The 271,282-nt window shown below is 41.0% G+C and overlaps 2 protein-coding genes across 3 annotated transcripts; one reads left to right on the forward strand and one right to left on the reverse strand.

Annotated features, from left to right (window-relative positions):
* Positions 1 to 101,476: 101,476 nt before the first annotated feature.
* On the reverse strand, positions 101,477 to 144,052 carry LOC126203972 (uncharacterized). Its single transcript, XM_049938391.1, has 3 exons — positions 143,906 to 144,052; positions 143,679 to 143,810; positions 101,477 to 106,126 (listed from the first exon to the last, which is right to left on the reverse strand). The coding sequence occupies exon 3, from the start codon at positions 105,989 to 105,991 to the stop codon at positions 102,974 to 102,976; it is 3,018 nt and encodes a 1,005-aa protein (XP_049794348.1). The 5' UTR covers positions 105,992 to 106,126; positions 143,679 to 143,810; positions 143,906 to 144,052; the 3' UTR covers positions 101,477 to 102,973.
* Positions 144,053 to 144,252: 200 nt separating this feature from the next.
* LOC126203973 (DNA-directed RNA polymerases I, II, and III subunit RPABC2) lies at positions 144,253 to 243,575 on the forward strand. Of its 2 annotated transcripts, none has more exons than XM_049938392.1 (4): positions 144,253 to 144,372; positions 208,989 to 209,052; positions 221,540 to 221,631; positions 243,294 to 243,575. In XM_049938392.1, exons 1-4 carry the CDS (start codon positions 144,272 to 144,274, stop codon positions 243,502 to 243,504), a joined length of 468 nt encoding a protein of 155 aa, XP_049794349.1. In that variant the 5' UTR covers positions 144,253 to 144,271; the 3' UTR covers positions 243,505 to 243,575. The 2 variants fall into 2 exon arrangements, with proteins under 2 accessions (XP_049794349.1, XP_049794350.1); XM_049938393.1 differs by lacking the exon at positions 144,253 to 144,372 and adding an exon at positions 182,900 to 183,030.
* The last annotated feature ends 27,707 nt before the right edge of the window (positions 243,576 to 271,282 follow it).

The following is a 271,282-nucleotide window of genomic DNA, read 5'->3' on the forward strand; positions in this document are numbered from 1 at the left end:
GTCAGCATAGATCCATTTGTCAAAATTAAAATATAGCCCTAGAAGTAGGGTTTGTCACGTAAATATTTTTATTATAAAGCCAGATATTATTTTGAATAGTCATTTTCCTATAAAGACAATACTGGCACTGAAATTTGTAATTGTCTTCTCATGGTCATGCAGACTGTCTGCCCTCCCTGACAGTTAGCTGTGATGTGCCCTTTCTCAATTTATTTTCTTTATTCATTACCTACAACATTCAGAATTACACAAGAGGTCAGATTACAAGTAGCAAGGCAACAACTGGACATTTGGTTGCATTTTCTGTCTTCTATGTTTCGTGTTCAACGCATTTATGGAGATCAACCATTACAAAAGAAGAGCCTACAAACAAAGAGCAGAACAGGAAATTATGGTTAGGAAAAGAGGAAACTAAATGTAAACTCTGAGTTATCTTGTTTTTATTATCTTGACAGAAAACCCTGAGGACACTTGGGCAACTTAAGAACAGACCTTCGAAAAAATAAAACCCCGCTTATATCCATTTCACCAACGCTAGTTAAATCTCTGGCTTTTAAAGATCATTTGGCCTACATTTGTAGCCTGGCTGTTGCATTCTGCATGAAAGGTTGACACACTGTATGCAGCTTTGGATACTCAACAACAAAACAAATACTTTCAGCCTCTCTCCTGTATTGTTGTTAGGCAATGCTTTCAAAAATGGGTAGCTGTAGCGATTCTGAGTTTGAAATTGTATTTAGTGGCTCAGAAAGTGAAGAAGAATGTGACATTACTTCATTATAGATTGAAAGTGATGATAGTTAGCGAGTTGAGTAACTTGTGCTCACCAATGGTACAAGATAAATACATACACTGCACTCCAGCCAGCTCCTCTGAGATTTACGTTCACAGGTAATCTTTGTGAAATACATGGGTAGACTTCATATATATATATATATATATATATATATATATATATATATATATATATATATATATATATATATATATATATAAAAAAAACAAAGATGATGTGACTTACCGAACGAAAGCGCTGGCAGGTAGATAGACACACAAACAAACACAAATATGTCTGCTTGTGAGATGTCTGCTTGTGTCTGTATATGTGTGGATGGATATGTGTGTGTGTGCGAGTGTATACCCGTCCTTTTTTCCCCCTAAGGTAAGTCTTTCCACTCCCGGGATTGGAATGACTCCTTACCCTCTCCCCTAAAACCCTATCCTTTCGTCTTTCCCTCTCCTTCCCTCTTTCCTGATGAGGCAACAGTTTGTTGCGAAAGCTTGAATTTTGTGTATGTGTTTGTGTTTGTTTGTGTGTCTATCGACCTGCCAGCGCTTTCGTTCGGTAAGTCACATCATCTTTGTTTTTAGATATATTTTTCCCATGTGGAATGTTTCTCTCTCTCTCTCTCTCTCTCTCTCTCTCTCTATATATATATATATATATATATATATATATATATATATATATATATATATATATATATATATATATATATATATAACAGAGGGAAACATTCCACGTGGAAAAATATATCTAAAAAGAAAGATGATGAGACTTACCAAACAAAAGCGCTGGCAGGTCGATAGACACACAAACAAACACAACTATACACACAAAATTCAAGCTTTCGCAACAAACTGTTGCCTCATCAGGAAAGAGGGGAAGGAGAGGGAAAGACGAAAGGATGTGGGTTTTAAGGGAGAGGATAAGGAGTCATTCCAATCCCGGGAGCGGAAAGACTTACCTTAGGGGGAAAAAATGACAGGTATACACTCGCACACACACACATATCCATCCACACATACAGACACAAGCAGACATATTTAAAGACAAAGAGTTTGGGCAGAGATGTCAGTCGAGGTGGAAGAGTAGAGGCAAAGAAGTTGTTGAAAGACAGGTGAGGTATGAGTGGCGGCAACTTGAAATTAGCGGAGATTGAGGCCTGGCGGATAACGAGAAGAGAGGATATACTGAAGGGCAAGTTCCCATCTCCGGAGTTCGGATAGGTTGGTGTTGGTGGGAAGTATCCAGATAACCCGGACGGTGTAACACTGTGCCAAGATGTGCTGGCTGTGCACCAAGGCATGTTTAGCCACAGGGTGATCCTCATTACCAACAAACACTGTCTGCCTGTGTCCATTCATGCGAAGGGACAGTTTGTTGCTGGTCATTCCCACATAGAATGCATCACAGTGTAGGCAGGTCAGTTGGTAAATCACGTGGGTGCTTTCACATGTGGCTCTGCCTTTGATCGTGTACACCTTCCGGGTTACAGGACTGGAGTAGGTGGTGGTGGGAGGGTGCATGGGACAGGTTTTGCACCGGGGGCGGTTACAAGGATAGGAGCCAGAGGGTAGGGAAGGTGGTTTGGGGATTTCATAGGGATGAACTAACAGGTTACGAAGGTTAGGTGGACAGCGGAAAGACACTCTTGGCGGAGTGGGGAGGATTTCATGAAGGATGGATCTCATTTCAGGGCAGGATTTGAGGAAGTCGTATCCCTGCTGGAGAGCCACATTCAGAGTCTGGTCCAGTCCCGGAAAGTATCCTGTCACAAGTGGGGCACTTTTGTGGTTCTTCTGTGGGGGATTCTGGGTTTGAGGGGATGAGGAAGTGGCTCTGGTTATTTGCTTCTGTACCAGGCCGGGAGGGTAGTTGCGGGATGCGAAAGCTGTCGTCAGGTTGTTGGTGTAATGTTTCAGGGATTCCGGACTGGAGCAGATTCGTTTGCCACGAAGACCTAGGCTGTAGGGAAGGGACCGTTTGATGTGGAATGGGTGGCAGCTGTCATAATGGAGGTACTGTTGCTTGTTGGTGGGTTTGATGTGGACGGACGTGTGAAGTTGGCCATTGGACAGGTGGAGGTCAACGTCAAGGAAAGTGGCATGGGATTTGGAGTAGGACCAGGTGAATCTGATGGAACCAAAGGAGTTGAGGTTGGAGAGGAAATTCTGGAGTTCTTCTTCACTGTGAGTCCAGATCATGAAGATGTCATCAATAAATCTGTACCAAACTTTGGGTTGGCAGACCTGGGTAACCAAGAAGGCTTCCTCTAAGCGACCCATGAATAGGTTGGCGTACGAGGGGGCCATCCTGGTACCCATGGCTGTTCCCTTTAATTGTTGGTATGTCTGGCCTTCAAAAGTGAAGAAGTTGTGGGTCAGGATGAAGCTGGCTAAGGTAATGAGGAAAGAGGTTTTAGGTAGGGTGGCAGGTGATCGGCGTGAAAGGAAATGCTCCATCGCAGCGAGGCCCTGGACGTGCGGAATATTTGTGTATAAGGAAGTGGCATCAATGGTTACAAGGATGGTTTCCGGGGGTAACAGATTGGGTAAGGATTCCAGGCGTTCAAGGAAGTGGTTGGTGTCTTTGATGAAGGATGGGAGACTGCATGTAATGGGTTGAAGGTGTTGATCTACGTAGGCAGAGATACGTTCTGTGGGGGCTTGGTAACCAGCTACAATGGGGCGGCCGGGATGATTGGGTTTGTGGATTTTTGGAAGAAGGTAGAAGGTTGGGGTGCGGGGTGTCGGTGGGGTCAGGAGGTTGATGGAGTCAGGTGAAAGGTTTTGCAGGGGGCCTAAGGTTCTGAGGATTCCTTGAAGCTCCGCCTGGACATCGGGAATGGGGTTACCTTGGCAAACTTTGTATGTGGTGTTGTCTGAAAGCTGACACAGTCCCTCAGCCACATACTCCCGACGATCAAGTACCACGGTCGTGGAACCCTTGTCCGCCGGTAGATTGACGATGGATCGGTCAGCCTTCAGATCACGGATAGCCTGGGATTCAGCAGTGGTGATGTTGGGTGTAGGATTAAGGTTTTTTAAGAAGGATTGAGATGCAAGGCTGGAAGTCAGAAATTCCTGGAAGGTTTGGAGAGGGTGATTTTGAGGAAGAGGAGGTGGGTCCCGCTGTGACGGAGGACGGAACTGTTCCAGGCAGGGTTCAATTTGGATGGTGTCTTGGGGAGTTGGAACATTAGGAGTAGGATTAGGATCATTTTTCTTCGTGGCAAAGTGATATTTCCAGCAGAGAGTACGGGTGTAGGACAGTAAATCTTTGACGAGGGCTGTTTGGTTGAATCTGGGAGTGGGGCTGAAGGTGAGGCCTTTGGATAGGACAGAGGTTTCGGATTGGGAGAGAGGTTTGGAGGAAAGGTTAACTACTGAATTAGGGTGTTGTGGTTCCAGATTGTGTTGAAAGGAATTTTGAGGTTTTGGAGGGAGTGGAGCTGGAAGTGGGAGATTGAGTAGATGGGAGAGACTGGGTTTGTGTGCAATGAGAGGAGGTTGAGGTTTGCTGGAAACGTTGTGAAGGGTGAGTGAGTTGCCTTTCCGGAGGTGGGAAACCAGGAGATTGGATAGTTTTTTGAGGTGGAGGGTGGCATGCTGTTCTAATTTACGGTTGGCCTGTAGGAGGATGCTCTGAACAGCCGGTGTGGCTGTGGGAGAGGAAAGATTAAGGACTTTTATTAAGGATAGGAGTTGACGGGTGTGTTCATTGGCTGAGTTGATGTGTAGGTGCAGGATTAGGTGGGTGAGGGCAATGGATTGTTCAGTTTGGAACTGGTATAGGGACTGATGGAAGGAAGGGTTGCAGCCAGAGATGGGAACTTTAAGTGTGAGGCCTTTGGGGGTAATGCCAAATGTGAGACAAGCCTGAGAAAATAGAATATGGGAGCGTAATCTGGCTAGGGCGAAGGCATGTCTGCGGAGGGAATGTAAATAAAACTTAATCGGGTCGTTGTGGGGGTGTTGTGCGGGTGACATGGTACTAGAAGGTCGAAAATGTAACATGAGGCTGAAATGAAAATGAATATAAAAATATGTGGGGAGAGATAAGGGTGAAGTAGAAAGCAAATGGAGATCTGGTGTGAAAAGAGGCGAAAAGGGGTTGGTTGGAGCTGGGTTATGTTGATCCTGTGGTGAAATGGTGTAGGTAGATAACGATGTGCATAAAAGTTAGGTGGTTGTGTTGCCGCCAAAACACGTTAAAGGGTGGAGAAATTCGGGAAAATTTCGAAAAAACTACGTGAGGATGTATTAAAAGTAGTGGTATGGTGGTGGCAGATTATGGAAATGAGGCTAACAATTGTCTGGTGGAGAAATAATGACGTTAAAACCTGTGGGAAGCGGCTAAAAATGATCGGTGTGAAAAAACGGAAATCGAAATAAAGCAAAAGTTATTAAAACTAGCCGAAAAGGTTGTTTAATAGCTGAAAGGAAATGTTTGTGAACTCGAAACGGTGGATTTTAGCAGTAGCGGAAGAAAAAATTTTTTTGGTTATGTTTTGGAAGTGGGTTACGTATTATTACGTATTGTTGAGTATATATCGGCGGGATAAAATTGTTTAGTGGAGTACGGTAAAAAAGAGAAGGGAATACAAAGGGAAACTACTGGCAAAAACAGAAGGAGGAAATAAGACGACAGAAAAGACTTCGAAATGTAACAGTGACAATAACAATCGTCATTGTTGGGTTCAAATTATGATATGAATATAACAGAGGGAAACATTCCACGTGGAAAAATATATCTAAAAAGAAAGATGATGAGACTTACCAAACAAAAGCGCTGGCAGGTCGATAGACACACAAACAAACACAAATATACACACAAAATTCAAGCTTTCGCAACAAACTGTTGCCTCATCAGGAAAGAGGGGAAGGAGAGGGAAAGACGAAAGGATGTGGGTTTTAAGGGAGAGGATAAGGAGTCATTCCAATCCCGGGAGCGGAAAGACTTACCTTAGAGGGAAAAAAGGACAGGTATACACTCGCACACACACACATATCCATCCACACATACAGACACAAGCAGACATATTTAAAGACAAAGAGTTTGGGCAGAGATGTCAGTCGAGGTGGAAGAGTAGAGGCAAAGAAGTTGTTGAAAGACAGGTGAGGTATGAGTGGCGGCAACTTGAAATTAGCGGAGATTGAGGCCTGGCGGATAACGAGAAGAGAGGATATACTGAAGGGCAAGTTCCCATCTCCGGAGTTCGGATAGGTTGGTGTTGGTGGGAAGTATCCAGATAACCCGGACGGTGTAACACTGTGCCAAGATGTGCTGGCTGTGCACCAAGGCATGTTTAGCCACAGGGTGATCCTCATTACCAACAAACACTGTCTGCCTGTGTCCATTCATGCGAATGGACAGTTTGTTGCTGGTCATTCCCACATAGAATGCATCACAGTGTAGGCAGGTCAGTTGGTAAATCACGTGGGTGCTTTCACACGTGGCTCTGCCTTTGATCGTGTACACCTTCCGGGTTACAGGACTGGAGTAGGTGGTGGTGGGAGGGTGCATGGGACAGGTTTTGCACCGGGGGCGGTTACAAGGATAGGAGCCAGAGGGTAGGGAAGGTGGTTTGGGGATTTCATAGGGATGAACTAACAGGTTACGAAGGTTAGGTGGACGGCGGAAAGACACTCTTGGCGGAGTGGGGAGGATTTCATGAAGGATGGATCTCATTTCAGGGCAGGATTTGAGGAAGTCGTATCCCTGCTGGAGAGCCACATTCAGAGTCTGGTCCAGTCCCGGAAAGTATCCTGTCACAAGTGGGGCACTTTTGTGGTTCTTCTGTGGGGGATTCTGGGTTTGAGGGGATGAGGAAGTGGCTCTGGTTATTTGCTTCTGTACCAGGCCGGGAGGGTAGTTGCAGGATGCGAAAGCTGTCGTCAGGTTGTTGGTGTAATGTTTCAGGGATTCCGGACTGGAGCAGATTCGTTTGCCACGAAGACCTAGGCTGTAGGGAAGGGACCGTTTGATGTGGAATGGGTGGCAGCTGTCATAATGGAGGTACTGTTGCTTGTTGGTGGGTTTGATGTGGACGGACGTGTGAAGTTGGCCATTGGACAGGTGGAGGTCAACGTCAAGGAAAGTGGCATGGGATTTGGAGTAGGACCAGGTGAATCTGATGGAACCAAAGGAGTTGAGGTTGGAGAGGAAATTCTGGAGTTCTTCTTCACTGTGAGTCCAGATCATGAAGATGTCATCAATAAATCTGTACCAAACTTTGGGTTGGCAGACCTGGGTAACCAAGAAGGCTTCCTCTAAGCGACCCATGAATAGGTTGGCGTACGAGGGGGCCATCCTGGTACCCATGGCTGTTCCCTTTAATTGTTGGTATGTCTGGCCTTCAAAAGTGAAGAAGTTGTGGGTCAGGATGAAGCTGGCTAAGGTAATGAGGAAAGAGGTTTTAGGTAGGGTGGCAGGTGATCGGCGTGAAAGGAAATGCTCCATCGCAGCGAGGCCCTGGACGTGCGGAATATTTGTGTATAAGGAAGTGGCATCAATGGTTACAAGGATGGTTTCCGGGGGTAACAGATTGGGTAAGGATTCCAGGCGTTCAAGGAAGTGGTTGGTGTCTTTGATGAAGGATGGGAGACTGCATGTAATGGGTTGAAGGTGTTGATCTACGTAGGCAGAGATACGTTCTGTGGGGGCTTGGTAACCAGCTACAATGGGGCGGCCGGGATGATTGGGTTTGTGGATTTTTGGAAGAAGGTAGAAGGTTGGGGTGCGGGGTGTCGGTGGGGTCAGGAGGTTGATGGAGTCAGGTGAAAGGTTTTGCAGGGGGCCTAAGGTTCTGAGGATTCCTTGAAGCTCCGCCTGGACATCGGGAATGGGGTTACCTTGGCAAACTTTGTATGTGGTGTTGTCTGAAAGCTGACACAGTCCCTCAGCCACATACTCCCGACGATCAAGTACCACGGTCGTGGAACCCTTGTCCGCCGGTAGATTGACGATGGATCGGTCAGCCTTCAGATCACGGATAGCCTGGGATTCAGCAGTGGTGATGTTGGGTGTAGGATTAAGGTTTTTTAAGAAGGATTGAGATGCAAGGCTGGAAGTCAGAAATTCCTGGAAGGTTTGGAGAGGGTGATTTTGAGGAAGAGGAGGTGGGTCCCGCTGTGACGGAGGACGGAACTGTTCCAGGCAGGGTTCAATTTGGATGGTGTCTTGGGGAGTTGGAACATTAGGAGTAGGATTAGGATCATTTTTCTTCGTGGCAAAGTGATATTTCCAGCAGAGAGTACGGGTGTAGGACAGTAAATCTTTGACGAGGGCTGTTTGGTTGAATCTGGGAGTGGGGCTGAAGGTGAGGCCTTTGGATAGGACAGAGGTTTCGGATTGGGAGAGAGGTTTGGAGGAAAGGTTAACTACTGAATTAGGGTGTTGTGGTTCCAGATTGTGTTGAAAGGAATTTTGAGGTTTTGGAGGGAGTGGAGCTGGAAGTGGGAGATTGAGTAGATGGGAGAGACTGGGTTTGTGTGCAATGAGAGGAGGTTGAGGTATGCTGGAAAGGTTGTGAAGGGTGAGTGAGTTGCCTTTCCGGAGGTGGGAAACCAGGAGATTGGATAGTTTTTTGAGGTGGAGGGTGGCATGCTGTTCTAATTTACGGTTGGCCTGTAGGAGGATGCTCTGAACAGCCGGTGTGGCTGTGGGAGAGGAAAGATTAAGGACTTTTATTAAGGATAGGAGTTGACGGGTGTGTTCATTGGCTGAGTTGATGTGTAGGTGCAGGATTAGGTGAATCCTGCACCTACACATCAACTCAGCCAATGAACACACCCGTCAACTCCTATCCTTAATAAAAGTCCTTAATCTTTCCTCTCCCACAGCCACACCGGCTGTTCAGAGCATCCTCCTACAGGCCAACCGTAAATTAGAACAGCATGCCACCCTCCACCTCAAAAAACTATCCAATCTCCTGGTTTCCCACCTCCGGAAAGGCAACTCACTCACCCTTCACAACGTTTCCAGCAAACCTCAACCTCCTCTCATTGCACACAAACCCAGTCTCTCCCATCTACTCAATCTCCCACTTCCAGCTCCACTCCCTCCAAAACCTCAAAATTCCTTTCAACACAATCTGGAACCACAACACCCTAATTCAGTAGTTAACCTTTCCTCCAAACCTCTCTCCCAATCCGAAACCTCTGTCCTATCCAAAGGCCTCACCTTCAGCCCCACTCCCAGATTCAACCAAACAGCCCTCGTCAAAAATTTACTGTCCTACACCCGTACTCTCTGCTGGAAATATCACTTTGCCACGAAGAAAAATGATCCTAATCCTACTCCTAATGTTCCAACTCCCCAAGACACCATCCAAATTGAACCCTGCCTGGAACAGTTCCGTCCTCCGTCACAGCGGGACCCACCTCCTCTTCCTCAAAATCACCCTCTCCAAACCTTCCAGGAATTTCTGACTTCCAGCCTTGCATCTCAATCCTTCTTAAAAAACCTTAATCCTACACCCAACATCACCACTGCTGAATCCCAGGCTATCCGTGATCTGAAGGCTGACCGATCCATCGTCATTCTACCGGTGGACAAGGGTTCCACGACCGTGGTACTTGATCGTCGGGAGTATGTGGCTGAGGGACTGTGTCAGCTTTCAGACAACACCACATACAAAGTTTGCCAAGGTAACCCCATTCCCGATGTCCAGGCGGAGCTTCAAGGAATCCTCAGAACCTTAGGCCCCCTGCAAAACCTTTCACCTGACTCCATCAACCTCCTGACCCCACCGACACCCCGCACCCCAACCTTCTACCTTCTTCCAAAAATCCACAAACCCAATCATCCCGGCCGCCCCATTGTAGCTGGTTACCAAGCCCCCACAGAACGTATCTCTGCCTACGTAGATCAACACCTTCAACCCATTACATGCAGTCTCCCATCCTTCATCAAAGACACCAACCACTTCCTTGAACGCCTGGAATCCTTACCCAATCTGTTACCCCCGGAAACCATCCTTGTAACCATTGATGCCACTTCCTTATACACAAATATTCCGCACGTCCAGGGCCTCGCTGCGATGGAGCATTTCCTTTCACGCCGATCACCTGCCACCCTACCTAAAACCTCTTTCCTCACTACCTTAGCCAGCTTCATCCTGACCCACAACTTCTTCACTTTTGAAGGCCAGACATACCAACAATTAAAGGGAACAGCCATGGGTACCAGGATGGCCCCCTCGTATGCCAACCTATTCATGGGTCGCTTAGAGGAAGCCTTCTTGGTTACCCAGGTCTGCCAACCCAAAGTTTGGTACAGATTTATTGATGACATCTTCATGATCTGGACTCACAGTGAAGAAGAACTCCAGAATTTCCTCTCCAACCTCAACTCCTTTGGTTCCATCAGATTCACCTGGTCCTACTCCAAATCCCATGCCACTTTCCTTGACGTTGACCTCCACCTGTCCAATGGCCAACTTCACACGTCCGTCCACATCAAACCCACCAACAAGCAACAGTACCTCCATTATGACAGCTGCCACCCATTCCACATCAAACGGTCCCTTCCCTACAGCCTAGGTCTTCGTGGCAAACGAATCTGCTCCAGTCCGGAATCCCTGAAACATTACACCAACAACCTGACGACAGCTTTCGCATCCCGCAACTACCCTCCCGGCCTGGTACAGAAGCAAATAACCAGAGCCACTTCCTCATCCCCTCAAACCCAGAATCCCCCACAGAAGAACCACAAAAGTGCCCCACTTGTGACAGGATACTTTCCGGGACTGGACCAGACTCTGAATGTGGCTCTCCAGCAGGGATACGACTTCCTCAAATCCTGCCCTGAAATGAGATCCATCCTTCATGAAATCCTCCCCACTCCGCCAAGAGTGTCTTTCCGCCGTCCACCTAACCTTCGTAACCTGTTAGTTCATCCCTATGAAATCCCCAAACCACCTTCCCTACCCTCTGGCTCCTATCCTTGTAACCGCCCCCGGTGCAAAACCTGTCCCATGCACCCTCCCACCACCACCTACTCCAGTCCTGTAACCCGGAAGGTGTACACGATCAAAGGCAGAGCCACGTGTGAAAGCACCCACGTGATTTACCAACTGACCTGCCTACACTGTGATGCATTCTATGTGGGAATGACCAGCAACAAACTGTCCATTCGCATGAATGGACACAGGCAGACAGTGTTTGTTGGTAATGAGGATCACCCTGTGGCTAAACATGCCTTGGTGCACAGCCAGCACATCTTGGCACAGTGTTACACCGTCCGGGTTATCTGGATACTTCCCACCAACACCAACCTATCCGAACTCCGGAGATGGGAACTTGCCCTTCAGTATATCCTCTCTTCTCGTTATCCGCCAGGCCTCAATCTCCGCTAATTTCAAGTTGCCGCCACTCATACCTCACCTGTCTTTCAACAACTTCTTTGCCTCTACTCTTCCACCTCGACTGACATCTCTGCCCAAACTCTTTGTCTTTAAATATGTCTGCTTGTGTCTGTATGTGTGGATGGATATGTGTGTGTGTGCGCGAGTGTATACCTGTCCTTTTTTCCCCCTAAGGTAAGTCTTTCCGCTCCCGGGATTGGAATGACTCCTTATCCTCTCCCTTAAAACCCACATCCTTTCGTCTTTCCCTCTCCTTCCCCTCTTTCCTGATGAGGCAACAGTTTGTTGCGAAAGCTTGAATTTTGTGTGTATAGTTGTGTTTGTTTGTGTGTCTATCGACCTGCCAGCGCTTTTGTTTGGTAAGTCTCATCATCTTTCTTTTTAGATATATTTTTCCACGTGGAATGTTTCCCTCTGTTATATTCATATCATAATTTGAACCCAACAATGACGATTGTTATTGTCACTGTTACATTTCGAAGTCTTTTCTGTCGTCTTATTTCCTCCTTCTGTTTTTGCCAGTAGTTTCCCTTTGTATTCACCTTCTCTTTTTTACCGTACTCCACTATACAATTTTATCCCGCCGACATATACTCAACAATACGTAATAATACGTAACCCACTTCCAAAACATAACCAAAAAAATTTTTTCTTCCGCTACTGCTAAAATCCACCGTTTCGAGTTCACAAACATTTCCTTTCAGCTATTAAACAACCTTTTCGGCTAGTTTTAATAACTTTTGCTTTATTTCGATTTCCGTTTTTTCACACCGATCATTTTTAGCCGCTTCCCACAGGTTTTAACGTCATTATTTCTCCACCAGACAATTGTTAGCCTCATTTCCATAATCTGCCACCACCATACCACTACTTTTAATACATCCTCACGTAGTTTTTTCGAAATTTTCCCGAATTTCTCCACCCTTTAACGTGTTTTGGCGGCAACACAACCACCTAACTTTTATGCACATCGTTATCTACCTACACCATTTCACCACAGGATCAACATAACCCAGCTCCAACCAACCCCTTTTCGCCTCTTTTCACACCAGATCTCCATTTGCTTTCTACTTCACCCTTATCTCTCCCCACATATTTTTATATTCATTTTCATTTCAGCCTCATGTTACACTTTCGACCTTCTAGTACCATGTCACCCGCACAACACCCCCACAACGACCCGATTAAGTTTTATTTACATTCCCTCCGCAGACATGCCTTCGCCCTAGCCAGATTACGCTCCCATATTCTATTTTCTCAGGCTTGTCTCACATTTGGCATTACCCCCAAAGGCCTCACACTTAAAGTTCCCATCTCTGGCTGCAACCCTTCCTTCCATCAGTCCCTACACCAGTTCCAAACTGAACAATCCATTGCCCTCACCCACCTAATCCTGCACCTACACATCAACTCAGCCAATGAACACACCCGTCAACTCCTATCCTTAATAAAAGTCCTTAATCTTTCCTCTCCCACAGCCACACCGGCTGTTCAGAGCATCCTCCTACAGGCCAACCGTAAATTAGAACGGCATGCCACCCTCCACCTCAAAAAACTATCCAATCTCCTGGTTTCCCACCTCCGGAAAGGCAACTCACTCACCCTTCACAACGTTTCCAGCAAACCTCAACCTCCTCTCATTGCACACAAACCCAGTCTCTCCCATCTACTCAATCTCCCACTTCCAGCTCCACTCCCTCCAAAACCTCAAAATTCCTTTCAACACAATCTGGAACCACAACACCCTAATTCAGTAGTTAACCTTTCCTCCAAACCTCTCTCCCAATCCGAAACCTCTGTCCTATCCAAAGGCCTCACCTTCAGCCCCACTCCCAGATTCAACCAAACAGCCCTCGTCAAAGATTTACTGTCCTACACCCGTACTCTCTGCTGGAAATATCACTTTGCCACGAAGAAAAATGATCCTAATCCTACTCCTAATGTTCCAACTCCCCAAGACACCATCCAAATTGAACCCTGCCTGGAACAGTTCCGTCCTCCGTCACAGCGGGACCCACCTCCTCTTCCTCAAAATCACCCTCTCCAAACCTTCCAGGAATTTCTGACTTCCAGCCTTGCATCTCAATCCTTCTTAAAAAACCTTAATCCTACACCCAACATCACCACTGCTGAATCCCAGGCTATCCGTGATCTGAAGGCTGACCGATCCATCGTCATTCTACCGGCGGACAAGGGTTCCACAACCGTGGTACTTGATCGTCGGGAGTATGTGGCTGAGGGACTGTGTCAGCTTTCAGACAACACCACATACAAAGTTTGCCAAGGTAACCCCATTCCCGATGTCCAGGCGGAGCTTCAAGGAATCCTCAGAACCTTAGGCCCCCTGCAAAACCTTTCACCTGACTCCATCAACCTCCTGACCCCACCGACACCCCGCACCCCAACCTTCTACCTTCTTCCAAAAATCCACAAACCCAATCATCCCGGCCGCCCCATTGTAGCTGGTTACCAAGCCCCCACAGAACGTATCTCTGCCTACGTAGATCAACACCTTCAACCCATTACATGCAGTCTCCCATCCTTCATCAAAGACACCAACCACTTCCTTGAACGCCTGGAATCCTTACCCAATCTGTTACCCCCAGAAACCATCCTTGTAACCATTGATGCCACTTCCTTATACACAAATATTCCGCACGTCCAGGGCCTCGCTGCGATGGAGCATTTCCTTTCACGCCGATCACCTGCCACCCTACCTAAAACCTCTTTCCTCACTACCTTAGCCAGCTTCATCCTGACCCACAACTTCTTCACTTTTGAAGGCCAGACATACCAACAATTAAAGGGAACAGCCATGGGTACCAGGATGGCCCCCTCGTATGCCAACCTATTCATGGGTCGCTTAGAGGAAGCCTTCTTGGTTACCCAGGTCTGCCAACCCAAAGTTTGGTACAGATTTATTGATGACATCTTCATGATCTGGACTCACAGTGAAGAAGAACTCCAGAATTTCCTCTCCAACCTCAACTCCTTTGGTTCCATCAGATTCACCTGGTCCTACTCCAAATCCCATGCCACTTTCCTTGACGTTGACCTCCACCTGTCCAATGGCCAACTTCACACGTCCGTCCACATCAAACCCACCAACAAGCAACAGTACCTCCATTATGACAGCTGCCACCCATTCCACATCAAACGGTCCCTTCCCTACAGCCTAGGTCTTCGTGGCAAACGAATCTGCTCCAGTCCGGAATCCCTGAAACATTACACCAACAACCTGACGACAGCTTTCGCATCCCGCAACTACCCTCCCGGCCTGGTACAGAAGCAAATAACCAGAGCCACTTCCTCATCCCCTCAAACCCAGAATCCCCCACAGAAGAACCACAAAAGTGCCCCACTTGTGACAGGATACTTTCCGGGACTGGACCAGACTCTGAATGTGGCTCTCCAGCAGGGATACGACTTCCTCAAATCCTGCCCTGAAATGAGATCCATCCTTCATGAAATCCTCCCCACTCCGCCAAGAGTGTCTTTCCGCCGTCCACCTAACCTTCGTAACCTGTTAGTTCATCCCTATGAAATCCCCAAACCACCTTCCCTACCCTCTGGCTCCTATCCTTGTAACCGCCCCCGGTGCAAAACCTGTCCCATGCACCCTCCCACCACCACCTACTCCAGTCCTGTAACCCGGAAGGTGTACACGATCAAAGGCAGAGCCACGTGTGAAAGCACCCACGTGATTTACCAACTGACCTGCCTACACTGTGATGCATTCTATGTGGGAATGACCAGCAACAAACTGTCCATTCGCATGAATGGACACAGGCAGACAGTGTTTGTTGGTAATGAGGATCACCCTGTGGCTAAACATGCCTTGGTGCACAGCCAGCACATCTTGGCACAGTGTTACACTGTCCGGGTTATCTGGATACTTCCCACCAACACCAACCTATCCAAACTCCGGAGATGGGAACTTGCCCTTCAGTATATCCTCTCTTCTCGTTATCCGCCAGGCCTCAATCTCCGCTAATTTCAAGTTGCCGCCACTCATACCTCACCTGTCTTTCAACAACTTCTTTGCCTCTACTCTTCCACCTCGACTGACATCTCTGCCCAAACTCTTTGTCTTTAAATATGTCTGCTTGTGTCTGTATGTGTGGATGGATATGTGTGTGTGTGCGAGTGTATACCTGTCCTTTTTTCCCCCTAAGGTAAGTCTTTCCGCTCCCGGGATTGGAATGACTCCTTATCCTCTCCCTTAAAACCCACATCCTTTCGTCTTTCCCTCTCCTTCCCCTCTTTCCTGATGAGGCAACAGTTTGTTGCGAAAGCTTGAATTTTGTGTGTATAGTTGTGTTTGTTTGTGTGTCTATCGACCTGCCAGCGCTTTTGTTTGGTAAGTCTCATCATCTTTCTTTTTAGATATATTTTTCCACGTGGAATGTTTCCCTCTGTTATATTCATATCATAATTTGAACCCAACAATGACGATTGTTATTGTCACTGTTACATTTCGAAGTCTTTTCTGTCGTCTTATTTCCTCCTTCTGTTTTTGCCAGTAGTTTCCCTTTGTATTCACCTTCTCTTTTTTACCGTACTCCACTATACAATTTTATCCCGCCGACATATACTCAACAATACGTAATAATACGTAACCCACTTCCAAAACATAACCAAAAAAATTTTTTCTTCCGCTACTGCTAAAATCCACCGTTTCGAGTTCACAAACATTTCCTTTCAGCTATTAAACAACCTTTTCGGCTAGTTTTAATAACTTTTGCTTTATTTCGATTTCCGTTTTTTCACACCGATCATTTTTAGCCGCTTCCCACAGGTTTTAACGTCATTATTTCTCCACCAGACAATTGTTAGCCTCATTTCCATAATCTGCCACCACCATACCACTACTTTTAATACATCCTCACGTAGTTTTTTCGAAATTTTCCCGAATTTCTCCACCCTTTAACGTGTTTTGGCGGCAACACAACCACCTAACTTTTATGCACATCGTTATCTACCTACACCATTTCACCACAGGATCAACATAACCCAGCTCCAACCAACCCCTTTTCGCCTCTTTTCACACCAGATCTCCATTTGCTTTCTACTTCACCCTTATCTCTCCCCACATATTTTTATATTCATTTTCATTTCAGCCTCATGTTACACTTTCGACCTTCTAGTACCATGTCACCCGCACAACACCCCCACAACGACCCCATTAAGTTTTATTTACATTCCCTCCGCAGACATGCCTTCGCCCTAGCCAGATTACGCTCCCATATTCTATTTTCTCAGGCTTGTCTCACATTTGGCATTACCCCCAAAGGCCTCACACTTAAAGTTCCCATCTCTGGCTGCAACCCTTCCTTCCATCAGTCCCTACACCAGTTCCAAACTGAACAATCCATTGCCCTCACCCACCTAATCCTGCACCTACACATCAACTCAGCCAATGAACACACCCGTCAACTCCTATCCTTAATAAAAGTCCTTAATCTTTCCTCTCCCACAGCCACACCGGCTGTTCAGAGCATCCTCCTTCAGGCCAACCGTAAATTAGAACAGCATGCCACCCTCCACCTCAAAAAACTATCCAATCTCCTGGTTTCCCACCTCCGGAAAGGCAACTCACTCACCCTTCACAACGTTTCCAGCAAACCTCAACCTCCTCTCATTGCACACAAACCCAGTCTCTCCCATCTACTCAATCTCCCACTTCCAGCTCCACTCACTCCAAAACCTCAAAATTCCTTTCAACACAATCTGGAACCACAACACCCTAATTCAGTAGTTAACCTTTCCTCCAAACCTCTCTCCCAATCCGAAACCTCTGTCCTATCCAAAGGCCTCACCTTCAGCCCCACTCCCAGATTCAACCAAACAGCCCTCGTCAAAGATTTACTGTCCTACACCCGTACTCTCTGCTGGAAATATCACTTTGCCACGAAGAAAAATGATCCTAATCCTACTCCTAATGTTCCAACTCCCCAAGACACCATCCAAATTGAACCCTGCCTGGAACAGTTCCGTCCTCCGTCACAGCGGGACCCACCTCCTCTTCCTCAAAATCACCCTCTCCAAACCTTCCAGGAATTTCTGACTTCCAGCCTTGCATCTCAATCCTTCTTAAAAAACCTTAATCCTACACCCAACATCACCACTGCTGAATCCCAGGCTATCCGTGATCTGAAGGCTGACCGATCCATCGTCATTCTACCGGCGGACAAGGGTTCCACGACCGTGGTACTTGATCGTCGGGAGTATGTGGCTGAGGGACTGTGTCAGCTTTCAGACAACACCACATACAAAGTTTGCCAAGGTAACCCCATTCCCGATGTCCAGGCGGAGCTTCAAGGAATCCTCAGAACCTTAGGCCCCCTGCAAAACCTTTCACCTGACTCCATCAACCTCCTGACCCCACCGACACCCCGCACCCCAACCTTCTACCTTCTTCCAAAAATCCACAAACCCAATCATCCCGGCCGCCCCATTGTAGCTGGTTACCAAGCCCCCACAGAACGTATCTCTGCCTACATAGATCAACACCTTCAACCCATTACATGCAGTCTCCCATCCTTCATCAAAGACACCAACCACTTCCTTGAACGCCTGGAATCCTTACCCAATCTGTTACCCCCGGAAACCATCCTTGTAACCATTGATGCCACTTCCTTATACACAAATATTCCGCACGTCCAGGGCCTCGCTGCGATGGAGCATTTCCTTTCACGCCGATCACCTGCCACCCTACCTAAAACCTCTTTCCTCACTACCTTAGCCAGCTTCATCCTGACCCACAACTTCTTCACTTTTGAAGGCCAGACATACCAACAATTAAAGGGAACAGCCATGGGTACCAGGATGGCCCCCTCGTACGCCAACCTATTCATGGGTCGCTTAGAGGAAGCCTTCTTGGTTACCCAGGTCTGCCAACCCAAAGTTTGGTACAGATTTATTGATGACATCTTCATGATCTGGACTCACAGTGAAGAAGAACTCCAGAATTTCCTCTCCAACCTCAACTCCTTTGGTTCCATCAGATTCACCTGGTCCTACTCCAAATCCCATGCCACTTTCCTTGACGTTGACCTCCACCTGTCCAATGGCCAACTTCACACGTCCGTCCACATCAAACCCACCAACAAGCAACAGTACCTCCATTATGACAGCTGCCACCCATTCCACATCAAACGGTCCCTTCCCTACAGCCTAGGTCTTCGTGGCAAAGGAATCTGCTCCAGTCCGGAATCCCTGAAACATTACACCAACAACCTGACGACAGCTTTCGCATCCCGCAACTACCCTCCCGGCCTGGTACAGAAGCAAATAACCAGAGCCACTTCCTCATCCCCTCAAACCCAGAATCCCCCACAGAAGAACCACAAAAGTGCCCCACTTGTGACAGGATACTTTCCGGGACTGGACCAGACTCTGAATGTGGCTCTCCAGCAGGGATACGACTTCCTCAAATCCTGCCCTGAAATGAGATCCATCCTTCATGAAATCCTCCCCACTCCGCCAAGAGTGTCTTTCCGCCGTCCACCTAACCTTCGTAACCTGTTAGTTCATCCCTATGAAATCCCCAAACCACCTTCCCTACCCTCTGGCTCCTATCCTTGTAACCGCCTCCGGTGCAAAACCTGTCCCATGCACCCTCCCACCACCACCTACTCCAGTCCTGTAACCCGGAAGGTGTACACGATCAAAGGCAGAGCCACGTGTGAAAGCACCCACGTGATTTACCAACTGACCTGCCTACACTGTGATGCATTCTATGTGGGAATGACCAGCAACAAACTGTCCATTCGCATGAATGGACACAGGCAGACAGTGTTTGTTGGTAATGAGGATCACCCTGTGGCTAAACATGCCTTGGTGCACAGCCAGCACATCTTGGCACAGTGTTACACCGTCCGGGTTATCTGGATACTTCCCACCAACACCAACCTATCCGAACTCCGGAGATGGGAACTTGCCCTTCAGTATATCCTCTCTTCTCGTTATCCGCGAGGCCTCAATCTCCGCTAATTTCAAGTTGCCGCCACTCATACCTCACCTGTCTTTCAACAACTTCTTTGCCTCTACTCTTCCACCTCGACTGACATCTCTGCCCAAACTCTTTGTCTTTAAATATGTCTGCTTGTGTCTGTATGTGTGGATGGATATGTGTGTGTGTGCGAGTGTATACCTGTCCTTTTTTCCCCCTAAGGTAAGTCTTTCCGCTCCCGGGATTGGAATGACTCCTTATCCTCTCCCTTAAAACCCACATCCTTTCGTCTTTCCCTCTCCTTCCCCTCTTTCCTGATGAGGCAACAGTTTGTTGCGAAAGCTTGAATTTTGTGTGTATAGTTGTGTTTGTTTGTGTGTCTATCGACCTGCCAGCGCTTTTGTTTGGTAAGTCTCATCATCTTTCTTTTTAGATATATTTTTCCACGTGGAATGTTTCCCTCTGTTATATTCATATCATAATTTGAACCCAACAATGACGATTGTTATTGTCACTGTTACATTTCGAAGTCTTTTCTGTCGTCTTATTTCCTCCTTCTGTTTTTGCCAGTAGTTTCCCTTTGTATTCACCTTCTCTTTTTTACCGTACTCCACTATACAATTTTATCCCGCCGACATATACTCAACAATACGTAATAATACGTAACCCACTTCCAAAACATAACCAAAAAAATTTTTTCTTCCGCTACTGCTAAAATCCACCGTTTCGAGTTCACAAACATTTCCTTTCAGCTATTAAACAACCTTTTCGGCTAGTTTTAATAACTTTTGCTTTATTTCGATTTCCGTTTTTTCACACCGATCATTTTTAGCCGCTTCCCACAGGTTTTAACGTCATTATTTCTCCACCAGACAATTGTTAGCCTCATTTCCATAATCTGCCACCACCATACCACTACTTTTAATACATCCTCACGTAGTTTTTTCGAAATTTTCCCGAATTTCTCCACCCTTTAACGTGTTTTGGCGGCAACACAACCACCTAACTTTTATGCACATCGTTATCTACCTACACCATTTCACCACAGGATCAACATAACCCAGCTCCAACCAACCCCTTTTCGCCTCTTTTCACACCAGATCTCCATTTGCTTTCTACTTCACCCTTATCTCTCCCCACATATTTTTATATTCATTTTCATTTCAGCCTCATGTTACACTTTCGACCTTCTAGTACCATGTCACCCGCACAACACCCCCACAACGACCCGATTAAGTTTTATTTACATTCCCTCCGCAGACATGCCTTCGCCCTAGCCAGATTACGCTCCCATATTCTATTTTCTCAGGCTTGTCTCACATTTGGCATTACCCCCAAAGGCCTCACACTTAAAGTTCCCATCTCTGGCTGCAACCCTTCCTTCCATCAGTCCCTATACCAGTTCCAAACTGAACAATCCATTGCCCTCACCCACCTAATCCTGCACCTACACATCAACTCAGCCAATGAACACACCCGTCAACTCCTATCCTTAATAAAAGTCCTTAATCTTTCCTCTCCCACAGCCACACCGGCTGTTCAGAGCATCCTCCTACAGGCCAACCGTAAATTAGAACAGCATGCCACCCTCCACCTCAAAAAACTATCCAATCTCCTGGTTTCCCACCTCCGGAAAGGCAACTCACTCACCCTTCACAACCTTTCCAGCAAACCTCAACCTCCTCTCATTGCACACAAACCCAGTCTCTCCCATCTACTCAATCTCCCACTTCCAGCTCCACTCCCTCCCTGGCCGGCCGGTGTGGCCGTGCGGTTAAAGGCGCTTCAGTCTGGAACCGCGTGACCGCTACGGTCGCAGGTTCGAATCCTGCCTCGGGCATGGATGTGTGTGATGTCCTTAGGTTAGTTAGGTTTAATTAGTTCTAAGTTCTAGGCGACTGATGACCTCAGAAGTTGAGTCGCATAGTGCTCAGAGCCATTTTTGAGCCACTCCCTCCAAAACCTCAAAATTCCTTTCAACACAATCTGGAACCACAACACCCTAATTCAGTAGTTAACCTTTCCTCCAAACCTCTCTCCCAATCCGAAACCTCTGTCCTATCCAAAGGCCTCACCTTCAGCCCCACTCCCAGATTCAACCAAACAGCCCTCGTCAAAGATTTACTGTCCTACACCCGTACTCTCTGCTGGAAATATCACTTTGCCATGAAGAAAAATGATCCTAATCCTACTCCTAATGTTCCAACTCCCCAAGACACCATCCAAATTGAACCCTGCCTGGAACAGTTCCGTCCTCCGTCACAGCGGGACCCACCTCCTCTTCCTCAAAATCACCCTCTCCAAACCTTCCAGGAATTTCTGACTTCCAGCCTTGCATCTCAATCCTTCTTAAAAAACCTTAATCCTACACCCAACATCACCACTGCTGAATCCCAGGCTATCCGTGATCTGAAGGCTGACCGATCCATCGTCATTCTACCGGCGGACAAGGGTTCCACGACCGTGGTACTTGATCGTCGGGAGTATGTGGCTGAGGGACTGTGTCAGCTTTCAGACAACACCACATACAAAGTTTGCCAAGGTAACCCCATTCCCGATGTCCAAGCGGAGCTTCAAGGAATCCTCAGAACCTTAGGCCCCCTGCAAAACCTTTCACCTGACTCCATCAACCTCCTGACCCCACCGACACCCCGCACCCCAACCTTCTACCTTCTTCCAAAAATCCACAAACCCAATCATCCCGGCCGCCCCATTGTAGCTGGTTACCAAGCCCCCACAGAACGTATCTCTGCCTACGTAGATCAACACCTTCAACCCATTACATGCAGTCTCCCATCCTTCATCAAAGACACCAACCACTTCCTTGAACGCCTGGAATCCTTACCCAATCTGTTACCCCCGGAAACCATCCTTGTAACCATTGATGCCACTTCCTTATACACAAATATTCCGCACGTCCAGGGCCTCGCTGCGATGGAGCATTTCCTTTCACGCCGATCACCTGCCACCCTACCTAAAACCTCTTTCCTCATTACCTTAGCCAGCTTCATCCTGACCCACAACTTCTTCACTTTTGAAGGCCAGACATACCAACAATTAAAGGGAACAGCCATGGGTACCAGGATGGCCCCCTCGTACGCCAACCTATTCATGGGTCGCTTAGAGGAAGCCTTCTTGGTTACCCAGGTCTGCCAACCCAAAGTTTGGTACAGATTTATTGATGACATCTTCATGATCTGGACTCACAGTGAAGAAGAACTCCAGAATTTCCTCTCCAACCTCAACTCCTTTGGTTCCATCAGATTCACCTGGTCCTACTCCAAATCCCATGCCACTTTCCTTGACGTTGACCTCCACCTGTCCAATGGCCAACTTCACACGTCCGTCCACATCAAACCCACCAACAAGCAACAGTACCTCCATTATGACAGCTGTCACCCATTCCACATCAAACGGTCCCTTCCCTACAGCCTAGGTCTTCGTGGCAAACGAATCTGCTCCAGTCCGGAATCCCTGAAACATTACACCAACAACCTGACGACAGCTTTCGCATCCCGCAACTACCCTCCCGGCCTGGTACAGAAGCAAATAACCAGAGCCACTTCCTCATCCCCTCAAACCCAGAATCCCCCACAGAAGAACCACAAAAGTGCCCCACTTGTGACAGGATACTTTCCGGGACTGGACCAGACTCTGAATGTGGCTCTCCAGCAGGGATACGACTTCCTCAAATCCTGCCCTGAAATGAGATCCATCCTTCATGAAATCCTCCCCACTCCGCCAAGAGTGTCTTTCCGCCGTCCACCTAACCTTCGTAACCTGTTAGTTCATCCCTATGAAATCCCCAAACCACCTTCCCTACCCTCTGGCTCCTATCCTTGTAACCGCCCCCGGTGCAAAACCTGTCCCATGCACCCTCCCACCACCACCTACTCCAGTCCTGTAACCCGGAAGGTGTACACGATCAAAGGCAGAGCCACGTGTGAAAGCACCCACGTGATTTACCAACTGACCTGCCTACACTGTGATGCATTCTATGTGGGAATGACCAGCAACAAACTGTCCATTCGCATGAATGGACACAGACAGACAGTGTTTGTTGGTAATGAGGATCACCCTGTGGCTAAACATGCCTTGGTGCACAGCCAGCACATCTTGGCACAGTGTTACACTGTCCGGGTTATCTGGATACTTCCCACCAACACCAACCTATCCAAACTCCGGAGATGGGAACTTGCCCTTCAGTATATCCTCTCTTCTCGTTATCCGCCAGGCCTCAATCTCCGCTAATTTCAAGTTGCCGCCACTCATACCTCACCTGTCTTTCAACAACTTCTTTGCCTCTACTCTTCCACCTCGACTGACATCTCTGCCCAAACTCTTTGTCTTTAAATATGTCTGCTTGTGTCTGTATGTGTGGATGGATATGTGTGTGTGTGCGAGTGTATACCTGTCCTTTTTTCCCCCTAAGGTAAGTCTTTCCGCTCCCGGGATTGGAATGACTCCTTATCCTCTCCCTTAAAACCCACATCCTTTCGTCTTTCCCTCTCCTTCCCCTCTTTCCTGATGAGGCAACAGTTTGTTGCGAAAGCTTGAATTTTGTGTGTATATTTGTGTTTGTTTGTGTGTCTATCGACCTGCCAGCGCTTTTGTTTGGTAAGTCTCATCATCTTTCTTTATATATATATATATATATATATATATATATATATATATATATATATATATATATATATATATATATATATATATATATATATATATATATAATTAAAAAGAAGTCTTCAAGTTTCAGCATATTTTAGTCAAAGTCCAGTGCACGAGTATTCTCAGAATTTTGTTATCGGTGATCTTCAGAATTTTGTAACTCACCATTTTGAGCTTTAGAAGCTACCTTGATAGGTCCATATTTAGTATAATTCATTATAGGATGTTTTCCATTAGTAAAAAAAATATTTTTTGAAATATAATTTGAAAATAAATCAATATGTTAAAGGGGTTAAATAAACAGAAGTCAGTACTGAAGCCATCAATGCATCAGTATTTGAGGAATGGACAACAGTCATCATTTACTTACATCCACAGTGCAAACAGTGTTTCTTATTAAAATATCCATCTATTAACACAAACAAATAAAGTTTTCTTTGTTAATTTTCATGATTATTAATAGTTAATTTTTCACCACAAGATGGATGGTCTTGTAACATGTGGGAGTCGCCAGAAGAACACCTGTGAATGCAGAAGAAATGCATTATTCTGTGGCAACGAGCGCTCAGACGATCTGCTTTACTCTTTGATTTTTATTAGTATTCTTGGTATTGACTTGTGTTTTGAGTTGATTGGTGTTTGAGCCTTGAGAAAAAATGAAAAGTTATTGCTTGACTACTACATTGCATCTCTTCAGCAGACGGAGATAAACTTTAGTTGCCAAAAGTGGTGACCCCGTATATTGAATTCTGTTTTTGACGAGCAAATACAGCACTGATAGGTATTGTCTACTGCAGAGTTGGCGCGTCTGCTCAACACACAGAGTACTACGGATCGACGTGATGCTTTGTTGAAACACATCGAAGATTTACGACACGACATTAAAAACCAGGAAAATGCTACTTTGAACTTTTCTATTGCATCAAGGAACAGCCGTTTGGTGGATGACGCTAGCAAGACCAAGATATGCCCACCGCAGTTCATTCCTGATAAACCAGAATTATAGCTTGCAATGCTCGATCTGACTTTCCAGCACCACGGCATTGTAAACGAAGATACCACATTTATGATCACTGTTAGTGCACTCGGCAGTAAAACAGTAATGTACAGCCTGGGTATAATACTCCACCGACCCACCACACAGAAGTATATGCATTTTAAACAGTTATTCCTTGAGCGGCTACATCAGCCAGTGGAACAACATATCCAACAAGCACTACATGGTGTAAAGAGAGGAGACATATCGCTTTCAGAATTTTGGCGGCACCTGCAAAGCTTAGTTGGCGGCACCGAGTTGCCAGATACAACACCGCAACATATATGGCACAAACAGTTGTCACAGGCAGTTAGAACAGCTGTAGTGCTTTTCAATGCACATGATATTTCATTGTTGCTCTCACTAGCCAACAAGGTCTATGTCTTGTTAGATGCAGGGCATACATCATCTGTGACATTCAAATGCAGCAGTACATACGTTCAGGAAGCTGCACCAGTACAACAACGCCAGCAACCAGATGTTACTCAACAACTGGATGAACTACGAAATCACATTGACGACTTGCGGCAGCAGATACCGACGTTGCTGGGAGGCAGAGCAGTCGCATGTAAGAAGAGCAAGGAAGATGGCAACGTGTCAAAGGAACATATCTACTGGTACCACCGTCGCTTCGGAAAGAAGGTGAGGCGGTGCACATCACCTTGCATTCACCCAAATGGCGACAGCAGCCAGCGATAGGCGATAGGTGCCACCGGTTGCGAGTTCGAGCACCAGCACCTACCACTGCGAGATGAAAGTGTTGACAGGAAACTACTGGTGAGTAACCTTTTTTCTTTGCCTTCGCTGTCCCACAAACTTTGTGTCACAGACACTAAATCCGGCCACGCTTATCTAATCGACTCAGGCTCAGACGTCAGTGCATTGCCTGTTAGAAGTTGCGATGTGAAGTTCCTCCATCTCAATCAAAGCTCACAGCAACAAACCAGACTTCAATAATGACTTATGAAAAATGCCAGATAGATGTAGACCTCGGGTTCCAAGATCGGTTACCATGGACTTTAGTAATTGCCAATGTGTCAGACGCAATATTGGGTGCAGATTTCTTGCTTCATTATGCAATTGAAGTACATGTAGGCTCGTCGAGCATCCGCTGGCGTAAACAGAGCATTGGAGGCACCCTAGGATGAGGTTCTCTGCCTACATACGATGACAGACAGGAAGTGATGCCACATGTAGCAAACTGTGCTGTGTGTGCAGACAGTTAAGCACAATATGGCCCATCACATCAGGACCTCACCTGGTCAACCAGTATCTCAGCACCCGCGCCAGTTATCTCCTGATCGTTTTGCTACAGCAAAGGCAGAATTTGAAGAACTCTTGTGCTCGGGAGTCGTCCATAGATCCAACAGCCTGTGGTCATCATCACTTCATCTAGTAATGAAGAAAGACGGGACTGGGAGACCATATGGAGACTACCGAGCACTCAATATCCATACTATTCCCGACTGCTATCTGATATCAAATATTAGGGATTTTATGGATGCGCTGATAGGCGCAACCATTTTTAGTGTCATTGATTGTCGGAAAGTATTTCACCAGATACCAGTAGCGTCTGCTGATATACCGAAGACAGCTGTCACGGCACCATTTGGTTTATTCGAATACCTCCATATGCCGTTTGGTTTGAAAAAATGTGGCACAAACTTGGCAACAGCTTATTGATAAGGTACTAAGAGGTTTACTGCACTGCTTCGCATACCTCAATGATATCCTGGTCTTCTTGGCATCTGAGAAATTGCACAGGCTGCATTTAAAGACTGTTTACCAATGCATTGATGCATATGTCATTTCGGTCAATGAATCAAAGTGTTTACTTTGGCGACTTCAGGTGCCATTCTTAGGATACTCAGTGACAGCAGCTGGAATCAGCCCACTGCAAGATAAACTTGCCATTACCAAAGAGATGGCTCACCCTGTTGATTATTATCAACTATGCCAGTTCCTTGGAGCAGGTAATTCCTACAGACAACGTCTGCCTGATGCGGCAGCCATCCAGGCTCCTTTGATGTCACCACTAGCCAGCAAGGACGCAATGGGCAAACAACCTTTGCAATGGACACCAGAGATGTTGATGGCATTCAATAAGACCAAGGCGTGTCTACGTCAGGCAATCATGTTTACACACCCACTTCCTCAGGTGCGACTGGCAGTTGTTGTGGATGCTAGTCAGCAAGCCATTGGCGCAGCTCTACACCAGAATGTCGAAGGCCACTGGCAGCCCCTGGGCTTTTTCTCCCGTAAGCTTACATTGTCACAAGTGAAATGGAGCGCTTACGATAGGGAATTGCTGGCAATTTATGAAGCTGTCAGGCATTTCTGGCCAAAAGTGGAAGCCAGGCCATTCAAGATTTTCACAGACCACAAGCCGATTACTTTCCCCTTCAGTGGGAACAAAGATGGCTGTTCACCATGACAATTTCGACAACTTGAATTCATCGCCCAATTCACGACAGACCTGCAGCATATAAAAGGAGCTGAGAACATCGTGGCGGATTTTCTGTCTCGGTTGGAATCAATCTCTCAGGCTATTGATTACAAGGAGCTGCCTGCTGCGCAAGAGGCAGACCAACAACTTGCCAAATTCCATTGCAACAGTACATTCGGTTTATGTCTGCGGCAAATACAACCTGCTGGGGAACGTTTGCAAGTTTGGTGCAATGTATCACAGGAAAAACCAAGACCTTTTGTACCTAAGAAATAGTGATGGCAATTATTTGACAGCATCCATGGGCTGGCTCATCCGGGAATAAACGCCAGTGTCAAGCTGTTGATGGACAGATTTTTGTGGCCCTACATAAAGGAGGACTGCAGTAGTTGGGCAAAAATGTGCTTAGATTGTCAGAGGGCCAAGGTTGGACGACACGTGCACAAAGCAGTGGGAAACTTCCCACTTACGATGCAACATTTCACACACATGTGCACCTGGACATCGTGGGACCTCTATTGCTGTCAGAAGGATACCGTTACCTCCTCACTGCAGTGGACCACTTCACCAGATGGGCGGAGGCAGTTCCATTATCGGACACTTCTGAAGAAACAGTGGCACGGGTATTTCTTTCGTCATGGATTGCTCATTTCGGCTGCCCTTTACATGTCACCACAGACCAGGGGTGTCAATTTGAATTGATGCTGTTCTCAGAATTGGCCAACCTCTGCGGTTTTCACCATCATCATACCACGGCTTACCAACCAGCAAGCAACGAAATGGTGGAACGCTGACACAGAACGTTAAAAGCCACTTTAATGTGCCATGCACAGTCTTGGTCATCAGCATTGCCACTGGTTTTGTTGGGCCTTCATATAGCATTAAAAGCATATTTAGAAGCATCCACTGCAGAATTGGTTTGTGGTGAACCCTTAAGACTTCCCTCAGAATTCTTCACCAATCAAACTGGGGCACGACAGACCGAATTGCCTTATGTACTGCAAACGGTGCATGAGCATATGGCCAGACTTTGCCGATCAGCTGTCTCAAGACATGGGGCAATAACAACGTTCATGCACAAGGACCTACAGTCATGTACACGTGATGCTATGGACAGACAACATCAAGTCACCACTGCAGCCCCCATATTCTGGGCCTTATAGGGTTCTCTCCCAGGATGAACATACCGTACATATAACTCAAAATGGGAAGACCCAAGTGGTATCGTTGGAACATGTCAAGCATGCACATATGTTACCAACCGAAGAAGATGTACATGCTGAACACGATGTGTCACCTTCCACACTACTGGACATGAATGACACTGCCTGGTGCCACAGGAGGAAATAGAACCATCACTGCCAGCACCGGAGGCTGAAGAAGTTCAAGCAGTGCCTTCAGTACACATGAGAGCTGGACGTTGGGTGAAATATAAAAACCCCTACATAACCGGAGCTCCGCTCTACTGTGGGGGGGCTGTGTGGGAGTCACCAGAAGAACATCTGTGAATGCACAAGAAACACAGTATTATTCTGCGGCAACAAGCGCATAGACGATCTGCTTTACTCTTTGATTTTTATTAGTATTCTTGGTATTGACTTGTGTTTTGAGTTGGTTGGTGTTTGAGCTTGAGAAAAAATAAAAAGTTATTGCTTGACTACTACGAGGGCCGTTCAGAAAGTAACCTCCGGTTGATTTAAAAAAATACACCAAGTTAAATAAAAATATTTTAATATATACATCTTACAACTACATCTTTGCACTATTTTTCTACATAGTCTCCATAGCGATTGAGGCACTTATCGTATCTCTTCACAAGCTTTGAAATTCCTTCTGCATAAAAATCACCCGCTTGTGCCTGGAGCCAGCCTGTGACCGCATCTTTGAGCTCTTCGTCGTCATCAAACCGCTGTGACCCGAGCCATTTCTTCAAATGCATGAAGAGGTGATAATCACTTGGCGCCAGGTCTGGGCTGTAAGGTGGATGGTTGATAACGTCCCACTTGAAGGACTCAAGAAGGGCCGTTGTTCTGCGAGCAGAGTGAGGACGGGCGTTATCGTGCAAAAAAACGATACCGGAAGTCAGCATACCACGGCGTTTGTTCTGTATAGCCCGTCGTAACTTTTTTATTGTTTCACAGTACACGTCTTGATTAATGGTCGTACCACGTTCCATGAATTCAACCAACAACACCCCTTTGGCATCCCAAAACACCGTTGCCATCAGTTTTCTGGCAGAAAAATCTTGCGAGGCTTTTCTTGGTTTGGTAGGCGAATTTGAATGTGCCCACATCTTTGATTGTTCTTTTGTCTCAGGGTTCACGTACTTAATCCAGGTTTCATCACCGGTCACAATTCTGTTTAACAATGGTTCTCCTTCGTCCTCATAAAGTGACAGAAAGTCTAATGCAGAGGCCATTCTTTGAGTTTTGTGGTGGTCTGTAAGAATTTTGGGCACCCATCGTGCACAGAACTTACGGTAACCCAATCTTGCTGTCACTATCTCGTACAAGAGAGTCTTAGAAATCTGTGGAAAACCAGTAGACAACTCCGACATTGAGAAACGTCGATTTTCACGAACCTTTGCATCAACTGTCTGAACGAGTTCGTCAGTCACCAATGATGGTCTACCACTCCTCTCTTCATCATGAATGTTTTCTCGTCCACTTTTAAATAAACGTATCCATTCATGGACAACTCCTTCACTCATAACTCTTGGTCCGTACACGGCACAAAGCTCACGATGAATAGCTGCTGCAGAATATCCTTTGGCTGTAAAAAACCTTATGACAGCACGCACTTCACATTTAGCGGGGTTTTCTATTGCAGCACACATTTCAAACTGCCACAAAAACTAAACTAGCGCAGGTACGACGTTCACTCGACCACGGCTTGATGCCGACTGACCTGTTGAGTGCGTGAACGCACAGATGGCGTCGCTACTCCCCCCACATCTCTCTGTGACCAATCGGAGGTTACTTTCTGAACCGCCCTCGTACATTGCACCTCTTCAGCAGATGGAGATAAGCTGTAGTTGACCAAAATCATTTTGTTTGTAATAGTGATGGTAGATTACACTGTCATATACATAACACTAAACTATTCATGCTTATAAAATAAATACGATTATTCAGTAGACGCTTTTTCAAATCATAGTTTACTCAAAATTTCTGTAAAAGTATTTTTCACTTACCTTATGTTATGGTGAAAATGGGATAGTAGCATGGAGTTTGCTTCAGAACAAAGTGAACTTACTAATGTGGAAGATGTGTATTTAGGCTGTTCAGAACACGATCCTGGATCATGGCCTGAAAGCAAAACTAAAGTTTTGAATGAAAATCTTTTCTGTGAAGTTGATGTTGACAGAGACAATTCTTTACATAATGTAACTGTTCAATATGATGCTTCACATAAAGTAAATGTTCAAATGGGCAGTATTTCACATTCACATGAAATGAATGTACAAATAAGCAGTCAACCAACTGATCCAATCACCTTGTTATTACGAAGTCTTCAAGTAATGGAAGAAAACATAAAAGTTCTTAGAACAGAACAACAATCTAACTTTAACCACTTATTTGGAAAAAAAAGCAATTCACTGCTAATTTCAGTACTTATTGTGGTATCCCAGAAGCAGTTCAGACTTTGTCTCAAGATCACAAGCAACTAAAAGGAACAGTAGTGAAATTAGAAAATGAATTAGATACCTCTGTTGAAGAACAAGTGTGATGTTCACCTGCTTTATTTCTCACATCTGCATTTTGCATTTCACAGTTCACAACCCCCACCCCCAATATTCACAGCTAATATACCCAGTCCACTATTGTTGAATCTTCGATAAGCCTCATTAATAGGTTGCAGGCAAACATCAGCACAGATGTCATTGAGCAATATAACCTAAACACACATTTCTTGCAGAATAATATGGTATGTATGGAACAGACACTGTAACCATTCTAACACACAGCCTAATTGTGTTACTCTTATTCCACTGTTAAGCTGATGCACTGTTGATCTAACCAATACGGGTTCCTCATCTGAAACTTGGCTGTGGACTGACTGACTGTCTGAGGACAAAAAATTGGGCCTTTATATATCATCACAATAATAGGCACTGAAACTATACATTGTTTGATGTTTAATTTACAGAAATTACAATTAAAACGTAACTCATTAAATTAACTGAATACATTGAAAACTTCCTTCTTTTTAACAGTTTCTTCTACTACAATATTTAAGCTGAATTATTTGTTTAAATGTTGAAATTAACAGATATAGTTATGCAAACAATACTTTTGACAAATCTGTTAATTACTTTGAAATTAATTAAGAGCTGGCTTTGCTAACATGTTTTCAAATAGAGCCAAATGAATACTAAGAATCCTAGAGATTCTTTTTCCAAATGTTTATCATTATTACAGAATTTATATTTGTTTGTAAGTCAACAACAGGATTTAGGTCACAAAACAATTACTGATTTCACCCTATAACAAAAGATATTAACTAGGAATAGTCAAAATAAATCAAGAAATTAATTACAAACACAAAACTAAGCACAAAAGTAGATCTGGTGCTATATCCTTTAAAACTGAGGGCCAACCTTTCTCTTTTATGAAAATGCAGATTATATTCACGTATGTTAATGGTAATTAGCTAGCAAAAAAATGAATTTAAGCAGGCACATGGCAAAACAAGAGAGGAAATAAACAGATCCCTGTTTGCTTTGTCACACAAGGAGCTTAAATTCAAATGCAGTTCAATGACCAGTGCAAATACATCGATGATGATTTTTCACAGTGGCTTTTATGCAAAGGTATAGAAATTAACGCTAAATTAAGTTCTGAATTAGAGTGTGTTGTAAATGAATCTGTCACCTGTGCTGTGCTCAAACAATACAATTACAGTGAATTCTTAAAGTCCGAATTAGCTCAAATAAATGTCACCATGAGCAAAGATTTGCCAGAATGGCATCAACAAATGAATTGTTCAAGGCACCCTGCCTATTGCTAAAAAAGTATGTGATAGTTACTGCTGCAGGTTGTACAACATATGGTAAAGAGACAACTTTCAACACCTTATTACCAATTTCTATACCATAAAAAGTAAAGACTGCACAATTACTATCTTCTGTCTTGCCCGAAGAAAAATAGCTCAAAAAAATTGGCAATTCCAAGTTTTTGTACCAGAAAAAAATGCTCCACATCCAATCATATTTATACAAGCATTCAAAGATGTGCTACCGTTACCACAGTCTTGGACTGAACAGCAAAAGAACCATTTCATCACTAGATGCACAAAAGGTGATGGAGCCCTTTGGGCCAAAGACACTGTGGTACTCTGCCAAATTTTCAAGCAGTCTGAAAGAGCATTTATATCTAAGTACTGGTCAAGAAGCCATCGAGACAGATTGATGAAACAGGTATTCAACCTGGAGCCTTTCTGTACTAAACAGAATAGTCTCTGTTGATATTTTGAAAAATATTTAAACAAAACTCGGTATCGAGGTGAGCCTATTTCTCAGATAGATATGTTAAAAATTTTGAAGGCAAAGTTGCCTTTAGATATTCGTGAGAAACTAGTACATGTACCGGATGAGTATCTAGAACATAGTATGTCTGCTCTATAATCTATTGACCTTATTCATGAAGATCTGAAGGTCCATAACCATAACCATAACAGTAATGGTCAGAACAACATAGTGCAGTCAAATCAGCCATGCATGCAAATTCTGCCAGCCATCCAAATGGATACCACTCTGACCAAGTCACGTCACCTCCAACATCACAGAGATGTGATGCATGTCATACAGACCAATGCCCACCAAATTCAAATAATAATAATAAGATTGAAGGTGTAACAATAGTCAATACAACCCTGATTACCAAGGAAATGTGGGCAGAAAAGTTCTTAGGAATAACAGTAACAGTTGCTGTAATAGCAAGGGAAGCAGCGGTTTAAACACAAATGAGATTGCTTCAACTGTCGGGAAGACAGTCCCGACAGACCATAACACAGCACAAGTTAGTGGACAGATGGAATGTAGCTGAGTGGGCTTAGTGGGTGGCAGGAAACAGAGATTTTTGGTGGACACAGGTGTAAATGAGTCCATTATCAGTCTGGACCCGATGGGAAAGAGAAGATAGGCCACCACAGTATAGGTTATGTGGGGTTGGCAATAATAGGGTGGAATCATTGGGCACAGCAGTACTGGAATTTTCAGTCAGGAAAACTAAGTTCAGCAAATGGATGGAAATGTTTCCACGTGCAGGCGAAGATTATTCAGTGATTCTCAACAAACATCACACAAAGATTGATCTTTTGCAATGTACAGTGGGGCTTTGTTTCAACTGGAGGAAACAGCTGCAACTGAGACAATGGTGCAAGGTTCACCTATCATGAGGGGGAGACCAACTAAACTGTGTATGTTTTCAGTAAAGATCAATCAACAGGCTAAAATACCAGCAGGTACGAGAAAGATAGCATGGATTTCAGTGGATACCGATTTGCTGAAGGAAACATTGCTTGTGGCTGAACCACTCTTAAGCAATGAAGAGTTGGATAGTTCACATTGTTTTATCTGCAGGAGTTTAGAACATTTGAATGACATTAATGGGGAACAGATGATTCCAGTTAGTGTGGGTAACTTTGGCAGAGAGGAGGTGACTCTACCAAAGGGTGCAATAATAGCCACTCTGGAAGTCTTTAAAGATGAGGACTTCAATACGTTGATCCTAGAAGAAAGCCACAAGCAAACCATCAATACGGAAGTTTTATGAGGGAAAGTAGGTAATTTGAAGGGCAGTGAACGAATGGCTATGGAGAAGTTGTTGTTGAGGTTTAGCGATTTATTTTGGACAAATGGAGGGTTACCAGCAACCCTCCTGACACAACATGCACCAATTTATAAGAAGCTGTACTATATAGCAAAGCAGCTGCAACCATTGGCAGAAAAATTTATTGAACATCAACTATGGGATGGGATCATAGTAACAAGTGACAGTCCCTGGAACACCAATATTGTCATCGTGCCAAAAAAGTCGATAGACGGGACATGGAAAAACAGATTTTGCTGTGACTACAGATATCTAAATGCACAAACCATTTCAAATGCTTATCCAATGCCAAACATCATGGAAACTTTGGTTAATCTGGGTCAGTGTCTGTTCTCTACAACTATGGACCTCAGGAGCAGATACCATCAACTGGAGATGGCACCTGAAGATCGGCTGAATAACAGTGTTTATAGTCCCAGCAGGCTGTTTATGTTACAACTCGATGCCATTTGGCCTAAGGAATGCACCGGCACCTTTTTAGTGTTTTTTAGATGGGGTACTGAGAGGATTAAAGCCAAAAACTTGTTTAGTCTGTGATGAAGCAAGCTGGGATCTCTTTACTTCCTCTCGTTTTGCCATCTGCCTCCTTAAATTCATTTTATTTTCATTTTTGCCTAATTGCCATTAACAAGCATGAGTATAATCTGCATTTCCATAAAAGAGAAAGGTTGGCCCTCAGTCTTAAGGAATATAGCACCAGGTCTAATTTTGTACTTAGTTTTGTGTGTAATTAATTTGCTAATTTATTTTGATGATTCGTACTTAATATCCTTGTTACAAGGTGAAATCAGTAATTGTTTTGTTACTTAGATTCTATTGTTGACTTATAAACAAATATAAATTCTGTACTAATTATAAATATTTGGAAGAACAACAACTAGGATTCTTAAAGTAATTATTTGGCTCTATTCGAAAACATATTAGCAAAGCCAGCCCTTAATTAATTTCAAAACAATTACCAGGTTTGTCAAAAGTATTCCTTGTACAACTATATCCGTTAATTTCATTATTTAAACAAATAATTTGGGCCGGCCGAAGTGGCCGCGCGGTTCTGGCGCTGCAGTCTGGAACCGCGAGACCGCTCCGGTCGCAGGTTCGAATCCTGCCTCGGGCATGGATGTGTGTGATGTCCTTAGGTTAGTTAGGTTTAACTAGTTCTAAGTTCTAGGGGACTAATGACCTCAGCAGTTGAGTCCCATAGTGCTCAGAGCCATTTGAACCATTTGAACCAAATAATTTGGCATATCCTTTGTAGCAGAAGGAACTATTAAAAAGGAGGAATTTTTCAACGTATTCAGTTAATTGAATGAGCTATGTTTTAATTGTAACTTCTGTAACTTGAACATCGAACAATGTATAGTTTCAGTGCCTATTATTGTGAGGATATATAAAGGACAATTTTTGGTTCCGAGACACTCAGTCCACAGCTGATTTTCAGATGGGAAGTATGTGTCGGTTAGAGCAACAACAATGCATCAACTTAACAGTGGAATATGTGTAACACAAATAGGCCGTGTGTTAGAACAATTAATGACAATGTCTGTTAATTTTATTTGAAAAATAGTGTCACACGTACCATATTATTATCCTGCATGAACTGTGTGGTTAGGTTTTTACTGCTCATAGATGTTCAACAGCAAACTATTGTAGCAGTATGCTGACGTTTGCCTGCAACCAATTAATGGGGCTTATCAACAATTACCAATAGTGAACTGGCCATATAATTGTCTGTCGGCTACATCATTTACAATAGTCAATATTGAACTCTTCCCCCCCCCTCCCCCCCCCCCATTTTTCAGCCAGTATAACAAAGAAGTATGTCAACACCGAGGACTATCAATGAAGAAATAGAGCAAGCGAACGTCACAAGTCTTTCAGCAGTTGTTAATGGGTTACTGAGAGGATTAAAGCCAAAAACTTGTTTAGTCTATTTCAATGACATAATTGTGTATTTGAAGGATTTACTGGGGCATGTGAGACATTTGGAGGATGTCTTTAGTAGACAGCAATCATTATGTTTGACGTTAAGTGTTGACAAGTGGCGTTTTGCGCAAACTCAAGTAAATAATCTACGGCACATGATCAGTGAGTGTGGCATATAGACCAATCCTCATCTAAAAGATGCAGTTCAAAATTATCCAATACCACAAACAACTAAGCAGGTACAGTCATTCATTGGTCTCTGTAATTATTATTGATAGTCGGAGAAGAACTTTGTGAAAATAGATAAACCTTTCAACAATCTACTTAAGAAGGGGACAAAATTCCATTGGTTGCACGAATGTCAGGAGGCATTTGAAAAACTGAAAGAAATGATAGTTTCAGATCCAATATGGGTTTTTCCAGATTTTGAAAAAGTGTTTATCCTTTCGAGTGGTGCTTAAAATGAGCCAGTTGGTTAGTTGGTTGTGTTTTCGGACATATGGTGGATTGACAGGAACATCCGGTATCTTATGCTCCACAGCAGTACAACAAGGGAGAGCATAACTACTTAACAGAGAAAGAGATGTTGGCGGTCATATATTGTATTATGTATTTTCTATGTTATCTGTAATGTAGGAAGTTTAAGGCCGTGACAGACCATGCCTCATTGCAATGGTTGAATGGTTTTGAAGATCCATTTAGTACATTAACTTGGTGGGCACTTAAGCTTAGTGAATTAGAGTACAAGGTAATCCATAATGCAGGGAGATCACATGCAAATGCAGATTTGTTAAGCCGTGAGATAGCAATGTTAAGTACGCTAGGGAAGAGCAGTGAAGAGGGGTAGCAGGCACAAGCAAGTGTTAAGGAGTGCCTGGAATTTAAGTCACAGTCACATTTCATTATGCACGAGAGTTTGTTGTGTAGAACAACAAGTTGTGGACCAAGTGTGGTGGTTGCAAAGAGTTTTCAGAAGGAAGTTTTGCAGGAAACTCACAACCATATATTGCCAGGTCACAGCAGGTGACATGTGATGGACAGACATACAAAGGCTGTTCAAAAAGTAAGGTGACTTTTCAAATTGCGCAGACATTGTACATTCGATTATCGATCATTTTTTTGGTTATGTTGGTACACATGTCCCAAATATATGTTCATAGTTTCAAGTGTACAGTATACTTAGTTTGATTTTGACAGATAGAAAGGTTAGACGTGTTTTAGTGTGGTCAGCAATTTTTGATTATTATAAAAATGGAGCAAAGAATTTACATCAAATTTTGTGTGAAAAAATGGAATCAACTGCTCCAAAACACTTGAAATGTTGACAGCAGCGTACAGTGAGTCTACACTAATTTTAAAAAAAGTTTATAAGTAGTACAAGTTCTTCTAAGAAGGCCAAGATGATGCCAATGACAAACCTCACTCTGGACACCCCAGCACATCAACAGATGATAACATTGAAGCTGTGAAGAAAATGGCTTTGGAAAATCATTGAATTAGCATAATAGAAGTTGCTGAGGATGTTGGCATATCGGTTGGTTAGTGTCACACAGTTTTTTCGCATGTTTTGGGCATGAGACGTGTGTCAGTGAAGTTTGTTCTAAAACTTCTCAATTTTGATCAGAAGAACCATTGCATATGTATCACTCAGGAGCTCTTGAATGACGTCAATGATTATCCTGACTTGCTCAAAATGGTCATAACTGGTGACGAAACATGGGTTTACGGTTATGATGTCAAAACCAAAGCCATCATCCCAATGAAAGCATCCCCGAGAGACAAGACCTAAAAAAAGCAAGTCAAGTTTAATCAAATGTCAAAGTTTTGCTCACTGTTTTTTCAATTACCATGGTGTTGTGCAACATGAATTTTTGCCTGAAGGTCATACAGTCAATAAGGAGTATTACCATGACATTATGTGTCGTTTGTGAGAAGCAATACACAAAAAGTGACCAGAATTGTGGAAAAACAACTCATGGCTTTTGCATCACGACAATGTGTCAGCTCATTCATTGTTACTTGTGAGAGATCTTTTGGCCAAAAACAACATGACAACCACACCTCAACTACCGTATTCATTGGATTTGGCCTCTGCAACTTTTTCTTGTTCCCAAAACTGAAGAGACCAATGAAAGGATGAAGATTTTCAACGAATGAGGAAATAAAAACTGCATCGCTGGAAGTACTCAAGGCTGTACCTAAAAGTGCTCATGAGAAGTGCTTCAAGGATTGAAAGGAGCATTGGCACAAGTGTACTGCATCTGGGGGGGGGGGGGGGGGGGGGAGAGGAATTACTTTGAAGAGGACAACATGAATATTGATGAAAAAATAAATACTTTCTCATAAAAATATCAAGTCCCCTGACTTTTGAACACACCTCATATAGCAGAGCCATTTTGATGAAGGAACAGGAAACGTGATGTGGAGCAGTATGTTAAGCACTGTGTGCCATGCATGCAGAGGGCCAACATTACGCACCAGAAAGAGCCACTGCAAAGGTTGCCAGAGGCATCAAGTCCATTTTCTATCATAAAGTTGATGTCCTCAGCCCATTTAATAAAACACCTGCAGTAAATAAGTGCGTTCTCACGATCATCAATCATTTTTCTCAATTTTTAGCAATGGCACTGATGCTAGACCAATGACCTAGTACCATAGCTCAGGTGTTAGTAAACAACTGGATAATAAAGTTTGCAGTACCTGAGACCATAATTAGGGACCAAGGTATGAATTTTGTCTCAGAGTTCATGAAACAACTATGTCACATATTGTGTGTACGGAAGTTGCGGATGAGTCCATTCCATCCCCAGGCCAATGGGAGAATGGAATGTGTGCACAAGACAATGGTAAAGATGTTGAGCTATTACATAGGTGCCAGGCACAATTGGGCCACCTATTTACCACATGTACAAGGTTCATACTGCTATGGGTTTGTCGTCATTAGTGGTGGTGTACGGTATGGAAATGCAATCTCCCTTTGGTGTATTGATTCCTAAATTAGGCCTGGATGGTGAGTCAGTGAGGAAGTTGGCCAGGAGAATTAGGAAGTTTGGACGAATGTGCAAAAGGCAAACATGAAGGTGCTGGAACACTAGGAACAACAGAACAGACGCAAGGGCATATTGCCACAATACTGTGTGGCACAGTGGATAATGGTCACTAGTCCCTATACGTTGAAGGGGAAAACAAAGAAATTTTTAACAAAATATCAGGAACCATACCAGGCTGTGGAAATGACCTCATCGGTCAACATGAAGATGTGGTTCTCCACAAAAAAGTCTGTTACACACATTAGTTGCATCAAATCACTTAAAGGAAAGGTGGAGGAGAACCACAGCTATCGCAGCCAACTAGGAGATGAAAGTTACAAAGGGTATAAAGAAAGAACCCGGAATTGGTGAACAATGTAAGGTACATGATGTGCCATAGGTTAAGGCTGCGTAAGTAAGTTTTATACTTGTTATTTGTTGCTTTTTTTATTGTTTGGTTTAGTGTATCAGGGAGTACGTATTTTTCCACAGGGATAATTGTTTTTGTGGAGTTTTTTTTGTTTTTCATGCCATTATTACTAATATTGCTTTTTTGTGGATTGTGCGAACAAGAAAGGTGTGATAGAGTAATTTGTGATCTTTCCAGATGGCCAAGTATGGACTGATATGCAGAAAGGTGAGGTGAGTGTTTCTGGGACAAGTAAATGGGATGAGTTGTGGGAAGGAGTTTCTGCCAGCCCAAACGTACTTCCCGAGGGTAGATACTCATTTTTTATACTCCATATTCATGTCAGGAAACTGTATGATTGAATTGCTATGAAGGAGGCAGACCTGTAGGCTCCAAAAAAACCGAGCTTTGGGAAAATGGAATGACCATTAATGGCACAACTTGTGAGGTAGTCGGGAGGGATTTTCATCCTCTGGCTATGCTTACAGTCTCAACTATTTTGACATTGTTGCGAAATACATTGCATTGGCTGGAAGGATCTCTGAGGTTATTAACTGTTCAAATTTTAATGTATTTAAATGACACACTCTTTCCAAAGTTTTTACAGTCCTTGCACAGATTAATAGAGTCCCAGGAAGGGGGGATTTCGATGGAACAGGTGTGGCAGCATGTACACCATTTCCAGGATGAATAGGAGAACAAAGTATTAATGGTGAGCATGTCAGCCACCACTTGAGGAGTGTTTCTAGCAGACTTTTGCATACTGTATTTCTGTGTAAGATACAAGAGGGCACAGGCTATGGATGTGTAAACACACCAATTATGAGTAGAATGGTTGCCCAGCATTGGTTGGGGAAGCAATTAGTTTTATGGTCTTAATTAGTATGTAATGGCATGATAAGGGATACACGATAGTAGTAAAGTGTGAGAGTAAGTCCCATATGGTGAATTTGGGAGATGTCCTTCATATGTAATCTATTAGAGTTAAGACAGTTGAGTGAGAGCATGATGTTAAAGATTCAGGAGGAATCTTCTCAGAAGGGAGGTGGTGTGCTGTGCCACAAATACGTACAGGCATGGATTTGGGGAATTCTTGTAAATTTCTTGCAGCTATGGTTGAAAGGTAGTTGTTAATGGACCAAGTGGCACATCATATGGCAGGTGCGGGCAGTGTTTATCTTTTACAAATGATTTTGCGAGGCAGGTTTATGACACTGCTCACAGGTGGGAAGGCACGGCCCGGTGAGCACTGTATACAATTATAACATAATCAGGGCAGCACAAGTGAACCCAGAGTCTCAAATCAGGCAGTCACTGTTCTGTCTCCATCTAGAACTGGACAGAATGAAGATTGTTTAAGTTGCAGGCCAACCATGATGACCTGTTGCTGATGAATACTGGTGGCCAACTAGCCTGCTGAAATACGTCAATCCTCCGCTGCATGGACACGTCATAGTCGTGGCGGTGTGCATTGCACTTTGGAGCTGTACCGGCCTGAGGAGGAAGAGGGCTGCTAGCCTCCACTCTCTGGGTGACATGGTCTGGTAGACTGCAAAGTGCCATCCGCAGAGGCGACACTGGGGTCCAACATCAGTCGGAGCTGCTAAGCCTCACTGCAATGATGGAGGTCAGCTGTTTCCCTTCGGCACTCTACATGGGGTCCATGAGTCGTGCTGGCAGGATCAGCCAGCCATGTTCCAGGCTAGAGGCACATCTAACGCACATGGCAGCCACTTAGCCATTGCATGAATTGGAGCGCTACATCTGCAAGGCTGGGTGACCAGGCGCCAACACTTTAGGTTCTGGCACTGACCCACACACACATTGTGCCATCACTGAATTCAGTAGAAACCCTGCTGAGTACATTCAATGTAATACAGTCATGACACACATGCTTGTGTTTCTCTGCATGATTCAGCATGTCACCCCTTTCTCCCAAATCATACCTCTTGGTCGTTCTGACATATTACAACCCCTGAGATCAGGGGTTGTAACATTAACCTTTAAATTCTACTGTGCAAAGAATTGGTCATTTAACATTGATACTGAAATGAATTAAATCAATAAGAGCTCTGAAAGTAAAATGTAAATATTTCTGCTGGAACTAATATCTTAAATGTAGTTGTGCTATAATTTAGTAATTTATGTTCATAAAATGAAATTCATGATCCTAAATGACGCACTGAACCATGAACTTCAGGTAGACAGGTATCTGCAGTTAATGATGGATGAACACTGTAATGGAAAGTTGTATGTATGTTAAGACATGATACTCTATGACTGAGCCTTCCTTCGTTTTCAGTTTATCTTGTGTGTATTTTAGCATATATGGGGTTTTGGGTATAACAGTTGGTAGAAAATACTCATCTTCATCTTTTGGTGATCTTCGATACTGCAATGCCTGTAAAGAAATTTCCGAGTATCTGCTCCACCAAAATTATCTGCAACTTCTTGAGTTTTTCACAGTGTAGGTACTGATCCATTATGCAAAATGAAATTTTAAGTAATCTTGTTGACATGAAATTTTACTTTCACAATTACACGTTCATTGTTCAAAAACATATAAAAACTTTTAAAAAGTTTAGCAAAACTAACTAACAAAAAATATGACAAAACTTGTACAACAATGGCTGATTCACCACTGCTTGTATATCAGTCCAACAATTACACATAACATCATTCATTATTACAGGATGAAAATTTAAGAATTACAATCAAAAACTTGGTGTTTACTGACTGACAATACAGAATTAAATAGTAACTTACTTCTCCCATGTTGCAACAATAAGTTTCATTTGGCTCATAGTTTTTTAGTACTGAAATTCATAAAATATGTTTGCTAACAATATATTTCACAGTGTTGTTTAGATCATGCTGGAAAATGTTCCTAACAGGTACATGAGTTCTTTACATAAATACTAATGCAAAACTAGTTTCATTTCTTTTGAAAAATATTCTGGAATTATAAAATGAGAATTGTTTATGATATATGTTAATTATTGATTATTAACAGTTCAACCATAGCACAGGTGAAATGAAATTACTGACAGTATAATAAACTGAGTTTTAAAATGACCAGATAAATGAAATAAGAATATTACAAAATTTATGTAAGTCTGTAAATGTGGACAAAGCCTGGCACGTGAGGCCAACACTTCATGTCATACTAATGATACATTTCAACACTCCCCCCCCCCCCCCCCCCCCCCAATAGTATAACAGATGAGAATCAGATATGATATTCTATCAAAAATGAAACTTCAATCAATTATCAGGAATACAGTGTAAATAAATAATTCCCCAAAAGTTACCATTCAGCACAGTGTGCAATGGTGAAGTTGACTTCAGAGACCAGTGAACATACGAGGTGCATTCAAGTTCTAAGGCCTCCGATTTTTTTACTCCGGACTGGAAAGAGATAGAAACATGCGCATTGTTTTAAAATGAGGCCGCGTTCATTGTCAATATGTCCCAGAGATGGCAGCACCGTACGGCAGATGGAATTTTACCGCCAGCGGCGAGAATGAGAACTGTTTTAAATACTTAAAATGGCGACGTTTTCCTTACTTGAACAGCGTGCAATCATTCGTTTTCTGAATTTACGTGGTGTGAAACCAATTGAAATTCATCGACAGTTGAAGGAGACATTTGGTGATGGAGTTACGGATGTGTCGAAAGTGCGTTCGTGGGTGCGACAGTTTAATGAAGGCAGAACATCGTGTGACAACAAACCGAAACAACCTCGAGCTTGCACAAGCCGGTCTGACGACATGATCGAGAAAGTGGAGAGAATTGTTTTGGGGGATCGCCGAATGACTGTTGAACAGATCACCTCCAGAGTTGGCATTTCTGTGGGTTCTGTGCAGAAAATCCTGCATGATGACCTGAAAATGCGAAAAGTGTCATCCAGGTGGGTGCCACGAATGCTGACGGATGACCACATGGCTGCCCGTGTGGCATGTTGCCAAGCAATGTTGATGCGCAACGACAGCATGAATGGGACTTTCTTTTCGTCAGTTGTGACAATGGATGAGACGTGGATGCCATTTTTCAATCCAGAAACAAAGCGCCAGTCAGCTCAATGGAAGCACACAGATTCACCGCCACCAAAAAAATTTCAGGTAACCGCCAGCGCTGAAAAAATAGTGTCCATGTTCTGGGACAGCGAGGGCGTAATCCTTACCCATTGCATTCCAAAGGGCACTACGGTAACAGGTGCATCCTACGAAAATGTTTTGAAGAACAAATTCCTTCCTGCACTGCAACAAAAACGTCTGGGAAGGGCTGCGCGTTTGCTGTTTCACCAAGACAACACACCCGCACATCGAGCTAACGTTACCCAACAGTTTCTTCGTGATAACAACTTTGAAGTGATTCCTCATGCTCCCTACTCACCTGACCTGGCTCCTAGTGACTTTTGGCTTTTTCCAACAATGAAAGACACTCTCCGTGGCCGCACATTCACCAGCCGTGCTGCTATTGCCTCAGCGATTTTCCAGTGGTCAAAACAGACTCCTAAAGAAGCCTTCGCCGCTGCCATGGAATCATGGCGTCAGCATTGTGAAAAATGTGTATGTCTGCAGGGCGATTACGTCGAGAAGTAACACCAGTTTCATCGATTTCGGGTGAGTAGTTAATTAGAAAAAAAATCCGAGGCCTTAGAACTTGAATGCACCTCATAAAATGTAACAGTGAGCAGTGAGTATAGCAGATCAAATATGTAATAACTACAATTACATGCTCAAAGCATAGCTTAGCAAAATGATTCAGATTTAAACATTGTCCATTTCTACATTACTTGAAGTGTGGTTTCAGTTGCCAGAGACTGCAGGTGTGTGTGTGTATTGCTGATGAAGGCCAATGGCCAAAATCTTTAATTGTGAAAGTATTTTTGTCGTGCCTATCTGCGACTCAGCATCTCTGCTGTTTCCTTCTCATAATATTGTTACTTGAATAAGGAGTAAAAGAATCACTTATACAAACTTTAAAAATATATACATTCTCTGGTGTTACATGCTTGTTCGCTGCTTGAGAAGCTCCCAGTCCATTTGTGACAATGTCTCCTTCCAGTCTTTTTATATTCCTCTGGTGCTCCCGGGCACACAGTCTCTATGTTCAGTAATTTCTGCAAATACATGCAACTGACCAGATGCTCAAATACCAAATATAGTCTCTTTATAAAAGGTTTCACTATCATTATGCAAATACAATTTCATAAGCAGTAGCTTTCTTGCAAGATAAATTTTGTCACCTCTATCAATATAGGTGCAGGACTTCCCTAAATAGCATCATGTACATTGTCAAATACCACCTCCAGGACAGAATGTAAGTTAAAACAGTATGTAGATAGCATGATAATTAGTGTGTGTCTTCATTGCCTATTTTCAAGATGGCGGCAATTGAGAAGTTTAGTGAATCTGTGCCTCCAGTTATTTCGAATTTTCAAATGTTATCCGGCATCAATAGCAAGAAGATGATCAACAAAAGTGCTTCGCAAAGTTTCAAGTCTAGTGCCATGCAAAAAACTTGCAGTGAAAAATCATCCAGATCAAAATGTAAGTGTGTAACATGTGGAGTCCATCCTGACAAAGCAAAACTAGTTGAAACTATTAATTCGTTGCAAGAAATTGTGCGCAGATCCTTGGCAGAAAACATAGTGTTAGCTGATAGACTCAAATGTCTTGAAAATGATCATAGAAAACTAAAAACCGCCAAGCAGGGCGTAAGTGAATTCGACAGAAATAAAGTGTACACAGTGACCGAAGATTCCGTCGCCATTTCAAGTTTTCCAACACATTCTGGGTGTACCGGTAACGCTAACCATAGCGCAATCATTTCGTCGTCTTTATTAATAATTTTCTCCTGCCGTGCTCCAAAAAATGGTAGGCCTACCTACAAGAGATCAAATCGTGCACCATCTGAAAAAAAAAGGCCTGTTATTAAGCAAAATGTGGAACCTCGCCAGCCAAAACCGTCACTCGTAAACAGAAGCAAGGTAAATTCAACATTCAAGACGACAGGTAATTTAACTAACACCACAAATGCAGCAAGAAGAATAAACGTATGTTTAATGGGTGATACGGTAGTCTTCTTAGGGGCCTTGCACACAAAATAAAAAGCGTAAACAGTGAAGTAAATGCTTCAGGTTTTATTAAACCTGGCGCTCGTGTTGACCAAGTGCTTTCAACTGTAAACAATATCTCTCGAAAGACAATGAAGGAAGACTTCATTGTAATATGTGGTGGTGCAAATGACGTCGCACACAACGATGGTTTGCATGCTGTTAATGCCCTAAAATCTGCTCTAAACCATCTAAATGACTCAAATGTCATTGATCTCAATATTCCACACAGGTATGACTTGCCTCAATTCTCATGTGTAAACAGGGCAGTAGCATATACAAACAGTCCATATGCAGAAATTTGCAACCGTTACGCAAATATACAAATGGTTAACGTGCAACATTTTAGTATCGGCACGGAAAAAGTCACTTAGCGTCCATTATTTTTGAAATCGTCGTAAATGCTAGGAACAACGTATACTCAAAACACACACATTCGAAGAATGAGTGCTCCACAACACAAGAAGGCTGCAGGAATGGGTATAGACAGACGACATTGGACAAATGGCTGCTGAAAACACCAGGTAAAGCTGTTTCTTCCCAGGCTCCCAGTACATGGAAACAGACCAACTTGAATCAATGGATAGTGAAAAATACCAAACCCACTCTGTCAACTGATATTTCTTTTTTAGGGATAAATGTATAAGTGGTTCTGGTAGGGTGACACGTCCATCAAGAGTTCAACAATCTAAACTCACTTTCAAATTAATTCAGCAGAACTTTCAAAGTCTTGGCAATAAGCACAACGAGTTGGATACCATTGCAGCAATTGACAACCCTGATGTTTTGGTTATAAGTGAACACTGGTACACAGATGAGCTAATTAGTGTATGTAAGTCACTTTCCATGATCTTTTGCTCTGCCTTCAGTAGAAAAGAGAAACGTGGTGGCGGTGTAGCTATCTTTGCAGCCAGTGGTAGTAATTATAGTGTAATAGATGTAAGTGCTTTCAGCATTGAGGGTGTAATAGAACTAGCAGCAATTAATTATAAGTGGGGGAAAGAGAACTTCATTATTATAGGCCTATACAGACCTCCATCTGATGTTCTTAATGACCTGCTTGTTGACATTGACAGTAAACACTGCAATAAAAATGGTTGGGTTAACATAATACTAACTGGAGATATAAACATTGACTTGCTGTCCAATGACTCTGTATCTAAAAAACTAATGCTAATACTAGCTTAATTTAACTTAGCATTTCTGATAAACGAGACCACCAGAGAGGTCGATAGTGTAAAATCATGCATTGACAACATTATAACTAACATGTCCCACTTTACATGCAGTGCATCAGTTCTGAAGCTTGCCATTTCTAACTACCACGCAGTACAGGTATTGATAGAAGCTGAAAAGCTTCATGTCAATAGAAAAGCGAAACAATATGTGACAAAAAGAATGACCAATGACAACAATGTTAAAGATTTCAACAGTTTGCTAAAAAGCCTACAATGTGGTGAAAAAAACAGCATTACTTTCAGTGAGTTTTCATCAGATTTTTATTATTGCTTCAATGTCTCATGTCCAGAAATGACCTTTACAGTAAATGACTGAAAAAAGATACAAAAAAATAACTGGATAAATCATGAAGTAAAAACAGCAAGAGAGAAACTTAGACTTTTCCAATATGCAATGATAAATAATAACAATAATAATAGACTAAAGGTAGAATTTAAGAACTATCAGGATTACTATAAAGATCTTCTGCTAGAAACTAAAAGTAAATATGTAGCCACAATGTTAAGAAACTCTACTAACACAGGTTTAGCTGTTTGGAAAGTAATAAATAGCTTTAGGGATTGTAAGGACAGATCAACAAGTGATTTTACTATAAACCATAAAGGGCATATCATGAAATGTCAATGTCAGATTGCAAATGTTTTTAATGAGTACTTTTCTTCTGTTGGAAAATCTGTCAATGACCATTTTAAGAATCTTCAGCATAGATATAGGGGCATTCCAATCAACAAAACCATATACTTGGCCCCAACCAATAACAAGGAAGTCAAAAACATAGTAATGTCATTAAAAAATACAAAATCAACAGGCTATGATGGATTGTCTATCAGTACACTGAAAATATGCATAGACAACATATCTGATGCCATGGCCACAGCAGTAAATGATGTAATTGCATCAGGTTGTTTCCCAGATAGTCTAAAGACAGCACAAGTAACCCCGATTCACAAGAAAGGTGATAAATCTAAAATTGAAAACTACCGCCCTATCTCAATCTTACCTGCATTTTCTAAGGTAGTTGAGAAAGTTATTTATACTAGACTAATGACATTCCTGAGTCAACACAATTTAATATTTGAAAATCAGAATGGCTTTATGAAAAACAAGTCAACATCAGTAGCATCAGCACAATTAATAGACAAAATAATAACGGCCATAGAGAACAAGGAGTATGTAACTGGAGTGTTCCTTGATCTAGAAAAAGCTTTTGATTGTGTCAACATCACCATATTACTTGACAAGCTGTGGAACCTGGGTATCAGAGGAACTGGCTATGAGCTAATAAAATCGTATATGAGCAATAGAAAACAATTTGTCTTGCTTAAAACAAACAGTGGGTCTTACAAATCTAAAATTACTGATATCAAATATGGAGTGCCTCAAGGTTCTGTCTTGGGACCCCTTCTTTTCTTGATTTATGTTAATGATATACAGTATTGTTCTCCTAACTGTACAAAAATATTGTATGCAGATGACACATCAATAGTGTGTAAACACAAAGACTATGAGAGTCTGGAGGTACAGTGCAACAGTGTAACTAATGAAATAGTCAAGTATTTTAATGAAAGCCATCTAAATGTAAGTGCTTAAAAGACTGCAATGATGGAATTTAACACAAGGAAACAAATAGAATTTGACATGAAATTATCCATAGGAAATGACATTGTAAAAAAGGAAAAATGGACAAAGTTCTTGGGAATTACAATCCAGGACAGTCTCAAATGGGACATGAATATCGATTCCTTAGCATGTAAGCTGTCGAAGAATGTGTTTGCTATAAATATGATTAGCAAATATTGTAAGGACATGTGTGTACTAAAAACTGCTTATCATGCCCTATTCTCATCAAACTTAAACTATGCTGTAGAAATATGGGGTGCAACAACTCAAGCCAACCTAAGTACATTATTAATACTACAGAAAAAAGTTATCAGAATTATTTGTGGTGCCAAACCTCGAGAATCATGTCGCAATCTGTTCCCAAAATTAGGTGTGCTTACCATTATAGGTGTATACATATTGAAAGTTATATTGCTTGTGAAAACAATAAATCCGAATTTCAACTGTGACCTGCACCAGTATGATACAAGGCAAAAGTTCAGATACCATGTAAATAGCCACAGAACAGCTTTATATGAAAAAAAAATGCACTTCATGCGGGGCTGAAGCTAGCCAATGCCCTACCAAAAAGTCTCACAACCCTTCCTATTAACAAATTAAAAGATCAGCTAAAAAGAATTCTAATTGAAAACCCTTTTTATTCCCTAGACGAGTATTATATCTGTATGAAAAGTGCTTCATAAGTATGTCAAGCTCATAGTTTTAAGTAACCTGCAACTAATATAATGTTGATAAAAACAATATTTGTAATATCGTGATTGTATACTACCAAATGTAAAACCCATCAAAATGTAAAATTTATTAATACAAACAAATCTTTAGTTTGTAATTTATAAACTGACGTATTCAGAAGAATAATCTGTATGATGTCCTGAAACTGTATTATTTCTAGGGATTGTATTTGATTATTCGATGTTGAATAAATATTATTATTATTATTATCATTATCATTATTGACATATGTTATTTTCAATTTCTTTCCATGCTTTTATATACAATTTGACATTACATATGCCTTATCTGCAAAGCAGTGCAGAACTCATAAAACATTAAAAAATTAAGTAATAAAAAATATTTTGTTCAGTAGGAGACGTGCAGGCACATGCTTTTGAGCTGGTATCCCTCTCTCGTCAGTGAAGTGATGTGTGTATTCATAAAGTAATAAAATTAGCAATTAATAAATTCCTTACTTCAGTTTCTCAGTATAGTGCACTTGTGATCACCTAAGGTAAAGGAACACGGTGCAGGCACATACTTGTGTGTAAGTATTCCTCACAATGGTATGTAATAAAACTACATACCACAACGAATCGATATGTTCAGTGTTCAAATCATTCAATTAACAGTTATTAATCCTGTAATGTGTGTGTCTACCAGTGATCTTACAATATGTGAACAGTAAGAAAGTGTGTAGCTGACAAGACTACTGCAGATTCTGTTCGACCAACGTCTTCTATGATCCAACACATTTACATTACTGTAAGGTAACAACTATTCTTTCCCAAAGGTCATCCAAAGTAAATCTTCTTTCAAATTTCCTTAAATGTACTGCGGAAATACCATTCATTGTGTCTGAAATACAAACATTCTTTTGATATAACACCCTGACAGTGTACACATCATGGCTCAATATTAGAGTTGCATTTCAGCACCTCTGTGATCGCCCATAAAATATTCACATAAGTTTTGCAATTACACACCTCTCAAAATGCAATAGAAGTGAAATTAGTGCACACAAATGCATCTTTTGACAAAGAAATGAACTCAAGCGCAAATTTACAAGTGTGCCACAGAGGCTATGTGCCTGTACCATAGTGAAAAACAAAACTCAAGTTTAGTAAAATAGCAGAATACACTACAAAACTCTCCACTCATTCAGGTCCTCGATCACTGATCTTACAATATGTGAACAGTAAGAAAGTGTATAACTGACAAGAGTACTGACTAAATGGTTTCACAAGCTGCTGTGATCCACATCACTCAGACAACCTCTTCTGCATATTATTTGGTATGTCATTGCGTAGATTCTGTATATGTACTATAAAACATTTTAAATTCTGTACACTCCACTTCAATAAACTCTTCCAGAAATGAGCAAATTAAGTCTCACGTATGTAATATTAATTGTGACATACCTTTCAGTACATAGTTGTGTAGTTGACAAATTCACAGAATACAAATAAGATGGTATTAATACATAAAGAAAATACAGTTTCAGAGATGCTTTGTAAGATTAAGATTTCATATTTTCTTACTGAGTAACTTCTATTTGGCTTTAGTTTTTTTCCCCAAATATGCAAAATGACTGTAATACAACATCACTGACTCAACTGTCAAAGTAACGTCATTATAAAATAAACTTTCATAATTGGAAAACTTCAGATATAACAGCTCCAGCTATAGTTTAACATCTGTTACCACTCCACCAACATCAAAGAGGCAAACTTATACAATAGTGACAGCAGTATTAGTTAACTGAAAATTGACATTTACAAGGCGGACATCAGTCGCAAGAATAGAGTAAAAGAATAGTCAGAGAATAATTGTACCATCAGAAGGCTAAATTACAGAAGCAAACGGTACAGGGCTGAGTCCCTAGTGGTTGCCACACTCTTCATGTGCAAACAAAACACATTTCCCAGTACGAATAATGACATTATTGTAAAATAAAAGCCCTGTATCACCCTTTATGTATTCAGAAAATAGTATGTAAAAGATTTCTAACATTACCACTCCACATCACATGACAATTTACTTTCTCTGTCCTTGTCTGTATGATTTTAGTTCTACTATGGTCCTTAATCTGAATATTTTTCTTGTTTTAGGATAAACTAATCTGTAAGCATTTGGATGAAGATTTGATATCACTTCAAGTAGTCTGATGCACATGTCAAAAAATTTCTTGATTGCTATACTAATTGTTCTAAGTTTTTCATTGGTCTTCACTAGAACCAGGTTCCCAGTTTTGACTTTACTTTTCTGTCATGTCTTGGTTTTCTTAAATTGTACAGTTGCCTGATCCTCCTAACAATTTCTTACCCTTTCTCACAACAACCCCTTTCTAAACCCCCACAATTCTTCATTTTATGTAGTTGTTTTTTCAACTTCTCTTATGATCAACATAGTATTGTACTCACTACAATCCTTTTCTATGACACCCCCCCTCCCCTCCCACAGTTCTTCATTTTCTGTGGTTCTCTCTCTCGACAGCTTTTTTTTTGGAAATTGAAATACAGTAATGTTTTATGAAAAATGGCCTGTGATGTTTCAACTTTAATTTACATTGATAGTTCCCCTCTCTTCCATGTTTATCACTAAAAACATCTTGATATCCACATAAAAATTCTTTAAGTTCTCTTTTTTGTTCTTGGTTAAGCTTACTAGCCTCATTAACTTTTGAATTTACTGACTCATAGTACCCATCCCTACTGTATTCTTCATCAATTACATAGCCCATACCCTCATTACAATCAATCTCTCTTATCTGATTAGCTTCACCACAGCAATTTAACAATTTCGTTTTTCCAGTAAGAATCAGTCCCTCATATCCCCAACTAAAACATACCTTTGCTTTAGCAATCCAATCAGTTCTCAAAATTATGTTCTCATAAGCTCAGGAATGACAAGACAGCCTCGTACAAAGGGTACACCATCAATTTCATACTCTAGCCTTAATCGAAGCTTTACTGTTTCACTATGCCTTCCAGCACTGCCCTTAATCTTGACACAAACAACACGCAATTCAATGAAATTCTGGCTGTATTTAATTCTGTCTCTCAGTTTCTCAGAAATTCCACAGACTAGAGTGCCAGTGTCTATGAAAGTTCCCTTCCCAGTTATCAGATTCAACAAAGATGTAAGTACTTCCCTGTAATTCCCTATCATCTCTATCTTCTTTTTCAAATAATTCATTTTCTACTTCTTCATAGCTAATGCCACCATCACCTTGATTATTATCACATTCATTATCACAAACTGGTTGCAAAGCTGCTACAGGCATCTTAGGTTCCTCCAAAGTGCCCTCAGTTTTCTCCTTCCACCTCACTGGATGTAATTCATTGCAAATCCTCCCCATTTTATCAACAGCATGAATATTATTATCCACATTTCTGTAATGATCCAAAGCAACCTTTAAAATCTCATTATCAATACAAATTCATCTTGTCTCCTCTTTACTATCAGTGCTTCCCGCCTTTCTGACATCCACCTGCAACATTTGATCCCCTTGTGCCACCCTATTGTGTGCATCAACCTCCACTGAGTTATCAACCTCCAGTGAGTCATCATCCCTACTTACGTCACCATCTCCCTTCAATACATCATCTTTAATCTCCACATAAATCATTCCATCTAACCCATCATTAAAAATAATCTCACTTCTCAAAACATCATTAATGCCATCTACAACATAAGCACTTAGATCACAAATTCTCTCAGTATTATTTTCGCAAGTCACAGAGACATCATCAATCTTCTCAGCCTAACAAATCATGGAATCATTGTCAGCCTCCTCAACCTCACAAATCATAAAATCATTAACAGCCTCCTCAGCCTCGCAAATCATAAAATCATTATCAATCTCCTCAGCCTCCACTGCAATTAAAGTTATCTGCTTTTGTCTTTGGCACAGTATCACCAGATTCAACATCAAAACAAACACATTCATTCACAATTCCCAAACCTTCATTACTCATATGATTATTTATACCATAAAGATAAATGTTCTCATCATTATTAACTTTTTCACCCCCACATTCTTTACTATTCTCTTGACTATATAGATTATAAAAAGATTCTGCATCCAGTCTAGATTCATATCTTTCCCCAGTGTCTATATCTCTCCTACTGCATTCATCAAGCTTCATACCTCTAAAAAATTTTCTGTCAGAATGTAATCTGTCAATCTGCAACCCCTATCCAAAAATTTCTTTATGAATTTGATTTTTAACTTTTCAGTCAAGTCGCTTACACATTTTTTTCATACATTGCCGTAAAAATTTGACAGAGTGAATTTTACAGTCATTTGGAAACTGCTTACTTGAAATGTTACTCCAAAAAACAGCACAACTATTGCTAATGCTTTTAGCTACAAAATTTTCCTGCAACTCAGTAAACCTCTTGTTCAAGTCATTCATTTCACTAATACATGCTGCTAGATTGGGAGCCGACAAGACTTTTTACAGTAGCGACTTTGTTATTAAAATAGTCTTCTGTTGTTGTTGTTGTGGCCTTCAGTTCTGAGACTGGTTTGATGCAGCTCTCCATGCTACCCTATCCTGTGCAATCTCCTTCATCTCCCAGTACCTACTGCAACCTACATCTTTCTGAATCTGTTCAGTATATTCATCTCTTGGTCTCCCTCTACGATTTTTACCCTCCACGCTGTCCTCCAATACCAAATTGGTGATCCCTTGATGCCTCAGAACATGTTCTACCAACTGATCCCTTCTTCTAGTCAAGTTGTGCCACAAACTTCTCTTCTCCCCAATCCTATTCAATACCTCCCTATTAGTTATATGATCTACCCATCTAATCTTCAGCATTCTTCTGTAGCACCACATTTCAAAAGCTTCTATTCTCTTCTTGTCCAAACTAGTTATCATCCATGTTTCACTTCCATACATGGCTACACTCCTTACAAATACTTCCAGAAACGACTTCCTGAGACTTAAATCTATACTCGATGTTAACACATTTCTCTTCTTCAGAAACGCTTTCCTTGCCATTGTCAGTCTACATTTTATATCCTCTCTACTTTGACCATCATCAGTTATTTTGCTCCCCAAATAGCAAAACCCCTTTACCACTGTGTCTCATTTCCTAATCTAATGCCTTCAGCATCACCTGACTTAATTCGACTACATTCCATTAGCCTTGGTTTGCTTTTGTTGATGTTCATCTTATATCCTCCTTTCAAGACACTATCCATTCCGTTCAACTGCTCTTCTAAGTCCTTTGCTGTCTCTGACAGAGTTACAATGTCATCGGTGAACCTCAAAGTTTTTATTTCTTGTCCGTGGATTTTAATACCTACTCCGAATTCTTCTTTTGTTTCCTTCACTGCTTGCTCAATATACATATTGAATAACATCGGGGAGAGGCTACAACCCTGTCTCACTCCCTTCCCAACCACTGCTTCCCTTTCATGTCCCTCGACTCTTATAACTGCCATCTTGTTTCTGTACAAATAGTAAATAGCCTTTCGCTCCCTGTATTTTACCCCTGCCACCTTCAGAATTTGAAAGAGAGTATTCCAGTCAACATTGTCAAAAGCTTTCTCTAAGTCTACAAATGCTAGAAACGTAGGTTTGCCTTTCCTTAATCTAGCTTCTAAGATAAGTCGTAGGGTCAGTATTGCCTCATGTGTTCCAATATTTCTACGAAATCCAAACTGATCTTCCCCGAGGTCGGCTTCTACCAGTTTTTCCATTCGTCTGTAAAGAATTTGCGATAGTTTTTTGCATCCGTGACTTATTAAACTGACAGTTCGGTAATTTTCACATCTGTCAACACCTGCTTTCTTTGGGATTGGAATTATTATATTCTTCTTGAAGTCTGAGGGTATTTCGCCTGTCTCATACATCTTGCTCACCAGATGGTAGAGTTTTGTCAGGACTGGCTCTCCCAAGGCCGTCAGTAGTTCTGATGGAATGTTGTCTACTCCCGGGGCCTTGTTTCGACTCAGGTCTTTCAGTGCTCTATCAAACTCTTCACACAGTATCGTATCTCCCATTTCATCTTCATCGACATCCCCTTCCATTTTCATAATATTTTCCTCAAGTACATTGCCCTTGTATAGGCCCTCTATATACTCCTTCCACCTTTCTGCTTTCCCTTCTTTGCTTAGAACTGGGTTTCCATCTGAGCTCTTGATATTCATACAAGTGGTTCTCTTTTCTCCAAAGGTCTCTCTAATTTTCCTGTAGGCAGTATCTATCTTACCCCTAGTGAGCTAAGCCTCTACATCTTTACATTTGTCCTCTAGCCATCCCTGCTTAGCCATTTTGCACTTATTGTCAATCTCATTTTTGAGACATTTGTATTACTTTTTCATTTACTGCATTTTTACATTTTCTCCTTTCATCGATTAAATTCAATATTTCTTCTGTTATCCAAGGATTTCCACTAGCCCTCGTCTTTTTACCTACTTGATCCTCTGCTCCCTTCACTACTTCATCCCTCAAAGCTACCCATTATTCTTCTACTGTATTTCTTTCCCCCATTCCTGTCAATTGTTCCCTTATTCTCTCCCTGAAACTCTGTACAACCTCTGGTTTAGTCAGTTTATCCAAGTCTCATCTCCTTAAATTCCCACCTTTTTGCAGTTTCTTCAGTTTTAATCTACAGTTCATAACCAATAGATTGTGGTCAGAGTCCACATCTGCCCCTGGAAATGTCTTACAATTTAAAACCTGGTTCCTAAATCTCTGTCTTACCATTATATAATCTATCTGAAACCTGTCAGTGTCTCCAGGCTTCTTCCATGTGTACAACCTTCTTTTATGATTCTTGAACCAAGTGTTAGCTATGATTAAGTTGTGCTCTGTGCAAAATTCTACCAGGCGGCTTCCCCTTTCATTTCTTAGCCCCAATCCATATTCACCTACTACGTTTCCTTCTCTCCCTTCTCCTACTACCAAATTCCAGTCACCCATGACTATTAAATTTTCGTCTCCCTTCACTATCTGAATAATTTCTTTTATTACATCATACATTTCTTCAATTTCTTCGTCATCTGCAGAGCTAGTTGGCATATAAACTTTTACTACTGTAGTAGGTGTGGGCTTCGTATCTGTCTTGGTCACAATAATGCGTTCACTATGCTGTTAGTAGTAGCTTACCCGCATTCCTATTTTGTTATTCATTATTAAACCGACTACTGCATTACCCCTATTTGATTTTGTATTTATAACCCTGTATTCACCTGACCAAAAGTCTTGTTCCTCCTGCCAGCGAACTTCACTAATTCCTACTATATCTAACTTTAACCTATCCATTTCCCTTTTTAAATTTTCTAACCTACCTGCTCGATTAAGGGATCCGACATTCCACACTTCGATCCGTAGAATGCCAGTTTTCTTCCTCCTGATAACGACGTCCTCATGAGTAGTCCCTGCCTGGAGATCCGATTGGGGCACTGTTTTACCTCAGGAATATTTTACCCAAGAGGAAGCCATCATCATTTAACCATACAGTAAAGCTGCATGCCCTCAGGAAAAATTATGGCTGTAGTTTCCCCCTTGCTTTCAGCCGTTCGCGGTACCAGCACAGCAAGGCCGTTTTGGTTAGTGTTACAAGGCCAGATCAGTCAATCATCCAGACTGTTGCCCCTGCAACTACTGAAAAGGCTGCTGCCCCTCTTCAGGAGCCACACATTTCTTTGGCCTCTCAACAGATACCCCTCCATTGTGGTTGCACCTACGGTACGGCCATCTTTATCGCTGAGGCACGCAAGCCTCCCCACCAACAGCAAGGTCCGTGGTTCTTGGGGAGGGACAATAGTCTTCTAATTTTTTGAATTTCAATTCTAAGTCTGACTTCTTGTTATTTATTGCACTTTTCAGTACAACACAACTTTTCAGTACATCACAACTATCTATTACTTTTTTTAAACAACCTTGAAATTGTGTTTTGTAAAAGCAATGTGCACAGTGAGTTCTGTTTTTAAAGAGTACCAACTTTGGTTTCCACAGACCCAACTTTAGCATCAACCTCTTTCCGATCAGTTTGTACCACATTTTTAAGATGTTATTGTCTCTTTGTTTTTAGTTATTCTTGTATTACTATTTGCCAGTTGTATTGTTTGTTTCAGCAAAACTAAAGAGCTAGTTACAGTATTAGCAGTTTCAGTAATTCCACTACCTAAAGCTTCAGCTGTGTTCTTAGTTTAAGCTATTAACCTGGACAATAATCCTACTATTCCACTGTTCAAGCCTGTGGCTTCAGTTTTGTCAAAACCAAGGGATGGTGAACAGGCACTCACATCAACACTCCTTTGCTTCATAGTCACGAATTTGGTCCTGTGTTACTTCACTGTTTATTTCAGTTTCACTTTCATTAATGGTTCTGCTGCTGATTAAACTCACAACACTGAATACTATCTGTTTGCGATTTTCTACTAATGGGCTATCCTGGTCATCATCGCTCGCCATATTGATAAATAAATACAGTTCTAAACACTTGGATTAAAATTTTCAGTCTTCATACAAAATTTCTACCACACAGAAAAAAGGGCAAACAATCAAAGTATTTATCTCAATTGACTGCGATGACATAGTTCCATGCCACAAGCATCAGTTTTTATGTCCACTTTTTAGTTATTGTCTCTTTATTCTCCTTTTTGTCTCAATATATGGTCCATTGCTGATTCCCATGTTAGTGCTTCCTATCAAATTTTCCATCCCGAAGCTCAAAATTCTGTTAGTAGATCCTCAACAGCAGGGCACCCATAAACCAAGGATCATCTACCACAAATGAAATATTATGGGGCTTCATTTCTCAGTGATCTCCAATGCTGCAGCGGCTGTAAAGAATTTGCAAGTGTCTGCTCCACCAAAATTTGCTGCAACTTCCTGAGCTCTTCACAGTGTAACTGATAACTCATTATGCCAAGAGAACTTTTAAGTAATCAGGTTGACATGTTACTTTCACAAGTACATATTTATTGTTAAAACTGTAACAAAACTATCACAAAACTGGAACCCAAAAACTGTGACAAAACTGGCGCACTGACGACTGATTCGCCATTGCTTATATATCGGTCCTGCAACTACATGTTATATCAGGCATTATTATGGAATGAAAATTTAAGAATTACAATCAAAAATCTTTGTGTTTACAGACTGACATTACAGAATTGAATATTAAATCACTCCTCCCAGGCTGCAATAATAAATTTTATTTGACTCATAGTTTTCTTGTACTGAAATTGGTAAAACACGTTCACTAACAATATATTAAGTAGATTTGCTTATATCATGAAGATTATTAGTTGGAAAATGTTCATAAGATATACATAAGTTCTTTATGTAAATACTAATAAAAACTAATTTCACTTCTTGTGAAAAGTACAGGGTGTATCAAACAGAATAATCTACATTTCTAAAACTAATAGACATATGCAATGAATTTTGTACTTTGATGAATGTGAAACTCAAAAAGTTTTTTCATACCTTTTCATAGGTATTCAATATGGCCCCCTTGAGATGCATGGCATATGTCAATGTTACACTCAAATTGTCCCCACACTGCAGCGAGCATGTCCTGAGTTACAGCTTCCACAGCAGCTGTTATGTGAGCCTTTTATAAGCCCCCATAAGAAATAATGACATACAGCCCCGGCTAAATCATTTGGTCCAGTGAGATTGATCCATCATTCAGTAATCCTTTGATTTAAAAAAAACTTCCAGATGCCAGTGCCCAATCCTGTTGGTAAATGGAGTCATTTGTATCAGTCTCCGAGTGTGGGAAAAGAAAGTTCTCAAACATATCAAGATATGCATTTCCTGAACAATGTTCTCGGAAAAGAAAAATGGACGATACACCTTTTCCCGTGAAACTGCACAAAACACATTAAATTTTGGAGAGTCCCTCTCATGCTGTATAACTTCATGTGGTTGTTCTGTACCTCATATTCTCACATTACGAAGGTTCGCCTTTCCATTTAAATGGAATGTTGCCTTATCACCAAACACTAAGTGTGGGACAAAACTGTTATCCTCTACCTTGCCAAGAATGAAATTACGGAACTCCACACACTGTTGTTTGTCACTTTCATGAAGAGTTTGCAGTAGCTGAATTTTGTATGGTTTCATGAATGAACATTGACGCAGATGGACATTGGGGACATGTAGAGCTGTCGAGCTGTACGGCAAATGGATTTCTGCGGACTCCTTGTGAAACTGTGGCGAATGCGTTTGATGTCCATGTTGGACACTCCGGGATGGCCCAGTGATTTGCCTTTACACAAACAACATGTTTCTCACAAGGGAACCTCCCCATCGCACCCCCCTCAGATTTAGTTATAAGTTGGCACAGTGGATAGACCTTGAAAAACTGAACACAGATCAATCGAGAAAACAGGAAGAAGTTGTGTGGAACTATGAAAAAAATTAGTAAAATATACAAACTGAGTAGTCCATGCGAAGATAGGCAACATCAAGGACACTCGGAGTCTAGGTACGCCGTGGTCCCGTGGTTAGCGAGAGCAGCTACAGAAAGAGAGGTCCTAGGTTCAAGTCTTCCTTCGAGCGAAAAGTTTAATTTTTTATTTTCAGTTTATTTGACAAACTCTTATGTTTTCATCACTATTTTGGGAGTGATTATCACATCTACAAGAAAACCTAAATCGCGCAAGGTAGAAGAATCTTTTTACCCATTCACTACGTGTACAAGTTAGGTGGGTCGACAACATATTCCTGTCATGTGACGCACATGCCGTCACCAGTGTCGTATACATTATATCAGACGTGTTTTCCCGTGGAGGAATCGATTGACGTATGACCTTGCGATCAAATGTTTTCGGTTCCCATTGGAGAGGCACGTCCTTTCGTCTACAAATCGCACGGTTTTGCGGTGCGGTCGCAAAACACACACACTAAACTTATTGCAGTGAACAGAAACGTCAATGAACGAACGGACAGATCATAACTTTGCGAAAATAAAGAAAGTAAAATTTTCAGCCGAGGGAAGACTTGAACCAAAGACCGCTCGTTCCGCAGCTACTCACGCTAACCATGGGACCACGGTGCTGCTGAACGTGCACTGTCCTTGGTGTTGCCTATCTTGCATATGGACTACTCAGTTTGTATATTTTACTAATTTTTTTTCACGGTTCCACACAACTTCTTCCTGTTTTCTCGATTGATCTGTGTTCAGTTTTTCAAGGCCTATCCACTGTGCCAACTTATAACTAAATCTGAGGGGGGTGCGATGGGGAGGTTCCCTTGTCAGAATTGTTCATGGCATTGTCTAATGCTCTGTGCTGTAGGAAGATCCAAACCATACCTAGTACGAAATTCACGCTGAGCAATTATTACTGACCCACACTACGCAAAACATAGAACACGAAACACTTTCTGTTGTCTCGATACCATTTTTATTAGAATGGAAGTGGGTGCATTCTGCTGCTACCTAGAGAACCATGTGAAACTCGAGAGTTTGCCCTTTCTAACATTATGTTGTTCACACACACATCTAAAATAACATAACAGTTATAATACGAGAGAAGGAAAGTTGCTACTCACCATATGTGGAGATGCTGAGCCGCGATAGGCACAATAAAAAGATTATTGTGCCTATCGCGGCTCAGCGTCTCCACTTTCCTTCTCTCGTACTGTTACATTCCATCCTGGATTTTCCATTATAACAGTTCTGATATTTTTAAATTGGATGATTCTTTTTGAGACACCCTGTGTTCTGGAATTACAAAATGAGAATTGTTTTTGATTTATATTCAAGTATTGAACAGTAGTAGTTGAACCAGAGCATAGTTGAAATGAAATTAATGACAGTGTAATAAAAGTAAGTTTTAAAATGACCAGATAAATGAAACAAGAATGTTACAAAATTTACGCAAGTCTGTAAATGTGGCAGCTTGACACCCGAGGTCTACAATTTGTGTCATATTTAACCTAATAATCATACACTTGTATGTGTCATGTCGCGGGCAGATGATTCTGCTTTTGTGGGATAGGCAATGCCTCTTGTTCAACCTTTAAACAGTGCTGAATGTATACAGTCAGAAATTTTTAAAACAAATTCAGCTTATCTTTATGAAACCATTCATTCATCCATTAGAAATATGGAATATAAGTATTTCTGTAAAGGCCAAGTAAAAATGTAAAGAAAAATGTAAAATGACAATCTTTTTATGTAAATATTGCTAAGAGAGATTTCACTACAAAGAATGGGACCCACAGGGACAAACTCGAAATGTGACTGTGTAAAATGAGCAATGGGAATGAGGGTGGGGGTCGGGGGTTGGATTGGGGAGGGGGGGGGGGGAGAGGGGGAGAGAGAGAGAGAGAGAGAGAGAGAGAGAGAGAGAGAGAGAGAGAGAGAGAGAGAGCCCTCCATAGGTAAAATTCTAACCTGAAATTATAATTAAGTCTTTGCATGTTTCTTTAAGAACAATTACACGTTCTTCAACGAAATAATGAATTCAGTGGAAGAGTAACATCCACCTGTGACTGGCACTTGTTTCTGCATGCATCCTCAGTATTTTGGTGATGGGTGCTTTAAATAATATGAAAACTTAATTTACCTGGGTGGTGTAGCCCAAGGCACCTTCATGGCCTGTGGTCCAGTGAAATAGGAGAGGGATGTCCTTGGGAAGATTGACCAGACATTCTACATACACATGCAAATATGTGAACACATTGGCAACTATGTGGTAGCACTGACTGACTGTTTACTGGCCACGTGGCAGCAATCTTTGTAACAGTCCCCAGTTACACAATGAAGACTCAATTTTTTTTAAGTGGAGTGTCATATACATAGCACTGTTACAAATATTCAAACAAAATGAGCAAAATAAAGATACAATATAAGTTTAACATGGACACACAGTGCGCCTATTGTAAATATTCATAATTTATAGGACCAACTAACACTCACTGTGACGTTCGGTAATAATAAACTTCATAAAAACTGCACTACAATGAAAACAAGAGCCATAATGAAAAACAGCCCATAAAATCCAAGTTTTTTGTCTTTCTAGAACAGAAATTTTGTATTTATGTATTTAAAACTTTTATTTCAGCACATCCATCACATATTGTGCAAAGCCATCACTGATTCTGCTATACAGCTGTTTTCACGAAATCAGGTCACTGTGGAATATCTAATGCCTACATGAGAGAAAACCTGGCTGATTTGTGATATCCAGTATAAGTACAATGAAAAACTCATCAGCTGGATCCTCTCCTTCTGACTGGTATTATCTGTCAAATTTTGATCATCGTTCCTGGGTGTGGTGTGGTCATTTGCTTAAACACCAAACTTTTAAAAACAAAAGAAAGAAAGAAAGTGTGTGTGTGTGTGTGTGTGTGTGTGTGTAAAACAGTATCAATGCCTTTCAACAGAGGGTGGGGGGGCTGTATAATAAAACATTTCTGAGAAATACTGACAGCTCCCAAATCCAAAGACGAGATGACTGAATATATATGAAGCTTAAATGTATTCTGTGTCAACTTTTCATTTGTATTTTGTTTAGAGAATAAATGCTAGAGCTGCAAAATCTGCTACTGCCTTTTTCTTTCTTTGGGCTCCTCCTGTCGCACATTTATGCAGAAGGTGGTTTCATTCCTTGTATATTTTATGATAATTATAAATTTAATGAGATACAATTGGTAATTACTTATTTCTTTAAACGTTCCCTTGTCCCAAATTGTTTTCTAAATATTTTTACAGCAAAAATCACTGGATAGCAAAAACAACTCAGCAACCTTAATATGGTGATCTCGCTGATAAGACACTGTAATTGCATATGCATGATTAGTGCTAGCCCGCATCTCGTGGTCGTGCGGTAGCGTTCTCGCTTCCCACGCCCGGGTTCCCGGGTTCAATTCCCGGCGGGGTCAGGGATTTTCTCTGCCTCGTGATGGCTGGGTGTTGTGTGCTGTCCTTAGGTTAGTTAGGTTTAAGTAGTTCTAAGTTCTAGGGGACTTATGACCACAGCAGTTGAGTCCCATAGTGCTCAGAGCCATTTGAACCTTTTTTTTGATTAGTGCTAGGAGTTACTTTCATTTTAGATTTTTATTGCAAAGTCTAATATTATTTTGAAGGACACTTTCCTATAAAGCCAATACTTACATTGAAATTCTTAATTATCGTTTCATTGTTATGTGTCATCTTATTAACAATGGAGTGACTAGTGCCAGTTATTCTGACTTTCTGCTCTGCCCATCACAGTCAATTGCAATCTGCCCCTTCTCAATTTACTTTCTTTAATCATTACCTACAACATTCAGATTTGGACAACAGGAAGGGGAGATTATGGAGTGACAGGGTGTGATGAAATAGGTGGAAGAGGGGAGAGGGAAATTGAATGGAAAAGGCAGATTAGGGGAGATACTTAAACTTTTTCTGATTAGCTGCTTAAGTTCTAGACAACCTCTACAATCATGTAGGCAACCAACACAGCTCCTCTCCTGTGTGTGTGAGACATACCAGCCCACCCTTGTCACACTTGATGCAATTTCTATCAAACGTCAGAGCACCTATCATAGCTACCTGGTAAGACCTGTAGCACCCTTATGGTTGAGGACAGGGGTGTAAAGGATTGGCATAAAAATATAGCTTAGGGACTTGTGGAGCAATTTCAATAACATCTGGTGTAGGTGTCACTCCAACGCATGCTGCTCACTAAACAAATCGAAGCGTATATAATGTGTCATCTACAGTAAAAAATCTCGTGTACTGCATCAAAGTACTTCATCAAAAAACCATAAAATCATAAGCCAAGAGGAAAAGGTCGCAATAATTACGCAATCTGTACATCTACTCCAACCGAATTCAGCACTTGAACATAAAAACAGTATGTTTTCAATGTTCAAGAAAGCGGAAAATTCAACTAACATAACAAATGCCGCCAGAAGAAAAGTGTTTTACTGGATGATAGACACCTTAGAGGTGTTGCCCACAAAATAAAAAAATATTAACAAAGAGGTACGTGCCCTAGGTTATATCACACCAGGTACCCCCATTGACTAAGTGCTATCAACAGTAACAGATAATTCTCAAAAGATAACCAGGAATAACTACATTATGACCTGTGGTGGTTCAAATGATGTTGCAAACAACAAAGGTTTGCATGCTGCTGCGGTCTTAAGAAAAGCTCTTACCAACTGAAGCATTCTAATATAATTGTAGTTGATATTCCACACAGTCATGACTTAATACCATCCTCTTGTGTAAGCAAGGCAGCAATAGCTACAAGTAGACATTATGCAGAAATCTGCAGCAGTTTTGTGAATATTTGTAGGATTGAAGCTCAAAAATTTGGTAGAGAACTTTACACCACTCATGGCCTTCATTTCAACTGGCATGGGAAAAATCGTTTAGTGAATATAATTTGTAACATAATTGCAAATGCAAGGAATAACATGAACCAAGGACAATCAGATTCAAACGAAGAGTATACCACTACACAAGATAACTGTAGGACTGGGTATAGGCAGACTACATTGGACAACTGGTCAGTGAAAAAAACAAAGTGCCCCCAGGGGCTCAGCATTCATTTGCTGAGTACGGGCTTGGCGACCCTGGGGTCCTGAGCTGGGAACTGGTCAGCGCCGCCAGTCTCCTGTCACTGTAACCCCCGGACATGCTTCAGCGACCACCGTATGGCGCGGCGGTGGAATGTTGTGTGCTGCGGGGAATGGTAATCTTGGCTTGACCGCCTGGATTGCGAGGAAGGTAAACCTCAATAAAAAGCCCTCAATCTTACGGTGTGCTGTGCGCCTATACGATGCATGGCTGTTGGGGTGGAACAGTCACAAGCGGGCAACCTCTGGGGCACCTGCCGCACCCCAGTTGTATAACGCTTACTCAGGCACGCAGGGCTCTGTCTGAGCGGACCTTTAGTTCCCTAGCTGCTTGTGGGACCACAATGGACCCTTCAACCTCTACATTTCCCCCTACCAGTGGATTGGGTGGGCCACTGGTAGGAAAACACACCCCATCAAAAAAGCGACTTCGTGCTGTGAGTCCTCCAGCACCTGGTGTTGCTAGAGATTTATCAGACTGTTGTAACAGAGCACATGCTGAAAACCAGAATATGTTTTTGATTGTCAAACGGAAGGAGGGTAGCTTTGAGAGGGTTTCTCCCTTTTACATCCACAAGGGTCTTGAGGGAATTGCAGGAACACTGAAATCTGTGAAGCGACTGCGCAATGGGACTCTGTTAGTTGAAACTTCTAGTTCCCATCAAGTCACTTCTCTTCGGAAAGCAACCTGTCTCGGAGAGTACGCTATCGAGACCGAGCTCCACTCCACTTTGAACTATAGTAAGGGTGTTGTGACATGTAGGGACTTGGTGGATATCCCCAAGGACGAGTTGAAATCTGAGTGGGCTGACGAAGGTATTGTTGACGTGCAGCTTATTATGAAACGAGTCGATGGGGACCTAGTCAAATCCGACTCGTTTATTCTCACGTTCAATTGCCCGAGACTCCCAGAGCATGTTAAAGCGGGTTTCTTACGTTTGCCAGTACGGCCATATTTCCCCAACCCAATGCGCTGTTTTAAATGTCAGAGCTTTGGGCATACTACATTGGGGTGCAATGGGATAGCCACTTGTGGTAAATGTGGTCAGCCTGCCCATGAAGGAGCCGATTGTTCATCGCCTGTGAAGTGCGTGAATTGCTCTGGGAGTCACCCTGTCTGGAGCTGGGTCGGCCCCATCTATCTCGAGGAACGGAAGATACAGGAGATCAAAACATCTAAGCGCATTCCCTATGGTGAGGCCAAAAAGCTCTTTAAGGCCATGCAGCCTCCTGTGTTTACATCTTTCGCTTCCGCTCTGCAGAAACCGGTACAGTTGGCCACTGTTGCTACACAACGGAGGTTGCTAGTGTCAGCACTAATACCTGCGTTTGCCAGTGCACTTGTGCTGCTGCGGTTGTTTTGCAACCTGCAGCTCTCCCCACAATGTCGGACAAGGCCATGGTTGCTGACATTGGGGTACTTCCTGCCCCTCCCCATATGGTGCCTTCTGTGCAGGTGAGTAAAGCTCCAACTGTTGACAAGGTTCTGCATTATAAGCCCCCCAAGACAAAGACGCTGAAGGTGAAGGTTTTGCCACCTGAGGAGACTAGTCAGGGTTGGTCTGATGACGAGGCCATCATACTGTCTGACATCTCCCTTGGGTTGCCATCGGAGCTGATGGATATTGATGTCAACCGGGGGCAATATTCTCGTCCCAGGAATAAATCTCCTGTCAGTATGGGTTCTCCTCCAAAGCACAGAGGCAGGGTGAAAGTTCAGCCACCCTGATCACTGGCTCCCAAATTAGACTGGAACCTGAATGGGTTCAGGACGCATGTGGCCGAATTACAACTCCTTGTACGAGAGCGCCCCTTGTGCTTATGTCTCCAGGAGACACATTTTCGGGCCACTGATGCTGTTCCTTTATGGGGCTATACCGTGTATCGAAAAGATGATCTGATGGGGGAAAGGGCATAGGGTGGTGTTGCGGTTTTTGTCCCTGACATCCACCACTCATCTGAGCTCCCTCTCGTTACGGACTTGCATGCAGTTGCAGTTGAACTTCTTGTGGGGCGGCGGCTCACAATCTGTTCCGTTAACTTACCGCCTCAGGATGCAATAGACTCTGAGGCTCTCACAGACCTTATTAGCCAACTCCCCCACCCATTTCTCCTTCTGGGGGACTTCAATGCTCATAATGTCTTATGGGGCTCTACGATTACTTGCCCCATGGGTCGCGTTCTGGAAAGCCTCATGACGTCCGAAGAACTGTGCATCCTCAACTCTGGTGCTCCCACTCATTTCTGTACTGCTTCTGGGTCGTCGTCAGCTATTGACATTTCCTTTTGTCTCCAGCACTCGCGGATTCTGCTCTGTGGGAGGTTGCCGCTGACCTCCATTCTAATGACCACTTCTCCTTTTGGATTCGCCTCCTGGACGAGGCTATGGCATTACCAGTGCCGCCCAGGTGGCACCCCTGCAGAGCTGACTGGACACTTTTCAGACATTTGGCTGTTTTGGAACACCGTGCCAGCGTCCACGAATGGGTCGACCATGTTACAGCCATGATCTACCATGCTGCTGAATTTTCGATCCCACGGTCCTCAAGTCATCACAAGAGGCGTCCTGTCCCTTGGTGGACCACTGGGTGCCGCTCAGGTATCCGAGCCCACAGTGCAGCTCTGCGCTGCTTCAAGTGCCGTCCCTCAGCTGACAATCTTGCGGCCTTTCGGGTGGCAAGGGCCAAGGTGCGGCGAGTGATCAAAGGGAGCAAACGACGGTCATGGCAATCCTTCTTGAACTCCACCTGCCGCTCCACTAGTTCTATGAAAGTATGGGAAGCCATCAGGAGGATTTCCGGGAAACGCAGCCAACTACCTGTCACGGCATTGCTGCATCAGGGTTGTCTACTCACGGCGCCGAGAGACGTTGCCCAGACACTGGCCATGCATTTTGCGGAATCTACTGCCACTATTAACTGTGATCCAGATTTCTTCCGCTAACGCACTACCATCGAGAGGGGTCACTTGGACTTCCGGTCTCCAAATTCTGAACCCTACAACTGCCCCTTCACAATGTGGGAACTGGATTCGGCGCTGTCTGTGGCTCATGATACTGTGCCCGGTCATGATCAAACCCTGTACAGCATGCTGCAGCACTTGTTGCTGCCATCCAAGGGAGTTCTCCTGAATTGTTTTAATATGATATGGTCATCCGGCATGTTCCCTGACTCGTGGAGGGAGGCGATTTTGATTCCCCTCCTCAAACCGGGAAAGGACCGAATGCATCCCAGTAGTTATCGGGGTATTGCTTTGACGAGCTGTGTCGGGAAGACATTGGAACGCATGGTCAACCGTCGCCTGGTTTGGCTGCTCAAGACCAGGCAGCTCCTTAGCCACTCTCAGTGTGGCTTTCGGAGATGTCATTCAACTATAGACAACTTGACCCTGCTTGAGACGGCCATCCAGCAGGCCTTCCTACGTAACCAGCATTGTCTAGGTTTATTCTTTGACATTAATAGGGCGTATGACACTACTTGGCGCCGCCTTATCCTCAATCAAGTCCATCAGTGGGGCTTTTGTGGCCATCTCCCCATCTTCATTCGGTCCTTTCCTTCCCGCTTCCTCTTTCGATATCGGGTTGGTAATGTGCTATCTGATTTGTACGTGCAGGAGAATGGTGTTCCTCAGGGAAGCGTTTTAAGTGTCACCCTCTTTGCTGTCGCCATTAACAGTATCACGTCCACTATCCGGAGTCCTGCCCAGTGCTCCTTGTTTGTGGACGATTTTGCTGTTTTCTGTTCTTCCTCCAGTCTTGTCACTGCTAGTCGGCAGCTACAGCTTACGATAAAGCGATTAGAGGCATGGACTGCGAAGACGGGTTTTACCTTTTCTGTAGACAAATGTGTGTGTGTTCATTTTAAACCTTCTCGACGTCCTTTTACCTCCCCTGAATTGCGTCCGAGGGACACCATTCTTCCTTTTAGAGACACTGTGAGGTTCTTGGGCCTCACTTTTGATTCCAAGTTGTCGTGGTTGCCGCACCTTAAAGACCTCAAGGTGCGGGCCCTGAAGGCACTGAATATTTTGAAATGTCTGAGCCATCGGTCCTGGGGAGCAGATCGGGCATGTCTGCTGCAGTTTTATAGGGATTTTGTCCGGTCGCGTCTTGACTATGGATGCACTGTGTATGGGTCAGTGAGGCCCTTGTATCTGAAGATTCTTGACGCAGTACACCATGAGGGTATCAGGCTGGCCACTGGTGCATTCCGTACCAGTCCCATCCCCAGCCTGTGTGCTGAGGCTGGGGAACTGCCGCTCGCCATCCGGCAGAAACTCCTCATGGTGCGACTGGTGTGTCAATTCCTTGCCTGTACTACCTCCCCAGCGTACTCTACCACTGCCCGACTGCCTATGGAACGTCTCTTTTCCAGTCATCCCAGGGCAACGAGACCATTTGGGATTCGTGCCAAGCATTTGCTAGAGTCCCTTGGTGTGGAGCGTGTGGCACCCCAACTCCAGGGTTTTACCCGCCTGCCTCCCTGGTTGCTCCAGAGGCCCAGCGTCCTTTTAGACTTGTCAGAGTACCGCAGGAGCTGCACTCCTGCGTTTCTTTTTACCTCCTTATTTTACGATATTTTAAATCAGCATCCTGACCATGTACCAGTATTTACTGATGGCTCTAAACAGGGGGACTCTGTTGGTTGTGCTGTTGTTTTCCCTGATCGAGTCGTCAAGTTACGGCTTCCTGCGGCGTTGACCATCTTTCATGCCGAATTGTTTGCAATCTTGCGGGCATTGGAGCAGATGAGATGTGTTCCTAGTCTTAAGTTTCTCATCTGTTCTGACTCCCTGAGTGCCCTTCAGACCATGCAACACTTGTACCCAGCGGATATGGTCATCCAGAACGTCCTTGATGCCCTACTCCACCTGCAACGGCAGGGGAAGGAGGTTTCTTTCTGCTGGGTGCCAGGGCACATGGGTATTAGGGGAAACAAACTGGCGGATGTGGCTGCCAAAGATGCATGTTCCTTCCCTCACGATGTTGAATGTGCCATCCCCCTCCATGCTGTTACCTCCCTTTTGCGTTTTCGTGTTATGCATCAATGGGGAGAGGAGTGGCTGGCAGTCAGTGAAAATAAGCTGTGTATGGTCAAGGCCACCACATAGCCATGGCGTACGTCCTACCAGTCATACAGGCGGGATGAGGTTCTCCTCACTCGCCTCCGCATCGGTCACAGTCCCTTAATGCATGTTTTTTTTACTCCAGCGGGAGGAGCCCCCAATCTGCAGTGCTTGTGGCGTCCAGATTACTGTCCGCCACATTTTACTTGACTGTCCTTTATTCTCTGACCAGAGGGCGGTGGTTTCCTTGCCACCGGATTTTCCCTCTATTTTGCAAGACGACGCAACAACTGTGGTTAAGGTCTTATGGTTTTGTGTCCTGTCCAATTTGTTGCTTCGGATTTTAGGGAGAGGATGTTAATGTGCTGCTGGGTGACTGGCTCACCCAGTTTTTAGGTAAGAGGTCTGACAGTCACGATTACCTACTTGTTTCACTTCGATTTCTGTTCTCTTTTCCTTGTGTTTCCTTTCCTTTTTTAGTGTGTTTCTTCTCCTCTTGTTTTGCCTCTGTATGTGAGGATTTGGAACTGCGTCAGGTCTGTGTCTTTTAGCCGTTCTCCTTGTTCGCTGTCCGTCTTCGTCCCTTCACTGCATGTGTTCCTGTTTCTATGCGTTCGGGCGCTGATGACCATGCTGTTTAGTGCCCGAAAACCTCAAAAAAACACACACACACACACACACACACACACACACACACACACACACACAAACAAGGTAAAAGTGCTTCTGCCTAATCTACCAGTGTGGAAATAGACCAAATTGGAGAAATGGGTAGTGAAAAATACTTTACTCAGACCTTCAACTGAAACTGGCAATTTATCACCAAAACATTAGAAGCTTCTGCAGTAAGATCAATGAACTTATAATCACTATCCATGAGCCACGAGGTGTACATTATGCCCATGTTCTGTGCTTTAGTGAGCAAATTATTAATTCTATTATAGAAAAACTTGTGATAAATAATTATTATTCAGCAACATCATTTAGTAGAAAGTGCAAAGAAAGAGGTGGTGTTGCCACTTACGTTAAAAACAGTGTCACATGTAAAGCAATTGATGTGCAGATTTATTGTTTAGAACATCATTTGGAAGCATATGCCTTAGAAATGTCTGTGAATAACTCCTATATATCATTAGTTGCAGTGTACAGAGACCTTCAGGAAACTTGAGTCTCTTTTTGAAGAAATTAGATGCTCTCCTAATATATTTACTCAAGCACAAAAGAGATGTGATAGTGCTTGGCAACTTCAATGTAAACTTTCTAACAGATTTCAGAGGCCGATCAGAGCTAGAAAATCTATTGTCCACATATTATCTTGCTTCTGCAGTTAGCTTCCCTACTAGATCGATAATATATCTATAGACCAGACCAAAATAGGGAATACAACTACCAGACAAGTCCTGAATGGTCTCTCTGACCATGGTGGACAAAGAATCACCATAAATAGTGCAAGTATCTATGAAGATGACAATGGCCCCAATTGGAAAACAGCTGGGACAATTAATGATTAATCTATCCAGACTTTTAAATCACATCTACAAGCCACAGACTGGAGACCTGTGTACAATTTAGAAAATGCCAATTCCAAGTACAATCTTTTCAGTAATGAAGTAGCACTGATATTTGACTGTATCTTCCCAAAAAATATGTATTTAAGACCCAAACCACAAAACATACCAAAAGCCCTGGATAACCACTGGTATTAAGATTTCATGCAAAAGGAAACAAGAGCTGTACATTACCACAAAAAAAATCAGACAACCACAACCAGCTAAATCACTATAAAAAATACTGTAAAATACTCAGTAAAATTCTTCAGAAGTCTAAAAGTTTGTATCTGCGCTCCAAAATTAATAAATCTAGTACAAAAATCAAAGCAGTATGGGAAGTGATAAGGAGTGAGACTACTGCAAATTGCCCCAGTAGATCCCAAAACATTGTTCTCAGTAATGAGGGTAGAGAAGTACAAAATTGAGAGACTGTGGCAAACATTTTTAATCAGCACTTTTTAAGTGTTGCTGAGAAGACAGGACACAATGGCTCCTTAGAAGAGGCCTTAAAAGTACTGAAATGTCATTCCCAAATTCCACAGAGCAGACAGGTATAGCCCTTATAACAGTACAGGAAGTAACAAAAACATTATTTCTTTCAAAAGGTAAAATTCAGCTGGTGTCCATAACATCTCCAGCAAACCGCGAAAAGCCTGCTGCAATCAGTTCAGTGAAGACCTAGCTCATATATTCAACACCTCTCTGAAACAAGGTATCTTCCCTGGCAGGATAAAGTATGCTATTGCAAAGCTCCTCTCTGAAAAAGGTGAAGCCTCAGATGTTACAAACTATCGTCCTCTCTCTCTCTCTCTCTCTCTACTACCTTTTCTGAAAACCAGTTTGGATTCGAAAAGGTATCTCCACAACCAAACCTACATTTCAATTCACCAATAATGTTTTGGAATTCCTTGACAAGAAGACATTGCCTGTGGGGATATTTTATGCTTTGTCTAAGGCCTTCAACTGTGTCAATCACAGAACACTTATAGAGAAAGCATCAAGGACAAATGGGCAACTGGCTCAAATCCTATAAACAGGGCAGACAACAGAAAATAGTGTTAGATGGTAATAATATGCAAGTGGGAGGGGTTGAGTCCGACTGCCGAACAGTAAACCTAGAATTAAATGTCATCCAATTACTTGAGTATGATCTGAATTGGTCCACAGTAAATCCTCTATTAATAAATATCAGAAAAACCAATTACATTCATTTCCATTCTGGTCACAAAATTCCACAGGAGATACACATTAAACATGAGAGCCAGCAGATACAGATGTTAAGATTGTTACAAAATCCTTGTGCATACAAACAGATAACTGGCTTAAATGGGAACACCACATCCACCAAACACTGAAAAGGTTTAGTTCAACAGTGTTTGCCATCTGGATAATCGCCAAAATTGGAGACATCAGTGTCTCAAAATCTGCTTACTTTGGGTGCTTCTACTCACTTATGTGTTTTGGAATAATCTTCTGGGGCATTTCACCACTGCGGAAAAAAGTCAGGAAAAGGTTGTCCAAATTTTGAGAGGAGTACCTCCAAGAACCTCATGTCACAACCTTTTTAAGAAAATAGGAGTACTAACCACTACTTCACAATATCTCTTTTCAATAATGGCATTCATGCTTCATAATCCTTCCCAATATGAAATGAATGACACATACCATCAGTAAGTAAAGATGGTGGCAAGTATACACAGTCTCAAATCGCTCTGTAACTTGCGAACATATTTCGTCAGTGAAGTGTACCATATGCCATAAAATTGTGTTAAATTGATTAAGAATTTGTGCATTCAATCATAAATGGTGTCACACACATTGTTTCTCATGATCAGAAGTTCTAAATAAGTGTGACTGTGGTATGAAATGCAACAGGCAGGACAGTGCCAGTGAAATGCACAGTGCAGGTTTGCAAGTGAATGCAGAGAATGAACTTAGGAAAGAACTCATTTATATTATAAAATATGGTAAAATGCTTGAAAATGTGTAAGAAGTGTGAGAAATTCCTCAAAATCTAGCTTTCAAGAGTTATCAAATACCAGTCAAATAAGCAGCACACGACCAAAAACAAATATGGCAGTACTTACTTTAAAACTAAGAAATAGGTTTAGTGTGGTTGAAAATAACACATAGGAGAAAGAACAATCAAATTGTACTATGATCCACTTACAAAGCAAAACAAATAGCCCTACTATTTGTAAACAAAACAAAAAGCACACATTTGAAAATAGACATGAAATCCGTATTCTAGCAGACAGCCATGGAAGAGATGTAGCCGAAATTATGAGTTCTAATAAAACATGATTCAAGGTAACAGGCATAATCAAACCAGGAGCACCACTATGTGAAGTTTTAAATAGCTGTAAACAATCTATGACAAATGGCAGCACATGTGTAATAATTGGAGGCGTCAACAATATATACCACAATGAAACTAAATGTGCTGCAACAGTTTTAAAGCAAGTAATTTGTAAAATGCCTGAAGCGACTTTTTTGTTGTCAGTATCCCTCATAGGTATGATCTCATGGAAAAGTCTTGCGTGAATACTGAGATTATTACCGCATACAGTCTTTTCACCAACATGTCAAGGTTATCCTAATGCTACATATGTTAGGATAAATAGTAATTGCAGAGACCATTTTACAGAGCATGGACTTCACGGAAACATGATAGGGAAAGAAGCCACGAGTGCTGAAATATCGAATGCTATTAAAGAGTCAAAAGTAGTACGAAACACCATCGCACTGTCTGAAAATGACCTTATTACAGTATCTACATTAGTGGAAATAGGAAGAGCTGATGTCCCACAATCATTGGTAATAACGGAAGATTCTTCGATGTTAGAAGAAGTAAAACAGTCTGAAGTCTCGTCCAGTACAGCAGCCAAATCAGCCAACTCATCAGTGGTGTCAAAAACAGCTAAACCATTATCATCAGCAGCAGATGTACCACCTTCTACAGCTGGTTCAAAATCAAGCACAGAATCTGTGACCAGTCCAGCAATCAGAAGAACAGAGGCAAGACCAGTGGTACAAAATGCCACTCAAACATCATCAACAGAAGAAAAAATCAACACCATCAAAGCATCATTTATCAGCTTCATACGCAGCTTCGGCATCCCCAGTAGCGTCAGTGCCAACCATAGTTCCAGTTTTAAATGAAACTACAGTCTCAGCAAAAGTTCCAGTATCAATCGGAACATCAGTTACAAAAACGGATTCAACATCAATACTGGCAGCATCTCCAACATCCACAGAAACATAAGCTTCAGAAACACCTCCAGCATCCACTGAAACAGCAGCTACAACAAGTATGGTGGCACCTCCAGGGGTAAGAAATACAAGGAGCAGGGAACGTAATTCTTAAGGATTTTTGGTACCCAGCCTCAACAGGGAACAGCCGGTAGCATTGGGAAGCATAAGTACAAACTCCTCTCAAGCTAATTTTAATACTTTAAAAACAATGAGCATTAATATACAATGCACTAAAAATAAAATATTAGAACTTGAGATTGCAGCCACTGAAGCTATTATAGATTGTATTTGTATTCAAGAACATTGGTGCATGAGTTATGAACTAGAAAATATTTGCATTTCCCCATACGAATTATTAAGTCATTATTGCAGCAAGGAAATAAGACATGGTGGTGTTTGCATTTATGTAAAACCTGGAGTAAAGGTTGAAAATATGACTGTATCTGAATCCTTGAGTGAAGAAAAACATTTTGAGGGTACAGCAATACAGTTGAATATGCAAAAGAGTAAATAATAATGTCAGTGTACAAATCACCATGTGGTGATCCTGAAATTTTTGGAAATAAGTTAGAGGCATTGCTCAATATACTACATGATAAAAAAAAATCAACAATAATTATAAGTGGAGATTTTAATGTCAACTTATTGACTGAAGGTGCATCAAAAGATCAGTTCCTGAATGTTTTAAAGAGCTTCAAATCAGATCCGCATATAACCTACCCTGCAAGAGTAACAAACTCTTCAAAAAGTCTCATTTTCACAAATATAGATGCCATAGATACAGATGTAATAAATGTCGACTTAGGAATATCTGATCACAATGCACTCATCCTTAAATTTCCCATAGTCCCTGTGACCAAAAATAGTTCATATCAAATGTACAAAGGAAACTTCACGAATAGTTGCAGTCACTTCATAAAAACACCGATTAACAAATCATGGGCAGAAGTACTGTTACAAACAAGCACAAATGCTGCATATTTTTTTCTTCCCTGTTTGTGTTGAATTTTTAAATGTGTTTTCCTAAAAAAATTGTCAAAACAAACTCATACAGGCATTTACATGCTAACTCCTGGATCACAACAGGTATTAGAAATGCCTCCAGGACCATGAAAATGCTTAACTATAAACTGAAAAGTTGAACTGACCCCAAGTTTAAAGAACATGTAACAAACTACAAAAAATATATAGAAAAGTAATTATGAAAGCAAAATTATTACATAATGATAAATTAATAAGAAAATTGGGTAATAAATCAAGAACTTATTGTGAAAAGGGAAACAGGTAATGGCCTCAAGAATCAGGAAATAGCACTCAAAAATAGTGAAAATATGGAATTAAAAGATGAAACTCTGGCAAATTACATAAATAATTACTTGTTAAATGTACCCGTGTCATTTAGTAAAAACTTAACTAAACATGAGAAATTAACAACCCTAAAAGTAGACAGTAGTATGTTGTTAACTCCCACAAATGGTAACCAGACTCATAAATTACTTAGATCCTCACAAACTTGTGAACTGCAGTTAACATGGCTTTCGCTCAGGCCACAGCACAGCACACAGCAAAAAATCAGCAATCCATGCTTATACTTAAAGAGATTGTCAGGAATCTCAACACTAAGAAAGTGTAGTGGGGATTAACTTAGTTCTATCTAAGGCTTTTGATACAATAAATAACCAAATTCTATTAAACAAGATGGAGGCAATAGCTGTAGGGGAGTTGTGAGGCAATGGTTTGAATCTTACCTTCAAGATGGAACTCGGGTGATAGAAATCACCGCAGAACATAGAAATCAGAAAATCAAGTGGGTTTCAGATGCAAAGAAATTGGAAAAAGGCGTCCCACAGGGCAGTGTTCTTGGTCCCTTATTATTCTTGATTTATGTAAATGAAATAAAAAAACCAAATATTTCCACCAAAATAATGTTAGCAGATGACACAAGCATAATTATAAGTGATGATTAAAAAAAAATCATTAAACACCACAACTGACATAGTCCTGAAATATATACAACAATGGTTTAATGCTAATGAGTTAACACTTAATCTATGTAAAACAAATTATATACAGTATGGCAAAGCAACCCAAGATATGGACCTCCACTTAAAACTAATTGATATGGAGATAGATAGTGTGCAATCCACAAACTTTTTGGGCACGCACATTGATCAAAACAAGCTGGAAAGACCATCTCAAGTATTTATCCCACAGGCTCAATTCAGCATGTTTTGCATTGAGGATATTATTAGAGTATGAATCACAGACTGTACTAGACTAGTGTATTTTGCTTACTTTCGGTCCATCGTGTCTTACGGCATAGTGTTCTGGGGTAAAACTAAATAAAGCTGAATAGATATCTTCAAATTTCAGAAAAGAGCTATACGAATCTCCAGGAACTCATTGTAGGCCCCTTTTCAAACAACTACAAATACTCACAATACCATCACTGTTTATATTTAAAAGCATTCTGTGTACAAGAGCACATATGAAAAATCTGCGTACAAATGAGGACTGCCACAATTATAACACTAGAAGTCGTAAGAATTTGTATGTAGAAAGGATCAGGACAACATAAATCCAAAGGCATGTAAGTTATTTTGGAATAAAATTTTACATTGCTCTACCAGTGTACATGAAGGAAATAACAGATGAAGTGAAATTTAAGACTGAGCTTAAAAAATCGCCTTTTAAGCAAAACTTTCTATGACAAAGATGAGTACTTTGATTGTGTGTAAATTTATTGCCAAAAATTTTAATTTATGTGTCTCAACTTCTACTTTTAAAATTGCCTTGAAAGTGATATTCCATTATTATGTTTGTAGTACTTGTATGATAATTTTGTTGTAACAATTCCTACATCATGTAAATGATTTACAGGAAGATAATAAAATGAAATGAAATAACAAAAGGCAGAAATGTGAGATACACTGCAGCATGAAAAATTTGTCTCTGGTGAAAAGAGATGTAAAACACACAAGCACAAATATCTTCAAAGGACTTCCAAGTAATACTACGTGTCTACAAAGTAATAATGTACTATTTAAAAGTAAGCTATAGGAGTTCCTGTTTGAAAAAAAAATTCTATTCCCTAGAATTCTATAGCAGAGAAAGCTAAGATCATTTACCATGTATTCCGGAGTCAATACATCTTGTTGTTTTATTAATTGGTCACTTTCACTCTGTAAAAAATTGTTTGGGTAACACCTGAAAATTGTATCTTAGCCTCAGTTTAAGAGTGTAACTAGGACTTACTGATTGTGTTACTTTATTATTATTTTCAATTTATATTCTTAATCCTTGTTCATTGCCCTGACAGAAAAAAATGTAATAACAAATTAAATGTTTTAACTCTTAACACAGTGGGGAAGCAGCCTACTCACGCCGTAGTAAATTCACATCAGTCTTTCCATTGTGTGCCAGCCAGTCCGCTGTAACTAGCTCTGACGTCATAAATGTTGCGCAATACTTTTAAAATCAAGTACATAACCTGAAACGGTTCTAGCATGTCAGGAGTAATACTAAATAAATATGTGTTGAATGTCCGTTCAATAACTTTAACCATTTTTGAAATTTGGACTTTTTCTGTAAAAATCATTGGTGCAACAGAAAAGAGCTAGAGACTTAAAAATCTATATTTAGATTCCTTTTTCATAATTATTTAATAGAAACAGTACTTTGGATCTCATAAATTAAAATTTTTGATGAAATTCATAATTTTCTGGTTTTTGTCTTAAAAATTAAGGAAGCAAGATAGATTAAGTAGGCTAATAAATACGGCTAGGATGTTTCAATTTAAGTAGAATGGAGATCCGCTATAATCATAAATATGTGAGAAGTTTCATTTGAATAACTATAAAACTATAGCGATAGCGTATCTCCAAAGGGCAAGTTCAGAGCTCGTCTACTGCGTGCAGTGTAATTAAATAAATTCTCTCGCTCAAAATATTTAACTTAGCCAAGTCAAACTTTTATTATGATTACTTACCTGTGTGCTGAATGCACATTTAAATTGAGAGCTTCATCGGCCATCAGCAAAGGAAGCGATGATTTATTCAATAACTTAATGTGGTGCATTACTAGCCCAGCGGCTAGTCGGGAGAGCCGATTTGATCAGGCGTTCCCTTAGCCGTCCGCACCGCGGCTTTATATAAAGGGTTATTACAAATGATTGAAGCGATTTCACAGCTCTACAATAACTTTATTATTTGAGATATTTTCACAATGCTTTGCACACACATACAAAAACTCAAAAAGTTTTTTTAGGCATTCACAAATGTTCGATATGTGCCCCTTTAGTGAATCGGCAGACATCAAGCCGATAATCAAGTTCCTCCCACACTCAGCGCAGCATGTCCCCCATCAATGAGTTCGAAAGCATTGTTGATGCGAGCTCGCAGTTCTGGCACGTTTCTTGGTAGAGGAGGTTTAAACACTGAATCTTTCACATAACCCCACAGAAAGAAATCACATGGGGTTAAGTCGGGAGAGCGTGGAGGCCATGACATGAATTGCTGATCATGATCTCCACCACGACCGATCCATCGTTTTTCCAATCTCCTGTTTAAGAAATGCCGAACATCATGATGGAAGTGCGGTGGAGCACCATCCTGTTGAAAGATGAAGTCGGCGCTGTCGGTCTCCAGTTGTGGCATGAGCCAATTTCCAGCATGTCCAGATACACGTGTCCTGTAACGTTTTTTTTTTGCAGAAGAAAAAGGGGCCGTAAACTTCAAACCATGAGATTGCACAAAACACATTAACTTTTGGTGAATTGCGAATTTGCTGCACGAATGCGTGAGGATTCTCTACCGCCCAGATTCGCACATTGTGTCTGTTCACTTCACCATTAAGAAAAAATGTTGCTTCACCACTGAAAACAAGTCTCGCACTGAACGCATCCTCTTCCATGAGCTGTTGCAACCGCGCCGAAAATTCAAAGCGTTTGACTTTGTCATCGGGTGTCAGGGCTTGTAGCAATTGTAAACGGTAAGGCTTCTGCTTTAGCCTTTTCCGTAAGATTTTCCAAACCGTCGGCTGTGGTACGTTTAGCTCCCTGCTTGCTTTATTCATCAACTTCCGCGGGCTACGCGTGAAACTTGCCCGCACGCGTTCAACCGTTTCTTCGCTCACTGCAGGCCGACCCGTTGATTTCCCCTTACAGAGGCATCCAGAAGCTTTAAACTGCGCATACCATCACCAAATGGAGTTAGCAGTTGGTGGATCTTTGTTGAACTTCGTCCTGAAGTGTCGTTGCACTGTTATGACTGACTGATGTGAGTGCATTTCAAGCACGACATACGCTTTCTCGGCTCCTGTCGCCATTTTGTCTCACTGCGCTCTCAAGCGCTCTGGCGGCAGAAACCTAAAGTGCGGCTTCAGCCGAACAAAACTTTATGAGTTTTTCTACGTATCTGTAGTGTGTCGTGACCATATGTCAATGAATGGAGGTACAGTGAATTTATGAAATCGCTTCAATCATTTGTAATAGCCCTGTATAAGAACGCTGCGCGAGGAAGAAGGGCCCCAGTTCTCTCCAGACACTGAATAGCACACCATCTGTGTCGGGAGTCGCGTCGGTATCATTGATATAAACAGCCTCGGATGCCGTATTAAGTTACTTGGGATACGCGTAACCATGAAATCATTTTCGAGTGAAGTGTTAATTCTGGGATAACTTTAATTATCTATCTTCAGTTCGCGTATGTCGTATTTTCACGTGCCGCTGCGGGACAAACATTCTACCATTATTTTGCGTGGCGTTTGATGAACCTAATCATCAAATTATGGCGAGCATTCACTTAAACATTTAATTTGGACAGTTATAGTTGCATCAGCGCATTAGACTCTGAACTGCTCTGTTAGTCAGATTGTGCGGATTCTGTTTTTTTTCATCTGTGGCTTTCAGAATATAGCGAACGTTTTTTCTTATGAATCCCAGACAATTTCCCAATTCCTCAGAGCTTTAAGCTGTAGCTATAAGTGTATTTCTCAGATGAAGTGGGCACTAGGAATTCTAATTACAGGCTTCACGTTTTGCTAATCACTTTCTGGTTGCCAATATTGTAGTTAGAGAGCCAGTGTTGAGAACGGCAAAAGACAGCATACATAATAGGAACATTTTAAACAATTTATTTCCAGCCGCCGCCCCACATATGGTTAAAACGGCAGGAAATGCAACAATTCTCAACTTATATAACAAATAATTCTAACCGCCGCCCCACAGTTTCCACGCAAAATTGGATCTATGGAATATGTACTGCAATAAATAAAAATAAATATACGACACAATTTTTTGTAAAAAATAGTGTGGGCATAAGATACCCCTATACCCTTGGAATAGGGATGAGAAAGGGACGACATACAAAAATGTGCAAAACCAATTTGTTGGCATTGCTTTCCTTTATTTAGGTGACTTAGAATATTTAAAGAATGAATTCAATTTGTCACTTACTGGGGCTGTTCATTGTATCAACAGGTTCATGAGATTTAGCACAGTGACTGAACCATGTGGCTCACCCACTATATATCAATTCAGCTTCATGCTCTCTCTCAGCTGCGCACTTTTGTGGACAACAGCACCATGTACCTGCCTTTCTGTGCAGCAGGGAGGTGGCTCGGAGCCAGCGAAAGGGTCAGAAACAGAAACCAATCAAGAGTAGACCTCATCTTCTTCCAGGTGCCACCTAGTGATTATCATCCCCGTTGCTCTGACAGGAAGACTGTTGCATATTGGTTCTTTGGGGTTTTTACAGTGTGCCGAGCCACATGAGGTGCAGGTAAGGTGCCATTTTCAGTCATTCAGATTTGTAAAATGAGGGACAATTCTTCATCATCTTCATCATCATCATCATCATCATCACTTTGGGCACAAGATGTTAATCACTTTGCATTCAAACCTGATTTTTAATACTGGAGTTATTTAAGATTTGAGCTTCTAAGTTTTATTATTAACTGCTTTAAATGAGATTTTCTGGACATAATTATTATTGTCAGAGTCAGTTTCAGTAACTGAATATGATTTCGATTTTCAATCATTTAAATCCACATTCCAAGTGACAATTTGTTACCATTATCATTTTGATTAATGTCACTTTAGAAGGAAGATGTAAATATTTGGAAATGAAATAGGATTTTTAACGCTGGAGTTATCAAACATTTGTGCTTACTGCTTAAATGAGAACTTCTTGCCTTACTATTATCCACATTTGACAATATTATGAAAAGGATAGATTGCTACTCACAATGTAGTGGAAATTTTGAGTCACAGACAGACACCACAGAAGGGTAGCTAAATAAGTAAGCTTTTGGCCAAAAAGGCTTTCATTGCAATTAGGCAACATACACAAACACACTCACTCATGCAAACGCAACACACACACACACACACACACACACACACACGAGACCACAGTCTCTGGCTGCCAAGGTCAGACTGTGAGCAGCAGCATATGATGGGAGAAGCAAACTGGGAGGTGGGGGTAAAGGAGGAGGATGGGGCTAAGAGAGAGAGGAACAGCAGGGTACGGGTGGGGGATGGTAAAGTGTTGCTTGAGGGAGCGAACAGGGACAAGGTGGGGACAGGGTAGGGCAGGTAGGTGCAGTCAGGAGGTTACACAGATAGCAGATGAGGGGGAAGGGGCAGCATAAAAGGAGGGAAGTAGAAAGAGTGTGGGTGTTTTGGTGGAACAGAAGGCTGTGTGGCACTGGAAGGAGAACAAGGAAGTGGAGAGGTGAGTAAAGGCAATGACTAACAAAGGTTGAGGGCAGGATTATTATGGGTATGTAGGATATATTGCAAGCAGACTTCCCACCTGTGCAATTCAGAAAAGCTGATGTTGGTAGGAAAGATCTTCGTGGCACGTGCTGGGAAGCAGTCACTGAAATGAGGAATGTCGTATTGGGCAGCTTGCTCAGTAACTGAGAGGTCCAGCTCTTTCTTGGTTAGCTCTTTGTAGGTGGTCGTTCATGAGGGCAGACAGCTTCTTTGTAGTCATGCCTATGTAGAATGCAGCACAGTGGTTGCAGCTTAGTTTGTAGATCACATGACTGGTTTAAAAGGCTGGTGGTGGTGGTGGCGGGGGGAGGATGTATGGGGCAGATCCTGCATCTAGGTCTATTACATGGATATGAGATATGTGGGCAGTGGAATACCACTGGGGGAGGATTGGGAAGGATAGTGGGGAGGACATTCCTCAGTTCAGGGCATGACAAGAGGTAGCCGAAACCCTGGTGGAGAATGTGATTCAGTTGCCCCGGTCCTGGTGGTACTGACTCACAAGGGGAATGCTCCTCTGTGGCCAAGCACTGGGACTTAGAGGGGTAGCAGGTAATTGGAGATGTAAGGCAAGGGAGATCTGTTTCTGTACAAGGTTGGGAGGGTAATTATGGTCTGTGAAGGCCTCAGTGAGACCCTTGGAATATTTCAAGAGGGACTGCTTGTCACTACAGATGTGATTGCCATGGGTGTCTAGATTGAATGGAAGAGACTTCTTGGTAGGGAATGGGTGGCAGATGTCAATGTGGAGGTATTGCTGGGGGTTGGTGGGTTTGATATGGGCGGACGTATTGATGTACTATCTTTGAGGTCAACATAATAAAGGAGGCTGGGTTGTTCAGTTGTGGAGATCCAGGTGATGAAGCAAATGGCCAAGAAGGTTTTGAGGTTCTAGAGGAATATTGACAGGGCACTTTATCATCCCCGACCCCTACCCTGCTATCCCTCCCTTTTGCAGCCTCCTCCTTACTCCCACCAACCACATTGCCTCTTCCATCATGCACAGTCTCTTGCAGTATGGCCTTGGCAGCTAGAGGCAGTGGTAATGTGTGCGTCTTCTTTGTCTCATTTCCATGAATGTCTGTGTGTATTGTCTAAGTCAGAAGAAGGCTTTTTGGCTGACATGTGTGTGCAAAATATATGCAGCTGGCTTATGTGGGAGAGCCCATGAGCAAAAAGCTAGTGAACGGTAAATTCTAGAATACACAACATAAATGTCATTGTATGATCCAAACGTCAGAGCCCGTATGTAATGATACAACATGTATAAACTGAAATACATAAAAATCACTTAACAAATAAACAGTTCATGTTCTGAGAAAAACTAATTTACGTAGGACCAGATAATATTTTTGTATGTCTTACTAAAGATAGGAATTAATTATGTTGGTCTATAAAGTTGGAGACATCTTTCTTAGTTCCCTTTACAAACACAGATTTCAGATTTTAGAACAGGTCCATATATGTTTTTTGAAATGATAAAGCTGCCAGCATTCTGGCAACGCTGTGTTTCTCTGCTTGTGTAGGCTGGTGTGCTCATTCCTTCCACATGATCAATCCAAGTTTCAGCTCACTACAGCTATCACATGATTTTTGGCAGCCCCATCAGTGCAGTTGTGTTTTTGTTGGATGTTACAAAAATGGAACAGCAGAATTTACAGCAACGTTACGCCAACAAGTTCTGTGTTAAACATGGGGAATCCGTGAATGTGACCTCAGAAAAGTTGAAATAGGCCTATGGGGAATGTTTCTGATCAAGAGCACAAGTTTTTTCTGGAACAAACCATTTTTGAAAAGCCAAGAACACACTGAAGATGAAATCGCTCAGGAAGAGCTTCAACTCAATAAACGGACGAAAACATTGAACGTGTGCAAGCTCTTGTGAGATTGTTCCTCCAGGACAAACAGTCAACTAAATGTTTTACAAAGGTGTCTTTGAAAGGCTCAGGAAAAGAGTGAATCAAATGAGACTGAACACTGCAGACAAGTGAATGCTGCATCATGGCAAAGCCCCCTGTCACACATCCACTTCCATCAAAGAGTTTTTGACCTCAAAATGCATTCCTGTTGTTCCACAGCTTCCTATTCACCTGTTATAAGAACTTACAACTTTTTTCCTGAAATTGAAAATGTCTTAAAAGGATGTAATTTTGGCTCTGGAGAACATTAAAAAAGAATGTAAACAACATGTTAAAGTCTTTACCAGCTGATCCTTTCAGCACTGCAACCAAGACTGGAAACAAAACCTTTGGTAGTGTACAGCTGCCGAAGGAAATTACTCTGAAGGGGACAATGGATTAAAAAAATAAATCAGTTTCATAGCTTTTCTCTCACACTTCATATATACTAACTACATTTAATATTTGAAAGTCCTTAAATTTGTTTTATGTATACCCACAGCATTACAGCTAGTTTTGTTATGCATCGGATAGTTTTCTTTTCTTGAGTTTTATAATTTTATGAATGTGTACATCTTCTGCTCTTCCATCCATCTATTGGTGTATAATATGTGTGGAGAAGATAAGTCTGTACATTTTTAGCAAAGTTCCTCTGTACACTATATAGGACATTTTCTTCATAAACCCTTAACTTAAGAGAGACCACACCTCATGAATTAAGAAAACATTTGTACTTATTTCGGAGCAAAAATTATCAAACAAATGATATGGTTTGAATAAAATGACAGATTTTTCTTTGTGTGTGTCACTGCAAGTCTACAAGATTACACATACTCTATTCAATGTGAAGAGAGGGGCACTCTGTTTATAATTCAGCCTACTGGCCCCTTTTTTTTTTTAAAAAAAAGTTTCATAACCTGTTGCTTTCTCAGACTTTCAAACAGCCATGGTATCATGACAACGTAAGTGTGTTCATTTTCCCCAAGAGTCTCACAAGGCATTTCTTACAAGAAATGACGTTCTTGTGATGTGCGTTTTCATTTTCCGTCTGTAGCATAATTGATATGCAAATCAGTTTCATTTGTGGTTTATCATTGGGAACTGCACAGTGTATCTTAAATTTGAGCTTGTTAGTTACTACAGATACCATTAGAGTGTAATGTGCTGGTAAGTGTAAATACCCGAAGGTCTCAGAAGAGGCTTTTGCAACATAGTTTGTTAGCAACTTCAGACTAAATCCTTACTCTATGCTTCTGTCCAGTAAATATTTTTCTGAAGTAAACTTTTATTGCCCAAGGAGATTACCCCATAGGACAGTATAACGAAGTATTCAAAGTATGCTAAGAATTCTATTTCCAGGTCACTACACTGAGAGTGAGTCTGCCTCTGTTGCCGAGTGGTCAGCACAGTCGACAGCCATGCGGAGGACCTGCATTCGATTACCATGACTGCCAGAGAGTTTTCTTTAGTGGGAAGACTGGAACGGCGGTGCACCCAGCTTTGTAATGCCAACCGAGGAATGGCTCCAGGTCAAGAAAAATGACAATGGCTGGGAGAGCAGTGAAGTGAGCCCACACTCCTCTGTACTCAATTCAATGAAGCCATTGATGGAGGATGACACAGTGGCCGGTGTATGGAGGTTACATTAACAGTGAGAGAGTTTCTCAAATGCACAACAGACAGAATGAAGCTTTGTGGCTAACTTTTCCACATGGGCATAATACCTCAAAGCTTTTGATTCCATACTGATGCCTACTCAGAAATTATTTTTGCCTTAAATATCTAACCAGATGCACCAGGACTGAGAACTTACTGGCATACATAATGATTTTTTTGACTGAATAAGTATAAGTCCTTTCAGTTTTGGTCTAGGGAAGTGTGATATGGGCATTACTGATACTGAGCTATATTGAGATTTAATGAATAGCATTAGTTGTCAACTCAAATTACTCTCAGGTAGTATGCTTATCTACAACGGCATTTAGTCAATAAATATGTTAGTAATATCTAGTTACATCTTGACAAAATATCACCTTAATACAAAGATATTAATGTACAGAAATGCTGAGCTTTCCATATAAGAAAATATAAAAAACTTATCATTACACTATCAATTATAACTGAATCAGTCATGTCAAAGAAAAGCCTGGAAGTAATAATGCGTGGGAATTTGAAGTAAATTCAATCATTCATGTCCTGCAGATCCCCCAACAATAAGAACAATTAAGGGTGTGGACTGAGTTAAGATATATATACAGGGTGAGTCACCTAACATTACCGCTGGATGTATTTTGTAAACAAAATCAAATACTGACGAATGGATTCCACAGACCGAACGTGAGGAGGGGGGCTAGTGTAATTGGTTAATACAAACCATCAAAAAATGGATGGAAGTATGTTTTCTAACACAAACCTACGTTTTTTAACACAAACCTAAGTTTTTTAAAAATAGAACCCCGTTAGTTTTGTTAGCACATCTGAACATATAAACAAATACGTAATCAATGCCGTTTGTTGCATTGTAAAATGTTAATTACATCCGGAGATATTGTAACCTAAAGTTGACGCTTGAGTACCACTCCTCCGCTGTTCGATCGTGTGTATCGGAGAGCACCGAATTACATAGGGATCCAAAGGGAAAGGTGATGGACCTTAGACTGGACAGAAGAGACTGGAACAGCACATTACGTCCACTTGCTAACACCTGCTTATTGGTTTTTTTCACTGACGCACATGTACATTACCATGAGGGGTGAGTTACACGTACACACGTGGTTTCCGTTTTCAATTACGGAGTGGAATAGAAGTGTCCCGACATATCAGGCCAATAGATGTTCAATGTGGTGGCCATCATTTGCTGCACGCAATTGCAATCTCTGGTGTAATGAATGTCATACACGCCGCAGTACATCTGGTGTAATGTCGCCGCAGGCTGTCACAATACGTTGTTTCATATCCTCTGGGGTTGCAGGCACATCACGGTACACATTCTCCTTTAACGTACCCCACAGAAAGAAGCCCAGAGGTGTAAGATCAGGAGAACGGGCTGGCCAATTTATGCATTCTCCACGTCCTATGAAACGGCCGTCGAACATCCTGTCAAGGGTCAGCCTAGTGTTAATTGCGGAATGTGCAGGTGCACCATCATGCTGATACCACATACGTCGATGCGTTTCCAGTGGGACATTTTCGAGCAACATTGGCAGATCATTCTGTAGAAACGCGATGTATGTTGCAGCTGTTTGGGCCCCTGCAATGAAGTGAGGACCAATGAGGTGGTCGCCAATGATTCCGCACCATACATTTACAGTCCACGGTCGCTGTAGCTCTACCTATCTGAGCCAGCAAGGATTGTCCACGGCCCAGTAATGCATGTTCCGTAGATTCACTGCCCCGTGGTTTGTGAAACCCGCTTCATCGGTAAACAGGTAGAACTGCATCGCATTCTCTGTTAATGCCCATTGACAGAATTGCACTCGATGATTAAAGTCATCACCATGTAATTGCTGATGTAGCGACACATGAAACGGGTGAAAGCGGTGACGATGCAGTATGCGCTTGACACTACTTTGACTCAGTCCACCGGCTCTCGCAATGTCCCCTGTACTCATGTGTGGGTTCATGGCAACAGCAGCTAACACACCAACTGCACTCGCTTCTCCTGTGACGGGCCTGTTACGGACCCGTTTGCGTGCTACGACCACACCTGTTGCATACAGTTGGCGGTAGATGTTTTGCAATGTGCGGCACGTTGGATGCTCTCTGTCCGGGTACCATTCTGCATACACCCTGCAGGCTTCAGCTGCATTTCGTCGACACTCGCCATAGATGAGTACCATCTCTGCCTTTTCAGAGTTCGAATACACCATGGTCACAGTTCCTACAACACTACACTATCACAGACGTCTGGTAACACAGTGTACTACAGTTGGTCTGCGTGCGGAGACGAATGCAGAATAACAATAGCAACAAGCGCTACATGCGGACACTGCGACAGCTAGACCAAACCACAACAGTGCACTACAGCCACACTCGTAAACACAGTCGTCATCGTAAACATGTCCCTGCAGATGCTGCTCGCCGACCGTGGCCCGTGTTTGTTACAACACGCAACTGAACGGCGGAGGTTTCAAGCGTCAACTTTAGGTTACAATATCTCCGGATGTAATTAACATTTTACAAGGCAACAAACGGCACTGATTACGTATTTGTTTATATGTTCAGATGTGCTAACAAAACGAACGTAGTTCCATTTTAAAAAACGTAGGTTTGTGTTAAAAAACATACTTCCATGCATTTTTGTATGGTTTGTATTAAACAATTACACTAGCCCCTCTCCTCACGTTCGGTCTGTGGAATTGGTTCGTCAGTATTTGATGTAGTTTACAAAATATATCCAGCGGTAACGTTAGGTGACTCACCCAGTATATAAACAAATGGGAACAATTCTAAGAAACGTGAAGGATTATGCTAAATGTGTGTTATTGAGGAACTATGGCTTTGTTCATACTGTAATAATTTCTTTTTTCCAACTGCATAAGGAACAAGGGAACAGAATGGAAATTATGAATTCTGGTTTGACATGATGGATATTTCTGATAATTAGCTGTGCACATCACTTTTATCACAAGCAATAAAATGCAAACTATACTGTGTATGACATGACTGAGTTAAAGACAATACATGAACGAGACCCAAGTGTGAATGCCCCTCTCACTAGTGCAATCTTCCAAGCTCTACATTGACAAGTTCCACAGAATACTTCACCCATGGCTTAATATACAATCTAAAGTGTGACATGATCTTCACGTAAGTGAAAACAGAATTCTTGGTGATGCTCCTAATGTCTTCCTCAACAATGTAAGTGATTACTTGTTCCCCCTGTTATTATTGCATAACCTACTTAACCAAGCTTCTGCTCAAAGAAACCTAAATCACCAGTGATATTGGTAAACTCTACATTTGGTTTAAAAACAAAAACAGTATAGAGATGTACAAATACCTGCACATAATGAATTGCAGTGTGCTTTTTACTGGAACCTCATGAGGATACAAATCTGCATTTATAAATTACACTCCAAACTGCACCATGGGTCACAGTAATGCACAATCAAGTTCAACTTGAAACAATTATGTATACAGTTATTCTGAGCAATTAACTGTAAGTTGACTTTATATAGGAAGAGCTACTGCTGGTAGGTAGTTTGGATGTTTCAGATGATCCTGGGCATTGGAGAAGTGATGGCATGAGGCAAAGATAGCAGTGATGGACAGACGTACTCATCTCACAGCTACTTGCTTTCAGGCTGCCTTGGAACCATGATCAAAAGGCTTCCAACTACAGATATTACACACACACACTGCTGGAAAAAAATCAGTACACCTGGAAAGACTATGTCGATTTTGATCCAATGACAGCATATGCCACCTGGGGGATAATAGATGTACCGATAATGGTTTCAACACTGCCCACCAACAAATAGTGTAGTGGCATAACTACCGGAGCACCGTGTCCATCCTTTAATAAGGAAAGCTCACATCCAGAAGCTTCAGTGTGATGCAAATGTATGAACCAAGCAAGCAACCATGTCATGGAGATGTACTCGCACTTCCTACAGCCGACTGCACTTAAGTTTGAAAGGGGTCAAATTGTAGCCCTCTGAGCGGTGGGACGGTGCTTTCGGAGAGTTACCACACAAGTTGGACATGATGTGTCAGCTGTGCAATGATGCTGGTATCAGTGGTTATGTGAACATTCTCACCCGTACACGAGGTTCTGGATGTCCATGTAGCACAGACACTCACCAGGATCATTGTATTGAAGGGCCAGCAGTGGCTGATAACACAGCTACAACAGCACAGATGAGAGGGCTTGTGAGCCCAGAAGTATCAACACAAACAGTTGCGAACTCATTATAAGGAGCCAGGCTACGGGCACGCAGACTTCTAGCCCATCTTCCACTCGCACCACAGCAACAACATGCACAGCTCGACTGCTGTCATCCACAGGGTCACTTGGAAAGCGGAATGGTGTGCCATGGTCTTCAGTGATGAAAGCAGATTCTACCTGCGTGCAAGTGATAGTCATTTGCACATACGATGTAGGTCTGGTGAGCGCTGTCTCAGAGTGCCATCATTCAGACACCATGGCCCAATCCCAGACCTTATTGCCCGAGGTACGATAAGCAACTACTCTCATTTACCTTTTGTGTTTCTGGAGGCGACACTAACCTGTGTTTGGTATGTCCAGAATGTTTTTAGACCCTTCTTTTGCTGTTTCAACAGGACTGTGATGTGTTGGTCCAATAGGCTATGCCTGCACACACACACACTGCCCCTGAAACTCAAAGTGCTTTGCAAGACGTGCAGCAACTCTCTTGACCAGCACAATCTCCAGACTTGTCTTCAATTGAGCACGTGTCATACACAACAGCACAAGAAGTGACTTTTGTGTCTCATGAACCAACAACTCTTACAGAACTACATGATCAGGTCAAGCAGGCATAACATAACATATTCCAGGAAAGTATTCGCCATCTATACGAATAACTGAGTACCAGGGTCAGCACTTGCATTGCCACTTGTGAAGGCTACAGCATCTACTGCACATCTGCAAAGGCGCTCTGCATTGGAGAGCCTTGTGTGTCTCATCTTGCGAGGGAAATAAGGTTGACAGCACATTCAAGTCTCGCCTACACATGTTCTGTGGACCTACAGTGGTAGGGTGGGGGTAGGTGTTGTGTGTGCACTGCAGCTGTTTGTTGCACATTTCCTAGCTGTTGTGTAAGCTGTGTATAGTGAGAATGCTTACCATTGCGGATAGAGAGTTTTTAGTGGAAGAGGTTGCTCGTGCAGGAGGAAATTATGTAACATGTGAAGTGGCAATTTAGACTGGGTTTTCCTGCTTTGAGGTGTCTACATCTTAGCACTGAATTCCAGACAACAGGTTCAGTTCATGATGCAGAAAGAACTGGTTGGCCTACAATTTTAACAGAACAGAAGCTTGATGATATTTCAGACATGTTGCACAGTTAAAAAAAAATTAGTGAGGAGATTATCTCAATAGGCTAATAACTCTCACACGACAGCACATAAGGCCATAACCAAAGAACTGGTGATGTACCCATATAAAATTACTGCTGTGCAACAATTACATTGTATGCACCAAGCAAAACAAATATCGTATTGTGAATGGTTTCAATGATTTGTTAACTGACATGAACATGTTTTAGATCAAACCTTTTTCATTGATGAGGCTTGGTTTCACCCATCTCACTGCATTAATTCCCAAAATTCATGAATTTGGTCATCACAAAATCCACATGCCTTATGAGAAACACCACTGCACTCAGAGTAAATCGCAGCGTGGATTGCCATGAGACGAGCACGAATTATGGGGCCGATCTTTTTGGATACTATCGTCACTTCCGATTTCTATTGCATTTGATTACACATGAAACACTGGTAAATGTGTCTGCAAATAAATGTAAGCGTGTTGAACTATGCCTTCAAGAAAGAGAGAAGCATTTCCAGCACATATGGTGTATTTAATGGTAATTAATATAATTAATTTCATTGTTTTAATTGTAATAATGTTGAATCCCATCTCCCACCATAACTGCAGCCACTAGCAGTGAATTCTGACCCCTAGCTTCTACAGTGACATGAATGTGCTGCTAACTTTATTCGCCCTGCAATGCGATACACGCGGAGTTCGCTGCTGCAGAAAGATTTTGTGGACACACTGTACTAATATGAGCATTTCAGCACAGGTCAATGCTACATACGCAGAACTAGTTGCGCTATTAATGTGTAAATGTAATCATTTCACGCAATCAGTATGCACAGTTGGAACAATAAATCTTGAGTGAACTGGAAACCTCTGAATGGGAGTATATTTTGTGTAGCTAGCTGGTAGTGAAGAATAATTGATGACACTTTAGTTATGCAGATGACCATGTCGAACTCAGCTGGCACCTAGTTTTGTTTAATAAACTTTAGTTATATGAAGAATTTGGCTTCATACTGCAGTTGGAAATACAGTATAGAATTATGAGCTCAGAGTGATTTAAGTTGTTTAGAAGTATAGAACAATTAGCTATGAGAGCTATTCCAACACTAAGTTTTGAAATTCAGATGTCTACCGGGCTTAACCAGTCACTCAGGTCAAAATTAATCCAAGAGACCTGTCACAATATTATTTCGTACACTGACACACTCAATGATTCCCCCACAACTTCTGCTACATTAAGCACAATTGTCTATCTCCAGGAAAAGAAACTATCATGTAATCCACTGATCCAACTGAAGACAAGGGTGTCAGCCCTCGAAATGTGTTGTGGAAATAAAAGTCACGCAAAACTGTTTTGTCTTTTACACCATAAACAGACAGTTTTCAAATCACAATCCACCAAGGACTCCTAGTTATTAAGTTGTTGGTTCTATGTGCACTTTTGTTGTGTCTACAAACCACTGAAAATGTTTATACTGAAGCAATGGGACTTGAGGCATCTCCTGCTTATTTTCACCAGTTTATAAGTCCTAATTGTAATCCAGTCTTCTGACCTACACTTAACACAACTGCAACTGATAATTTTGCATGTTCTTCTTGCATTATTGTCAAAGTTTCATGATTAGCTGCTCTTTTTTTCAGTATTGTATAGCACTAATGACAATGGTGACATCTCCAGAAGCTCAGTCTTCATATACGCTGTGTTAACTTCCCACATGAAAATAATGTTTGCATTCCACAACTATTTCCATTCCTGAAAATTATGAGGTAGTTTGCAAACTTGTCCAATCTGTTAAATCAGGTATTTTGTTAAATATCTTTGTTCATTGGATGATAAAATGGTTAAGGGATTCCTCCATTATGATTCCTCGATCCCAGTTTATAAATTAGAACTAAAGGGGTTGGCAGAAGAAAGGGGTAACCTGCAACAGCCTATTTTGAGATAACACATGTTTGGTTAAATTTGAAAACATGAACACAGATGCGAGATGTAATAGTTTATATAACAGACAGTGCTTTCAAGCTTATGTATAAAACTACTAGTTACCAGCGTGTTGTGCTTTCAAATATACAACAGATAACACAAACAGTGGAGTCTTTACTAAATAGATGGTTACCACTATCTGTCAGCAATCCCATCAATTGTTCAGCAACAATTTTTATTGTAACATTTTCCTAATGACATTCAGTTCATGTATTTGTTTATCATTCATCCTATCTCCCCCCCCCCCCCCCCCCAACACACACACACACACACACACACACACACACACACACACACACACACACACACATTCTTTACTTCTGAGATATCCAATATAAACAGAAATGTCAAACATTCTCTTACAGAAGCTAAGAGTAATCACACAGCTTTTTTATCTACATCTATTCTATACTCTGCAAGCCACCGTGAGATGCACGACAGAGGGTACGTCCCATTGTACCAGTTATCAGGGTTTCTTCCTGTCCCATTATGCATGGAGCACAGGAAGAATGATTGTTTGAATGTCTCTGTGTGTGCAGTAATTAATCTAATCTTATCCTTGTGATCCTAATGTGAGTGATACGTAGGTGGTTATAGTACATCCCTTGAGTAATCGTTTAAAGCAGGTTCTTGAAACTTTGTTAGCAGACTTTCTTGGGATGGTTTACATCTACCTTCAAGAGTCTGCCAGTTCAGTTTCTTCAGCATCAACTGTAACACTCTCCCACAGATTAAACAAACCTGCGACCATCGTGCTGCCATTCTCTGTATACATTCAACATCCAGTGTTAGTCCTATCCAGTACGGCTCCCAAACACTCTTGCAATATTCTAGAACTGATTGCACAAGTGATTTGTAAGCAACCCCTTTTGTAGACTGATTGCACTTCTCCAGTATTCTGCCAATAAACAGAAGCCTACCACCTGTTTTACCCACAACTGAACTTGTGATCATTCCATTTCATATCTCTAGGAAGTATTTGTATTTGTAGGAGTTGGCCAATCCCAACAGTGAATTGCTGATATTATAGTCATAGGATACTATGTTTTTTTCATTTTCTTAAAAGCAAAATTTTACACTTCTGAACATTCTGACAAAATATTTATGAAGTTTCTCTCAGAGAGTAATTTGTTGTAGATAACTACAAAAAGCCTGACATTACTATTAATATTGTCTGCAAGATCATTAATATACAACATTAACAGCAAGGGCCCCAACACACTTCCCTGGAGCACCTCAAAGTAGTAACGTCTACATCTGAAAATGACCCTCCATCCAATATATCAAGCTGTGTCCTCCCTACCAAAAAGTCCTCAATCCAGTCAAAAATTTCACTTGATACCACATACGATCACATTTTTCACAATAAGCTTCGGTGCGGTACTGAGTCAAATACTTTTCGGGAACCAAAAAACAGTGCACCTACTTGGTTGTCTTAGCCCACAGCTTTCAGTATGTCACGTGAGAAAAGAAAGAGTTGGGTTTCAAATGATCGGTGTTTTTGAAACCCACGCTGACTGGCACCGAAATGGTCATTCTGTTCAAGATACCACTTTATGTTTCAGCTCGGAATACGTTCCAAGATTCTACAACAAATCGATGTCAAGGATATTGGACGGTAGTTTTGTGGATCACTTCTACCACCCCTCTTGTAGACAGGTGTGACCTGTGCCTTTTCCAAGAACTGCGTACAGTTTTTTGTTTGAAGGATCTATGATAGATTATGGTTAGAAGATGGGCTAACCTAAATCAGCTGCAAATTCAGTGTAGAATCTGACAAATATACTAGTAGGGCCTGGAACTTTGTTCTGTTTTAACGATTTCAGCTGTTTCTCAACACCACCCAGAATTTCTCTGGATTTTGTGACATGTCATTTGACAATATTATGCTACAGTAGTTATTGAAGACATCACACACTGCTCTCTTGACAGCCAAACATTTCATTCAGCATCTATCTATACCCCTACGCATTGTTTTACACCTGTTATGCAGATCCTTAGAAGTTTCTTTACAGTGACTGTATACCATGAAGGTTTGCCCCCGTTATGAACTGTTCTACTGGGTACTTATCTATCCAGTGTGCGACCAATTATTCTTTTAAACTTGAGCCAGAGTTCCTCTACATGTTCCTGACCTGTGCTGAAAGTTTTAAGTTCCTTACTGAGATATGACACTACTGATTTTTTGTCTAGTTTACTGGACATATGTATCTTTCTGCTTGTTTCAGTTGTCCTTTGTACGAGGGCAGTTCAATAAGTAATGCAACACTTTTTTTCTCGGCCAATTTTGGTTGAAAAAATCTGAAATTTCTTGTGGAATATTTTCAAACATTCCCGCTTCGTCTCGTATAGTTTCATTGACTTCCGACAGGTGGCAGCGCTGTACGGAGCTGTTAAAATGGCATCTCTAACGGATGTGCGTTGCAAACAACGGGCAGTGATCGAGTTTCTTTTAGCGGAAAACCAGGGCATCTCAGATATTCATAGGCGCTTGCAGAATGTCTACGATGATCTGGCAGTGGACAAAAGCACGGTGAGTCATTGGGCAAAGCGTGTGTCATCATCGCCGCAAGGTCAAGCAAGACTGTCTGATCTCCCGCGTGCGGGCCGGCCGTGCACAGCTGTGACTCCTGCAATGGCGGAGCGTGCGAACACACTCGTTCGAGATGATCAACGGATCACCATCAAACAACTCAGGGCTCAACTTGACATCTCTGTTGGTAGTGCTGTCACAATTGTTCACCAGTTGGGATATTCAAAGGTTTGTTCCCGCTGGGTCCCTCGTTCTCTAACCGAACACCATAAAGAGCAAAGGAGAACCATCTGTGCGGAATTGCTTGCTCGTCATGTGGCTGAGGGTGACAATTTCTTGTCAAAGATTGTTACAGGCGATGAAACATGGGTTCATCACTTCGAACCTGAAACAAAACGGCAATCAATGGAGTGGCGCCACACCCACTCCCCTACCAAGAAAAAGTTTAAAGCCATACCCTCAGCCGGTAAAGTCATGGTTACAGTCTTCTGGAACGCTGAAGGGGTTATTCTGTTCAATGTCCTTCCCCATGGTCAAACGATCAACTCTGAAGTGTATTGTGCTACTCTTCAGAAATTGAAGAAACGACTTCAGCGTGTTCGTAGGCACAAAAAATCGGAACGAACTTCTCCTTCTTCATGACAACGCAAGACCTCACACAAGTCTTCGCACCCGAGAGGAGCTCACAAAACTTCAGTGGACTGTTCTTCCTCATGCACCCTACAGCCCCGATCTCGCACCGTCGGATTTCAATATGTTTGGCCCAATGAAGGACGCACTACGCGGATGATGAAGAAGTTATTGATGCAGTACGACGTTGGCTCCAACATCGACCAGTGGAATGGTACCGTGCAGGCATACAGGCCCTCATTTCAAGGTGGCGTAAGGCCGTAGCATTGAATGGAGATTACGTTGAAAAATAGTGTTGTGTAGCTAAAAGATTGGGGAATAACCGGGTGTATTTCAATGCTAAATAAAACAACCCCTGTTTCAGAAAAAAAATATGTTGCATTACTTATTGAACTGCCCTCGTACACTGGTAATCATTGTTGCCACATCGACACCATGGACACTGTTACCAGTTTCTGGGTGACACCCTGAAAGATATCACCTACATTTGTTGCCATTAGATCCAATATATTCGCATCATGAGAGGGGTTCTGAATTATCTGTTCTCGGTAGTTTCCAGAGACGACATTTAGTGAAGTTTCACACGATATCTTATCAAGTCTGGTTGGTGATAGAAGACAATTATCATTTTATGCCCATCCCTGATACTGAGTCTTGCTCAAACAATCTCATCTGCAGCTTAATTTCTATCTCAGTGGATCTGAATTTTTTGTCTACTGATACAAATACACCACCTCCATTTCACTTGCCTATCCTGTGCATATACATTTAAATTTTCCCAGAAATCTCACTGCTATAAATTTCAGGTTTCAACCAGTTTTCTGTACCTAGTATTATGTGAACTTCACTGCTTTTCATGAGCACTTCAAACTATGGCACTTCGTTGTGAATGCTTCGGCAGTTTACCATTAGGATTTTAACACTCTCACCTGTGGGAGGCATTTCCTTCGGTCTTACACTTCCGGACAATTTTCTATAATTCTATCTGTAAAATACACAAAGAAAGATTTCTTATTTTTTTAAAACTATGTCCAGTTATGTAAAAGATAGTAATATATAAAATGTTTCATAATAATTTGAACTCACCTTGAGCACTTGTAATAGTGATAACCAACAATTGAGGCATTTGTCATACCTATGGACACGTTTTCCAATACTCCTTTCATAAAATGTTGCCACAAACAAATTGAAATGAATATTGACAATGTCTTAAAGTTTTTTGTTAGTCTGGAAGTACTGCCCTTTCAATCACTTCTTCAGTTCAGGGACAAGATTGAAATCACTCGACACTAGGTCTGGACTGTATGATAGGTGATCGAAAATGCCCCATTGAAACTACTCAAGGAGCCATTGGGTTGTACAGAAACTGAGGGCAGGTGTTGTCATGGAACGGAACAATTCCAGAAATCACCATCGCTTGAAGTTTTCTTAATACACTCTGCCGAACTGTCTTATTCATGGTGTACAGGAGGTTAAAGAAAATGCCCAACATATAACAAATTCAAACAAAAAAAAGTTAGACTGAAAAACTTTTTGTGCACTAGCACAAATTCATCAACATTTACCCACAAGCAACTACATTAGTATCAGCTTAAAGTCACAGTAACACTACCTGTTGAACACAGCAACAATAATTAACCTTTAGCTTACTCATCAAAGCCAGTGAAGTGAAGGTGTGGTGCGCATCTCTCCTTCACAATCTGGCCATTCCATGTCTCAATTCCAATGCTACAAAATTCCTTAACTGCATGGGGAAAAATTATAGCTTGAATTACAAAGCTGGTGTTTTTCAAGAATCCTCACCCTTCTTGATCTTATCCACCATTTAGATGGACCTACAGGACATAACACAACACTTTTGACACAGGGGATTACTGGAATTGAACACCTTCGTTGAATGTTTTACACAACAAAAGACCCATTTACTACCCCACTGATGCATATGGTAATATGGGAAAGATCAACCAAAAAGAGAGATTCATCCTGCTATTTGCAGCGAGTCCTTTTCCTTCCAGTTTTCACGCGTTTTGATATAACTCTTATTTATGCCATTTCTGCTTCCATTTTTGCATTTTAGTGTTCTCCAGTTGGCAGAAGTTAAAGTGCACTCATGAAAATTTTCACAAATCTACAACTGTGATTGATTTTCATCATTTTCACATGTGTTTCAAAACAAATTTTCCCTTTACAAAAGAAAACTGAATAAAATCATAATTTTAGTAAAAACATTCAAACCACAACTATTTTTATATTTTCTGATACGAAATGCAGTTATGATCCACTGGTAACAGTAAAAAAGTGGTGAAAATGGTTTGTGTTAAGAGGACAACAAGAACTGTGGGATTACGTGATATTTTGCATATACTTTACTCATTGAAGTAAACCAAAAAACAAGAATCTAATGAAGCAATGTTAACAACCTATGTTATCTTGACCAACAGTTGTGTAAAAATTACACAGTATAATTAAAATTAACAGTATTTATTTGATTTGCTGTCCCGAAAAATCCAATTTCTAGAGCTAAATTCTTTCCCAGTTCCTCTTATGTATGAATTTCAACATGCAACTACAATACTTTGTAGAGCTTTTTTTGAATTCAATGAAGATTCAATTAAAATAATTTACAATTTTGTGTAGTATTTTTGAGGACATGGTTACAGGGTGGGGAACTGAATATATAAATGTAATTAATTTCACAGAGTACTTAACATACAACACTCACAGGGAAAGGAAAGTGGATCTCAGCATACTGAAACTATTTCTGATTCCTTCGTAACAGCAGTCTCATAATTCTGAAAATATCCCCTTATTTGAGGAATTACAGCTTTCCTGTAGTCTTCCACTGGAATCTGTTAAATATATCTGGAACTTTTTTGTTTAATACAACCTAAACAATTACATAAAAGAATTCTGACTTTGGATGACACAGAAAACTCATGTGCAGGGATCATCATCTTACAAACTGACTCTTTTGCTGATAAATCACATTAAAAATTCACTCAATGAAATAGCTTGTACCACCTTGAAAATTAAATACACTTTATTTCATTCAGAACAGATATGCTGTTGTATCTAACCAGTGATACTTACAAATGTGATTTGTTCCTTATGCACACACTAGCTACTGAAGCACCATGGCAATTACTTTTATAGGTGTGACAAAGAAATCAGACATGATTGTGCATGTAATATTTCAAAATTAAGTGCTGCCAAAGAAACTTTTGAATGTGAGAATACTCTATTCACGACACTAAAAATATTTAACTTATCTCTCTTAATAAAGTCATCTAGCAAATTTCACCATCTTTGGCACGCACAGTCTATGGTTTTCTTTAGTAATGGATAAACTTCCTGCTCTTTTCTGCTCTGTTCAAACAGACCTTGGAAGGCCAAATGGTACTAACCAGCCACTGTGTCATCCTCAGCCCAAAGTTGTCATCAGATGCAGATACTGAGGGGCATGGGCCAGTGCATCACTCTCTCAGGCATAGTCAGTTTCTGTGATCCAGAGCTGCTACTTCTCAACCAAATAGCTCCCCAATTGGCCTCACAATGGCCAAGTTTATCCCACTTGCCAACAGAGCACGGCAGACCCAGACGGTCACCCAACCAAATGCTAGCTGTACCCAATGGTGCTCAACTTCTGGTATCTGATGGGAACTGGTGTGTCCACCACGGCAAGGCTGTTTGCATTCAGACCACTACCTGGAAAGTTATGAGCCAGAAATCAGTCTAACAGCTGATCTCAAACAAACATTTTCACCAATCCTTTACATATACTTAAAAATGTTTAATATCATGTAAAGGTGTGGTGCCTGGCTGAATAGTCTCTGCATAACAACACATTGGCTTTGAAACTTACATGTGATTTGTGAGGAACATACATTGCTACTTGCATCTTTCTTTTCCTATGTAGTTTGTTATTCAGCATTGCTTTTTCTTTTCTTTCAAACACTAACTTGAAATACAGAAGCTGTTCAATGCAAATGATAACATATTTTTAAATTAGTCTTTCCATAGCAACAACAAAACATAGGATCCAGTAGATGACAGTTGTCTACAAGCACACTGCCCTTATAGGTTCCAGAAACAGTGATAAATCCGTAGACTTGACGAGATAGAAGTAGAAAAAGAACTATAATATATATGTACCAAAATATTAGTGCTTGACTAAGGCAACACCGGTCTAGTGCTTCTCTAGAACTATTTCCCAACGAGCTCCTGTCATTTTTACATTGCTGTTCAGCTGTGCAGTATTGACTTGCAAATCATTTCTGTTCTCTGTGGATGAGAAATGAGAGTTCATGTTTTGTGAACTTTGCAAGGCTTTTCGTAATAAAACATGCCTCACAAGAAAATTAATATGCTTATGACGCACGTGATACATCTTGTGCAATGAGGAATTAGGCTGAATGGTGAACTTAACAGTGGTGAACTTAACAGTGGTGAACTTAACAGTGGTGAACTTAACAGTGGTGAACTTAACAGTGGTGAACTTAACAGTGGTGAACTTAACAGTGGTGAACTTAACAGTGGTGAACTTAACAGTGGTGAACTTAACAGTGGTGAACTTAACATACGCCTTCCATTTGCAAAGAAGTGTATATGCGCCAGCTTGTAGGTTTGCAATTTAAAAAAAAAATAATTAAAAAAAATCAGTCACTTAATTTTTAATTTGAGCCTTCATTTGCTTGAAGTGAACAAACAGATCTGTAGTAAGCACTATCACATCTATAAGCTAATAGTCCCCAGATGAATTACCAATGGCTGTGTAAAATTTTTTCTGCTCTGGAGAAAATCTTGAATGGCGATTACCAAGCCTTGTCACACCAAATGCACACTATGAACATAAAACAGCAGAACTGTCACACCAATTGACAAACTGAAATGCCTCCACATGAGTGAAAGCCACACAACATTTACTTTTATTGAATACTTTTTGTGTATATTGATGGTTACCAATAGGAAATAATACTGATGGATACCAATAAGAAATTATAGATCTAGTAATATTTCATGTGTGTCTCCATAAATAAACTTCAATTTTGTAGCTTACTTCATAGAGTGGACAAGATTATTACACTAATTCAGTACACAACTTTATTCAAGGGAAAACAATACATTGCATTTGTTTCTGGGATTTTCCCCCCCTCGTCACTCCCTTGTCTAAACAAGCAAATTCACAGTCAAAACAGATATGCAACAAATATCACAGTGGGTATAAATGAAATCATACTGTTTTAACACAAATAGTACATTGTAATTTGTATCAACAGTCACAGGAGCGCAGTGGAAATATCTCTTTGGAACTTATGAGATTCTCAAGTACTTTGTCTTGAGAATCTAGCGAAAGGAAGTTCTTTACTGTTCACCCATCAAATTTCAGAATGACTGAATATTATAATTCTGTTTATGTTTGTTTGCAAGTGGGACACATACTGTTTAGCTTATACTTACACCCTATGTACCATGGAAAAGGAAAGATCCATAGACATTTAATTACGATAATTAATTAAATTCTGCAAACTGTGTGCAGTGATTTCCTTGGCAACAATGACAGCACTTCTCAGATTTCATCAAGTTGTAGTTAAGTGCCTTATCAAATATATTTGAAATACATAACTATCATACAAATTCATTACTGAAACACAAAGTGCATTAAGTAATTTTCATGAGATTATTCTCTCTTTGGACTCGATTTCATCAAACTGCTTTGCACAAGTGACTGTTAGTTCCTCCTGTCACATTAAAGTCATCAGCTCCGCCTGTTATAAAATATTTTCAGCAAACTATATTTTTATTTTTTTGTACATAAAATGATTTGAGGCAAAAGGGTGACTTAGCGATTTATGACGAATTCTTACGATACTGCACATAAATTACCATGGCATTTCTTCTGTTTGCATACTGATACTTTGTATGCAAGCTTAGTAAAGCAAATCAGTCATTAGGACTGAGATGATAAATACTGATGAGCATTCTTTTACACAATGTCTAATAATATATATATATATAAAGCATCAAATATACAAACTACCATTATTGATAAAATTGTATATATCCCTATTGTATTAAAATATGCAAACAGTAATCTACCTTTTTGTCTGTATTTAATAAAAAATTAAGTAATGCAGAAACAATAAAATACAGATATAAATAAGTAATACAAAGATTTAACAACATACACTACACATGAACAGTCTCATTCACATTTTTCACATCTCTTCGATTACAAACCAATATCATGATTCATATTTCTTGTGCTCACAGCAAAGTAGAGAAATATATACTTTGGCCAGTGATGTACGCCTCATTATAGCAACATCACATATAGCACAGAGCTTCTCAAAACACAAACGCTGTGCTTGGCAGTCTAGGAACTTCCAACAGTAATACATACATACTTGGAAAATGAAGGCAGATAACAGACATCCCTAAATTTAGTGTTATTCAATGTATTTGTGTATCTTGTTGAGTTTAATTTTCTCACTAAAATTAACACTTCTTCTTTATCTTGTCTGTCAGCACAACAATAACTTTCCTGTTATTTTATCTTGCAACATAAATCAAATTAAAGAAATATTTTGTGGACACGTTTGAGAGCAACTTTCCTGCAACAAGTAGGACATTTCTTGAACTGGTTAACAGCTTCTTCAATGCATTTTGTACAAAATACATGACCGCATGGAGTAGAGGACACAGACTGTCGACCAGATAAAAGACTTTCAAAGCAGATAGGGCAGCTCCATGCAGGCGAACTGTCTTTGTCTTCTGCAATATCCTTTGTTGCTGACTTATTATCTGTAGCAGTTCCCACAGATTTTATAACACTATGTCTTTCCTGTTGTTTCTTATCACTACCTGATAAGTCCAGAACATCCAGTGCACTATTAGTCTTATTTTGCCAAGTAGTTATCAACGGACTTAAGTTTCTCCTAGACAGATCAATCACATCACCATCTCTTCCTAAATTGCTTTGGCCAGGAGTATAGGTTATGGTAGCAGCAACAATGTGTGTGAAAGTGTCACTGTTGTTAGTATCCAGTCCACTGTTATGCACTCCCAACCTGTCTGCCAGACTACATTGAGAATCACCAGCAGCAAACGCAGTGGCAAGCACATCAACACCACTGTCACCTGCTGAAGGTACAACACTATTACTTTTAGGCATGGCAGGTGGGCTTCTGCCTCCTGATAAATCAATTACACCATGACTTTCAGTTTTGTTTCTACGGTTCATGTCACTGACAGAAACACGTGACTCAGCATCCGATACATTTACACCTTCATCTGAATGATTTGATGCTCTGTTTCTTGATGACAGTACTGCATTTGAAGACTCGTCGTCAGAGTCTGACACAACAATGCACTCCAGAATATCGCTCCCTTTAGCTACGGAATTTCTTGCTTGATGTCCTAATGATTCCTCATTTGTTGAACTCCTGGTACTCGATGTACCTTTGCGGTTGCTGGACTGAGTGTTTTTATCCAATGAGCCACTATACGAAGATTTTGTGTTGCGTTTCTTGCTACATGTTTTCACTACATCAAATTCAATTACGCTATCATCATCAGAATCGGATATCACAATAGTGTCCTTAATACATTTATCTTCATTTGTGGTTGCAGTAGATGTTGATGGAAGAGCAGATTCTTTCAATGCAGTTTCAGTGTGTATTCTGTTGTCTCTTGAACTACTCATGTCACATTCTCCATCTTTTAAAAGTCCTGATGAGAATTTCTTTATTAATTCCTTTTTGTGATGCTTATGAATAACATCTGTGTCTGGTTTAATACTATTCTCAACTTCAGATCCTGAAGTGGCAACAAAATCAGATCTGTTTTCTGAGGACTGTACAATAGTGGCCGGAATCTTAGCAACAAAACATCTTGGTAAACTGGTGAGCGGTCGTTCTTCACGTGTTTTCTTCACTTTTTCAAATGATGCTTCTGTTTTCTGTGTTAAGGTTGTTTTCTGTATTGGGGTTGTGTCAGCTACAACAGTAAACAAAGTTTGATGGAGACTTCGAGTGTTGTTTTCTTCATTGCAGCTCTGTGCTCGGCTAGCATAGTGCCCTGCAACCTGGAAACACCCTGACTCACTAATCAAGTCAGGTACTGACATGTCTCTGTCTATTATTTCATTTCCATTCTCAGTATGTGGCTTCACAGAATACTCCTTAGCAGCAGCTGATTTTGCTAGGGCTGCAGCTAAATTTTCTTTGTATGCAGTTCTGTTATACAAATCTTGATTAGGCCCTGTATCTGATGACTCATGATGACCATATGTAGAAGTAGAAACACTTTCTGTCACTATCTCGTGGTTCTCAAGTGACATGAACAAATTCTGAAGTACACTATCATCATCAAGATCAAGTTCATGGTTACGCAGACTGGCGTCCTCTTCCGCTTCCTCTTTTATGGGGAACTCTTCCTTAACCACTGCTTGCCTTGTTATTGCCACATCATTGTCTGGAATTTTGTTATGCAATAAATTTAAACTGGTTTCTACTTCTGCACTGTGTGCCAAATTCCGAGTTTTGCACAAAGGGTTACCGATATTGTCACATACAGCTTTACCAATTGACTTATTGTCCATGTCAAAACTAGTGCTTGCATGTCCCAATATTTCACTTTCATTGTGAAACAAGACATGTGCATCCATTCCTTCCATGCCAGGAGAGACATCAATAGCAGCAGTAACACTACTGTCATCTGTTTCCTCCTTCTGAACAGAATGCAACAACGAATCACAACTTTCTTTCTGTTCAAAACTAGTAGGGCATATCAAAAATTCTGAAAGAGAAAGTGACTCATGAACATTATGATATTCATCTGCCTCCGTCTCTGCACCCACAAATTCATGGGCAAAAAATACACGTTGCTCAGTGTTTAGCAAAGAATTTTCAGTTTCTGTAACACAGTCTTGACCCGCTACAAGCGAAGCAGAACTGTTATTTCTGTTTTGAAATTTCAATACAGCATTCTCTGTTTCCATTTGCAAAAAATCTTGTTCCTGATCTGAAGATTTTGTGTCTGTGCAAGAGCCATTTTCTATTGCCGCACAGCTGTGACCACCAATGGCTTCCACCGAAATATGATCAGAGTTACATGCTTCCAATGTTTCATTTGCAAGTTGCTGAAGTGATGTTTCTTCTACTAAAACATCTGTTCTTTCACTTTTATCAATAGATGGATTTTCTACAACCTCACCTAAGTTAACATCATTTTTAATGAACTGAGACCTAATTGCAACTGCATCTACCATGTCAACAGCTGCCTCTGAACGATAATTAGTAAATTTAGACTGTAGTTTTATTAGTTTTGGAAGCCTTGTATCCAATTCATCATCTAATGTGTGCCTTTTGGTTGCAGTGTGGTCAGGCATTCTCATGTCACAAAATTTCATACTGTTATTGAATGGAAAATTTCTAATGCATGAAAACTGAGGTACTCCATGTGAAAGCTTTTGTTCCAAATGATTATTCGTGTAATCTTCATCAAGCATCTTTCCTTCTCTGCTGGTGTTTACTAAGCTATCCTGTTTAGGCAGTTCATGTGGAACAGCAATTAAAAATTCTGATGACATTGTTTTCGCTCACTGAATGATACAATCAAATTTTCTATTTTTCCATCAAGTTGTTTATTGGAATCAAAATATGAACAAGTTGTTGCAGTATTATTCAGTGCCCATTCAATAGCCAACAATTACAACTCCGAACACCTGGAACAAAAGATGAAATTTAAAACTGATTTTTATCTTTGGCATTACACAATACAAAAATGAAAACCTACAGCAAATTTCAATATTTCTCCCCATGTTACAACAGCTGCAATACAGTAATTGCTAAGGTGTACTAAAAGATTCAGTTACCATTCCTGCACACCCATCACATGCTCTACCACATCACTTTTACACACACACACACACACACACACACACACAAATTATTTAACCTTCTCGGTCCTTATGTAGCATCCAACGGCTACATGCAACTACCCCCCCCCCCCCCAAGCTGAGGGAACAAACTAAAGTCACTGTGCCTGATCGTATATTTTACTTCATGTACTTTTAGTAGAACACTTCTTTCTGTTTCTGAATGTTCCCAGAAGCTGGAAGTATCTGCTTGAAGAACACTGTTTGTAGAGTCAGCATAGGTTTGGGAAATTAAGTTACTTTATGTTTGTCTTCAGTAATTTTGAACTATATGTGTTTAGAATATCTTAATACACCTTACACAATTGAATACCACATCGTTTATTTAATCCCAATGCAGTGATACATTATTTTTGATGTAGCACTGAGTCAACACTTGACAATGTCCTATACTCTCAACATTACTGAGGGATCAGTATCAAAATTTTTTAGTTGTTTGTTACCGATTTTTCTCAAGGAGGCACATTTCAGTTATTTTATAACATATATAGAATTCTCTTTGAACAATATTTTAATTACAATGAGTCTCATTCATATCAGATGAAGATGGAAGAAAGATTAAAAGTATATTTTCATGTACATTCTTTAGTATTGAATAATGCAATAATCATGAAACCTCTCAGTACCATTGACTCAGATCTGTCTGATCTTTAAGACTGGGAGGAAGGACTGTGCCTGTGACCTAACAGTCAAGCAAGATGTTCCAGCAGCAGATGACAGTTCAGAATCCGATAATTATTCTGTTAGCACTTGTATTAATTCATGGAAACATAAGTACCCTAGATGAGAATTTAACACATTTTGATGAAGAGAATGCAAAAAAGAAAAAGAAGAAGAGAGTTTTGAAATGGAGGAGGAATATGATGACATACATGAAGCAGTCCCGGTGAGGAGGCATCGCAGAGCAACAATGCTGTGTCACCACCTACAGCAAGGGTATTCTATGCCAAACATCTACCTGAGGTAATGAATGAAACCCAGAAACATCACTCCAGATGTAAGTTACCCAGGTGTAAGTGTTACATGTACACACATTGCACTAAGAGTAAAATTAATGTTTTGCAGAAAAAAATATTTTTTGTAGAATTGAAAAAAAATTACCAGAATTATGAAAAGTTTTCAGGTTGTACTTCCACATTAAACAGAAGTAATATTTTGTGGTACTTATACAAATGTACTTACATATTTCAGCTATCTGACTGTAAATAAAATCCACCAAAGCAAACATTGCAAGTATTTCATTATTAGGATAAAAAAAAACATTTCCTGACATGTGTGCTACTTTTCGTAAGTAACATCAAATTTTTAAATTCAGTACTTTAGTCTTACATGGTCCCTGAATACAAATAAGAACTTTTCTGTCATGAAATCTCATACGAATGTTTTCTGGGTATGGTGCCATTTCACATCGTAAATCAGTGACCTTCTATAGTGCCTACTGGTGTATTTTTGTCATCCAGGGTCACTTATATTTTGTCATGACTGCTCTGCTGTAATGATGATATTGGTCACCTGCTGGGAAACTTTATTATGTGGAGGGAGTGGGCATCTACTGTTGTCTATTACATCTTTCAGCGTGTGGTTTGACTGGTAGTCATGGTCGAACAGGCAGTGAAGACCTACATAATTATATCATTAAATCTAAGCTCAGGATTGAGGGAGTTAATCCAAGTTATTTCTATTGTTTGAAATGATGTGGCCTAGCTTCCAGTCTGTCAACTGAAGTTGAAGCTGACAAAATAAAAATCTTTTCTTGATTTATGTTCTTTTATGATAAGTAAATCAAAATTTGAAATCTCTCTCGTGTTATTTTATTGCAGTCCAACCACAGGGTATTATTTTCAATGTTAATTCAATGCTCTGTATTTTAACCAGCTGGCCTCTACATTTTTGTTCACAACTATATAACAATGTTATTAAAAATGAAGATATCCTTCCCCGAGTATTTTTTAATTATAAATAATTTTCATTCTACCTATGGTAATGTGACATTTGGGCACCATCACAATAAAGAGCTCTAATAATTTCAATATCAGGTGCATTGGCAGTCCCCACTGCTGAAAAAGATCAATTTGCTTATACTGATTAAAATTAAATTAAATTAAAGCTGACACTACACACCAGGGAAATGAGTTCCTTCAATCAGAGCACAGACTGTGTGGTGTTGTCAACTTGACACAATAAATCAGTAACTTGTAATGCTCAAACTGCACTCTCTGCCTAAGTGATATTTGACAAACTGAATCCTGGTACTACCTGTAGCCTGTTTTAATGCCACTAACCATAGCTGATAAATCCATGTTTTTCCACATGATCTACTGATTCTTTGAATGAGCATTTACTAAGGCAACACTGTAGAGGTGACAGAAGTCAACCGACAAATGATTTTCATTAGACTATAGGAATTATGTCTTCGTCATCTTGGGCATTGGACATGGATACTATTGGAGTTGCTACTGATGCATAAATAATGCTATAGACAATTAAAGATAACTTTACAAAAATGTTTTAGGTAGCTGACACTGAAGTAGCTGCATGATCCCTTAAGTGTTAAGCAAATAAATTTCTATTCTTTAGTTAGTTACGTGTTCAACAGATTACATTCATGGTAAGCAATATGTGCCATTTGCTTTGTGGCTTAATACAAGTACAGATAGCTAAATGCTGACCAGTGAGACATATCTGATTATATTCTACAACAAATATCTATAATCACACACATCTGTGTAATTATTTACTATGGTATATGCATGTACAATCAATATGCATATTGCTCCACATTTGTTAGTAGTATGAGACTGTTGTGTGGAGATTGTAAATCACAATTTCACTACAGCACATGTGGATGACAAAGAAGAGGATATATTCCCACGGACATGCAGAGTATGCATAAAAGGAAGCAGCTGAGGGGAGAGGGAGGCCCAAAATGGAGTACTTTCAATAATTTAATAATTTATAGCATTGATCTTGATTACAGATAAAGCCTATTACCTGTAGAAGGAAGGAAGATAATTCAATTGTAGATAAAGTATGGAGCAGCAGACAATAAATAAGAATTTAAGAGACAGGTCATAATACTTGAGTTAAGTAAAAAAAATGAAGGTCTTGCTGCTACATAGCAAACATGTTAGGGGGAAGATTGGGAGTCACTCACTGTTATGTCATTTGCTGATACTGGAAGATGGGGATACAACCAATGTGGCACATACCTTAACAGTAACAGGTGTCACAAAGGTGAAAATAAATGCACAATCACACACACTGAAGAAATTGTTCAAATCAGCTAATTAAGAGTACTAAAAATACGAACACTATAATGATGAATACAGTTTTAAAGAGGCTAAACATCCTTGTTATCAGTCCCTTGTTCACTGGAAATTCACACAAAATTATGTGAAACAAGAAAAGGAGAATGATTAGCCTCCAAGTATTAGACCTTGTTGTTGTAGCTGAAAATTTGCATGATAGTAACATATGACAAACGGTTGAAAGTGAGATAAAATCCAGGCAGCTGAAAACTGTAACTGGTCACAGGAAACAGATCACAGTGTGAAAGCAGCAGCAGTTGGAGGGCTACTGAGGACAAGGTATCTGTAGTAAGAATCACACACACTGCACTTGCCCCATACCAATATCAAGTGTCATCAGATTCAGCAAGAGCAATAGGATGGATAAATGAAGACATGTATGGACACTAGCTTAAACAGCTAAATAAATAAAATATGTACGTATCAACTTAAAAATACACGACAGCGCAGGGGAATAAAGCAGTTGGAGCTCACTTAGCGCACGTCACCAAGATGCACTCTCTCCATATCCACCTGTGCCACCGAACATTGAGGTGCCTTAAATTTTGTTATATCTACTTTCCCGCAGGAAACGCTTGACTTCGTTTGCTGCTGTCCCATTGACTGCAAGTACTTTTCTACAAAGGTAGACAGGTTATGGCTCATCTCATGTAACTCAGTAGTGTACACACTGTGAGAATATGGGCTATCATGTCAGGACTACAGCTGTAACGGGGAAACTTCTATTGATGTAAAAGGAACTCTTGTACGTCTGCTGTGGCTGATATGTAGGAGGCATGGTACAATTGCATCTTTCTGGGAGGCTTGGAGAGAAACACCATGCCGTTGTGGTCCCCTTAATTGCCCTCAGAATGTCAACGGTTATGGTAACTTGTCATTCCCTAACTCAGGTTTTCAAAGTCTTATGTCTCAGTTGCAATTGTAGGTACACACATGGTACATCAAATTCAAGTTTATCTCCTGTGGTTGCTTCTTAAGCTAAATTTGTCAGTGAATTTATCTCCCAGTACATCCATGTGGCTCATTGTCCAGATGAATGTTATCGTGGTTCCAAAGCTGTGGAGGTCTTGGATATTAGTGATCAGAAAGATTCTTCGGTAGCACTGATATGTTCCTTGTAAGCAGTCTATGGAGTCATTACAAACTATGAAGTTCTTTGTTGGGAGGGTTTGATGTGTTGGTAAGCATGAGGTATGGGTACCTGCTCTGCAGCATACACAAAACACGCATTCAGCAGAAAATGCTTTTTAAGCCCCTAAAGTGCGACCAACTCTGTCACTGACTTCTCGTCCTTAAACAGATTTTGAACTGAAGTCATAAAGCACCCAATGGATTAATCTTCCTGCCACATACAACACTATTATTGTGTCAGATATAATTTCTGAGCTATTTGTGTGTCAGATGTCACTATTTTCAAGTCACACCTTTTTCTATTACTCTGGAACATCAAAAGTTGCGCTTTTCACATTCTCAAGTCTCATGGCTCATGGAAATGGACAATTTATGACCTGTTTGATCAATTTGTAGAAAATACATCAGGTGCCACACTGTTGTAAGCAACGAACTGCTGCTAATGACATATAGTAATAATATGATCCCATTCCACCACCACAAAGACCTCTATTCCATCAATGAACCCAGTCTTTTTATTTCTTTCTTTGTTCACTACCCTCTCTCCCCCATTCTCCATCTAACGTCCTCACTAGCAGCCTTAGCCTCTCTCCACCTCATCCCTGCTCACACCAACAAGCAGCACTTTACCATCAACCATCCCAACCCTGCTATCCGTTTCCTTCCCTGCCACAGCCTCCCCCTTACCCCCACCTAGCGGTTGCCTCTCCCATCATGATCTGCTGCTCGCAGCAGAACATGCGAATAACTACCTTTCTGTGATATAAAAGACAAGACAAAAAATTGCTCTGTCCTATACATTTAAATCTCTCTCTTTCAAGTGGTCCGGTTGTCTCCCCTGACACAGGGTTATGGCTTGTCTGTAACTCTTCCCATTTTCTAAAAGTCGCCAGTCCTTTTGATTTATTGATTGAGGGGATGGGGTGGGAGAGAGGGGTTATGGGACTAAATGGTAAGTCACGCGATTCAAAAATTACTTGCCTAAGACATAGATGTTCACTAAAAGGGGGTGGATCCAGTCAGAAGGATCAAACTACAAAGCGAGAAAGCTATAAACACACACAGTAGAAGGGCTAAAAGGGTAGACCAAAACTGAAAACTGCAAAAACAGAGGGATAAAAAAGTGGTTTTTGCAGGGGGAGTGGTCATGGGCCCAGACCCAGAAAACGCGAAGAGGCCCCAACTACAACCACCCTGCCCCTGCTCCTGCTCAAGGAGTAAAGCTGAATCTTATAACTGTAACTGAAAAGAAAAGAAAAACCCTTTTATGTAGGAAACTGTGGACCAGTTCAACCATCTGTGAATCATTTGCTAATATTAAGGGAGATTTTATCTCAAATCAAACAGGTCAAAATTTGTAACTTGATGCAAATTTCCAAATTAAGTTTTGAAGATATGAATAGTCAAAGGATGCTAAATGTCTTGAGAAATGATAAAGTGGAAGAACTGCTACTGTTGACACTGACATTAAGGCATGAAATTCTTAAACTGTGGAAGTATTTGGACATAAAGATGAAAGATTCTGAATTTTTTGGTTATTTAGAAATTATTTTCTCTAAAATACCCCTCCTAAATGCTCTTAAAAATTTCATGGTACATTAGTTGGTCATTGTGCTTAGGGAATGTACACTCAGAGTGGGCAATACTTGTCTGTACAAAATGTGAGAAATTTTTTAGGTAGACCTAGCTCTGCTCTAAAGGTCAAAAAATCATGCAAAACTGGTATTTCTGATCAAAATAATTAGTTTATAACATTTTAAATGAGTGGGAAAACAATTCATACTTTTGTTCGAAAGCATTTTATAACAAAAATGATATATGGAATATTTATATCCATTTTTCTTTTTATGACATTATTCACAAATTATTATTGTCTTCTGTCATGATTTTACTCTTCATGACTTTCTGTGATTAAAATTGCCACCATGTAACAATCAACACTGTACTGTTCAAAAGAGTTCATTTGTTTTTTCATCTGCTTCTCACTGAACTTGTATAGCTGAGCTGAATTTGCACACGGACAAGGATGATCCAACAAGAGCAGTCAGTACTTTGGAAATGGCAACTGCACACTGATCTTTTGATGATGGCAATTTGAAAGCATAAAGGAGACAGTTATATCTTGCAGCTCATGAGAAACACATATTATCTGTCCCACCCACCACTGATTGTCATACACAAAAGAAATGAACTGGCTCACTACAAAGTCTTCTAATGTATACTGTCATGTCTGCTTTTGACACACAGCAACAGGCTGCATTTCGTGGAGAACTGTTCTTGCAATGTATGTGCCTCTCTGGGATGCAGCCCAGTAGTGACTTGATATTCCTACCACAGGCTTCATAGCATACCACTCTTCTCTATTTTTTAATTGGAATTCCCTTAATGTACTTTCATTTAGAATAAGGGTTTCAGGTTTGTTACTAATGCCGATACGGTGTGTACAAATCCTGTAGCATCGCTTTTAGCAACAGCAGCTTCATGCTGGAGATTAAATCTTGTTGCAAGATGTTTGCAGATACCTCCTCCCCCATCACATGCACATTTTCCATGACCTGTTGCTCAAAATATCCATTTTTTTTGTCTTAACTCCTGTACTACAGTGTTGACCAAGCTCATAAAGCTGAAAGCAGTTCTTAAAATTAGATGCTGCACCATTAGTCACATAATATGTGTAGGAAATACATGGCCTCTTGATGCTATGTCATCGATTATCATACTGACAGTGTAGCATGCATGTGCACCGTCATGAATGAGATCTCATCACTGACAACAGCAAAATAGAGTGATGCTTCAAAGAAGTGAGCAACACTTGTGAATACTGACACCTGTGATGTGTGCCAGTGGTTACTTTGAATTTCGTTCTGCAAAGCAATAGCCCAGTTCTCAGTAAAGCCGAAATAAAGAACTACTGAGTCAGTATTCTGGGATGTGGCTGAATTTACTTCTGCTATGGCTTGTCTTTGAATCCTCCGGATATGATGGTGAGCTGTTCCTTTCATGACACAATGCCTCACCTCTGTAACAAACTTCTCTGGTGCTACTGTGTTCTTCACCAACTCGCCTCTCTCCCACAATGTATAAATTACATGATTGTCAATATCTTTAAGGTGTAATATTTCAACAGTCATCACTTCAGCACCAGGACATATTGCACACTCCTGCAACCACCATTTATCTTTGGTCTCTTGACACATACAGAAAAGCATCAGGTCCATTGCTGTGTACTTCTTTCCTGTGACACTGCTTATGGTGAAACAAAAAAAGTTTCAAATTAGTGCCATAAATACATGTGCATATTTCCTACACTGGCTGGTATTTTACCCATTTTGGTCATAGGAAATAAAGTTTTGTGAGACCAATTTTTAATCAGGGTTCTCCTTTTCCATGAGGAGATATGCTTCTCTAATTGATCCTGTCATATCTCTTTTCACCTTTTTAACTTTTTCGTCATTTTCACTAACAGGATAACATAGGCCTGGTTAGGTAGGATTTGCCTGCTAAAATCATTGGCATCACTTAGGTAATATTCCAGAGCAACAGTAAGCATCATCTTGCAACAAATGCCCACATTAAGAATCTGAGCATGCCCAAATATCTTTTTCAGTCTTTATTTTATGAGCTTTAAAATCAAACAATGTGAGGCAGTGGATATGTATTTCTGTGTCTGCTGCTCAGAGTATCTATCAGGTATCAGTGTCAGTAACTGTACCTTCTCAGTATAGGTGGCTACTGAGACAGCAGTATTTATGTTTTGAAACCACACATCACATTTTGTGCACATATCACTATCTTCAGGTTCAGCACTAAGTGCATCTACATTATACACTTCACAAAGTTTTGAAGATGATGCACGTGTGAAACTTGTTTTAATTCCTTCCACTTTTCTTTTTATATTCTGTTTTCTTCTAGTGCTTCTTACCTCCCCTGGACATTTACAGGGGGATATAGTATGGACTACACCAGAAATGCTACCATTCGGTGTATCAACAATTTCACACCCAGGAACATAAACATCTGCACTGTCTTCTTCAGTTTCACATTAGGGTGATGGTGATTGTTCAGTTGGGTTGTCACTAAGTTACTTCTTGTAGTGAGTGTAGCAATTCCTGCACAGTGTACATCACACTAATACCTTTACTTGAGGACCAAGATATTTTGGTAATACCACTGACAGATTTCCAAGGACTGAAGTATTTTTTACTTTTCCTAAACACCATCATCTTTTTTTTTTTCTTTTTTTTTTCTCCTCTCTCTCCATAGCTAACACCCCCCACACCTTCACTTATTTCTTCACTGACGTTGTATATAACAAAAAGTTCAAACCAAACACAAAACTCGATGCAGAATGGTTGTCATAAACAGACAAGCACTGTAAACGGTGTTGTTGACATACATATTTTACACTAGAAATTCAACAATACGAAATATCCAGAATGTTGAAAAGTTTTTAACACTTCACGCAGAAAAATATAGCCCACTAGGTTTGCACTGGCTACTAACATATAACCAAACCATATTTTGTGTAGTTATGAAAATTTTTCGGATGAGGGTTTTCGAGTAAATAATTCATAAAAACTCAAATATGCATTTTCTTCAGTTTTAGTAATAAATATTTACACAATACATATTGCTGGGGCAGAGAAGATATTGTTCATAATTACATTAGTGGTATCTGGTAAGATGATGGAAAAGATAGCATTCTGTGACTTTCCAATTTGTCACTTAAAGGAACCCCATTAGTGTGCGGGTGTCAACTAAATTTCAACACACTAAGAGGGAGCTTTAACACAAAACATCTGCCAGGTCTCCAATATTTCCGGTTTATTAGTTATTTATTTTTTATTCTCAGCAGTTTTAAGAACTATTTGCATAATATACATTTTTCAAAGGACTGCACCATTTACAAAAATTAAGATAAAATGAAAATATTTCGTAACACTTATGATATAGAGGTCTAATATACATTTTTTCCAGAGAAAGTCAAGACCACAAATTGACATGACCTGTATGATTATAGATGTAATCACCCTTAAAGACAGGAATCTGGAAGGCTGTACTTAGTATGAAGGGCCAAAAGAAGGGGACATTCCATCAATGTCTGGGATATTGTCAGTCTGGCTCCACAGCAACAACGTAGGGGTGGCTCGTTATGCAACAGAAAACAATGGGTGAACCTAGTATGATTGATGTGTAAACGGCATAAGACAGTGGACTTCCCCGAGAGGAGGGGAAGAAAGAGCGCCAAACTCCAGTAGTCTCCCTGATTGTGGGGAGTTTATTACTAATAACAGTAGCACACGTGATGCCATTCCACTTTTGGGCAAAGGAAGATTTGAAAAGGAAATGGGGCAAGTATCTGCCTCTCTAACTAAATGGTCAGCCAGTTCATTCCCTGGAATGCCCTCATGACTTGGGACCTAGACAAAGATCACTGAGCATGTGACACAGCCAAGGCAGGGTGAAGGTCAGGGATAGCAGCAACCAAAGGGTGATGAGAGTTGCATCAGTCTATGGCCTATAGACTTCTCATTGAGTCGGTGCATATTAAAACACTGTGGAGGGAGGTCTGAGTAACAAAATGAAGAGCCCTGTTAATGACCAACACCTCTACTGTGAACACACTACGTGATCCCAACAGTAAATTGTGTTCCATGCCAGCAAAACACTTTTGTGTATCCCATCTTATCATTTTAGAACCATCAGTACAGAAGATGGTAGCAACCTGAGACTCCTCAAGGATGAAATATACAAGACACTGGAATATCATAGAGGTGACAGATCTCAGGACCCTGGAATGTGACAGCGAGAAGCCATATTGCACATCAAAGAAGAACGCAACAAGGTGTCAGCGTTTAGGAAAAGCCTGTCAGATTGCTGTTTCCAATCTGAGTAAATGGTCAGTTGATCATCCTTCCGAGAAGACACACTGATACAGCGACAAAAGGCCGCGAGATTCGAGTATTCAACATAATCGGAAGATAACCATCCTCTCTAACAGTTTACAAAGTATGCTGGCCAGGCTAATCAGTCGCAACTGTCAAGAGAACTTGGGTTCTTCCAGGGCTTGAGTACAGGGATAAATGTGCTGTCTTGCCACTGCAGGGGGAACAAACCTGTTAGCCAAATGCAGTTGAAGACTGAGTGTACGAGGGGGGACCCAAAAGAAACCGGACTCCGGGGGCGCTGCCACTCGTAGATGCAGTGCAGGGTTCTCACGCTAGATGGTGTTAGTAGAGACCTTCATGAAACAGCTGTGCAGACGGCGTAGGTGTAGAGCTGAAGGTGCAAGTGTGGTATTGTGTTTCTCTGACTGTTGGCGGGTTACCTCTGCGAAGTCGTTATGGCAACTTTAAAAGAACAAAGAGTGTGTGTGTGTGAAATTTTGTTTCGTGCTTAAAAAAAAAAAAAAACTGCAACGGAGACACACCAAATGCTTCAGGAAGCTTTCCAGGAGGACGCTATGAGCCTCACACAGGTTTTCGAGCGGTTTGGGTGCTTTAAACGTGGTGATGTGTGTATTGAGGACCAAGCTCGTTCTGGACACCCTTCAATATCGCGAAATGAGGAGAACATTGGAAAGGTCCGCCAAAAGATCAAAGAGGATCGTCGCCAAACAATCGACCAAATTTCAGCAGAGACAGGAATCAGTTGGAGCTCGTGCCAGCGGATTTTGAGTGAGGATTTGCACATGAGACATGTTGCTGCTAAATTTGTTCCATGCCTTCTCACACAGGAGCAAAAAACCATCCACATGAATGCGTGTCAGGACTTGAAAACAGAGATTGCACAGGATCCAAACTTCTTGAACCAAGTCATTACAGGGAATGAGAGTTGGTGTTACGGGTATGACCCAGAAACCAAGCAAGTGTCAAGCCAGTGGAGGACTCCCAACTCTCCCAGACCAAAAAAAGCAAGGCAAGTAAGGTCAAATGTGAAGGCGATGGTTGTTGTCTTTTTTAATGTTTGTGGAATTGTGCATCGGGAATTCATACCTCCTGGCCAGACTGTTAACCAGCACTTTTACTTGGATGTTTTAAGGCGTCTGCGAGAGGATGTGAGGAGGAAACGCCCGGAACTTTGGCAATCAGGTGACTGGTTTCTGCATCACAACAATGCTCCAGCACACACGGCCTTCTGAGTGACCCACTATTTGGCATCTCAGAGGTGGTCTGTCGTTCCCCATGCTCCGTATTCGCTGGACCTAGCCCCATGCGACTTTTTCCTATTTCCACGAATGAAAAAAACGCTAAAAGGGGAGCATTATGACGATGTGGATGCGGTAAAAACAGCTTCACAAAGGGCACTGGACAATATCAAACTTTATTTCTAAACATGCTTCCAACAGTGTGAAAAGAGACTTGACAAGTGCATCGGATGTAATGTAGAGTATTTTGAAGGTGATTTTGTAAAAGGTTTATCAATAAATTTTTTATGACAACAATCCGGTTTCTTTTGGGTCCCCCATCGTAGATGTTGCCTCTGGGTAATGTCCACGTGTTGAATCATCTGGTTAATGATGTAATCTGAGCCTCGGGCTGAGACATGTGAAGAGGTAAGAGCCTGCAAGAATTCCCATTCAGTGAAGGGTTCACTGTAGGCTTCAGCTTGGTGGGGGCTGATACAGAGGGGTCTCTTCAACTCATTGTTTCTGCCAGAGAAAAGTAGCAGAATGGGAAGACGATGCCAATACTGTCAAGAAATGTGCTGCGAGGTGTTCTGCAAGGACCGATGGATCAGTACACTGAGCACCCTGTAGGATAAAACCTTGGACAGTTGATTATCGCTGGTTGCCCAGAAGGCTACGGAGCCTGGACCAAACCTGGGATGAAGAGAGGAAACATTGCACTCCCAGCATTCCTTTTTACTCTGCTTAATAAGATAGTGAGCCTTAGCATGGAGGCACTTAAAAGCGATAAGGTTAGTTTGTAAAGGCTGTCATTGAAATCGTTGCAATCCCTGTCAGCAGTCCTGGATAGTGACTGCTACGTCCTTGGTCCACCACAGTACCAGCTGACGACTAGGGGGTCTGTGAATAGCAGTGCCACCAACATGAAAACAAGTGTCAGAGACATCTTGCACGATAGCATCAATGTAATCAGAAAGAGGTGTCAAAGTGCACAGCAGGCATATATAATGGCCAATTGGCTCTGCGGAATGCCCATAATAGGGGCCTAGCTGCCTGACGGCGGCTGGCGAATGATAGAATCAGCAGACAGTGGCCACTGTCATGAAGATCATCAAGGGGGTGACCAGTGTAGTGAAGCCATGAGAGAGCAGAGGAGGAGATCATGGATCAATGGCATAAAAGGTGTGATTAGTGGCACTGAATTGTGTAGGAGAACAGTCATCGAGGAGACACAAATCAATGTTTGTACTAAGTTGGTCAATTAGAAGACCCCTACCTATCAAAGTGGTACTCCCTCACAGGGCATGGTGTGCACTGACATCCCCAAGGAGAAGATATGGGGTGGGAGTAACTGTAGGCAGTTCAGTATAAGGAAGTGGCCTATCTGGAGGAAGGTAGAAATTGCAAATTGTGATTGCAGGGGTCGTTCGCACTCGTACCGCTATTCCTTCCAGGACTGTACAAAGGGGGATCCAGTCACTAATGACATTGGTACGAACCAAAGTGAAAGCCTCCAGATGCTATCTTGGGGCCGGAATGGTTCCAGCAGAACGCCTGATAACCACAAAATGTAGGAGAGCGGTCATCACAGAAGTGTGTTTCTTGAAGAGCAAGACATAACGCAGAATAAGAGAAACCAAGTTGTTTTATTTACCAGTAGGTCATGGTTATATCCATTGCAATTCCATTGGATTATAGTGTGGCGAGGGTGCAGGTTAGACATAAAGGAGATGAGGAGAGGTCATGTAATCAGGTCAGTGGTCACCATGGACAAGGATGGGGTCTTATCCATAAAAACTGGGTCTGATTCGGAGTGAGACTGAAGCGGTGAAGCCCTCCAGGATGCCAGGGAAGCCTCTTCCTTGGACTTGCGCTGCTGCTTTTTCTTCTCCTTCGGAGAAATGGAGGTGGTATTATCAGTAAGAGAATAGGTGGCACCTACGTCCAGATCGTACAAAGAGTGAGCAGCTTTGGGGCCTTCGGAGTGCGGGTCCCTTGTCTGGCCCAAGGTTCCAGGCTTGCTATATTGAGAATGCTGGGGAGGGGGTTCCGAGAGGGAGCCCCATTCCTAGCAGGAGCCAGAGAAGAGGATTTCTTCTCTGGCTGAGGATGAGGAGCAGTTACTTGAGGGGAAGGAGCACGAGCTCCCAGGTGGGAGGAAAGGGAAGGGAGAACCACAGGGGATGGGAAGAGGTGAAGGGGATGGGACTGGGGTAAGGAAGAGGTAGAAGAGGGAAGGGAAGGGAAGTAACTGAGGTAAAAGTAGGAGACATCGGCAATGGGTGGAGTCTGTCATATTTCAGACGAGCTTAAGTATAAGATAGATGATCCAGGGATTTATGCTCTTGAATTTTCTTTTCTTCCTTGTAAGCTGGGAATCTGGTGAGTGTGGCAGTCATGACAATTTACACACAGGTGGCAGAACACAGGGGCTTACCTCGTGGACTGGGTGTCCACAATCACCACACAGAGGGTCTGTAGTAAAGCAGGAAGCCATGCGCCCAAAACGCTGGTATTGAAAGAATCTCATGGGTTGCAGGACGTATGGATTGGTAACACACAACCTTGACCTTCTCTGGGAGGGTATATCCCTTGAAATCCAGAATAAGGGTGCCTGGATTGGTGCAGATGTCTTTATGACTCTTCTACACATGTCTAACAAAATGAATGCCACATTGCTCCAGAATAGCCTGGAGTCACTCTTAAGTTTGAAAGATGAGGTCCCTATGAAAAATCACTCCCTAGACCATATTCAGAGACTGGTGAGAGGTACTAGAAACCGAGATGTCACTGAGATGATCACAAGCAAAAAGAGCTGCAGATTGGGTGACAGAAGGAGGTCTGATCAACAAGGAGCCCGGCCGCATCTTACGAAGAGACTCCACTTGGCCAAACTTGTCCTCTATATTAGTTAGAAACAATAATAGCTTTGTTGCATTGAATACGTCCACCATAATACAGACCAGTTAGCGGGGAAAGAGTTTCATCCCTGTGTGTAGCCAGGGAAGGGAGGGCTGCCTGGTCATGCAAAACAGCATAGTCCCACCACACAGACTGGCTACATGTGCTCATGACATAACGGGATGGAGACGGGCCATGGTCGGGAAGGAAGAGGGGAAGGAAAGAGGAGGGGGGGGGGGAATCCATGCCGGAGACGCTAGGGAGGGAGTTCTTCCCCAAATGGCTCACACTAAAGACAGAAAATTTATAAGTGGAGCTCAAATCCCAAGAGAGGGAGGAAAAATGCCAAACAGGATGAAACACGACAGGCAAGAGGAACAAACTCACTAGGATTAAAAGGAACTAGGTGGCTAGCCATGTCAACACAAATAAGAACACCAAGAGGGGGGAAGGAGGGGGCAGTGGGGAAGGATCGAGAATGAGGAGGGAGGGGCACAGAAAGGAAGAATAGGCTGCAGTAACTCAGAGCCCCGTGTGCACCAACGCGCAAACTCGCAAAAGAACTGTGAGCCTCCTGGAGGGCAAGTCCTTTTCCTTCATCCCTCTTCCTTCCCCGTCAACCTTTCTGCCACAAGAAATAGCCACTGGCTCAGAAAGTTTGCATATTTCCTTACCTTTTACACGTGTTTTCTCCTGCCGCTACTTGGTAATTTTTTCTGTCCAATTATATTTTTAAAAAGTGATAATTTTATTCACACATTTTTGAGTTACTTGATGTACATTTTTTTTGCCCAAGATGATTATACTTTTTTTCTTTCTAGTTATATTTGTGAACCCTTTCTTACTATCAAATGAGGATTGATTGTAGTAATTATAATTCATTAGTTTCCATAGTACTATGTGAGCCCAAGCTTCTTTTTCACAGAGGGAGTTCCTACAAATTCACAAACAGCTAACGAGAGCTCTTAAGTAAAGCAATTTAATTACTGCCCCCCCCCCCCCCCCCCAATGGGAGTACAGAGAGGTATTCAGACACAGAGTAAATTGTGAGTGCCACAAGGAAGTGTTACTTAGAATTGGAACTTCAAGAATTTTATTGAAAACCTGCAGAATAATGCCGGACAGAACAATAGCAAGATAACTGTGGTACCATGGTATAAACCTACACTAGATAACTTTGTTCAGTGTTATGCACAAAGAAGGGGTGATTGGCATCCACAGGTATAATTGAAAATTATTCCAGTCACTAAATCAGCATGCCTGATGACAAAACAAGCTGTTGTCAAAATACTGTGCAGGTTGGTGACAACAATGAGATCGTTCTGCATTGAACTTTTTCACTCAAGACACACACTAGGTAGCTTTAGGAGGGGGAGAAATACAGCATTATAAACAAACTTTACAAGCTGCACTGCAAGAAAGGATGTTTAATTGTAGTCTCTCCTATCTGCTGGGAGCCCCATGATGATGAAATTTTGCTAACCTTTGTCATTTAACACACCAGAAGCAAGATAATCAAGCTTAGAATGAATACAGCATTGGTTAGAGACAGGATACAACATACTCATCACAAGCTCAATAGAAGTTAAAGGGGGCTGTTCAGCCCACCTCTCAATGTGGCCTGTATACTCAGTTTCAGCATCTAAGAATGGCTTGGACAGTAAACTGGGTCTGGTCACAAGAACACCAAAGAGCAACAAAACTTGAAATTGTACCTACTAACAAACAGCAAGTGTCTGAGAGAACAAAGATGAATGGCCATGAGCTTCACTGCGTACGAGCTATACAACAATGCCAAATAACTCTTAGGAGGACCTCAGTTTCTTCTGACATGAAAGATATCACTCATCTGCGGTCTTATCAGTACAGTGGAAAAGGTTGCTGTTGGACTGCATTCTAGAATGGCTGGAGTTTCATGGAATCACTGCAGTGTCCTCACAAAAATGAAAAATACAATGTAAGGAAAGACAAGGAGAAGACTTAACAAGGTCCACGAGAGAATGCTGGTATTTCTCTGTAAGTCTTGTTTAAGAAATGAGTTTATCAACTAATTATATGTCAGGACTCTGAGCACAAAAATTAAAACTAACACAGAAGTAATATCATTTAGTCCCATTGTCAGCAAATATTTTTCCGAGGGCTTGGAGAACAGTCTCTGCATGTAGATGCTCTACACAAATATGAACACCATACCACTAGCTTGCTGCATTTGGTACAGTAGTTCAGCCAATTTAAACTTATGACACCGATAATATTGTGCTGTTTGCGACTTTCATGAAGCACTTACTGCTTTAAAGTTTCACATATGTATTTTTGGATGTTGTGCTAGAAACAGTAATTTATTTCTAAAAGATAGCTGTTAGTCATCAGGCACCCAAGCAACTAAAGGTACTGGTTGCTGTAAGCTACAGACTGTGCACAAAGATATGTAGAAAAATCCAACAATAAACTGCTATGGGTTGTTAGTGCCCAGCTTGGTCATTCTGGTTCCTATCCCTCAAGAGTGTTCTCACTACATTTTCTGATTTGTAACTAATGATGTCTTAGCATTATCTAAAGTTTTTGCACCCGATACAAATGCACGACACATGACTTGCGCAGAGCACTGTATAAAAACTAAGAACATAAGCCTGAAAGTCAATGTCCAAAGTAGGGTCGAAATCCAAATTGCAGCTGGGTGATATTTAACTGAGCTTATGAAGCAAATTTTACTAGACTGGAGAGGCGGCCCCTCACATAGAACTGAGCTGATATCAGCTAAGAACATGTGACCCTGCTGCAGCGACTGGCCAAGTCTAACTGTAGTGACTCTCCTCCATTGTCAATCACATCTGTTAGCGGCGATATTAAATCCCTCCCCCATTAAACTGGCATATGGAGCCGAAAGTGACTCGGCCTGTGCCAACTGAGAAGGAGGGTGGAGAGATAGCACTCTCCGCCAGTGGATCTAAGACCATCAACTCGAGCCCTGCTCCAGCAGGAGGTCCTGTCAAGGGCAGCGAGAATAGAGGAATCGTCAGCATGCCCGCAGAAGGAGAATGTTCCTGTGCTACCAGACTGAGGGGCAGCAGGGACATAGGGAGTGGTTCTGTCTCTACAGTTTCCTAAACCATCATCCCCTCACCAAACACGTATGGGCAGAGGTGCAGGGGCGGAGGTCATATCACAGTGCAGGAGATCTAAGGAGAGGGAAAGAGACCTAGCCGGAAGTGACACTGGTGTTTAGTCTGCGGGTCAGAATTCGCCAAGCGCAGTGGCACAGATTGGGACTGCAGCCGCTGGTCAAGTGAAGGAGCCCAACCTTGTTGTCGAACAGCTGACAGCCCATCTGGGCTATGACGACCACCTTGGGGCAACCTGGAAACCAGCTGAAAATACAAGCTCAGACAAAAGTGCCCATCCTGTAGATGGGGCTTGTAACATCACAGATTAAGGGTCGACCTGCAACAGCAATCGCACAACTTGCGTACGGGCTGCTAGACACCGCCGCAAGCGCTAAGAGTGCATTGCGATCGCAGGTGCGCGTGTTGCGTACGGGCCGCGAGGTGCCGCCAAACCGTATACAAGTGCCAACGGAGTTCGGCCAGCTCTCATTTTGTTGGCATCTCATTTTTGCCTATTCTCTTATTTGCTTAGCTCTTATTCGTTTATGGATCATGTTATTGTGCTCTCTTTCAGCCATTCTGATTGTTTTGATTTACTCCCAATTGAGAAGTGCTCATTTTGGCATTTCACTTCTGCATATTTCTCATTTTGCTAATAATATGCTCCTTAGCTTTTTACAGTTGAATTGATTAACATAGTCTCATGTACTGTTTGTTCATTTCAGCCTGTTCATATTTTGATGTTCTTTAAATCTGCAATAATTATCGGAAGCATTTCTTCCCTTAAACTTGTGTAAAGTATTCTCAATGTGGGATTTGTTCTGTGACACACGTGTAAGGTTTTGAATATAAATTATATACGAAACTGTGCTTTAAAAGGAATTTATTTTTTCAGTTTGTACTACATCAGACGACAATTTTGTGATATGAGGGAGAAATTTGAGGGGCGAACCCATGGAAATAGTCTTAAGTGATCCCCTTTAAAAATAAAAATTTGTGCGACACTGTAGGCACCGAGAATATATATATATCACAGGCTGTACATACGATGAGCAAGCCGCATTGGACGCAGGGTGTCTAACGGAGTGTGATGCCTGTGCCCATGCAGGATTTCGGCCAGACTGACCCTAATGTTGGGGCTGGATCGCTATATCATGAGGAAGATGTACAAGGCATCCTAAGTCAAGAAGGTTTGTCTTCCATGCCAGTCTTGAAGGTGTGGGCAGACCATCCACTCCGCCCCTGGATTGGTGATGGAATGAGAGATGACGATGGTCCCATACTCCGAGGAGTGTAGGGAACGATGTGGGAGACCTGCACAGCCGACTAGGCAAGGTTGTAGCGGAGGTGGTTTGCCATTGCCTTCCTCCGGCCGTAATGGGGATGAATGATGATGAAGACAACACAACAATACCCAGCCATCTCGAGGCAGGGAAAATCCCTGACCCCACCGGGAATCGAACCCGGGACCTCGTGCGCAGGATGCGAGAACACTACTGCAAGACCACGAACTGTGGTGAGGTGGTGGTCAAATGGTCAATGACATTGTAGCAACAGGAAGTCCTGAACTGAGATGACACAAACTGGGATCTGTTGTCTGACACTAGAGTGCGACGTGTCCTCAAAATACTGAAAATCCTCTCAAGGGCATGTATGGTTGCAGGGATGGGCTGGTGGTGGTGGTGGACAGCATGTGCATATACACAGAAAGTTGAAGAGGACATCCACCACCAGCAATCACAGGGAGTCCTGAAGTCGCACTGCAAAATCGATGTGGACCCTATCTCAAGAATGGACAGGGTGGGGCCACAATGAAAAATGATGAGCTAGGGTACTTGACTGAGGAAGCAGACAAGCAAGAGTGGCATGATGCAAATTCAGGGTCAGCATCGATGCCCTGGCAGTAAACATGCTGCCTGGAAACGCCTTCAAGCATGTCATCCCCCAAATGAAGGAGCTGTACAACAGCATGCACGGCTGGACTGTGGGTGGAATGTTTCTTGGCAGTCAAAGCCCTCCATGGCCAAAGATGAGACACCATGTGTGGCATTGACCCAGTAGCACAGCACAAAATAATTTTGGAAAACTGGAATAGCCAAGTGGGAAACATGCTCTGGTCACCCCTTCTGGACCACTGATAAAATCTCGTGCAGGACTTCATCGCAGGACGACGTCGAGGCAACATCAATATCATGCGCTGTCAGCCAGGATTCTAAAACAGTTTCCTGGCGATTGAATTTCATGTTGAAGCCAAGGCGGAGCTGGAGGAAGACATTGTGTTGGTGGGACAGACAAAAATGGATTGTGTAATGATACCCGACTAAAACAACATGCATCCCTACAGACGCTGCGCTGTTGTCTATCAAAAGGTGAAATTTGCTGCCATACGACTTGCTGACTCTATAAATGATCACTAAAGCATTGTCCTGAATTTAAAAGTAGTGAGCTAGAGTAGTGAGCTGTGCAGTATTTAACGTTTTTTATGCAAAGGCAAGGGGGGTGCTCTGAACCATCTGAGAATTTGTATGACAAAATTGCTGCAATGCTGTAGTGGGATGTGACCGTCGCTGGAGTTACCGGCAGCCCTAGCATATATGGCATCAGACGTAGATTGACCTTCAGACTGCACTTAAGGCACTGAAAAGCCTGTTGACTGGCAGCCAACCACACACATCTGACACTGTTACTGCACAACTGATTAAGAGGGTGCATGATGGATGCCACTAGAGGAATGAACATTGTACTCTATGTGATTTTCCCCAGACACAATAGCAACTGTTTAAAGTTAATGGGGGCATGTTGACAATCATGTCGAATGATTGTGCATGGGTGTGATACCCTAGTGACTAAGAATCTGCTGGGGACAAAGAAAGAGGACTTTTTCAACCAACAGTGTAAACCGTTTTCCTGAAACCAATGAATAAGGGATTCCAGATTCCTTCAATATTCCGCATGTCAATCCCATAATTAATATTGTCCAAATAATTAATACAATGCAAAAGACCATGAATCAATTGTTCTAAATATTTTTGGAAAATGACGGGTGTATCCACGATCCCAAACAGTAAACAGTTGTATCTAAATAACCTCAACGTCATACTTGAAACGAGCAACTGACAGGAAGCATCATGAAGAGGCACTTTTGGACATGCATCTCTTAATCTATCTTCAAATAACACTGCCCACCAGCCAGTCAGACAAAAATTCCTGTGGGCATGACATCACACAAAGATTGCTAGTAATTTTAACAAAGCTGATCATTCATAAACCCAGTCAACCACACAACAGCCAGTGATTGGCATTCACCCGTTTGGCTCTGTACAGTTCAGCTCGCATAGCCCTGTCCCCTTTTGTCTGCAGGGAAGTTAATTTCTAGATGCGACCGGGATTCCTCTGGCAGAGACAATCACATACACTTTGCACGCATTCAAAAATCAACTTAGAATGTGTTCAAAAATGTTGATTTTTTAACAGGGCTGCATTTCAAATTTACATGAATAATCGATAGAGCAATGTGTGCTCGATGCTAGGCACTTTGTGAAACAAGGTCCCCCACCCGAAATTGCCACCTGGGACAGACATCCCGGTTTGTCCCCCCCCCCCCTCCACCATCTATCAGATCCGGGCCTGCTACGCTTGCGTGAGTCTAGCAGCTTGGGCACACCAGTTAAATCTTCCCGGTAGTATCTGGCTGCTTGCTGTTACTGCCTACACAGCTAACAGCCACACTTCTGTAACCAGAAGTGTGAGAAGTTACTATTCATACTCGACTCAACTGCGCATGAGCCTGCTCGCAACTGTTCAAATGAATCTAATGTAAACAGTTCTGATGTCACACTCATCAGAGGCAATTTGTTGTTATGAAGTATTGCATAGTCTTCCTAAAGCCTTTGGCACACTTAGCTGTTGGCAGATGCTTGTATGAGCACTGTGTTTTGTTGGTGTATGTGGCGCATTTCCTTTGCAACTGAAGTTTTATTTTCGTTTTCTTCTCTCATTCATGTTTTATTGCTGCAGTATTATTCTGCAGTAGCAGGATACAGTAATATCCTTTGTTAGAGTATCGGTTCTTACCAGCCAAAATTACAAAAATTTAACTGAAAACTGAAACAATAAAAAATTCACACAGTTCTAAAAAATTCCCAGGTTTTCTCCCAGATGGAAATATTCCCAGGTTTTTCCCAGATCTCCCGTTTGTCCTGGGTTGTACACACCCTGATGATTAAAATAGTGAGCACTATCTTTATAATCACACTGTCTTTTCAAAGAAAAATGTATTTAATACTGAAGTTCATGCACTTATGTTATAGATATTACTGTGTATCAAATTCAATAAGTACTTGTTAGCTCAGTGACCTCAATACGAACAAATTGGCTCATCTGAAAAACTAATCAGATGAGTATGCAACAATACTTTTGTAAATTGTGTTTTAAAATTTGACTTTGAATGCTTATAGTTTAAAGACTGTTTTTTCACATACGAAGAGAGAGAAAATAAAAAAAATGAAAGTAATGAACCTTACATAGTGCCGCATGGCAGTTAGAACTTACATCTTTGCACAAATTTTTGAGCCAAATGTTACCCGACACCCTGATTAGGCATAGGTTTTAATACTGACACTGAACCTTGTTCTGCAAGTTCTAAGCATTTTGGTGAGGGTATTTTTCTATATATAGTTTGTAGCTCATCATCACATAACAAATTCCTGTCGTTCTTTATGTTTCTCTAATCTTAACTGCATGTATCTGATGATGGCAGTGGCCAAATGATGTGACAAAGAAAATGTTATTAGTGATCTAGATGGGCCACCATATCCCAAATAATGTAACAAACATGTATGGACAGTATCAAATAGTTGTCCTATACTTTGTGCTGTCATAGAGAGTAACAGTTTTTGATTTCTTCCTTAGTTGTTTACGGCTGCTTTACGGCACAAAGCTCTTAGAAGAATGATATTCTTATTTATTCTTCCTGACATACAGTGAAGGTACATGCCCTGCTGCAGTCACCCCAGGATGGTTGCGTAGAACACTTCAGCATTGGACTACTTCACCCCATCTGGAATCTTACGAGGAATTTTTTCCATTGTTTCTATTAACAAAGTTTTCTTATCCTACAGCTTCTCAGCTAGATGAAGAAATGCAAAGTTGTGTAACCATATCCTTCCTTGGTTTAGAAATGACTGCATGAGGTGCAGCACACAAACACAGCTAATAGCTGGTGTTTCACAGCAAACATTCTCTTTACCAATGTAGCACGCATATTCCATCTCTTCATCATCATCAATCTAGAATTTGTTGACTTATTTGTTTGGTTTATCTGGTTTGAATTGGGTGAATCTAGACCTTATCTTGCTTGCTAGTAACTGTTCATCAATGATTAAATTATCCATAGAATGACAAGAACTCAAACAATTTCCAATTAATTTCTTCTGAATTTCAGGCACAAAAATGAACTTATCAATAGACTGGCGTTCGGCTCATTCTGATTCTTCACGAAAACACAGAACTCTGATGCTTGGTATTGTGTTATTCAAGCATTTAGCTTTAGTTGTATATCTTCTCAAGTGCTTGCATTCATTCAGTAATGTTCACTCTACATGTAATTACTGATTTTGGTGATGAGAGCATCAGAAATTAAGTTATTTTGCACACTTCCCTTCATTGATCTCTTGTGGCATAATTTTCTGGGGCAATTACACAGAGACACACAGTATTCATTGCACTCAAAACATTCTGTGAGGCTAATACTATGTCCATTCTTGAACTTTATGTAGGCATGGTTAAAAAAAATTAGGCACACCAATAACAGCCGCAAAGTAGATTTTTCTCTTAATAAGTACATGCCCAGAGCACATCCAATGAAATGTCTTTTATATCAGTGATACCACGAACATACATGATGGCAATAATTTTTCAAGCTCCCTAAGTGGCACTATCTAATCATTTGTCTCACTAATCATCAAATGGTGAAGATTGTAGTTTCTTCAGATCCTTTTCAAACATCTGACTTTTATTTCAGAAACTGATTGGTTTATTAACTCATTCAAAATCACTCATAACAGGGTCGACTTGTTAGCAGGCATAAATAACACTGGCGGGGGTAAAAAAAAAAAAAGGGTGAATCATTTCTTACTAATGTTGGATCAAGACAAATTTTCCTTCTGTGGCACACACAAGGTGCAAGTATTTCATATTAACGGATTAAGAGAAAAAGATATGTTTTAATTACATATGCTAACAACACTGAATTTTTTTTAAATTGGTAGTTACATTGTAAGATATCCAAATTGTTGAAAGAATACTTTGCAGATGGTTGTGTCTGAAGAGACTCATGTTGTGGCTGCACGAGATCGTCGTCTTTTAGCTTGCCTCTTTTCGGTGCATCCCAACACAAAGACCAACAGTAATTGACAAGCACTGCTTCATTCCAATGTGCCTCATACCTTTGATCCATAACAGAAATGCCCTGATGGAATCTCTCTCATTGTTCATCACTGGCAGCTCCACAACTTGGAGGGAAGAAGTCTATGTGGGAGTGGAGAAAATGGATTTTAACAGACATGTTGCATCGAAGGTTATGGCATTTTTGCAGGAGCACTGTCATCAACTGAGTGTAGTTATCATCTCTTTTGTTGCCTAAAAATCCACTAACAACTCCCTTGAAGGCACCCCAAGCTTCCTTTTCTTTCACCTCCAAAACTTGGTCAAACAGAGGATCCTTTACAATTTCTTAAATTTGTGGCTCAATAAAAATATCTTCAACTTTTGCATCACTTAATTTCGGAAATTTCTCTCTTATGTACTTAAAGACCTGTCCTTATTGGTTCATACTGTTGACAAAATTTTTCATCAAACCCAGCTTGATATGCAGGGGTGGAAGAAGAACATCTTTAATGACATTTTTCACACTAGGATTAAAATTTTTTGCAGACCACTCGGCTTCAATAAAATGCAATTTCCAATCCCTACTGTCCCACATACATAAGAAACAGCAATTTTTGTGTAGAAGGAAAATGGTTGCCACTGTGAAGAAACACAGTTTTGTAACTAAGCTTGGAGGAGCCTATGAATAGCCTCGATTCAGTTGGATCATGGTTCAAACTCAAAAGATTTCAATCATGCCATTAATGTTGAAGAAAACAACAAGATTGTTTTTCTACTCCAAAAAGGGAAGCAGTTACATGTGAGGTTTTCTGTACTGTGAGACTGACATAACTTTTGAGGAGATTCCATTGCTTCAGTCGAGACCCAAGAATTTCTGCCTTCTTCTTTGACAGGTCAAGGTCTCTTATGAGATCACTCAATTCTGCTTGACTCAGTCTATGTGGTTCATCAACTTTTCCCACAAAATCGTCATCACCGGATATGGAAGGCTTGTTTGGTTCTTCTTCTGCTTCTTCTTATTCCACACAGTCTTCATTTTCTACTTCAAACACACAATTTTCAGGTGAAGCAGGAACTGGTAAATTATCTGAATGCAGAATGAGTCAATTAGCAGATCGAAGATTCGGGAACTGAACTGTTGTTCTTTTCTTCAGAGACAATCCTGCCTTTATAGGTAGAGTCATGCAGAAATAGCAGTCATCTGCATGGCTTGAACACTTCCTCCAAACCATAGGCACAGCAGAAGTCCTAAATCATCTCTTATTTTTCAGCCATTCTCACAGTGTAACAGAACATGCATTTCGACATATTTGTGGAGCCCAAGTCTTATACTGCTCCCGTACTTTCATAATGAAATAATGACGAAAGGCAGTCTTCACGATGCGTCAGATTGTGTTTCTGTGAGGAAAATGTTGTTTCAAAACAAATGTAACAAAAATTGTTCCCCTTGTTTACACATTTTTGTGCATTCTTATGAATTTTGCACTGCAAAAGCAATCTCCAACCAGAAATTCTGTTTTAATTATGGCAGAAACTATATGAAACTCACTGTCCCAGCAATGGTATCCATGCTTACAACTTACAAACAAGTTAAGAGCATTTGTGTTTTGTTACTGGACAGGTGTGCCAACTCTGGAAACAAAATTTCCCCCAAACTGAAAAGTTGACTATAGAAATGAAATGTCACTTTATCTCCAAAGCAAGAGCTAAACTGTCATTTTTGTGGTGACTTTTTAATTCAGCAGATGGAAATATCAGAATTCACCATTTTTGAGCCTGAAACATTTTCTTTGTTGGCCAGTGCAATGAGCTCTCCTCAGTCTTTCAGGATATTCACACCGAACTCTGTCCTAGATGACAATGACTTGGAAAAATTCCAAATTGTTGATTGGTGACTGGATCATCATCCAATAACACTCACTTACTCATAACATGACCTTCATACTCTGCAGTCTCCGGTGTAAAATCATGATCATTACCGTGGTAACTAGTTTTGAATTCAACAACTGAATTATCTACAAGACATATGACTTTTCATTAGCAAGTTTATGCTGGCAGTATACAATGAACCCTTCTCAAATGAAACAAAAATTAATTCTGCACCACCCGCTAGCAACCATGAATGTTGTTATTAATAGTTACTAACTCATTGCTGGGTTTCTCACTGCAGCAACGAAGACACTGTTGGTAAATATGCCACAAAACAACATTCCATAGTGTGTGGAAACTATAATGGGACTGTCAATCACAAGGGCCATTCTGTGCCAAGTGGTCTAATATCGAGAAATGTTCCCACATGACCATCATGGATTTTGATGGAATTTTGTATGAACATTCACACATGTTCTCAATGAACACTGGTAAAGTTTCAGTTTCAGAAATTCAATACTTGCAGATATACAGTCACTTGTTTGAAACCATAGCACAGCTTCCAATAGTGCATCCTTGAATTTTCAGCAACTTTGAGATATCTCTGTACGTATTTGCATGAAAGAAACAAAACTTGGCCATCTTATACAACTTTTAGAGCTCTTTAAAGTATAATATTAAGAAAAGGATTTCTGAGCAATTTTCATGTAGATAATTTGAAGCAAAGTTGGGCAAAAAAAATAGCTGTTTAAAAAAAATGCGAGCTTTAGTTTTTTGTATCTCCAAAAGTAATTGTGGGATGTACATGAAACTTTGCACACCATAACTCACCAACACAAGGTCTTATAAAATTTCATTCTCCTATTGCTTTCCATTATTTCACAAATCTAGGGTAAAGTTGACGATTTTTCAAGAAGTGCTAAAAATGGGTATTTTTAGTCAAATTTTTCAAAAAAGTGTGTTCTCCAAACTCTTCTAAACTATGGTCATTAGAAAGAGCATATTCTAAACTATCTAGAAAAGTGGATTTGATTTTGCAATGCAAGCATACAAGGCCCTAAAAAGTAGCATCATCAAAGAGGCGCACTAGAAGTTTGAACACATTTTTCTGACACTTAAATTATACCTGAAACCTTTTATTATGCCTAATAAATGTTTATTAGTGCCTTGAATAATTGAAATAAAAAGATCTGGTAAAAAGGCAATGAGACAGTCAGGAAAACTTTAGAACTATGAGAAGTAGCCCTTCTGCTTTTATCATCAGTGTTCATCTGCATAAAACTCTTCTCATATGTAAAAAAAGAAAAAAAGATCATAAAGAATTCAATGAATAATAGCTTCATATTTTTTGTACTTCTCAAAATTGTAAATATTTACAAGTGGAAAAGAAGACCTAATTTTTGGATTCAATTGTATAAAACATTTTTCCAAAAAAGAATTGGTTTGCATGAATCATGCATCAAGTGATGTAAATTTTCCAATCAATATTGCAGAGATTTTAATACATAGGTGTTGTAACCTGTGAATTTTTGTCTTAAAGTTATTAGGGAAACATGTGAAATTGGTTGGTTAAACATCTAAGAGTTTTAATTTTGTATTTAATCACACTTAAATGTAACCTACTACCTTGGTAAATATGTAACCACTAGTTTCACAGAGAAAATTCACAAGATTCACTGTTTATAGAAAATATAATGGCAACAATTACTTTAACAATCAGATTGTTTCATTATTGTGAGCCTTGTTTGAACAATCAGCATTTCAGTGGTGTGTTTGCAGCATAGTGAGTGGGTTCTCTTGATTGAGTGTGGCTTGTTAGGTGATTCGTAAGACCATCAAAGTTTGTAATCTAATTTACAAAAAATTGTTTTGATTGTGTCTTTTACAGCATATATTTCTTATTAGAATTGTTCATTGGTATTATACATTGTGTATAATTTCATTCAGTAGCAATTTGTCTGAAATTTAAGCAGACTATAATTGCACTTAGAGGCCAAATACATTATTTAGTTACTGATTAGAGATGGATGCAGATGGGCACCGCATACCTTCTTGCTCAATTGGGCAAGGAGATAGTGGAACAAAGTGTCATGTCACTTTCTTTGCCAAAAAAGCTGCTTTAAAATGGTTTGCGGATTTTAGTGATGAGGAAAAAGAGTTGTTGGTCCGACGTTCTGAAGCAAAGCTGGACAATACCTCTCAAGTTAGCCTACACCATGAAGCCCTGTTATTGACACAATATGAGAGGGTTTAAAAAAAAGCTTCAATCCCTTTGGGAAGGTGAATCATATGTTGAAGAAGCAGCTTGTTAATAACATAAAGCCACGTCAGAAAATTTGTCCGGCTTGCAAGACTACCTTAAATAAACACTTGGATCAGCCTATCATCACATTCTGATGAGGACTTTACAGCAAAAGAAGAATTAAATAGTAGCTTATTGTCTATTGGTATTTCACCCCTGAAGAGAACAGTAAGCTACAGAGATAAGCCCCAATATGTGAAGAAGAAAATTCAAAAGGCTCAAAATGTGATTAAAAACAGAATTGTAAATGCAATGGGAGTAAACCGACAAATTGAAGATGCTAGTGAAATTAAGGAATGTGGAAACTGTGCCGACTATGCACATTTGCTGACTGAACTGAAAGCCAAGATGCAGAATGCAATTCATAAAGAACAGATGCAAATTTTAACCTTGGCACCTGTATGTTGGACAGTCAGACAAACAGCAACTCAGTTCGGCATGTCCGAAAGAATGGTGAAGAATGTTAGGAAGCTTAAGGCAGAGAAGGGCATTCTGGCATGTCCCAAAAATGGGCAAAGCAGGAAATTACCAGCAGAAGTTTCTAGTAGAGTGTGAAATTTTTTTGAAGATGATGAGTATAGTAGGATGTGCCCTGGGAAAAAAAAAAAAAAAAAAAAAAAAAAAAAAAAAAAAAGTATTTCAGTTAGACTTTTAGATAGAAAGACATGCATGCAGAAAAGATTGTTACTTTGCAATTTACGGGAAATGTATGTTATCTATAAGAATATAAATGGTCCAGAAATATGGTTCTCAAAGTTTTGTGAACTTAGACCCAAATTGGTGTGTAATAGTAGGATCAGCTGGAATGCATGCAGTTTGCGTCTGTGCAATTCACCAAAATGTTAAGCTTATGCTTAGCGGAGCTGGTATACGTGAAAATTATAAGGAGATTCTCAGCAAGGCAGTTTGAACTGTAAACAGTGCACGCTACATCGTTGTGAAAGGTGTCCTGGGCCCGAAGCTATAGCACCTGAAATTGCCAGCTATTTCCTAGATCATGAGCCACAGGAAGTTATAGTGTTCAAGCAATGGATACATACCGATCGGGCCACACTGGACACGAAGCAAATGGTAGTGGATGAATTTAGTGAAGATGTAAAAAATAAAATATGGAATCTGTCATGCCATCTTTACATTGCCAAGCATCAAAGCTTGCTCTTAAAGGCCTTAAATGTCATCTGAAAGACGAAGAGCTTGTTGTCCTAAAGGATTTTGCAGAAAATTATTCTTTTATCATTCAGGATGCTGTGCAAGGCTTCCACTGGGACAATAGTCAAGCAACAATTCATCCATTTGTTATCTACTTTTGTCAAAATGAGAAAGTAGAATCTTTTGAAGTTCTTGCATTATCAGTGATTGTTTGCGGCATGACACTATTACAGTTCACGTTTTTATCAAGGAGCTCATCAAAAATATAAAAGCACAGTTTGCACAGATATCCCACATTCATTATTTCAGTGATGGCTCCAGTGCTTAATATAAAAATTTCAAGAATTTCCTAAATTTGTGCTATCATAAGAGTGATTTTGGAATGACAGCCGAATGGAATTTTTTTGCTACTAGTCACGGGAAATCACCTTGTGATGGGATTGGAGGTACAACAAAGCGGTTAGCACCAAGAGCAAGTTTGCAACGGCCACTTAATGGACAATATCTTACTCCCCTAGATCTGTTTAACTTCTGCTCTGAAAACATTAATGGAATTAAATTTGTTTTCGTCAGTAAAGACGAAACTGAAAAAAAAATATTGTGTCACAAGAAGAGAGGTTTAAACTTGGACAAACTGTAGCAGGCACTAGAGAAAATCATCACTTTTTACCTATTGATGAAACAACAATTCAAGTCAGCAGAGTTTCAAATGATTTTTCATCTTTTCTACCTAAAATGGGTCACAGTAATGAAGGAGGCATATTAATGTCTGCTCTCCAACCAGGACAATATGTTGCATGCATCTATGAAAACGTGTGGTGGATTGGGAATCACAGAGCAAAGGGATGCATTAATAAACTTTATGCACCCACATGGTCCAGCAAATTCATTATATTGGCCACCAAGAAGTGACAAGTGCTGTGTTCCGGAACACCACATTATTGCAGTTATTCCAGCTCCATCCTTCGTCTGGCTGGCAATACACCATTCCTCTTGATATTCATCAGAAAATTAATGTAGCATATCAAAAATTGAAATAGGTTAGAGGAAACAATCTAAGGAACCCAAGAGTGCCTTCTAATTTTACACAGGGAACTTAAATAATTTTACTATGAGGCTTGGGAACCTGTGTAAAGAAATCCTTATCAGGCTTGGGATCCTGTGGTAAAGAAACCCACCCGCGGCTGTTGTTGCTAAGCTATCGGGCGTGGCCCCTATGGCAATGAGAATGCTGGTTTTCTCAGGTGACATGAAACTAGCAGTGGTTAAGCCACCATGGACCATAGCAACTCATTTATACACTTCTTTTCCATCAGCAAGCTGGCATTGTTCATTAAACAGGCATCTAATAATTAGATGATTATGCAAATAAATTTTACGATTTACATTCATTCTTAATAATAATTGTGTGTGTGTGTGTGTGTGTGTGCGTGAGAGAGAGAGAGAGAGAGAGAGAGAGAGGAGGGGGGGTGACAATTAAGAAATAACATTGTTTCTATTTTTATTCTTTTCCTATTCGGACTTAAGCTAGGTCCTATTCATCAGGACTTCTTATTTTACTTATCCCAGACATTAATAAACAGGTATAAGGCAAAATAAAAGATTTCAGGTATAATTTGAGTGTCAGAAAAATGTGTTCAAACTTCCAGTGCGCCTCTTTGATGATGCTACTTTTTAGGGCCTTGTATGCTTGCATTGCAAAATCAAATCCACTTTTCTAGATAGTTTAGAATATGCTCTTTCTAATGACCATAGTTTAGAAGAGTTTGGAGAACACACTTTTTTGAAAAATTTGACTAAAAATACCCATTTTTAGCACTTCTTGAAAAATCGTCAACTTTACCCTAGATTTGTGAAATAATGGAAAGCAATAGGAGAATGAAATTTTATAAGACCTTGTGTTGGTGAGTTATGGTGTGCAAAGTTTCATGTACATCCCATAATTACTTTTGGAGATACAAAAAACTAAACTACGCATTTTTTTTTAAAACAGCTGTTTTTTTCACCCTACTTTGCTTCAAATTATCTGTATGAAAATTGCTCAGAAATCCTTTTCTTCATATTTTACTTGAAAGAGCACTAAAAGTTGTATAAGATGCCAAGTTTTGTTTCTTTCATGCAAATACGTACAGAGATATCTCAAAGTTGCTTAAAATTCAAGGACGCACAATAGAAAGCTGTACTATGGTCTTAAACAAGTGACTGTATATCTGCAAGTATTGAATTTCTGAAACTGAAACTTTACCAGTGTTCATTGAGAACATGTGTGAATGTTCATACAAAATATCATCAAAATCCATGAGGGTCATGTGGGAGCCTCTAGACCACTTGGCATCGAATGACCCACAAGCATAAACAAACAAAAATTTTGACTGCCTTAGGGGAGATGAATGGAGGGAAAGAACGAACCCTACTTTCCTCTCTCAGGGCTGGCAGCATATATCTGGCTCCAGTGCTCCCCAGAATGTAGAACTGACGTAATGGTCGTAAGAATCACTAATCCCTTCTGGTGTTGTGAAGGCTGCACTCGAACTCCCATCATGGACCAGTATTAGTCCCTTCTCTTTTTTTAAGAAAAAAGGAATTTAAAAAACATAAAAAAGGGCCATGCACAACACAAAGCAAAGCAAGAGTACCAAGCATTTGTTAACGGTTGCAGTGCAATTGTTTTATGGGGTTGGCAGTGTCTTAAATGTGGTTGCTCGGGACCAACCTCCAGGGTATCCCAAACAACCACAGATCAAGCAGCCACGATAAACTGCCCATATTGTACTGTAAAACTGAGAGTAGAAATGAAAATGGGTTATAATTGACTATTCCAATGTTCTTATGAAATTTCTATGAAAGTACAGTGTGGTTCCGCATTAACATCATATTTTTAATACATTATGTGTCAGAATGTTACATCTTGTAGAATGTTGACCACTCTGCTTTCCATGCAATGTCATCTTACACTTGATATTGGTTTGTAATAATTATTCCTTATTGGCAACTGAATTGCCTTAAGCTACATCACAAATTCCATTCTTATGATGCAGTCAAGCTACTTACTCCCTGATTATGTACTGTAGCCATTTGTCACCTAAATTCCATTGTATACTTGTGTATTGCCTAAATCAATGGTAGTATAAGGTTGTTATACTATACTTATGTGATGGGACTTACTAATACTCTATAAGCTACAGAACCACCAATAAAATTCCCCATCACAAATAATAAAGCTCATAGAACTTTTCACAACTTTAAACAGCATGCACCATTTAATTTAAAAAACATAATTGCTATGCCACAGAAGACCCACCAGCCTAGTAATGCATACACAAGAATGTGTTAAATGTAATGTACTATTACACAGTTCCCGTACGAAAACGTCACTCATAGTATTAAACTTCCACAATATATACAAACTTCACTCTTCAAACTGACAGTTTGACTGTGCATGGGCAAAAGTCATTTATTTGCCCAATGAATCCCCCTAATTTTCCATAATGGCCTGATGGTTTTAAGTTTTTAATGTGCTTGAAGACATTGATAATTGCATGCTGAACCATACAGTCACCCATTACCATGGGACTCTATACATTAACAGGTAAAATACACAATGACAATGATGTCACTCTAACTATACCGGTTGCTAGCACCACTATTCAAAGATGACAAATTGTATCAAATGCATCACAAAAAATGGTATGCATCAAACCAAAACAACATAGGCAGCGATGAAGATCAAAACTATGTTTAAGTTTTAAGTTATCTGGAGTAAATTGTGCGCATATTAAAGAACACTGTACAATAGGTATCAACTGAATGAGGCAGTGCAGTTAAGACAAAGTCCTCATATTCGAGGGGATGGAATCTAGCACTGTCTGCCCAATATGATTTACATTTTCCTAAATCATTGCAGGTAACTGCCATGATGGTTTCTTCATAAAGGTCATAGTTCACCCAGTGCACTATCCTCAATAACAGTTATCTTATTTGTTGTGTGTGTACATCTATTTTTGAGCTGTTTATTCCTGTGGCATTATGATGACAAATCCGAGTTGATCCCTGGATGAATAAATAAACAATCATTGGAAGATGATGACAAAATAGCATGTAAGGTACTTCACAAACTACACCTTCCACATACATTTTCTGTCTATCTTGATCCTAGTGTATATAGTTCCCTGTTCTATACTGCGAGTACTTCATTTTCTTCCCAATTTGTATGCAACGAATCGAACTCCACAAACAAAGCCAGAAATTGCTACAAATAAATGTAGCTGTTTGCTTCAGATTAATTGCAATAGTAATACGAATACATCCAGTATGAACAATTTAAGCATATTGGTGTATTTTAGATACAATGGAAAATTGACATCCAAATAAACTGAAAGCTATAACCAGAAAATCCATCTTCGAACAGTGGTGTTAGCAACCTACTATAGTTAGCGTGTAATAAAAAACTGGCAGCCAGACAATCTTTCTAGATCTCCTGGCTATTAGAGAAGTACACAACCAAGAGGAAATGACTCATAATCACATCAAAAGCACTTCTCAAGGCCAAACATCTAGGAAACTTGGAACAATTATTAAAATACGCCAACTGAATATTGAGGACATTAGTAAAACCAAATGCTAAATTCTTCAAGTTACTGACTAAGCACAACATTGACATGGTTGCCCTCCAGGAAACCCACACACATTACAAAGATCAATTACGCTCCAGAGGAAAAATAACTGCATATGATATCATTGGCGCAACATACCACCATGCCTATGGAGTAGCCACATACGTCAAAAATAAATTTGAGAACACACAGCTTATATCCCCTTCCACAAATGACAATATCAACTCGTGGTAATTAAGTGGACTGGTCACAAGTAACATTTACAAAACACCAGGATCCGCATGGCCAGTGGATGTGCTTCAATCATACCGCCATCCCGCTGTCTTCTTAGGAGACTTTTAAACAGCTACCACACGCAATGGCGATACAGAACAACTGATACAAATGGTGAAGCCTAAGCAAACGGGCAGAAGAAAACAACACCCACTTCGTTTTTTATGCTAAAGATCGCGGTTCCTTCAGATCTGCAGCTCGTAAACGAGAGTATGACCCAGACCTATGCTTTGTCACAGATGATGAAAATCACCAGCTGGTCAACACAAGCTGAAATGTTTTGCCAGATTTCCCTCAAAGTCAACACCGTCTAGACCTAGTAGAAATTGTCACAAGTATTCCACTGATAACCTCAACTCCTTGATCCAGATGGAACCTACAAAAAGCGAATTGGAAATCTTACCCAGAAGACCTCGATAAATGCCTAGGCTCAAATGGCTCTGAGCACTATGGGACTCAACTGCTGAGGTCATTAGTCCCCTAGAACTTAGAACTAGTTAAACCTAACTAACCTAAGGACATCACACACATCCATGCCCGAGGCAGGATTCGAACCTGCGGCCGGAGCGGTCTCGCGGTTCCAGACTGCAGCGCCAGAACCGCGCGGCCACTTCGGCCGGCGATAAATGCCTAGGATGGATCCTTCCATCTGCTGATAGTTACAAAAGATTTGTAGGAGCAGTCATCAGTAAAGAAAAATATATATATATATATATATATATATATATATATATATATATATATATATATATATATATATATATATATATATATATATATACCTAGAGACACCGCAAAGAATACGTTTCAGGCTGGGACGAGAAATGTGAGGAGCTGTATGACTACCAAAGCAGCGGTAACAGAGAAATAGCAAATGAACTCGTACAAAGCCTTGATACCGCACGACGACAGACGTGGATGGAAACTACTCAGGCTATGGACTTTAAAGTATCCGTCAGAAAAGCATGGTCCCCGCTTTGCAAACCAGGAGCAGCCAGCTGTATCACCCGAGAAAAAAAACACCACAACACCTAACAAAATTGCTTCGCACATTGTTAAAACATTTAAAGGGGTAAACCACCAAGAGACAACAATATGCATTAAACGTGAACTTAGAAAGCTAAAAGCAACAGCCAGTGTTAACACTAAATATTCACGCGACATCACAACTGAAGAGATCTTGGCAGCAATAAAGGACACAAAACCAGGTAAAGGCTCTGGCTCAGATGGCATCTCCCAGAGTTTCTTATAAAGTCTAGCAAACATACGAAAATATTGTTAGCGAAGTTCTTCACATCACTATCGCAGACAGGAAACATACTTAAACGTGCCAAGTTAATTGCCCTCCTAAAGCCAGGTAAACCGGGAAATCTGCAAAACTACCAGCCACAGCACTGCTTAGCATGGTTTACAAACTTCTGGAATGAGTACTACTTAACATGATTGGTCAGACAATACTCATGGCCATCCCAGTAGAATAAGTCGGCTTTCGTCCCAACTGAAGCTGGGCTGACCAAGTCCTGGTCCTTACAACACATACTGAAGCGGGATTCCAAAAGAAACTAAAAACATCTGTGGCCTTCATTGATTTGATAGGAGCCTATGATACTGTCTGGAGACAAGGCCTACTCTATAAAATGATGAAAATAATTCCCTGTCAAAAAGCGACAAAACTTATTGGTAACAGAGGATTCCAGGTCATCTTGGGAAAAAGTCAGCAGCCAGAAATTCCTTCAAAATGGCTTACCTCAAGGCTCAGTATTAGCACCACTGCGTTTCATCCTCTACATTGCTGACATGCCAGAAACAGCTATTGGCTATGCTGATGACTCGGCCATTGCAACAAGGCGTACCGATTTTGATACAATGGAAGAAACCCTGACATCTGATCTGTCTGCCCTGACAGCATACTTCTGTAAATGCAGGCTTACGCCTAGTGCCACAAAGATAGAAGTAACTTGCTTTCATCTCAATAACAGAGAAGCCAACAGAGTTCTGGAAGTATACTTTGACGACTCAAGCCTCATCCACAACAAGGAGCAAAGGTACCTAGGGGGTCACGTCAAACAGAACCTTGTCATTTAAATCTCACCATACAAAAACAGCTGCCAACATGAGAACAAGAAACAACCTCATCCATAAACTCTGCCAACACATCAAAGAAGAATGCAGTGAGAGGACTACATGTTTGTCTATGAATATCTGTAATGTAATGTAATTTAGAATAATGTGATCCAATACTGCAATGTACTTAAATGCCATACAATAAATAAAATCCAGTAATTTGCCACACCAATCGAATCTATTCATATATTATTTTACAATGATGCATGCATTTCTATTATACAAGAGTACTGTTAACCATGATCACCACAACTTTCCAGATTATTTATACAAGTCTTAGACCAGAATTTACATCTCAGGATAACTAATCAACAAAACGGTTCAGGACAACTTGCACTGACATGTCAACCATCTAAATTGCACATGAACAACACTATACGCAATCATTTTGTTTTTGCGTTAATCATACGCACAATTACTGTACTGGAGTGCAAAAATGACACAGCAACTGATGATTATTTGATACATTCGTTATTAATCTACGAAATGAAAGTTTTAATGCTAACAGCATTTTCAGCAAAATATTAATTTAATTGACTACATATAATCACAGTGTGCAATCTATCCACAAGGAACATTTACAAGTCTTACAACGCTCACTCGGTAATCACACACCTGTTATTTCCAAAATAACAGAGGTATTGTGTAATGCGGGCCATTAAGTGTATTCCATATTAGGAAAATAAAATCAAAATAAAAGGTATTTCCTAGAAAATATCCTAAATAGAGTACGACGTTAACGAGAAACTATAGCAAGAACGTAAACTACTGTATCATGCATGATAGGCATATTTGTCACGTTACACCCACGGTTACGGCACCAAAATACTACGACACCACACCTGCAAGTCACTTCCGAAAATATGAGATGACCATCTTGTTTAAATTTTCGGTCCGAAAGAAAGTAACAATAGCATTTACATCCAAGAAAGGAAACAACTCCTTATGTCGTTGTTTTAAGTTTCATATAGTTAATCCAGTTACACAACGCAAGCTAATTATTAATCAAATTTCATCATATACAACAAAAACACATAACAAACACATACTTGTCGATCATTGTGATTTCTTCACTTCCTTCACACACGGTCTTCGTTACTCATGATCAGCAACCATTTGGGTGTCATGTCAAAACAATGCTGCGCATCACAGTAGCAATGCTGATGTGATGACGCCTTTGTCTGCAAGTTCATAATAATGAGGAAATCTGTGTTGCACTCATACAATTGCCACGTTAATTATACAATTAAGTTATGTGCATAATTTTTATACGCACATTAATCAGCTCATAATTTCAATAAACCTCCTCCCGCATAACACATATTACACGTTACCTAAAGACCCATCCACGAAAAAACTTTTATCCACCCTATGCAGAGACATCTCACACAGAGATGGCCGTCACGTGCACAAACATGTTTCTCAGAAGGAAGCGAGACGCACGTCAATATATCGCAGACGTGTCATGGACTGCATATATAAATTAATAGACTTAATGGAATCTATGATTGCAGTAAACTATAAACCCAACTGTGAACCATAACTATGATAATATTAGAATGAGTAAACGTGAATGAGATAACTGCCACAATACTCGAATAACAAATCTCACACAGTATTCGAAATCAACTGTAATTAACAGATGTCTCAAAAGTCACAAAATATTTTTATTGGGCAGTATGGGCCCACAAACATTTTACAAAAGCTTCTTTTAATTAGCACGCTGTCACTAGCGGTACGAGGGTAAGTGAGAACTGTAGAAATCCAACGTTACAAAGTAGCACAGAAACATACCTACATGAAATTTGTAGACTAGGAAACTTGAAACAGTAACCAGTATTTCTTACCCTATGAACACGGATTTCTTTGGAGGTCACCACGCGTTTTTTATTCAACCTCTTCTTCTTCTTTAGAAATTTGTAGTTTATTCGGAAGTACATCTTTATAGTGCAAGCGTATTAGATCACTGAGGGCTTGCGAGGTACAGTACTCTGAAGTTTGAACGTTGTGTGCGCGACGACATACATAAAACAATTATTGTCACTCAGGTGTTAGCGACAACAATGGCCAAGTACGCAGTGCAACTGTAATCTCTGTACCAATGTGTCCTTTTGTTTCACCTATACCACCATTTTCCCTCAAATTAAATTAAATTTGCCAATGAAATAGTGGTTAGCACTTCTATCCACAGGATATACCCGGATTCATAACTTAATGCTGCCTACGTAGCCTTATCTAGCCCTAACATTACATAATAGAATTTTTGTAGTGTTAAAAACAATCTGGTAGCGTGATACCTCCACACAATTCTCAGCACTCCAAACGTACATTCAGGTTAATTAAACAAAACTTTCAAAGTCTCAGCAATAAGCACAATGAGTTGAATATCATTGCAACAATTGATAACCCTGGGTACACGTATGTGTTTACGTTGGCTATTCACCATGATCGTTTGCTCTGCCTTCAGCAGGAAAGAGAAATGTTGTTGTGGGGTAGCAATCTCTGCAGCGAGAGTCAGTAACTATAATGTAATAGATGCAAGTAGCTTCACCATTGACGATATAGTAGAATTAGCGGCAATTAATTACAAGTGGGGGAAAGAAAACTTTAAATATTATAGGCCTATCACACCTCCATCACGTACGTAACGGCCTGCTTGTTGACATAGACAGTAAACACTGCAATAAAAACGGCTGGATTTAATATCACACTAACTGAAGAAATAAACACTGGCTTGCTGTCTGCTGACGAAATTGGAAAAGCTACATCCATATATGTCTGCAAACCCTTGTTATGTGCTTAGATTGTACCAGTTATTAGGGTTTATTCCCGTTCTTCACATATGGAGCACGGTAAGAATGACTGTTTGAATCCCTCTATGTGTGCAGTACTTATTTCATCTACTCCCCACGATCCCTATGTGAACGATATGGAGAGGGTTATAGTATATGCCTAGAGTAATCATTTAAAGCTGATTTTTGCAGTTTTGTTAATAGACTTTCGTGGAATGGTTTATGTCTATCTTCAAGAGTCTGGCAGTTCAGTTCCTTCGTTATCTCTGTGACACTCTCCCGCAGATTAAACAAACCTGTGACAATTCATGCTGCCCTCCCCCGTAAACGTTCAATACCCCCAGTTGGTAAACAAAATGATGAGTTAACGTTGGTAGCCACTGAGGGACTACAGCAAATAACTACTTATTTCCAAGATCAAGGTTTGAAAGTTAATATCAGTAAATCTCAGTTATTGCCATTTAAACTTACAAACTCACACCAAACCTCTATCAGTAACATAGGTGGAATTGAAGTAGTGGACACAGAAGGCTGCAGATTTCTAGGTATTCACCTAGATGAAAATCTAAGATGGGTAAACCATATCAAATTTTTATGCAATAAAATCAGCAGTTCATTACATCTAATCAGCCAGTTATCAAAGGTAGTTCCACATCAGATATTAAAAACAATTTATTATGGAACCATTTTTCCACAGATTAATTACGGGATAGAGATATGGGGTTGTGCTGCCGACATACATATGAACAGAATATTAACCCTACAGAAAAGAGCAATCAGAATTATCCATGGATTAGGGTATAGAGATTCATGCAGGGAAATCTTTGTCCATCATAAATACCTAACAGTCTACTCACTGTATCTTTACAAATTAATTATATTTTTTGTGACACATCAAAACAAAGAAACAAAGTGCTCTGATATGCATGCCTATAATACAAGAAATAAAGACTGCTACTACAGACAAAGAACAAAATTAAAAACAACAGACCATAGTCCATGCATTAGTGGTCAAATATGGTACAACAGATTACCGAGCTCTATAAGGTGCCACAAAGGGAACTTATTCAAAGTGAAACTGAAACATTTCTTGATTGACAAATGTTTATACTCTTTAAGTGAATATTAATATTAAACTAAAATAAGTTATTGTATATATATATATATATATATATATATATATATATATATATATATATATATATATATATATATATATATATTGTACTAAACTTGTAAAAAAATGCTATGACGTTTGCAAAAGACACCAGTTGGTGTCTCCATGCAAAAAAAAAAAAAAATACAATAAATAAATAAATAAAAGTTTGTCATATCTGGTATGGGTCCCATACAGTTGTGCACTATTCTACAATCAGCTGCACAAGTGATTTGTATGTAATCCCCTTTGCAGACTGCTTGCACTTCCCCAGTAGTCTACCAATAATCCAAAGCCTACCACCTGCTTTACCCACGACGGAACCTATGTGATCATTCCATTTCGTATCCCAACAAAGTATCTGTATTTGTATGAGTTAGCCGATTTTTCGAACAGTGATTCATTGATATTACAGTCATGGGATACTATGTTTTTCATTTCGTGAAGTGCAAAATTTTACGTTTCTGAACATTTGGAGCAAATTGCCAATCTCTGCACCATGTTGAAATCTTATCAGGATCTGACTGAATATTTTTGCAGATTTTTCAGATAGCATTTATTACAGAAAACTGCATCATTTGTGAAAAGCCTTACATTACTATTAATATTATCTGCAAGATCATTAATATACAACATGAACAGCCAGGGCACCAACATACTTTCTTCGGGCATACTCGATGTTACTTCTACACCTGACATCAAAGTTATTTCTACATCTGACGATAGCTCTCCATCCAAGATAACATGCTGTGTCCTCCTTACTAAAAAGTCCTCAGTCAAGTCACAAATTTCACTTGATACACCATATAACCATACTTTTGACAATAAGCGTAGGTGTGATACTGAGTCAAATGCTTTTTGGAAATCAAGAAGTATTGCATCTACCTGACTGCCTTGATCAAAAGCTTTTCAGTATGTTATTTGAGGAAAGTGCGAGTTGAGTTTTACATAATCAATGTTTTTGTAATCCAAGCTGGTTGGCATTGAGGAGGACATCCTGTTCAAATACCCCATTATGTTTGAGCTCAGAATACATTCTAAGATTCGACAACAAATCAATGTCAAGGATATTGGACAGTTGTTTTGTAGATCACTTCTACTATCCTTCTTGTAGACCTGTGCTTTTTCCAAAAACTGGGCACGGTTTTTTGTTTGAGAAATCTATGATAGATTATAGTTAGAAGAGAGAATAACTCAGCTGCAAATTCAGCATTGAATCTGACTGCGATTCCATTGGGGCCTGGAGCATTGTTCAGTTTTAACAGTTTCAGCTGTTTCTCATCACCAGTGACAGTAATACTTATTTTATTCACCTTTTTGGTGGCATGAAGATTAAATTGGTGCAATTCTCTCGAAATTTCCTTTGTAAAGGAACATTTGAAAATGGAGTTAATCATTTCGGCTTTTGTTTTGCTACCCTCAATTTCAATTCCTGTCTCATCTGCTAGGGACTGAACACTATCTTTGGTGCCACTAACAGTCCTTACATATGACCAGAATTTCTTTCTAGTCACTGTAGGCATCAGACATTGCACTCTTGACAGCCAAACACATTTCATTCAATATCTCTCTATCTACAGCCCTACACTTTGTTTTACCCCTAACACTAGCTCAATTTAACTTACTTTTCTGGGAAACGAGTCCACCAGAAACATCAATAGTATCAAGTTATACTGGCTGATTACAATCAAACTTCCAAAACGCTGTAGAAATAACACCACTGGTCAGAATGATGTCATATTGCAACAGCATATTATCAGAGAAGGGGAAAAACATACGACAGAAGAAAAAAAAAATAGCGTGAAAATTGATCAGTAGATGGTGCTGTATGTGTTAGAATATGTAAATGAAAACACCTATCATGCGCACGACCCATTGAAGCTGGTATAAACATGACGGGTACACAGCTATTCCTCCTTTCACATCTGCGACATTCGCCATGACTGTCTTAATGCAGGATCACGCTCTGCTTGTAAAGCTGTAGTACAAGAATGATGACTGTGCACACATCGCTCTGCAGAAGTTTGGGACACTGAAGTGTTTGAAAAAAGGTGTTGGTCTGATGACTGCTATGGGTCTCAAGAAAATGATTCGGAAATTTGAAAAGATGGGTTCTTTTGGTGTGCAACCTGGTAGAGGGAGGAAACGAATTGATTCGACATCAGTGGAAGCAGTGGCCACAGCAATGCAGGAGGAGATGAGTGGTGGTGTGCAAATGTGTAATACACAGAGAATTGCCCGAACATACCTGTGAGCACAGTGTGTAAAATCCTACAAAACATCCTCCTTTGCTATTCATTCAAAATTACCCATGTGCAGGTGTTGCTTCCTATTGGCCTGCCAGCAAGAGATACCTTTGCTTTAGAATTTATTGCTTGCATGGAAGTGGACAATGATTGGCTGTAAAAGATTTCATGGACAGACAAAGCCCACTTCCATCTGACAGGATATGTCAATACATAGAATTGTTGAATATGGGCAACGGAAAATCCACATGCAAATCAACCAGTACCACTTTATCCTGAAAAGGTCACTGTGTGGTGTGGGTTTACAGCATCATTGATCACAGGGCCATATTTTTTTCGAAGAGACAGTGCTTCCGGTCCTGTTGACTGTACCATCATTGGTAAGCACTATGAGTGTCTTTTGTGCAACCATGTTATTCCAATAGTGTGGATGGGATCATTTTTATGCAAGATGGCGCACCTCTGCACATTGCAAATCCAGTTAAGCAGCTGCTGAAGCACACCATTTAGGAAACACTGGAAGTATCGGCCGCCATTCCCCTACAGCCTGACTGTTCGAATCACCTGATCTTAATCAGTGTGACTTCAGGCTGTGGGGCTATCTGAAAGATGTTGTGTTCAATGTTCCGATTGCCAGCTTAGCTACATTGAAGGCAAGCATTGCACAACAGATTGTGAACGTGACCCCAGAAACACTGCGATCAGTTGTGGAACATGCTGTTTCAACTTGTTGCAGAAAACGATGGACAGCATACTGAACATGTTTTGCGCCAGTCAAATTAATAACCCAATTTTATTTTGATTAATGCTTTTTATGTGGATTTTGGCCTCAAGACAGTTAAAAACCAATGTGATTGATGCTTTTTATGCTGTTTCTGGCCTCAGGATAATTAAAAACCAATTTTTCCCATCCAATGTGATGGGACCTTACTGTGGTGGATGGGGTTATGTAACTGACTGTATCACACCTGTATATCCAAGCACAGTGAGTTGTACAGTTTGTTTAATGTCAAATGTACACCTTAGGCATTATTGTGTGATTCATTTGTCATTTGTAGTCAACCACTATTAAATTATGATGCTTACAGTGTCATCCATTGCTGCATTTTGTAACTATTTATTTTTCTTCTGCCATACGTTTTCCCCCTTCTCCGATAATATTTCGCCGCGATTTGACATCATTCTGACCAAAGGTGTTATTTCTACAGCAGTTTGAAAGTTTAACTTTAATTATAATCCCCTTGCATATTGAAATATTATAACTAAATGTACCGCTTTACATGCAATGCATTCTGAAGCTTGCCATTTCTGACCACCATGCTGCACAGGTAGAGATAGAAGCTGTAAATCATGCCAGTAGCAAAAAGAAACAATATGTGACAAAAAGAACCATTCATGACGACGTGTTGAAGATCCCAGCAGTGTCCTAAAAAGCTCACAATGGTGTAAAAGAACTGCATAACTTTTAGCAAAATTGCATCATCAGATTTTTATTATTGCTTCAATGTCATAGGCCCAGAAATGACATTTGCAGTAAATGATTACAAAAAGATTAAAAAACTGCATAAACCATGAAGTGAAAAAAGCAAGAGAAAAACTAACATTTTTCCAATGAGCAGTATTAAAGAATAGCAATAATAATGGACTAAAGGTAGAATTTAAGAACTATTGTGATTTTTGTAAAGATCTGCTGTAAGAAACTAAAAAAGTAAATATGTAGACATAATGTTAAGAAACTCTACTAACACTGGCTGAGCTGTTTGGATGATTATTCTCAAAAGTTCGATCATATGGGGCACCAAGTGAAATTTGTGAATGGATTGATGACTTTTTGGCAGGGAGGACACAGCATGTTATGTTGGATGGAGAGTCATTGTCAGGTGTAGAAGTAGCTTCAGCTGTACACCAGGGAAGTGTGTTGGGATCCATGTTGTTCAAGTTGTATATTGATAACCTTGCAGACAATATTAATAGTAACATCATACTTTTTGCAGATGATGCAGTTGTATGCAATGAACTACTTTCTGAAAAAAACTGCATAAGAATTCAGTTAGATCTTGGTAAGATTTCAGAGTGGTGCAAAGATTGGCAACGTGCTTTAAATGTTCATAAATATAAAATTTCACAAAATATATTATCCTATGACTACAATATCAATGAGCCCCAGTTGGAATCAGCCAACTCATACAAATATCTGGATGTAAAACTCTGTAGGGATGTGAAATTGAATGATCACATATTCTCAGTTGTGGGTAAAGCAGGCGGTAGACTTTGGTTTATTGATAGAATACTGTGTAAAGGCAATCAATCTACAAAGGAGACTGCTTACAATCACTCATGCAACCATTCCTAGAATGTTGCAAAATTGTGTGAATCCATACCAAATAGGCCTAACAGGGGTTATTGAACGTATACAGAGAAGGGCAGCATGCATGGTCACAGACATGTTTAATCCATGTCAGAGTGTACTGAAGGAACTGAACTGGCAGACTCTTGAAGATAGATTAGATTAGATTAATACTTGTTTCATACATCATGAATACGACACTTCGTAATGATGTGGAACATGTCAGGTTAATAAAAGATGCCTGTACAAGATATTACATTACACAAAATATTGCATGACACTAATGTTTAAGTTTTTTTTTTTTTTTTTTTTTTTTTTTTTTTTTTTTTTTTTTTTTTTTAACAAAGTGACTTTATGGACATACTACACTCCCCTATATATAACTCACATAGGGATCATGAGAATAAGATAAGAATAATTACTGCATGCACAGAAGCATTCAATCATTCTTCCTGTTCTCCATACATGAATGGAACAGGAAAAAACACTAATAACTTAAGTACAATGGGATGTACCCTCTGCCATGCACCTCACAGTCATTTGCATTGTAGCCGGCCGGGGTGGCTGAGCGGTTCTAGGCGCTACAGTCTGGAACCGCGCGACTGCTACGGGCACAGGTTCGAATCCTGCCTCGGGCATGGATGTGTGTGATGTCCTTAGGTTAGTTAGGTTTAAGTAGTTCTAAGTTCTAGGGGACTGATGACCTCAGAAGTTAAGTCCCATAGTGCTCAGAGCCATTTGAACCATTCATTTGCATTGTGTAGATGTAATAAACAGCTTCAGGGATTGTAAGGGCAAATCAAATAGTGATCTTACCATAAACTATAGAGGGAGTATCAATGTAATAAACAGCTTTAGGGATTGTAAGGGCAAATCAAATAGTGATCTTACCATAAACTATAGAGGGAGTATCATCAAATGCCAACATCAGATTGCAGACGTTTTTAATGAGTACTTTTCTTCTGTTAGGAAGAAGTCCATCAGTCACCATTTCAACAACTTCAATATAGTTATACAGGCATCCCAGTCAGACAAAACATATACTCATCTCCAACCAGCTGCAAGAAAATAAAAATTTTGAGCAACCATTTACATAAAAGAAATTTAATTTCTTGACCAGATTCTGGCACTTATTACCCATCTTCAGAAGGTTATAACCATCACATTATTTGCCAATGTCAACTGATTAAGAAATTAAATTTCTATTATGCAGCTAGTTGCTGATTATTTCATAATATGCAACTACAGTTGCGGAAGATGGATAAAATACTAAACAAGGAAATAAATTACATAGTAAGGTCACTAAAAAATACAAAATCAGCAGGATTGTCCATGAACAGCATAAAAAGGTGTATAAACAACATATCTGAAGCCATAGCCACAGCAGTAAATGACATACCTGCATCAGGCAGTTTTCCAGACAGTAACCTACAAACCTTGCCACAATGACTCCATTCCAGAAATCCAGCGGGATCTCCAGTCACTCCTCAAATCCTTAGGCCCATCCCAGAAACTCGCCCCAGAGTCCATCTCTCTGCTCACCCCTACCACTCCCCGCACTCCTACTTTCTACATGCTTCCTTAATTCCATAAACCCAACCACCCAGGATGCCTCATTGTGGCCGGTTACTGTGCCCAAACTGAGAGAATCTCTGTTCTCATAGACCAACACCTTCAACCTGTTACCCGGAACCTACTCTCCTATATAAGAGGTACCAACCATTTCTTCCACCGACTCTCCACAATTCCTGTCCCTTTACCACATGGTGCCCTGCTTGTCACTATTGATACCATCTTCCTTCACACTAATATCCCTAATGTCCATGGCATTACCGCTATGGAACACTACCTTTCCCAATGTCCGATGGATTCCAAACCAACAACCTCCTTCCTAGTCACCATCACCAACTATATCCTCACCCACTATTCCTTCTCCTTTGAAGGCATTACCTACAAACAAATCCCTGGTACAGCTATGGGCAGCCACATGACACCATCCTGTGCCAACCATTCATGGGTCATCTAAAGGAATCCTACCTAAACATCCAGAATCCTAAACCCCTCGCATGGTTCAGATTCACTGATGACATCGTTGTAACCTGGATCAAGGGTGAGGACACTATCCTCATTCCTCCAAAACCTCAACAGTTTCTTCCCCATTTACTTAATCTGGTCCTCTCAACCCAATATGCTACCTTCCTAGATGTTTACCTCCACCTCAAACATTAGTACGTCTGTCCATATCAAACCTATTAACCACCAGCAATACCTCCACTTTGACAGCTGCCACATATTCCATACCAAGAAGTCCCTTCCATACAGCCTAGCCAACCGTGGTCATCGCATCTGCAATGACGAGAGGTCCATCTTGAAATATTCCGAGGGTCTCACTGAAGCCTTCACAGACCATAATTATCCTCCCAACATTGTACAAAAACAAATCTCCCATGCCTTATCTTTCCAGTCTCCCACCACCTCCCAAAGTCTCACCGTCCAGCTACAGAAGAGCATTCCCCTCATAACTCAGTACCACCCAGGACTAGAGCAATTGAATTACATTCTCCACTAGGGCTTTGACTACTTCTTGTCATGCCTTGAAATAAGCAGTGACCTGCCCACTATCCTTCCACCCCTCCCACAGTGTTATTCTACTGTCCACTGAACCTATACAATATAGTCATCCATCTCTATGCAACCTCTATTCTCAGCCTCCTTACCTCATGGCTCATATCCCAGTAGTAGACCTAGATGCAAGACCTATCCCCTACATCCTCCCACCACCACCTACCCCAGTCTGGTCACGAACATCCCCTATCCCATCAAAGGCAGAGCTACCTGTGAAACCAGTCATGTGGTGTACAAGTTAAGCTGCAATCATTGTGCTGCAGTTTATGTGGGCATGACAACCAACAAGTTGTCTCTCTGCATGTATGGCCACCAACAAACTGTGGCCAAGAAACAAGTGGACCATCCTATTGCTAAGCACGCTGCCCAACACATCATACTTCATTTCAATGACTGATCACAGCCTGTGCCATATGGATCCTTTCCACTATCACCAGCTTTTCTGAATTGTGCAGGTATTAATTTTCCCTGCAATATATCCTACATTCCCGTAACCCTCCTAGCCTCAACCTTCGTTAGTCATTGACCTCACCCATCCAACACCTTCCCTGTTACCATTCCAGCACTACACAGCCCTCATTCCACCATTGCACCCAGTCTCTTTACTTCTCTCATTTTTGCTATCTCCATCCCCCTCCCCTCACCCATGCCCTCCGCCTAACGCCCAAACTGCATCTAGCTGGCCTACCCTCTCTCCACCTCGTCCCTGCGACCTCCCTAGCAGCATTTCACTGTCCCCTTACCTGCTGTTCCTACCCCTCCCCACCCCAGCCTCCTCCTTACCCCTACCCATTCACCACTCCCATCATGCACTGGAGCTGCTTCAGTTGCCAGAGACTGCAGTTGTGTGTGTGTGTGTGTGTGTGTGTGTGTGTGTGTGAGAGAGAGAGAGAGAGAGAGAGAGAGAGAGAGAGAGAGAGAGAGATATCTATTTTTGATGAAGGTCTTGCTGGCTGAAAGCTTATTTGTGACAGTCTTTTTGTTGTGCCTATTGGCAATTCAGCATCTCTGCTATATCGTGAGTGGCACCACCACCCCATCCCAATCTTACTTGGATTTCCTAAGGCAGATGAGAAAGTTATTGATACTAGACTAATAACATTCCTGAGGCCACACAGTTTAATATTTGAAAATCAAAAGGGCTTTGTGAAAAACAAGTCAACTTCTGTAGCTGCACCACGATTATTAGACGAAATAATAACTGCCATAGAGAATAAGGAGTATGTTACTGGAGTGTTCCTTGATCTAGAAAAAGCTTTTGATTGTGTCAACATCACCACATTATTTGACAAGTTGTGGAACCTGGGTATTAGAGAAACTGGCTGTGAGTTAATAAAATCATATATGAGCAACAGAAAACATTTTATATATTGCTTAAAATGAGCAGTGGGTGTTTCAAATCCAAGATTACTTACATCAAATATGGAGTGACTCAAAGTTCTGTCTTGGGACTCCTTCTATTCTCGATTTACGTTAATAGTATTCAGTTCTGTTCTACCTCTAAAAAATATTGTATGGAGATGATACATCAATTGTGTGCAAACATGGAGTCTGTAACAGTCTGAAGGTGCTGTGTAACAATGTAACCAATCAAATAGTCAAGTATTTCAATGAAAACCATCTAAATGCAGGTGCTTCAAAGACTGCAGCAATAGAACTTAACACCAGGAAACAAACAGAATTTGCTATGAAATTATCCATACAAAATTACATTGTAAAAAAGGAAAATTGGACATGCATACAGATTCCTTAGCCTGTAAACTTTCAAAAAACATATTTGCCATAACCATGATTGGCAAATATTGTAAGGACATGTGTGTATTAAAAACTGTTTATCATTCATTATTGTTGTCTATTGTTGTCAAATTTAAACTATGTGGTAGAATCATGGTCCCGTCAGATCACCAAAGTTAAGCACTGTTGGGCTGGGCTAGCACTTGGATGGGTGACCATCCAGTCTGCTGAGTGCTGTTGGTAAGCAGGGTGCAATCAGCCCTTGGGAGGCAAACTAAGGAGCTACGTGACTACGTGACTGACATGTTCCACACCCACAAGAATCATCTCATTTTTTGTGTCCATGGAACTAAAACTAAATCTAATCTAATCTAATTGAAGTAGTGGCTCTGGTATCGTAAACTGATATGGCCAGGAGCTCAGTGTATGGTGCCCACATGCCCCTCCATATCTGCATACAGTGAGGCCTGTTTGCAGAGGACGACATGTTGGTGGGTCGGTACCGTTGAGATTTCACAGACAAAAATTCAGATACCATGTGAATAGCCACAAATAGCTACATATGAAAAAAAAGCACTTTATGCTGGGCTGAAGCTACAAATGACCTACCAAAAAGACTCACAGCCCTTCCTACTAGCAAATCAGAAGACCAGCTAAGAATAATTGTAATTGAAAATCCATTTTATTTCCTAGATGAGTACTTCATCTATATCTACAACCATACTCTGCAACCCACCATGAAGTGCATGACAATAGGGTACATCCCACTGTCCCAATTATTAGGGTTTCTTTCCATTACATTCACATATGGAACATGAAAAGAATGACAGTTTGAATGCCTCTGTGTGTGCTTTAATTATTCTTATCTTGTCCTCACCGTCCGTATATGAGCAATTCGTAGGAGGTTGTAGTATGTTCCTAAAGTCACCATTTGAAGTCAGTTCTCGAAACTTTGTTAGTAAACTTTCTCAGGATAGTTTACATCTATCTTCTTCATCAAACAAACCTACTCTTATATGTTCAGTATCCCCTGTTAGTCCACTTGAGCCATATTCCAGAATGGATGGCACGGGTGATTTTTAAGCAATCTCCTTTGTACACTGACTGCACTTCCCCTGTATTCTACCAATAAACCAAAGTTTACCACCTGCTTTACCCACAACTGAGCCTATGTGGTCATTCCATTTCATATCCTTACAAAGCGTTACTGTGACTCATTTATATTGTAGTCATAGGACACTACATTTTTCTGTTTTGTGAAGTGCACAATTTTACATTTCTGAACATTTAAAACAAGTTGTCAATCTCTGCACTTCTTTGAAATCTTATCAAGAATTGACTGAATATTTATGCAGCTTCTTTCAGGCAGTACTTCGTTATAGATAAATACTTATTTTGCTCATCTTTTCAGTGGCACGAGGATTAAATTTAGGCATTTCTCATGAAATTTCCTTTGTAATATAACATTACAAAACAGGATTGAGGATTTTAGCTTTTGCTTTGCTACCCTCAATTTTACTTCCCATTTGTTTTGCTGGGGAGTGGACACTAACTTTGGTGTTACTAACAACATTTATATAATATGACCAGAGTTTCTTTGGGTTTTAGGAGAGATCATATGGCTACTCTCTGCTGTTGCAGTTATTGAAGGCTTCACATATTGCCCTCTAGACAGCCAAATGCGTTTTATTCAGCATCTCTCTGTCTGTAGTCCTATGCTTTGTTTTACACCTATTACACAGTAGTTTCTGTTTCTGTAGAAGTTCTTTACAGTGACCATATGCCATGGAGGGTTCCTTCCATTAAGAATTGTTCTACTGAGGTGCCACAACCCCATCATGGTCACGAATAGCAGTTTCGAAGTGGATGTCCTCAAAGAGATCAGGTCGAGATCCAATATATTTCCATCATGAGTAGGGTTCCAAACTATCTGTTCTAAGTAGTTTTCAGAGAAAGCATTTAATAATGTTTTAAAGGATGTCTTTTCTCATTCACCTCTAACGAAACTGTATTTTCTCAACTGACGATTGGATGATTGTGTGGGGTCCTGCCACCCATCTCGTATAGAGTGCCTAAAGGATGCTGCTTTCTCAGATAGCTATACAACAATTCAAGCGAATCACATTAATAGTTTTTATTACAATATAGTAGATTGACAATACTTAACTTTGGTTTACGATTTTTCGCAAGCGATGGGCGACATGCATATAATCAATGTCCTCCGCTAATGGTGAGTGAACCCCAATAAATAATGAGAAGATGGGAAGAATATATAGAATGGTTATACGCTACAGACAGCCAACCAAGTGTAGAAGACCTGGGGATAGAAGAAGAAGATAAAGTTGCAGATGATGACAAAGGAAATGCAATACTAACTAATGAGATTGAAGAATCTATGGAGGAGATGAAAAATGGAAAGGCAATGGGAATTGATGAGATTCCTGCAGAACTGTTAAAGTCATTGGAGAAAGAAGGGAAAAGGGAGTTAATTGAATTGTGTAATCATATATACATGACAGGAAAATGGCTAAAGGACTTTACAGGAAGTGTCTTAATACCTACAGAAAAGAAAAAGAAAAGCAAAAAGTGTGAGGAACAAAGAACAGTGAGCCTGATATCGCATAGAGCCAAAGTCTTGCTGAGGACGCTCACCAGAAGGTTATATGGAAAGCTGAATTGCTTAATAGCAGATGAACAATTTGGTTTCAAGCGAGGAGTGTGAACTAGGGATGCCATTGCGCTACTGAAAGTGATAGGGGAGAGGCACATGTAGAAGAAAAGGAAGGTGTATGTTGTGTTCATTGATCTTGAGAAGGCTTTTTGACTGTGTCAGGTGGGACAAACTGATGGAAATCCTAAGGAAACATGGAGTTGACTGGAGGGACAGATGGCTAATTAGAAATTTATATTTGAACCAGAGAGCAAGAGTAAGAATAGGAGGTGTGATGAGTAAGGAAATTGAACTGGGAAGAGGTGTAAGACAAGGTTGTTGTTTATCACCAACACTGTTCAATATCTATCTGGAGGAAATTATTATTGAAAGTTTTGATGGAAGGAGAGGAGTTTGTGTAGGGGGTCGGAGAGTGGAGTGTATATGATTTGCAGATGACATGGTTGTGATCGCAGAGAGTCAAGAGAGATGGAACAAATGATAAATGATCTAAACACAAAATTAGAAGCACATGGAATGAAGATTAGCAAGAAGAAAACAAAAAGCATGGTAATTGGAGGAAAGGAGAGAAAATCCCGCTTGAAAATAGGGGGAGAGGAAACAGAGCAAGTGAATAACTTCAATTACTTGAGAATAATGGATGATATGTGTTGTGCAACAGAAATTCAGAAAAGAATTGCAATGGCAAAAGAAGGATTCAAGAGGAAACAGAAATTACTTTGTGGACCACTAAACAAAAATCTGAGGAAAAGACTTGCCAAGTGTAACATCTAGAGCATTGCACTGTATGGTGCGGAGACCTGGACATTGAGGAAGGAATATGAAAGAAGATCGGAGGCACTAGAGATGTGGATATGGAGAAGAATGGAAAAAGTGAAATGGGAAGACTGAGTAAGGAATGAAGAAGTATTAAGAAGAGTTGGAGAAGAAAGAAACACGCTGAAAGTCATCAGAAAGAGAAAACGGACCTGGATTGGACATTGTTTGAGGAGGGACTGTTTATTGAAGGAAGGAATAGAAGGAATGGTGGAAGGAAAAAGGGGAAGAGGAAAAAGAAGATATCAAATGCTGGAAAATATCAAAGAAGACATATATTCAGAAATGAAAAGACTGATAATGGACACACAAAAGTGAAGAGGCTTAACCCATGACAAGACCTGTCATAAGGCGGAATACCATACTACTACTACTCTGCTAATTACAAAGTCCATGCAAGTTATTCACTCTCGCTCGTAAGTCACTGCTATCGTTAATATCACTGCTCTTCTAGTCCTCTCTGCTACTGCCTCTGCTAGTGTCAGTCTTCTACTGTTGGGGTCTGCTAGTACCAGTCTACTACGTCCAGCTGAGGCTGACAGAAGTGGCGCTTAAATTCTCTTCCATTAGAGGCTACTCCAGTTGTGATGCACTCCTAGTCAGCAAGCTATTGGCTGACATTGTTTCACAGCAGAAAACTGCTCTTGCATTCTTCACCTTTATGCCAGCGCTTATTGTTACGTTGGAACAGATTGAAGTCTCCATGATACAGGACTGGGTAACTTATGTACAACTGAACTGAGGTTTTCTCTAAAGTTTTCGGTTACACCAGAGATGAGTCTGATGGGTGACAGAAGGATCAAGTTACCATTTTATGCCCACTCCTGATACTGAGTCTTGCCCGAATAGTCTTATATGCAGCTTCAGTTTCTATCTCGGTGGATTTCAGTTTCTTGTCTACTGTGAGAAACACACCACCTCCATTTCCCATTAGCCTATCCTTTCAGTAGACACTTAACTTTTCCCCAAAAAATCTCACTGCTATTAATTTCAGGTTTACTACTTTTTCAGGGGCACTTTAAACTCTGGCACTTTGTTGCAAATACTTTGGCAGTTAACCACTCGAATTTTAACACTCTCGCCTATTGGAGGCACTTCTTTCAATCTTACTCTTATACTTCTGGGTTTTGCACAGCTATCACTATCTGGATTGGATGGAGAATCACTTATCTTAAAAATCCTTGTGTGCACCACATACAGTCAATTACATGGAGAGCAGCCTCTGATTTGTAATGTGCACCTGACCCATTTAGGTGGAGCTTACAGTTCTCAGCCCTACGGCACAAGACTAGGACATCATACAGCCTAGCTTGTCACAGAACCTACAAAGTCTCTGGTTCAGTCCTTTCACTTGACTCAAAGCCAAGGGGCCACGACCAGTTCTGGAGACAATGGCACAGTCTGTGAGCTTTATTGAAACTCATTGTGCAAGGCTGGTCTTCTCAACCTTCTCTGCCAGTCACTGGAATGATCCAAGTATGACCTTGGAAGACAGACAACAGGCATCACTTGTTTCAACTTGTGTCACTATCTGCAGTTGGTTGCATACTGTTCCCGCAAAGGCTGCTGGAATAGCAGTGTCCAGGTTTTGCAGCCACATAACAGGGTAGAAACAACAACTGCTCAATAAACCATCAGTTTGGTGCATAGTGTCAAATCTTTATTCAGAAAGATTCGATGTGTGATATGTTCAAAAGCAGCATGGACAGAATGTTTTCTGTTCTCCACATCCTTTTTCAGTGAGCTATTTGTTGATAATATATTTCGCAGATAGAAAAAGTGATCTACTTATTCCAAGAGTGTTCTGGAAATAGAGATGTTGAAATCCAGAAAAACAGTTCCAGGTGCTGGCTGTGTGAATACTTACGTTTTTGGAATGTTGCTGGTCATGCCAAATCATTTATATGCACTACTGAAACAATTTGCAGACAACAGCAGCTCTCCAGGTGTATAAGTTGGTGAAGTATTGTCATCTGCATATTGCAGTTCATTTATCTGGGTGACACTTGTGACACTTTAGAATGGAGTCTGGACTGATTAAATAGTCCCCAATCAAATCTGTATATAATTTCTATATGTGCATTCCTTACAGATGTCTTATAAAGCATGACTGCAAGGTACAGGGCAAACAATGTTGGTGCAAGGACACATCCTTTTTTGCACCCATTACTATTAGGGATTATCAGGTGTTTCATTATGGAATAGCACTTGTCCAGACATGTCATCACGGAGAGCTTTAATCAGTCCAACAAAGTATTTAGGGGAGCCAAAACATTTTCAGACCTTCCACATAGATTCTCTGGGCAGAATATTAAATGCCTTTGCTATGATATAGAACACTAACAGTAAAGGCTTGTTTGTTCCCTGCACTTCTCCTGCAGTTGTCACGCACAGAAGATCATATCAGCAGTGCCTCTGGAGACCAGAATCCACACTGAGGTTCAGAAGTATAGTCTCTTCAAGAGTCTGGAGGTGATTCAACAAAATCCTAGCAAAAATTTTATCAGCCAAAAAGAGCAAAGATATGCTGCTGTAATTACCACAGTTGCTTTGGTTGCCTTTTTAAAAGATGGTGACAACTGTGGAGTTCTTCATATCAGCTGGTACCCTATGAGCTTCCCCCATTAGAAGAAACAGGGAGAAGAGAGTGATTTTTGGAGGCAAATCATCACTTTCAATGATCTCCAAAGGGATGTGGTCAGATCTGGGTGCCTTTCTTAGTTTTAAGCTATCTAGCTCTCTCTCTCTCTCTCTCTCCCCATCCAAACAGGCCACAGAAGGTGCAGTGGTACTAACCAGCCACAGTATCATCCTCAGCCGACATGTGTCACAGGAAGCAGATATGGAGGAGCACGTGGTCAGCACAGTGCTCTCCCAGCCATTGCCAGTTTTTGTGACTGGAGGCGCTGCTTCTCAGTCAAGTAGCTCCTCAATTGGCCTCACAAGGGCTGAGTGTAATCCACTTGCCAACAGCACTCAGTAAACCAGGACAGTGACCCATCCCAGTGCTCACCAAACTGACAGATCTTGCCTTTGGTGATCTGACAGGAAACAGTGTTACCATTTGCAACAAGGCCATTGGCTCAAGCTATATAGAGCCTTCCTAAATTCATGAAATATCAGTGGAACTTCCATTCCTGGTTTTGCTGGATGTTGTGGGTCGTGTTTGAGTAAGTTGTCAGCAGCAGTAGAACTATGGTTTAAGAATGACCTGAAGTGCTTTTTCCAGTGACTCAAAATGTCCTGACAGTTGGTAAGGATGGTGATATTTTTGGTAGCTTTAAGGGTTCCTGATGATGAGTAAACAGGTCCATATATCTCTTTTACTCCAGTGTAAAAATTCTGCAAGTGTCTTGCATCTGACAGATGTTGTAGTTCCTTGGCTTTTTGGTGCCACCAGTTGTTCGTAATTGTTTGACATTTATGCTTGAAAACATGATTTCTTTTCCATGGTGGATGGATCTTGAGCAAGGGATGGGTAAGCATCCCACTTGACACTTGTGAGATTCTTAATCACTTCATTACTGTCATTAAACCAATCATTTCTCTTCTTTTCATCATAAGCAATGGCCTCTTCTGTTGGGTTTTTGATAGTGTTTTTTAAGAACAGTTCATTCCTGTACAACATTGGTTGTATTATCTGATGTTTTGCCAGGTCAAGCTAAATGTGTGTCTTGAAACAGAGAGCAAATCATTTTATCCTGCAGGCTTTTAATGCTATGTGACTGACATGGAACTGATACAAAATTCTTTTGATAATTCCAGTAAGATAAAAACCTTGAACTAGCTGTGCCTAGCATGCTATGACACTTTATTTAACTTTTGTATCTGGGTATAATGATTCACACAGTCAAAAGTCTTAGCCAATTCACAAAAATATGTCCAAGGGTAATAGTTTTTTCAATTTATTGATTGTAGTAAATCATCTGTAAAGTTAAATACAGCCTGGTCAGTCATTTTTAAAATCCAAGCTGTTTGCTGCTGGGCAGATTTTCCACTACTAAGAGAGTATAAAGTCCATCGTAGGTTCATTATCTTCTCTTTGATTTTTTTAATATTAGCAGTAATGAGATGGGTCAATAATTCTGTACTTGTGTTTTGTCTTCTTTTTTGTAACACGACTCAACAAGAGCACATTTAAGTCTCTCTGGGAAAGTACCACTCTCATAAGATTCATTACCTAACACAATACATTACTAAGTTCAGCTGAAAACATTTTCTTATGTTACTATGGATTTTTAAGAGTGTCGATAACAATAAAAGCTGGCTGGAGTGGGCGAGTAGTTCTAGGCGCTACAGTCTGGAACCGCGCGACTGCTACGGTCGCAGGTTCGAATCCTGCCTCGGACACGGATGTGTGTGCTGTCCTTAGGTTAGTTAGGTTTAAGTAGTTCTAAGTTCTAGGGGACTGATGACCTCAGAAGTTAAGTCCCATATTGCTCAGAGCCATTTGAACCATTTTTGATAACAATAAAAACTTATTTGGGAGGTGCAGGATAAAGTTGAATTTTATCAAACTTGTTTTTGGAGGATTTTCTGAGGAATTGTATGCTAAATGCTAAGGAAGTGTTCAAAACTAAATTATCTGCTACTGACACCAAAATGTTATTACAAATTTATGCAATTTTTGGGATATCTTTTATTAGTTCATTATCTACCATTAAAGAAATCTAATTTTCTTGATTTGTTTTTCATATCATTTTTTGCTATATTTCAAATCTTTTAATCTTTTTGCTGGAGCACCTCATTTTTTCTGGAATGTATTTAGCCACCACAGTTATCAGTCTGTGAGGCAAGGACAGGATAACTTAATCTATGTGTTTGATCTTTTGTTCCTCATTCACTGTTTACTGTTTTTCGTGCACAATGCCTGAGTAACTTGTTTGTTGTAAAGGTTGCTTTTACATGGAAAATAAATATGGTTTTCAGAATCAGTGTGGATTTCAGTTAGGATTACTTCTCACATTCCTAGTTACCATAAAAACCCCGCAAATAGTGAACACTGACTTCACAATAAATTGAGAAAAACCACAGCAGTCTCTCACAATTACACAGCATCCAGATGCAGGTTCTTCACTTGTAATGACTGCTTAGAATTTACCTGCAACATCATCCACATAAAGTCATGGCCATGCTGGACGACGAGGTCAGATTTGTGGTTGACGTAAGTCAAGAGCATTTCTGAGCAGTGTGGCATCCACAAACCTACAGAACATTTGCTCTGTATGGTGGCCCATCTCAACAAAATGCAGATAGTTGAGGCAGAGGCTGAATTTCACACTCAACGATATTTGGAATTAAAAACTAGTCTAATCAAACACTTATCCCTCGTGCTGGGGCTATGGCTTCAGAAAATGATCTGTGACAAGCAATTGGGAGACAAATCACTGAAACAGATTTTAACTAGCACTCAAGTCCCTTGTGGGAAGTGGCTTATTGCTGAAAAATTACTTACACTTGCTGTGGCTAAAACACATTCTGCCCAATATTAGGACAGTCTTAGTGGCTCATATAGATTTACAGCTCAATGTTTTGGCTGATAAGGCAGAAGCCATTGCCAATATCTTACAGTATAATGTTTGCCAACTGTAGAGCATGGCAGTAAGGCAGCTGGTCCCAGATGAAATATCCACATACCAGCTGTTGCTTCACTGACTACAGTACCAGACAGACAAATTTTTGGTACTGCAGCAAAGGCAACAGCCACTTTATCAAGCGGAGTATTCCTTAACATTTCTCATCACACTAATTTTCTGCAGACTGCAAAGGAAGCCAACAAAGGCAATTGGCCACCCAGCTGTTCCAAGTCGTGCATTTCTTACAATGTACAAGAAGCAATAGCCAATCATCTGTCAGCCAGTGCAAAGGCACTACACACCACAATAATGACTTTTAAATGCACCAAGGCAAGTTTGGAACATTTTAGGAACAGGTCATTATCTTTTACTGAGCAAGATGATGAGAAGAGATGAGATTTTCATGGCTGGTTGTGGTATCAACAATGGTTTGGCAGCAAAGCTCGAAATGGGTTGCACCATGCAGTAACCGAAATGTATCTGATGGCCTCTAAAGGGTGCAAGTGGCTGTCCAAGATTAAGTTGCCCCCCCCCCCCCTACCAGCCGGTAACCAAGGAGACATATATGCTTCCATTATGACCCATGAAGAGCATGGGGATGCACTACGTAAGAGGATTTCTGCAGTACTTTTATCACATATATCCCTTCACTGTTCAACAGAGAAGATTTTCATGAACATACCAGCTGTTGCTTCACTGACTACATTACCAAATAGACAAATTTTTGGTACTGCAGCAATGGCAACAGTCACTTTATCAAGCATGTTCTGTTGACTGCAAAGGAAGTCGACACAGGCAATTGTCCACAATTCAGAGAAGTTATAACCATTCCAGAACTTACAATGTCAATTTCACACCAGTTATGGTTTCTGAGGTTACGTTAGAGGATCAAGTATCTATAACAAGAAAGATTAAATGCCACTACATCTCATTTATGGTGGATCACAGCTTCGAAAAATTAAGGTTAGCTGACATGGAGAAGGCAATGAGTGATTCTTCACTGACACAGAGAGTACAGAACAGTTTCAAGACATCTGTTTGTGACTGAAAAACTGTATGGAATTGCGATTCTGGTAGACACAGGATCTGACTGTAGTATGCTGCCATGGAATTGCTTTGAAGGAGACAGCTTTGCTATCCTCCAACACCCCCCCACCATCACCATTTAGACATATGACAAAAAAGTATTGAATTGAACCTTGGTTTGAACCAGTTGTTTTGATGGAATCTCATCATGGTGGATTTCACTGAGTCTCTTATAGGAGCTGATTTCCTACACCATTTTCGGTTGGCTGCAGATCTCTGTCAGAAGCTGACTCACTGCAAATTGAATTGACTCACTTTCAAGCACATCATTCAAGAATTTCTTGAGATCACATTGGAGATGACAAGCTGCATCAGGCTCACCAGCTGCTGCTAGTCAAGAAGACCAACACCACAGAAATGTTTGATGGCAAAGGCAGACACTGAGAGGTAAATACAAGGAGGTGTAGTAGCACTCTCCGGTAGCCCGAGGGCTTCACTGATACACATGGTATTAAAGAAGAACACTACATGGTGCCTATGTGGTGACAACACAGTACTTTTTGCTTGTATAGTGACAGATAAATATCAAATTCCTCAAACAGCAGACTTTAATAATGCTATTCCCCGGGCACAGATTTTTAGTGTCATTGATTGTAAAAAGGCATATTTATAAATGCCTGTGGCTCAAGTTCTCTGTGGTTTAGATTTCTTCTTCTGCTCTGTGGGCAATATTTTGGTGTTCTCAGAGTCCCAGAACCAACACAAAAACACCTCCAACTACTGTGTCAATGTCATTGGCACTCTGGCATTATCATAAACCCAGAGAAGTATTTATTAAGCAAATACAGTGTGAATGTTTTGGGTTTCAGCATGTCTGCTTTGGGCACTGCACCAACTTCAGAAATAAACATTCAAAGAACAGAGACGATTCGTGGGAATGATCAATTACTACCACAGACATTTGCCAAAGTCAGCTGAAATCTTGGCTCCACTGATGGACCTATTGAAAGGGAACTATACATTAAGTTGAAGAAATGAAAAATGGGCACCACAACTACCAAAAATTTTGAAGAAGATATATTTGGCTCATGCCATTGAGCTCACCCATTCCAAGGTGTGATGCACATATGGTGTTAATGGTGGAAGCTAGCCCACTAGTGTGCTGCTACAACAGTTAGTCAATGGCAAGTGGCAGCCCTTGGCATTTTGTTTGTAGTTACAATGACATAGCAGAAATAAATTGTCATTGGCTGGGAACTTTATGCTATCTGTGCTGCCATTCAACATTTCAAAGGCTCCATAGAAGGGAAACATTTTACAGTGTTTACTGACCATGGGCCCCTGATGGATTTTTTTTACCAAGGTAATAGAACACAGTTGCCCCAGCAATGTAGGCAAGCAGAGTATATATCACAATTCACAACTGAGATATGGCGTATCAGTGGCAGCAACAATGTGGTTGGGGATTAACCTTTGTGCTGCTGCATGAGCATAACTCTTGGCAACAACTTGCAGTGGAACAAGAAACTGATAGCAATTCCAAATGGCTGCACTAAGATGGTGCACACAGCCTCAATCTGTCACCAGCCTGTGTGCATGAGCTCAGAACTTCTTTATAGCATGACAAATCATCACATAGCATACAGCAGTGTTCGTATCAAAGAAATACTGGTATATTGTCTTCGAAGCTTTTCACAACGTGGCACATCCCAGAATGCAGGCTACCATGACACTTATTGCGAAGGAAGTTGTGTGGCTGGGAATGAAAAGAGATTGCTGCTGTTAAGTGCAATCTTGCTAATGCAATACTGATTGACATGTGTCAGCACTTTTGGGAACCTTTCATATGTGGGTGGCTCACTTCATGCATATTGTTGGCAGACCCAGTTCATTGCCTGCAAATGACTACATACTGACAGTGGCTGACAAATTCAAACATTGGCTGGCAGCCTTTCAAATATCAAGCATGGCAAAGGAAACAGTTGCACAGGCCTTAGTGACAGGCTGAACTGCGATATTTGGTGTGCCACAAGGACTGAGGAAGGCAATTTGAATCTCTACTTTTTTATGAGCATTTACATCTGTGTGGCTGTGCACAATTAAGAACCATCAGCTATGATCCCACCAAAAATGGGATGATAGAAAGGTTTCAAGAACCCTTAATGCAGTCTTAAGATGCAGTGTTGAGAACTAGACAAACACACTACTGTTGGTTCTCATGGGTCTATGAACTGTGGTTAAGGATGAACAAGGTTGTTCAGCAGTCCAAGTGGTTTACAGCAAAAAATTAAGGCTGCCAACAGAATTCATTTCTGCAAAACCGATGCAGTTCCCAACATACGAGAAGACAGCAACCTTCAAATTAGAGCTACAACACAGAATGGCTCAGCAGCTACATCTATATCTACATATATACACTGCAAACCACTGTGAAGTGCATGACAAAGGGTATGTCCCATTGTTCCAGTTATTAGGGTTTCCTCCCGTTCCATTCATGCATGTAGTGTGGGAAGTACGACTGTTTGAATGCCTCTGTGCATGCAGTAATTATTCTAATTTTATCCTTACAATCCCCATGTGAGTGATACATAGGGGGCTGTAGTATGTTTCTAGAGTCATCATTTAAAATCAGTTCTTGAAACTTTATTAAGAGACTTTCTCGGGATAGTTTACATCTCTCTTCAAGAGTCTGCTGGTTCAGTTCCTTGAGTACTTCTGCAACAATCTCCCACAGATCAAACAAACCTGTGGCCATCCATGCTGCCCTTCTCTGTACATGTTCACTTCCCCCTATTATCCCTATTTGGTATGACCTCCAAACACCCTTGAGCAGTATTCTAAAACCGGCCGCACAAGTAATTTATAAGCAATCTCCTTTGCAGGCTCATTGCACTTCCCCAGTATTCTGTCAATAAACCAAAGTCTACCACCTGCTTTACCCATGATTGAGCCTATGTGATCATTTCATTTCATATCCCTACAAAGTGTTACAACCAGGTACTTGTATAAGATACTGATTCCAACAGTGACTCGTTGATATTATAGTCATAGGATACTACTTTTTGTAATGTGTTCAGTTTTATATTTCTGAACATTTAAAGCAAGTTGCCAATCTTTGAACCACTTTGAAATCTTATCAATATCTGACTGAGTACTTATGCAGCTTCTTTCAGACAGTAGTTCATTATAAAAAGCTGCATCATCTGCAAAACATCTGAGGTTACTTTTAATATTGGCTTCAAGGTCATTAATATACAACGTGAACAGGAAGGGTCGCAACACATTGCCTGGTGCACACCTAAAGTTACTTCTACATCTAGATTTACATCTACATCTATACTCTGCAAACCACTGTGAGGTGCATGGCAGAGGGTGTGTCTCATTGTACCAGTTATTAGGGCTTCTTCCTGTTCCATTCATGTATGTAGCATGGGAAGAATGATCGTTTGAATGCCTCTGTGCATGCAGTAATTAAGCTAATCTTATCCTCACGATTCATGTGTGACTGATATGTAGGGGGTTGTAGCATATCCCTAGAGTAATCATTTAAAGCTGCTTCTTGTAACTTTGTTAATAGACATTCTCAGGATAGTTTACGTCTGTCTTCAAGAGTCTGCCATTTCAGTTCCTTCAGCATCTCTGTGACACTCTTCCATGGATTAAACAATCCTGTGACCATTCATGCTGCCCTTCTCTGTATATGTTCAATGTCCCCTGTTAGTCCTATCTGGTAGGTGTTGCACACACTTGAGCAGTATTCTAGGATGGGTTGCACAAGTGATTTATCTCTTTTGTAGACTGACTTCACTTCCCTAGTACTCTACCAGTAAACCAAAGTATGCCACCTGCTTTACCCATGACTGAACCTATGTGGTCATTCCACTTCATATCCCTACAAAGTGTTACATCCAGGTACTTGTATGAGTTGGCCGATTCCAATAGCGACTCATTGATATTATAGTCATAGGATACTGCAGTTTTTCATTTTGTGAAGTCCACAATTTTACATTTCTGAACATTTAGAGCAAGTTGCCATGTTGAAATTTTATCAACATCTGACAATATTTATGCAGCTTCTCTCAGATAGTACTTCATTATACAGGGTGTACATAAAGTCCGGGAACAGTTTCAATTATTTATTGCACAAGAACTAAACACTGTACAGATGTCATACATATTGCATTTTGAAGAGAAACTCTGAAAGTTTTTTTTACAAACATTCAAAATGCGAACCATGAGTGACCTAACAGACGTCAATTGTTGTTGTTGTTGTTGTCTTCAGTCCTGAGACTGGTTTGATGCAGCTCTCCGTGCTACTCTATCCTGTGCAAGCTTCTTCATCTCCCAGTACTTACTGCAACCTACATCCTTCTGAATCTGCTTAGTGTATTCATCTTTTGGTCTCCCTCTACGATTTTTACCCTCCACACTGCCCTCCAATGCTAAATTTGTGATCCCTTGATGCCTCAGAACATGTCCTACCAACCGGTCCCTTCTTCTTGTCAAGTTGTGCCACAAACTCCTCTTCTCCCCAATTCTATTCAGTACCTCCTCATTAGTTATGTGATCTACCCATCTAATCTTCAGCATTCTTCTGTAGCACCACATTTCGAAAGCTTCTATTCTCTTCTTGTCCAAACTATTTATCGTCCATGTTTCACTTCCATACATGGCTACACTCCATACAAATACTTTCAGAAACGACTTCCTGACACTTAAATCTATACTCGGTGTTAACAAATTTGTCTTCTTCAGAAACGCTTTCCTTCCCATTGCCAGTCTACATTTTATATCCTCTCTACTTTGACCATCGTCAGTTATTTAGACGTCAATATGGTAATCGAATTCTTGTCATACCCGTCCCAGCATGGCATCATTGACTGTGGCAGTCACATCCCATATTCTCTTCCGGAGCTCTGCAACATCACTTGGTAGAAGTGGTACATACACCAGATTTTTAATGTTTTCCCACAGAAAAAGTCACACAGAGTGAGATCTGGTGATCAGGGAGGCCATTTCATGAAACAGCTGTCCCCTTCAGTAGCACGGCCGATCCATTGATGCAGCAGTTCCGTGTTCAGGTACCCACAAACTTCACGATGAAAATGGGGTGGAGCCCCATCCCGCTGAAAAATGAATGGAGAGTCTGATTGCATTTTATAGATCAGCCATTGTTGCAACAAGTCCAAGTAGGAATATCCAGTGACAATGCTCTCGGTGAAGAAGAATGGCCCGTACAGTTTTCGACGTGACAAGGCACAAAAAACATTTACCTTTGGGGAATCACACTCAAATTCAATGCATTCATGTGGATGCTTTGTATCCTAGATTCGACAATTATGCCTGTTCACTTTCCCATTAATGTGAAAAGTGGCTTCGTTGCTAAAAATTAAGTGATCAACAATGCCCTCCACAACCTCATTCAATAGTTGCAACTGCGAACAAAACTCAAAACACTTGTCTTCGTCATCATCATTGAGCTTCTGCACTAGCTCCAAGTTGAATGGTTTCATAGACAGCGTCTGACGTAGGACTTCCCACGCTGTCATTGGAGACATTTCGAGTTCACGGGATGCATGACAAACTGATTTCTTTGGACTTCTTATGAATGTCTCTCGTACGCACTAGACATTCACTTCAATCACACTGCAACATCCGCTTCTCTTTGCCGGGCACAAGCAACCCGTCGTAACGAATTTGTTGTGCCAGTGGTAAATGGCCTTTCTTGTTGGTGGCTTCTTACCGTACTTGATTCTAAACATCCATTGAACTGATATAGCACACTTGTCTTTGTCAAACTCCAACACACAGAAAGCTCGCTCCACAACTGAACTCACCATGTTTGTGACCAGCACTGACTATCGGCAAATTACCGAACTACGCTGTGACGCTATACAGGGCTATTACAAATGATTGAAGCGATTTCATAAATTCACTGCAGCTCCATTCATTGACATATCGTCACGACACACTACAGATACGTAGAAAAACTCATAAAGTTTTGTTTGGCTGAAGCCGCACTTCAGGTTTCTGCCGCCAGAGCGCTCGAGAGCGCAGTGAGACAAAATGGCGACAGGAGCCGAGAAAGCGTATGTCGTGCTTGAAATGCACTCACATCAGTCAGTCATAACAGTGCAACGACACTTCAGGACGAAGTTCAACAAAGATCCGCCAACTGCTAACTCCATTCGGCGATGGTATGTGCAGTTTAAAGCTTCTGGATGCCTCTGTAAGGGGAAATCAATGGGTCGGCCTGCAGTGAGCGAAGAAACGGTTGAACGCGTGCGGGCAAGTTTCATGCATAGTGATGTGAAAGATTCAGTGTTTAAACCTCCTCTACCAAGAAACGTGCCAGAACTGCGAGCTCGCATCAACGATGCTTTCGAACTCATTGATGGTGACATGCTGCGCCGAGTGTGGGAGGAACTTGATTATCGGCTTGATGTCTGACGAATCACTAAAGGGGCACATATCGAACATTTGTGAATGCCTAAAAAAACTTTTTAAGTTTTTGTATGTGTGTGCAAAGCATTGTGAAAATATCCCAAATAATAAAGTTATTGTAGAGCTGTCAAATCGCTTCAATCATTTGTAATAACCCTGTACATGAAAAAAAAAAAAAAACCCTTTCAGCTTTTCTCTTCAAAATGACATATGTATGATATCTGTACAATGTTTGCATGTTGTGCAATAAATAATTGAAAGTGTTCCCAGACTTTATGTACACCCTGTACATCATTTGCAAAAAGTCTGATTTTGCTGTTAATATAGTCTGAAAATAAACAACACGAACAGCAAGGGTCCCAACATACACCTGAAATTACTTCTACACCTGATGATGACTCTCCATCCAAGATAACATACTGTGTCCTCCCTATCAAGAAGTCCTCAATCCAGTCACAAATTTCACTTTATACTCCATATGATCATACTTTTGACAGTAAGCATAGGTGCAATACTGAGTCAAATGCTTTTTGGAAATCAAAAAACACTGCATTTACCTGGTTGCCTTGATCCAAAGCTTTCAGTATGTCATGTGAGAAAAGTGCAGTTTGGGTTTTGCATGATCAATGCTTTTGAAAATCATCTGACAATGACTCTCCATCCAAGATAACATGCTGTGTCCTCCCTACCAAAAGTCAATGCAGTCACAAAATTCACTTGATACCCCACATGATTGTAATTTTGACAATAAGTGTAGGTGTGTTACTGAGTCAAATGCTTTTCGAAAATCAGAAAATACTGCATCTACTTGACTGTCTTGATCCACAGCTTTCAGTATTTCATATGAGAAAAGTGCGAGTTGGTTTTCAGGCTTTTGGAATCCATGCTGGTTGGCACTGGGGGGGGGGGGGGGGGGGGATCATTTTGTTTAAGATACCTCATCATGTTTAAGCTCAGAAAATGTTCTAATGTTCTACAACAAGTCGACTTGAAGGATAATGGACGGTAGTTTTGTGGCTCACTTATACTACCCCTCTTGTAGAGGGTGTGATATGCTTTTTTCCAAGAACTGGATATGGTTTTTAGTTAGAGGGATTTATGATAGATTATAGTTAGAAGAGGGACTAACTCAGGCACAAATTCATCATAAAATCTGACAGGTATTCCATTCAGGCCTGGAGCTTTGTTCAGTTTTAACGGTTTCAGCTATCTCTTAACACCACTGACACTAATACCTATTGCATTCATCTTTTCAGAGGTACAAAGATTAAATTGGCGCAATTCTCCTGTTGAATACTTAGACATGCCCAGTGCTTGGTTTCGAAGAACTGCAACCCACAGTGGGGTCTCTGTGTATGCCAACAGAGATCATAGCATCAAGGAAATTGATTTAAGCAGTTTTTGTGTGGATTTTGATCTTGAATTAGCTGTACTATTATTAACAAACATTGATTTAGTTGTTGTTGCTGTGTACCATTCACCAGATGGTAACTTTGGGAATTTTACTGGACATATGGAGAACTGTTTGTGTTACCTAACAAGTCCAAAGGCAAAAATCTAACTGTGTGGAGATTTTAACATACACATAGGTGATGGAGATGCCAGAGAGAGGGTCTTTATGAGATTAATTACCAGTTATGGATTGTTTATTTCAAATAAGCTCCCAACAAGGGGTGATGCATTCCTGGACACCATAATCACCAACCTCAACATCTGGGATTATAAAGTCAGTGTAGTTGAACCTATGATAGCAGATCACTGTGCACTAGTAATGGAAACCAGTATGAGGAGCAAACCACAGATAAGTACATGGCATTCAAACTACTCATTCAAAAGAAGATTTGTTAAAGAAGAGAGACTAAATGATCTCAAAGCAGCTCTTTCTTGTGTAAACTGGCAGCAGAAAATGCAGAGTTAGTAGGCAGTGATTCTTTCTTGTGTCTGTTCCAAACCTTAAAAGCAATATTTGATGACATGTTTCCGGTAAGACCAGTGAAGAATCCTGTGGACAAATCACAAGGCAGGCAGAAAGTTATCAATGTGAAACAATGGTACACCCCTGAGCTCAATAAATTGAAGTGTATTGTAACGATGTGCAAGGACCGAATGAAATCGGCTTTAGACATTCCAGCTAAAGAATTACATCACCGCAACTACCTAAAAGCCAAAAAAGCTTATAGGAAGGCAGTAGAGGAAGCAAAAAGAAATATAATGATACATACATTAAAGAGGCCCAAAATCCTTGTAAAGCTGCCTGGAATCTTTTAAATGAGAACAGAAAGAAGACTACCTCCTGCTTAAATTCATGTAGCCCTGATGACTTCAATGAATATTTTGTCAGAATAGTGGAAAAGACAGTGAGTGAAATTCCACACTCTGACCTAGATCTGACTGCAAACATAAGAAATGCAGACAGTTGCAGTATTCAAAACTGGAAGGAAGTACACCCTGAAGACATGATAAAGATTGTGAACTCCTACAAACACTCAGAAAGTGTAGACATCTATGGCATGTCCTGCACACTGCTAAAGAAAATTATTGCAGAATTACCTCAGCCACTAGCCATAGCAATAAACAAATGTCTATCTTCTGGTGTCTTCCCAGACTCCCTTAAACTGGTGCGCACAGTACCAATATATAAGAAGGAGGATCCATGCGAGGTGTCCAGCTTCAGACCAATCTCAGTGGTACCAGTACTAGCCAAAGTTACTGAGTCTGTGATGCACTGCCAGGTACTGAATTACTCTGAGGAAAACAACTTATTCCAAAACACACAGCACAGATTCCGCAAAGGGAGATCAACAGTGAAAGCCACACTGGACTTATTAAAAATGATTCGACAGAGTTTTGAAGAGAGAGAGAGTGTGGCACTGACACTCTGTGACCTCAGCAAAGCCTTTGACTGCATCTCACACACAATACTAATAGCCAAGTTAAGATGCTATGGTGCTGGAGGTGTTGTTATATCAACACTCCAATCTTATTTGGAAAACCAAAAGCACGTAGTATCAGTGCACGGAGCAACTTCTCTTGAACAAAAATTGGAACATTGAGTGCCCCAAGGATCAGTCTTAGGACCTCTCCTATTCCTCATATATGTCAATGATATGAGCTGTAATAGTCAAATGTTGCAGTTTGCAGATGACACTACCCTTATTGCCAAAGGACATACAGCTGCAGAAGCTCTTGGTGCATCAAATTTGATGTTTGAAGAAATAAAAGAATGGTTCATAATAAACAAAATGAAGATCAATGAAGAAAAAACCCAACATTTGATATGCAGTCTAACCAACATTGAAGACCAAGAAAACATGGAGACTGTCAGACTACTGGGCTTCAAGATTGACAGCAAACTCTCCATGAATGATCACACTGCATATGTATGCACCAAACATTCTTGTGTGATATACCTCCTGAGGAAGCTGAAAAGGGTAATAACTGACCAGTTTCTCACAATAGTCTACCATGCACTCTTCCACAGCCACATTAGCTATGGATTGTTGTTGTGGGGACACTCCTCAGGCAGCAAATATGTGTTGCTATTACAAAAAAAAGCCATCAGGATCATATCCTCTAGCAAAAGCTGGACCACTGTAAGCCTATTTTCACCAGGCTAGGCATAATGACTGTTTTTAGCCAGTATGTGTTTTTCTGCCTCATTTATATAAAAGAAAATCAAAGGAATTTTAGCATAAGACAAGAAATACATAATCATGACACTCGCTGTAAGAAGAACATTGAAGTGCCAAGGTGTCGCCTATCAAGTATACAAGACAGATTTCCAACAGTCACCCTAAAAATGTACAATCAACTGCCTCCAGAAGTGAAATCCCCGCCACCTGAATTATTTTGGAAAAAAATTGCTCAGGACTTGAAACAACGTCCACTATATTCCTTGGAAGAGTTTTTCAACGGTGGTTCTAGTGAATGGACAAAATAATAAATATTGTTATGTTTTATATATAATTTTGCCTAAATTTAATCTTCTTTTTATGTTCTCAGTTAACTGCACATTTAATTTTGTGTTTTACTTAAAGTACATATTTTGCCAAAATGAAACTTTATGTGTGTGATCTACATGGTCTTGTAAACATTTTGCTTTATGGTATTTTCATTTGCTGCTATGAAGTTTTACTTTCCTGTTTAGTTATATTTCATTTTCTCTATGTTCTATGTGTTTTTGTGCACTGCATAAATATTTTCTTTTATTTGTAATATAAATTTTGTATATGGTGTTGTATAAATGTTAGTTGATAAACATTGTATTTGTGATGCAGTCTGTCCAGCCATGGCTGGTATATGACGAAGATATTGTTTTCCTTTATAAAGGAATGGTTCAAAATGAAGTTAAGCATTTCAGCTTTTGCTTTGCTACCCTCAATTTCAGTTCCTGTCTCATTCATTCAGGACTCAACACTAACTTTGGTGCTACTAACAGCCCTTACATGCACCCAGATCTTTGGGTTTTGTGAAATATCATTTGATAATATGCTGCTACGGTAGTCATTGAATGCTCTCTTGACAGCCATTCATGATTTCATTCATCTTCTCTTTTTCTGTGTCCCTACTCTTTGTTTTGAACTTATTATTCAGTAATCTCTGTTTCCTTAGAAGTTTCTGTACAGTGACTCTGTACTACTGTTTTACTAGGTACATATCTATCCAGTGCATGGTCAACTATTCTTTTAAACTTGAGCTACAGTTTGTCTACATTCTCCTGCCCTGTGCTTAAAGTTTCAAGTTCATCCTTGAGAAATAACACTAATGATTTTTTTATCTAGTTTACTGAACGTAAATGTCTTTGTGCTTGTTTCAGTTGTGCTTTGGTAATCTTTGTTGCCACAACCACATCATGATCACTGATACCAGTTGACATAAAAGTTTTCTGGCTATGGTACCGCGTCATATTGTATAAAACTACTGCTGGAGATAACCAATGTTTCGACCTTCTAGGTCTACTGGTGCGTTCTAGCTATGCAGTGTCTCTTATATTTTGTAAAACTATTCATTGCGCATGCCATTAAGCCATAATTTTAAAAATATAGTTAGTTCATTTCATCGGTCACTTATGGAAGAAGGAGAGGAAACATGCACAGTGAACAGTAATAACAAAATATAAGGGACATTACATAGCTAGAACGCACCACAAGACCCAGAAGGAGGCCGCTGCAACAGTGGCCGAAACGTTGGTTTTCTTCAATAGTTGTTGTTGTTATTGTTGTTGTTGTGGTCTTCAGTCCTGAGACTGGTTTGATGCAGCTCTCCATGCTACTCTATCCTGTGCAAGCTTCTTCATCTCCCAGTACCTACTGCAACCTACATCCTTCTGAATCTGCTTAGTGTATGCATCTCTTGGTCTCCCCCTACGATTTTTACCCTCCACGCTGCCCTCCAATACTAAATTGGTGATCCCTTGATGCCTCAGAACATGTCCTACCAACCGATCCCTTCTTCTGGTCAAGTTGTGCCACAAACTCTTCTTCTCCCCAATCCTATTCAGTACCTCCTCATTAGTTATGTGATCTACCCATCTAATCTTCAGCATTCTTCTGTAGCACCACATTTCGAAAGCTTCTATTCTCTTCTTGTCCAAACTATTTATCGTCCATGTTTCACTTCCATACATGGCTACACTCCATACAAATACTTTCAGAAAAGACTTCCTGACACTTAAATCTATACTCGATGTTAACAAATTTCTCTTCTTCAGAAACGCTTTCTTTGCCATTGCCAGCCTACATTTTATATCCTCTCTACTTCGACCATCATCAGTTATTTTGCTCCCCAAATAGCAAAACTCCTTTACTACTTTAAGTGTCTCATTTCCTAATCTAATACCCTCAACATCACCCGACGTAATTCGACTACATTCCATTATCCTCGTTTTTCTTTTGTTGATGTTCATCTTATATCCTCCCTTCAAGACACCATCCATTCCGTTCAACTGCTCTTCCAAGTCCTTTGCTGTCTCTGACAGAATTACAATGTCATCGGCGAACCTCAAAGTTTTTATTTCTTCTCCATGGATTTTAATACCTACTCTGAATTTTTCTTTTGTTTCCTTTACTGCTTGCTCAATATACAGATTGAATAACATTGGGGAGAGGCTACAACCCTGTCTTACTCCCTTCCCAACCACTGCTTCCCTTTCATGTGCCTCGACTCTTATAACTGCCATCTGGTTTCTGTACAAATTGTAAATAGCCTTTCGCTCCCTGTATTTTACCCCTGCCACCTTTAGAATTTGAAAGAGAGTATTCCAGTCAACATTGTCAAAAGCTTTCTCTAAGTCTACAAATGCTAGAAACGTAGGTTTGCCTTTCCTTAATCTTTCTTCTAAGATAAGTCGTAAGGTCAGTATTGCCTCACGTGTTCCATATTTCTACGGAATCCAAACTGATCTTCCCCGAGGTCGGCTTCTACTAGTTTTTCCATTCGTCTGTAAAGAATTCGTGTTAGTATTTTGCAGCTGTGGCTTATTAAACTGATTGTTCGGTAATTCTCACATCTGTCAACACCTGCTTTCTTTGGGATTGGAATTATTATATTCTTCTTGAAGTCTGAGGGTATTTCGCCTGTTTCATACATCTTGCTCACCAGATGGTAGAGTTTTGTCAGGACTGGCTCTCCCAAGGCCGTCAGTAGTTCCAATGGAATGTTGTCTACTCCGGGGGCCTTGTTTCGACTCAGGTCTTTCAGTGCTCTGTCAAAATCTTCACGCAGTATCGTATCTCCCATTTCATCTTCATCTACATCCTCTTCCATTTCCATAATATTGTCCTCAAGTACATCGCCCTTGTATAGACCCTCTATATACTCCTTCCACCTTTCTGCTTTCCCTTCTTTGCTTAGAACTGGGTTTCCATCTGAGCTCTTGATGTTCATACAAGTGGTTCTCTTATCTCCCAAGGTCTCTTTAATTTTTCTATCTTACCCCTAGTGAGATAAGCCTCTACATCCTTACATTTGTCCTCTAGCCATTCGTGCTTAGCCATTTTGCACTTCCTGTCGATCTCAGTTTTGAGACGTTTGTATTCCTTTTTGCCTGCTTCATTTACTGCATTTTTATATTTTCTCCTTTCATCAATTAAATTCAATATTTCTTCTGTTACCCAAGGAGTTCTACTAGCCCTCGTCTTTTTACCTACTTGATCCTCTGCTGCCTTCACTACTTCATCCCTCAAAGCTACCCATTCTTCTTCTACTGTATTTCTTTCCCCCATTCCTGTCAATTGTTCCCTTATGCTCTCCCTGAAACTCTGTACAACCTCTGGTTCTTTCAGTTTATCCAGGTCCCATCTCCTTAAATTCCCACCTTTTTGCAGTTTCTTCAGTTTTAATCTACAGGTCATAACCAATAGATTGTGGTCAGAGTCCACATCTGCCCCTGGAAATGTCTTACAATTTAAAACCTGGTTCCTAAATCTCTGTCTTACCATTATATAATCTATCTGATACCTTTTAGTATCTCCAGGGTTCTTCCATGTATACAACCTTCTATCATGATTCTTAAACCAAGTGTTAGCTATGATTAAGTTGTGCTCTGTGCAAAATTCTACCAGGCGGCTTCCTCTTTCATTTCTTAGCCCCAATCCATATTCACCTACTACGTTTCCTTCTCTCCCTTTTCCTACACTCGAATTCCAGTCACCCATGACTATTAAATTTTCGTCTCCCTTCACTATCTGAATAATTTCTTTTATTTCCTCATAAATTTCTTCAATTTCTTCGGCATCTGCAGAGCTAGTTGGCATATAAACTTGTACTACTGTAGTAGATGTGGGCTTCGTATCTATCTTGGCCACAATAATGCGTTCACTATGCTGTTTTTAGTAGCTTACCCGCATTCCTATTTTCCTATTCATTATTAAACCTACTCCTGCATTACCCCTATTTGACTTTGTGTTTATAACCCTGTAGTCACCTGACCAGAAGTCTTGTTCCTCCTGCCACCGAACTTCACTAATTCCCACTATATCTAACTTTAACCTATCCATTTCCCTTTTCAAATTTTCTAACCTACCTGCCCGATTAAGGGACCTGACATTCCACGCTCCGATCCGTAGAACGCCAGTTTTCTTTCTCCTGATAACGACATCCTCTTGAGTAGTCCCCGCCCGGAGATCCGAATGGGGGACTATTTTACCTCCGGAATATTTTACCCAAGAGGACGCCATCATCATTTAATCATACAGTAAAGCTGCATGCCCTCGGGAAAAATTACGGCCGTAGTTTCCCCTTGCTTTCAGCCGTTCGCAGTACCAGCACAGCAAGGCCGTTTTGGTTATTGTTACAAGGCCAGATCAGTCAGTCATCCAGACTGTTGCCCTTGCAACTACTGAAAAGGCTGCTGCCCCTCTTCAGGAACCAAACGTTTGTCTGGCCTCTCAACAGATACCCCTCCGTTGTGGTTGTACCTACGGTACGGCTATCTGTATCGCTGAGGCACGCAAGCCTCCCCACCCACGGCAAGGTCCATGGTTCATGGGGGGGAGGTCTTCAATAGTAGTTTTATCCAATATGACGTGATACCATACCCAGAAAACTTTTATGTCGACTGACTCTCCCTGCGGAAGACTAAGCAATTATATCATTGATACAAGTTTCTATGTGGACATCCTCAAATTTTCAATTTCCCAAGCCAAAACATTTTTGGCTTCGGCCAAAATTGCCATAACTAAATAGAGAGAAGCCTAGTTTGGTCCATAAGTATGTGTGCACCTTGTCACATCTGGACCTATGTTGACATTATAAGGCCTGCAAAATGACTACCATATTCAGTTCCGTATAAGGTACTTGAATTAGTGCAATAACAAGTTCACCATTGATTGGCCTGGAAAAAAGGAAACAGTCTTGATGGAAATATTGAAACAGGCGCCACAGCATCAGACAACCCTGACAGCATTTGTGAGGTCACATATGCAGGCTACACCAAAGTTAACAGCGAAACAGAAAGACTCTGCGGCCGCTTTGCAAACGTTCCGCCATGTGGCATTACCCTCACCACCTGCACTTGCAGCTGTAGCCATCAGGGGTGGCACAACGGTAAGTTATCGGCTATCTGCGAGACAAGGACAAGTTAACTTAATCCATGTGATTGTTATTTTGTTTCTCTCTCTTCATTTACTATTTTTCGCGTGCTCTGTATGTGTTGTAAGCTGTTCGTTGTAAAAGGTGTTTTTATAAGGAAAATAAAACTGTGTTTTCTGGATCAGTGTGGGTTTATATTAGGATTACCTCTCACATACTTTACTACCATGAAATTCTGTAACTACGTATATTCGTTTTGATGCCGTTTTATTACACTGGAAGTGGTCATCATACCTTTTATTACACTGAAAGTGGTCATCATACCCTGTCAGCCTTATGTCTTCGATTATGCGAGCTTATCAGGCACTCGGGCGTAAGATATCAGACAACAAAAGGCTACGAGCCAGATGAAAAAAAAAATGTTCTCAATAACATACTCCCGCCCTACGATCTTGTCAGGCGCTTCATCATTGATCTCCTGCACAATTTCATAATTATTTGCTAAACATTTTGTATACCATTTGCTAGTGTTGTGCTTTTTACTATTGTAGAAAATCGTATATTTACTTTCAAAACAGTGAAATACCGGTACATTAAATATTTGTTTTTTAGCGATTTCCTTCCTCTCCTTGCCGATATGGCTTGCACTGTATACTTGTGCGCCGTTGACTGGATGATAGCCCCGTAAACACGTTTTTCTGCTGCCCCGCTCCCTTGTAAATGTTGAGTCTAACTTAATACGAAAATGGATTGTAACCTTTTTTCCATCACAAACGATTGAAATTAAGTGCATACAAAAGTAGATGTATTCTAAATTTGCACAGGATTTATTTTTGTTTCTTTTACACCACATTTTGTCACCGTTGTTCTCCGCAAATGTAAAGCCTCTTCACAGAAACACTTAGTGTGTGGACAGGTGATACTGTTGCTTGTCATTCATCCATCAAAAATGGACGTTTCGCCCAGTGGTCACGAGAGGAGACGGCTACGTGGCAGCACATTGTTTCATTCTCGATTCTCTCTTATTAATAATAGCCGTACAAACGCTGCTTCACTGCGGGTATATACCAGCTATTTAATAAAGTTTTCTCGAGTCCGTGCACCAGAGGATTTTCTATATTTATCTTTAATGCCCAAGCAACACTGCCATACGATAATTTCATTTTTTTTTCCGTCGAATAGGCAATTTTGCACTTCCGTGCAGTACATGTATAAGTCTATACTTGTACTTCACGGAAGTGCAAAATTGTCTATTCGACGGGAAAAAAATGAAATTATCGTATGGCAGTGTTGCCCGCGAGAATATGCAGTTAGACGGATAATTACTCTCTTCTCAACGGCTATTATTGACAAGGAAAGTAAAAATTCAATGAAACCGGATACATCTTGGAAGAAAATATTTCCGCGGATAACAAAGGATTAATATTGCATATAGTATTTTGAAAAAATGGATTTCAAATGTAGGATAAGAATGACCTTAAATCATTTGGTTGCGTTTAACATGTCTTGTGACATGAGATGATGTACAATATATTTTGTGTAAGAATATATTCGTGTTCAACTAAGTTTTCTAATACAAAAAATGAATTATCGCTGAGTGCGGCTAGTAGAGAAATTACTTGAACAATTCATTCATTGACTAAACAAGTGGACGAAATATGTGGCAATACTTACAGCATCAGTCGTTACCGTAATAATTTTTTCCTCCATCGTAATGATGCCGCTTTTCCGTTAACTTTCTGTTTCGCTGGTAATTATTTTCCTTAAATATATACGTTGTCGAGACTGCTATTATTTACCGACTTAAGTTATCTATGCCCAAAGAATGCATTTAGTCGTAACTTCGCGTTGTTTCTATTTTCTCAAGTTTGTTGATTGTTCACGCTTATTGGTGTAACTAGTTGCTAGCATGGCTGATGAGGAGTATGAGGGAGATGAGTAAGTTAAAACAAAATGATTTCTGAATAAATCTGCGTGAAAGATTGTTAAGTTTTACTCGTAGGTCGAGTGAGAGAGAAACCTAACGGATTAAAAGCATTTCGTGAAATCATGTAGTCAGTGGTATTGATGAAGCAATTATGAGTTAATTCAACATCGAAGTCATTATGAATTGTGATTAGCTAATTGATTTTATACAAATAATGCGAATGTTTTCTTAATCATCGATACGATGGTTCGTTTTTTAAACATTTTATGTAGCCACACACTGCCTCTTATACAGTGCTTGAGTGTTTTCATTTATGCACACATCGTGTGTATAAATACGTGTTCGTTACAACTTCGCATGTTGCTTGACCTAGAATTCGCACTAAATCCTATGGCATGTAGTTTCAGACATAGAATTATTATACCTTTTGAGGGCTAATAATGGAGGTTTAAGTAGATCAATTTGCCTGCATTAATTTTGTTCTTCAGTCTTGCGTGTAAAGTGAGCAACTGACGAGATTAGAAGCCCAGCTGCTGTGAAGTTCTGTTATCAAACGAACTATATTGTGTAGAAACTTTAAGGTAGAATGAAGTAAACAAATGTAATAGTAATTGGAGTTGATTCAAGCAAACATTCAGATCATTGACAAGATTAGTCAGTGTCTCTCTGTTTGCACACTGATATGATGTAATAGTGCTGCTTCTATGGACGAGGAGGGAGGCCAAATGGACAAGAAGAGATATATGTATTACTCATTTTGATGTGCTTCAACTACTATGGTTACTGTGTTAAATTTTGCACGTAATCCTACATCTGACTTTTGTAGTTAAATTCTGCAAGACATTGATAGTACACAAAGACATGCATTTGTTTTCATCACAAAGTGGGGGCCATGGGCCAATTTCATACTGGGATTCAAACACTGTCACCATGGTAAGTGACAGACCATTCTTAAGAGATATGTGCAAAATCTGCAAACCTTAGGGGTGTCAGCTTTTATATAACAATATTTATCGATCTTTGGGTCATTTTGTAGAGTGATGAAAGATAAGTTGGGTCTAAAGTTGTGTACAGTGCACAGAATGCATATAATTGCATGGCAACAATTTCATATGCCTTAATTATATACAAAAACGGGTAGTAATTCTGATGTCCATGCTGGTGTTGTAAGAGTATTATAATGTTGTGCTGACTTCATAGGAGTAGCTTCAAGTTTCCATTTTAATCAGTCCATGGCTAAGGGTGCATTTGCTAGCAGGTGTAAATATGCTGTCGTAACACTCATCTATTAAATAAGATTAACAAAGTATCTCTTAATTACCTTCCTCTTTCACTGAATGCAGTATTTTCAAAAGTTTTTGAAAGTGTCATCTGTGATGGAATTCTATCAAACTTATTTTAACTGGCCATAGCTTTTTAACTATATTAAAGTTTGGCTACTGAAAAGGATTTGCCACACTGAATCCAATAAAAGTATCTTAAACGAATTACAAGCAGAACCAAACAAGAGAAATTATCTTGTTGGTAAATTTTGTGACTTTGTGAATTCCTTTGTTGGCTCCTGAAATAGCGGTTTGTAACATAAAATACTGGTAGTGTGTTGTTGATAGACTATGACACAGGCAACTAACTTCAGAATGGGGAAACATAGCCTGTGGCATCCCAAAAGAAAGCTGAAAAACTAAATTCAGTTTTCCGAAATTGTTTCACAACAGATGATCTTAATATTGTCCCGTGTTTCAAACATCACCCGAACGCTGAAACGCTAGGTATTGAGATAAGGGACTGTGGAATAGAAAAACAGTTCTACTCTTTCTTAGTTGTGGAAAGGCATCTGGAGTAGGTGAGATACTTGGTAGGTTCTACAAAGATTACTGACCAAGGGACCACAGTAGGTTACCGAGCAAGGGGCCGCATTTGTTTTATCACACTGGACTTAGTTCAAGTCTGTGTCCGGCCATCCAGATTTAGGTTTTTGATAATTTCGCTAAATTGCTCTGGACAAATGCTGGGATGGTTCATTTTAAAAGGTGCGGCTGATTTCCTTTTAATTCTGAAGGTATAGATGTTTTGTGTCTCTCTGAACACCATGTAACTACAGGAATGGAGAAGTTAAATTCAAGGGATTACAGATTAGCATCTTATTCATGTAGAGTCATCATGGAAAAAGAAGGCGTTGTGGCTTATATAAAAACTGAACGCAAAGTCAAAAATATTGAAACAAATAGTCTTTGTGTAGATCAGATCCTTGAAGCATGTGCGTGTGAGTTGCTACTGCAATATACTTCTATAGTAATTGTAACAGTCTACACATCGCCTCAAGGTAACTTTCAGCTATTCATGAAAAAGCTTGAGGCAATATTGTGCTACCTGTCAGACAAAAAGAAGCACTTAGTGGTTTGTGGTGATTTTAATGTACATTTCTTATAAAAAATACGGAAAGGAAAAATGAGCTAGAATCTTTGTTTGGTTGTTTCAATCTAGTATCTGTTGTAAATTTTCCAACTTGTGTGCAGCAAGATAGTAGGTCACTTATCGATAACATTTTTGTAGGCAGTGCTCAGGCAGAAACAATTAATGTGTACACAGTTGTTAATGGGCTATCTGATCATGATGCACAGTTAATGGAAATAACACATATAGCACCTTACAGGATTCAGACAGGTTCTACATCTACATTTATACTCCGCAAGCCACCCAACGGTGTGTGGCGGAGGGCACTTTACGTGCCACTGTCATTACCTCCCTTTCCTGTTCCAGTCGCGTATGGTTCGCGGGAAGAACGACTGTTGGAAAGCCTCCGTGCACACTCGAATCTCTCTAATTTTACATTCGTGATCTCCTCGGGAGGTATAAGTAGGGGGAAGCAATATATTCGATACCTCATCCAGAAACGCACCCTCTCGAAACTTGGTTAGCAAGCTACACCGCGATGCAGAGCGCCTCTCTTGCAGTGTCTGCCACTTGAGTTTGCTAGACATCTCCGTAATGCTATCACGGTTACCAAATAACCCTGTGACGAAACGCACCGCTCTTCTTTGGATCTTCTCAATCTCCTCCGTCAACCCGATCTGGTACGGATCCCACATTGATGAGCAATACTCAAGTATAGGTCGAACAAGTGTTCTGTAAGCCATCTCCTTTGTTGATGGACTACATTTTCTAAGGACTCTCCCAATGAATCTCAACCTGGTACCCGCCTTACCAACAATTAATTTTATATGATCATTCCACTTCAAATCGTTCCGCACGCATACTCCCAGATATTTTACAGAAGTAACTGCTACCAGTGTTTGTTCCACTATCGTGTAATCATACAATAAAGGATCCTTCTTTCTATGTATTCGCAATACGTTACATTTGTCTATGTTAAGGGTCAGTTGCCACTCCCTGCACCAAGTGCCTATCTGCTGCAGATCTTCCTGCATTTCGCTACAATTTTCTAATGCTGCAACTTCTCTGTATACTACAGCATCATCTGCGAAAAGCTGCATGGAACTTCTGACACTATCTACAAGGTCATTTATATATATTGTGAAAAGCAGTGGTCCCATAACACTCCCCTGTGGCACGCCAGAGGTTACTTTAACGTCTGTAGACGTCTCCATTGAGAACAACATGCTGTGTTCTGTTTGCTAAATACTCTTCAATCCAGCCACACAGCTGGTCTGATATTCCGTAGGCTCTTACTTTGTTTATCAGGCGGCAGTGCGGAACTGTATCGAACGCCGTCCGTGCGGAACTGTATCGAACTCCTTCCAGAAGTCAAGGAAAATAGCATCTACCTGGGAGCCTGTATCTAATATTTTCTGGGTCTCATGAACAAATAAAGCAAGTTGGGTCTCACACGATCGCTGTTTCTGGAATCCATGTTGATTCCTACAGAGTAGATTCTGGGTTTCCAGAAACGACATGATACGCGAGCAAAAAACATGTTCTAAAATTCTACAACAGTTCGATGTCAGAGATATAGGTCTATAGTTTTGCGCATCTGCTCGACGACCCTTCTTGAAGACTGGGACTACCTGTGCTCTTTTCCAATCATTTGGAACCTTCCGTTCCTCTGGAGACTTGCGGTACACGGCTGTTAGAAGGGGGGCAAGTTCTTTCGCCTACTCTGTGTAGAATCGAATTGGTATCTCATCAGATCCAGTGGACTTTCCTCTGTTGAGTGATTCCAGTTGCTTTTCTATTCCTTGGACACTTATTTCGATGTCAGCCATTTTTTCGTTTGTGCGAGGATTTAGAGAAGGAACTGCAGTGCGGTCATCCTCTGTGAAACAGCTTTGGAAAAAGGTGTTTAGTATTTCAGCTTTACGCGTGTCATCCTCTGTTTCAATGCCATCATCATCCCGGAGTGTCTGGATATGCTGTTTTGAGCCACTTACTGATTTAACGTAAGACCAGAACTTCCTAGGATTTACTGTCAAGTCGGTACATAGAATTTTACTTTCGAATTCACTGAACACTTCACGCATAACCCTCCTTATGCTAACTTTGTCATCGTTTAGCTTCTGTTTGAGAGGTTTTGGCTGCGTTTAAACTTGCAGTGAAGCTCTCTTTGCTTTCGCAGTAGTTTCCTAACTTTGTTGTTGAACTACGGTGGGTTTTTCCCGTCCCTCACAGTTTTACTCGGCACGTGTCTGTCTAAAACACACTTTACGATTGCCTTGAACTTTTTCCATAAACTCTCAGCATTGTCAGTGTCGGAACAGAAATTTTCGTTTTGATCTGTTAGGTAGTCTGAAATCTGCCTTCTATTACTCTTGCTAAACAGATAAACCTTCCTCCCTTTTTTTATATTCCTATTAACTTCTATATTCAGGGATGCTGCAACAGCCTTATGATCACTGATTCCCTGTTCTGCACTTACAGAGTCGAAAAGTTCGGGTCTGTTTGTTATCAATAGGTCCAAGATGTTATCTCCACGAGTCATACAAGGCAGGGAGGCTATTAATGCGAACAGGATACAGAGCTTTAAGTGCAGCCTAGAAGAGGTAGAATGGTATGAAGTATACACAGAAAATGATGCTGATGCCAAATTCAGTTTATTCCACTGTAAATTTGTCTCAGTATTTGTGAGTTGCTTTCCTGAAATGATATCCAAAAAAGCCATTACAAAGTCAATTAAGCCATGGATTACTAAGGGAATTAAGATATCATGTAAGAGGGAGGGAAATATATGGACAGGCCAGAATAAGTCAGGATCCAACGTTACTTGCTTACTACAAAAGATACTGTAATATTTTAAGGAAAGTCCTTAAGAAGTTGAGAAGCTTGCATGTTCTGACCAAAATTAATAATGCAGATAATAAGATTAAAACTATATGGAATATTGTCAAATGGGAGACGGGGCAGCCTGACAGTGCACTGCATACCATAGTAATAAAGCTAAATAATAATGTTGTTAGTGATAATTCACAAGTTGCAAGTATTTTTAACAATCACTTTCTGAATGTAGCAGCAAAAAAGGGGTTAAAGGGTTCAGTTGAAAAAGCAAAAAAATATGTTAAAAATGTCATTCCCCAGGACTTTAGGCTTTTAGAAATAGCACCAACATCCCCCACTGAAATTAAGGGAATTATAAATATACTTGAAAACAAGAGCTCATGTGGTGTTGATGGAGTCTGGAGTCTCTAATGGAATTTTGAAGTGTTGTTCTAATTTAATAAGTGGAGTCCTTAGCGATATATGTAATGCTTCGCTGGCACAAGGAATTTTTCCAGACAGATAGAAATAAGCAATTGTCAAGCCTGTTCATAAGAAAGCGGACAAGAGTGACTTAAATAATTATAGACCAATCTCATTGCCGACTTCATTTTCTAAAATATTTGGAAAAGTTATGTATTCAAGAGTAGTCTCACATTTAAGTGAAAATAATTTACTCAGCATATCACAGTTTGGATCCCGGAAGGGTTACTCGACTGAGGATGCTATCTACACATTTACCCATCAAATATTACAAGCCCAAAATAACAAATTATTGCCAGTTGGTATTTTTCATGATCTCTCCCAGGCATTTGACTATGTGGATCATGTCACACTCTTAGAAAAACTCAGGTTTTATGGAATTGAAGGCTACACACACAGCTGGTTTGAATCATACTTAATGAACATAAAGCAAAAAGTTGTGCTGAATAGCACAAATAATGTTATGAGGGTGGTAAATTCTAGTGATGGGGACTTATCACAAAGGGAGTCCCACAGGGTTCAATTTTAGGTCATCTGCTGTTCCTTATTCTTGTGAATGACCTCCCACTTAAAAGTTCAGCAAGCGGAACTAATACTTTTTGCAGATGACACGAGTGTTATAATAAATCCCATTCCAGAAAAAGCAGCTGAAGATATTGTTAAGGATGTCTTTCAGAGAATTATTAAGTGGTTCGCAGAAAATGGACTTTCCCTTAGTTTTGAAAAAATTCACTATTTCCAGTTCTGTACACCGAATAGAGTCATACCGACAATGATGCAGCATATGGACAGGACTCAGTTAACAGGGTAGATTTCTCCAAATTTTTGGGTGTTCACATTGATGACAACTTGAACTGGAAGAAGCATATTACTGAGCTTCTCAAACAACTAAGTTCAGCTTCTTTAGCTCTTCATATAATTGCTAGTCTTGGTAATAAACAGATCAGCCTCCTAACATACTAAGCATATTTCCACTCAATAATGTCTTATGGAATAGTTTTCTAGGGTAACTCTCCACTTAGACATAAAGTATTGATTGCACAAAAGAGGGCACTGACAATAAGTAGTGGTTTCACCCAAGGACGTTATGTAGACACTTTTTCAAGGAGTTAGGTATTTTAACTACACCATCAGTGTCCATATATTCGCTAATGAAATTCGTTACAAATAATCCATCTCAATTCACGAAGAACAGTGATGTTCATACGTACAACACTAGTGGGAAAAATGACCTTTCCTATCTGTTATTGAAGCTGTCAATTGCTCAAAAAGGAGTACATTGTTCAGCAACAAAAATCTTTGATCATTCTCCCAACGACATAAAGTGTCTGACAGCTAGCAGATCAAGTTTTAAATCTAGCTTAAAATCATTTCTTTTGGACAACTCCTACTCCATGGGCGAGTTTCTGTTTCAGAAATGGTAGACGATGACGAGACCGACACCCAGTCCCCTGCCGGGAATCGAACCCCAGCCCCCTTGTGTGGTAGGCGGTAACGCTACCGCTTTGCTACGGAGGCAGACCTTAGCACTATTCATGTGTGTGTATATATAACATGCAATCTGACTTTCATATCGATAAAATAATTGGGGAAATGATCTACGGAACATGACATAACTAAAACTGACCTCACTTTGTCAAGCAGGACACCACTAACACTGCATTCGAACATTAACGGTTTGTTCTTCCTATCCATCCACATTAACTTAAATTTTTGCACATTTAGAGCTAGCTGCCATTCCCCACACCAACTAGAAGTTCTGTGTAAGTCATCTTGTATCGACCTTCAGTCACTTAACTTCGATATCTTTCCATACACAGCAGCATCAGCAGCAGACAACTGCATGTTGCTGCCCACCCTGTCTACTGAATCATTTATGTGTGTAGAGAACAACAGTGGTCCTATCACACTTCCCTGGGATGTCCCCCCAGGGGGTCCACAACTCTTTTGTGGATACGTGCGTAGCGAGCACGGGACCCCGAGCTAATGTGGCTCTCCTTCCTTTCCGGGCTGCATACTTTCCTTTTCCGCATCCTTCCCTCTCCCCCATCTTCGCCCCTCCTCCCCTCACCTCTGGCTCTTTCCTTCCCTTTCTCCCCCTCTGGGAGTATGGTTTGTGCCTACGTCCGGAGACGGACGCTCGTAAATGTACCGCATTCTTCGCCTTCTCTGCTTGTATGTCTTCATCCTTCCCTTGTCCTTCTCTTTTCCTTACCTCTTCTCTTTACCCTTTTCTCCGCTGCGGCGTTTGAGACCTCTCCTCTTTCCTTTCTCTTTCTTTGTTTTTCCCTTTCTCTTTCTTCCTCCCTGTGCGTGTCTGAAGGCCGACCCACGCATTTTTGTGCGTAGCCGGTGACGGGGTAACACGTAATTCCCCGCCCCGGGTAGACAGGTAGGACACGTACGTACCCCCTGGTAACGGCCAGGCCCAGGGAGGGGTGATTACCCGAGCTGATACTTTCCGAAAGTGCCGATTGGTCCCTCCGTCCGTTTGTCGGGAGGTGTGACCTGAGGTGTGAACAATCACCTAAGGCGGGAGTGCCCTCAGAGAGGGCCCCCACAAGGGAGGAGCTTGCCATCGGAGACGCCGGTAATCATGGGAGATTCTTCCGCAATGGTTTCCTCACCTTCCACTATGTCTGCTCACAAGCGTAAGTTCACTGAGTCTCAGCCACAGACAGTTCTTCCATCGTTGCCACAGTTCCTTGTTGTTTCTCGGTCTGACGAAGGTCACGACTTCTCCACGGTCAACCCTTTCATTATTCAGAAAGGTGTCGACGCAATTGCAGGTCCTGTAAAGTCTTGTTCCAGATTACGGAATGGCACCTTGTTGTTAGAAACAGTCAGTGCCCTCCAGGCACAAAAATTGCTGCGTGCTTCACTGCTCCACACCTTCCCTTTCCGGGTTGAAGCGCACTGCACTTTAAATTCCTCGCATGGAGTCGTTTATACACGCTCCCTCGATGGATTGTCTGACGAAGAAATTCAGCACTACCTATCTGACCAGGGCGTAACGGCTGTTCATAGAGTTATGAAAAGGGTTGACATGAACATCACTTCAACCCGCACTGTCTTCTTGACATTTGACAAAGTTCAACTCCCATCGAAAATCAAAGCAGGCTATGAGATAATTTCCGTTCGCCCTTACGTCCCAAACCCTACGCGTTGCTATCGGTGTCAGCAGTTCAATCACACCAGCCAGTCCTGTTCCAATCCGGCCAAATGTGTTACGTGTGGCAAGGATGCCCATGAGGGCGCTTGTCCACCTCCATCCCCTCGCTGCATCAACTGTATGGGTGACCACGCTGCTTCCTCTCGTGATTGCCCCGTTTTTAAGGACGAAAAGCTCATCCAGGAAATCAGAGTGAAGGAAAAGGTGTCGACCTTTGCTGCTCGAAAATTATTCGCCAGTCGACAGCCCACCGTGCCTCAGACAGGAAAATACAGCACTGTCCTTGCTTCTCCTCGGCCAACAAAGGAGGCGGCCACGCAGACTTGCAACCTCACCTTTAGTGCCATGGTCGTCAGATCGGCCAGCGCAAAGATCGCCCGTTCAACCTCACCACTTTCGCCTGCACACTCTATGGCTCACCCTTCATCGGGTTCTGCTAAATCTCGAGCCCAAAAGTCAGACACCAAGACTTCGAAAAAAGAGCATACTCGTGAAGATTTTTTACGTACCCCAACTTCACAACCATCGGTTCCTCCTCCTTCTAAACATCATATTTCCAAGAAGGCTACAAAGAAACCCAGTTCATCTCCTTCTCCGCCAAGGCGTGTCCCATCTACAGCACCACCTGGCGGAAATCGCCCTCGGCCGTCTTCTGTGTCGCTGAGGCGCACTGCTGGCGGCCGATCAACCGGCCGATCGCTGGTGGCAGGAGCTGCTCCTGAACAACCTATGGATCAGGATCTTCTGCCTTCGGCTGAATGCCATTCCATGCTGTCGGTCGCAAGCTCTGAGCAGTCGTTGAGTTGACAGCAACTTTGGTCACATTCCTCCATTTTCTGTTCACCCTATGTCCATTATCCACTGGAATATCCACGGCATTCGAGCCAGTCGGGATGAATTGTCGATCCTGTTACGATCCTACTCGCCGGTCATCTTCTGTCTTCAGGAAACAAAGCTGCGTCCCCATGACCGCTTTGTTCTCCCTCATTTTCAGTCCATCCGATATGATCTCCCCTCTGTTGCAGGCACTCCAGCCCATGGAGGACTCATGATTCTTCTCCATGATACTCTCCATTATCACCCAATCCACTTAAACACTTCCTTCCAAGCTGTCGCCGTCCGTCTTTCCCTTTCTGGATACACGTTCTCTCTTTGTACTGTATACATTCCATCGTCCACACCAATAGCACGAGCTGATCCCCTTCATCTTCTTGGTCAGCTTCCACCCCCCTATTTGCTGGTTGGGGACTTCAATGCCCATCACCTGCTTTGGGGATCTCCACATCCTTGTCCACGTGGCTCACTATTGCTAGACGTCTTCCACCAAGCGGATCTTGTTTGCCTCAACACTGGGGTCCCCACATTTTTGTCTGCCTCCACAACAAATTTATCTCATTTGGGCCTTGCGGTCGGTACTGTTCCGCTAGCTCGGCGCTTCGAATGGTTCGCTCTTGATGGTACACACTCCAGTGACCACTTTCCATGTGTCCTTAGACTGCAGCCTCAACTGCCATATATGCGCCTTCGACGCTGGAAGTTTGCCCAAGCCAATTGGACACTTTTTTCGTCTCTAGCGACATTCAATGACAGTCACTTTTCCAGCATCGATGATGAGGTCACACATATTACCAACGTTATTCTTACAGCTGCGGAATGTTCAATACCACGCACCTCCGAATTGCCCCGGCGCCCCCCAGTTCCTTGGTGGAACGAGGCATGCCGTGACGCAATACGTGAGCGGCGACGTGCTCTTCACGTTTTCCGCCACCGTCCTACTTTGGCCAACTGTATCCGCTATAAGCAGTTCCGTGCGCGATGCCGTCGTGTCATCTGCGATAGTAAGAAGGCAAGCTGGAAATTCTTTATTAGCTCATTTAACACCTTCACTCCCTCCTCGGAAGTTTGGAGTCGGCTTCGACGGTTCTCAGGCGCGCCTAGTTTCTCCCCGGTCTCTGGGCTCACTGTCGCGCATGATACGTTAGTGGACCCTGTCGCAATTTCTAACTCATTGGGTCAGCACTTTGCTGAGATTTCGAGCTCTTCAAATTACCCGCCAGCGTTTCTCCCGAAGAAACGTGCAGCGGAAGTGCGACATCTTGCTTTCTCCTCAAAATCGCGAAAGCTACAATACTGTTTTCTCCATGCGGGAACTCCAACATGCACTCTCTTCTTCTCGCTCCTCCGCCCCAGGACAGGATGGTATCCACATCCAAATGTTGCTGCATTTATCAACCCATAGTCTGCGTTACCTCCTTCGCCTTTATAATCAAATTTGGACCGACAGTACTTTTCCCGAAACCTGGAAAGGACAAACATCTCCCCTCTAGCTATCGCCCCATTTCTCTCACGAGTAGTGTCTGTAAGGTTTTGGAGCGTATGGTGAATTACTGTTTAGCTTGGTGGCTGGAATCCCGCAGTCTTTTAACACCTGCCCAATGCGGATTCCGCAGTTGACCATCTTGTTGCTCTCTCCACTTATATCATGAACAATTTTCTCCGGAAACGCCAAACGGTAGCAATATTTTTTGATCTGGAGAGAGCATACGATACCTGTTGGAGGACAGGCATCCTCCGCACACTGTTCTCTTGGGGCTTTCGAGGTCGGCTGCCCCTTTTTCTTCGCGAATTTATGGCAGAGCGCACATTTAGGGTGCAGGTGAACACTACTCTCTCCCGTACCTTCTCCCAAGAAAACAGGGTACCCCAGGGCTCCGTGCTGAGTGTTGTACTGTTTGCCATTGCCATAAATCCAATTATGGATTGTCTCCTTCCTGATGTCTCGGGCTCCCTCTTTGTGGACGATTTTGCGATCTACTACAGCTCTCAACGGACCAGCCTTCTTGAACGACGTCTTCAAGGATGTCTCGATCGCCTCCACTCTTGGAGCATCGAAACCGGCTTCCGTTTTTCTCCCAGTAAGACCGTTTGTGTTAATTTTTGGTGACGTAAGGAGTTTCTTCCACCCTCCTTACATCTAGGACCTGTCAACCTTCCGTTTTCAGATGTCGCTAAATTCTTGGGTCTTATGTTTGACAGCAAACTGTGCTGGTCCTCCCACATTTCCTATCTTTCGGCTCGCTGTCTGCGATCCCTCAACACCCTCCGTGTCCTGAATGGTACCTCCTGGGGAGCGGACCGAGTGGTCCTTCTCCGCCTCTATCACGCCTTAGTGCGCTCGAAATTGGACTATGGAAGCATAGTCTACTCCTCTGCTCGGCCGTCTATTCTTCGGCGTCTCGACTCTATCCACCAGTGTGGATTACGTTTAGTGTCTGGAGCTTTTTACACCAGCCCTGTGGAAAGCCTTTAAGCTGAGACTGCTGAACCTCCGCTGCCCAATCGGTGAGCAGTCCTTCTGAGTCGTTATGCTAGCCATCTGTCTTCCATGCCTGCTAATCCAGCCCATGACATTTTTTTCGACGCCTCCTTTGATGTAGGGTATGCAGGCCGCCCCTCCTCCCTACTACCACCGGGAGTCCGCTTCCATCAACTGCTCCATTCTCTTTCCTTCCACTTTCCTAAAACCTTCTTGACAACTTGGGGTACAGCACCGCCTTGGCTCCGTCCCCGGATCTGCCTGCTCCGTGACCTTTGTCGATTTCCCAAGGATGGTACCCCTTCACTTGTTTATCGTCGGGCATTTGCTGCTCTATGTGCACAAATGACGGAAGCCACATTTATTTACACCGATGGTTCGAAAACATCGTTAGGTGTAGGGAGTGCCTATATTGTTGGCGACACCCCAAATCACTTTCGGCTTCCCGACCAGTGTTCGGTTTATACTGTGGAGCTTTACGCTGTTCTCCAGGCTGTCCACTACATCCGCCGCCATCAGCGGATACAGTACGTTATCTGCTCAGATTCTCTCAGCTCTCTCCTCAGTCTCCAAACTCTTTACCCTGTGCACCCTCTGGTCCACCGGATTCAGGACTGTCTGCGCTTGCTCCACTTGGGGGGCGTCTCGGTGGCGTTCCTCTGGCTCCCGGGACACGTTGGTATCTGTGGAAATGAGGCGGCCGATATAGCAGCCAAGGCTGCCGTCTCTCTTCTTCGGCCAGCTATTCAATCGATTCCCTTCGCCGATCTACGGAGCGTTTTATATCATCGTGTTGATTTTTTATGGTACGCACATTGGTCGACACTTCCCCATAATAAATTGCGGGACGTGAAAGCTCTTCCTTGTACTTGGATCTCTTCCTCCAGAACGCGTCGTCGGGAGGAGGTAATTTTAAGTAGACTCCGAATAGGGCACTGTCTTTTTAGCCGTCAACATCTTTTAAGCGGCGATCCTCCCCCACTCTGTCCCCACTGCTCTCAGCTGTGGACGGTAAGACACCTTTTAATTGAGTGCCCCTATTTTACTCCGTTACACGCCCGTCTACAGCTGTCGCCTGATATATCGTCCATTTTAGCTGATGACATGCGCTCGGCCGATCGCGTTCTCGCGTTTATTAGTGACAGTGAAATGACGTCAGTCATTTGAAGCTTTTTTTGGGGACAACCAACCCCTTTCTGTAGTGGATTTTTAAGCCTTCCTTCTGCTTTTAGTTTCTCCAATTTTATGACTTTCGTCCGCATTGCTGCTGGTTTCTATTTTCGGTTTTTTACTGTTTCCTAAGTCACGGACTGGGCGCTAATGACCATAGCAGTTTTGCGCCCTAAAAAAAAAAACTTCCCTGGGACACTCCTAAATATAACAGAGTCTCTGATGAACGTTCACCATCAAGGACAACATACCGGTTCTATTACTTAAAATAACAGTTATGTGAGTGGCTTTACGACTTCTTGTTTCACATGTGCATACCATTGTTAACAGCCTACAGTGGGGCAGCATGTAAAATGAAAATTTAGAAATATGAAATCTACAAATATAGAAATATGGAATCTGCCTGTTGCCCTTCATCCGTAGTTCGCAGTCTAACATGTGAGAAAAAGGCAACCTGTGTTTCACATGGGCAGTGCTTTCCAAAACCATGCTGCTTCATGGACATAAGCTTGTCACTCTCAAGAAAGTGTATTTTATTAAAACTGAGAATATATTCAAGGATTCTGCAGCAAACCAAAGTTAGGGATATGGAGCTGTAATTTTGGGGGTCCGTTCTTTTACCTGTCTTATATGCTGAAGTCACTTGTGCTTTTTTCCAGTTGCTTGGGTTTTTTGTGCTGGGTAAGAGATTCACAATAAATGCAAGCTAGCTAAAAGGCCAGTGTTGTAGAGTACTCTTTGTAAAACTGAATTTGGATTCCATCCGGACCTGGTATTTTATTTGTTTTCAAATCTTTCAGTTGTTTCTCTACACCAGGGATACGTATTACTGTGTCATCTACACAGGAGTCTGTGTGATTGTCAAATCGTGGTGTGTTTGTACGATTCTCCTGTGTGAATGATTTCTTGAATTTGAAGTTTAAAACTTCATTTTGTATTTTGGTATCCTCAACTGCCACACCATACTGGTCAACAAGGGGCTGAATGGAAGTCTTAGGCCCGCTTAGTGATTTTACATAGGACCAGATTTTTCTCAGGTTCACTGCCAGATCCTTTGCTAAGGTGTGATGGTGGTAGTTGTATGCTTCTCGCAGATGCACAAATCTACCTTTGCTTGTCATCATTTGCACATTCTCTTTGAACTGAGTGTGCAACAGCCTCTGCTTCCTTAGCATCTTCTGAATTTTGATATTAAGTCATAGTGGAACTAAAGTTTATCCACTTACTAGGTGCATAACTCTCCAGATTCTGCTTAAACTTTCCCCATAATTGGTCTATGTCCCTCTTACTGGAACTAAGTTATGGTAGTTCACTGTCTAAGTGAGATGCTAACAACTGCTTATCCATCTATCTTGCAGAGACACTCTTCTAGCTATCTTGACTGATTTATTAACTTTTGTTACTGTAATGATGTCATAATTGCATCTTTTTTTAAATTATTGTTATTGACATTTACAATAAAGTCTGGCCTGTTTGTAGCTACAAGATGTAACCTATTTTCATTGATGTGGGTTGCTGAGCGAGCTGCTCAAGACAGTTTTCAGAAAATGTGTTCAAAAGTATTTCGCATTACTGTCTGTCTGTACCTCCCACCATCTCCCAATGAATCCATAGACATCTCAGTCTACACATGGTAGCTTAAAGTCACCTCCAGCTTGTATTGCATGATGTGGGTATTTCTGCGCTACTGACTGTACACTTTCTTTGAACGAATCGAGAACTGTCACAGCGAGTTGTGCTTCCAGTAAAAATATCCAACAATTATTTCAAGATTCACTAAATATCTCGGAGCTTTCCACTTTGGGTTACAGCCACCTTTTGGTCCCAAGAATAATTTGAGCACGAGAACTTTCCTGGATGGCAGTAAATTCTGGAACTTTACTGATTGTCGGAGTGTCTTTACTCTGAATGCCACCTGACTTCCCGTACTGCATATCGACTGGCGAATGTTCATCAGAGCACCTCAAACTACTGTCCTGCCCCAAAAAATCCTCATGTGCACTCCACAAGTACCCTTCTGCCCGAGTGGGTGCTTCGTTTGTGTAGTGCACCCCTAATATATCAAGGGGAGTCCTACAAATCCCCACATGATAACACAAGTCTAGAAATCTGCAGCCAAGACCGTCACAGAGACCCACCATTCGGCTTTATGCCAAAGGACCCTGGTCAACTCTGCGAACAAACGTTGCAAATTGCGAGCTCTGCTTGCACCCCAGACAGGAGATCAGCAGTCTTCACTATCTCCAGCAGCCACCTTTATGAACTGAGGATGTCCTCATAACCCATTCGACAGGCGTCGTTGGTGCCGACATAAGTCACAACTTGCAGGCAACGGCACCCTGCACGCTCAGTAGTGGCAGGCAAGCCTGCCTACGCATCTCGGGTGAAGCCCCCTGCTCCTGTTACTGTGTGCACATTGGCTTTCTGTCCACCCCTGAACATAAGGGGCTCCATAATGTGCGTAATATTGGACCTCCTGATAGCTAATGGACCTCTACTCCCCCTGTGCCTGCTCAGACCCTTCTGAAAGAGCAGCCACCTTTCCACTCTGAGCATGAATGTTTGGGGCCAGGCAGCCCTTCGCTTCAAGCTATGCGAAAGAATTACCACTCTCCACTCAACCTTCTGTGAGAGTGGATATAACATGTCGGGTACACTAGGATGTGCCTCCGAAGCAGAGCCCTGGTCAAAACAAGCAATAGCTGAGGTGTCCCATGTGATGCATCAGAATCCCTGACACCACTATACCCTGAGGCAGCAGCCTGAAAATGGCTGACTGAAGCCAAAGGCACATTCAGCTCTTTGCAAACTGCAGCCAGCTGATTCTGCATCTGCACACAGCATGCACACGTCCTAACCATCCTAACAAGACTAACTGAAGCAGATGCCAATGTTAGATTCATAGGAAGAATCTTAAGAAAATGTAATTCATCCATGGCGGAAATGCTAACAAACCACTTGCTCATTAATCTAGAATCCCATCCCCAGTGGGCTCGCCACTCTTTGGTGGGTTCATGCTTAGCTACCACGGGGTCCCAGCCTTTGCAGCATCTTTTCCCTTCCATGCTGCATGTCTATCCTCTTGCCATTCTTTTTCCCATCCCTTGGGGAACATGTCTGGGCTGTTTTTGGAAATGTATTCTGCATTTTTGTTAGTCAGTACCAGAATACTCTCTACTGTTTTTCATTCCTCTTTTTTTTGCCCCCTCTCCACTCACCTAATCCTATCATTCCTCCGCTTCGGCATTTGAGTTCTTCTTTTTCTCCTTCCTCCCTCTGTGCTCCTGAAGGCCACCCCAGACATCTGATGCATAACAGGTGACAGGGTAATGTGTAATTCCCAGCCCTGGATCGACAGGAAGGGTTTGCACATACCCCCTGGTCCAAGCCAGGCCCAAGGATGGGTGATTGCCTGAGCTGCTACCTTCCGAAATTGCTGATTGGTCCCTCTTGTCAGGCGTTCAGGGTGTGTGATCTGTCGTGTAAACAATCACTTAAGGTGAGTGCGACCCCTTCTGGAGGAGGCCACCAGTTGGAAGGAGCGCGTCATTGGAGACGCTTACAATCATGGGGATTTTCTCACAATGAGCCAATCATCTTCACAGTCAGCAGCTGCAAAACTTAAACGGCATAAGGCTAACAATTCAAAGACCATCCCAGCTGCACCATGGTTCCTTGTTGTTTCACATACTGAAAACAGTTTGTTCTTTGCTACTGTCAATCTGTTTATTATTCAGAAATATGCCGATGCAATTGCTAGCCCTGTGAAATCCTGCTCTTTTTTACGCAGTGCACTTTGCTTTTGGAAACTACTTCAGATTCTCAAGCACAGCAGCTACTTGCAGCTTCACTTCTGCATGGCTGACCTGTTCGTGTCGAGGGCCATCAAACGCTGAATTCTTTTTGTGGTGTTATTTACATTAGAGTGCTTGATGGTCTGACCGAGGCAGAAATCCAAAAGTACCTCTCTGATCAGGATGTCATAGCAGTCCATCGGGTGATGAAAAAAGCGTATGCTCCTTATGCCCACATATACTATCTTTCTCACTTTTGATAGAATGGTTCTTCCATCAGAGATCAAAGCAGGTTATGAAGTTATCACAGTCAGACTATATATTCTGAATCTGAATCGTTACGCAAATTTGTGACCTGTGGTAGGGATGCTCATGAGAATGATAGAACATTCACCTGATTCTTCAAGCTGCATCAACTGCAGTGGGGATCATGCCGCTGCCTCCTGCGAGTGTCTCATGTATCTCAATGGGTAAGCTGCCCAGGAGATCTGGTTGAAGGAAAAAATGTCTTACTCGGTCGCTCGCAAGTTGTTGGCTAGTCGGAAATCCTGCAGTCTACCATCTGGCACGTGCAGTACTGGTTTTGCTGCATCTCGCTCCACAAAGGATAATATGGCCACACAGACATGTGACCTCAAATTTAGCATCACGGTTGTGAAATCACACAGCATCACAGTAGCATCCCTGTCTCCTCCTCCACCTCTGCAACACACTACCAAACTTTCACATTGCAGGATGAAGTCACCAGTTGCACAACCGGCAGGTCAGAAAGACAGAAGGTACTCCCACAAAGACTTCCTATGTCCTTCCAGTCAACCAACATCTGAGTCTTTCTGTGCCAACTGGAAAGGCTCAAAGAAGTCAAACAAAGGCAAAAGGTATTCTCCTCCGCCAACTCGAAGATCCTCTTCGACAGTGTAACCACATGATACCCTCACCTGGCCGACTTCAGTGTCGCCAGTGTGCACCAGACACCACCAACCATTTTTCTGCCCTGGACTCTGCAGGCTGACAGAAGGAGAGTGCTCACACTTCTGTAGTCCTCATGGAGCAGGATCCTCCTGCCTCTGACCTGTAGCAGCGAGTCTTCGAAGGCTGGCACTCGGCAGCTGGTGAGGTGATACATATTCATTTTTTTTCCTCATTGTGACTCTCTTCCAGTGGAACATTTGTAGTCTTCAATCCAACAAAGAGGATTTACGGCTGCTCTTAGAATCACAGGGTCCACTTTTCTGCCTTCAGGAAACAAAATTGCATCATCATGACCGCTTTGAGCTCTTACATTTCTTCCTGGTCTTTTTTGACCTCCCCACCCCCAATCCCCTGAGGACGTGGGGGAGTCATGATGCTCATACAGGGCGATGTTCGTAGTCAACCGATCTCCCTGACTACCCGCCTTCAAACTGTTGCAGTTCACCTTTCCCTTCTTCACTTGACCTTTTCCCTTGGTACCATTTACATCCCTCTGTCATTCAGTGTCACCAGGCTAGACTACCTCCAGCTTGTTGGGCAGCTGCCTCACCCCTTCCTGCTACTCAGTGACTTTAATGTGCATCATTCCCTTTGGAGTTCTCCCAGAACCATTCCTAGAGGTGCCCTCTTGGCTGACCTTCTCAATCAACTTAACCTTTTCTGCCTTGCACCCATATTCCTTTCAGACTCCACACACACCTACTCCTGTTTGGACCTGTTCTTCTGCACTGCCCAGCTTGCCCATTGTCTCAAGTGGTCTTTCCTCTCTGACACATACTTGAGCGACCATTTCCTATATGCTATCCATTTGCTGACTCCTACCCCACCTACGTGCACACCCAAACGGCAGCTTGCTAAGGCCGACTGGAGGCTTTACACCTCCCTGGCGACCTTCAATGAACAACATTTCCCCAGTTGTGATGATAGGGTGGAATATCTTACAAACATTATCCTTACTGCTGCTGAATGTTCCATTCTTCACATTTCAACTTTTTCATGCCATGTCCCAGTCTTTTGATGGACTGAGGCTTACTATGATGCAATTCGCACATGGAGATGTGCTCTCCAAGTTTTTAACCGTCATTGTATGATGGCAAACTGCAGTCATTATAAATAGGTTGCGTGCACAGTGATGTCACATTCTTTGCGATAGAAAAAAGGCTACCTGGATTTCATTCGCTAGTTTTTCTAACAGTTCCACTTCCTCTTCCGTTGTGTGAGCCATCCCTTGGCGGCTCTCTGGGACCAAGATCCATTCCCCAATTTCCGCCCTGTAGCAGCAGACAATGTCATTGTGGACCCAATTGTTATCTCCAATACCTTGGGCTGCCATTTCGCAGACATTTCAAGCTTCTCCCACTATCACTCTGCCTTCTTCTGTCAGAAACGAGCTGAGGCGGCTTGGGCAATACCCTTCTCTTCTCAGAATCGTGAGTGCTACAATGCTGCCTATACTATGAGGGAGCTAAATCGTGCTCTCACTTCATCCTGATCCTACACCCTAGGGCCAGACACGTTCACATTCAGATGTTGCAGCACCTTTCTCTTGTGTTCAAGCACTTTCTGCTTCATACGTACCATGAATCTGGCCAGAGGGCAAGTTTCGCACACTCTGGTGTGAAGCCACTGTCATACCCATACCTAAGCCCAGTAAGGACAAACACCTTCCTTCTAGCTACTGCCCCATTTCTCTAAACAACTGTGTTTGGAAGGTGGTGTAACATTAAGATTCATGCCTGGCTGGTATGGTGGCTCGAGGCTTGCAGTTTACTAACCATTGGACGATTGTGGATTTCGAGTGTGCCTTTCTACAGTTGATAATCTCATCACTTTGTCCACCTATGTCATGATTGGTTTTCTGTGAAAATCACAGATTGTCGTCGTGTTATTCAATTTGGAGAATGCCTATGACACCTGCCGGAGGACTGGTATCCTCCATACTCTCCACGCTTGGGGCTTCCATGGCTGCCTGCCCCATTTCCTTGAGAACTTTTTAGAACACAGAGTTTTCAAGGTATGTATGTGTTCTCCCATGTTGGACACCTTTATCCAGAAAATGGTGTGCCTCAGTGTCCCGTCCTGAGTGTCATCGTCTTTGCTATCGCCATTGATTCTATAATGACCTGACTCCTGCCACGCATCTCTGGCTCGATTTTCGTTGACGATTTAGCCATCTATTGCAGTTCTCCATGAACCTGTCTCATTGAACTGCATCTTCAGCGATGCCTCGAGCGTCATTACTCGTGGAACATTGACAATGGCTTTCATTTTTCCACTGACAGAACCATTTGCATGAATTTCTGGTGGCGCAGTTGGTTTCTTCCTCTGTCTTTACATCTTGGACCTGTTGCTCTTCCATTAATTGAAACTACAAAATTCATGAGGCTGATGCTCAGTAGGAAACTTTCTTGGTCCTCCAATGTCTTATCTGACAGCCCACTGTACAAGGTCCCTCAATGTCCTGTGTGTCCTCAGTGGTACGTCCTGGGGAATACTCCTCTGTTTGTACCGGTCCCTTGTCTGTTGGAAACTAGACTATGGGTGTTTCATTTATGTATTTGCGGGTACGTCCCTCTGACATTGTCTCAATACTATCCACCATCATGGCACCCGTTTAGCCACTGGCGCATTTTACACTAGCACAGTTGAGAGTGTATGCAGAAGCTGCTGAACTACCACTGTCCTACCACCGTGACTTTCTCCTCAGCAGATATGCATGCTGTTTGTCTGCCATGCGTGGCCACCTATCGTATGCCTCCTCCTTCAATGACTCCTTTGATCACCAGTTTTGGGTGTGTCCCTCTTCTGTTACCTCCTGGAGTTCGCTTTTGGCTCATGCTCTAGCAAGTTAACTTCATGTTACCTGCAACTTTCACTGTGCGTGTAAACCCTTCGCCATCTTGGCTTCGTGCAGTGGCCCATGTTCACCTTGGCCTTCATTCGCTTCCTAAGGACACTACTCCAGCCTCGCTCAATTGCCATAAGTTTCACTACCTTTGCATGGAACTTCGCAATAATACCTTTGTGTACATTGATGGATCTCAGACTGAGCGTGGTATCGGATGTACCTTCATCATTGGCACCAACCTTTTTTGGTATTGGCTTCCGGAACACTGCTTAATATTACAGCTGATCTCTTTGCCCTGTATCAGGCCATGCAGTACATCCGGCAACACAGGCTTTTCAATTGCGTCATCTGCTCCGACACTCTTAGTGCCCTTCAAAGCCTCTGTGTGCTGTGCACCATCCATCCCTTTGTGCAACGGCTCCAGGAAAGCTGTCACTTGCTCACTCTTGATGGAGCCACTGTGATGTTTATGTGGGTCACGTTGGTATGACGGGAAATGAGGCTGCTGATGCTGCTGCCAAGTCTGCAGTCCTGGTAGCTCGGCCCGCTGGCTCTTGCATTCCCCCAGATGATCTCTATGTTGTCGTCTGTCAGCAGGTGATGTCACTTTGGCATTGCCATGAGTTCTTCGTTCGTGGGAACAAGCTCTAGGTTATTAAGCCTCTCCTGGCAACTTGGACGAACTCCTCTTGGCTCTCTCGCTGTGAGGAGATTTTTTTAGCTAGGTTATGTATCGAGCACAGTCTTTTTAGCCATTGCCATTTGTTAAGTGGTGCTCCCCCGCCACTTCGTGCTCATTGCACTCAACCCTTGACGGTCTGCCATTTCCTGACGGAATGCCCTTTTTTTAACCACTTACGTTATTGTTTGTGTTTGCCGCCTGAGCTATTGTCTGTGTTAGTGAATGACGCATGGGCTGTCAATCGTGTTTTAGTTTTTATCTGTTGTAGCAATATGGAAAACACATTTTATTTTTAGTTCATGACATCTGTCTGTCTGTCATATTTTATAGATCTTTTTCCATGTCCTTGTTTTTAACTGTCTTCTCATCCATCAACTGGGATTAATGTGTAATCATTTTTAACTCCTCTCTTGGTCTTTGTGTTCTACAGTTCTGATTTTTTATTTATTTATTTATTTATTTATTGTTCCGTGGGACCAAATTAAGGAGAAATCTCCATGGTCATGGAACGAGTCAATACATGAAATTATAACACGATATTAGAAACAGATAAAATGAAATATAGAAAAAAAAACATATTCAGGTGACAAGTCATAAGTTTAAATGAAGACAATCAACAATGTAACACCGGAATTTGCTTAATTTTTTAGCTCTTCCAGGAGCTCCTCGACAGAATAGAAGGAGTGAGCCATGAGGAAACTCTTCAGTTTAGACTTAAAAGAGTTTGGGCTACTGCTAAGATTTTTGAGCTCTTGTGGTAGCTTATTGAAAATGGATGCAGCAGAATACTGCACTCCTTTCTGCACAAGAGTCAAGGAACTGCATTCTACATGCAGATTTGATTTCTGCCTAGTATTAACTGAGTGAAAGCTGCTAACTCTTGGGAATAGGCTAATATTGCTAACAACAAACGACATTAAAGAAAATATATACTGTGAGGGCAATGTCAGAATTCCCAGATTTTTGAATAGGGGTCGACAAGAGGTTCTCGAACTTACACCACATATAGCTCGAACAGCCCGTTTTTGAGCCAAAAATACCCTTTTTGAATCAGAAGAATTACCCCAAAAAATAATACCATACGACATAAGCGTATGAAAATATGCGAAGTAGACTACTTTTCGTGTCGAAGTGTCACTTATTTCAGATACTGTTCTAATGGTAAATAAAGCAGCATTTAGTTTCTGAACAAGATCCTGAACATGGGCTTTCCACAACAGCTTACTATCTATCCGGACGCGTAGGAACTTGAACTGTTCCGTCTCGCTTATAACATGCCCATTCTGTCTGATTAAAATGTCAGTTCTTGTTGAATTGTGAGTTAGAAACTGTAAAAACTGAGTCTTACTGTGATTTAGCATCAAATTATTTTCCACAAGCCACGAACTTATTTCATGAACTAAATTATTTGTTACTGTTTCAATATTACACACAAGATCCTTCACTATCAAGCTGGTGTCATCAGCAAACAGAAATATTTTTGAATCACCTGTAATACTAGAAGGCATATCATTTATATAAATAAGAAACAGCAGTGGCCCCAGCACCGACCCTTGGGGAACGCCCCACTTAACAGTGCCCCATTGGGACTGAACATCACTACCACTCTCAATATTGCGGAGAATTACCCTCTGCTTTCTGTTCTTAAAGTAAGAGGCGAACCAATTGTAAGCTACTCCCCTTACTCCATAATGGTCCAACTTCTGCAGTAATATTTTGTGGTCAACACAGTCAAAAGCCTTCGTTAAATCAAAGAAAACACCTAGCGTTCGCAACCTTTTATTTAATCCGTCGAAAACCTCACAGAGAAAAGAGAATATAGCATTTTCAGTTGTTAAACCATTTCTAAAACCAAACTGAACATTTGACAGCAAATTATGTGAATTTAAATGCTCCAGTAACCTTGTATATACAACCTTCTCGATAACTTTAGCAAACACCGATGGCATAGAAATAGGTCTAAAATTGTCAACATTATCAATGTCTCCCTTTTTATAAAGTGGCTTCACTACCGAGTATTTTAATCGATCAGGAAACCGACCACTCCTAAAGGAAAAGTTACAGATATGGCTAAGTACTGGGCTAACATACATAGAACAATACTTCAGTATTCTGCTAGATACCCCGTCATATCCATGAGAGTTCTTGGTCTTTAGTGATTTAATTATTAACTCAATCTCCCTCTTGTCAGTATCATGGAGGAGCATTTCAGGTAACAGTCTCGGAACACATTTTTCTAAGAGCGCTATATGATTCCCTGTTGGAATTAGGTTTCTATTTAGTTCACCTGCTATATTCAGAAAGTGATTATTAAATACTGTACTTATATGCGACTTAACAGTAACACGGACATTCCCACTACGCACTGATCCTATATCCTCGACCTGTCTCTGCAGACCAGCAACTTCCTTTACGACTGACCATATGGTTTTAATTTTATCCTGAGACTTAGCTATTCTATCTGCATACCACATACTTTTTGCCTTCCTAATAACATTTTTAAGCACCTTACAATACTGTTTGTAATGGGCTGCTGCATTTAGATTTTGACTGTTTCTAACGTTTTGATATAATTGCCACTTTGTTCTACAAGATATTCTTATCCCTCTAGTCAGCCACCCAGGCTGCCTGTTTGTGCTAGTACCCTGTTTTAAACGTTGTAACGGAAAGCAACTTTCAAAGAGCATGAGAAAGGTCTTTAGAAAAGCATTATATTTATCGTTTACTGTCTCAGCGCTATAAACAACTTGCCACTCTTGTTCCTTTATAAGGTTTACAAAGGTCTCTACAGCAACCGGATCAGCTTTCCTGAACAGCTGATGACTATATTTAACACGCGTTGCAGCATAAAAATCTTTTAAAGTTAAAATTTGCGCATCATGATCTGAAAGGCCATTCACCTTTTTTCTAACAGAATGCCCTTCTAGTAATGAGGAATGAACAAAAATGTTGTCTATGGTTGTTCTACTGTTCCCTTGCACTCTCGTTGGAAAGAATACGGTTTGCATAAGATTATATGAATTAAAGAGGTCTACCAGCATCCTCTTCCTTGCACAATCACTTATACAATTAATATTGAAGTCACCACATATAACTAACTTTTTGTATTTCCTATAAAGTGAACCAAGAACCTCCTCTAGCTTTAGCAAAAATGCTGTGAAATCGGAGTCTGGGGATCTATAAATAACAACAGTTACAAGTTTAACTCCGTTAAATTTAACCACACCTGCACAACATTCAAACACCTTTTCAGTGCAGTACTTTGAAACATCAATTGACTCAAATGCGATGCCGTTTTTCACATACATGGCTACTCCCCCACACCGCAAAGAGCTCCTCGAAAAGCAGCCAGCCAACCTGTATCCTGGTAAAAGGAAGCCTCTGAATTATCTCCTTATTTAAGAAGTGTTCAGATATACCAATGATTTCAGAGTCAACATCTATAAGCAGTTCACTAACTTTATCCCTAATACCTTGTATATTTTGATGAAATATACTAATTCCCTCATTACTCGGATACCTAAGCTTTGTCAAAAGTGATTCCCTTGTTAGAGAGACTTCCCTTAAGCAGGAATACCTATCAGCTGACTTCAATCTAAAAAAGGTGCAGCTCTAACACACACTACTGCAGGAATTTTCCCATGAGTGATCCCACCAACCCCACCTATGCTGTCACCTATAAGCTTTGCCAACCTCCCTTTCCCATACCTGTTGAGGTGCAGGCCGTGTCTAGTGAAACCCGTCCTGCTGATAGACTCCACCGACACCACTGAAATGTGACCCATGCTTTCTGTCATCAGCGCACCCCCAAGTCTCATGTTATTACGCCTGACGGCTGTATTAAGATGAGGCCGATCGTGACGCTGAAACAGTTCCACGAAATGCACATTCGTGTTGCCAGTCTGAGTGGCTATCTTTTTCAGGTCACCATCTATGTTATACTCCCCATCCCTACCAATACTATTACCAGCCCCACCCACAATCACTACCTGATCCTCGTTAGTAAAATCCCTACATAACCCCCCTATGTTAACAGTCACCTGAGCCAACCCAGGATGTGGGCATGAATGACCCTAGTTGTTTTTGTGCCCTAAAACAAAACAAAACAAAACAATACAAATAATCATTTGTTGGTTCGAAAAATTCTTGTACAACACATCACTTCAAAAGGTGATATGGTCCACTACAATTGCCCTCATGATTTTTAAAATCATGTACATGACTGAACTCATATAATTCTTCTGTTTATTAATAAATGTGCAGCCTTGTGTGTTCTAACATATGTCACATGAATAATTGTGTATAATATTTGTTTCATTTTCAGAGGTGCAGCTGACTTTGATGATGTTGATGAAGAAGAGAATCTTGAGGAAATTGATCAGCAAGAGGTAACAGTTACATTGGAAGTAAAATCATGAATTTTTGGTATGGTAGATGGGAAAATTAGAGTAGCAGAATTCTGTAGGTACTTTTACCTTTTAAGTTATTGGTGTTAGACATGAAATCTAGGGTGTAACACCCTGTTTTCCCTGCTAGGGACTGAGAACAAAATTTTAGGAAATAAATCTTTCATATTTACAGATGACTTATTTATTTATCATTGTAACAAGTCTCATTACGAGATCTCAGTTGTAATAATGATTGACAATGATGGTTCCTCAGTTGTGCAAATGAGGAAAGGGATTTGTATTTTAATGCGGAATTCAAACCACTTGTTGTTTATGGTGAACCTTCACATCGTTAAGAGGTGAATGGCTTTAGGTAAGAGGTCCGCCAGTCACAATTACCTACTTGTTTCACTTCAATTTCTGTTCTCTTTTCTTTGTGTTTCCTTTCCTTTTTTAGTGCGTTCCTTCTCCTCTTGTCTTGCCTCTGTATGTGAGGATTTGGAACTGTGTCAGGCCTGTGTCTTAGAGCCGTTCTCCTTGTTTGCTGTCCGTCTTCGTCCCTTCACCGCATGTGTTCCTGTTTTTATGCGTTTGGGCGCTGCTGACCACGCTGTTTAGCGTCCGAAAACCTCAAACCACACACACACACACACACACACACACACACACACACACACACACAAGATCCATGGTCTGACAGAGATTCAATCACATTCTTTGTTTCAACGCCCACCATTTACAACTAAACCACAGGGCCCCACATCATAGTCGTAAAGCATAACTCTTCATATGTCTGATTATATGGAGGCAGTTTAAGTATGGTTTTAATGAGTCTGGGCATTTGGTGATGAGGCTCAAACCTCAAAGCTAATTAGAACAAAATAAGTAAATAAAGGATATATTTTGTGAAATATTATCATCTACAGAAACATAATAAATATCTCTAAAAATGAATGATCATGAGCTGTTCACAAGCTTGAATTTGGGAAGAATAGTCGTGTAACTGACCACAACCGTACCAAAGAAACTGTTCTGGAATCTGCCAGAAGTGATTTAGGGAAACAAAATGGGACTGTGTCTCCCAAAATTTGATCAGGCAAAAATTGCCAAAGAATGAGCCAGGAACTGTTGAAGAATGGAATTTATTGAAAACAGCAGTCGGTTGTGCTATCAAAGTATATGGCCAAAAAAGGGTAAAGTAAAGGGAAAAAATGAACTGTTGGAATGAAAGCGTTAATTTTGTGAAGGATCAAAAATATGGAAAAAGAAAAGAAAGATACAGAAAAACAAAATCAAATAAATGGTCTTATGCCACAGGATGAACAAAAAATAACCAGACTTGAGTGATAATTCAGACGTAAGAAACTCAGGTAAAAAGTTTCATGAGGGAAGAAAAAGTGAAAAGATTAGATATTCTCATCCCGAAACGTGAAATAAGCAATAATGGTCGGTTAACTGCAACTACGATAGAAGTTGCAGGAATCAGTGGTGTGCGGTAGTTGCACCAAATACCTGGCTATGATATGTAGAGAAAATAGTATACATAGTGACTGGAAATGGGAAATTATAATACTAATATTCAAAGACGATTAGGGAGCAGTGTACCAACCACAGAGGCATCAACTTATTATCACAGTACCTGAAGATCTTGAAAAAGATAATGGAAAAGAGGTTGAGAGTTAGCCTAGAATCTGTTTGGAGAACTGTGGTATAGATTTAGGACCAACAGAGAAACAGTTGACCTCATTTCTGTTCTGACTGGTAATAGTGCAGTGCAAAATGAAATGCGTGCGCACAATTTATACTAGTACCAGTGGGTGGCATAATCACGTGCACCACCAAAGATGCTTGGGATTTATTTATTGCTCTAGCCACTAGAGATGAAATCGTGAAATGTACAACCTAGAGGCATGAAATGTTTGTGTACTGAGAAAAAGAAACTGGCATGATGTAACTAGAGATGAAATGTTTGCCTTCTGGGGAATTTTGCTACATATTGTTAGAGATAAAGGCTGGGATGTTCCAATCCAGGAACTATTTCTGGGACAAGTTTCCACTCCATAACATAGATCTTTAAAGTCTGTGAGTCAGCTTGAAACAATAACAAGATTCATTAGATTTGATGATAAAAGGACAAGAGAGGCCAGGTTACAAAATGATCATCTTGCTGCTGTATCTTATGTATGGAAAATATTTATAGGACAGTCCAGGAAAGTAATGGTACCAAACATTAATATTATAGTGGAGGAGCATCTAATTCCATTTAGGGCCATTGTGGATTTGTGCAATATATGCCAAATAAACTTAGAAAGTCTGGAATGAAAATATTTAGGATGTACGAAGCTGAAACTGGACATGTCATCGATGGGATTGCGAATACAGGAAGAAAACCAGCCGAGCTATCCCTTGCAGGCATCTTGTGGAAACAAAGAGGATGAATAAAAGAAATTCTGTGGTTAGTTTTTCGCCAAAGAAAAACAAGTGTGTAATCCTGCTATGTACCATGCATCACGATAATTCTAGATGAACAACATCCAAAACAGATTGTAAAATTTCATAACCAGGTGAAGGGTTCATAATGTTGTTTATTCTAAGAAAACTATTAAGGATTAAAAATAAACTCTCTTTATCTTAATAAAACTATTAAAAATGATCTCAGCTGTCTTAATAAACCTTAAAACAATATATTAATGCATGATAATATCCACAAAATACTTGTTTTTGTTTAAAATCTCATATTACACATAATGGGTCCAATAGACCTGGGGTATGTAAATGAGCAAAAAATATAGGTCATGCATAGAAGGGTTAATGCTGCCAACAGTACCTACACTGTAGTAGATCACACATTATGCATCTCAAGCCTTGCAGTGGAACATTCATGGAGCCTCTGCGACAATAATTGCATTCCAGTTATTCTACACTTACCTGACCAAAGAGAAAACTAATTTGTATGACACTGGTATCTTAGACTATTCTACTAACAAGTCTTTACTTAACATTGACATGGAGGAAGCAATCATTGTGGCTTAAGATGCTACTGCTGCTACCATAATGTGATCCTTCTCTTTGGGCCTATCCTAATGGAAACATAAATAGCTGAGGCCATTGGAGAACATAAATGAGTGCTCAAAGGCCATAAACACAATTTATTCAAGCAACTGTGTGAAAGCACAGTCCTTAACTAAAAAGCATAGTCTACAGCCTACTTTGACCCGTTTAGTTTTTATCCAGATTTTATTTTTATAGGTCCTGCTATCCTCTTCATTTTAATTATGGACTACCGCTTTTAGCCTGCTATTTGTTTGCCACTTGACAGAATGATGGGAAGTGGTTTTACGGCAGTTACTCTCCGACAATGACGTGTTATAAAGAATCTTTGTGAGTACTGTTCAAGCACAGCTCTATAATACTACTTTTCAGTGTCCATCTATTCCTCCCCCATTGTTAAGGATTCTTTATAAAAGAATTTTTCCTGATTTGTACAGATCACCTGAGGTTGTGTCTTCCAAGTGATGCAAAACTGCTTGTGACTTTCTGTTTAAAGTATTCTACAGCCAGTTGGATTATTTCTTCCAAAATGTGGAATTTTGACCGTGGTTGCTAGCAATTTAAAATAACATGGTTTATCACCAGTGTTTATTTTCAGTTTTTTATTTTCTTCCTTAGCAATGACTTTATCACTTAATTGAGTACATTAGATAGCGCTAATGCAGTGAGCTAGATAGTGCTAATACATTGGGTAGAACTACAAAAACTTTCACATAAAAGCAGTTAGTTAAAATTTTGTTGTTTATAAATTTATGTGCATTTAGATTTTAAAATATGTAATACATGCAGAACTGTGGTATGTGATACAGTCATACAGGGAGCTATGCAGGTTAAAATCAGTTAAACCTGGAAGTTAATGGGACTTTATCAATTTCATAATAGACAAAATAAAATAAAATAAAATTGGCACACCTATATTGCACCAAACATTGAAATAACTTCATCGGCTTGTCTGTGCAATCGAAGATATTGCTCTTAGGGCAACATTTTATATCGGCCCTGGATTGGATGAACAGGTCTTGAGCCAGGTGCTACACTGCATGTAGATCAGCTCAAGTTGGAAATAATGAAGTGAATCAGCAGTCAAAACCAAGAACAGCCTGACAAATAGAGCAAAATTAATCTTCAGTCAAGCATTGTTTTGGAATGTCTGTGCAAGGTCTTAATGAAATATTTCTAATACTGAAACATTGTCACTCTTACTTGATTTACAAATGATCACCTTGAGTTTCGGAAAATGTTCCATGTCATGAATTTGATAGTTTTTCCGTAGTATTTATTGTTGTTTGATAGCAACAATTTTGTTCCCCGTATGTTACCAAGTGATTCTCCCGTGCATTATGAAACATAATGAATTCAGATAATTTGTGATGGTCAGCCATAAACGATTTTGTCACTACTCTACTTAGCTTTAATTCAGTTTTTCCCTAATGGTTGCTTTCCGTTTAGCCAACATTCAGTCTTGTTTGTCAGAAGTTAAGTGCATCATATCTTTGTGGCTGGTTTTGTAATGACATTCCAGTGAGTATTTTTCCAACTCATAATAGTGTGATGGCATGTTAAGCACTTTGCATGCCCTTTAGATTTTATCAAAAATAAGCAATTCCCATTCCACATTGAATAATGTGGCTCCTCGACATTCTTTTTGACAAGTGTGTAGACACCCTAGTATTGCTAATGCAGAATGTAAATCTAATTTAACACAAGTAGTATTTCTAGCAAAGTGCTTGGTTGGTCTCGAGAAGATTGTCTTGCTCTAGCAGTGTCCAGCTAAAGCCTTCCTTCCCTTATCCTCAGCTGCACTAACCGCTGCACTTGTAGCACAAAGCAGGAGTGTGGCTGAAGTGTTCGCGCCTGTGGAGCACTGTTTGTGAAGGGTCTAACTTGCAAAGGAATGGTCCAATAAGACATGTCGAAACCTGCACTGAAATTCTTTACACAGGTAGAAGACAATGAAAAAAATGCGCTGCCAAAATTTTAGCTGCTAAGAGGCACTGCAAGTATTTTGTAAAAAATGCTAGTTACACATTTTTACCGTGCGAAGAACAGCTTTTAACAGCGGTTTGTACAGCCCTGTGTGCGTAGTGTGCGACTCAGAATCACTCACACAGTGCCGTGTAGTGGAATTATCTGGAGTTCACAGGCACCAATTTTAAGCACCTAAAGCCTGGTTTACAATGGAGAGAATGGAAGCAAACACGTGCGAGTCAGCATTTGCAGAAAATCCACTACCATTCGCTTGTATATGGGTAGAATCGTTTACACTAGAGGGAATGGAAGAGAATACGAGGTAGCGAACATCGCCTATGAACGCTGTGCTATCAGTTTTTAGTTTTTGGAGCTAATATTCAGCATACAGGATATAACTTTATCTTGTTAGAGCCACAATGCAAAACTTTGCTATTCAGTGAGGATTATTTTGCATGGCGAGTGCACTGTTCTTGACAGTATGCAAAATGTCTCAATTTGTATGGAAGCATGACATGCATGGGGATTGTGCACTCTACACGGAATTGCGTCTCCATCTCTCCGTAGCACTGGTTCAGAATTTTCCTTGTATGTTGGTTGCCATTTTTCCCTGGCTTCTCATTACCATTGTGGGGAAATTTATAAACAGAAGACTAATTACCGATGTCGAGCCTCATCTCAAGAGGTGACACAGCTAGTGTTTCCACTATGCATGTACGCTCTAATGGTCATATTCTCTCCCCCCCCCCCCCCCCCCCCCCCCACACACTCCGAAAACAAAAATGGTCTAGTGGCAAAGCACGTGCTTCATGATGCAGAGTGCGCGGGATCAAATCCTGTTCAGACCACAACTTTTTCACTATAATTTTTAATCGAGCACTCACTTCTCACAGATGTAGTGGCCACAAAAGACATGTAGTTCAGTTTCCGCATTAACTGCAGGTCTACATTTTCTGCTTAGGTATCTGGGGAAGGTTAGGGACACGTAAGTAGCTGCAGTGGCATCCAGTTGAAAGACCCGGAAGAGACCCATCGGGTACACCAGACAGAATTCTGTTTGGTTCGTGCTTGTTAGCTTGTTTGCTCCGGTGAAAACTTGGCTTAAACCATACAAACATTTTTTTTAATTACTTCATATCGACAGTTCAATTCTTGCACATGTAATTCTGAGAAAAGAGGCTAGTAGAGAAAATAGTCATGCAGGGTGTATACACCCCGAGAAATCTGGGGAAAACCTGGCAATTTTTTCATCTGGGAGGAAAAACTGGAAAAACCCGGGAATTTTTTAGAATAGCAGGAATTTTTCAGTGTTCTAGTTTTCAGTTAACTGTTTGTGATTTTGGCTGATAAGAACTGATACTCTGTCTGTCAACAGCAAAATGTGCCAAAGGCTTTAGGACGAAGACTGTGCAATACTTCATAACAACAAACTGCTTACGATGAGCATGACATCACAATTGTTTGCATTAGGTTCGTTTGAGCACTTACCAGCAGGCTCAACCGTATGCGTAGTTGGGTCGCGTATGAGCAGTTCCTTCTCCAGCTTCTGGCTACTTGAAGTGTGGCTGTTAGTGATTTTGCTCTTTCCTCTTCGTTTCAAGCTCTCGCATCAAATGAAAACAAAAGGATTTCTGTGGCTGGGAGCTATCAAGTGAATTAAAATACATTCACATAATTATGGAAGGCTAAAATTGTTATTAGTTCGTTTTCTGATTTTATTTTATTTCCGCATTTTTGACTGTCAAGTATTAAGCACCTTGCAGAACAGTGAAGCTATTTTTGTTGGTTTGCTAGAGAAATTTGGCTTTTATTAATTTTTTCTGCAGATGGAGTCCATTTATTTGTAATGAAGTGTTTCAGTCCAAACTGTTAGCTAGTTTCAATTGTTCATTGAATTCCAGCTGCACTTTTCCATCTTCTGGCATGTATGGAATTAAGCCACAATAAAGAACCTAACATGAGATAATACAAGAGTGGTACTCCAAGAACATCTACGTCCCGAAAGCCACACGGTCAAGCTTAATATCTGTTCGGGGCCTACTTCATTGTGTATCTGGACATACAAATGTGCACTTTAAGCCGAGTTATGCATTTTAGTATGGTTTACCAAATTCCGATGCTCTTGGAGTAGCCTGTGATGTCCTGTTTCTTTTATGACATAATGTAAGTTTGTACGAACATGTGCTTCCTATGTCATCGTAGCTGCACACGTGCAGTAATGCCTGTTTTCTGACACTGTCTGGCAGCTCCTGGAACGAACGTGTTTCTAACAGATCGCGGGAAAATAAAAGTTTCAAAGTAAATTTCCTTTTATGCAGGATTAATTGTGTTACATGTGAGAATGTTGGATGAATTTCTTAAGTCTCAGAGCATTTGACTCTCATTTAAAACTTAACACTTTGAGGACCAGCCACTCAGAAGAATTTTGAGCCAAGAAAACCAGACATTTATTCATTATTTAAAATTTTGTTGTCACATTTGTGTGATGTATCTTTTAGTGTGACACACTAAAAAATGACCAATATTATGTGTATACTATATGTACACTATCTATATTAGTTCACACCATAAACGTTTCCAATTTGTGTTCGCGCTACTTGACAGTTATGTTGACTACATCACGTGGCCTAAGCTCTGAATATCTGCTGTCATCAGCTGGCGATATCACGTGACATGAGCTATGATTGGCCTACAATGGCACATCACAATCTCGATTTCAATGCTTTGGAAACAAATGTGCTGTGTTTGGTGGAATTCGAATTTATACTTTCGTAATACGAATATATGAGGAAAATATGCAGTGGTTCTCTCTCTCTCTCTCTCTCTCTCTCTCTCTCTCTCTCTCTCTCTCTCTAGTGCCGGAAAGCTCTACGCCAGTGTATAAAACCTTAACCATTCACAGGATTGATAAGTTTTACAGTCCAGAGGGAAAATATACTATCACTTAATGTGGAAAAAGTGTATTTTCACTGGGGAAAAAGTGTATTTTTAACTGGGAAATCCGGGAAAAATCTGGGATTTTTTATTTTTTTATTTTTATTTATTTATTTATTTATTTATTTTTTTCGTATACACCCTGTCACGGCAGTGTTTGATGTCACAGACTATTTCCATCAATGAGGACTTGTAATTTATTGAAATGAAATGTCTTGCAGTACTACATTTTATAACAATTCATGTAGGCCATTCCTTATAATAATGTTTGAATGTTGTACATTTGACTATCAGTGAAACAGTTATTTGTTTATTCACTGTAGTCGTCACAAAAATGCGAAGTGTCTATTGAACGACAAAACAAACATTTTTCTTACACCAGGTTCACTGGACAAAGGAAAAATTGATGCATTCAGGTACGCATATTGTGTTGTGTACCAGGCATACTTGATCAAATTCGTAAAGCATGGCGAAGAAAACTGCACAAATGACTGGATCTTAAGAATGCTGTTCCACTGATAAGCTTGAAATGAGAGAGAGGTATCGGAAATTATGTTGTCTGATAATTCTCTGAAAAATGCTTTCCACAGCCGAAAAAAAATTCTTTATCAAGGAGTTGAATCGCACTAGTAGTTCCAGGTGGAATCCACATTACATCTACAGATTTTTGGTTGTCCTCCACAAAAACTGAGGCGTTGTTATGTCCAGACCATGAATCCAACAAAAGCTATAAATTAGTTTCTGGAGCTGGTTGGAATAAATTTCAAACGAAATGTTGAAAATTATTCTTTCCTATTTTTCCAGATTTTGATACGTCCATTACAAGATTTTTACAACTAAACAGTCCATTTTTTACTTTTGGTCCTACTTTGCCTTGCAGTTCTTGAAGACAGATATACAGCTGCGGAAACAATAAAGCACTCATACTTATCACTGGCATTATCATATGTGAATGTGTCCTTGCATCATTGATTGGGCAGGCAACTCCATCTTTTTTTCACCCTGAAATTATGAAGTGTGTTGTGCACGCAGTTCTTTCACGAAATCTGACACATCAGCGTCATAAACATCAGTTGCAGGGATAACAGCAAATTTCATCTTTATGTCAGCTATGATTTTTTTCTACAGCCTTGTGTATCACTGGCGACTGCTCCACACGTTTACGTGATGTAAACTTGGTGATTTTGTGACTTCCAATCCTGTACAATTTCTTGAACCTGCGTAACCAGGTGGACAAAGCCTGGAAATTATCAATGTTCATTTCAGAAGCTATTTGGAGGGTGCAGTCTTGTAGATCTCCATCGGTAACGGTGCATAGCCTCTAATGACTGTTTTTCATTCAGATGGTTTCAGGTTTCCATTTGGTGCATATTTCTTGCTTCATATAATTCGTTCTTTTATTTGTACAGTTCACACTCCAATTTTATGAATTGAAAATGCCTTTGCACACCGCGTAACTTCAAGAATGTTTTCTCTCCTTCATTTAACCGATATTTCACTGCCTTTTCTTTGTCATTGAAAGCTGTTGAAGTAAATGTTTCTTTTTTAATAAAAATAAATAAATAAAAAAAGGGCTTGGAAGGTTTTCTCCTTCAGAACTGTTACTGGCACAACTGACATCATCCGAACCACAATTCATGGAATCATCACAGTTATTTCCTATTTTTTTCTAACATATCCACAATTTCAAACAAAATGTTGATATCATTCGAATGAATGTCAAGGAAATCAACTACAAATTACACATATGTATGTCCTCAGGAGAAGTACGTGATTTTGACTGGAAACAACGTTGTTCATATTTCATCATTGCTATATTGAGAATGTTAAATGGATTCCACATTACTGTGAAACGGGGGGAAAAAAAAGTACTACTAGCAGATATGCCTTACGAAAGCACAATAAATATTAATTCAGCTTTATCTATATTGTTGGTACCTACCAATATTGCAAAAAGCAACTGATAATTTGTAATAGATGTTGCGTGAATGGCTAATTCAAGTGAATAGTAACTGCGTACTGTAGTGTCAGATCGCTACGAATTTGGCAATTTTTAGCTACTGTTTTTTAATACTTGCAGTGCCTCTTAGCAGCTAAAATTTTGATAGTGCATTTCTTTCATTGTCTTCTTCCTGTGTAAAAAATTTCAGGGTAGGTTTCGATAGGTCTTATTGGACCATTGCCTTCTTAGATCAGCTGATAACAGGTAGTTGAACACTTCCACATTTTAGGTGTACTATTTGACAACATACTGTCATGGTTACCATGCAAGGTGAACTGTCTGAGGAAATGTAATGCTCCCTGTTTCTGTGGCAAAACCTCCAGGGCAATAGAGCGAGTCTTACTAAGATTTTACAACACATTAATTTTATCTTGTGTGGAATATGGATGTGTCTCCATGGTTCAGCAACACCATCCTTACACCATATTGCAGTAAGATTAGCATGTAAAACCTTTCGTACAAGTCCAGATGACGATCTTCTTGCAGAAGCTGGTATCTCAATGTTGCAAGTCTGATGCCAGCAACTGCTGTTCAGTTATGCATTCATGATCAGCCAGAAGTCCAAATACACTGGTTACCACATTCTGTTACAATAACAAGTATTCAGCTGCTTAGAAATGATCTCCGAACAGGCGGATTCTCTGAGGTGTAACTTGAGGCCCTACTTAGCGACCACAAATTCCCTACATTTGTTTGTATAAGGAAAACTAAATCTGTGGCTCCCTCATGAGTATCTGCTGCCTGGTAGTATGGAGAGGGACCCTCTCTATGGTCATATCAGAACTCATACAGTGTAAAACTTTCTTTTGTGCAGTTGTTCTGTGAGTGAATTGCAGGCAACAGAGCAAGAAAATTCGTGGAACCTATTGGTACAGTACCATCTACACGAAGCTGGAATATCCATAATTTTCATTTGGACATTGAGCCCTGTGAACATGCTAAGCAATAACTGACTAGGAAGACAAACACAATGGCTGTATTAAACCTAGGAACCTCAGGCTTTGACCTAAGGACACATGTATGACACTGTATTATGAAGGCTTAGGAAAGGAATAGCAAACTACCACACAGTCCAACAAATTGCGAGAAATGAAAGAAACTACTAAGGAGTGGCCAACTTCACTCACAAGCCTCTTGAAAGAAAGCCATCGTCTTTTGTCACTTGCACACCAGCCACAGCAACTTACACAGAATCCATCCTGCAACAAGCTTATTCTCAAAGGGTGTGTGTGTTTGTGCATTCGCACCTGCCACTTGCACAAAAGTGCAACATTAACTAAAGTTGAATGCGTTGTCCCCTCAGATACTAGCCAATAATAAAACATCTGGGACCCATGTTTTACATTGGTTTGCAAGAAAGTGGACATGTTTAACAAAATTTAATGTTTTCACTTTGTGGGGCACTGCAGGGAGTGGGCATGGAAGGAGCGATTTTTGTTCCAGTTCTGCTTTGTTGGAGCCTCCAGATACTCCATTCCTGAATTGACACATACAATAACTTTTACTGCTGTCAGTCTCTATGTGCTATATACTATTTATCTTTTATCATTTTGACATTCTGCAGGACTTGAAGGTTTAACCTCCCCAAGGTACTGCATGTTGGGTGAGGTGAGTGATGTGTCTCTTGGTACCGGTGCTAGCGCCAGGAAGACCTCCAACTGGCTGTAATAATTTTGTCACTATTAGTAGTATATACTCTCCTGGTATTAATCCTCAACAACAGTGTAGCTCCCGATTTGTGAAAACTTATAAACATTCTCTCATTTTATTTCTCTTCGCTAGATAAATGGGGATGGACATATTGATAATCCTGTAATTGAGTCCCCTTAAATTATGTATTGCTTCATAAATATTTCTTATGATTTCCATCCACTTTATGGACAAATCCCATAGTTTCAAGTATCTACTATCACATTCATGTGTTCATAAACCATTGAAATTTTCATGTTAGGGTGTCAGCATATCTTTTAGCTTTCATTAAAAAAAAAAAAATTGCAATAATCTATTGTTAATGAACGAGTACTTCAAATACAATTTTCATAAGTTTAACATTAGTATGACTGTAATGTCCCTTCGTCATCAAACATAGTAAATTCAAATCTTCTTTTTCTTTACTGGGTGGATGAATGCTTGCCATCATGCAAAATAATAAGTTTGACATATAATTATTTTAAGACTTCCTCCTCTTTTAACTAATCATACTGTTAAGGGCTCGTGCATGAAGTTTCGGTTTAATGCAGTGAGTGTGTCAAGGTATAAAGTCACTCTTTCAAATATTTTCAGATATATCATAAATGAGTTGTGAAACAGCCATTGTCACCAGCAAAATTAGTACATGGATAATACGAGAATGCTTAAAGCAACATCGTAAATTCACAATGTTGCTTCTGTTAATTTTTCAGAGGTAGTAGAATGCTTTCCTGCCTCCTAATGTTTAATTGTTGAGAAGAACAGTAGTATTGTCATAAATAATATGTTGTGTAATTGAGAATATTCTGATTCCCATTTGACTGTTTCAATTCTTTCTCTTAGGATGAAGGAGAGAACATAGATATTTTGGCACCTGGAGATGCAAAAGGTGGTGTGCAAAAATCGAAGAGAATAACTACAAGATACATGACAAAGTAAGTCATTGATCTGTGTTTTGTCTACTACACAAATATGAAAATTAATAGTAGTGCATGCATGTAAGGTTGACAGAAGCTGCCATTTATAATTTTCATGTATCATTTATGTGTTACACTTTACAGCTTTAAAATAATAAGAGAACCTGATTGAAAAATAGCAGTACAGTGTTGTTCTTTAAGTAAAGTTTTGTATAGGTATGTACATACTGGACAGTAAATAAGAGAAAAGAGAATTCCGTATCCTCACTGTCATGCTTTTTGCTAGTAATAAGTGTACTTTTAGGTCCCTGGAGAACATTTAAGTCTTTACTTGGTCCGATATCTTCTTTAGCAATTCAATGTTTTTATTTATTTACGTATATATTATGAATATAACAGAGGGAAATATTCCACGTGGAAAAAATATATCTAAAAAGAAAGATGATGAGACTTACCAAACAAAAGCGGGGCGTATCTTAACATAGTCTATTCAGAGGCTCTCCTTAAGCAGGCTGTGTGGGGTTGGAATCTCCGTGCCAGACTTATTGTGAAGTAAATATTTCTGCTGGCAAACTCCAACTGCCACCTATAGAGTACCTCAAACAATAAAACAATGCAAAACAAATTGTAGTATCCCAGGCAGTGGATGTCAATGTGGATGATGTCGATATGGGTGATGGGTTTCTGTCGATATGGGTGGTGTCGATATGGATGTAGAAGAGTTGCCGTGGGCCTTGAGGGAGAGTAGTGTGGTAAGCTGTCACAGATGGCGTGCACAGGACATTGTATAGACAGAACCATTGACACAGAAGTTAACCTATTGGCAGTGATAGGCCAGAGCCCGTCAGTTCTTAACATGGGTTGTTACTACAGTGGACCTGACCTTTGCCTCACGCCATTCTCTGTTTCCGCATGCTGGTGTTAAGTCATTTGCACTAGTCTTATTTTGTGTTTATCTCCATGCTCATCTTCACATGGTGGTCGGACTCTCTTGAATTGAATGTCAAGTTTCATTCCCTCTTCTGGGATTCAGCTCCCCAGCTTTGCAGTCGAGCCATTGTCAGCTAGTATAGTTTACATTTGTGCTGTCAGGATGGTTTCATGCGGTTGGGGTGCACTGTGCCAATATAAAACGTATTTGCATTTCCACTTAATATCATTTGTATAAAATTAACAATGCAAGTATGTATTATTTAAAATGTGCAAACTTTAATTAAAAAACTCATTTACTCATTTATAGATGCATATCCCCCCTCCGGAGAGATTCCTCCTTTTAGCAAACTATGCCATAATTAATATTATTTTTTTTTTTTTTTTTTTTTTTTTTTGCAAATCAGTTCAGGATCTCCTCTTCACAAAGATGTGTGCTACAATATGAACATAATTTTGAAAATTTGATTTTCTTAAATTTTTGACATCGTATCTCAAACGCTCGAGGGAGGGGGGCCTGGGATGGGGAAGGGGGGGCGGGGGCGCCACTATCTTAGTATTGCCCCGGTTCGGAAATATCGTAGATCCGAGGCTGATCTGCAGAGCAGTCCGAGTTATAGTGGGGAAGTGGGTAGTCTCCACGTGATCCTTGTTTGCATTTAGTGATTTTGCTGTTTCCTCTTTGTTTATTGCTTTCACGTCAAATGAAAACAAAACGGATTTCTGTGGCTGGGAACTATCAAGTGAATTAAAATACATTCACATAATTACAGAAGTCTAAAATATGGTATTAGTTTCAGATTTGTATTTTATTTCCATCTTTCTGACAGTCAAGCAGAACAATAAAGTTACTTTTGTCAATTTGCTAAAGAAATTTGTCTTTTATTAATCTTTTCCGCTGAGGCAGTCAATGTATTTAAAACGAAATGTTTACTTCCACACTATTGGCTAGTTTCAACTGTTCGCTGCATTGCAAGTGCATGTTTTCATCTTCTAGTACGTATGGCATTTGCCATAATAAAGAACCAAACATGGAGATAATACAGTACTGGCACTTCAAAAAAAATTACATCCCAAAAACCACACTTAAAAGCTTAATATTAGTTCGAGGCCTACTTCATTGGGAATCTGGATATAAGAATGTGCACTTTAAGTATGCACTTTAAGTATGCACTTTAAATGTGCACATTCTAGTATGGTTCACAAAATTTCAATGCCCTTGGAGTATCCTCTGATCTCTTGTTTCTTTTATGACATAACATAAGATCTTTTAATGGTTTACACATACAGACATACGGGCCTCCTACGTCATCGTAGTTGTGCAAGCGTGGTGGCACCTGTTATCTGCCGCTCTCTGGCAGCTGCTGAAATGGCTCTTTTTCTAACAGTCTCGGGAAAATGTTGCAAATGGTGGTTTGAAAAGCGTTACTTTCAAAGGAAACTTCCTTTTATGCAAGTTGAACTATGTGTGAGAATGTACAATGATTTTCTTAAATCACAGAGCGTTTTACTCTCATTTAAAAACCAAATCTTTGATGACGAGCAATTTAGAAGAATTTCAAGCTCGAAGATCAGACATTTATGTCATTATTAAAAATTTTACTGGCACATTTGTTTGATGCATCTTATAAAGTGTAACACGCACAAAAAAGATCAACATTATATGTGAAAGCTTTGCTTTTCATGTAGCAACACTATGTATATTAACTTAAACCATTTACTTTTCCTGTCTGTGTGTTCGCACTACTTAACAGTGATGCTGCTATTGGCCGACTACATCACATATGCTCTGAATATCCGCTGTCGTCGGCTGTTGGGATCATGTAATATGAGCTATGACTGGCTTGCAAAAGCGCATCCCAATCTCGATTTCAATGCTTCGGAAAGTAACATGTGGTGTTTGGTGGAATTCAAATTTATACTTTCGTAATACAAAAATATGAAGTGTAAATGTTGCTGCACATCAAAGATCTATCCAAAACATGTGTTTTTCCTCCTGAGTTTCGTTTTCTAAAGTGCTGGGAAATTCTACGTCTTTGTATAAAACAATAACCATTCAAAGGCTTGATAAGTTTTACAGGAGGGAAAATATACCGTCACATAACATGGAAAAAGTGGGTTTTCACCCAGGAGAAAGAGTATTTTTAACCAGGAAATCTGAGAATTTTTTTTCCTTGTCCACGTATACACCCTGCGCTGCCTCTCAGATTCAGAACAGTGTCCCATAGCGTAGTCATGAATGGGCTTGTAGCCTCTGTTGGGCCTATAGTTACCCCGGTGTTGTATGTTGACAATTTTTGCATCTGTTGCAGCTCTCACTCGGTAGAATCTGCTGATGCCGGCTCCAAGGCTCCATCCGATGGGCCTGTGTGTGAGCCATCTCCCATGGCTTCCTGTTTTCTCCCTCCAAAATGCGGGTTATGCATTTCTGTCATCAACCCACAGTACACCCCGATCCAGAACTGTATTTAGACGGCCAGCTCCGTGGTGTGGTAGCACAGTCCCATTTCTCGGGCCTTATTTTTGGTAAAAAGCTGACATGGCTGCCCCATATTTGCCACCTAAAGACTACATGCATGCAGAAGCTTGATGTTCTCCACCTCCTGGCCCATACATCTTTTGTGTGCAGACTGTGCCACTCTTATCCATCTTTACCATGCTCCGGTCTTGTCCAGACTAGATTATGGTAGTCAGGTTTAAGGCTCAGTGGCTCCTGCCACTCAGAATCTGTTCACCATTATGGGGTGTGTCTGGCTATTGGTGCCTTTTGTACTAGTCCTGTTGACAGTCTCCTGACAGAAGTGGGGATTCCCCCATACAAATATGATGGAGCCAACTCCTGGTTTCTTACATAGTCATCATTCACCAATTCCCTGACCATCGCAATGTACCCTGTCCTCTTTGCAAACTAGGAATGTCTCCCTCCTGATAAGCACCCACGGGTGGGATTGCCGGTTGGAATGCTTCTCACTTCTGTCTGCCGTTATCTCTATCTCTGCATAATGGAATGCGCTCCATATATTTCTCCCACATCCCTCCTAAGATCGTGCCTAGTCCTTGGATTAGGACTGACCTATTCCAGGGTCTAAAGGTCTCTGTCATCCCTATGGTTTTCCATCATCTTGTACATGCCAGAGTTCCAGGGTGCCACCATTTTCTACAGTAATGGTTCTAAAATGATAGACAAACAGGATACACTTCCACATCTCCTATTGGCTTAGAACACCAATTATAGTCAGGATTATGTAGCGTATTCACAGTAGAGCTCCTAGCCATTCACAGATCCATCTATTTTGTTTCTCAGGCTCCCTCAACAGTGTTTTAATTTGTGCCAACTCAATGAGCAGCCTGCAGGCTATCAACCAATACTATTTTCGCCACCTTTTAGTCTCTGCTATCCATGACCTCTCTGCCCTTGCTGAGCCGCCTGCTCAGTTGTCTTTGTCTAGGTCCCAAGCCATGTGGGTATCCCAGGGAATCAACTGGCTGACTGTTTGGCGAGAGCAGCAGATAATTACCTCCCATTCTCTTTCATGATTCCAGCTGCAGATATGCAGATCTACGTCAAATCTCTCTTTGTCCAAAAGTGGAATGACATCTGGTATGCTACTGCTCACAGTAAGAAACTCCGCACAAACAAGGAGTCTGCTGCAGTTTGGCGCTCTTCCTTCTGCTCCTCTTGGAAGGAGTCATTGTCTTACACAGTCTATGCATTGGTTATACTAGGCTCACTCATTGTTTCCTCTTGTGTAACTAACCACCCCCACAATGTGGTTGTGGAGCAAGACTGATGGTATCCCGTATATTCGTAGAACGTTACCTTCTTTTGGCGCTTTGTACTAAGTATAGCCTTCGTGATTCCTTAAATTTAATATTGGCAGACATTTCATGGATTGTTGAACTGGTCCTCCGTGAAAGTGGTTTTTATTTTCAGATATAAGGTTTTGCTTTACTCCTGGAACAAGGGCAGCGTGGTTGTCGTTGGGGCCTCCATTCATGTTTCCTTGGTCTGCGACCCATCACCACTCCCCCTTGCAAAGACTGCTCTGTTGTCCCTCTGTTTTTTCCAGTTTTTACATTTGGGCTATCCTTTTATACGTTCTGCTGTGTTGTGCGTTTTAACTTTCTCGTTTTATAGTTTGATTCCTCTCCACTTTCAGCTGACCCTCTTTCTCCTGTGAGTAAACTTTAGAATGGTGGAACTGATGACCTTGCTGTTTAGTCCCATACCCACCTCAATCAATCAATCAATCAATCCAAAAGGATTGGTCATATTCTGTGAAAACACAGTGTGAAGTGTGTTTTTTGACCACTGTCGAAATTAGGTCCCTTTTATGGTCTGTGAAGGACCTTCTTGGTTTATGTAACGTGTCTTAATAAGATGAGTGATTTAATAATGGTCTAACAGCCTTTAGCATTGTACTTGGTAATGACATAAAAGTTGAAATCCGGATACTACAAAAGATAAATATAATAATACACAGTCAGATAGAAGTTTACTCTTTTAAAAATTAAAAATGAGTGTCTTCTGTTTTCCTAGCCATACATTGGCCAAACAGTGGAGGACCATTTTACAGGGTAGAGGCAAACACTAGCTTACAACAACCAAGCAAATCTGCTATTCAGAACATTGTCGTGGTACAAGTCATCCTACAGCATATAACAACATAGATTTGGGTTTACACTTCCAGCTAGTGGGATAGCAACACTAAAATGACACTAAGCATGCAGTGGAACACGTACACAAAATCGATCATGAAATGAAAAGTTTGGAAAAATGGAGTTTTAAGTTGTCATTGTTCTTGCATTTAAATTATTGTACTATTACTTTAATAGCACTTTAATTCAAATTTTAATGATTTTTCACTCTGTTATACAGAACAAACTGGCTGACTAGGAAATTATTACTAAAAAAATTAGGTTGTGCTCCATCAAAAGTAAACTGGCATAATTTTGAAGTATGTTTCTTTCTTTGACAGATTAGACGTTCATCAACAGCACTTTGTTCTATTACTATAGGAAAGGTGCAGGTTTCTTGCCCAGATAACAATGACTGATGCTAATAAGACCACCAAAAAGTTAGTTTTATATGAATAATGTTATTATTTAGTTATAAATTTTTGGTTAACTTCACTGGGCATGCTTTACAAAAGTACTAAACTAATTGAATGTAAACATTCTTACACATGCTGCCGAAGCTGTTGAGATGATTGTGTTTGTGTCTGCCACATTACTCAATTATCTCAAGTCATTAAGAGAACACTCAGGTTAACTACAGACAATTTCCAGTCACGATGTTGATGTTATTTGGAGCTTTGTTCATCTGTCCACATATGTTGGTGCCATTGTGTCTTGTAAAATACACTCATGTTCAGAAAAAGCAGAACATCTTAAACAACTGCAGATTCTCTTCTTCTTCTTCTTCTTCTTATTTTAGTGTTCATCCCTTGAGGTTGGTTTGCAGCAGAGTTCCATTCCTCTTTTGTCTGCATCCCAACTGATGAAATTTCCTTTGGATGGTGGAGCCCTACAACCAAAACAAAATGTGATACAATGTCATTTTAACTGTAAATTGTGCCTCACAATGATTTTAAGTGATGTAAGTAAATTATTAAAGGGAAGAAGTTTCAGTTACTTACAATGAAAAATCCATGCCATTACATTCCAGTGCAGACTGCTCATGATCTTGCAGCAGTGAAAACTGTATGATGCACTTTTTTATGTATATGTATGCACATAATCTAAAGCATTTTATGTATATGTATGCACATAATCTAAAGCACGCCAAAGACTTCCACTCTCAGATACATTTTATTATACACATGTATGCGACGATAAGGTCCAGATGTACACAAGTAAATATTACAACTTTGAGCATATTATGTAAATATTATAGTATACATTGGAAGCACTGTAAATTATTTGGGATGGATGTACATAAATAAATATTACAGCAGCGGACATTTCATTGATTTTTTTAAAGATATACAACAATACACATTCAACTAGCTGTTTCTATATAAAAAAAATCAATGCAGTGTCCATAGTTGTAATATTTATTTATGTACGTCTGGCCCTTATGATTTACTTTGGTTACAGTGTATGCCATAATATTTATATAATATCACTGCAGTAACACTTCATAACAAACTAACTGCTTTATTTGTTTATCTTAATTTTAATCAGTTCTCTTTTAATGTAAATAGCAAGTAATATAACCTTAGTAATTTGTAAATTCCTACTGTCACATACATGTATATAATGAAATACCTGTGAGAGTGGAAGTCTTTGACGTTGTTATGTTTGTAATATCACCATCTTTGTATACATACTTCCATGTGGTGAAACTTTTTAGTGTGTGATTGGTGCTTTAGATTATGTGCATACATATACATAAAAAAGTGCATCACACAGTTTTCGTTGCTGCAAGATCACGAGCAGTCTGTACTGGAACATAATGACGTGGGCTTCTCATCGTAAGTAAGTGAAACATCGTCCCTTTAATAATTTGTTTACATCACTTAAAATCCTTGTGAGGCTCAGTTTACAGTTAAAATAACATTGTATCACATTTTGTTTTCGTTGTAGGGCACTACCAGCCCCAAGGCAATTTTGTCAGTTGGGAAAACAAAAAGTGAAAGCTAATGTAAAATGTATCTTAACATGAACTAGCCATCTGAAGATGAACCTGTCGGTTCAAAACTGGTAACGGCACTATTTAAAAAAATAAATAGCATTATCTGTTAGCTACTACATAAGCATCAAACTATATTTTTTACACAGCCACAGGCTCAGAATGTCAGTTTTTGGCAGAATAACTTTGCTTAAGTAATTGTGTTGAATACTACTACTGTTCCCAGCTCCTTTTTCTTGTTGTTGTTGTTGTTACGGTCTTCAGTCCAGAGACTAGTTAGATGCAGCTCTCCATGCTACTCTATCCTGTGCAAGCCTCTTCATCTCCCAGTACCTACTGCAACCTACATCCTTCTGAATCTGTTTAGTGTATTCATCTCTTGGTCTCCCTCTACGATTTTTACCCTCCATGCTGCCCTCCAGTACTATATTGGTGACCCCTTGATGCCTCAGAATGTCCTACCAACCGATCCCTTCTTCTGGTAAAGTTGTGCCACAAACTTCTCTTCTCCCCAATCCTATTCAATACTTCATTAGTTATGTGATCTACCCATCTAATCTTCAGCATTCTTCTGTAGCACCACATTTCGAAAGCTTCTATTCTCTTCTTGTCCAAACTATTTATCGTCCATGTTTCACTTCCATACATGGCTACACTCCATACAAATACTTTCAGAAATGACTTCCTGACATTTAAATCTATACTCGATGTTAACAAATTTGTCTTCTTCAGAAACGCTTTCCTTGCCATTGCCAGTCTACATTTTATATCTTCTCTACTTCGACCATCATCAGTTATTTTGCTCCCCAAATAGCAAAACTCCTTTACTACTTTAAGTGTCTCATTTCCTAATCTAATTCCCTCAGCATCACCCCACTTAATTCGACCACATTCCATTATCCTCGTTTTGCTTTTGTTCATGTTCATCTTATATCCTCCTTTCAAGACACTGTCCGTTCATCTTATATCCTCCTTTCAAGACACTGTCCATTCATCTTATATCCTCCTTTCAAGACACTGTCCATTCCGTTCAACTGCTCTTCCAAGTCCTTTGCTGTCTCTGACAGAATTACAATGTCATCGGCGAACCTCAAAGTTTTTACTTCTTCTCCATGGATTTTAATACCTACTCCAAATTTTTCTTTTGTTTCCTTTACTGCTTGCTCAATATACAGATTGAATAACATTGGGGAGAGGCTACAACCCTGTCTCACTCCCTTCCCAACCACTGCTTCCCTTTCATGCCCCTCGACTCTTATAACTGCCATCTGGTTTCTGTACAAATTGTAAATAGCCTTCGGCGCCCTTTATTTTACCCCTGCCACCTTTAGAATTTGAAAGAGAGTATTCCAGTCAACATTGTCAAAATCTTTCTCTAAGTCTACAAATGCTAGAAACGTAGGTTTGCCTTTCCTTAATCTATTTTCTAAGATAAGTCGTAAGGTCAGTATTGCCTCGTGTGTTCCAACATTTCTACGAAATCCAAACTGATCTTCCCCAAGGTTGGCTTCTACTAATTTTTCGATTTGTCTGTAAAGAATTCGTGTTAGTATTTTGCAGTCATGGCTTATTAAACTGATAGTTTGGTAATTTTCACATCTGTCAACACCTACTCTAGTACCTTCTGCCGCGGAAATCGAACACGCGTCAGAACAAATGGACGTGGTCAGCACATAGAGGGCTCCGCCTCCGCGGCGGCTATTCTGCGCAGCGGCTCTCGCGCAGCGAGGGCGCCAACGCTACGCTACGTGCAGACGGTGGCCAATAGCCGTTCCCTCCGGTTTCGTATGTAGGGACCCGCTCTGCCCTAGTCCAGTCAGTCTGGTACTCACTCTGGATTTCGTTTCTATCTCGGCGGTAACTGCGTTCTGGTCGTTGCTCGTTGTTGACATTTGCCTGGCTCTTCTTCTGAGTGGATTTACTGTTGGTCTTTGGTGTTGTGTTTTCCACAAGCCTCCGTTGTTTATCTCTTCCTTGTTGTGTCGGTCATAGTCAGTCGTGGTCGGTTGTTGTCAGTTGTCGTTGGTCTGTCATCCGACTCGTCCTGTGTTTACCCGGTGGTGCGTGCACCACCGCCGGCGGCTTCCCCGGCTGGCGGCTCCGATCCGCAGCCCAAGGCATTCCCGCAGTTGGTTTTGGTTACTACACCTGCTTTCTTTGGGATTGGAATTATTATATTCCTATTGAAGTCTGAGGGTATTTCACCCGTCTCATACATTGCTCACCAGATGGTAGAGTTTTCTCATGGCTGGTTCTCCTAAGGCTATCTGTAGTTCTAATGGAATGTTGACTACTCCCGGGGCCTTCTTTAGACTTACATCTTTCAGTGCTCTGTCAATCTCTTCACGCAGTATCATATCTCCCATTTCATCTTCATCTACATCCCCTTCCATTTCCATAATATTGTCCTCAAGAACATCGCCCTTGTATAGACCCTCTGTATACTCCTTCCACCTTTCTGCTTTCCTTTCTTTGCTTAGAACTGGATTTCCATCTGAGCTCTTGATATTCATACAAGTGGTTCTGTTTTCTCCAAAGGTCTCTTTAATTTTCCTGTAGGCAGTATCTATCTTACTCCTTATGAGATAAGCCTCTACATCCTTACATTTGTCCTCTAGCCATCCCTGCTTAGCCATTTTGCACTTCCTCTTGTTCTCATTTTTGAGATGTTTGTATTCCTTTTTGCCTGCTTCATTTACTGCGTTTTTGTATTTTCTCCTTTCATCAATTAAATTCAGTATCTCTTCTGTTACTCAAGATTTCTATTAGCCCTCGTCTTTTTACCTACTTGATCCTCTGCTGCCTTCACTATTTCATCTGTCAAAGCTACTCATTCTTCTTCTACTGTGTTTCTTTCCCCCATTCTTGTCAATTGTTCCCTAATGCTCTTCCTGAAACTCTCTACAACCTCTTGTTCTGTCAGTTTATTCAGGTTCCATCTCCTTAAATTACCACCTTTTTGCAGTTTCTTCAGTTTTAATCTATAGTTTATAACAATAGATTGTGGTCAGAGTCCACATCTGACCATTATATAATCTGTCTGATACCTTCTAGTATCTACAGGCTTCTTCCATGTATACAACGGTCTTTCATGATTCTTGAAACAAGGGTTAGCTATGATTAAGTTATGCTGTGTGCAAAATTCTACCAGGCGGCTTCCTCTTTCATTCCTTAACCCCATTCCATATTCCCTATTACGTTCCCTTCTCTTCCTTTTCCTACTATCTAATTCCAGTCACCCATGACTATGAAATTTTTATATCCCTTCACTATCTGAATAATTTCTTTTATCTCATCATACATTTCATCAATCTTTTTGTCATCTGCGGAGCTAGTTGGCATATAAACTTGTACAAGTGTTGTAGGCATGAGCTTCGTATCTATCTTGGCCACAATAATGCGCTCACTATGCTGTTTGTAGTAGCTTAGCGGCATTAATTAAAAAAAAAAAAAAAAAAAAAAAAAAACCCTACTGCTGCGTTACCCCCATTTGATTTTGTATTTATGACCCTGTATTCACCTGGCCAGACGTCTTGTTCCTCCTGCCATCGAACTTCATAAATTCCCACTATATCTAACCTACCTGCCTGATTAAGGGATCTGACATTCCACACTCCGGCCCGTAGCACACCAGTTTTCTTTTCCCTGATAACAACGTCCACCTGAGTAGTCCCCGCCCAGAGATCCGAGTGGGGGACTATTTTACCTCTGGAATATTTTACCCAAGAGGACACCATCATCATTTAACCATACAGTAAAGCTGCATGCCCTCGGGAAAAATTATGGCTGTAGTTTCTCCTTGCTTTTAGCTGTTCGCAGTACCAGCACAGAAAGGCCATTTTGGTTGGGGTCATTCCATGTCAAGTCACTCATCTACATCTACATCTACATTTATACTCCGCAAGCCACCCAACGGTGTGTGGCGGAGGGCACTCAGGCCTTGACACCAACCATGTCAGATTTTGATGAAACTGGGTCAATTACTTCTTTTATCATCCTGAAAGCACTTGTAAAATTTTTTTGCTCTATCTCTCATAGTTTTTTTATAAATTTGTAAAGTTTTTAGATTTGGCGTTGTTTCAGCAGTCGGAAATCGTAACTTAAACGTGTCCTCACAACTAAAAAAATTTGTATATTAAAGAATACTCAAGATATCAGTATGAAATTTTGGAATAAGTTTGTGTATTATATCTGAATGTTAAAAAAAATTACCATAAAGATATATTAAAATCTTCCAAATGAAAAAATTTACAAGTTTTTTATTTTTATTTTTTAGCTAACTGATGTTTAGTTTTACAAAAACTGCAATATCTAGAGTCTCAGACCTGATAGAAAGCTCAAATTTGTTTTAAAATACTCTTAATTGTATAGGCTATTAGATAAAAGAAAAATTATGTTGGCTTTTTAACCTGTTTAATAGATATAAAATTTTTAAAATAATATTAATTATATTTTAAAAATAAAAAGTACCAAGTGACTTAGACACCGAAAATAAGTTTTTGTCTTCTTGGAATAACAATGTACGCTTGGATTTTGTTTTGTTACTCCTGTGTTTTGAATCAAAAATATTATTGCAGTGTTAAATAGTGCTTGGATAGTATTTTATTAAGTTTATTCGAACTTTCAGTAAGTACTGTTACTTAGTTTACAGAGATTCTCTTCCAATATCCTATAAAAGTAACCAGAACAGTAATCAGACCAAAAGTGAAATCAGTATGTTAGATATTCAAACCTGTAGCGTAGGGTTATTTAAAAAATCTGACTGTTTCCAAACAACCTACACACCTTCAAAAAAGTTACAACCGGTATCTGAATTGAGTGAGGAAGAAAAAGATTTGATCCACTTACGATCTGGAATTAATCTGTGTGAATTTAAGAATATATGTTCACACCACAGCTACTACTTTTTAAATGTTTTTGAAAAGTATCAAACAACATGTGTAGACCCACTAAAAAAACGCAAAAAGCCCATCAAAAAATTGTTGAGAAGTGTAGGCTTGGATCTTTCTAAACAATTACTGACAAAAAATATTAGCATAAAACCTGGACAAAAGCTTTGCTCAACATGCCGTAACTTTTGTGAGGAAAAATTAAGAGTTGAAGTCAATGAAAGTGAAACAGATGATGAAGTCATGGTTGAATTAGAATCATTGGAATCCAGAAATGAATCACTCGTACAAACAAACTTTGCTCTTGATAATTTAGGTTTAACACCGATAAAGTTTCATGGCTTGTCAGAACAAAGTAAAGGGTCTTATTTTAAAAGGAAGGTTAGCAGTATTGCAAAGACTGCAAAAAAGGCGGTTTCAAAAGCATTAAAATATGATGCACCAAGTTCTGATGATGACGAAGAAGATACAAGTGTGGTTGAGAAAGCAAAGGATTTTGATGTAATGATTTCTCTTATGAAAGAGAAGATTTCATCTGTTGGGAGGTCTAGAAAAATGCAGATTCTGACCTTGGCTCCAGATTCTTGGAGTCGAAATAAAGTGATAAAAGAATTTAATGTAAGTGAGTACATGGTGCGACAAGCTAGAAAGCTAAAATCTGAAAAGGGTATTTTGGAAACTCCTGGTCCAAAAAAAGGTAAAACTCTTTCTGAAAATACAGTAAGACTTGTAACAGATTTTTATGAAAAGGATGAAAGTTCCAGAGTGCTACCTGGAACAAAAGACAAAGTAAGTGTTCAAAAAATGTGTACATGCAAAAAAGACTCATTTTGTGTAACTTGAGAGAACTCTGTTATTCTTTCAAATGGGAGAATCCTGAGGTAGAAGTAGGATTTTCAAAATTTTGTTTCTTGAGACCTAAATGGTGTATCCTTGCTGGTGCTGCAGGCACACACACTGTATGTGTATGCAGTATCCACCAGAATGTTAAACTATTACTGGATGCTGTGAAAATTGAAGAATCTTATAAAGACCTAATTAAGATGCTTGTGTGCAACACGGAAAACCAAAACTGCATGCTACATCATTGCGACAGCTGTCCTGCAAATACTGCACTAACTGAGTACTTAACTGAAAAACTAAGTGAAGATTATGATTTAGAAGAAGAAATTGTAATCAGTCAGTGGGTTAACAGAGACAGGGCAGAAATGATCAAACAGTCTATCAATGTTGAAGACTACATTTCTTTATTGGTTAGGTCATTGGAAAAGCTCACCCCACACTCGTTTATAGCAAAATCCCAATCAGCAGCCTTTAAAAGATTGAAAGAAGACCCACCACCCAAAACAGCAATTATTGTGATGGATTTCAGTGAAAATTATTCCTTTGCTATACAAAATGAGATCCAAAGTTACTACTGGAATAGAGGTGTTTGTACTCTACACCCAGTTGGAGTTTTTCTAAGAAATGAGGAAAACAATGTTTTTGTTTCCAACCCCTGTTTTATTAGTGATGACCAAGAACATGACACTGGTTTTGTTAACTTTGTACAAAAAGAAATTACAAAGTGGCTGTCATTACATCATACTGACATTGACTTAGTTCACTACTTTACAGATGGTTGTGATGGGCAGTACAAAAATAGAAACAGTTTTAAAAATTTGACTGAACACTTGAGAGACTTTAATTTGAAGGCCCAACACACTTTTTTTGCAACAAGTCATGGGAAGTCAATTTGTGATGGCCTAGGAGGAACTATTAAAAGAATTTTAAGGAAAGCCAGTCTACAGCTTTCAGACGAAGAACAAATAATGACAGCAATCGATGTGTACAAGTTTTGTGAAAAAAATATTGAAATCATTCATTTTCACTTTATTGACAAAAAAAGAAGCTGATTTGCTACGGTTAAAACTAGAAAAACGTTTTTCAGCAACCCGAACCATTCCTGGAACAAGAAGTTTTCATAACTTCAAACCACTTCCAACAAACAACCTTGAAATTAGGACTACAGATAGTGTAAAACCCTCCTTAGTTTTTTCTTTCCATTCTTCGTCTGATTGGGTTCGTGTTGAACCATCCATAAATAGCTATGTGGCCGCAAATTATGATGGTAACTGGTACTTTGGACTGGTAAAAACAATATTCAATGATGAAGAAGATGCAGAAATTCTATTTGTACATCCTTCAGGACCAGCTGCATCATTTTATTGGCCTGAAAGAGAAGATTCTTGCATAGTGTCTTTGGAGCACATAGTCTGTGTAGTAGACGCACATCAATTAAGCGGCACTGGAAGAATGTATTACTTCGAAAAAGACTGTATCAAAAGAACTGAAAGCTCTTGGATGAAGTGGAAAAACAGTTTGAATCAGCATTAATGTTTATTAAAAAGACAAAATTACTCAAAAAATTTAATGTTTCAAGCAATCAGTTGGGTTATACATAAGTGTCATAAGTACACTATCTTTGTACATAATAATAATGTAATCTACTATAATTAATAAACATGTTAAAAAGCCATCATTATTTTTGTTTTATCAAGTAGCCTATATGTTTAAGAGTAAATTAAAACAAATTTGAGCATTCTATCAGGTCTGAGACTCTAGATATTGCAATTCTTATAAAACAAAACATCCGTTAAAAAAAATACATATGTATTTTTTTCATAGAAAATATTAATATATTTTAATAGTATCATTTTTATCTTCAAATATGTATAATAAATAAACTTGTTGCAAAAATTCATGATGTTATCTAAAAGAGTTTTTAAGATAAGCAATTTTAAAGTTTTGAATGCAAATTAAATTTACCATTTCCGAAGGTTCGGAAAACGCAGAACATAAAAACTTTAAAAATTTATAAAAAGAAACTATGAGAGATACAGCAAAAAAAAAAATTGCAGGTGTTGTCAGGACGGTATTAGAACCATTTGAGCCAAATTTCAACAAATACTCCTCCATTGGGGGTGCACCTACAGTATGGCTATTTGTATCGCTGAGGCACGCAAGCCTTTCCACCAACGGCAAGGTCCATGGTTCATGGGGGGGCGCTCCTTTTTCTTATCTTTGAACAACTTTTTTAATGTCTGGTCGTGAATTAATGAATGACTTCAGAGATGTGGTTGGCCGCAGAGGTACGGTGACAAGAGTATATTATTATTTCTTTCCTTTCTCAGATGTTATGTCTGGTTAATAATGGAAAGTGACACGGACCTTGATCAAGCGTGACTTCCTTTTAACTGTACGGTATATGTTACATTGCATTTAGGAACTTTCGGGTAATTGAACATGTATAAATAATTACATATTTCTGTAGTTGTATATAAATGTTTGGATGTAGCTGTATTGCGTTGATGTACTGGTGGATATTGTGTGGTACGACTCGTGTAGTTGATAGTATAATTGGTATAATGTGAACTTACTCCTGATGCCACATGTCCTTGACTTCCTCAACCAGTTGGATGTATTTTTCAATTTTTTCTCCTGTTTTCTTCTGTATATTTGTTGTATTGGGTATGGCTATTTTGATTAGTTGTGTTAATTTCTTCTTTTTATTGGTGAGTATGATGTCAGGTTTGTTATGTGGTGTTGTTTTATCTGTTATAATGGCCCTGTTCCAGTATAATTTGTATTCATCATTCTCCAGTACATTTTGTGGTGCATACTTGTATGTGGGAACGTGTTGTTTTATTAGGTTATGTTGTATGGCAAGTTGGTGTTGTTTTATTTTTGCTACATTATCATGTCTTCTGGTGTAGTCTGTATTTGCTAGTATTGTACATCCGCTTGTGATGTGATCTACTGTTTCTATTTGTTGTTTGCAAAGTCTGCATTTATCTGTTGTGGTATTGGGATCTTTAATGATATGCTTGCTGTAATATCTGGCGTTTATTGTTTGATCCTGTATTGCAATCATGAATCCTTCCATCTCACTGTATATATTGCCTTCTCTTAGCCATGTGTTGGACGTGTCTTGATCGATGTGTGGCTGTGTTAGATGATATGGGTGCTTGCTGTGTAGTGTTTTCTTTTTCCAGTTTACTTTCTTCGTTGTAGAAGTGGTTATGAAATTGCAATGGTGTAGCCGATGTATTTACATGAGTGATTGCTTTGTGTATTTTGCTAATTTCTGCTCGTTCTATAAAGAATTTTCTTAAATTGTCTACCTGTCCATAATGTAGGTTTTTTATGTCGATAAATCCCCTTCCTCCTTCCTTTCTGCTTAATGTGAATCTTTCTGTTGCTGAATGTATGTGGTGTATTCTATATTTGTGGCATTGTGATCGTGTAAGTGTATTGAGTGCTTCTAAGTCTGTGTTACTCCATTTCACTACTCCAAATGAGTAGGTCAGTATTGGTATAGCATAAGTATTTATAGCTTTTGTCGTGTTTCTTGCTGTCAATTCTGTTTTCAGTATTTTTGTTAGTCTTTGTCTATATATTTTTTTAGTTCTTCTTTAATATTTGTATTATCTATTCCTATTTTTTGTCTGTATCCTAGATATTTATAGGCATCTGTTTTTTCCATCACTTCTATGCAGTCGCTGTGGTTATCCAATATGTAATCTTCTTGTTTAGTGTGTTTTCCCTTGACTATGCTATTTTTCTTACGTTTGTCTGTTCCAAATGCCATATTTATATCATTGCTGAATACTTCTGTTATCTTTAGTAATTGGTTGAGTTGTTGATTTGTTGCTGCCAGTAGTTTTAGATCATCCATGTATAGCAAATGTGTGATTTTTTGTTGGTATGTTCCAGTAATATTATATCCATAATTTGTATTATTTGGCATGTTGGATAGTGGGTTCAGAGCAAGGCAGAACCAGAAAGGTCTTAATGAGTCTCCTTGGTATATTCCATGCTTAATCTGTATTGGCTGTGATGTGATATTATTTGAATTTGTTTGGGTATTAAGTGTGGTTTTCCAATTTTTCATTACTATGTTTAGGAACTGTATCAATTTAGTATCTACTTTGTATATTTCCAATATTTGTAGTAACCATGAGTGGGGTACACTATCAAAAGCTTTTTGGTAATCAATGTATGCGCAGTGTAGCGACCTTTGTTTAGTTTTATCTTGATGTGTCACCTCTGCATCTATTATCAGTTGCTCTTTACATCCTCATGCTCCTTTGCAGCAGCCTTTTTGTTCTTCATTTATAATTTTGTTCTGTGTTATATGTGTCATGAATTTCTGTGTATGTTGTTGTTGTGGTCTTCAGTCCTGAGACTGGTTTGATGCAGCTCTCCATGCTACTCTACCCTGTGCAAGCTTCTTCATCTCCCAGTACCTACTGCAACCTACATCCTTCTGAATCTGCTTAGTGTATTCATCTCTCGGTCTCCCCCTACGATTTTTACCCTCCACGCTGCCCTCCAATACTAAATTGGTGATCCCTTGATGCCTCAGAACATGTCCTACCAACCGATCCCTTCTTCTGGTCAAGTTGTGCCACAAACTCCTCCCCAATCCTATTCAGTACCACCTCATTAGTTATGTGATCTACCCACCTAATCTTCAGCATTCTTCTGTAGCACCACATTTCAAAAGCTTCTATTCTCTTCTTGACCAAACTATTTACCGTCCATGTTTCACTTCCATACATGGCTACACTCCATACAAATACTTTCAGAAATGACTTCCTGACACTTAAATCTATACTCGATGTTAACAAATTTCTCTTCTTCAGAAACGCTTTCCTTGCCATTGCCAGTCTACATTTTATATCCTCTCTACTTCGACCATCATCAGTTATTTTGCTCCCCAAATAGCAAAATTCCTTTACTACTTTAAGTGTCTGATTTCCTAACCTAATTCCCTCAGCATCTCCCGACTTAATTCGACTACATTCCATTATCCTCGTTTTGCTTTTGTTGATGTCCATCTTATATCCTCCCTTCAAGACACCATCCAATCCGTTCAACTGCTCTTCCAAATCCTTTGCTGTCTCTGACAGAATTACAATGTCATCGGCGAACCTCAAAGTTTTTATTTCTTCTCCATGGATTTTAATACCTACTCCAAATTTTTCTTTTGTTTCCTTTACTGCTTGCTCAATATACAGATTGAATAACATCGGGGAGAGGCTACAACCCTGTCTTACTCCCTTCCCAACCACTGCTTCCCTTTCATGTGCCTCGACTCTTATAACTGCCATCTGGTTTCTGTACAAATTGTAAATAGCCTTTCGCTCCCTGTATTTTACCCCTGCCACCTTTAGAATTTGAAAGAGAGTATTCCAGTTAACGTTGTCAGAAGCTTTCTCTAAGTCCACAAATGCTAGAAACGTAGGTTTGCCTTTCCTTAATCTTTCTTCTAAGATAAGTCGTAAGGCCAGTATTGCCTCACGTGTTACAGTATTTCTACGGAATCCAAACTGATCTTCCCCGAGGTCGGCTTCTACTAGTTTTTCCATTCGTCTGTAAAGAATTCGTGTTAGTATTTTGCAGCTGTGGCTTATTAAACTGATTGTTCGGTAATTATCACATCTGTCAACACCTGCTTTCTTTGGGATTGGAATTATTATATTCTTCTTGAAGTCTGAGGGTATTTCGCCTGTTTCATACATCTTGCTCTCCAGATGGTAGAGTTTCGTCAGGAGTGGCTCTCCCAAGGCAGTCAGTAGTTCCAATGGAATGTTGTCTACTCCGGGGGCCTTGTTTCGACTCAGGTCTTTCAGTGCTCTGTCAAACTCTTCACGCAGTATCGTATCTCCCATTTCATCTTCATCTACATCCTCTTCCATTTCCATAATATTGTCCTCAAGTACATCACCCTTGTATAAACCCTCTATATACTCTTTCCACCTTTCTGCCTTCCCTTCTTTGCTTAGAACTGGGTTTCCATCTGAACTCTTGATGTTCATACAAGTGGTTCTCTTATCTCCCAAGGTCTCTTTAATTTTCCTGTAGGCAGTATCTATCTTACCCCTAGTGAGATAAGCCTCTACATCCTTACATTTGTCCTCTAGCCATTCGTGCTTAGCCATTTTGCACTTACTGTCGATCTCATTTTTGAGACATTTGTATTCCTTTTTGCCTGCTTCATTTACTGCATTTTTATATTTTCTCCTTTCATCAATTAAATTCAATATTTTTTCTGTTACCCAAGGATTTCTACTAGCCCTCGTCTTTTTACCTACTTGATCCTCTGCTGCCTTCACTACTTCATCCCTCAAAGCAATCTTCTTCTACTGTATTTCTTTCCCCCATTCCTGTCAATTGTTCCCTTATGCTCTCCCTGAAACTCTGTACAACCTCTGGTTCTTTCAGTTTATCCAGGTCCCATCTCCTTAAATTCCCACCTTTTTGCAGTTTCTTCCGTTTTAATCTACAGGTCATAACCAATAGATTGTGGTCAGAGTCCACATCTGCCCCTGGAAATGTCTTACAATTTAAAACCTGGTTCCTAAATCTCTGTCTTACCATTATATAATCTATCTGATACCTTTTAGTATCTCCAGGGTTCTTCCATTTATACAACCTTCTATCATGATTCTTAAACCAAGTGTTAGCTATGATTAAGTTGTGCTCTGTGCAAAATTCTACCAGGCGGCTTCCTCTTTCATTTCTTAGCCCCAATCCATATTCACCTACTACATTTCCTTCTCTCCCTTTTCCTACACTCGAATTCCAGTCACCCATGACTATTAAATTTTCGTCTCCCTTCACTATCTGAATAATTTCTTTTATTTCCTCATAAATTTCTTCAATTTCTTCGGCATCTGCAGAGCTAGTCGGCATATAAACTTGTACTACTGTAGTAGGTGTGGGCTTCGTATCTATCTTGGCCACAATAATGCGTTCACTATGCTGTTTGTAGTAGCTTACCCGCATTCCTATTTTCCTATTCATTATTAAACCTACTCCTGCATTACCCCTATTTGACTTTGTGTTTATAACCCTGTAGTCACCTGACCAGAAGTCTTGTTCCTCCTGCCACCGAACTTCACTAATTCCCACTATATCTAACTTTAACCTATCCATTTCCCTTTTCAAATTTTCTAACCTACCTGCCCGATTAAGGGACCTGACATTCCACGCTCCGATCCGTAGAACGCCAGTTTTCTTTCTCCTGATAACGACATCCTCTTGAGTAGTCCCCGCCCGGAGATCCGAATGGTGGACTATTTTACCTCCGGAATATTTTACCCAAGAGGACGCCATCATCATTTAATCATACAGTAAAGCTGCATGCCCTCGGGAAAAATTACGGCCGTAGTTTCCCCTTGCTTTCAGCCGTTCGCAGTACCAGCACAGCAAGGTCGTTTTGGTTATTGTTACAAGGCCAGATCAGTCAATCATCCAGACTGTTGCCCTTGCAACTACTGAAAAGGCTGCTGCCTGTCTTCAGGAACCACACGTTTGTCTGGCCTCTCAACAGATACCCCTCCGTTGTGGTTGTACCTACAGTACGGCTATCTGTATCGCTGAGGCCCGCAAGCCTCCCCACCAACGGCAAGGTCCATGGTTCATGGGGGGGATTTCTGTGTAATGACTGAAGTTAATATTTGGTATATTGTTGGTAGGCATGTTATGGGGCGATATTTTGCTGGGTTTGCTGTGTCTGCTTGATCTTTAGGTTTCAGATAAGTTATTCCTTGTGTATAAGTGTATGAGGGACTGTGTATGGGTCTGCAATGTAACTGTTAAATAATTTAGTTAGATGTGAATGTGTTGAAGTGAACTTCTTTAGCCAGAAATTTGCTATTTTATCTTTTCTAGGGGCTTTCCAATTATGCGTAGAATTAATTGCTCGGGTGACTTCATGTTGCAAAATTATCGCTTCAGGCATTTGTGGTATTATCTTGTATGTGTGTGTTTCTGCTTGTATCCACCGTACATATCTGTTATGTTGTATCGGGTTTGAGCATATGTTGCTCCAGAAGTGTTCCATGTCTGTTATGTTTGGTGGATTGTCTATTTTAATGTGTGTGTTATCTATTGTCTGGTAAAATTTCTTTTGGTTTGTGTTGAATGTTTGGTTTTGTTTCCTTCTATTTTCTATTATTAATTATTATTAATATATATTATATATATAATATATAATAAAATATTAATAGTAATCTATTATTATTATTATTATTATTATTATTAATAATAATAATAATAATAATAATAATAATAATAAAATATGTAATTTCATATTTCACCAGTCACTCAGCACAATTACATGAAATAATTATGTTTATTAGCAATAACCTCTATGTATTTTTCCTCTCTTTCAACAGGTATGAGAGAGCAAGAGTATTGGGGACGCGAGCACTACAAATAGCCATGTGTGCTCCCGTGATGGTGGAGTTGGATGGTGAAACAGATCCATTGCAGATTGCAATGAAAGAATTGAAGCAGCGGAAAATACCTATTATTATTAGACGATATCTTCCAGATAACAGTTATGAAGATTGGGGAATAGATGAACTGATTATAATTGACCACTAGTACATTAATTCTTTGTATTCATTCCTTTACTTTTATTGTATAAAATGTTTAATTAAAAGTTTTTAATAGAAGTGGTTTTTAGTCTGTTTTTCTTATAATTTATACACATGAAAACCTGTTTAAAATAATACTGTCTGAATCCATTGTAATTTTTTGACTGGTACCAGTTTGTGGCTTTGGCTATCAAATTGCCTTTCAGAAGTGTTGAATGATATAATTGGTAAATGATAAAAGTTATTACAGAAAAAAAATCAGCAAAACTAAAAAATTAAGCTTAGTTAACTTAAATTATCAAAAAAGAGAAAAATACTACATAAAAATTTAAAAAAAAGGGTGGGGGGGGGGCATTCCTTCAATATCTTGCTGCAGGTAGTTACATTTATACGACAAAAGCCAAGGATTCTGACACACCAAATGTGTTTCTGTGGGTATTGCTGCATTGGAATCACTAACGACGCTCAAAAAGAAGAGAAATTTAATCTTCCCAAAATTTAAGGAAACTGTAGTTCAAACATGTATTTTGCCATGAACACCCAGCTGCTCCTTCATGCTAAATTTCCTCATTGAACACAGAAACATCTTTGCTATATTTTTAAACTATAGTAATATCTTCGTCAAAATAAATCGAGTCGCTCCTAAAACCAGTGTCACCACCACCATAAATTCAGATATTCAATTGTTATTTCCTTCTTCAGGTTGCATTGGTGAGGGATTACACTGGAAATTGACTGCATTCAGTACTCTTACGGATTCACAAATTTGATCACGATAAAGGATGACAGCCAAAACAGTTGCAGGCTGTCATCCTTTATCTTGAAGAATTTCAACAGTTGCTGCTGCAGCCATGTTTAAAATCACAAATTTGATGCACTTTTGATGTTTTACAACTTGCATTAGTAATGCAAGTGTATTGTAAAAGTATGTAAAGTTGGAAAACACATTAATCTCTTCTGTCCTAGTATTATACAGGGTGTTACAAAAAGGTACAGCCAAACTTCCAGGAAGAGAGTGAAGAAGAAAAGGAATGAAGACAAATATGGTGCAATTCCAATGAGGAAATGACCCTGAACACCAAAGCTCATGCTGTCACCAACAGCAAGGATGTTCTGTGCTGCACAGCTTCCTGAGACATTGAATGCAAGACCGCTACGGTCGCAGGTTCGAATCCTGCCTCGGGCATGGATGTTTGTGATGTCCTTAGGTTAGTTAGGTTTAACTAGTTCTAAGTTCTAGGGGACTAATGACCTCAGCAGTTGAGTCCCATAGTGCTCAGAGCCATTTGAACCATTTGAGACATTGAATAAAATCTATAAAAGTTGTTTCAAAGATAGGTTGCGTTGATCTAAGGGCTTCACATTTGTGCATTGCAATAGATTGGTTTCAGAGAAAAAGAACAGATGTTTACAATTACAAATAATAGTAGAATGATGAAATTTCTGATACCATTTTCAGCAATAGTAAGGAAATAACTTTTGTGCTACTTAGATAAATACATTTGTGTGTTTCAGTTGTTAATTTTTATGTAAAACATTTTTATTTTGTTCACAAACTGCACAAGCTTCTAAACTTTTTATGCTAATTAAAGCCACATAAGCATGGTCTTTTTTGAGTGAACTTCTGACCAAAAAGCAGTTGTGGTAGCTGGAGTCCAAGGTTTTGTTAATCATGTCTTTTGCATTCTTGTGGTGATATTCCATTGAAACTTCCATCCCCTTTCTTTTTAGCTACCCGAGAAGTGAAATACCAATTTTCATGGATTAGGTTTAAAAATTTCTTAAAATTATGAAAGTTTTCTTAAAAATTTTCATTGCTTATTTCACGCTCTTAGGGTTGAATTGCCAAAAACAGTGAAACACATTTTTTATTTCTAACCAGGAAGTGAAATATCAGTTTTCATATACATATCTTTAAAAATGCTTTAGTAGTTCTTTAATAATAATTTGTTTTCAAAAAAACTTTCACCCAGATTTCAACCCCTTAGTGGTTGAATTTCTAAAAATGCTGAAATACATATTTTTTTTTTGTGTCTGACTGAGAAACCAAATACCAATTTTTGTAGGGGTCTAGCTTCAAATTTGCCTTTATAGTGACATATTTTCAAAAGTCGTGTCATCCCCTATTTCACCCCCTTAGGAGTGGAATTTCGAACAATCCCTTCATATACAGTGCCCACAGTATAAAATTCGCCGCCTCTACCTCGCTTTTCTCCGCACTCGTGACAGGGATACACTTACCCGCCACCGGCAATTACGACGACACATCCGCAACCTGCTTACTGTGAAGAAACTCCGTGCCTGGCGCCAGACATGTACACAACTCAACACCACGCTCCCCATAAACTCTTCCAAGTATTGGTCTGCTTTCCACCGCCTTACTGGGAACCGCCCCCCCCCCCCCCCAGTACCCTCTCCTCCTTAATGACCGTCCCTTTCCTGACAACCTCAGTAAGGCCAACCACTTTGCCTCCCACCTCTCTGATGTTTTTTCCATCCCAGATGATCCCCACTTTGATTATTCCCTCTTCCGTGATGTCATGGACCGTACGAATACCTCTGTTCCTCCCCTTGCTCCTAGCTTCCAGTACTTGAGCCACACCCCACCATCTGAACTTAACACTCCCATCACTACCCAGGACATCAGCCTCACACTCCACACTAAACGCAACACTGCTCCCAGCCACGACTGCGTTACCTACCGCCACCTCAAACACTGCCCTCCCTCGTTCCTTTCCATCCTTGCCACCCTCTACAATGTCATCCTTGCCACTGGCTTCTATCCCGACCTGTGGAAAACCTCCCGTATCCTGATGTTCTCCATTTGATGCCTCTTCCTATCGTCCTATCTGTCTCACATCAGTGTTCAGCAAGCTCTTGGAATCCATCCTTTCCCGGCGCATCCATCACCACCTCCGCCAAAACCACCTCCTCCCAAACACCCAATGTGGCTTTCGACCTTCCTTCTCTGCTGATGATCAACTCCTCCGCCTCATTCATCTCCTCTCCCTCCAGCTAAACTCCCGTCGCTCCGCCATTTTTGTCTCCCTTGACCTCGAAAAGGCCTACGACCGTGTCTGGCATCCCGGTCTCCTGTTTAAACTCCACACCTACGCCCTCCCTATCAACTACATCCGTCTGGTGGCCTCCTTCCTCTCCCACCGCCCCTCCTATGTTACCATCCATAATGCCAATTCCCACACCTTCTACCCCTCTGCAGGTGTGCCCCAGGGCTCTGTCCTCTCCCCTCTCCTCTACCTCCTGTACACGACAGATATGCCCCAACCGCCCCCCCCCCCCCCCCCTCCACAGTACACATCTTGCAATATGCTGATGACACCGCATTCCTCGCCCTCGCTCCTACCCTCCAACGGTCCCAACGCCTTCTCCAGAATCACCTTGACCTTTTTGCTGCATGGTGTAACCAGTGGCTCCTGAAACTCAACCCTTCCAAGACCCAGGCGATCATCGTAGGTCGTACCACTCGCTCCTTCCGGCTCCTGGATTTCTCCCTTACTGTCTGTGCCTGTCCTGTCCGCCTCACCCCCACCCTCACCTACCTTGGCCTCACCATTGACCGTCACCTCACCTGGATCCCTCATCTCCGCTCCATCCAATCTGAAGCCCACAGCTGCCTCCGACTCCTCAAACTCCTCTCCGGCCGGACATGGGGGTTGCACCCCTCTACCATCCTCCACACCTACAAATCCTTAATCCGTCCTATCCTCTGTTATGCTAGTCCTGCCTGGATATCTGCCCCCCCCCCCCCTCCCAAATTCTATAAGTCCCTCCAAATCCTTGAGCGTCATGCACTCTGCCTCGCCTTCCGTATACGCGTCCCTTCCCCCACGTGGATCCTCTATGATCTCATTCCTTTCCCCCATCTGCTCCTATTCCTCGAACATATCCGCATCCTCTACACCTCCCACCATCTTGAACCCCCTCACCCCCTGGTTGCTCCTCTCCTCTCCGATCCCCGCCCCCTGCCTCGTCTTCACCGTTGTGTCCCCCCTACCCTCCATCTCTACACCCTACATCTCCTTTCCCAAGGTGGCTTGCATCAACTCCCCCTCCCAGATGATGCCCTCTCTCCCTCCATTTATCCCTCCTATCAACTCTGATCCTCACTCCCCCTCCTTTCCTCTGTCCTTTTCCCGGGCTCCCTCTCCCCCCCCCTCCATCCTCTTTCTTCCCCACCTCCCCTCTCTTTGCCCCCTTCTCTCCCCCGAGTCCTTTTACATTTCCCTCCTCTGCCTCCTCTCATTCCGTCTCGCGTCTGCCCTTCTCCCCCTTTATTAGTCCTCTCCCTCCTTGGTCCCCCCCCCCTTTTCGTTTTTTCCTCTCCTCCCTCCTTGTTTTTCCCCCTCCTCCAGGTCTCCCCCCCCCATCTGCCTTGGATCGGGAGTGCCATCTTTGTGCCGCCTTTTTTGTGCAGTGTTTTACCGTGTGATTTTCCAGTGTGTGCTCCGTGTTGTGTCTTTTGGGAAGTGTAGCGAACAGCCATCATACTGTCGCTGGGTGTGCTTTTTTTTTTTTTTAAAAAAAATCACTTGCGAACAGAAACCAGACTGTCACCATGTTTTTTCATTGTGTGTCTACTATGTTACTTGTCTGATTCCTGTGTATTTTATCAACATTGCCAACCCCTTTTGCTTTCTGTTTTAACTTTCTGCATTTTTACGCCATTTTACACTTTAAATCACCATTTTATCGCCTGTTTTTCCTTGTTTCTTTCTTCTTCCTTTTTTAAACAAAAATGTGTAGGCTGTAGAGCAGCGTAGTAAGCTGCTGCCAGCCCGCCCCCTTCGGGGGGAATTGAAAATCAATAAAGAAAAAAAAAATATAATATATATAAAATTCACACTCTCTCCAAATTTAAAGTGTCTGTCCTTAACAGTCTGGACTGAGTCATGATGTGTCAGTGGATCAGTCTGGCCCTGTTTCACCCCATTAGTGGTTAGATTCCCAAAAAAGCAGTGACACACACACACACACACACACACACACACACTCACTATCACACACACACAAACACACACACACACACACACACACACACACTCACTATGTGATCAAAAGTTTCCGGACACCTGGCTGAAAAAGATTTACAAGTTCGTGGCACTCTCCATTGGTAATGCTGGCATTCAGTATGGCGTTGGCCCACCCGTAGCCTTGATGACAGCTTCCATTCTCGCAGGCATACATTCCAATACCAAAGAAAGCAGGTGTTGACAGATGTGAAAATTACCAAACTATCAGTTTAATAAGTCACAGCTGCAAAATACTAACGCAAATTCTTTACAGACGAATGGAAAAACTGGTAGAAGCGGACCTCGGGGAAGATCAGTTTGGATTCCGTAGAAATGTTGGAACACGTGAGGCAATACTAACCTTGCGACTTATCTTAGAAGAAAGATTAAGAAAAGGCAAACCTACGTTTCTAGCATTTGTAGACTTAGAGAAAGCTTTTGACAACATTAACTGGAATACTCTCTTTCAAATTCTGAAGGTGGCAGGGGTAAAATACAGGGAGCGAAAGGCTATTTACAATTTGTACAGAAACCAGATGGCAGTTATAAGAGTCGAGGGGCATGAAAGGGAAGCAGTGGTTGGGAAAGGAGTGAGACAGGGTTGTAGCCTCTCCCCGATGTTATTCAATCTGTATATTGAGCAAGCAGTAAAGGAAACAAAAGAAAAATTCGGAGTAGGTAATAAAATTCATGGAGAAGAAGTAAAAACTTTGAGGTTTGCCGATGACATTGTAATTCTGTCAGAGACAGCAAAGGACTTGGAAGAGCAGTTGAACGGAATGGACAGTGTCTTGAAAGGAGGATATAAGATGAACATCAACAAAAGCAAAACGAGGATAATGGAATGTAGTCAAATTAAATCGGGTGATGCTGAGGGGATTAGATTAGGAAATGAAATACTTAAAGTAGTAAAGGAGTTTTGCTATTTAGGGAGTAAAATAACTGATGATGGTCGAAGTAGAGAGGATATAAAATGTAGACTGGCAATGGCAAGGAAATCGTTTCTGAAGAAGAGAAATTTGTTAACATTGAGTATAGATTTAAGTGTCAGGAAGTCGTTTCTGAAAGTATTTGTATGGAGTGTAGCCATGTATGGAAGTGAAAAATGGACGATAACCAGTTTGGACAAGAAGAGAATAGAAGCTTTTGAAATGTGGTGCTACAGAAGAATGCTGAAGATAAGATGGGTAGATCACGTAACTAATGAGGAGGTATTGAATAGGATTGGGGAGAAGAGAAGTTTGTGGCACAACTTGACTAGAAGAAGGGATCGGTTGGTAGGACATGTTTTGAGGCATCAAGGGATCACAAATTTAGCATTGGAGGGCAGCGTGGAGGGTAAAAATCATAGAGGGAGACCAATAGATGAATACACTAAGCAGATTCAGAAGGATGTAGATTGCAGTAGGTACTGGGAGAAGCAGCAGCTTGCACAGGATAGAGTAGCATGGAGAGCTGCATCAAACCAGTCTCAGGACTGAAGACCACAACAACACAACATTCCATCAGGTGCTGGAAGGTTTCTTGGGGAATGGCAAAACTGCAGTCTGTTCTCCGTACAAGTTATGGATAGCCTTTTGCTCCCAGTATTTTATCGCTGCTACCTTCCGAATTTCAAGCAGTTATTCCAGTCAACAGTGTTAAAAAGTTTCTTTAAATGCGCAAATCTATAAATATTGGTTTGCCTTCTTTCATCCTGTCTTCTGAGATTTATAGCGTCAGTTGTGCCGCACTGATTCCTATAGTTCTTCAGAATCCAAACTGTTCTTCCTCGAAGTTGGTTTATACCTGTCTTTCTGTTCATCTATAAATAACATGTGTTAGTATTTTGCAACCAGGACTTATTACGAGGGGCATTCAACAAGTAATACAACACATCCTTTTTTTGAAAGCAGGTTGGTTTTATTTAGGATCCCAATACACCATATTATCCCCAATCTTTTGGCTACAAAACCCTATTTTTCAGCACAGTCTCAGTTCAGTGTGATTGCCTGACACCAGCTTATTTGGAGGGCCTGTATACCTACGGAGTACCAGTTTACTGGTTGACATCAGAGCCAATGTCTTGCTGCATTAAAAACTTTCCCATCATCCATATACTGCTTCCCACAGAGTACATCCTTCATTGGGCCAAACAGGAGGAAGTGGGAAGTTGCGAGATCTAGGCTGTAGGAAGAACAGCGCAATGAAGTTTTGTGAGCTGCTCTGAGGTCCACACACTTGTGAGGCCTTGCATTGTCATGGAGAGGGAGAAGTTTGTTTGTATTATTGTGGTGATGAAGGTGGTCAAGTTGCTTCTCCTAAGGGTAGCACAATATGCTAAAGAGGTGATGGTTGCACCATGAGGGAGGGCATCAAACAGAATAACCCCTTTCAGAGTCCCAGGAGACCATCGCCATGACTTTACCAGCTGAGGGCATGGCTTTGAACTTTTTCTTCAGAGGAGAGGCGGTGTGGTGCCACTCCATATATTGCAATTTTGTTTCCAGTTCGAAGTGATGAACCAGTGTTTCGTCACCTGTGACAGTGTCTTACAAAAAAAGTCACAGTCCACTTAAGGCGCAAGCAACTACCCACAGGTGGTCCTTCGTTGCTCTTATGGTTTTCTGTTGGGCGGCAAGGAACCCACTGGGCACACATCTTTGAGAACCCCAACCGGTGGATGAATGTGTCAGCACTACCAAAAGAGGTATTCAGTTGTGCAATGAGGTGTTTGATTGTGATCCGTCGATAGCCTCAAATGAGAGTGTCAGCGTGTTCCAACACTGCAATAGTCACAGCTGTGTGTGGCCTACCGCCGTGTGGGAGATTGGAAATGTGTGCATGACATCACTGTGATAATGGCAGATGCCTCGCCCAACGATTCGGTGTGCTTTTGTTCACCGCCAGGTCTCCGTGCCTATGCATATCTATGATGCTCTGAGTTTATGACAAAAGAAAGTCGGTGATAGTTCTCTGCTTGGAGTGCACCTTTGAGTACCCAAATTGGTGGACAAGTGTGTTGGCACTACCAACGGAGATGTCCAGTGGGGCAGTGAAGTGTTTGATTGTGATCCATCAATCATCTTGAATGAGAATGTTCACACATTCCAACATCACAGGAGTCACAGCTGCATGCAGCCTGCTGGCTGGTTTATGTGGCTTCGTTGCAAAGACAGACACCTCACCCAGCGACTCGCACTGCTTTGTTCACTGCCAACTCTCAGACATTCTGCAAGTGCCTATGGATATCTATGATGCTTTGGTTTTATGCTGAAAGAAATTCAGTGACAGCTCTTTGCTTGGAAGGCACCTCCATTACAGTTGCCGATTTGAAGGCGACATATAGGGCTGCCACCTATTGCAACTTCATGAAACTAAAGGGACTGGAGTGAGAATATTCCACAATGTCCCACAACAAATTCCAGATTTTTTTGACTGAAACTGGCTGAAAAAGAAGCTGTTGCATTGTGTATCGAACGCCTCTCAATTTGATGGCTTGGTAATATTCACACCTATCAGAACCTACCTTATTTGGCAATGGGGTTACTACATTCCTCTTGGAGTCTGATGAGATTTTGCCTTCCTCATATGTCATAACACACCAGTCAGAATAGTTTTGTAATGGCTAGCTCTCCTATGAGTCTCAATTTCGGGACAATGCTGTCTACTCCAATGGCATTGCTGAGATTTAGTTCTTTACCGTATCTGCCTGTGGAAAAACTTTGCACTGAAAAATATTGTCTCAGAATCTCTCTCACACTGTTTATGTAACCTGTCTTAAATCATATGATGTCTCCAGGTTTCTTCCAACCACACAGACTTCTTCCATGATTCCTAATCGAAGTGTTAGCAATTATTAACTGTGCTCTGTGCAGAATTTTACTGGGCAGTTTCTCCTTTTATTTCATTCCCCCAGTCCATATTCTACTACTGAACTTCTCTTTCTTTTCATCTGTCAAGTTGTAGCTCCCCATCACTTTCAAACAACTGTCTTATTTAACAGTTTGAATCATTTCTTCCTTCTCGTGTTACATTCTTTCAATCTCTTCATCACCTACAGAGCTAGTAGGCGTATACACTTGTATGAATATGGTGGGTGTTGGCTTTGTATTTTATCTTGTATATTGCATATTCTCTGTGCTGTTTATAGTGTCTTGCGCACAGTACTATTTTCTTGTTCATTATTGGACATACTCTTTCGTTAGCCCTATTTTATTTTGTGTTGAAAACCCTGTACTCAACTGACCAGAGATTCCCAAGATGATGATTAAACCGTAAAATGAGCTGCATGTCCTCAGGAAATATTACAGGTGTAATTTACCATTGGTTCTTTGCTTACAGCACTAACAGAGCCAGCCCATGCTGTCCAGTGATACAAGACCGCATCAGTCATACAGAACTTTGTCTCTGCAACTACTGAAAAGGCTGCTGCATCACTTCATGAACCGTACATTAGTCTGGGGTCTCCTAAGAGCCTCGTCTGATGTGGTTATAACTACAGTGCAGTTATCTGTACTGTTGAGGCATGCTAGCCACTGAATGAGATGGAATAATAAATGTCCTGCTTTTTGCTGATATATTTATCATACAATAGTGTCTCAGAAAGGAAAGTGTAAAGTTAAACAATAGAAAATCCGGGATGGAATGTAACAATATTATGAAAAGGAAAGTTGCTGCTCACCATATAGCGGAGATGCTGAGTCGCAGATAGGCACAGCAAATGACTGTCACACATAAGGCCTTCATCAACAATAGATGACACACACACACACACACACACACACACACACACACACACACACACACACACGACTGCAGTCTCAGGGAACTGAAACTACCTGCTTGCAGCAGCACCAGTGCGTGATGGGAGTAGCGACTCAGTGGGGTTAGGAGGAGGCTGGGGTGGGAAGGGTGAGGGGGGGAGAGAGTGTGGTAAGGTGTCAGACAGTGAAGTGCTGCAGGTTAGACTGAAGACAGGGGAGAAGTGGGGAGGGTGTGAAAGACGATGGTGCCTTCCGGGCAGGCCACTGCTGTGGTAATACCCATCAGTCACCTCACCTTTCATTTTGTTTTGGTGATAATCAAACAATTTGATTCGCCTTTGGTGTATTGAAATTTTCCCTGATTGATATTAATCTGATGGACTAATAGGGTAAGTGTAAACCACTAATTGATCTCTCAGTACTTGCATGACTTGAGGAGCAGTAGTAGAATTAAACTCTGCTATAGACAGATTTTTGGACGCTGGAGGTGACCATTGCATTAGGGGCAGCTTTAGAATTTCCTCTGAGCAGCAAGCCAGTTCGCAGATTCCTGTGGAGTTGCCAAAATGGGCCTTTGACCTGGCAGGGCAGTGGTTTATGGGCCGCCATTATGGTGGCCGGCCTTGTTCTGCTGGCGGCAAAGCAAGGGGGTGGGAACACCGTTGCTGAATTCCAAATGACACTGCTTTAGAAACTGGCAGCCCTCGGCATACTAGCGCTGGCCTAACCGCTTTTTTAGCGAGTGGACATGGTGTGGCAGTCTGGTCTCCTTACTCCATGTGCATGTCCAGGTAAAGCGGTGTCGGGCTGGCACACAGCCAATGTGTTTCTTAAAGAACAGCATATCTTGGGATGATGAATGTCTCCGGATGTCGCATTTCTTAGATGCCACCATGCCCGCCAAACTGGCGCCCAGTAAATCATTTTATGGATGAGACAGAGCTTGTTTTCACTAGGAAGCTTCCCTCATCTTGTGAAATGTGCCAGAGGTTTGGCTTCAGGACCTCCAGGCATTGTGTGCTGTTTTCTTGGAGAACAGAATGTGTACTGTACTGCAGTGATTGGTTGAGGAAGGTTGGGTCTCTTTGAAAAAAAATATGATTGGCACGGTAACCACTGCTGGGCCATGATAGGTTTATTCGAGAACATCGGGTGTAACAGATGTTATTCGGAAGGTTTTGAGCAAAAGGGAGAGGGGAACTTGCTTCTTGACTGCCGTGGATTACAGTCCCTGGAGCTCTTCCATTTATATGGAGAGAGCAGTTAGTTGTAAAGACGTCCAGACACCCGAGCAAAACTTTATATTTTCGCAGATATGAGACAATCACTGGCAGATGTGGTGTCATCTCCCACAGTACGATGCGTCAACAGCACCTGCACGCAGATGACTGTGTCTTGTCTTTCACTGGCTATGTTGGTAACATTGCGGAGCTTCGGCAAATTCAGAAGCCTATCAATCGTTTTCGTGACCGTCGTTTTTTCATAGCAGCCTCGTACTCACGGTAGTCACTCCCAGTGTCCATTGCATGATTAATTGTATCTTGACGCAAGAGACCAATCAATGGAACAATACAGCAATGTGTGCTTGCCTGGACTGGCATCCTTCCAATCACAGTAAGCCAGTCTCATTTACACATAAATTCCAATTAGGTTTCCCAAGTCTATTGATAACCAACCTGTGTTCATGTTAATGAAATATTACACAGTTTAAGTTCCTGTTTATGTGTTTGTCCTCTCTTGACCTTGATATTAATTAATAAATATCTTTGTGATACCATAGGTCCTTGTCATTAATTTTTCAACAACACTCATTCCCTACAAAGTCGTCTATTTTGTTGTGGGTTTGAAGTAATTAAATTAATTTTATGTCTAGGTAGCCAACTCAGGAGTGATCCACACTGGACCCACTGTTTAATGTCAGATTGATAAATGTGGCACATCTTGGGTATGGTGGTTACGACGCTTAAGTCATTTGGCTGATGAAGAACTACCACCACTATAGGCTAGCTTGCAGGGATTGGGGAGGGGGGGGGGGGGCAGAGATGTAACGGAAAAGGAGAGAAACAAAAAGACTGGGTGTGATGGTGGAATGATGGCTGTATAGTGTTGGAACGGGAACAGGGAAGGGGCTGGATGGGTGAGGACAGTGACTAACGAAGGTTGAGGCCAGGGGGTTACGGGAAGGATGTATTGCAGGGAAGGTTCCCACCTGCACAGTTCAGAAAAGCTGGTGTTGGTGGGAAGGATAAATGTACAGACTGTGAAGCAGTCATTGGAATGAAGGATGTCATGTTTCGTAGCATGCTTAGCAACAGGGTGGTCCACCAGTTTCTCTGCCACAGTTTGCTAGTGGCACCCCCCACTCAGTCGCCACTCCCATCATGCACTGCACTGGTGCTGTTGCGCGTGCGTGTGTGTCTGTTTGTTGTCTATTGTTGACGAAGGCCTTACTGGCCGAAAGCTGAAAGCTTTATTTGTGACAGTCTTTTTATTGTGCTTATCTGCAACTCAGCATCTCCGCTATTTGGTGAGTAGCAACTTTCCTTTTCATAAAAGTGTAAAGTTTGTTGTTTTGAAGCATGTAGTGATGTCCATATCATTCTAACTGGAGATGCCCATGTTGGTCTAACAATATATCGAATGAGTTCAGGTAGCACACTGGATAAACAACTGGACTCTGTCGAGAAGGGATAAACAACTGGACTCTGTCGAGAAGATCGAGGTTCAATCTGTGTTTGGTCATCCCGATTTTGGTTTTCCATAGTTTCTCTAAATTTTTTGTGGTAAGTGCTGGAATGATTTCTTTGAAAATAAAGTGGATAGTTTCTTCCCCCATTCTCATACTTCAGCTGGTGTTCCACATTGATATTGTCAATGAAAAAGTTAAAATTGTGACTGAATACAGTTCAGAAATAACTCCCCTTTTAGCTCATATTTATCGAGAAACTCCTGTGCGCCAAATAGTCCTGCTTGACTAGAAAAGACTGTAGGTCTCTATTACCTACAAAATGGTTAAAAGAGTGCACACACAGAATTTCAGCCCGATATATTGACGTCGGTCAATTGTTGAATCCTAGAGAGTATTCTAAGCTCAAACATTTTGATTTCTCAGGAGGAAACAAAGCTTCTCTCAAAGAACTGCCACAGATTTGGGAATAGTATTCATGTGAGATACAGGCTTCTTTATTCATTCACAACATTTTGCAAATAATGAATGAAGGCAACAAGGCAGATTCTGTCTTTTAAGATTTACAAAAGTTGTTTGACACTCATCACATCGTTGTCCACTGAGCAAGATTAGCTATGTGGTGTATTTTGTAAATATCAGATTGGCTCAAAGCTGTGATTTTCGAGTGGTTTTTATCATGGTACCAGGTGGTGAAATAAAATCTGACCGGGAACTAGGACTTCCTGTTATTTAATCTTAGTCCTGAGCGAACTTCTTTTCTCAGAGTTCTGCAGTTCGAGTCTGTGCAGGATACAGTGGCCAACACTCAGTGACCAGTTTTCATCTAAAGCGCTGGGCGAGTTCATTCATTTCTTTAGAGGGGGAGGCCGACAATGTTTGCCCACTTTCGGCAGATTGGTTATGTGCTGCGATGACAGAATTGAGGTGCATACCCTGCAATCTTCCTAAAATAATTTTACAAAAACTATACTGTAAAAAAATTTCATTTTCATTAATGGTCTTAGTTATTGTGATATATGTATTTAAGAGCACTACGCAAAATTCGAAAAAGTTTGTAATGAAAAATATGAATCGCTAAAATTTTGAGTTTGATGGATATTATATTTATTACGTTGCTGCTTACGAAATTTAGCTAACAAATTAAATTTTTCTTTAGACTTAGTTGGAGGTCTCTATCTGTCACCAATCTCGAGAAAATGGAGCATACTCAAATGTGATTGCATGCACCAACTATAAAGCAAGGATGAAATATCCACAACACTCCTCATATTCCATGAACAATTTCAGATTCGAAATGAGACTTTGACAGATGATAGCAAACAAAGAGGAGGGTATTTTGATGTACGGTTATTATGTACATCATCATTATTTACTGTGTTGTTCACTAACTACAGACTTTTTTGATGAAATAATGTAATTTTTAAGGGCTACCGATAGCTGGTGAAACAAGAAGTGCTGTGGATTTTGGAACAATGTGAGTGAAGACATGGATCTACCTCTTTATAAGCTATTGATCTTACTTTTCCTCAGTTCCTCGCGTAATAAACCGCTGTTTCAGAATTCTCTCACAATTGCGTCTGCACAATGTGTTAGTTAGGTGGCATTGTGTAAACTCCACTGTGTTTTGGCAAAAGAAACAAAAATTTTAACATAGCATCAAGAGAAATGTAGCTTTCACTGAAAATTCAGCTCTCATGATGTTTGTCTGAAAGTTACAAATGGTTAACAAGCCAGGCAAAAATCAATTGCTGCTTGTGTTACATTTTCAATGGAGTTCTTTTTAGATACTAACCAAAGCAGAGGTGACAGTAGATCTTTTTGAATGGTCATCATTCAAATGTGGACCTGGAGGGGCTCCACTTAATATTTACAAAAAATATGTTCGTAGGCTTCAATTTTGAACAGCACTTCCCCTCCAGCACTTGGCATTTCTCCTACAGCACCTGCCCGCATTGCCCATCACTACCACTCTCCCTAAGTGTGCCCTGCTGAATGCACACCCACTGGCCATCAAATTCTGTGTGCACACTACTGTTAGAAGCGAAGCATACAAATCAAACATCAAATTCTAAAAATAAATGTGATGCTTCTGACAAACATCGTATCATATGTTGTACTCTTGTTTAAATGACTGTATGATACAAAACTGCTTTGTCATGCGGAACATCACAATACGTTGATATGAATTACCAGTTCAGAAACGGTCTGTCTTCTTAACAGATTCCATCTTTGTGAGTATATAACAAAGTTTTCCCTTGTCCCCGTGACATCGTAGGCATTCACACAGCCGCTATTCCTCTATGCCAAGCACTATATCTACGAGACAGGAACTGACGTCATGGAATAAACCGCTCAACCAGCAGGTACTGTGAACATGTTATGATGTTTATTGTCATCTTAGCTTGCAGATATGCTGCGTCTATCCATTTAATGATACATGCACATAAATAAAACATATGTTCAAATAGTAGATTAGCATAGGACGGAGCCATCCTGGTTCCCATGGCCGTTCAATAACCAACACTGAAAGCTTCTGTGCTTATCTTTTAACAGATGAGTCAATAGTAGGTGATCGAAAGAACTTTTTATAAAAAGCGTCAAATGCATCTATTTTATGATTTTGTGTAATGCAACACTGAATGAATTTTTTGTTATTGTGTGATTTATTTAATTAATTATGAAGATAAGCTTTTTATAGTGGCAGAACTAGAGCAGTTCTGCAAGTACTTTGTAAGAAGAGGATGTCAGTCTTGAGACAATGCTTTCGGTCATTTCCTCCAAGAAAATCTGCAGGTGTATTGAGTAGAATAACACCTCTGTCCATATCAAACCCACAAACAAACAACAGTACCTTCACTTTGATAGCTGCCATCCATTCCACATCAAACGTTCCCTTCCCTACAGCCTAGGTATTCGTGGCAAACGTATCTGCTCCAGTGATGAATCCCTCAACAATTACACCAATAACCTGACCAGTGCTTTCCTCTCCCGCAACTATCCTGCAGACCTTGTCCGCAAATAGATCTCCCGAGCAATACATACCTCCCCATCCAACAACAATGTTCCTACCCCCAGACCACACAGAAGCATCCTCCTTGTCACCCAATATTATCCTGGCCTCGAATACATCAACAAATTACTCCGCCAGGGATATGACTTTCTCAAGTCAACCCCTGAAATGAGATCATCCCTTGACAAAATTCTCCCCACACCACCCAGAGTTTCCTTTCGTCGCCCCCCTAACCTCCGTAACATCCTTGTTAAACCCTACAATATTCCCAGACTACCTTCTCTACTCAGCGGTTCCTACCCCTGTAACCGACCCCGCTGCAAAACCTGCCCCATGCATCCCCCCACAACCACCTACTCCAGACCCGCTACTGGTAAAACATCCACAATTCAAGGCAGGGCCACGTGTGAAACTACACACGTCATTTATCAGCTGACATGCCTGCACTGCATAGCCTTTTACATCGGTATGACAACAACTAAACTGGCTGAGCGCATGAACGGACACAGACGAACTGTCCGCCTAGGATATGACCAATACCCAGTAGCGGAGCATGCCCTCCAGCATAATTGTAGGGACCTAGGAACCTGCTACACCGTATGTGCCATTTGGCTTCTCCCACCCAACACCAGTCCCTCTGAACTGCGGAGATGGGAACTTGCACTCCAACACATCCTTTCATCCCGCCATCCCCCTGGACTGAACCTACGTTAAACAACCTCACTCCCATTTACTCTTCAGTCTTCTCCTCTTTCCCTTTCCTCTTTAGCCATTCAAGCATCTTTTCATCCTACATAATTGTGTTTATCTTTATACTGGATACCTCTTTACTTCTGTATGCATCCTCTTTGGTTTGAAGCTGGCACAGTACTTACAGTAGAATATCTTTGGCTTCCCTCTGACAACCATGCCTCCATCCTTGCTACCCTCCCTGTTTTCCTTTCCCTGTTGCTTCATGAACTGGGTTATGAGTAACTGAATCCACTTTCCCTTCTTCCCTTTCTTTCCCCTCTCTCCTCCCTGATGAAGGAACATTTGTTCCGAAAGCTAGGAACGTAAATTTTCGGTTCTGTGTTTTGTGTATCTATCGGCTGTACTGAGCTGAGGTAAGTACTGGCCAGCCCCTCTATCTCTTTGTTAGTATTTGTTTCACATCTTTATATGAGATTTTCCATTAATCATTTAAACAGAAATAAAGTAAGTCATTAGTTATTTAAGATTTTGTTCACTAACCAAAGAATGTTGTGCAATAAATTATAAGCAATAATCTGAATTTATTCACCATTATGCAAATTCACAACTAAAATACAAACACCTACCAACTACATGCAGATAAATATGGTGGGGAGAAATAAATGATGTAGCAATGTGATGAGAGACAACATGCAAACACAGTAGAAATTTGCATTGCAGGACATTGATCACAGCACATGCACAAGAGCAAAACAAGCTGCTTAACGTGCCAGATGCTCAGCTGACATGGGTATTTGTATACCAAATAGAATGTAGCCAAAGAACTGTGAGTAAAAATTGAGTGCTAAAATAATTACTGAGGTCTACACTATTATAATAAAATTAATATAATAAAAGAGAACTAAGATAAGGAACATTTATTTGGAAGGAAAGAAAATTAACTAACTAAGGGAAAATGTCTACCCACTAGGTTACTATTTACAATGTGTATACAAAAATCTACATTATGGCTACATACAAAATAAACTAAGCACTACAGTATAGGAAATCTATAGATACCATGATGTACCATGAAAGAATGAATAATTCTAGGGTTATGCTCATGCTCTGAATAAGCTACATGAGTAGGTAACGACACTGTGCCCCCCTTTCCTCTCTCTCTCTCTCTCTCTCTCCCTCTCCCTCCCTCCCTCCCTCCCTCCCTCCCTCCCTCCCTCCCTCTCCCCCCTCCCTCCCACACTCACACACACACACACACACACACACACACACACACACACACACACACACACACACACACACACACACCAAAAAAGTTTTGCTTCACCTCGGTTCTGGGACCTGTACAAAAAATTGATTGGAAGAGAGATCAACATAAACATCATTTCCGCCCTTTTTATTGCTCATGAAAACCACACATTGCATACTGTACCACCACACAGTGATACCTTCAGAGGTGGTGGTCCAGATTTCTGTACACACTGGTACCTCTGATACCCAGTAGCACGTCCTCTTGCACTGATGCATGCCTGTATTCGTCATGGCATACTGTCCACAAGTTCATCAAGGCACTATTGGTCCAGATTGTCCCACTCCTCAATGGCAATTTGGTGTAGATCCTTCAGAGTGGTGGTGGGTCATGTCGATCATGAACAGCCCTTTTCAATCTATCCCATGCATGTTAGATAGGGTTCATGTCTGGAGAACATGATGGCCACTCTAGTCGAGTGATGTTGTTATCCTGAAGGAAGTAATTAACAAGATGTGCGTGATGGGGGCATGAATTGTCTTCCATGTAGACGAATGCCTTGTCAATATGCTGCCGATATGGTTGCACTATCGGTTGGAGAATGGCATTCATGTATCATACAGCCATTACGGTGCCATCAATGACCACAGGCGGCGTATGTGTGCCCCACTTATTGCTACCCCAAAACATCATGGAACCTCCACCTTGCTGCCCTCTCTGGACAGTGTGTCTAAGGTGTTCATCCTGACCGGGTTGCCTTCAAACACATCTCCGATAATTGTCTGGTTGAAGGCATATGCAATACTTATTGGTGAAGAGAACATGATGCCAATCCTGAGCAGTCCATTCGGCATGTTTTTGGGTCCATCTGTACCATGCTGCATCATGTCGTGGTTACAACGATGGACCTCGCCATGGACGTCAGGAGTGAAGTTGCGCATCATGCAGCCTATTGCGCCCAATTTGAGTCATAACCCGACATCCTGTGGCTGCACGAAAAGCATTATTCAACATGGTGGTTCCTGTGACCAATAATCTGTAGGTAGCGGACGTCCACTGCAGAATTAGCCCTTGGGTGGCCTGAGTGAGGCAGGTCATCGACTCTTCCTGTCTCTCTGCATCTCCTCCATGTCCAAACAACATCACTTTGGTTCACTCCAAGATGCCTGGACAGTTCCCTTGTTGAGAGCCCTTCCTGGCACAAAGTAACAATGCAGACATGATGGAACCACGGTATTGACTGTCTAGGCATGGTTGAACTACAGACAACACAATCCATGTACCGTCTTCCTGGTGATATGACTGGAACTGATTGGGTGTTGGACTGCCTCAGTCTAATAGGTGCTGCTCAGGCAAGGTTGTTTACACCTTTGGGCAGGTTTAGTGACATCTCTGAACAGTCAAAGGGGCCTGTGACACAATATCCACAGTCAATGTCTGTCTTCAGGAGTTCTGGGAACAGGGGTGATGCAAAACATTTTTTGATGTGTGTATAAATATCTGAAATATCTGTATGAATGTGATAGGGTGAATGTTATATGTGAATAGAAAGAAGTTATAGTATATAAAATGTTGTGAAATGAAGTCAAGGTCCTTTACTGCAAAGGATAAAAAAGGGGGTCAGACCATACATTGAAGAATGCAAGTCACATATGAACACAGTATTCAAGTCACAATTACACATGATAATGGCTTACCTGAATGTCCTTCCTTGACCATTAGTTTTGACACAATCTTTGTAGCAAAGTATTTACATATATTATAGTCCATAGGTGCTGTATCCCAAAGTGAAAAGTATAAATTAAGTACCCTGAAGTACAATCGTTACAGATACTTTTAGGCAAATGACATTAATAAACTTTTATGACACAATGATGTTAGAATTTTATTTATAATACTGCAAACAATGAATAAACAGTTTGCCGCAAAACACAAAGAAGCATTCACTCAAAATTTGCTCAATTATTATGTGATGTGTAAATGATGGATTTTAGCAGGAGATGATAAGTGTTTCTTTCTATTCCTTATCATAACTCTCTGTTTGTTAGTAGACCACCTCCTTATAAAATTGAAAGAGAGATGGAAAGTGTAGTTATGCTTGCTTGAGTTGGGAATGTGAGTGTGAAGTTCTCCATTTCTTTTGTTAGCAGTATGAAAGTACAAACACTTGAGTTAAATGAGATGATGAGTTCATGCATATCATCAGATTGCATATAGGTATACTAGTTTTTCATTACTGACATGTAACATTTTTTGCAAATTATTCATGCAAACAAGGATTACTTTGTGGCATAGAGTGCCATAAATATCGATATTTGTGCAGTGCGTCAGTGTGCTATCTTTGAGGAGAGGGCTTTGGGCAGGATGTTGGACGCTAACGGCAGTTAGCCTCTGGACTTGTATCTGTGTAGAAGCTAAGTATGAATAAATCTGTATCTGAGAGAATTCTAGTTGTTTACCTACAACTATTCCATATTCCCTCACTGGTGACCCCGTTTTTTGTGTAATACGCGTCCGAGTTACCACCCGAAGGTTATTTACATGCCGACCAATTAGGGTTTCTCCGCGATCGCAAGGGTCTTTGTTCAGCTCCAGACAATGGCCCTTCAGCACTCACCGCTGCCCAGATTTCAGCAACATCTCTCCAGCACTCCTGCCATCATAGTGGAAATGCCACAAGAATCTTCGGAATCCTTCAGCCAGAACATGCAGTGGAATTCATCGAGTGCCGCCAGTTTCTTCCAACTGCCAACGGTCGTGGACTCTGGCTTTGTTAGCCTAGACCTTCCCACGTGTTCTCCACAAAGTGTTGGTCGGAACATTCCTACTCCTGTGTTGAATGCACAATTCAATACAGTTCGTGGCGTCGAGCGAGGTTTTGCTACTTTGGAAAATCCAGTAGTAAATTCAAACTCGAATCAGTTCCCGCCACGTGTGTATCCTTCTGCGCCGGCTAGTCAACAGGTGTTCAATGCTCGCCAAACAGCAAATATCAGACCGAGTGTGCATCCTAGTGGACGTGTGTGGGATCTTTGTGTTGCTCCTAATCAAGTCAACAATTCTGTGCTGGACAGTAGTTACTCCGACATCTACAACCAGCCCCACCACTCACGGTTGAGGGTTGAGTGAATACTGTGTGCATAATGGACATTCACCGGCGTACACACCGTTCGAGTGTCCGACGCTTCTCAGCCCCCACCAGCCCCCCCCCCCCCCCCCCCCCTGGCGTCAAGTGAATTTCGCGATTCCCGCATTACGGGACGCCAATAATTCTGACTCGCTATCTTCTGCATGCTCTACTTCCGTCCGAAGTAATAGGCGCACCTCCGCAGTGACTGCAGTGCCGAATCTGCCGAAACTACCAGACTTCAGACCCGCTCACCCGGAGTTCTGGTTTAACCTGGTTGAGCGAACATTCAATGTCTGTGCTTTGGACGACGACGCACGCTTCGCCTGCCTCATGAACCATCTTCACGACCGCGTCGATTTAATTTACGATCTGGTCAAAGCACCCCCACCCCTAGCAGGGAAGTATGCTGTGGTGAAACAGATGATACTGGAGCGCGTCTCTAAAACCAGGAGAGAAAATGTGCGACAGCTCATGTACGAAGAGCGTCTCGGCGACAGGTCTCCGTCCCAGCTGTGGCGGTGCATCCGTCTTCTCGTCGATGAGCAAGTTATCCCTGATGACACGCTGAAAAGCTGCCTTTGCCTGTCAAGACTGCAATCTCTGTGTATGAAGATAGGCCAGTTAATGAACGTTTACGCGCCGCCGACAGAGCATACTCCGCCAGGCAACGTGAGCTCCGTGCACTGCATTCTGGACGTGACTCCACTAAGACGCTTTCTGACACCACGCCCTTGTCTGGTGCTGCTAATAACAAGTTTGTTAAACTAGCCGCCCTGCCTGCACCTTCAACTCCCCACAACGACAGTGCATCGGCCTCTGTTGAAGACTCTGGGGCACATACTCCGTCACCTAGCAACTATCCACAGGAGCACAGACCCGCCCAACCTTACTGTTTCTTCCACACGAGATTCGGGGAGCAAGCCCCCAAATGCCAGTCACTGTGTTCATACCTAAACTCCAACCGCAGGTAGGCTACGGTGCCACCTCCTGTGATGTAAACAATGGGCACCATCCCACGTTTCACTCTGTTTCGGACAACAACAGTAAGTGTGGTTGAGTCTATGTTCGCGATTTACGATCAGGTGTATGTTTTCTGGTAGACACTGGTGCAGATGTCTCTTTGCTGCCGGTTCGCCTAGCAACCAATAAAGTGCAACCACACAAAACAGTACTTCATGCAGTGAACCTGTCTACCCTACAGTGTTCGGGTTCCACTTTGTACACAGTGAAACTTTCGCCCGAGTGCAAGCTGGAGTGGACGTTTCTAGTGTCAACAATTGAAGAACCTATTCTCGGAATTGATTTCCTCAAGCACTATCAGTTGTCACTAGATTTAGTGCAAAATACTGGGTTTAACCCCCCCGCCCCCCCTTAACAAACATATTCCTTTCGCTCTGCCGAGTGACAGTTCAGCTAACACCAAACATGTGTGCTGTGCTAAGAAGTGTGTAAACCTATCCTTGGAGCTGCAATCTTGGACAAACAAGTGGCTAGGGGAGTGCGCCAAGTCTTCGAAGTTGCGGATGGAACATACGGAAATGCTGCTGCATCTCCGCAACATACACCACGAGTTGGCCTCCACACAACAATGCCTCGCGGCACTACAAGCAGACGACTCGTCGGCTACAGACAAGGTCAGTCCATGCCAGTCTGGTGTTCCTGTGCCCGCGCACGTTAACAACAATGTTGTGAACTCTGTAAACTGTGTCAGCACCCCCTTTTGTAGTGATAGTGTATGCCCGAGTGCTCATGCTCCTTGTCTTCCGAATGGACAATTTACTTGCCAAGCTCGTGGCAATGAACTACGGCCATCTGCTGTTCGGCCACGCCCACCCGTGCCTACAGCGCTCGTAGCGGCACGGCCCGCTACCAAGAACCAGTGTACCAACCTCGCCCATGTTAACACGCGTGCGGCCTTTACGCAGCCTACGAGCGGTTGGCACACCTGTACTTCCGTGCCCTCAGCGCCACAGCTTTGCCCGTCCGCCACTGCCTGCTCCGCTTCACGGACATCTGACTGTCGTGCCGTGCCACGTATTGCAGTAGTCACTAATGGCACAGTTCATCGGTTACGTCTAACCGATGGGCCGCCCATATCGCAACGCCCACGCTGCCTCAAGCCGGAATTTATGAAAATTGCAAAAGAACAATTGGATGATCTATTACAAAAGGGAATAATTGAACCTTCTTCCGGTTACTGGGCTAGTCCTATCCTGTTTGACCAAAAGAAAGACGGTACTTGGCGTATGGTCGGAGACTATAGGCGTTTAAATGCCCACACCATCATTGATAAATATCCGGTCCCAAACATTGCAGACTTCAATCATGCGCTCGCAGGTGCAAAGTACTTCTCTGTTTTGGACTGTAAGCACGCATTTCATCAGATTCCTATGGCTCCGGAGGATATTGAAAAGACTGCCATAACCACTCCCTTTGGGCTGTTGCAATACAAATTTATGCCGTTTGGGTTGAAAAACGCCCCCCCCCCCCCCCCCCCCAAATGTGGCAGCGTTTCATCAATCAAACTTTATCCCATCTAGACTGTTGTTTCTTATACATGGACGACATATTGGTTTTTGCTTCTACTTTGGAACAGAGTGAGGAGCGTGTTCAAGTCGTGACAGATATTTTAGCAGCCACTGGTATTGAACTGAACAATAAAAAGACTCAATTGCACCAGTCATCCGTCACATTCCTAGGTTATGTTGTGTCATCAGAAGGTCTGACACCACCGCAGGACAAGATCAAGCCTGTTCTCGAGATGCTACGCCCTCAGACCTATAGGGAATTACGCAGGTTCATCGGAACAGTTAATTATTACCGAAAACATTTGCCAGCCGCTTCTGCGGTGCAGGCTCCTCTCACAGATGCTCTCGCTGGCCTACAAACTTCTGGCACCCACCACGTACCATGGACACCATACATGGACAAGGCATTTAATGAACTCAAACAGCTGTTGGCCTCTGCTGTTACTATTGCTCACCCACGTGCGGACGCCACAATGTTTATCACTACTGACGCTAGTGACAATGCTATCGGCACAGTACTGAGTCGGACATACAACGATGTTACGACCCCCCTGCAGTTTTTCTCAAAAAAGCTAAACAACACGCAGAAGAAATACTCAGCATTCGACAGAGAATTACTTGCAGTTTACGAGGCCATAAGACACTTCAGAACTGATGTTGAGGGACGAGATTTGTATGTGCTCACTGATCACAAGCCGTTGGTTCCTGCCATAAAAAATCCTGCGGCTGATCTGCCCCCACGACACTTTCGTCACATCGATTACATCTTACAATTTACAAATGACATTCGCTACATCCGAGGAGCGGACAATGTGGTTGCTGATTTTCTCTCACGTGTTGGTGCTGTTACAACCTTAATTGACTTAACGAACCTACCTCGGTTGCAATCCGCAGACCCCGATACCATGCAGTTAATTTCGGATCACAGCTCCTCTCTCCAACCGGTACGCTCTACTTTCCCTGGCATATCTGACTTAGTGTGGTGTGATGAATCGACTGGTACATTGCGGCCAGTCATTCCTAAGCCCCTTCAACGCCAGGTGTTTGTCAAACTACACACATTAGCACACCCCGGTGTCAAGGCTTCCACCCGTCTGGTAGCTGAACGGTTTGTCTGGAGAGACATGCGCCGCGACTGTCAGTCTTGGGCAAGGGCATGCATGTTGTGTCAACAGAACAAAGTTTCCAGGCACACTTCCCCACCCCTTGGCTGTTTTGCCCAACTGCCAGGCCGGTTTCACCATGTTCATGTCGACCTTGTAGGCCCTTTGCCCCCCTCTGAGGGTTTCCGCTACTTGTTTACAGCTATTGACAGGTTGACTCGGTGAGCTGAGGCTGTGCCTATTCCGAACATTACCTCTGAGACAGTAAGTCGAGCATTCTTATATTCGTGGATCTCTAGATTTGGCTCACCTGTTTACCTCACCACTGACCAGGGGCGACAATTCGAGTCTTCAGTTTTCTCTGACTTATGTAAAATGTGTGGTATTGTCAAAATTCATACTTCTGCATACCACCCCCAAAGCAATGGGCTTGTCGAGCGATGGCATCGCACCTTAAAGTCTGCCCTGTGTTGCCATGACTCATTATGGACAGAGGCACTGCCCTTCGTGCTTCTTGGCCTTCGTGCTTCTTGGCCTTCGTGCGACTTTCAAGGAAGACCTCAAGGGTTCCGTAGCCGAGTCTGTGTATGGCCAACCTCTGGTTTTGCCTGGAGAATTAGTCACTCCCACCCCACTTCCACGGCCCTCTGAACTCCCTTCACTTCTCGAGTGGGTGCGCTTGCACTGCAGCAAAATTCAGCCGCCACCTCCGGCTGCTCATACACCTCCGCGCGTGTACGTACCGCGCACGCTAGACTCTTGTGAGTACGTGTTTCTCAGAGACGACTCAGTCAAAGCCCCACTTCAGTCGCTCTACACAGGTCCTTACAAGGTCGTCAAACGCTCTGAGAATAACATGGATCTCCTCATAAAAGACTCTGTAACCACGGTCTCACTCAACCGAGTGAAACCAGCTTTCATTGAGCCTGAGGCGAACCTCCCTGATTCTGTCCCTATTTCTCCCACTCCTGCTTCGAGTGGCCATCCATCTTCCCATACCATGCATTCTGGTATTGATTCTCCACAGCGTGCTTCTCTGCCGAGCACTGCTCCTTCTCCGCGTTCATCTAATTCGAGTGGCCAATCTTTTCAGGGCTTCACTCCTCACAGCCCTCGCAGTCGAACTGCCAACCACTTGGATTCTACCATTGTGTTACCATCTTCATGTGACAGCTCTTTGTCACGCCGTTCAATCCACGCTGGCTCCTCGTTGCCTTCGGTCACGCTCCCTCGTCTGTCAGCTGATTGCCCGAGGTTGTCTCCTGCGCAGTCCAGTGCACCTGCCCCCCCCCCCCCCCTCTTAGCAGATGCTTCCCCCTGCCATGGCTTTCCCACACCTCCATGCCTCCCTACCATTGCTCATACAGGTGCCACCCAAGAATTCACAAAACATGTACACCCTGATGACATACATAAATTATCTGTAGTCGTAGATGGCGATATGGTGTGTGTGGTACTTGCGTGTGACAATGTTGAGGGAGGAAGTGCAGAATCTCGTGTGGTGCGCCGCTTTAAATTGAGCAGAAGTGCTGCGTGTGGAAATTTGCGTGCCTTTGTTAGGCCTTCTGGCAAGGTGATTCTCCGCCTGCCGGCTGACGAAGTGCTACACCTCCACTCCAGGACGGGACGTCGTCTTCAGCCGCCGTCGTCGCTTGCTAACTTCGCCGTCGACGTACCAGGTTTCACCCCCCAGTCTCCTACGAGTCGACTGCTTCCGCCTGACGCAGAAGAACTGTACGTTACCTTCCTAACTTCTCACCACCCCCATTCACAGGGACGTACTCCATACTGTGCGGTGGGGGGGGGGGGGGGGGGGGAGGCGGCTATGTGGCGTAGAGTGCCATAAATATCGATATTTGTGCAGTGCGTAAGTGTGCTATCTTTGAGGAGAGGGCTTTGGGCAGGATGTTGGACGCTAACGACAGTTAGCCCCCGGACTTGTATCTGTGTAGAAGCTGAGTGTGAATAAATCTGTATCTGAGAGAATTCTAGTTGTTTACCTACAACTATTCCATATTCCCTCAACATCATTAGTTTAAAAGTTGAAGAAATTACTAGCTCATCATAAAAGTTGTAAACGTAAATGATTCATTAATGATGAGAATTAATATGAAACAACTTGTCACTGAAATGTTGCCTTATGAATTTTGAAGGTGAAAACAATTTCTTAAATGTTATTCACTTCTATCTAAATATTGTTATGCAAACATTGAAAATGATGTGACAAATTCATGTATAAACTTCTACATAAGTGAAATGTATTAGACCTTACTTCTCAGCTAATATTAAAATAACATTTATGTGTCGTATAAAGAGCAAATTTATGTCATATTTTAATTTCTTTAAGTAAGTCATGTAAAATTTCACACACTTGTACAAAGACATGTACGGAAAACTGTATATGAGTAGGGTGTTTAACATATGTGAAATGAAAAGGGACTTCAAGAAGAACTGTCCACATATAACATATTCAGTATGTACTGAATTAGGAATACACACTCATGTGAAGCATGATCAAACTTGCGTGTGCCTGCAATGGTGAAAACGTTCTAAGTTCTCTTTGCAGTGTTGTTGGATGCTGAACTTCACTACTAAGGAGAAATGAAAGAAGTAATTTATGGACTTATCTGGAATATGGTAAGCTCGTGACATGATGCTGATGATTCAGGATGGCCTTTGGACACTGAAATATTGATGGACAATGTGGTCTATATAATCACGGAAGGAACTTTATGGCTTCTCCATCTCAGCATTGAACATTTTAAACAAACATACATCATCTTGCACTTATCCTGGACCCTATAATGACATGCAGTTCATTCGTGGCCTACAAAGTTGTAGACGCGAGGCTGAACTGTTCTCCACAGTTCAACTGATTCTAACACAAGGCTAGTGCACAACGAACACCGATTAATGTGTGGAGATGTGACCACACAGACTATGGGTGGCAATTACACCTCAATAATGGAGCAAAAGACTTTAATTCAAACTTGCCCTTAGTTGAGTCATGATCTCTCATAAACTGAACTTCGGAAGTTTTGTAAATTTCATGTAAATTAATTGTAATATAAATAAAACTGACACACGCAGGAGATAAATAAGATACAAACTTGGCCACAAATAAAGGGATTTGAAGGCCAACCAGGCCAAAAAATAGTTTAAGTTGTACTTACAGATGAAATTTGATTATTTTATGTTATGTATGTTTGTAAAACAGTAAAAGAAACAAAAGAAAAATTTGGAGTAGCAATTAAAATACAGGGAGAAGAAATTAAAACTTTGAGGTTTACAGATGACATTGTAATTCTGTCAGAGACACCAAAGGACCTGGAAGAGCAGTTGAATGGAATGGCAGTGTCTTGAAACGAGGATATAAGATGAATATCAACAAAAGCAAAATGAGGATGATGGAATGTAAAACTTCCTGGCAGATTAAAACTGTGTCCCGGACTGAGACTCGAACTCGGGTTCGGCACACAGTTTTAATCCACCAGGATGTTTCATATCAGCACACACTCTGCTGCAGAGTGAAAATCTCATGATGGAATGTAGTTGAATTAAATCAGGTGATGCTGAGGGAATTAGATTAGGAAGTGAGACACTTAAAG

Source organism: Schistocerca nitens, chromosome 9, assembly GCF_023898315.1.
Source record: "Schistocerca nitens isolate TAMUIC-IGC-003100 chromosome 9, iqSchNite1.1, whole genome shotgun sequence".
Classification (NCBI taxonomy): domain Eukaryota; kingdom Metazoa; phylum Arthropoda; class Insecta; order Orthoptera; family Acrididae; genus Schistocerca; species Schistocerca nitens.

What these genes read in the sequence shown, in the direction of transcription:
- LOC126203972 (XM_049938391.1), bottom strand. Translation starts at nt 105,991, where the DNA reads ATGTCATCAGAATTTTTAATTGCTGTTCCACATGAACTGCCTAAACAG.
- LOC126203973 (XM_049938392.1), top strand. Translation starts at nt 144,272, where the DNA reads ATGTCTCAAAAGTCACAAAATATTTTTATTGGGCAGTATGGGCCCACA. An exon ending in AGGAAATTGATCAGCAAGAG is followed by an intron (nt 209,053 to 221,539) that starts GTAACAGTTACA and finishes TCTTTCTCTTAG; the next exon opens with GATGAAGGAGAGAACATAGA. An exon ending in ACTACAAGATACATGACAAA is followed by an intron (nt 221,632 to 243,293) that starts GTAAGTCATTGA and finishes CTCTTTCAACAG; the next exon opens with GTATGAGAGAGCAAGAGTAT.